The 239431-nt window shown below is 44.6% G+C and overlaps 1 protein-coding gene across 3 annotated transcripts; it reads left to right on the top strand.

Moving 5' to 3' along the window:
* The first annotated feature begins 23392 nt into the window (after positions 1 to 23392).
* Positions 23393 to 233274, top strand: AFF1 (ALF transcription elongation factor 1). Of its 3 annotated transcripts, XM_060247085.1 has the most exons (22): positions 23393 to 23557; positions 38627 to 38689; positions 112910 to 113030; positions 119576 to 120487; positions 172587 to 172631; positions 174449 to 174535; positions 176204 to 176240; positions 177597 to 177648; positions 191831 to 191885; positions 192049 to 192086; positions 199440 to 199593; positions 204987 to 205934; positions 210849 to 210940; positions 212378 to 212630; positions 215240 to 215331; positions 217067 to 217130; positions 220858 to 220994; positions 221929 to 222000; positions 224636 to 224729; positions 225689 to 225732; positions 228355 to 228584; positions 232741 to 233274. In XM_060247085.1, exons 2-22 carry the CDS (start codon positions 38655 to 38657, stop codon positions 232860 to 232862), a joined length of 3684 nt encoding a protein of 1227 aa, XP_060103068.1. In that variant the 5' UTR covers positions 23393 to 23557; positions 38627 to 38654; the 3' UTR covers positions 232863 to 233274. The 3 variants fall into 3 exon arrangements, with proteins under 3 accessions (XP_060103068.1, XP_060103070.1, XP_060103069.1); XM_060247087.1 differs by lacking the exons at positions 23393 to 23557; positions 38627 to 38689 and adding an exon at positions 51127 to 51559; XM_060247086.1 differs by lacking the exons at positions 23393 to 23557; positions 38627 to 38689 and adding an exon at positions 51127 to 51559 and having other exon boundaries at positions 191831 to 191891; positions 232741 to 233273.
* Positions 233275 to 239431: the final 6157 nt, after the last annotated feature.

Genomic DNA, 239431 nt, shown 5'->3' with positions numbered 1-239431 from the left:
GCAGCTCCAAGCTGCATAGGCTCGTCCTTGGTGCTGGTACTAGCTGGGGACGGGCGAGGAGCCAGGTAGCACGGCGCAGGGAGCTGGCGCCCTCTGGTCTTGGCTTGGCGGCGACTTTCCAGGCGGCCATCGATGCGGAGGCAGAGGGTGATAAGTTCTTGGAGCGTGGGTGGCTGCTCCACCCTGGCCAGTTCATCCAGGACCTCCTCTGCCAACCCCTCAGTAAACTGGTCCATCTGGGCAGCCTCATTCCACGCCAAGTCCTGGGTCAGGAGCTTGAATTCAGTGGCATATTGAGCCACCGAGGAGTTGCCTTGTTTCAGTGCCCTGATCTTCCGGTTAGCTGTGGCTGCTTGGACTGGGTTTGAGAAAGCAGCAGACAGGTGGGCCTCAAACCCCTGGTAATCAGTCAGTAGGGGAGAGGACGCGACCAGTAAGGGTGTGGCCCATTTGGCCGCCTGCCCCTTTAACAGACTGATGACGAAACACACCTTGGTTTTGTCATTGAGGAAGTCCCGTGCTCTCAGTTCAAAGTACAGCCGACACTGTGCTAGGAAGGCAGGAAATTCTTCCACGGCACCCCCAAATCTGTCAGGTGGGGGAACTGGGCACTTGGCTGGAGCACTGGCCGCAGGTTGTTGCTGCAAGTGCACTACTGCCTGTGTTAGCTGCTGTACCTGGGCTTGGAGCGCAGCCAGTAGTTCTGTGGTTTCACTTGCTTCAGCATCCATCCTGTGGAGTGGGTGTTTGTCGGTGGAAGCAATCTGTCACGGCTGGGGCCGGGTCAGGCAAAGTCCAGAGGCAGTCCGAGGTCTGTAGCCAGTAAGCAGGAGGGTCCGAGGCGCCAAATCCGAATCACTGTAGAAGTATCGCAGGTCTGAGGTCCAGAAGCCGAGGTCAGGGAGTCCAGAAGTCCAAAGCCAAAGTCAGGGAGTCAGGAACCAAAGTCAAGCCGGAGTGGATGCTAGAATGTCAGGGAGATGACTAGTTGCTTCCACAAAGTTTCCTCCCAAAGCCCACAGCTATATAGCCCTCTGCTGGCTGTTGCCCGTTTGGGCTAATTGCTGGCTCAGGGAGGCAGCCAGGATCCTGTTACCACTCAAGCATCCTTGCTCTTAGAAGGGCCAGAATCCTCTCAGAACTCAGGGCTCAGGGAGCGTCTTGCTTGTGAGCGTGCCGCCCTCCTCCGATCCCTGAGGTCCTGCCGGAGGCGGTCACGCACACGAGCTACCCGAGAGGGCGAGGCAGGGGGGCTGGGATCTTCTCCAGCAGGAGGCAGGGGCACTGGTGCAGGTGGCAGGGGCACAGTTTCCTCATCAGACTCAACTTCCTCTGAAGGGTCCCCAGCACCCATGACAGAATCCTGATTTAAATAAAGAACCTTTAAAAAAAAGATTATAGAATATGATTTGAATATCGTTATCATTGCCTTGCTTATATGAAAGTTTGTCATTGGTTTAGGGTATATTAGAATATTGCAGGTAGCAAGTGCATATGATATTGTGCAGTCAAAATTGGAGGAAAGAGGACACATTAGATCAGAGGTGACAGGGCTTTTTTTTTAGAAAAAACCATCAGGAACTCATTTTCATATTAGGCCACACACCCTGACATCACCATTGTTTAGCATAGGGCTTTTCTGTAGAAAAAGCCCAGCCGAAGCTCATTTGCATATTAGGCCATACCCCCTAGTGGCAAGCCAGCTGGAACTGCGTCCCTGTGCGTCCCTGCTCAAAAAAAGCCCTGGAGGTGGCCAAACTTGTTTAATGTAAGAGCCACATAGAATAAACATTAGATGTTTGAGAGCTGCAAGTCAGGAAGGAAGGAAGGAAGGAAGGAAGGAAGGAAGGAAGGAAGGAAGGAAGGAAGGAAGGAAGGAAGGAAGGAAGGAAGGAAGGAAGGAATCAGTCCCCATCAGTCCGGCTTTCGCCCGGGCCTCGGGACGGAGACGGTGCTGGTTGCCCTGGTAGATGACCTTCAACGGCATCTGGATCGGGGCGGCTCGGTGGTGCTGATGTTGTTGGACCTATCAGCAGCGTTCGATACGGTCGACCATCCGTTACTGACCTGCCACCTCGCCGACGCGGGGATTCAGGGGTTGGCCTTACAATGGCTTTCCTCTTTCCTTGAGGGTCTGGGACAAAGGGTGGCAATTGGGGATGGACTGTCCCGGAGACACACTCTTGATTGCGGAGTGCCTCAAGGGGTGGTGCTCTCCCCGATGTCATTTAACATCTATATGCACCCCCGTGCCCAGATCGCCTGAAGGTCTGGGTTGGGCTGTCATCAGTACGCTGATGACACCCAGCTCTATCTGCTTATGGACGGCCGGCTGGCCTGCCTGCGCCCCAGAAAGTTTGGACCGGGCGTTACAGGCTGTGGCTAAGTGGCTCAGGCTGAATGGGCTGGGGCTAAACCCGGCAAAGACAGAGGTCCTTTGCTTGGGTCGTTGTGGCCCGGGAGGGGAAATCCCCCTGCCAGTTTTTGACGGTGCGCCACTGACACCGGCGCACAAGGTCAAGAGTTTGGGGGTACTATTGGAGCCTTCCCTAACGATGGAGGCTCAAATAGCAACCACTGCTAAGTCCGCATTCTTTCATCTTAGGCGGGCGAGGCAGTTGGCTCCTTTCCTGGATCATGATTCATGCAACAGTCACCTCGAGGTTGGACTGCTGTAATGCCCTCTACATGGGGCTGCCCTTGTGCTGAACCCGGAAGCTGCAGTTAGTGCAGAATGCCACTGCCCGGCTGTTATTAGGGCTCCTAAGATGGGAGCACATTCGGCCAGGGCTCCGGAGCCTGCACTGGCTGCCGATAATATACCGAGTCTGGTACAAGGTGCTGGTTATTACCTTTAAAGCCCTATATGGCCTAGGACCTGCCTACCTTAGGGACCGTCTCTCCCCACATGTTCCCCAGAGAGTACTGAGATCGGGCTCTCAAAATCTGCTTGTTATCCCCGGGCCAAAGGAGGCCTGTCTGAAATCCACCAGGGACAGGGCCTTTTCTGTAATGGCTCCTTGCTGGTGGAACCAGCTGCCGGAAGAGGTAAGGGCCCTGCAGGACCTTGGCCAGTTCCACAGGGCCTGTAGGACAGCCCTCTTCCTGCTTGCCTATAATTAACTGGCGTTAGAAATTCTATAGAAGGTTCAGTGTAGTATTTTGATAGATCGCTGTTTATATGTTTTATTATTTTACTGTTTTAACTGTGTAATTGATGTATTTCAAATTTAAAATTCTATGTTAGATTTTATATGCTGTGAGCCGCCCTGAGCCACTTCGGTGGGAAGGGCAGGATATAAATTGAAATAAACTTAAAACTTAAATTTAAACTAAGGAAGGAAGGAAAATAGATGGGGAGGGAGGAGGGAGCAAGAGGTGAAAAGAGAGTAACTTTAATGTTAAATGCATTCTTCAAGCTGTTGTCTGGCTTTGAGAGCCACACAAAATGTGTGGAAGAGCCACATGTGACTCCTGAGCATCAGTTTGGCCACCCCTGCATTAGATGGACAACTAATTCAGCTCCTTTTCCAGATGAAATACTCTACCCTCCACCCCATGGAAGGCCATATACTTACCCTCTAGTGAGGGAACCCCAACTCTCCAAATAGTTGTCACTGGTCGCAGTTTGAAAGGACAACCAGAGCATATGGCATCATGGAGAGGGTTGAGCTTGCGTTCCTCGGACAATCTTAACAAATCTCTTGTAATAGAAGCAAATTCTAGGCGGTCGTGCCTGAAATGTCAACATTACAGTCAGTAAGAAGGTTTGGTCTCAAGGATGGTCCAAGAAATATGCAGAAAAGGTTAATTGTACGGCAGCACGTGTTGATGTTTGCTGCCAGTAGAGGGCATCCGTATAATCTCAAAATTAATTTTCACATCTGTGGTTTACTCTTTTAATTATCTGTATGCTAATTTGCTGCTATTCATGGTCTTACAGTGTTTATCCAATCTTAGTTCTATTTATTGCTTAGTGACTTATGCATCTTGATTCTCACCAGCTCTTCCAGGCAACTAACTGCCCCCTCCCTCTCTCTACCTATATGTAAAGGTTGCGGAAATCTGTTTCAATTTTTTCTGAAGAAATGCGCATGCACTCAAAAGCTTACACCCAGAATTAAACTTTGTTGTTCTTAAAGGTGCCACTGGACTCAAACTTTGTTCTGTGGCAGCAGAAATAAGGCCCCCAGTTCCTTGCATGAATAGCTCAAGCATCTAGCATGACAGCAGAAGGCAGATTTACTGGGTAGCATGGGGGGTGAATTTTAGGAGGGTCATGGGGCACACAGTCTAGAGATAAAGCTGAATAATTTTAAGGTCTTTGAGATGTCTTTAAAGCAAAACTCTGGCAGCACTTTAAAGACTAATGACATTAACCCTACCGCATTGCTTACTGGATGTCGCATTCTGTTGATTTTATTCAACTGACGCTGTATAATCTGCCTTGAATCTCAGTCAGGCCAGACTATAATTATTTAGTTTGTTCTCTCTCTCTCTCTCTCTCTCTCTCACACACACACACACACACACACATTCTAAGCAGCAGGATTTAGAAGTTCTTAACTGCAGGGCCCATAGGGTTGCATGTTGTATGCTATTCACGGTTTCTAAGGGTTCAGGATAGCAGACTTACCTATGTTTCGGGAACCAGCTTCGTTAGAGTTGCCAGGTCTGTGTTGGAAAATACCTGGAGACTTTGGGGGTGGATCCAGGCAGGGGTAGAATTCTAGCAAGAGCTCCTTTGCACATTAGGCCACACACCCCTGATGTAGCCAATCCTCCAAGAGCTTACAGGGCTCTTTTTTGTTAGCTCTTGGAGGATTGGCTACATCAGGGGTGTGTGGCCTAATATGCAAAGCAGCTCCTGCTAGAATTCCACCCCTGGATCCAGGAGAGGGCAGGGTTTGAGGAAGGGGTCTCAGCAGGGTACAATGGAATAGAGTCCTCCCTCCAAAGCAGTCATTTTCCCCAAGGGAGCTGATCTCTGCCAGCTGGGGATCAGTTGTAAAAGCAGGAGATCCCCACCTAGAGTCTGGCAACCCTAACTGGGCCCATGCAACATTTATCTGGGCCCAGAACAAACTTACAGCATATTCCAAGTTCCTTACTAACATTTAATGTCACGGTCTTATTATGGCCATGAGCTTGCACACTGGGCCAGGACTCTAGACTTGGGGCTCCAGGAAAGTGGGTCCATCATTGGCTCATGCCCCTTACCCAGCTCGGATTTTACTTAGCTAGAATGGGATGTTGTCTGTGGCTGTAATTTGATTATTCCTTTGTGTCACCATATGCAATTCTATGAAGTGTCAGCATAGTCACAATCCACTGGCAAGTTAAATAATGCAACTTGATAATATTAATCTATGTAGCCTGCCTTGTATAGAAAAGGCACTGGGTGGTTTTGATCTCAAGTGAGAGGGGAGGTATGTTTCTGATTGCAATCTTCTTTCCCTTCCCCTCCCCACAACAGACACCCTGTGAAGTAGTTGGGGCTGAGAGAGTTCTGACAGAAACTGCTCTTGAATAGAACAGCTCTGTGAGAACTGTGTCTGACTCAAGGTCACATCAGCAGGTGCATGTGGAGAAGTGGGGACTCAAACCTGGTTCTCCCAGATAAGAGTCTGCGCACTTAACCACTACATCAAACTGGCTCTCCTAAGGCTCCCAGGGCTCTGCCAGCTGCCCAAGTGTCTCAGGATCTGGTACCAGCATTGTGCTTTGCTGATGCTTCAGTTTTGCGCCTTTCTCCCCACTCCTGTTTTCCACTGGTGACACATTGTGCATTTGTGGCACGGTAAGATGTGAAGAATCCTGCCATATAGCAGGAGACGGGGTACAACGCCCCCCCCTGCTCATCTCCATGTTTTCTGAGTAGATTTCTAAAAAATAAAATAATGCATGGCAACTCTATCATGTTTGAGCTACACGGGAATAACCACGTACACTTTGTAAATGCTGGCTTTCAAGACAGATGTTAATTTCTTCCTCCTGTGCAAATTGTATTCCATGGCGGATGGCTGGTGCCGCTCATTTACATAACCATTTCAGAAACAACTGGATGTGGGCTCGCCTGCAACAGGAATGATGGATGGAGCATTTAGTCACAGAGGTTAAGAGAGTTCTGTACAATTCACACAAAGAAGACGGGGAGTTAATATCAAGTAGGGGCAATCGTTTCAATTCCCTTTTTAATTTCTTGTTTTAAAATCCATCAGGGCTTGAATGACTTTTGGAGGACTTAAATGGATTTCACAAACTGACAAAAGTCTTTCTCCAGTTTCCATCACACTACAAAAGGCTGGACTCACAGTAGCTGGGGAGCTTTCTGCACTGTGGTTTTCCCCTCCCACTGCCAGCCTCCCCACAATCACCACCTCCACCACCACCAGTGAGCTTTTTGCTGTTTTAAATGAATGATTTCATTAATTTAATTATTTAATATTTTTTAATTTTAAAACAATGTTCAAAAGTATATATAGTGTTCTAACACTATTCAGTATACCTGCCACAGATACTTTTACAAATAATAAAAGGAATGAGGGGCAGGAGGTGAAATGACACCAGATGTGATAAGAAGGAGATTGATGATATTGCGTTTATATTCCACCCTTCACTCTGAATCTCAGAGTCTCAGAGCAGCTCACAATCTCCTTTACATTCCTCCCCCAAAACAAACCCTGTGAGGTAGGTGGGGCTGAGAGAACTCTCACAGAAGCTGCCCTTTCAAGGATAGCTCTGCGAAAGCTACAGCTGATCCAAGGCCATTCCAGCAGCTACCAGTGGGAAATCAAACCCGGTTCTCCCAGATAAGAGTCCCTGCACTTAACCTCTACACCAAACTGGCTCTCCATGAACATGTGGAGCTGCCTTATACTGAATCAGATCCTTGGTCCATCTAAGTCAGTATTGTCCACTCAGACTGTCAGCGGCTGTCTGGGGCTCAGGCAAAGATCTTTCACATCATCTACTGCCTGATCCTTTAACTTGAGATGCCAGGAATTGAACCTGCCACCTTCTCCATGACAAGCAGATACTCTGCTGCTGAGCCACAGCCCCTCGCAATTTGGTGGAAACTCACACCAAAGGAGACCCAAGGAAAACCTGCAACAGACCGAGGGGAAATGCAGAAGGTGGGCAAATGCATGGAAATGTCATGCAGAACCCCTAATTGATACTGCTGTGGACTGGGGGCTCCATATGGAAGTAACCTGTAGGTTTACTCCCTCACAGCAGAGTTTTCAGGTGTACTTACTCTTTAGTAACCAGTCACCGTTCCTTTCATTACTTCTCATTTCCTTTGGGAGAGGCGTTTGACACAGACATTAAATCACCCTCATTTGGTTTTGGCCTTAGGCTTGCCCTGTTATCTCTGATATCCCTCACAAATTTGTTACTGATGTAACAAAGAGTCTTGTAGAGCATCACTGGTGTTGTGTGACTAGAGACAAAAATGTTCATTTGACTGAGGGATATGTCTTCAGTTCAACTACGTACATCTATTTTAAAAACTGTCATGGCCTCACAGAGAATTATGGGATTTGGAGGTTACCTAAGTTGATGAGCTGTGGAACGCAGTCTCTCTTGTATAATTACTTTTCTAGGGATCTGGGATGAGAAGGAATTAATATTGTCAGGTTAAGCCTCTACCGTAGCCAGGGCTTTTTTTGAGCAGGAACACAATTCCGGCTGGCTTGGAGTCAGGGGTGTGGCCTAATATGCAATTGAGTTCCTGCTGGGATATTTCTACCAAAAAAGCCTTGTGTGAAACAATGGCGATGTAAAGGGGTGTGGCCTAATATGTTAATGAGTTCCTGCTGGATTTTCCCCACAAAAAAGTCCTGTGGGAAACAATGATGCCATCAGGGTGTGTGGCCTAAAATGCAAATGAATTCCTGCTGGGATTTTTCTATTTTAGGAAGCCCTGAGTGTAGCTATGTATGTAGATAACTCTTAATCTTTGTTATTCCATCCCAGATGCTCAAGATTTAGTTGTGAAAGAGTCCTAAGATTTCTGCGCTTTAGCAGGCCTACTCTGTACTAACAATCAGGTGGCGATGGCCTACAAACTGGTGAAAGAACCTTTCCATTTAAGTTGATGCAATTTTGCTAATTTCAGATATGCTGACAGTCCTACTTGCTTCTAAACTTGCACAACAGACATATAAGTGAAAAACTAAGGTGAGAAATGGAATCTGATCAGGGAAATTCCATGCCTTCCAATGGCTGCTTGCCCTGGGCTAGATGCTATAGCAGAGGTGGCCAAACTGTGGCTCGGGAGCCACATGTGGCTCTTTCACACATATTGTGTGGCTCTCAAAGCCCCCATTGGCTGGTTTAGACAAGGCATTTGTCCCTTGAAATCACTTCTCCAAGCCAAGCCAGCAGACAGCTTGGAAAATGCATTTAAAGTTAAAATTGTTTTCTTTCCACCTCTCCCTCCCCCATCTATTTGCTTTCCTCCCTCCCCTCTAGCTCCAAAACATCTGACATTCATGTCTTGTGGCTCTCAGACACCTGATGTTTATTCTTTGGGCTCTTACCTTCAGCTAGTTTGGCCACCCCTGTGCTGTAGAGAAGGGGGGATTGTTCATTGTCCCATACTTCCATGTGCCCTCTGGGTTTTCACTGTCTTTGCTGCAATCCTTTCCAACCTACTTAGTGATGATGCCTTAGGAAAGATCACAGCAAAGCCAGGGAGACACCCATGTAGGAGAGAAAGTCCCAGTCTCACCCACACTGGTGCCATTGTGCCTGGCTCTGCACAACTATTAGACAATGGGAGATGGTTATGCATAAGGATATAGGAATTATACCATAAGTATCATAACTCCAAATAATTAAACAATCCTCCACAGAAATTGTGCATTCGAAAAAATATTTCTTATCCAAATTCTAGAAGTTCATAAATTATTTTTCCAAAGAACCCCATGCATCCATAACTATTTCTTCAGTTCATACACAACTCATAACAGGAATGCCGTAAAAGGAAAAGGATTCCACAGTCCAATTCAATAATGTACAGTCCAATAACAGTATGTTTTCCCATGTGATTAAACCCTTCCCAATCCATTGAAGTCACTGGGCTTAGAAAGGGGCTCACTAACCTTCTAAGCAGGGCAAGGAGTTCTCCAGGAATCACAGCAGATGTCCAGACCACAGAGACCAGTTCCTGATGAAAATGGCACCTTTGGAGGGTGGAGCCTATCATGGTATCATACCCCCGCTGATCTCCCTTCCTAATCCTGCCCCCCCTCCCCTGGCTCTGCTTCCAAATCTCTAAGAATTCCCAACTAAACTGGCAGCAGTAGTTCCCTCCAAGCTGAGTTATTATGAGCTAGCTAACAATTTTTTAGCCTCTGGCTCACACATTTTTGTCTTAGCTCAGGAAAAATGGCTCCAGAGCAAACTAATTTATGCAGTAGCTCATAACCTTAATGCAAGTAACTCACGAATTAAAATTTTTGCTCACAAGACTCCGCAGCTTAGAGGGAGCATTGGTTGGCAGCCCTACTTAGAAGGGCATAACTCTGCACACCTCTTGTCACATCAAAAAACAGTGTCGGGGGAGGGGGAAGGCACTATTGGGCATTGCTGCAGGCTGTTGTTTCACTGTATAATGCATGTATTTACTCTGCAGTAGCTGGAGTCCAGTGTCACCTTTAAGGGCTGTCATATTGTAGTGTATCGTGCTTCAGTTAAGCACCGCGCGACACGCAACAGAGGCGACCAGGGGGAATCCCCTGGTCACTCGACACAGTGCGCGAAAGCGCCCGCCAATCAAGACCTGTGGCGGGAAGTTTGACGGGCCAGGATAGGTCTGGGCCAGCTAAGGGGCTGTTCCAGGTAGAGTGTATATAAAGCGGGTCCCGGCCCGCGTTGCCCCGTCTTGTTGTGATGTACCTGCAAATAAAGTATGTTGCCTTCAACACGTCTCGTCTCCGAGTACATTACACATATATAGGATGATGTGGAATTGTTTTCTGTGGCCCCGGAAGCTAGGACCAGAACCAATGGGTTGAAATTAAATCAAAAGAGTTTCTGGCTCAACATTAGGAAGAACTTCCTGACCGTTAGAGTGATTCCTCAGTGGAACAGGCTTCCTCGGGAGGTGGTGGGCTCTCTTTCCTTGGAGGTTTTTAAACAGAGGCTAGATGGCCATCTGACAGTGATGAAGATCCTGTGAATTTGGGGTAGGTATTTGTGGGTTTCCTGCATTGTGCAGGGGGTTGGACTAGATGACCCTGGAGGTCCCTTCCAATTCTATGATTCTAAGATGAATAAGATTGCCACTTTGGAATCAGGAAGCAATTTTCTCCAGGCCAGTATGGCCAAGGATCTTGAAGGGTTTTTGCCATTTTCAGGACATGGAGCAGGGGGTCACTGGGGGTGTGGGCATAAGATAGTTGTGACCTTCTTGCATTGTGCAGGGGGTTGGACTAGATGACCCTGGAGGTTCCTTCCAATTCTATGATTCTGTAATTCTAAGTTTAATTCTGGGTATAAGCTTTTGTGTGCCTGCACACTTCTTTTAGCATCGTGTCTCTCACTAGCTCTTCCTGGCTACTAACAAACCCCCCTCCCCTTATGTAATGGTTGTGAAAGTCTGTCTCACTCCATCTGAAGAAATGTGCAAGCACAGCTTATACACAGAATTTGTTGATCTTAAAGGTGTCACTGGACTCAAACTTTGTCCTGCTACTTCAGAGCGACATGGCTACTTCACCTGAATCTATCTGCAGTAACTTGTCCTGCACTGGTTAAAAGCAAAAAGGATACCTACCTGAGCACGTGTGAAACCTACATGTTGGGAACTTGGGACCATGTGTGAATCAGACCTGATACTTGCCTAAATAACAATTACAGACAACATTAGCTGTTTCCATCTCTCTCACACACACTTTCCATTCACTCTCACAGCAGTCTTCCCTCTTTTCATGCAAACTGTTACAGAATACTCAGTGTCACTCAAGCATTTCCCTCAGGATCTAAACTACAGACTGAAGGAGAGAAAGAAACGGAGTGGGGAGTCCGTGGAATTCAACTCATGTCCCTTTGTTGTGGGAAACGGCACCTCCAATCAATGTTATTTTAAGCGCTGTAAATGGCATGGCACGAGAAACCTTTGGTGAGCAGTGATTTTTTTAAAAATCTAATCAGTAAATGCATAAAAATCTGTCAAGGCCTGGTTCTACTGACCTGTGCAGAAAACACCCACCTGTCCGAGTCCGTACTATCTTTGTTCTTGAAGATGTTTTCACAATGAAAGATGATGTCGCCAACAGGCTTCCTGGGGCCAAAACCTCCCTACTCCAAATAATTACTCAGGATGTGGTTGTGTTATGGTGCCCTGGTTGCTAAGGCAAGCTAGTAAACAGCTCTCTTGGCACAGATGACATCTAGTGGTATTATGGGTTAACAGCAGAGGTCAGGCATTACGGGTAAAACCATAGAACAAAGTTGAGTTCAGTGGCACCTTTAAGACCAACGAAGTTTAATTCTTTCTATAGGCTTTTGTGTGCATGCACATTTCTTCAGATACTCTGAAACAGTTTTCCTCAAGCCTTACATAGATGTAGAGAAAGGGTGGATTAGTTGCCAGGAAGCAACTGAGCAATACGAATAAATAAGATTAGATTAATCAATAAATAAGATCTGTGCATAGCGGCGAATTAGCATACAAATTAGTTTGGGGGGGGGGGTTCCATTGTCCTAAGTGTTGTAATAACTTGTAATTCAGCAAGGTTTATTGCCAAGGAAATTCAAAAGCAAGCTAGAATGGGAGATTGCTGAATTCCAAGTTATTTTAACACTCAGGACAATGGAACCCCCAGGACTTAACAGAGATCTCACTACACTTGCTAAGTAATTCAGTTCTCGCTTTTACCCAGAATTAAACTTTGTTGGTCTTAAAAGTGCCACTGGACTCAAACTTAGCTCTTACATCTGTTGCTAACTCTTTTATAATCAGTGTGCTAATTTGCTGCTATCCACAGGTTTTACTAACTGCATTATTCCAATCTTAGCTATACTTATGGCTCAGTTACTTATGTATCTTGACTATAATTTGCCCTTCAGCAGGGTATAAGTGCCATGCAGTCCACCTTTAAAAGCAACCATTTCCTCTGGAAGAAGCGGAATAACTGTTTTAAATAAATAAATAGTCATATATATTGTCTGAAGATAAGTTGTAATTGTGGGGGATCTCCAGCCCTCACCTGGAGATTGGCAGCCCTAGGGGCCTTTCAAACACACTTTTCAATTATAGGCTATTTTTACCTGTGATACTTAAAAGAATGCTTGCATTATTTTGTAAAATTTACAGTGGGTAGAATAGATATTTGGCATTAAAAAATGCTCTGTGCTTTCTATCACGCATCAACAATACTCACACATGCAGATAGATAGTGTAATGGAGGCTGAAAGTATTTTTAGTATAATGTGCGCACAAAATCAGAAGGCTACTGAAAATAGGGAGGGCAACCATGAAGAAAAGATTCTTGTGTGAGGGTGTGTTGCTGGCCCATCCTTTATAGTCTGAAGAAGCCCTTGACTTGAATCACTGTGAGTAGTTGCCAGCTTTCATTGGATGCCCTATAGAAAGTCAGGCAGGGGAAGACAGCATGCCATAACTAGGCAGGGACCATGGGGGCAGTGCCCCCTCCCAAACTCACCAGACATACCTTCTCCTGTCCCCCAGTCCCCTCTCCCGTTGTTGAAGCTTGTTTTATTAAATTAGCACCCCCTCGCACCCCATCCCCCCAAAAAAATCCTAGATACAGGATCGCAGCATGGTATAGCACAGGGGCAGCTTGGAGAATACATTCCACCTCTCCTCCCTCCCCATCCCCCTCCCTCCCTCCCTCCCTCCCTCCCTTCCTTCCTTCCTTCCTTCCTTCCTTCCTTCCTTCCTTCCTTCCTTCCTTCCTTCCTCTGACATTCATGTCTTGAGGCTCTCAAACATCTGACATTTAATCTATGTGGCCCTTACATTAAGCAAATTTGGCCACCCCTGATATAGCACAGTCTCATCAGATCTTGGAAGATAAACAAGGTCAGTACTTGGATGGGAGACCACTGAGGAAGGCTCTGCAGAGGAAGGCAACAACAAACCACCTCTGCTTCTCCTTTGCCTTGAAAGCCCCTTGCAGGGGTCGCTGTAAGTCGACAGTGACTTAACAGCACTTTACCCCCACACATGGAATGTTAATGACATTGGACAGCCTATGGAATGTTAATTAAAGAACTCTGACTGCCTCAAGCAGAGAAACTGAGGACCAAGAACTCCCATAGTGCAGTAAATTATCACCCATCGATCAAAATCTAAATGGCAAACCATCAGGCTGAACTGAATTACCTTAACCAGGTTGCCATGTTTTCCTCTAGCAGAGCTCGTGTGTCTTTAACAGCTGCCCATTATGCAGAAATGTATTAGGAAAAGGTTTCCTGTTTTGGAAATAATGCAATAGAAAAAGCTTCAGCAATCTAATTTCTGTATGGAAAGAAGAGCTCAGAATCCTGCCAAGTCTTAAAAACAGTGGCAGCTAGTAAGAACATAACAGAAGCCACGTTGGATCAGACCAGTGGCCCATTCAGTCCAACACTCTGTGTCACACAGTGGCCAAAAAACCAGGCACTATCAGGAGGTCCATCAGTGGGGCCAGGACACTAGAAGCCCCCCCCCCACTGTTGCCCCCCCAAGCACCAAGAATACAGAGCATCACTGCCCCAGACAGATAGTTCCATCAATACCCTGTGGCTAATAACCACTGATGGATCTCTGCTCCATATGCTTATCCAATCCTCTTTGAAGCTGCCTATGCTGGCAGCCGTCACCACTTCATGTGGCAGTGAATTCCACGTGCTAATCACCCTTTGGGTGAAGAAGTACTTCCTTTTATCCGTTCTAACCCGACTGCTCAGCAATTTCATTGAATGTCCATGAGTTCTCGTATTGTGAGAAGGGGAGAAAAGTACTTCTTTCTCTGCCTTCTCTATCCCATGCATAATCTTGTAAACCTCTATCATGTCCCCACAATAATTATTTTTCGCACCATAAGGCGCTCCGGACGATAGGACGCACCTTCCTCCTGGGGGGCGATCCGCTGCCTCCGATCCCAGCGCTTTCTCCGTGCCTGCCTGCCTGGCTCCAGCTCTGACGCTTACAGCAAGCGCCAGGATCGCTCCCTCTGCCCTCCGATCCTGGCGCTTGCTGTAAGCATCAGAGCTGAAGCCAGGCAGACAGGCATGGAGGAAGCACGCTGCCCTCTCCATAGCTGGCGCTCGCAAAGCACTGGGTTTGCGGAGGGGGCAGTGTGCTTCCTCCGTGCCTTTCTGCCTGGCTTCAGCTCTGACGCTTACAGCAAGCGCCGGGATCGGAGGGCAGAGGGAGCGATCCTGACGCTTGCTGTAAGCGTCAGAGCTGAAGCCAGGCAGGCAGGCACGGGGGAAGCGCCGGGATCAGAGGTGGAGGCAGCGGATTGCCCCCCCCAGGAAGGTAGGTACCGGTACCTTCGCTCCATAAGACGCACACACTTTTCCCCCCACTTTTTTTGGGGGGGGAAGTGCGTCTTATGGTGCGAAAAATACAGTAGGTGGTGTTTTTGGGCAAGGACAGAGTGCCTTTCTTTCATCAGTGAAAACTCGTCGCTGTCTCCCTAGAGTTGGAAAATATCTGGAGATGTAGAGGAGTGGAACCTGGAGAGGGAAAGGTTCAGGGTGGGACCTCAGCATGGTACAATAGTGTAGATTCTGCCCACCAAAGCAGCCATTTTCTCCAAGGGAACAGATCTCTGTGGCTGGAGAGGACAGCTGTAAAAGCGGGAGACCTTCAGGCTTACCTGAAAGCTGTTATCAGGCAGCCCCCTCCTCTTATCAAGGGGTAGTCTGCACATGAACACCCTTCATTTAATAACGCCTCAGAGTCACACATGCCATGCAGTCTGATCAGAAAACACACAAAATGGATGCCAGCCTGACAGGTCGGAGACAGACATGCCTGGGCACAGATTCTGGAAGGTGGAATGTTAAGGTGTCTGACCCCACTGTGACCTTCCTCCCCACCCATTATGCATTAGTCGGAACAATGGGATTCCCAGAACAGGTTGCCTCACCCCCAAATTCACTAATTCTATCAACTACCGAGTCTCAGTTTCCCCTTTCACACCTACCTTTCAATAGCAGCACTTAACACTGACAGGTTTCCCATCCAATACAACGCATAGGTCTTCAGGCAGCACATTATTCACACCAACCAGGGCTTTTGTTGAGCAGGAACTGGCTGGAATGAAGTTCTAGCTGGCTTGGCATCAGGGGGTGTTGCCTAATATGCAAATGAACCCCTGCTGGGCTTTTTCAACAAACAAAGCCCTGACACCAACCATTTGCTCCCCTTAGGGACAAAGCAATCAGAACTTTGCCCAACTCATTGTACTAATCAAGAGTACAAATTAGGTTGGTGGGGATCCCTGACCCAGGGAGAATTTTTCCTTATAGTGGGGCTTTCCGAGCCTAAGTTGTGTGTGTTCTCCTGGATCCAGACCAGACCTCGCACCCAAAATGCAGGACATTCCGTCCTTCTCTTCTGCGAACTTCGTTCATCTAGATAGGTAAATATCATTCACCCCAATCTTTATCTCTGCTACTCACTTTTATCTTTGTTAGCCTTGGATGTGTGTTCCCTCCATGTGCTCTTGTGTATGTTTTGCTCTTCCATTCTCTTTAAATAAAATCCTTTGTATTTAATTTCAACTAGTTTATTTGTAGACTTCCCAAGGGAAAATCCCCATCGATGCTGGTGGCGATCTTATTGTTACCTTCTCCCATTTGTCTCTAATTAGCTAATTCCCCCAATTAATTTGGAAACCCCCAATTTCAGTAATAGCCCATGTCAACAAACTTAGGAAGGATTAATGTGCCTGCCTTCGGTGGGGAGGGCGGGATATAAAATAAATAAATAAATAAATGAATGTGCAGGACTCTAAAAGGCAAAGCATCCAGACAGATCAGAGCCTCTGTAATAAATCCCTACTTTATCAGGGTCGTGTGTGATACCCATAAGGTACCATTTCTAGCTACAGCTTCCATTTGTCACTAGCTACCAAGATCTTTGCAGCCTGGGACATGCCCTTTTCCTTTTTTAGTCTGGTGCCATGGATACATATCGGAGGAGGGAGAGGCAAGAGAAGAAGCGCCTGAGGACCAAACGGAACAGAATGTTCAACATACGCTTCAGTTCCCATTTTGCCAGCCAAAGCTCTGAGCAAGCCAGGAGTGGAATTTGTTTGTGGGTTTTTGGTTTTTCGGGGTTTTTTTTTGCAGTGTTGTTTCAGCCAGGAGAATAGCATTGTCCAAAGTGGCGCCTCATCCCAGCTGGAAAGGAAGGGTGAAATTCCTATGGGAAGACATATTTGAGTAACTCTGCTGAGCTGAGCAAGCTCATATTATTCAATTATCAGTTGCACCGTTGACACTTGTCAAAATATTGCTGCCTTCAGCATCATTCTTTAGCAGGCTCTGGGTAAAGAACAAAAAAATTTTTTTAAAGCAAGAGATAAAAATGGCAACACATCTGTCGCAAAACAGAATTGTCTTGAATGCCTTCAGGATCTGGCTGATAAGGGAGCACCAACACACAGGATTCCAGAAACAAAGCAATGAAAAGATCTTCCTAATAAACCATGCACCACTCAGATTTCCTGTTCTCTTCATTTCAAGATGCATTGCGCTTGCTGTAGCATGGTTACAAGCAGGGCTTTTTTGTAGCAGGAACTCCTTTGCATATTAGGCCACACACCCCTGATGTAGCCAATCCTCCTGGAGCTTACAGTAGGCCCTGTACGAAGAGCCCTGTAAGCTCTTGGAGGACTGGCTACATCAGGGGGGTGTAGCCTAATATACAAATGGTACAAAAAAACCCCTGGACTAGAATCTGGGAAGCTCTGATTCAAACTGCTGTTCTGTTATGGAAGTCCACTGGGTAGGGTTGCCAATCCCCAGGTGGGGGCAGGGGATCCCCCGGTTTGGAGGCCCTCCCCCCGCTTCAGGGTCATCAGAAAATGGGGGGAGGGGAGGGAAATGCCTGCTGGGAAGGCTTATTATTCCCTATGGAGATTTATTCCCATAGAAAATCATGGAGAATTGATCTGTGGGTATCTGGGGCTGTGGAGGGGCTGTTTTTTGGGGTAGAGGCACCAAATTTTCAGTATAGCATCTAGTGCCTCTCCCCAAAATACCCTCCAAGTTTCAAAAAGATTGGACCATGGGGTCCAATTCTATGAGCCCCAAAAGAAGGTGCCCCTATCCTTCATGATTTCCTATGGAAGGAAGGAAGTGAAAAGGTGTGCCGTCCCTTTAAATGTAATGGCCAGAACTCCCTTGGAGTTCAATTATGTTTGTCACAGCCTTGATCTTGGCTCCACCCCTAATGTCTCCTGGCTCCACCCCCAAAGTTTCCTGGCTCCACCCCCAAAGTCCCCAGATATTTATTGAATTGGACTTGGCAACCCTACCACTGGGCGACCCTTGGCCAGTCCTGGGTTGCTGTCAGGCTGAAAATGTGACTTCACTTCTGGGGAAAACCTGAAAATTATGCTATGCCTCTCTAGGAATCACCAGAAATGTGTTTGTTTTACAATGGAGTTTCCAGTTATTCCTAGTGAAGCATGGCATCACTCCTGGGTTTTCCTGGAAGGGACATCACACTGTCAATGAGAAAGAAAGAAAGAATAGAAAGAAAGAATAGAAAGAAAGAAAGAAAGAAAGAAAGAAAGAAAGAAAGAAAGAAAGAAAGAAAGAAAGAAAGAAAGAAAGAAAGAAAGAAAGCTTTGAGAACATCCCAGATATTTTAATCCATTCAGCTTATTGGGCCAAAATGTTGCAAAAACATCTAAAGCCAGAACAAGGAAGTTCACTCCACTGAAGCCCACTCAAAGTCACTGCATAGATAGCACTTAAAGAACATGGAATGTGCAACGATGGCTGAATCTTGCATGCATTTGTATTATAAAGTAACATGTTAGGCAGGGCTGGCCCTAGATGGTCTGGCACCCTAGGCAAGGCTAATTCCTGGTGCCCCCCCACTGATAACATCACTAAGTCACATGGGGGGTACCCAATTCGACACCCCCAGAAGGCTGGCACACTAGGCAATTGCCTAGTTTGCCTAGTGGCTGGGCCGACCCTGATGTTAGGACTAGAGCCCTGGCAAACTGCTGAAAGCAGCAGCAATATTGGAAGGGCCAGTTGAAATACTGCAGTGGAAGGCAAAGGTGTGATCTGTGACTGTCAATCATACGTTTACCGCATTTTTACTCTTGATTCCCCCATCACCACTTTACAACAGTTCTGTGAGGCAGATCAGGCTGAGAGACAGTGCCTTGTCCAAGGTCTTCCTGTTGTCTGAGTGGGTGTTTGTGTTGTAGTAAGTGATTCAGTAAACGACTCAGCATGCCTGGACATTTTTTTTTTTGGGGGGGGGGCGCTACATCCAGGGCCAGACTGCCCACTAGGCAAAGTAGGTGATTGCCTATGGTGCCAGCAGTCCAGGGGTGCAGAATTGGGCAGCTCTCCGAGTCCCACCCCTGCATGCCTCTGATACTCTCCTCTGGGGTGCAAAAGCAGGGGAAAGATCTATCCGTTTTTTTGGCCACCCCTGCTCTATTGCCTTGTACCTCACTGAGGTGCTTGTCCTCCCCAGAATCCATCCCCAAACCTTTAGAAGTTTCCCAGCCTGGAACTGGCAACCCTTCCCCCCTCCCCCAATCCTCTGCCGGTGGCCAGGGAGGACCTGGTACCCAACCCAGACACTAACCCCTCCACCGCATTGGCTCTCAATAAGCTAGAACGAAGCCTCTGTTCAAATGACTGTATAAACAGAGGATAATACAACAAGCATGTTATCATGTGGCTTTTAAGGTCTCATCTGAAAGGTCCTAAAAGGTCCAAGTTTCTTTACATAGGTAAACAGAAATCTCATAGGTAGGTAGCATTTTATTTTTTGTTATTTTCCTAACACCCTGTTTCTGGGGTCATAAAATAATAATAATATAATATAATAATAATTTTTTATTTCTATCCCGCCCTCCCCGCCGGAGCAGGCTCAGGGCGGCTCACAACAGAAAACACACATTACATCAATTATACTTATAAAACATGGTTAAAACAATTACAAATTATTAAAATTAACTTAACAATATGGCGTTATAAACAGGTTTCAGTAAATTTCCGAGAGTAAAAGCATTTCAAGAATAAAAGCTCTTCGCTCCCTGTGATTAATTTGCACTTCTTCCCCCTTCCCCTTTTCCTGGAGCTCCTGGGAAGGCTTATTATTATTATTATTATTATTATTATTATTATTATTATTATTATTATTATTATTATTATTATTATTATTATTATTATTATTATTATTATTATTATTATTATTATATTAATTATTTAATCTTTCAAATTTTTTTGGCTATAAACGGGATACAACAGGATAACTTGGGAGAGGGAAAACTGATAAGTAGCTTATCACATCAAAAAGGATTAATATAGGGCACAGTATACATATATTACATTAATTACGCTCAATTATTATCACAGAAGCTATGGAATATCCAATACACGTATCAGTACTAGTAAGCTCAGGGAGTAAAGGAACACAATTTAAGAAATATACAAATACATTAATAAACATAGATGACTATATATATCAGTATTAGGTGCTACAAATCAAGGAAAAATAACGAGCAGGCATTTGCTAGGCTTGGTGAAGTGTTTGATGTATATCATTTCATCCAAAGAAATGGAAGCCATTTCTTTAACAGATGTGAGTGTTCTAATTGTGAATCACAAAACTGTAAATCATGCCATGACTGCACTGAAGGGGGGGGCAGCATCTTTCCATTTTAGGGCTATAACATTTTTTGCTGCAGCAAGGAGGATCATAACGAGATCTTTCTTAAGGGATGGAATTTGTTCATTTTGATTAACACCCCCCCTCCCTCCATTTTTGCACACAAAAGAGTGTGTGGGTTTGTGTAACCCTGCCTTTCAGGAGGAGACAGGCCATTTTTATCTTGCCTACATGCCCTGACCACCTTAAGGGAGAAGACTGGATCAAACAGTCTATTATTTCCACCAAGGTTAGTTTATTTTGGTTTGATGATAAGGCTGAGAAAATCTGGCCCTGGACAACAGGTGGTCCCTTCTCAGGTATTCCTGACAAAAATACATTGTATGTATCCATATCTCTCAGCCTGGAACTTTTCTCAAACTATTATAATTAACGTAGGCATTCCTGCAAAGATGTGTGTTCTTCCAAGACAATAAAAGCTGTTTTAAATATCTGATATTTAAACCTATGATGAATGCACTACTCTTCTGTTAATATAAAACTAATTCCTAACTATATGGAGTCTTGTGTTGGATATTTAAAGTTGTGGAAGAGCTCTTGGTTCATTGATGTGTTTTATCTAAAATATTTTAATACCATTACATGACTGCAGTGGCCAAGGAAACGATCCTAGGTAGGTCTTCTCAGGAGTGAGTCTTATTTTAATCAACTGGGCTAATTAGGATTGCCTGTTTGGGACTGGGTAAATTCTAGAGATTTGGGGGATGAAGTCTGGGGAGGGTGAGATTTTGAGAGAGGAGGAACCTCAGCAAGGCATAAATGCCATAGAGTCCATCCTCCAAAGTAGGGTTGCTAGCCACCAGGTGGGGTCTGGAGATCTTCCACTCTTACAACTGACCTCCATCCAGCAGAGATCAGCTTCCCTAGAGAAAATGGCTGTTTTGAAGGGTTTACTCTATGCAGGGCTTTTTTTGAGCAGGAACACACAGGAATGCAGTTCCGGTTGGCTTGGTGTTAGGAGGTGTGGCCTAATATGCAAATATGTCCCTGCTGAGCTTTTTCTACAAAAAAGCCCTGTCTCTATGGCATACTGAGGTGGATCCCTCCCTCCTCAAACCCTGCCCTCTACCAGATCCACCCCCAAAGTCTCCAGGTATTTTTCAACACAGACCTGGCAGCCATTTTCTCCAAGGGAATTGAGCTCTGTCATCTGGAATTCCATTGTCATTAAAAACGTAAGAGAAGCCATGTTGGATCAGGTCAATGGCCCATCCAGTCCAACACTCTGTGTCACACACTGGCCAAAAAAACCAGGCACTATCAGGAAGTCAATCCATTGGACCAGGACACTAGAAGCCCTCCCACTGTGCCCGCCAAGCACAAAGAATACAGAGCATCACTGCCCCAGACAGAGAGTTCAAACCATATGCCGTGGCTAATAGCAACTAATGGACCTCTGCTCCATATGCTTATCCAATCTCCTCTTGAAGCTGGCTATGCTTGCAGCTGCCACCACCTCCTGTGACAGTGAATTCCATGTGTTAATCACCCTTTGGGTGAAGAAGTAATTCCAGGAGATATCTGGGCCCATTGTAATTAAGGTTGGCAGCCCTAGGGCTTACTCCTGAGAAAGAGTTCCTAAGCTTGCAGCTAAAGGCAGTTCATAGAATAAAAAAATCCTCTTAACGTTTCAAAGGCTAATATACTGACCAAATCCTACCAACATAATGTGTTTCAAAACCAGCAAGACAGCAGGAGCAATGAACTAAAACCCACAGCAGTCAGTTAAAACTAATTAAAACAAAACCCACAGCCGCCACTTAAAATCAAATTGGAAACTAGGTGAGAATACAAAAAGCAGGAGAAGGAAGCAAACAGCTGGAATTTGGGGGGGGGAGCCTTAGTCTAGCCTAAAAATATTCAGGTTCAGAGAATTGTAGCAATTTGCAGTGGAAAAGGACTCCTACATGCTCAGATGTGATACAAAACATGCTACACTGGATGACAGCCTGGGACAGCACATTTTCAAACTTATTTCAACAAACACAGAGTGCATACAACATCCTGTAGTGTTTCCTTTTAGTTTAGGGCTTTCTGCTTTCCATGATGAAAAACAATGCCCCTGGTGGAAGCAGCCCTAGACATTTAACCAACCGGTTCAACCCTGTATCTTCCTTTCTTGGAGCAGATATATCCAGCAATTACTGTAGCTACAAGTGAATTGCTGTGGTAGGGATGCCAGCCTCCAGGTGGGACCTGGGGATCCAGAGATCAATCCCTCTGGAGAAAATGGATGCTTTGGAAGGTGGACTCATTTTTCATTGTACCCCAGTCCTCCCCAGGCTCCATCCTCAAACCTTCAGGAGTTTCCTAACCTACTCCGTCTTATACCTTGCTGGTAGCCAGGGGGGACCTGTCAGCTCTAAAAAGTTGTTCCTCCTCCCCATCAGGGGTGGAATTCTAGCAGGAGCTCCTTTGCCTATTAGGCTACACACCCCTGATGTAGCCAATCTTCCAAGAGCCATTGCATAAATTAGTTTAGCCTGAGGCCATTTTTCCTGCGCTAGGACAAAAATGTGTGAGCCAGAGGTTGAAAAACTGTGAGCTAGCTCACACGAACTCAGCTTAGAGGGAACACTGGTTGCCAGCTTTGGGCTGGGAAATACCTGGAGATTTTTGAAGTGAAGACCCGGGGGGGCAGGGTTTGGGGAGGAGTGGGACTTCAGTGGAGTATAATGCTACAGAGTCCACCTTTCAAAGTGTCCATTTTCTCCAGGTGAACTGATCTGTGTCAACTGGAGATCAAGTGTAAAAGTGGGAAGTCTCCAGCCATCACCTTGAGGCTCGCAACCCTAGAAGTGACCTCAGCAGGGATGTAATTCCATAGAGCTCACCCTCCCAAGCAGCCATTTTCTTCAGAAGAACGGATCTTCGCAGCTTGGAGATCAGTGGTAATTCTGGGAGATATCCAGGCCCTACCTGGAAGTTGGGAACTTAAAATTCAATGGATGCAATCTCTATTGCAATAGTGATATCTTAATGGGGCAACGCAATTGGTTATAATGTGCTCTCCCCAACTGTTGTACAAATTGTTATATAAGTTGTTGTACAAATTATGATATAAATTGAAAGAAAATACAAATTTATAAGATTAAAAAAGGGGAAAAAAACTATTTTACAGTTTTTTGTTTTGACGTCAATCGCCTCAGAAGTCACTGTGAGAGCTGTGCAAGATATAAATATTTCAATTAACGTATCACGACGACGATGAATACAGTATGCATTGAAGACCCTTTTAGTGAAATCTCCAATAAGTTTCTACTATGCGAGGGGTTCCAGCGCACTCTTCGCGGGCAGAGATTGAACTAGCATCTTCGGGTTTTTCCGGAGTCGCTTCGGCTGTCTCTGAATGGAGAAGAGGAGGAGGGGTTTCCTCCATAGGGAGCGAGCGTGTCCAGAGCTCAGGAGGCGGGGCCAGCATCTCCTGGGGCGGCTGTCTGTTTTGCTTCAGGGCAGCCAATGCCTGCTTCGCTTGAGTCCAGCCTCTTTGGTTGTGTAAATGAGGTGGGAGCCTCAACAGCTGCTGCAGCGCCAACAGGTTAGGGAGGGCGCGAAAGACCCTGAGCGCCCCCCCCCCCCCCGCCCAACCTTGCGCTGCTTCTGGTGGGGTGGAAAAGGCATCCTTTCCTCGGGATTTGTGCTGTTTTAACGAAGGTGAGAGTCCGTTTCTTAAATGCGAGATACTTCCAACTCTTATATTGGTTGTGCAACAGTGCAAAGAATAGAGAGTACTTAGTTTTGGAGAAGGGGGGGCGGGGAGGAGAAAAGGAGAAGAGCAAATAGACAAGGGGGAGCTGCCTTTAAAAAAACTTTTGCTGTCTCCCCCCCCCCCCCGTGATAATTTTTGGCTGTCTTTGCTAATCCCATTAGGTGTTCTGGAGTTCCTGATTTAATAGCTGTTTAAAAACAAGCACAGGGCAGTTCGGTTCAAGGTTGCGAAACGGCTGGAAAGTGCAACATCTGGTGTCTTAAATCCTTGTCGGGTGGTGGGATCCTATAGAGATAATCAAGAGAGTGGGTTAGATCTACTTTGATAATATCGTCCCATGCATTTTTACCTCGCTGCATCCAACTTCAGAAGGGTTTATGACATTCAAATGTACATTAATCTCTGCGTTCCTTGGGTTAACGGTGAGCCAAAGTGCTCTGTTTATTTTGAATGCTGAAGTATCACCTTCCCCCTCCTTTGTCATCTGATTTAACAATTTTAGATTCCTTACAGGCTCAGATCTTTCTGAACTTTAAATCAAATAGTCTTTAGCATGGCTTTTAAAATCTTTTTTATGTTATGTAGACATAAAAGGTACATGCTGTGGACTTTATTAATTCTGTTAAACGGAATAACTTGCTTTTTTATTCCTGCTGTGAGTGAGTCACTTCATGCCATCTTTACAGAGTCAAAGTTCCCTATGTTGGATGCAGGTATCCAGCAAAGGGAGTTTCCATAGTCAAAAGCTCAAACCCCCAAAACTTTGTTGGTCTCTAAGATCGCAAAGCTGCAGTACTGCAGTCTGAGCTCTCTGCTCACAACCTGAGTTTGAGCCTGGCAGAAGCTGGGTCCAGCTAGCTGGCTCAAGGTTGACTCAGCCTTCCCTCCTTCTGAGGTTGGTAAAATGAGTACCCAACTTGCTGGGGGGAAAGTGTAGATGACTGGGGAAAGCAATGGCAAACCACCCCATAAAAACTCAGCTGTGAAAACGTTGTGATGTGACGTCACCCCAGAGTTGGAAAAGACTGGTGCTTGCACAGGGGACTGCCTTTACCTTTTTAAGGTGCCACTGGATTTGAATCTAGCTGTTTTACTGCCAGCCAGCAGTGGCAACCCACCAGAAACTGCCTTCACACAACTGTGGCTGGAAAAGTCTGTGTATGCTACCATATATGCACCTAGCCAACACTGAGGAATAACTCTGTCTCTTAGTGCCTGCACTTGTATGATACATGCACTCAGTGTGCATTTGTGTGAATCAGTTGTGTCACTAGTGTGAAATGATGGGCACTGTCTCCAGACAACCTCCGCAGAAGGAAAAGGGTCTCAGGAGCACCTTAATGACTTAACCTTGTTTTGATAATTGCAAACACCTATAGATGTCCGAGCTCTCTGCTCACAACCTGAATTCAATCCCGGCAGAAGCTGGGTTCAGGTAGCTGGCTCAAGGTTGACTCAGCCTTCCATCCTTCCGAAGTTGCTTACGGGGGGGGGGGAAGTGTAGATGACTGGGGAAGGCAATGGCAAACCACCCCATAAAAAAGTCTGCCATGAAAACGTCGTGATGTAACATCACCCAGAGTTGGAATTGACTAGTGCTTGCACAGGGGACTACCTTTATCTTTAGAGATGTCTATCTTTATATTTTTTTTCTGATGCAGGGGTAGCTAAACTTGTGTAACATAAAAGCCACATAGAATAAATGTTAGTTGTTTGAGAGCCGCAAGGCATGAACATCAGGTGTTTGAGAGCTGCAAGACAAAAAGGAAGGAAAATAGATTGGGGAGGGAGAGGTGGAAAGAAAGCAACTTTAACTTTAAATGCATTCTCCAAGTTGGTCGATGGGGCGGTGGGGGCTTCAAGAGCCACAGAATACGTGTGAAAGAGCCACATGTGGCTCCCAAATCAAAGTTTGTTCACTCCTGTTCTGATATATAAAATCTCCCTCCCCCATGGGATGACTCTGCTGGTGTAGTTCTTGGTAGTTCTAGAGCTCTTGGTGCCAGGGAGAGAAGCAAGGTGTTCAGAGCTTGCTTTTGTTGTACAAATGATGCTTTATAAAATGTTTTACTCGTGTGTGCAAATTAAAAGCAAGTCTGGAGAGGTCATGTACATGTTTCCTAAATAAATCACATAAAACCAGGATGTGTCAAGCAGCTATAAAGTCATCGAGTGGAAGATGATTGCTAGAAAGATTGGTTTTAAAATCTTGCCTTTGCTACAGACCTACAGCTCGATAGCGTTTATTGCTTACAGCCAAAGGCCATCGCAATCAGTCACAAGAACATAAAACATAAGTCATAAATAATGCCATTAAAATAACCATCATGTTAACACATTTGGCCATGGTTAACACAGTTTGCTATGAGCTCAGTAATTGGCCTTCATCGTGCTACTACTCAGCTGCCTCTTTCTCCCTTCTGTTTCCTGCAATATAGGGATGATGACCTACCTTGCAAGGCTGTTGGAAACATGTCAGGTGTTTTGGATGTTGAAAGTGCTGCGTAAATGCTCACTGCTATGATTGTATTGCAAAATAAATACCTGCGCCAAAGTGAACTTTAAATAATCCACTGAATTACAAAACAAGTGGTGCAATAGATTGTGCCGGGTTTGTTATTGTTGTACATTTACCATTTCTACCTGTGATCTCCTCAGCCTTAGGAAGCTGGGTAGAATCTTGCCCACTAGAGGTCACTCAGTCAGTCTTGTGCGTACCCTGGCATAGTCGCTTAACTCTCCAGTGGGTAATTTTTAGTCCCTTTTGAATTGCAGAGGCTAGAATTTTGCTATCACTGAAATGGAACTGCTCTTTAAGAAGCCGGAGAGAGGAAGGCTTCTGTGATTCCATGCAGCGGAAAACTCTTTGTCCTCCTTTTCAAATAAATCTACTAATTGATTTAACCGTTTTGCATAATGCCTCATAATACAGGCCTGAGACCAGTGTGTGTGGGGGCGGAGGTGCGTTTTAGTATTCTGAGTGATGCTTTGGGAAGCAATATTAATTATTAAGGGGGGAAATCCCCTTTCTTAATGCTGCCCATTAATTAAAAAAATTCTAACCAGCGCTGTGCCTTTTGCTTTATCTTTGTTCTCTGGAGGATAATCTTGTGGCATCTTAAAAACCAACAAATTCTATCGTGGCATGATGTTTCGTGGGCCAAAGTCCACAGTAACTTCAGTGGGCCAAAAGCGGTAGGCCCAAGTGTGATATATATATAAATAGTGTGTGTGTCTGTGTGTGGGGGGATATTTTTAGCAGTGAGGTCAGATGACACATAGTATATGTGAAATTGACAGCAAACCAAAGGAGCACCCAGTGAAAGAGTGGGTGTACCATATCCCTCTTGTTTTTCCAATTCATCACCAGTTGGAATTGCCTCACCTCCTCTCACTGGGCCGTCTACTCTTTTGATCGGATCTCAGTTTCATTTCTAGTCTGCTCAATAATCTCTCCCATTGTTTGCCTTTATAAAACGATCTTCCTCCTCCTTCTCCTGGTGCTCATGTTATATTCTTCACTGTGGTTATCACATCACGCATCTGGCAGCGTGGATGCCAAGGCATGAATACTTATGCCACAATACATCTGAGAGTCATTAGGTGTTACAAGGTTATTTAATCAGACTGCAGTAGGTTAATGTGGGTACTCCTCTGGATTTTGAAAACTATATTTCACCGTGTCTGAGTTTACACGAGAAAGTCCTGTAGTTTTTATTAGGTGAATTCTAACAAGAAGCCAGTGAGGAAGCTCCTTTTTATTATTACCATTTTATAGATAAGAACTGAGGCTAAGCGAACACTGACTTGCTCGGGGCTACAGGATGAGTCCGTGACAGATATGAAACCACATCTCTTTGCGTGGGCGGGGGCCGGGGCTTATATAGCCCCGGCTCCGCGCCTAAGACAAGCACCCGTATATCGGGTGATGTCGCCCCTCCCTCCTTCCAGGGAGGCAAAGACGGCCCCCAGCCTAAGCGCCGGCAAGCCGGCTTGGCTGGGAAGGGGCCGAACCTTACTTGAACTTGACCTCTCTAGCCAGTTCTTGAACTTGACAACTCTACACTTCCATATTTGGAGCTAGGATGACATGTGGGTTTGGTGGTAGACTTCTGTACCTTTTAATGGTTGTGTAGGATGGCCCTTGTCAGATTTTGGAAGCTAAACTTGGTCAGCCCTGGTCAGTACACAGATGGGAGATCACCAAAGAAGTTCAGGTTTGCTACGCAGAGGCAGGCAATGGCAAAACACCTCTGAATGTCAGATGAACACATGGAGTTGCCTCATGCCGAACCAGTCCCTTGGTTCATCGAGGTCAGTATTGTCTAATCAGACTGGCAGCAACTCTCCAGGATCTTACTAGAGGTCTTTCCTGTCACCTACTACCAGATGGAGATGATAGGGGAAATCCTGCCTCACCAACAGATATTAGTACATAGCCCAAGCTGGGGAGGAACTTGCACTCTTGACCAGAACTGACTGAGCATGCCTGAAAATTATAATTTAAAAATGTTAGGTGCTCTGTTAAGTATATATATATATATGGGTATGGATAGATGTAAGTTTCTTCAGTGGGGCAAACAGTAAATTCGTGGGGCTATTTCAGGTCCAAGGAGAAGGCTTAATTCCCCCTCGCCTCCCACGGTGGCCCTCATCTGAACTGGGCTCCCATATGCTCTGCAGGAGCTGTGGAAATGCACACAATTTAGACCCCTCAGCGCGTGACAGTGTTGAAAATGGCACAGGGCCACTGGCATCAGGATGCTGCAATTCTAGGCAGCTGCTGAAGGCCAAGGCTTTGGGTTGGGCCCTCAGTTGCAGCTCTCCTGCCCTTCTCTCTCCCATCTTGCTCACTCATAAGCCCGCCCACCATTTCTAAGACACAAGCACTGGGGGGAAACAGTATAGTTGGGAGCATGAGGGGGGTTAGAACTTGGCATGTGGGGAAAGGACGCATGTGTGAGAGGTAAGAGAGGGGCACGCAGGTGGGTTGGGAGAGGGTTAAGGGGAAGTACAGAAGCTGGGAGGGGGCTCCCAAGTACTCTCTGCCTAAGCTGCCCCCCCTCAACTTGAAACCAGGTCTGTAAAGGCAGATTTTCTGCTCAGGATTATTAGGAAATGAAAATAAAACCGGACAGCACTGAAATATCTTTCTGGAGCCCTGTTTGGAACATTTTGTACCATTCAGGTTAGTCCATTTTGAAAAGGATATTGTAATGCTGGGAAATTTCAGGTAAACAAAATAATTGTGTGGATGGATAGTCTATGAGGAAAGTTTAAGTAGCTGGGGACATTTTTTAAGAAGCTTTTAAGAAAAATAGGTAAGTGGGAGTCATGATAGAGGCTTAGGAATTTTTTGCATATGGTGAAGAAAGCTAATGGAGAGAGCTTTTTCTTCCTCTTCTAACTTCCTCTTGAACTCAGCCACTGAAGCTGATGAGCAGTAAATTCAGGACAGAGAAAAGCACAGGGCACACAATTTGCTGCTAAAGGATGTAGCGCTGACAACTAACTTAAATGGCTTGAAAAGGGGACTTTATGAATCCATGTAGGCAAGATCCATCATTGGCTATTAGCCATGATGACAAAATAGAACCTCCATGAAAATAGCCTCTTGAATGCCAGTGTGGGGGCCCACAGGAGCAGGAAACTTTGCCCTCTGAACCCTGCTTGGGGCATTTGGATTCTGGACTAGATGGTCTGATTCAGTACCTCTCCTTTTATGTTCTTATGACTTAAGGTGCTTTGTTGGAAATAGCAGTAATGTCAAATGGGATCAGAACAAATGACATCCGTCTTGTCCAGAATTCTGCCTCTGTACCTAACAGCTTTAAAAGGGAATTAGATAGATTTATAGTGGATAAGTCTATCAATGGCTACTAGCTGTGACTAAGGGGAACCTCCACATTCAGAAGCACTAATCCTTTGAATCACAGAGCCAGGAGGCAACACCAGGGGAAGGCCTCAGCCTCTTTGCCCTCGTTTTTGGCCCTCCAGAGGAACCAGTTGGCCACTGTGTCAGACAGGATTAGATGGACCATTGGTCTGATCCATCAGGGCTGTTCTTATGTTCTTACATAAAGCTGCTGGAGAGTTATCAGCAAGTTATGTGGGATAGGGCTTGGCAGAAAACAACGGTAAAGACCTGAGTTCAAATCACTGAGTTCAAATGTGGAACACTGCCCTGGTTCAGATTTTTTACTGTCTTACTTCCCTTTATTATTGTTGTTTAGGTGAAGCGGTGGTGGAAACTGCCATCAAGGCAAGAGATGTTCAGATGTGGTTTGCCATTGCCTGCTTCAGTGTTGCAACCTTGGAGTTCCTTGGTAGCCTCTCATCCAAGTGCTAACCGGGCTGACTCTGCTTAGAAGGGTTGCCAAGTCCAATTCAAGAAATATCTGGGGACTTTGGGGGTGGAACCAGGAGACTTTGGGGGTGGAGCCAGGAGAAAGGTTTTGACAAGCATAATTGAACTCCAAAGGGAGTTCTGGGCATCCCATTTAAAGGGCCTGAACACCTTTTAAATGCCTTCCCTCCATTGGAAATAATGACGGATAGGGGCATTTTCTTTTGGGGCTCATAGAATTGGACCCCCCAGTCCAATCTTTTTGAAACTTGGAGGGTGTTTTGAGGAGACGTGTTGGATGCTATGCTGTAAATTTGGTGCCTGTACCTCAAAAAACAACCTCCCCGAGCCCCAGATACCCATGGATCAATTCTCCAATATTCCCTATGGAAATTGGTCTCTTTAGGGAATAATGGAGTGCCCAGCAGACATTTTCCTCCCCCACACACTTTCTGATGGCCCTGAAGCGGGGGGAGGGCCTCCAAACAGAAGGATCCCCTGCCCCCACCTGGGGATTGGCAACCCTACTGCTTAACTTCCTGGTTCTGATGAGATTGGGTTGACTTGAGCCATCCAGGCCAGGGCGTTTAGATGAAGGAGCTGCAAAAAGGTGGTAATGTTATACTGTTGGCCATCAAAGGCCATGTTTGAATTGTGTGTGTGTTTTAGTAGTATCAGTTTCCATGGCAATAGTTTTGTAGTAGGAACTCCTTTGCATATTAGGCCACACACCCCTGCTGTAACCAATCCTCCAAGAGCTTACAGGGCTCTTAGTATGGGGCCTACTGTAAGCTCCAGGAGAATTGGCTACATCAGGAGGGTATGGCCTAATATTCAAAGGAGTTCCTGCTACAAAAAAAGCCCTGGTTGCCACATTGGTCTTCATGTGTCATGATTCTAGGCCTAGTGTGGCCTACAGGCTCCAGAGAAGCCTGTGTAGGAGTAGCTATAGGGCCTACATCTACCAAGATCCCTTCTGTCCCTCTGACTGGGTGAAAGCAGTTTTGTGGAGGGGGGGAGGAACTGGCCCAAGCGTGGTGGGACCTTGGAGGAAGCATAAATAGGCCAAGTTGCAGACAGGCTTGTTCTCTCTGGAAAGGCTGCAGGTAGAAAGGTTCTCTCTGGAAAAGGTTGGGCTGCAGCCAGAGAGGGATCCCTCATCCAAGGAGGGTGAGTTGGTTTGAGATTAGAAGGGAATGTTATGTAGTTGTGTCAGGGTTTTTATTTCTGTGTACCAACCTTTACTGTTTCTATATTCATTGTTGCACTAAAAAAATTACAAACCACTTTTTGTTTTGAGCACTTATAATAATCCTGTTGTTATTATACTGCCTGGGTCCTCATGTCTCTTCAGTCACAGATAGAAGGAGTTTGCCAATAAGGAGGACGGGGTGGGTAGGTGCTCTGGGCCCTCGCATACAGACCCTTACCAGAATGGTAGCAGCTAGTAGAAGGTCTTTCCTGGTCCTCTGCTATGTGACAGGGGGGTAGGAGCTCTCAGAAGTCAAAGCTCCCTTAGTCAGATACAGTTTCCATGGCATTCACCAAATGCAATAAAAATTGTAACCAAGCCCTTGTGTGACTCTTTTCCCCATGATACTGCTGCTTTCTAACTGTTGGAGACAGCTGTCCCATAGGTGAATTGGCTGGTGTGGAACTCACAATATATGAGTGCAGAAAAGTATTTTGGGCTGCTATTAAGGAGCCTTGTGATCCAGAGAGAATGAAATCTGTAGTTCTCATCTGTGGTTAAGATGTCTGGGCCAGCAAAGATTGTGAAGAGCCTTTCTAATTGAAAAGTGCAACCTAAATTATATGTTACCCTTTCTCCCAGGGTATTTTCTCATGTTCAAAATGTATTAATGTTCCAGGAAGCTCTCAGCCGGCCTGAGATAAGAGTCCATGAGGGTTGTACAACCTTAGATATCAGTTTTGTTCCACTTATTTGGTTAGCTGGTTGGTAACTAAGATATCAAGAACAGACCATAGACAACTGCTGTGCAATTCTATATAAAATATCTTTGGCATACTGGGTTGCTAAAGATACATTTTCACATTGATCCAGGTGGGCAGCTGTGTTGGTCTGAAGCAGTAGAACAAAGTTTGAGTCCAGTGGCACCTTTAAGACCCACAAAGTTTTATTCAAGGTATGAGCTTTCATGGTCATACACACTTCCTCAGATACTTTGAAATGGAAGGTAACAGTTCAAACATATAAGCAGAGGCATTTGTGTATTGAATGAGAAGACATAAAATTCAGTTGTTCTTATTGCCTTTCTCGACAGAATTCTTGGCACTGCACGATCCACAACTTGCGATCTGGACCCATGTCCCTCCTGGCTAATTAAGGCTTGCCAGGAGGAACTAAGATGTCCTATACGGGACATCATAAATCGATCCCTTTCAGAGGGTGCTTTTCCAACACCCCTGAAAGAGGCAGTGGTCCGCCCTCTCCTGAAAAAAGCTACATCAGACCCGGCCGAATTGGGCAAAATTATTGAGAGGGCTGTGGCGTTGCAGTTACAGGACTTTTTGGAGGACGCTTCCACCCTGGACCCATGCCAGTCTGGCTTCCGCCCGGGCCATGGGACAGAAACAGTCTTGGTCGCCCTCATGGATGACCTCCGGCGGCAACTGGATCGAGGCGGCTCGGCAGTATTGCTGCTGCTAGACCTATCGGCTGCGTTCGATACGGTCGATCATCGGCTGCTGACCCGTCGCCTTGCCGACGCAGGAATTCGGGGGCTAGCCTTACAGTGGCTCTCCTCCTTCCTCGAAGGTCGGGGACAAAGGGTGGCAATTGGGGGGGAACTGTCTCAGAGACACCCACTTCATTGACACCCACCTCAGGGGGCAGTTCTCTCCCCGATGTTGTTCAACATCTATATGCGCCCCCTTGCCCAGATTGCACGGAGGTACGGGCTTGGCTGTCATCAGTATGCTGATGATTCCCAGCTCTATCTATTGATGGACGGCCGGACTGGTGATGTCCCTATAAATTTGGACCAGGCGTTACAAGCCGTGGCTGACTGGCTCAGGCTGAGTGGGCTGAAGTTGAATCCGGCGAAGACTGAGGTCCTTTGCGTGGGCCGCGGCGGGCCAGGAGGGGAGATCACCTTACCGGCTTTTGACGGTGCGCCACTGATACCAGTGCGCAGGGTCAAGAGCCTGGGAGTGCTACTGGAATCCTCTTTATCAATGGAGGCCCAGATAGCTGCCACTGCTAGATCCGCCTTCTTCCACCTCAAGAGGGCGAGGCAGTTGGCTCCCTTCTTGGAACGCAGCAACCTAGCAACTGTGATCCACGCAACGGTCACCTCGAGATTAGACTACTGCAATGCCCTCTACATGGGGCTGCCCTTATGCCGAACACGGAAACTTCAGGTAGTGCAGAACACGGCGGCCAGGCTGCTGGTGGGACTACTTCGGTGGGAACACGTATAGCCTGGGCTGCGAAACCTGCACTGGCTGCCGGTTGTGTACCGTGTTCGCTATAAGGTGCTGGTTATTACCTTTAAAGCCCTATATGGCCGAGGACCTGCCTACCTTAGGGACCGCCTCCCCCCATATGTTCCCCAGAGAGCACTGAGATCTAGCTCTCAAAATCTTTTTAAAATCCCTGGGCCAAGAGAGGCTAGACTGAAGACAACCAGGGAGCAAGCCTTTTCAGTAATGGCCCCTTGATGGTGGAATCAACTTCCAGAGATGGTGCGAGCCCTGCAGAACCTGAATCAGTTCTGCAGGGCTTGCAAAACCTTTCTCTTTCAGCTTGCTTTTAAGACAGAACCTGGCTAAATTGACCTGTAGCCATCTAGCCATCTTATGCATGATTGTGATCTATAGCACCTTATAGCACCTGTTTTATTCATTTTAATTAACTTATGTAACTGAATTGTATTTTAAATTGTTGTTTACATTGTATTTTATCCAAATCATGGTATTCCATGTCTGTGAGCCGCCCTGAGCCCGCCTTCGGCGGGGGAGGGTGGGATATAAAAATAAATTTACCTTACCTTACCTTACCTTTAATGGTACTGTTCTAAGCAGAGCTACGCCTTTCTAAGCCCAGTGACTTCAATGGACTTAGAAGGATATAACTCTGTTCAGGATTGCACTGTTACGTGATGTCCAAACCACTTCCGATGATTAGGGCAAAGATTCCTTTCTCTGTTCTGCTTACCATCAACTCTCCATCCTATAATGCTTTTCTCTCTGGCTGTTGCTGGAAACTGGATTAGATGGATCTTGCAGGAGTCTTCTGACATTCTTGAATTTGTGTGAATTGTCCTCTGCTGTTTTGCATACTGACCTCTGCTTGGGTTATCAGCTTTAGGCTGGGAAATACTTGGAGTTTTTGGAGGTGGAATCTTGGGAGGGTGGGGGTTTGGGGAAGGGAGTGACCTCAGCACGGTAGAATGTTCTAGAATCCACCCTCCAAAGCAGCCATGTTCTCCAGGAGAACTGGTCTGGAGATCAACTGTAACAGAAGGAGGAGGAGGCGAAGTAGTTGGTTTTTATATCCTACTTTTCACTACTTGAAGGAGTCTCCGAGCAACTTACAGTTGCCTTCCCTTCCTCTTAGCACAAATACCTTGTGAGGTAGGAAGGACTGAAAGAGCTCTGAGAGAACTGTTCTTGAGAGAGCAGCTCTTTCAAAGACTATGTCTGACCCAAGGTCATGCAGCAGGCTTCATGTGAAGGAGGAGTGGGGAATCAAACCCGGTTCTCCAAATTAGGTTCCATGGCTCTTAACCACTACACCACACTGGCTCTTGGTGGTAGGTTGGCAATCCAACTTTTAACCATGGTTTCAAAGGTGATCCTTGAACCAAGAGGAAAGGAGAGACAGAAGTGTTTCGATAAATGAAATCCTGGTTTGCTTTACTGGTTAGGGCAATTATAAATGCCCCACTCCCCCCCCTCCTCCCACAAACCTCAGCATATCAATATGCCTGCCTTCTGGATGGACACTTCAGACATGTGATGAACTTAGCTCTGAATCATGAAAGCACATGCTGGAATATATTTATTAGTCCTTAAGGTGTTTGATTTTGACAGTATGCTGCAGTGGAGACAAACCAGGGGAAGGGAAAGAGAGAGAAATTGAAATGCAAGAAGGAGAAAGTGTTCTGTCTTACCTGCTCTAATTAGGGAGTTGGAACTTGCTCATTTGTGTTGGCATATTGTGTTGGCCTCTATTATTCAGCATATTCACAGGAGCCCTCTGTCTTCTCTGTTCCTTATGTCTGTTTCCATGCATAAGCAGAGAAGGGGTGGACTGCAGATTACACATTTCCCCGATGCTTTGCAGAAGGTGAAAGAGGTTGATCTATCTGTTATAGCATAGGTGACTTTAAGAGTGATTGCATAGAGTTGCTAACTCTGAGTTTGGAAATACCTGGAGATATGAGGGTAGAAAGTGGGGTTGAGGGGTGGGGGAGGATTCTTGGTTGGGTGTAATGCCACACAATCCATCTTCTGAAGCAGCTATTTTCTCCAGGAGAAGTGGGATGAATGTTTTAAATAAATAATAAGCAATTTACGTAGCCTGGAGATTAGTTGTAATTTCAGGAGATCTCCAGCCCTCACCTGGAGGCTGGCAACCCTGTCTTTGTCTGGAATTCCTCCTCCTCTGCTGCTGCTGCTGCTTCTTCTGGCCTCTTTCTTTTGAAGCCTTTTCTCTCTTCCCCAGTTATGACAGTGGTTATTTTCTTGTTTGGGGATTTTGTTCCTATGTTTGCATCTCAGTTTTAAAAAGTGAGAAGGAAGCTCTAGTTCACACATGGCATTTGGGTAGCAGCCACTTTTGAATTGGCATTTTGGGGTTTTTTGGGGGGGCAGGTATGCTAAAGAGGCAGTTTGGTGTAGTGGTTAAGCACGTGGACTCTTATCTGGGAGAACCGTGTTTGATTCCCCACTCCTCCACATCATGCAACTGCTGGAGTGATCTTGGGTGAGTCATAATTCTCTCAGAGCTGCTCCTCTCAAGAGCAGTTTCTGTCAGAGCTCTCTCAGCTCCACCTACCTTGCAGGGTGACTGTTGTGGGGAGAGGAAGGGAAAGGAGATTGTAAGCTGCTCTGAGACTCCTTTGGGTAGTGAAGGGCGGAGTATAAATACAATCTCTTCTCTTCTTCTTTGGTTCCTTGGTTCTCTTGGTTGCTGATTTTTGAACCAGTTTACATACACGGCTCCTGTTGCCCTCCATTTGTTCACATTCCAATGTGGGTCCCCCAGTCGTAGCCCACAGGGTTCAGCCCAGGACAGTTTGCTGCCCCTCTGTGATGTTGGAGGGGTCCCTGCAGTGCCCATCCCAGATTGCACACGGCCTCACCTGCTGGCTCCGAGAAACAGCCCAACTTGCTGGTGCGGTTGGGCCAGCCCTTGGCAGCCTGTAATCTTCCTGTTCCCAGCCTACCATAAATGCCTCCTTAGTGATTAGGACTTGTTCCAGCTTATGCTGTTGTTTACCTTTCTCCTTGAACTTTCCTGAGTTTCCAGCAAAGTCTTTCCTCTCGCCCTCCCCCTTCCTATGGCACGCCATTTAGTCTCTGCAAGGAGTTACCACCCCATAACAGTAGACACTGAGATAACAGCATATACCCTAGAAACTTGGTGTTGCTTTTCAGCAAACCACTTCAAAGACAGCAGACGTCCTCCACTTTGATTTAAAGGAAGCTCCGGGTGATCTAGAAGACTTTAAATATGGAAAGTGACTTGGGGTGGGGGAGAGTCTGGCAGACAGGGAAGGGAAAGATTTTTTTCACTTGCTGAAGGATGGAACCATTTACTTCACACCTTTCTTGCTGACACCCCAGGAGCATTACAATTCAGTGACGCAGTAGAACATCAGCCTTGCCAACCTGCCTGGATTCACCTTGTCTGGATTCTGTCACAGGCCAATTCCACACTAGACCTTTACTCCTGGTTCAGCCCTGTCCCCAAACTGACATTTATTCATTCATTCGTTTATTTTATTTATTTACCTTCGATTTATATCCCGCCCATTCCAAAACGGACTCAAGGCGGCTAATAGTCATAATAAAACCAACAATCTCAATTACAGGTATAAAACGATAAAACATAAGCAATTTACAGTTGAAGACAAAATATTGGTACTATACAAAATTTTGTGAGTCACTTAGCACAGTGCAAGTTTATTGGCTGCCTAGAAGAAGCAGGAGGCGGGGTGTGGGGAGCGGCTTCCTGACCTCCTGGGACAGGCCATTCCACAAGATGGGGGCCACAACAGAGAAGGCATGCAGATGGGCAGCTGTTGGTTTTACCCCTTCTCAGGGTGGCCCCTGAAGAAGGCCCTGCTCTGATGAACAAAGCTGTCTGGGGGGAGAGGGGCAGCCCCATGGGTATGAGGGTCCCAGACCATTTGCCATATTGTATGCCAATTTATTTGAATCATGGAATCATAGAAACCAACTCTATGAGTTTATGATTTTATTATTTTAGTGTAGAAAATCAGTTTGGGGACAGGGTTGAACCAGGATTAAAGGTCTAGTGCGGAATTCTCATTAGTTTGTTCACCCCCCCCCCCCAAACACACTTGATCATAGTGTTCCCTCTAAGCTGAGTTAGTGTGAGCTAGCTCACACTTTTTCGCCTCCAGCTCACACATTTTTGTCTTAGCTCAAGAAAAATGGCCCCAGAGCAAGCTAATTTATGCAGTAGCTCACAGCTTTAACGCCAGTAGCTCATGAAGTAGAATTTTTGTTCACAAAACTCCACAGTTTAGAGGGGGTATTCATCCACCACCACCTTAAGATAGAGGCAGCTGTAACTGGAGGCTGAGGGCCTGTGTGATGTAGCCGTTGTAAACTAGGATCCAGGAGACTCGGGTTTGAATCCTTCCTCTGCCATGGAAACTGGCTGACCTTGGGCCAGCCACAGACACTCATGTTAACTTCCCCTCATTGGGTTGTTGTGAGAATAAAACTGGGGGGAGGGCGGGGGGAGAGGAGCATGATGTAAGCTGCTTTGGGTCCTATAAGAGCCGCAAGGCAGGAAGGAAGGCAAATAGATGGGGAGGGAGGACAGAGGGGTGGAAAGAAAGCAACTTTAACTTTAAATTTATTTTCCAAACTGCCAGCTGGCTTGTCAAAATGATTTAAAGAGAGAAATGCCTTCTCCAAGCCGGCTGATAGGGCAGTGGGGGCTTCGAGAGTCACACAATATGTGTGAAAGAGCCACATGTGGCTCACAAGCCACAGTTTGGCCACCCTTGATGTAGTGTGTATTGGGCCCTTGGGATGGGCTAGTGACTACAGTAGCCTTGAAATGACCTAATTCTTAGGTTTGTGACTGCTCTCTGCTTTTTATAGTAATGCAGTTGGCTGATTGCATTGTCTTCTAATTCTCTAATCCTATTCCTATTGTGTTGGGTGTCTTATAGAACTACATTGGTTTTTCTTTTAATTCTGTAATCTGCATTGTTTGAACTGTCTTCTCATTCTGCCATTTTAGGAATACTGCATTATTAATTTAAATATTCTGTGCGGCTGCATTGTTTGCTTGCTTTTAAATTTTGTAATCTGTTTTGTCCCCAGTAAGAAGAACAAGTTAAATGAAGAGCTGGCCATGTTCTTAGGTGTATACATTGATGATTTTCTCCCAAACGTTTTTTCAGCTGATAGCTGTTCATAATTTCTTCTTTTCCAGATGAGCTGATCCATGCAGCATTGTCACGATGGCTTCTATAAACCTTTCAAGTAACAAAAACAGGTAGGGTTTTAATCCAGGATGATGATACTGTGGGTATAATTTGAACTGTCTTTCACTATTGTGTGTGTATTTAAGCTTATCTTTTTAAAAAATCACTTACCTGATCTCTTTCTCCTAAAAACTTTTTGAGGTTTTTAATTCATTGCTTCATCATCTTTACAAGGACAAGATATTACTTGTAACTTAAATAAAGTCTAACAGTTGAAAGAAGCGCCTTTGTCCTACAGTTTCGGGACAAAACAGTGGTTGGTGGGGGGGGGGTTGGAAGTTAAGGAGTAATGCTCTCTTTTTCAGCTTCTGAAAGGTGGTCAGTGGCCTTCACACATGCTGTTTCATGCAACACTTCACAGAAGCAAACAGTATGAATTATATTATTACAGTACATGGAAATCTGCTTGACAGTGTCTTCCTTTTATTTCCAGTGAATGAAACTGGCCATAAGTTTGTCAAATACAGGGTGATTCAGGGTATCAGTTTTAATGTCATAGTCATTGAGCAGATAACCAGTATGACAGCTCAGAGATCACCAGATCTGGTCCCTGGTATCTCTATCTGAGTTGATTCCAATATTGTAAATTTTGCCCACAACATCATTTGTAAAGACAAGCAAAACAGAGTTATTTTTTTCCCATGTGAATACTATATCTCTTGGGGATGTTGTGTATAATTTGTGTGCACGCCATGCGTTTGAATCAAACTTATTTAATATACAAGCATGATATTTGTGCGTAGTACAGTACTTTGCATTTTCTCAAATGGGAAGACTACTTATTTACAAGACCGGTTACTTGGGGAAAGAGCCATTTTGGGTGAAAAAAGTGCATTTCTTGCTGCATTATTGTTGTCTGAAGAACGGAACAGCTCCTGGAAATATAGAGCTGTTGTGACGGAAATTTGGATGGCCATACTAAACACAGTTAATAATAGGTAGGCCATGCACAGTGATTGAGAAGCTCACCGTTGCATTTTCACAACTGCTGAAACATAATGACATTTATGACAGCTGCATTAATTTAGTTGAAAAATGAATCTGACAGTTGTAGTGAGTCCAGAGAATAAATTGTGTTCTGCCAGTGGATGTTGTCTTTCTTCAACTGGTATATACATCAAGATACGTTATTGTTCTTTAAAGCCTGCTTTTCTTACTACATTGGGCTCATCAGAACCCAAGAAAAATATATAAGCCTTCACATACGTAGACCCTAGGGCTGTCAGGTCCACCCTGGTCACTGCTTGGGAGTGGGGGCAGTAAGGTTGCCAACTCCAGATTAGGAAAGTCCTGGAGATATAGGGATGGAGCCTGGGGAGGACAGGAACTTCAGCAGGGTACAATGCCATAGAGTCCGCCCTCCAAAGCATTCATTTTATCTCAGGGAACTGTTCTTTGTAGTCTAGAGATAAGCTGTAATTCCAGGGGATCCCTGGCCAGGTCCCACCTGGAGGCTGGCATCCCTATTAGACCCTGCATTAAATAAAACAATTGGGTTTCCCAAAGTGACATTGGGCTAGTCTGCCTACCGCTTTCATTGCAGCGGCTGGGATAAGTTTGGCTTTTATGTAGGGAAAGACAACTGGCAACCTGCTTAACTTTGGTAGCCCTTGATAAGAATGTCTCACATTTACACTGGAACAGATTAAGCTGTTTTCCTAGAGTAAGGCATGTGTGTGGGGGAAATCCTGCCCTGAGCCTCCATAGCCAGCTTTGTATACTAGGCCTTGAATTCAGCAGGAGCTCACAGGAGTGCAGCTCCAGAACCTTTCTGATGACCCTCCCTCCACCCCACCTACCTTGTCCATTGAATAGTAGGTGCAGCTGCAATAACAGTCCCTGGATTAGGAGAGCAGGCAGCCACCAGGGGCTTTGCCACATTCCCAGCAGCCCTCATTAACCCCTGGAGAAGCCCACACCATCTTTCTCCACTTCTTATGTGATTTTGGGTGGTGGGTGGCTTGCTGGCCTTTTGACTTGGACAGGACAGCCCCAGGTGAGGAAGATCTGCTTGGGCTGACTGGCTCTCTAGCCAGCCCAAGCAGGCCTCACTCACTCGGGGCTCTCCTTTCTTGTGTTCATTTGCTTTTGGCTGGTGGGGGCAGTATATGCTAATATTATGCAAATGAGACCCACCACCTATATTTCTATAAAATGACCTCTGTTGTATACAAATAAAAAGTGTGTGCCAGCATCCTCTGGGGCACATTGCAAAGGGTTAGTAGATGCTGTGGGAATGTGAAAATACCATTATGGAAATACAAATGTAGCATTTTGAGAGATGGTACTCTTCAAAGAGCCAGTTTGGTGTAGTGGTTAAGTGTGCAGACTCTTATCTGGGAGAACCGGGTTTGATTCCCCACTCCTCCACTTGCACCTGCTAGCATGGCCTTGGGTCAGCCATAGCTCTGCCAGAGGTTGTCCTTGAAAGGGCAGCTGCTGTGGGAGCCCTCTCCAGCCCCACCCACCTCACAGGGTGTCTGTTGAGGGGGAGTAGGGTTGCCAAGTCCAATTCAAGAAATATCTGGGGACTTTGGGGGTGAAGCCAGGAGACTTTGGGGGTGGAGCCAGGAGACATTAGGGGTAGAATCAAGATCAAGGCTGTGACAAGCATAATTGAACTCCAAAGGGAGTTCTGGCCATCACATTTAAAGGGACAGCACACCTTTTCAATCCCTTCCTTCCATAGGAAATAATGAAGGATAGGGGCACCTTTTTGGGGGGCTCATAGAATTGGATCCCCTGGTCCAATCTTTTTGAAACTTGGAGGGTATTTTGGGGAGAGGCACCGAATGTTATACTGAAAATTTGGTGCCTCTACCTCAAACAACAGCCCCCCCAGAGCCCCAGATATCCGTGGATCAATTCTCCATGATTTTCTATGGGAATAAATTTCCATAGGGAATAACAGAGTTTCCAGCAGACATTTCCCTCCCCTCCCCCCGCTTTCTGATAACCCTGAAGCGGGGGGAGGGCTTCCAAACCGGGGGATCCGCTGCCCCCACCTGGGGATTGGCAACCCTATGGGGGAGGGAGATAAAGGAGATTGTGAGCCGCTCTGAGACTCTTCGGAGTGGAGGGCGGGATATAAATCCAATATCTTCTTCTTCTTCTTCACCAGCTGCATAGTACGCAGGGGTGGCCAAACTTGCTTAATGTAAGAGTCACATATAATAAATGTCAGATGTTTTAGAGCTGCAAGACATGAACGTCAGATGTTTGAGAGCTGCAAGACAAGGACGGAAGGAAGGCAAATAGATGGGAGAGGTGGAAAGAAAGCAACTTTAACTTTAAATGCATTCTCCAAACTGCCAGCTGTCTTGGAGAAAAATCCCTTCTCCAAGCCAGCCAATGGGGTGGTGGGGACTTTGAGAGCCACACAAAATGTGTGAAAGAGCCACATGTGGCTCCCGAGCCGCTGTTTGGCCACCCCTGGTACATGGTGTTGCTTGTATATTGCCATTTTATACATAGAGAGAGAGAACTTTTTAAAAATCTGCTATCCATGGTCAACAGCATCCTCAAAGCATTTCAGAAGAAGCTACTGAGCAACAGGCTGCTTTTGAAGTAATGGATTTCATTTAGAAAAGCGATCGATTTGGTCTTGGGCTGAAGGACAACCTTCTTCTACTCTGATCCCGAAAGATTCTACAAACCCCAATTCTTCTACTCTGTCTGGTGCACCGGTTAAGATCCTTATCTAGGGTTTGGAAATACCTTGAGATTTTTGGGGGGTGAGCCCAGGGAGGAACAGAGTAGAAGGCCACAGAATGGAACCTCCAAAGCAGCCATTTCCTCTAGAGGAACTGATCCATGTCATCTGGAGATCAGTTGTACTTCTGGGGAATGTCTAGATTGGAGACCTCACTCTAAACCCCGTTGTTCTCTGTGCTGCTGCCTCTGGAGGTGAGGTGGGTGGCAACTCAGGACATGAATTTCTCAGTGGAGGTTTCTCACCCTTGGAATACCCTTTCCCAGTTAAGACAAGGGTTGGTCATAAACACCTTTTCTTGCTCCTTTTTCTATTTGGGCCAGGCCTTGTTATTTGTTGTTGATAGTTTCCTTACCTTCCGTGCCGGATTAAACCCTGTGGAGGCCCCTAGGCAGTCAAAATCTTGGGGGCCGCCTTGCAAATTATCTCAGAGTCGGAGCATCCACCCAACCACCCACAGCCCCCGCTGCAGTCTGCAGGCACCTTCTCAAAAGCCCCTTTGACAAAGCTGCAGGGGAGATGCAGAGAGAGGCAAACTTGGCGAGGATACCAGGCAAATCAGGCAAAGAGTGGCTCAATTGCTGGCTGCGGGTGCAGGCTGGGAGGGCTGCGAGCAGTGGATCTAGAGTGGTGAACAGGCAGTGTGTAAACAATTCAGGATACTAGGGAGTTTCAGAGGAGATAACCATGTTAGTCTGCCATAGAAGAGCTAGTTTTGAGTCCAGTAGCTCCTTGGCTGGGCAGTCCAGAATGGGAAGTAATGTGTTGGTCGCCATCTGGATTCTTTTAAACCTGATATATTAGTGCTGTCTTTGTTTTTTCTCTTATGAACATATATGAATGTATGAAGCTGCCTTATACTGAATCAGACCCTCGGTCCATCAAAGTCAGTATTGTCTACTCAGACTGGCAGCAGCTCTCCAGGGTCTCAAGCTGAGGTTTTCCACACCTATTTGCCTGGACCCTTTTTAGTTGGAGGTGTTGGGGATTAAACCTGGGACCTTAGTTGGAGGTGCCGGGGATTGAACCGGGGACCTTAGTTGGAGGTGCCGGGGATTGAACCTGGGACCTTAGTTGGAGGTGCCGGGGATTGAACCTGGGACCTTAGTTGGAGGTGCCGGGGACTGAACCTGGGACCTTAGTTGGAGGTGCCGGGGATTGAACCGGGGACCTTAGTTGGAGGTGCCGGGGACTGAACCTGGGACCTTAGTTGGAGGTGCCGGGGATTGAACCTGGGACCTTAGTTGGAGGTGCCGGGGACTGAACCTGGGACCTTAGTTGGAGGTGCCGGGGATTGAACCTGGGGCCTTCTGTTTACCAAGCAGATGCTCTACCACTGAGCCACCATCCCTCCCCTTATGGTTTTCTTTGTTTTATCTACTGTTGTACACTGCCCAGAGTCCTGCAGTATTAGGATTGAGCAAATTCAGAAATGTAATAATAACAATAACAAACAACAACACAATGCCATGGAGTCCACCTTTCCAAACATCCATTTTCTTCAAGGAACTGATCTTCATTGTCTGGAGATGAGCTGTAATTCTGGGGGATCTCTAGGTATTTGACAAAGGGAGTTTAGACCCTCAAAACCAGATGACCGTAAAATCTTGTGGGTCTCTAAGGTGCTACTGGATTGAATCTAGAATACTAGTGAAGATCCTTAACAGAGTGGATTCTATCGGGAAGGAGACATGATGGATATTTATAGGGCACACATCCAGTTCCACCCCCCACATTCCCTTGTGTATTTTTGTTGGCTCGGTGGGAGTAAAGGCACATCTGCAATCTCAGTTGGGAAACTGCTTATTTTGGCTGCCGGGTATAGCAGAGAACGCGTGGAGGGCCCCCACTATTGAAACCGCCCTCAATGAGACATTCATGGACTGGGGCCAGGGGTCTGTTTGCAATTGAAAAAGCTGACTGCCTGCCCACTCGAAGTGCTTGGAATCACAATACACAACTGACCTTCCTCACCTCCTACTGCAAAGGAATCTCCGCTGGACATAAATGGGGGCTGTGTTAATTAATAGGCCTTCCCTCCATTTTGTTTGCCTGGAAGTTTGATGGGATTCAGTGGGCATGCCAAATAATTGTGCCATTGTTTTATTTCTCCCCTTTCTTTTTACACACAATGCTAGCTACAAATCTTCCTTGGAAAAAAAAAAGAATACTGAGTCAAGGGTTTCTAGCTCTTTTTAGAATACAATGGATGGGGAATTTGCAGCCATATGGTAGAGATCAATATGCTGTTCTTAGCAGGGGTTTCTCAGCTTCATGCAGTACTTCCACGTTGGCCTGATGTGGCAAAAATAAACTGGAGGCTGGAGGTTCGTATTCTCCCATACATTTTATGGTTTAGAGCTCACTTCAACGGATGCCAGGTGTGTGCATTTTTCTCAGAGTTTGTGCAGAACTGTCTGTTTGCAGGATTGTAGTGGTGCTTTGAGAACTGCCTGTCACTGTATGTGGTTTTGTAATGTTTGTGTGAGTTGGTTTATATTCTCGCTATACACAGTCAGCTCTATTTGGGGTTTGGATAATCTGGTTCAAAGAAGGGTAGCTGTGTTATGGTGCATTCATACTACACTAAATAAGGCATCTTACATCTGGATTTTTACTGTGTAACAATAGCAAAAATCTGGATGTAAAACCCATTATTTAGTGTAGTGTGAACAGTAGCAAGTGGAAAAGAGCAAAAGTCCTGTAGTGATTTAAAGACTAACACAATTTATGGTAGGGTAGAAGCTTTTGTGATTAACTGCTCACTTCTTCAGCTACAGCTAAAACACGGGTGGCCAAACTGTGGCTTGGGAGCCGCATGTGGCTCTTTCACACATATTGTATGGCTCTTGATGCCCCCACCACCCCATCAGTTGGCTTGGAGAAGGCATTTCTCTCTTTAAATCACTTATCTAAACCAACCCAGCCAGTGGCTTGGAGAATGCATTTAAAGTCATGTTCTTTCCACCTCTCTCACTCCTCTCTCCCCATCGATCTTCCTTCCTTCCTCCCTCTCTCTCTGAAACATCTGACGCTCATGTCTTGTGACTTTCAAACCTCTGACGTTTATTCATTGTGGCTCTTACGTTTAGCAAGTTTGACCACCTCTGAGCTAGAATGTGAGTCCCTCAGTTATATATATTGGAAAGTGGAGTGATTTCAGATGCCAAAACACATTAGCAGGCAAATGACAATAGAAGGCATGATTGGATTAGGTGTGATATGCAGAGAAGTAGTAGGCCTAGAGAAATCTGCATTGGTAATGAGACAAAAAACCTAGGTCTTGATTCAGTCCAGGAGAATGCATTGTCTTGAGTTTCCTTATCAGTTGTAATTCAGCAGGCTGTCTTTCTAATCTCCCTTTGAAATTCCTTGGTAAGAGAACTGCCACTTTTAGGTCAGCAACTAAATGTCTTGGAAGGTTAAAATGTTCCCCCACTGGTTTTTGAATGTTGAATTTCAAACTTATGTTCATTAATTCTTTGTCATAGGCCTATTTGTCCAATGTAGAGGGTGGAAAAGCAGTTCTGACGCATGATGGCATAAATCCCATTAGAGGATAATGAGATGTAGGAACCTGAGATGGACTGGCTGATGTTGCTGGGTCCACTGATGGTGTTGCTAGGATACATATGAGAGCAAAGTTGGCATCTTGGTTTATCGCAGGCTTTGGTACCAGCGCCCATGTTATTGTTAAGTAGCTTATCATTGTGGGTGAATTGTTGTTTTAGGTGAGCAGGCTATATGTCAGCAAGAGAAGGTTGGCTTCAGTTTAACAGCTGTTTACTAGCTCCTTTCCCATGACAAGATGGGGGGGGGGAGCAGAAAGTCTTTTTCTTTATACCTGATTTGATATTTGCAGTCTATTCAGCATAACTGAGAGAAAGCTCCCTCCACCACCTATTGCTGCCTTGAAATTGAAAAGAGATGGGCTATTTTGGGCTGCTGGCATTCGTAGGATAGACTGTTCTACTTTTTTCTTCTTTCACCTATTGGTTCATCCAGACCCTTGTCATTTTTTATAGCTCCTGCATAGTTGGTATTGGAATTGAAACTATAGTGGAGTTGTTTGAAAAAAGCAAAATTTGGAGTGTGTTTGTGTGTGCATGTGGGGCGGGAACAACTTCTCAGTGGAAATGGTCATAATCTCTCTAATCCCTTCACTAACTAGACAAAGATTATTTTTTCAAACAAAAAGCTCTGCAAAGAATTTCCAACATCCCATAGGTAAGCCGTATAATTGTTCCCCCAGCATTGTGCCCAGGTCTTTAAAACCTTGTAAATATTATTTATGGCCTAAGAGATATTTACATCACCTTGCTGTCCCTGTGTTTTTTCCCCCATCCTGATATGATTCTAATTTAATGTATAGATTTCTGATATTTCATTATTGATTGGGGGTTTAACTTACCAGTATTAAATTGAGAATGTTATTTTTAGTGCTATTTAAGTATTTTTTGGTTGCCATATAGGGTTGCCAGCTCCATGTTGGGAAATATCTGGCGATGGGGGGGGGGAAGTCTGGAGAGGGTTAAGAGGAGGGAACTTGGCAGGGTATAATGCCATAGAGCCCACCTGCTAGAGTGGCCATTTTCTGCAGGCGATCTGATCTTTATCAACTTGAGATCAGTTGAAATCCCTGGAGGGAGAGTTCCAGAGCTTTGGTTGTTTTAGATTTGCTATTTTGTAATGTGTGTCTGCTTAAATCCTATTAATTTTTAATCCTGTTAGAAACTTGAGTGGCATTTTAATAACATAAAGCCAGCTTAGAAATATTTCAAATAAATATTATTTGTAACAGAATTGAGACAGTGCATGATCCATGTTTTCTAGTAAAGCTTTCTAAATGCTCGGATTTAAAAAAAAATTCTCTGAAAAGTGCAATTTATGCAGACTTGCTCAGTCAACACGTTTTTTCTTTTTCTGCACACCCCTGCAATTTGTGTTTATTGTTTTGCAAAATTTATTCTAATTTGCTAATTATAGGGAAGAGCAAGGCGTTTTATGAGGTATAGAAACTCTGGACCCAACCATTTGGCTTCTGTGCTTTGCATCCATTGGGACTAGAAATGTTAAGCATGTTTATTGCCCTACAGATATTTCTGCAACATGATGAAGTGCATGGACTCATCAGCAGCATTCTGAGAGCTGATTCACACTCCTTACTTTCTAAAATAAATGTGAAAAAGCACTTGCTTTTAAAGAGGATCTGAGAGACCCAGATTTGAATCCTCACTCTGTCATGGCAGCTGACTGGGTAACTTTGGTCCGGTCCTTCTCTCTCAGGCTAACCTACCTCACAGGGTTGTTGTGCGGATAAAATGGAAGAGAGAATGATGTTTCAAGCTGCCTTGATGTCCCATTGGAAAGAAAATCAGGGTATGCCTAAATTATTGAAATTCTACCCATGCTGGTCATAATACTTTTGGCACCTTTTCTATCCAAGTGTGCAAAGCAAAAGGTACACTGGTTCCAGTGCTTTCCAGAAACCCTGTTTTAAAACTTCAAATATTCATCCTAATTTCATTTCATTAGTTCTAATGCTGAGGAAGACTATGAGTGATTTCTACATTGCAGAGGTCATTGGTCCTAACCGGTGCCTTAATTTACACTCTTTGTGAACAAGGCAAAGACAAAAAAGAAGTAGCTTAAACTTAAAAGTATTACCTAAGAACATAAAACCCCTGACTCGGATGGCCCAAGCTAGCCTGATCTTGTAAGCTAAGCAGGGTCAGCCTTGGCTAGTATTTGGATGGGAGACCTCCAAAGAATACCAGCATTGTGAATGCGGAGGTAGGAAATGGCAAATCAACTCTGAATGTCTCTTGTCTTGAAAAACCCATGGGGGTCACTATAAGTCCAGCTGTGACTTGGCAGCAAAATAAATAAATAAAATGTTCATCCTTATTAATAAGAATTGCTATACTAGATCAGATTAAGGGTAATTTTGTTCTCTGTTCCCAATAGTGGACAACAAGAAGGCTTACCAATATGCAAAAACAAAAGTGTGTAGGGGGGTGAAAAATGCTGCAATAAGTCTTCAGTTCACCAACCATGCTATCCTAAACAAAGTTACACCCTTCTAAATCCATTGGCTTAGAAGAGTTTAACTGTGTTTAGGATTGCACTGCTAATATGTTTGAAGTCTGTTGCTTTTTATCAAAGGTGTTTTTACTCTTGACACTCAGTTTACAGGATCTTTTTTGTCTCTTTACTTAAACAGATGTCCTTTATGTTCTATACATATGAAGCAGAGGTCCATTAGTAGCTATTAGCCACAAGATAGAGATGGAACATTCAGTCTGGGTCAGTGATACTCTGTATCCCTGGACCCTGGGAGGCAACAGTGGGAGGTTTCTGGAATTCTGGCCCCAGTGGTGGACCTCCTAATGGCACCTGGGTTTTGGCCACTTTGTGGGCTGGTTGGGCCATTGGCCTGATCCAGCATGGCTTCTCTTACGTTCTTAAGCATCAGATCAACTTTAGAGAGTAGATCTTTGGTTGGTCTCTGATTGATTCCAGATCTGTTTTTTAAATGTCACATCTATTGTATTGTCTATTGGATATTTATTTCATTAACATTATTTATAGTCCACCAATGGGACTCAAGGTGGTTTACACAGAGTGAGTTAATACAATCAATCAGATGAGACAGTCAGTCAACAATGAAATAGGATCTGGGTTACAGAACCAACCAAAAGTCAGGAAAAAACAGAATTGAAGCAAAAGTTTTAACATGATACATTAAAAGGTACAAAATCATACAACGGGATTCAGTTCACAGCATATGATACACAGTAGTACAGTCCACAGCCCCGAATAATTTATCCAAGTAACTTTGTGAAGCCTTTTCTACAGTTCTACCCTATTGCCTGCATAGAAAACCCTGCTGATTGCACTGACTTATTCTGTGTATAATCTGCCTTGAGTTCTACCAAGAAAGGTGGCCTATAAATAACAAAGATTAAATATATATATATATATATTCCATGGCACCCCACAATGGCCAAGTTAAGGAGAACCTCAAAACCAAGATTCTCTGACCGTATTGCAGGAGCTAGGGCAATATAGCCTGGATCTCTCCAATTCTAGGCTGATACCTTCAGGGGTGGAATTCTAGCAGGAGCCCCTTTGCATATTAGGCCACACACCCCTGATGTAGTCAGTCCTCCAAGAGCTCTTTTTTGTAAGCTTTTGGTGGATTGGCTACATCAGGGTTGTGGCCTAATATGTAAAGGAGCTCCTGCTAAAATTCCACCCTTGGATACCCTAATGATTAGATTGGGGAGATCCAGGCTCAATTACCTGTTTGGTTAGGTTCAGGAGCTGCTGGAGGAGAGGTGGTGCACACCTTTTCTAGGAAAAAAGATAGGCACCAGGCATGCCCTGGGGGAAGGGCATGCTATAGGAAAGGTGCCATCCTTGGCTAGAACCCACCAGGGCTTTTTTGGTAGAAGAAGCCCAGCAAGGAACCTATTTGCATATTAGGCGACACCCCCTGGCACCAAGCCTGCTGGAACTGCGTTCCTGCTCAAAAAAAGACCTGAACCCCACTCTTTGTTTGCATTCCATAATAACCCTGCTGATAGGGGCACAGAGGACAATGCTTGGGGCAGAGGATGGCAGACTTATCCGTATAGAAGGGGGTGGTTACTCAAATGCAATGTAGCTCTGTTTTAGGATTGAGACCTTTTTCTAGTGCTCCTGATGGACTGTGGAATAGCCTGTGCACATTTGCCGGTACAGGTCTCTGCAGACTTTTAGCAGATGCATGAGCAGGGGGTCCCTGGCTGCAGTCCCCTTTGCCTCTGTGCACGTAATATATGCCCTCTACGGTTTCTACGCTGCCCTAAGGGATCACCCGGTGTTGTAAGATTAAACGAGGAAGCAGTCCAGATCGGCGAAGGTCTCAGCCAGCCAAGCTTAGCTCCCCCAACTCTTTCATTTCAGCAATGCACCTCTGAACCCCAAAGCCCCGGGGACGACCAGGAAAAGCTGTTTTCCCGCGACACCCTGCTTGAAACTCCAGTTGCAAAATGGTTAGGATGGGGGAGGGGTTGCATTAAAAAAAACCCCACTCCTCTCTTGGGTGCAAACGCGGCATTCCAGCCCTCCCCTCCGCAATAAATCTGAAAGAACAGCTGGCAGAGAGACTTCACTCTGTGGCAAAGTTTGCAGTATCTTTCCATGCCGCTGTCGCCGCCGCCTCTTTATCAGTGCAGCCCCCCCCCCCCCCTTCCTCCAAGCTCTCCTGTGGAACAGACATCATCGCATGCCAAGTGCCAGGCGGCTGAGAACTCCGTGTACCGGCTGGTGCGTGTTTGTACATTGTTAAGGCTTTTGGCACGGGCAGGGTTTCTCTCCACCCCGAGCATGGCGAGGCGGGGCGTCTAGTCTGGGAACGCTCCCGTGCATTGCCTCCGTGATAGGCTCGCCGCTCAGCCTTGTCCCTTTTTTCTTAGCCAATCCTCCACTTTTCTCGCCCTTGACAGAATAACATGTCCATTTAAGGAGACGGGTTATACCATGCAAACTCTAGGGGGGGGGGAGAAGGAGAAGAAAAAATGCATGATTTTTGTTTTTATAAAGTGCATGGTTTAGGGAGAGGATCCCCCCCCATGCAACAAAATGCCTAAAATCTTTCCAGATCTTCGTGTTGTCTGAATCGCATGGTCGATGCGTGCTCTCTTGCTGCAGCTGGGGGTGATTCCTGGAAGGGGGGGGGGCGGGGAGAGATAGAACTGCTGTCAGGAGAGAAATGTGCGCCGGACTTGGCTTACCTGTGGAGCTGCGGGAGCCCAGAGCAGCCGCGCCTCCCTGCAGGTTTGCAATGCAGCCAGCTGGACTGGAGGAGGCCCTCTGGTGCCCGGATGTCTATCAAAATTAGTGTGTGGGACTCAGCTGAGGAAAAGGGAAAGAGTCCCGGCTCGGGGAAGGCAGCCTGCGGGGAGGACGAGCCTGCTGCCCTTTTCCCAATTACAAGTGATATTTCTGTGCAGGCAGGCAGGCAGGCAGAGAAAGAGAGAGAGTGAGTGGCGCGGGGAACCCAGGACGCCCTAAAGCAGATGGAAAAGAAGTTTTGGGGGGGCAGGAGGTGCGAGGGCGAAGCGTACTGATGGACAGAAGGCACCTGGCTTGCTAAGCTTCACACTATGGCTGCCCAGTCAAGGTAAGTAAGGCTTTTTTTTTTTTTAAATAAAAAAATCTGTACATATATATTTTAAACAAACATCGTCGTTTCTTTCTTCCTGTTTTCCACCTTTTTCATGTGTGTTTGCTTCTGCTTCGGCTCCAGCTTTTCCTTTGCATCCCAAAAGTTTTGCTTTTCGTTTCCCAGGATCGGTTGCTTTATTTTTTTTAAAAAGGGACTGTAAGCATCTTCTTGAACGGCTAAAAATCAAAGGCTGTTTAACATTGAGGTCTCCCCCCCCCCAAAAAAAACACAACAACAACACTTGCCCCCAAATAGGGAAAAGGTTTAAAATAAATCCTTATAGCTTGGTCGTTTTAAACTTCTGGCCCCAAGCAGCGACTGTAGGAGTCGGATCTGCTGGTTAAAAAACTGATTGCTGAACTCTTCTTGCTGTTGGTTTCTCTAAGCAGCACTTGTCATAAAGGGGCTAGTTGCGGGGTAGGAGGTGGTGGAATCTTTTAATGCTGTTTTTTTACATGTCAGAATTTTTCCTCTTTGGTTCCCCCCCCCCCCGCCGTTGGGATTATGTACTATTAACCTTCTAAAATGGTTGCTAGCTGGTGTTTGAGTGGATTCTGCTGAGTAGGCACGGGCCGAGAATGGTCTATGGGGCTATGAAGCGGAGCCAGAGAGTGAAAGAGAGCAATTATCTTTAGTTACTGTCAAATTAAGGGATGGGAGATGATGAATCCAGGCATATCTTTAAAAAAAAAAAAAACCTGGTTGCTTCTAATAAAGTTGGATTACTCCTTGGGGGAGGGCTTTTTATTCTTGGCAGTTGTCATAGCTTCTCCTCTCCTCTTTAAGAGCATGCAAAAAAAATTCCTATCTTGTTATATTCAAAGTGGAGAGGGTTTTAAAAAGAGCTAACCCCCCCCTTAAGAGTTCCTCCTAAATTCACCACCCCCAGATAGCCAATATTAGGTTGAAATGGGCATTGAGGGTGCATCCATACTACACTAAATAATGCATTTTGCAACTGAATTTTTACTGTATAAAAATAGCATACATCCACTTACAAAACACATTATTTAGTGTAGTGTGAATGCGCCCTGATATAAGTATGTTGATTGTTGTCTTTCCTCTTCTGCTGGGAAATATAAATGTGAGTGAGTTATATGCTGGGTAAAAATTAACTAACACTGGTGATTGGGGTCAAGGCTTTTTTTTTTTAGCAGGAACACAGTTCCAGCTGGCTTGGTGTAAGGGGGTGTGGCCTAATATGTAAATGAATTCCTGCTGGGCTTTTTCTACCAAAAATCCCTATGTGAAACAATGAGGTGTGGCCTAATATGCAAATAAGTTCCTGCTGGGCTTTTTCTACCAAAAAAACCCTGGTTGGGGTTAATGAATGAGTCAGTGATGGTTCTCTTCTCTGGGTTCTGAAGGACAATACAATGTGGAGAGAATCCAGTTCGGATGAGAGCCATGGATTTGGCGAGTGGTCTGTGTCGTATTTTTGATAAATGTTCAGAAGTATTCCCCCCCCCCCCCCCCCCTTGATGTCTCTAAGTTCTTACATTTGGGATTCTGGTTTGGTGTTCAGTTTTATCTTTTCAGCTATTCTGTGGTTCATGGAAGTGGCAACTTCACCTTCTGGCAAAAAGCATACTGGCACAGTTAAGGGTTTGGACAGTGTGGGTTGGGGTGGTGGAGGGGAAGCATCTTGGCTTCCTTGCTGTGTGTAATTTGTGATCTTTGAACTGTTTCTCCATATATGATTTTGGAAGGCAACATACTTTCCCCCTACCCAGCATATTGTATCCTGGTTGTGAGAATTTTTGTTTGTTCGTAATACAGTTTTTAAAAAAATAGTAGGGAGAAGAACTATGACCCTGGAGGAACATTACACTTTTGAGTTGTTTGTATTATTCAGATATATCAGTTCTGACAGGAACTAATTACCCAATACTTGTATGTGTTTTCAGAGATGAAAGTACAGAAGCTAGGTTGCCTTGTGTGCATGCAAGGCACTTAATAGATTTGGATGGGTAGCTGTGTGGTGTGAAGCAATAGAACAAAGTTTGAGTCCAGTGGCACCTTTAAGACCAACAAATCAAATTTATTCTGTCAGTGTTCCAGAGGATGGGAAGTTCTGCAGGAGGGGTCAGGAAGAAGGAGAAGAGCATTGATCCTCTTTACCTAGAGGAGAAACTTTTTATAAACAGTGTTTAACTAACATAAGGCTTTTAGCCTCTTAATTGATTCCCATCTCAAAATGCTGGTGGCTTTAATCAGCAAGGGCAATTTGCTTGTGTCTCTGTGTAAGCAGGCTTCCTTGTGCAAATCAGCTTGCAGGATTAGGTCTTGTGTATATGGGGGGAAAAAGTTGTCACAAGTGCCAAGCTGCCTTTTATGTACCTAGCTCCCAGCTCATGTAATAGAATAGAGAATTGAGTAGTCAGCTTTGAAAGTGCTAATTGCTTAGGAGCGGGGCAGGGGAGATACTGGATATAGGCCTTCTTTTTCTGCAAAGGGACACTGTTAAAGGTGACGAAGTCAAGAGTTAGTGATCTCTACTCTAGTGCCTAGCGTGACTTTGTCCATGGGGTCGCAAAGAGTCGGACTTCACTGTGCGACTGAACAACAACTCTAGTGGCATTTACTTCTCAGGAAATGTGCTTAGGATTGCCTTGCATTTTAACTATCTGAGTGCAAAACACATGCAGACCACTCCATTTTCTTCAATTGGTCTGTGGCTATACTTCCAAGATAGATTTTGGTCAGACTTGAAAATAAGTCTGAAAAATTGAGTGGCTCACAACCCCCCTCGCCCCCTAGTTGGGCTCATTCCAAATTTGCTGCAAGTAAAAGATCAAGTTAATTCATGCCATAGTATTTCCTATTACTCTATATGGGTGTGAAAGTTGTACGGTGAAGAAAGCTGACAGGAAGAAAGCAGATTATTTTGAAATGTGGTGTTGGAGAAGAGTTTTATGAGTACTATTGATAGCCAAAAAGACAAATTAGTGGGTTCTAGACCAAATCAGCTAGAAACAGGGGTGTCAAACTTGTGGCCCGAGGGATGAATCAGGCCCCCAGAGGGCTCCCATCAGGCCCTCAACCAAGTCTGCTTCCTTCAACCTCTCTCTTACTTCCTTCTGCATAACAGCTTGCTTTGTCAGGCTTGCTCAATCATACAGGAGCCACAGAGCAAAGCCTCTATTTTCTCCATTGTCTAAGGGTCTACCCTTGGGGAGGAAATGGGGGAGGGAGAGCTTGCTTTGCCAGGCTCTCTCAGTTGTACAGCAGAGCTACTGAGCCAAGCTTTTCTTTCTTCTATTGGTGAGGCTCCTCCCCTTCCTCATCTCCTGGGGAGGGAAAAAGCCAGAGCTCCCTTTGCCCAGAATCCCACAAGAGAAAAACAAAGACAGCACCTTTTAAAAAAAGAAAAGAAAAAGAAAACACCCCTGTGTCCTTAAAGTTTGTGTCTCTGTTTCCTGGCATTACATTTTATGGCACACATGGCCCGGCCCAACAAGGTCTCATTTATGTTGGATGTGGCCTCCATTAACAATGAGTTTGACACCTCTGAGCTAGAAGCTAAAAATGCCTGAACTATTATATTTTGTTCACATTTATGAGAAGAAGACACGAGTCACTGGAAAAGACAGTTATGCTAGGGAAAGTTGAAGGCAGCAGGAAAAGAGGAAGACCCAACATGAGATGGATTGACACCATCGAAGAAGTCATGGCCCTCAACCTGAGAAGAGCTGTTAATGAGAGGACATTTTGGAGGACAGCAATCCACAGGGTCACCATAAATCTGAAGTGACTTGACAGCGCTTAACACACATACATACAAGGAGTGGAGGAAGGATTTCTTCTCTACTGGTTTTCAAAAATCTCCCTTTTTGGCCTGGCAAACATGCTGCTTTTTCAAGTGTGATTTTAGATTTGGTACAAGAGTATGGCTATAAGAGTTGGACCATAAGGAAGGCTGAGTGCAGAAGTTTTGAGTTATAACTTTTGAGTTATGGTGCTGGAGAAGACTCTTGAGAATCACTTGGACTGCAAGAAGATCATATCAGTCAGTCCTAAGGCAAATCAACTCTGATTGTTCCCTGGAAGGTGAGGTGCTGGAGCTCAAATACTTTGTTCACCAAATGAGAAGGGAGCACTTACTGGAGAAGACCCTGATGCTAGGAAAGACAAAAGGCGAAAGAAGAAGGGGATGACAAAAGATGCAATGGCTGGACAGCGTTCCTGATATAACTGACATGAATTTGAGCGAACTTTGGAGGCTGGTGGAAGACAGGAGGGCTTGGCGTGACTTGGTCCATGGGGTCACAAAGAGTTGGACTCGACTGTGTGACTGAACAACAACAAGAGTGAGACCTAGCTATGCAGTCTTATGCAGAGTTATGCCATTCTACTCCCAGGCTGGAGAAAGTCTGTTTGGGATTTAACTGTGACATTTGTCAACAAGAATATTCTAATACTGTTTAGCTTGCTGCAGAGCTTTGGTCAGATTGTCTAGCCTCTGCTTTTGTTCTTTAGGGCATACAATTCCCATCAGCCCCAACCATTGGCCATGCTGGCTGGGGTTGATGGGAGTTGTAGGCAAAAAACATCTGGAGAGCTACTGTTGGCCACCCCTGGTCTAGGGGATTTGGACTCAGCACAGTAACTGTTATGTTGATGCAAATTGTGCTCAAAATGTTAACCAACACAAATGTGCAAAGGATTTTGATTTTTGTCAGTTTTACACTGTGCTCTAGGTTTAATGCCATTTCTGGTGCAATAAATAATGTCGTATCATAAGAACATAAGAGAAGTCATGTTGGATTAGGCCAGTGGCCACCCAACACACTGTGGCCAAAACCCAGGTGTCATCAAGAGGTCCACCAGGCGGGCCAGAACTCCAGAAGCCCTCCCACCGTGACCCCCCAAGCATCAAGGATACAAACCATCACTGCCCTAGATGTAGTGTTCTAAATCATTATCCTATGTTTATACAAAGTATTCAGAAACAGGCACTGGTATTAACAGCAATGGGTTAGATACTGAAGATCTGGTCCAGTAATGGTGATGCCTTTCTCTAGTGCTGAGGGTAGGCTTCTCCTGGACTTTTTTTTTTTTGTAGCAGGAACTCCTTTGCATATTAGGCCACAGACCCCTGATGCAGCCAATCCTCCAAGAACTTACAGGGCTCTTAGTACAGGACCTACTGTGAGCTCTTGGAGGATTGGCTACATCAGGGGTGTGTGGCCTAATATGCAAAGGAGTTCTTGCTACAAAAAGAGCTCTGGTCTTCTTGCATTGGCAGTACCAGGGTTGTGGTGTAGCAGTCAGAGTGTCAATCTGGGATCTAGGAGACCTGTGTTCAGATGCCTGCTGTGCTAGCGAAGCTTGCTGAGTGACCTGGACCACTCACCTGACCTCCCTCACAGGATTGTTGTGAGGATAAAAGAGAGAAGAGGAGGAGGATGTAGCTACTCTGGGTCCCCATTGTGGAGAAAGGCAGGGTATAAATGAAGTAAATAAAATAAATAGATCTGTGGGTTCCAACTTGGCATTTTTATTGACTTTAGTTAATATGGTGGAGAGGGGAGATGACTTCAGTTTTGTCAGTAGGGGAGGAAATGCCGTGAAAGAAACCTGAGCTTTTGAATTGAACCAGATAGATTAATGAAATGTGGTTACCTCCAGGGCTTTTTTTGTAGCAGGAACTACCCTGATGTAGCCAATCCTCCAAGAGCTTACAGTAGGCCCTGTAAGAAGAGCCCTGTAAACTCTTGGAAGATTGGCTACATCAGGGGGGTGTAGCCTAATATGCAAAGGAGTTCCTGCTACAAAAAAAGCCCTGGTTACCTCCCTACATTGATACAACAGCTGGAGTCCTGTGCTGTGTCACCTGCACACCTCGCTAGCTCAGGTTGTTACTAGAGAAGCTGGGCTATATGAGCAGTTGTTGAACTGTTTTTCCCCAGGATTCTTTGGGAGGAGGTTCTGACTTGTAAACTGCGGTTAAGTTTATGGTGCAGCTCATCTTGCTTTTTTGTTCATCATTTGTAAATGTTTCGTTAAAGCAGGATCTTAGAATTGAATTGACTTAAAGATTAATAATAGCCTGGGAGGATTACCCTATTTTACACCGATAGTACCCAGGTTCAGAATACTCTAAATAAAGGGGTGTATTCAGCCATTTGCTTCTCCCCACTGAGTCACCTTCCCTCCACGTGGAGCTTAGAAGAAGCTTCTAGAGGACAGGGCAAATTCTATATCTGTCTCTGTTTCTGTACTCGTGTGGCATATTTGTGGGATGCATAGAACCTCTTTTCTGCACCCACATGTCACCAATGTGTATCCCTTTTTTCTTCCCCCAAATTCTTGTTAATCTAGGTTCTTTGAGTAGATTAAATATGCATAATAGGAGGGTTTAATTAACTTTACTGTGCAGAATTTTGAGATGTTTTTCAGCACAATGTATTTGCAAATTTCTCTCTCCCCATGGTCAAACAAGGCCAAATCCAATACCTTTATTGATTTTGAATCAAACAAGGCAATAAACATCTTTAGGACTGCCTCTCCCTATACAACGCCCCCTGGGCTTTGAGGTCTGCTGCACAGCATCTTCTTGTGGTCCCTGGTCCTAAGGACTCCTGACTGGCCTCAGTGAGGACCAGGCCTTCTTGGTCCAGGCCCCTACCTGGTGGAACAAGCTCCCACTAGAGATCTGGCCCCTGTGAAATTGCTGAGCAGTCGGGTTAGAACGGATAAAAGGAGGTACTTCTTCACCCAAAGGGTGATTAACATGTGGAATTCACTGCCACAGGAGGTGGTAGCAGCTACAAGCATAGCCAGCTTCAAGAGGGGATTAGATAAAAATATGGAGCAGAGGTCCATCAGTTGTTTAAATTATGTAAATTATTATGTATTTTAATTTTTAGACCCTATTGTTAGAATTTCTGTGTTGTGAGCCACCCTGAGCCCGCCTCGGTGGGGTAGGGCGGGATATAAATCAAATAAAATGAAAATGAAATGAAAATGATAAATGATAGTTTTGGATAATTAAATTAAATTATTGGGATTCCAGAAACACATTTCTACATGCCCATGCACTTTTGATTTTCCCTAGCCCCAGTGATTAGTATCTTTGTGAATGCTACCATCATTCAGGTACTATTCAAATTAGGAAGCAAAAGACAATAGAAAGCTTGGTTGGATTAGATGTGATATGCAGAGAGATAGCAGGTGTGGAGAAATCCACATTAGTAATGAGACGGGTAACCTAGGTTTCGATTCAGTCCAGGTGGATGCAATGTCTTGAGCTTCATTATTAGTTTCAATTCAGCAGTTCAATTCTAATCTCCATTTGAAATTCCTGTGTAAGAGAACTGCCACTTTTAGGTCAGCAACTGAATGTCCTGGAAGGTTAAAATGTTCCCCACTGGTTTATAAATGTTGTTGTTTCTGATGTCAGATTTATGTCCATTAATTTTTTGTTGAAGGGATTGTCCTGTTTGTCCAATGCAGAGAGAGTGGAAGGGCATTGCTGATGCATGATGGCAGAAATTCCATTAGAGGATGAGCAGGAGTTGGAACCTGAGATGGTATGACCGATGTTACTTGGTCCAGTGTTGGTGTTGCTAGGATTAATATGAGAGCAAAATTGGCATCTTGGTTTATTGCAAGCTTTGGTACCAGAGTCCATGGTACTATTAAATAGTTTATCATAGCAGGTGAGAAGTTTTAGGTTAGCAGGTTGTCTGTAAGCAAGAGACTGTCAGCCTCCCAGTGCCTGTGTGAGGGAAGTGTGACTCTTGAAACCTCATACCCTACCACAAATTGTGTTAGTCTTTTTTTGAGGGGGGGGTATTTTTCTATTTTTTGTTTGTGTGTCTGGCAGTCATGGCGACCTCTGGTGACGGAACCCAATTGGGGGGGGAGGCTGGGGGATATCCAGAGAGGTGGCTGAATAAAGCCTGCCCCTATCCTCCTGGCTTGGTATTTCAAGGACAGTCTCCCATCCCAGAGTTGACCCTGTTTAGCTTCTGAGATCTGACAAGATTGGACTTGCCTGGGCTATCCAGGTGAGGGTAAATGTTGTTAGTTTTTAAGGTGCTTCTGGATTCTTGCTCTTTTGTACTGTTACAGACAGACTAATTCAGGGAAGGGCGTTACGTAAATTGAAATAATAAATAAATAAGTGCGGCTATTCATTTTGAAATATCAGATATTGTAACACTAAAACATCATGCTAACGGTGGTTCCTCTTCCTAGAGATAGTGTTTTGTCTGTTTCCTATTTAAAGCTACTGTTATTGAAAGAAGCTACTTATCAGATGAACTCTCAAATTATTAACTGAAGAGAGTACTTTAAATTAGGCTACTTTCAGACCAGAAGAAAGTACAAAAGGTCTCCCCCCTCAATTGTGTGGAATGCTCTTATTTAGGCCCAGTTCTCATCAAGGTGGTAGATCTTGGGCTGGATTGAACCATTTCTCACAGCTGTAGGAATTATGATGATTCTATGTTCTGCCATACACCCCCATTCCTTCATGTAGAACATTAGCATGTCAGGAAAATAGTAAGTTATAATCTTTATTTACTTCATTTATTCCCTACTCTTCTCCTGAATTGTGACCCAAGGTGGCTTTTGTTGTTCTCTTCTGTTTTATCCTCACAATAATCCTGTGAGGTAAATTAGAGCGAAATTGTCCGAGGGTTTCCCTACAAGCTTCCATGGCAGAACAGGGATTTGCACCTGAGTAATCTTTCATTTGACATGATGGTTTCTAGTTTTACGGGGACTTTGTTTGGAAGATATTGAGTCATGTTGTCTCCCACTAGATGTGCTACCAGCAGGACCCAGGTTTTACCATCCTTGTAAAGACTGTCTCATAGAGATTGCCCCAAAAGGGTCTAATCCTATTTTAGAAGCCGTATATATTAGGGAAGAAGTCCTTGGGAGATAATGTTTGCCACGTGCTAGGATTTTTTTTCCATGGAAAAACTCTGAAACCAGAGATGCTATCCAGGAAAAACTGGGCTGTGTAATTCTGCTATATGGATAGGTTGGCTGATGGTATATTATCATTGGTGATCCTGTTGTTGGTTCCCCCGAGATACATTTCAGAGTAGCTGAAATGTATCTCGGATCTCTTTTCTGGATTTGATTGTGATAATGCTAACCCAAACCAGCTTTTTGCGTTCATTCTAGTATGGTATAGTGGTTAGAATGTTGGACTAGGTCCTGGGAGACCCAAGTTCAAATTTCCCCTTTGCTCACTGGGTGACCTTAGACCCGTCACTCCTTCTCAAGCTAATTTATCTCACAAGATCATTGTTGCAAGGCTAAAATGGAAGAGGGGAAAATGATGTGAGTTTCTTTCGCCCTCCATTGGGGAGGAGAATGGGGATATAAGTAACTAAATAGACTTGCTTTTATGTGGGCAGTATTAGAAGCGATGAGAAGTTGTTCAGAATAATCAGAAGAGTTTTACTTTGTGTAGGTTACTATTCACGTAGCCAGTTAACACTAGAAGGCCTTCTTCTGTGCCAAGTGAGCATGAAAGCACATTGCAGCTCTTTTGCTACTTCTTTAATTTTCTAATTATCACCAGCACACTAGAAAGATCTTTCTCCATTTTGTGTAGGAAACACCTGGGCACTGCAGGAACAATCCTTTGCTTTCTTGGTTCTCTTTTGGGCTATCCGGCTTTAGCCACATATGCATAAAATGGGAGTATGCTAGTTCGTGATTCTCACTACCCTCTTAGAGCATTAGGGACCAGTGTTCCCTTTAAGCTGAGTTAGTGTGAGCTAGCTAACAGTTCTTCAGCCTCTGATTTACACATTTTTGTCTTACTTGGAAAGGATGGCCTCAGAGCAAACTATGAAGTAGCCAAATCGCTCGCTCACAACTTTAATGCCAGTAGCTCATGAAGTAGAATTTTTGCTCACAAGACTCAACATCTTAGAGGGAACATTGAACACCAGAGATATAAGTTTGGGAAAATATCTATTTTTTCCTAAACAAAAGCTTCAAGTGCTCTCTTAAGAATGCTTTTAATTATCTGCAAATGGAATTTTCCTGCTTTCTGTTGTCTGCACACAAAGACTATTTTTCAGAGCTTCTAAAAGGGATATGGGGTGGGGGGGAACACCTGCCTGGATGAATAGAGGCACCCATATAAAGAAGAGAAAAGCAAAACTTTAATGAATGCAGACGGTGCTTTTTTTCCTGTGCTTTCTCCCCCAATTGAATCCAGATAGGTAATGGCACTGCTACAGACTCTCATTATTACCTGTAAAATATATTCTAAAAGGAAGCCGTTCTCAAGAGTGCCATTAATGCACAGCATTCATTTATAACAGTAGACTCGGAGAATGGGGAAGAGCTGTCTTATTACCAAGGTACGCTCTGCAATAGATTGCTGCAACATAAAATGTATTGTATATTGTAAGGTAGTGCTTGTTTTAAACTGACTGTGCTGTGCACCTGAGGGATAACTGGAGAGGAAGAATCCTTATTTTCAATGCACACGCTGGCATGACCTGCAAAAATGGCATTTCCCATAAAGATTTGGCTTGCAGTCTTCTCTGGGAAAAGCTGCTCAAGCAAAGGGGCTGTTTTGCATTGCTCGAAGTGAGCAGCTGTGTTGGTCTGAATCAATAGAACAAAGTAGGAGTCCAGTAGCACCTTTAAGGCCAACAAAGTTTTATTCAAAATGTAAGCTTTCATATGCATGCATACTTCATCACAGCAAGCCATATTCACAGTTACCAACCATCTGAAGATCCACAGTCCCTAACAGTTTTGGGCCCACTTTCTGAAACATAAGCCGAGTGCTGTGTTGGGAAACGGTGCTCAGAAGAGCCACAGATGGCTTGTCCAAAAGCCACATATGGCTTACAAGCCACTAAGTGGGTATCACTGGACTGTGCCCACAATTTGGGTGGCGATTGTTTCAGTGAGTGGCTCAAACAGCAGGCCTCCAAAGCAGGGTTTGTGTTATGTTTCCGGTGGATCTGTGTCAGAGCTGGGCTTTCAACTGAGGCAGTGGACATTTTGTCAATCCGTGGCCTCCCTGATGCAGCGGCCCTGCTGAAATCATTCTGTTAAGTTGACCCACTACCTTAGGACTGTGTCATCTGTTAGCTAGGGGATGTATGGGATGAGTGGACGCAGGGCTTTTTTTTTGTAGCAGGAACTCCTTTGAATATTAGGCCACACACCCCTGATGTAGCCAATCCTCCTGGAGCTTATAGTAGGCTGTGTACTAAGGGTGCTGTAAGCTCTTGGAGGATTGGCTACATCAGGGGTGTGTGGCCTAATATGCAAAGGAGTTCCTGCTACAAAAAAAGCCCTGAGTGGATGTAATTTGATATCACCATCTGCAGAAGCTGAGTTTTGTTTTTAGAATGCCTGTATTGTTTGACTATATGAATTAATTTTTAACTCTGTATTTATTGATCATTGTTACTTACTCTGAACCCTTTAAGGGAAGGGCAGGTTATAAATTAAAAAAAAAGATGGACTATTCTTTGCATCCCTTTACCGTGCAGGGATGGCTTTAGCATGAAAACCACAGCTACTTGGGACTCTATGCATGTAGAGCTTGCAGTATGATTTTGGCAACTAGCACCTTGGACTTGGACTTTGTGGGAGGGAGTAAATTCAGCAAGCTAGTATGGGACTTGCTGCCCAGGATTCTGCCCACTTAGACTGCAGGTGAGAAATGGCTACTTTGTATCCAACCTTGCAAGAAGCTCCTTGCATGTAGAAAAACAGCACCTCAGGGGTAGAGGTTCTGAGGTTGCCTTTTCCCCCACGTGCTGCTTTTCAACAGTTGGGAATATGTGGTAGCACTCAAAAATGTGCGGGCTGTGGCATATGGATGGAACACATGCTTTGTAGAATGTCCCAGATTCAGTCTCCACTGACTGAAGGATATTGGGTTATATAGGGAAACATCTTTATCTGCCTGAAAATCTATGGAGCTGCTGCCAGTCAAAGTAGGTAATGACAGACCCCTATGTTTCTGTGTTATCCCCAACCACAATCTAAAGTGGTACGTTCCAGTAAGGACCGTATCATGTGATTTTACTGAGTCTAGCTCTCCTCTAAGAGTGCAATCCTTTTCATAGTTAGCTGGCTGCAAATGCCATGGAAGTTAATGGTTCTAAGCATTTTCGAGATCAGATTGTAAAGGTGCTTAATTATAGACTCACTCACCTGGGTGGCCACAGACAGTGTCAGTTATGAAGTCTGTAAAATGGGTGCAGCAGTGCCAGAATGTTTGAGATAACACCTTTCTAGAGTACTTTTAAAAAATAATAACCTAAATAATAGTAATGCTCTTAAAAAGAGGATCCAGGTTGAAAATTCACAGGAGAATGATGAATATCCGAGAAGTCTAGAGCAGAGGCAGAACCATCCAGAGAGACGGAAGGGAAGTTTCATCTTCATAGAGATCTTATGCCTGTGAATGTGGAGAATGATAAAGACGTGTCAATACAAGTCACTTACTCTGATTAAAATCAAACCCTGAGCCTCAAGCCCACCTTGAAATAATGCTACTGTCTTTGCAAGCCCTCTGTTAACAATGTAGTGCTTTGCTCCTTAACTTTCCACCTTCGTATCTGTAAGATTACTATGGTTATGCACATCTATCTGGATGGTGCTGGCTGTGCCCTAGAGTTCTGGTTTTCTCAATGATTGCTTTTGTTTGATTGACTAAGCCAACAGCATGTTTATTTTTTTGTAGAGGAAGGGTTTAAAAAGTTAAATGTAAGTAAGGAAATGAAAGGCCCAGCCTCTCTCATGCCCCCATCAGTATACATGAGAAGTAGTTTAATACTTCTGCTTTCTTCAACTGACTTTTGCACCATCACTCTGCTACGTCTGATACGCTTCCAGCACAGTTTCCTGGAATATCAAGAGAGCAACAGGCAATTTCTGTCGGTTTCCCTGGCCTTCCTGGCCTCTTAATGTTGCCACTAGTACGGAGAGGGGAAGAGGTAGGATTATTTCTGAGAGGGTTTGTTTTTGGGGAAACCGTGTCTTTTATCTTTCATCCACAGCTGTGGGTCTCTGCAGTAGTGTGGTGCTGTGACTATAATGTGCAGAGTGTCTGTTCAGGGGAGTCAGGCTTCAGAAAGTCTTGTTTGGCCATGATCTATTCTCCTTAGTAAAATTAAGTAGTTAAGTAAAATATCACTGGCCATCTCTTCACTTACCTCATGGGTTGGTTATAAATATATTTCAAATTATAAAGGAATTAATGATGATAAAGCCCTGAGTAGTTGTTCAGAGGAATCTTTAATGTACAGGTGACTGGGGAGGGAGTTGACCCTATTAAACTAATCTATTTTTGGTGCTGTACTTGCATTTATTAATTATATTTCCACCCTCCTCTTCTTCAAGAACTCTGGGTGCTTATGATTCGAAAATTGTAAACAGGAAACACGTAGTACTTTAACATGAGTCAAACCTCAGTTAAAAAGAACCTTAAGAAAGTTTTTAAAAATCCCAGTGAACTATGTGGTTGTGATCAAAGTTTGAGATGGTAAACGCAGGAATGATGGATGCTAGATCTCTCTCTCTCACGCACACACACACACACACAGAGTTTAAGTTATTTATTTACTTCTTTTATACCTCGTCTTTCTCCCAGTGGGAACCCAAAGCTGCTTATATTATTCTCCTCTCCTCTGTTTTATACTCACAACAGCCCTGTGAGTTAGTTTAGGCTGAGAGTGTGTGACAGGTTCAACGTCACCCATTGAGCTTCTGAGGCACAACTGGGGATTTGAACTTGAGTCTGATGTGCTACCTATGGTTAGGCCAGCCTTTTCCTTGTCTCCTTTGGTTTTCCATCATTAGGTACACTTCAGGAATAAGAGGAGAGATCCTCCAGTTTAGTTGAGGAAAAGGAGCCAGTGAGAAGAAACGCGTTGGGAGTAACTTGTTCAGAGTTAGTGCTAAACTGACTTCTTCAAATGCAAGCCCCACTGAATTAGGTATGGCCTATTTTCATAGTGAAGCATCTTTTAGGATCGCAAATAACAATGACAAAAAAATTACAGGTTCAGTTCATCATTGAGATGTGTGTGACAAAGGCAAGGAGTCCTCACATAACTAAGGTACATGAAAAGCATTAGAGAGGATAGCTGAGGATAGCGTCCTTAGGTGGAGCACCTTCACAATAAGCTGAGGTGTAGATTGCAAAAGGCTTTGAAGGTTAAATTCAAAGGGCCTGTTGTGGGTGGGTGCATGTGAGAGTTCAGCTCCCGGTCTTGCAAAAGTTTTGCACATCTGATTCATGTTATGTACTCCCAGGGCCTGTATGTTTAAATCCAGCAGGCAGGCAAAATCCTTGTGGAGTGACAGGTTTATAAATTTGTCTATCAGCCTATCCAAAGTCAGGCTTGCAAGTGATTACTGAGGGCACTCCTGGTGCCTCCATAGTGCTGCACAGCTCTAAAGTGGATGAATAACAATGATTTTCCTCGTCAAGTTGTATTAGCGTTACAACTGTAAAGCACTTGGAAAATTCAAAATGCTTTGAGAATAAGTGGTAACTATTGGAGTTTGAGCTCTTGCAAATATGTTTGATTGTTCTGCTTGGTATTATTTCCTCACAATGTTCATTCTATTTCAGAATGGCAAAAATTAAATGTTGAGGAAATTAGTTGGTTTCTAGAAACCCCTCCCCCCAAAGAACACTCCCCCACACTGTTTGAAATGTATTTTTCAGTCTCTTCCTGAGGGGACTAACACCCCAGCCTACCTGTTTTGTTCCCAGAATTGCAGTTTAGGAGGGAGCTGATGAACTGATGAGGCAGTTTTATCCAACCTCTTCTGCCCAAAGATTTAGCTAGTAAAATGGCTGATGTATAAGGCTGCCAGCTCTTGGTTGAGAAATAACCTTGAGATTTTGGGTGTAGAGCCTGAGGATGGTGGTAAAGAGGGGAAGGGTATAGTGAGGTATAATATCATAGAGCCCACCTTCCAAAGCGGCCATTTTCTCCAGTTGCCTGTGTTGCCTGGAGATCATTTGTAATTCCAGCCTCCACCTGGACATTAGCGACCCTGCTTGATGCAGATGTAGTTTTAACCAGGGCTTTTTTGGTAGCAGGAACTCATTTGCATATTAGGCCAACCCCCCCCCCCCCCCCGATGTAGCCAGTCCTCCTGGAACTTACAGTAGGCCATGTACTAAGACCCTTGCAAGCTCTTGGAGGATTGGCTGCATGGAAAGGAGTTCCTGCTACAAAAAAAGCCCTGGTTTTACCTATTAGTTTGCTGCTCCTATGCAAAAGGATTGTAGCTTGGTGGTAGAGCATCTGTTTTATATTTATTGACCCATCTGACAGCAATGCTTATTCTGTGAAGTTAGGCAGATCATGAGAGGGAGGGCAGGAAGGATTGCAACAGTGCTTAGTTCTCGTGGCCCTTTCTTACAAGCCCAGGGAAATGCTGATTGCCATGTTAGGATCAGGCAGCAATTTTTCTCCAGGCCATTTTGGCCAAGGAGTTTAGAGGCTTTTTGCCATCTTCTGGCAATTGGATGTGTGTGTGGTGGGGAGGTATTTGTGAATTTCCTGCATTGTTGGGATTGGACTAGATGACCCTGGAGGTCTGTGATTCTATTGTTCTATCTATACTTCATTTATACCCTGCCTTTCTCCCCAATGGATTCCCAAAGTGGCTTATTTGGTTCTTTCCTCTATTCAAATGTATGCAGGAGGTCCCATGATCAATCTCTGGCATCTCCAGTTGCAAGGATCTGGTGGTAGGTGATGTGAATGACCTCGACCCGAGACCCTACAAAACCTCTGCCGGCCGCAGTCATTAATACTGAACTTGGCTGACCAAGGATCTGACTCAGTGGAATGCAGCTTCCTTGTGTATAGTAGTTGTGCAGATGCTGCTTTCCTTTCACAGACCAAGAGTGAGATTTGTTAATAATGAAATTTTACAAATTGATCCCCTATTGTTCGGCTAAAGAAATATCTGAGATCTGTAAATGCTGATGAATATATGATAACAAGGCCTTTGCAGGCTTCTAAACATGAATATAATGTGAATTAATTAAGACCAGCTTTCTTTCCCCTCTTGAAAAGAAAATGTTGACTATTTCCCTCCCAACTTGACAGATGATGGGTACACCCCATGCTTGGAACAGTAAATATTTCTAGGCTGGCCGTGCTCTCTGGTTTTCTGCATGCAGCCAAAGAGAAATTCTCAGTTGTAATAAAGCTCTCAAATAAGATGAGTATAGATGCTTGCCAGTTTGGGCAAGGCCTGAAGGGGGGATCATGTAATACAACCTCGGCTCCAAAAGAACATCTTGTACACTGAGCACCCATCTGCACCATAAATTATTCTTTCCACGTGCTGATTCTCTCATGCTGTATTTTATTGTTCACAGTTATCCTCTGTGAACTTGTGTATTAGGGGATACCAGCCATAGTAGTTGAGATCAAAACCTTCATGTTTGGAGGAAAATGCATCCCTGTGTGCATCCATGCACACAGATTGCTATGCCCCTTATGCACTCCACATGAATAGCCCAGTTTATCGTGTTGGGACTGTTTTGAGACAAAGTGCTCAACTAACGGAGCACTTGGCTAAATTTAATCTTTGGTTAGGTACAACAGGGCAGTTATTGTGTTCAGATTGCAGCAAGCCACAGCAGGTTCAAATGCCATGCATTTGGCTAAAAGATTACATTGAAATATTAGCAAGAAACACAAGTATCCTAGACAAGATAGTGGTCAGTTTGAACATAATAGACTAATGATCCTCAACATGGTGTCTGCTGAAGTGTTTCTTGGAGCAGTCTTGCTTTTTGAGGCTCAGTGATGGGCAGGGCTTTTTTGTAGCAGGAACTCCTTTGCATATTAAGCCACACACCCCTGATGTAACGAGTCCTTCTGGAGCATACAGTAAGCCCTGTACTAAGAGCCCTGTAAGCTCTTGGAGGATTGGCTATATCAGGGGTGTGTGGCCTAATATGCAAAGGAGTTCCTGCTACAAAAAAAAAGCTCTGGTGATGGGAAAGACCTCTGTCTGCAGCTATGGAGAGCTGCTGCCAGTCTGAGTAGGCAATAGTTACCTTGGTGGACCAGTAGTCTGATTCAGTACAGGGCAGCTACATGTGTTCAGTCTGTTGAATTTACGGGGGCCTTTTCACATAAGTGGAAGTGCCTTCTTGCTCGCACAGTGGTTTGAATCCGAGCAGCTGGGTGAGAAGGGGAGTGGATCATGAAGCCAGTCTATAACAAGAAGGAGAATTTGTTGAAATTGAAGGAAGGGAAGATGGCTGGATCCAACCTAAGGAGTCCTTAGACTTTAAGCCAGATTGCAGCTCCACTAGTGCTATGGGAAGAAGCAATTTACAAGTGTAGTCTAGTGGTCCATGAAACACTGCTATGGGATGGTGGGCTAGTGCAGTGCTTCACTTAATTGTCTGCAGAGATTGAATGTTGCTCATTGTAGCTATGTGCACAGTGGATCTAATTTATATGCCACCTGCATATGTCGTTTCCTGAACCAGAAAGAATAACACTAGCAATGCATTTCTCTCTCGGGAGTAATGCAAAATTTTAATTGTTATGGAGCTGGCATGGGTTAGAGAGAATCTGAGATCTGATAGAGTAGAAGTGCGTAAATCTTGGCTTGGAAGCCGCTTCGGCCCCTTTTGAACGTTCGTGAGCAATGCTTGTTTTTTTCCCCTTGAGTCTGAACCTTTGTTGTGGTTTTTGGCTTGCAGCAGGATGAAATTGGGAACTATCTCTCTGCTTGTCCAGCTGTCTGACGCCTACTTTGAGTCTTAGGCGCCAGGTAAAAAACATTGATGTACACTTGGACTTTTTGCTGATTAGCATGGAAAGAGGTTTTTTAGGGGTGTTTTTTGGTGTCGTTAACATGGGCAGGGGGTTTGCAGCCTATCACTCCAGAACCAAATGCAGCACAGTACAAAACCAAATATGACTCTTGTTTAAATGAAACCTTTAAATGAAGGTACACTGGAGGGACAGATAATAATGTACATTTTCAGTTATGCAAATAGACTCCCTTATACTGGCTCTTTGATCTCTTGCTCTGGATGCCGAATGTAATTTGACTCTTTAATTATAAAAGCTTGCAGCATCTGTGCTTTTTGTTATATTTTTAGTATTGGTTGCTCGTGTTGTGTATTAAATACACCTTAAGTCACCTTGACAGTTTCTGTTAGCAGGCGGAACGTAGACATTTTAAATAAGTGACAAGTGTCAGAACTTAATACCTGCAGATTTTTAACACTGCTATTTCTAGAGCTCATTTACTCATGACACATTGCACATCTGTTTGACCTTCCATCTCCCTCACTGGAATCCCCCATGCTTCATTCAAGTACTTCCTCATACGTTTCTTGTGGTTACCATGAACCTCTGTCCTGTCACATTGAAGTCTCCCCCCCAGGCCCATAGCAATGTGGCAGGAATATCCAGAACTGCTGTGGAACACTCGGGTTAGGATTACTAATCACATAATTCCACCCTATCACTAGCTGTTAACAGTGTGTGGGCATATATGTGGAAACAGGTAGGGTGTGTGTATGGATTAACTTTGGTGGCAGGCTTATAAATATCAAGCTTGTTTAGTCACCTGTGGTAGCTAAGAATCTCCCCCAGGATACCAGACAGGACGGTTCATTCATGTATTTTATTTTTCCTCATTCCTTTACCACAGACCTCAAGGGCTGCTTAAGTAGTACTCCTAAGATATCTCCCATCCACTCATTAACAATGTCTGTACTTACTTAGTTTTAGCAAGCTCGTCGCCTTATCATGGGTCCGTCTTAACATGAATACATTTAGTCACATTGTTCAGTTCTTATGAAAATGGTGGATCTTCTTCACTTCCATTAGAATAAATATTACTTGTTTAGTTACATATGGTCAAAAGGCCTGGAGAAATTATTCTTTGGGCTAATAACTTCTGGGGACTCATTTGTTTGAGAGCCTGACAATAGTGTTGGCTGGTGGATGAACTGGGAATGGTTCAGTGGAGACTCTGGGGCTTTGTCTTGGGATCCAGAAAGGTTCATATGCTGCAAGTCTAACTGTGGGAACTCTTTTGACTTGTGGGGTATCTCCTTTGCTCAAGGGAATAGCAGCGTATGTTTTTGGCAGAATTCTTTTCCGTTCTGATAACATCAGGCCCTTGAAGACTGCTTGGCTATGATGTAGGCTGACTCTAACCAGTGCAGTTGAGTTTCAGGTTTGCGTCCAGCGCTCAGTAATTAGCACAGTAGCTTTTCAGGGATATGTATGTTTTTTCTTTTTTAAAAGCTCTTATTTTATATGGTGACAGAGTTCACAAAATGATGGAATGGTGATTTAAGAGAGCTTATTCTTTTTTTCTGTTTTCAAATCCCCGTGTTAACAAATCTGAGAAATCACAAGTGGGCAGGAGTCTTCAATCAAATACAAAATCCTTGTTTCACCTCCTTGTTAAAGTAGGACAGTGAAATGGATACTTGCCCTGGACCATGGTTAGTGTTTTAGGGCTGGGGTTATGTCACAGTCTGAGAAACGTGAGACTCAGCTTCAATGTGGAAAGGTCTCAGATTCAGGTATTTGAGCAGCAAACTGGATACAGGTTTGATCTGAGCCTTGGAAGAGAGACCATTGCAATCTCTGTGTAAGAGTGGGGAAAATAATTTCTTTTAGAATTATGAGTAGGACCAGAAGAACCCATAGGAGCCAGTCACTGACCTGGATGGATGGCTGTTTGCTCATAGGCTGTAATCAAGAACCATTTTGGAACTTGATGTTATAGCTAGTGATAGGGTGGAGGGGCCATGGCTTGGTGGTAGAGTGTCTGCTTGGCATGCAAAAGGCCCCAGGCTCAATCCCAGGCATCTCCAGTTAAATGGACCAGGTAGGAGGTAATGAGAAATACTTATCTGAGCTGCTGCCAGTCTGAGTAGACAGTACTGACTTTGTTGGACCAAGGTTCTGATTCGATATAGAGCAGCTTTGTGTGTGTTGCTCATGTGTGATGTTGACAGGTAATTATAATAAATGCATAGAAATGGCTGGGCAGTTCTAGAAATTGCCAGTTAACATTCTCAAAGGTAAATAGCTAGATTCCAGTCCAGTAGCACCTTAGAGACCAACAGGACTTTTTTTTGTAGCAGGAACTTCTTTGCATATTAGGTCACACACCCCTGATGTAGCCAGTCCTGGAGCTTACAGTAGGCCCTGTAAGAAGAGTCCTGTAAGCTCTTGGAAGATTGGACATCTTGGGTGTGTGGCCTGATATGCAAAGGAGTTCCCTCTACAGATGTGTTGTTATAGGTTTTTGTCTGGGGGAGATTTAAAGGGTTAAGATTTTGTGAATATTTGACTGCACTTGTTGTATATCTTTTTTAAAAGTTGAATTAAAAAAGAGAATGCAAAAACAAAACAAAAAGGTCCTGGAAACCAATAATATTTTAGTGGGTATAAGCTACCAAGAGTCAAAGCTCTGTTCATCAGAGCTTTGACTCTCAAAAGCTTATGCCCAAAAATCGGGTTGGTCTCTAAGGTGCTGCTGAATCTAGCCATTCTGCTGTGGACCAAGACAGCTACCCTCAGACACTATTTTAAAAATCTATTCTAGTGCCTTTATTAAATCTTGAAACCTGTTTCCCATCCAGCATTGCCTACTCCTATGAACAGTGCCATCCTAAGCGGAGTTACACCATTCTGAAGGCCAAACTCAATGGGTGGGTTCCCATGTTAAAAAAACAATGGAGAGCCTCTTTGGCCTTGTAACCCCACTAAAGTGGGAGGAAAGGTTCCTTCTTGCTTTCCCCCTAAGTTGTTTCTCTATACCCAAAATAGTGCTTGGGGAGATTATTTCTCTATTTTTGCTGCTCCTCTTGGAGTACTCTGTTCATGTGATTTTTCACTCTGCGGACTAGGGAACCTTCCATCATATTTTGAATTTTATTCTTTTTAATTCCCCTTTTAATTTATTGTACTGAACATCAATCTTGATTAAAAGTTCTAGCGAACCTAAAAGCTTGCTTGCTATTTTAGTATTCATTCGGCTTATTTTGTGAAATTATTGTTGGTCCTGATAAAAAGACATTAGAACTTTGATCTCCCAGCCCTACTCTCTTAACCGCTATACCGCACCTAACTTTTCAATAAACTTGCCCTATTTACGTGCCTTCTGAGCTTCAAAATTGTAAAAGTAGCCTTGGTTTGTCTTCATTCCTCCTTGCTGTATCATATCCTGTACTACTTGAAAGCAACAGTATAACTGATAATGCTATAATTTCAACCTGCACATAATGTCATGAATATCCTCCAAGGGAATCATGAGGTTTTCATGGCTAAGTTTGCATAAAAGATGTGTCTCTGTGTGTCTCCCCCTGCTTTTTAAAACTGTCTGGAATGAAGAGGTGGGTGGTTGAAGAGCAAAATGAATAGGTGAAATCGCTGATAAAATGTTACAATGTTGAGGGGAAATCCTTGTCCTGTAATACACATAATACCGAAAAGGACATCCTTATTTCCAGTTACTATGAAGTTTATGTAATTCCTGTGACTCAATTAATAAGGATGGGAGGAAAATATAGCAGTTTCCGGGATTTGCATTCAACAGCAACAAGATATAACTAAGAAGGGGACAGAATGAGAACTCCCGACAGTTGCTGTAAAACCTTGCAGTTAAAATCTGTGTCCTACCCCTTTCTTGTTGGCAGTTTTTTAAAAAGCCAGGGCAGGTTCAGAAGCTGGTCTTTGGCTCTTAGCCTGGAACTGGGAGAAAACTGTTGGCAGAGTGAGAGAACGCGCACGCACTGCCTTACCTTGCACTTGGAAACCTTTCCCTCTTTGTTTTGCTTGCATGATGTTTTTACGTTATAAGCTGCTTTGAGTCTCCATTGGTGAGAAACATGCTTAACTAAATTAAATAAATAAGCAAATAATTACCCTAATAGAACTATCGCTGACCCACTGCCATACTTAATCTCCCTGGCCCAACAATGAAAATGGCACACACTTTAAGCTGCATTCAGGTATCAGAATAAACCCATGGTTTCATTAAACTCAAATTTAAAGTGATGTCTGAATGCAGGCTGCTTGTCAGCAGATGTTACACTTTTAAACCATGGTTTGTACCAGTTTGAAAAAGTGTGGTTTGTATTGTGTGGTTTGTCTTTCTCTTCTGTTGGTTGTTAGTACTGTATGAGAGCATACTTTTCCTCCTCCCTGCAGCTTTATCAAAGAAGTTTCATGCAGTTCTACCTTGGTTCTTTGGGGGGAAAGTGTGTAACATCAGCAGCTGTATTCGGGTGAACGGGCAAGGGCATTTGCTCAGAGGCATGGAAAAGGGCATGGTTTCATTGAACTTAATCAATAAAAATGTAGAACAAAGTGGGATATTATTCCCATAACCTGGTGGCTCCCAAACTTTTTGAAGTGGGACCCACAAGTATTATATATTTCAGGACCCACTTTGCAAAGGAACTCCATGTTATTGTCCCTCTCCTCAACACAAAACACAGGAATCTCAAATCAGCTAACAATTTAAAAAATTGGGGGGGGGGGAATTATGTGTTTTAATGTGTGCTCAGACGTTGAGGTATTAAGTGGTTAGAGTGCTGGGCTTGGGTGCAAGAGATCCGGGTTCCAAACCCAGCTCTGCTATGGAAGCTAGATAGTCTTGGCATAACCTACCACACAGGGTTGTTGTGAAGATAAAATAGAGAAGAGAATGATGTAAGCTGCTTTGGGTCCCTAATGAGATTAAAGGCAGGGTATAAATGAAATAAATAAATAAATCAGTTAAGTTCTTGTAAATATTACTAAGCATTACCAAGCCATAGGCTTATTTTCTTGACAATTTCATGCATTTATGTGGAGAGAAGACGAAATTTGCCAGCAAGGCTTCCTGGTCATGTTTTCGAGGTTACCCTGTTCCTTCTCCTCCTTCCTGTCTTTGTGTCTCTCCTGGAAGGGAGTTGCAATCTGGCTTGGGTCCTAGCCCATAACTTGAGAACTTCTGCTATGCCCGTTCATCCTTGTGCCCATATATTTGTATTCCAGTTCTTCTTGTCTTTCTGATTTTCTCTCACTCCAAGGATTGCTAATGTCAACATACACACTGCATGCATGTGTGTATATGTATCTGTACATAAACTTTTGAAAAGTAACCCAGCAGCATATTTACATAGCTATTGCTTTGAACTGCATGCCAGTTCGTTGCTTTGGTGCTGAATTTTAGTGTGTAATTCAGGGCATGATGGTGTGTGAATGTTACCTTACTGAGGGCGAGTGCTGCACAGCTCTATTTCCCTTATCTCATTTTCTGCCTGGCTAAAATTTCTACTTGTTATTGAATACAAGCGCAGTTTGGCATTGTGCAGTTTCTGAGAAGCTACTAGCTCAGGAAACCACATTTGTATAAACAGCTGTCTGGAGCCCAGATGCTTTTCATGTCGGAAACGAAACTCGATGTTTATGTATTTGTAGTTTGTTAAGATGCTAGAAAGCAGTCATAGCTAGAAAAGGGGTAACTTAACTGATCTACCGTACTGGACTGATTGGTGCAGCCAATTTATGGTGACCTCATAGAGTTTTGCAGGCAAGAGACATTCAGAGGTGGTTTGCAGTTGCCTGTTTCTGCATAGCAACCCTGGACTACCTTGGTGATCTCCCATCCAAGTACTAACCAGGACTGATCTTGCTTTGCTTCCGAGATCTGATGAGATCAGGCTAGCCTGGGCCATGCATGTCAGGGCAAAGCTAGGCTATTAAGAATTCCTATTATTTCTGAAGGTATGTTAGTCAAATACCTTTCCTGTTAACTTTTTAGGTGCCTGGGTGTGGAGAAATAAGTGCCCTATGCGGTTTGCATGATTTTGTGACTTGAAGGGTTGATCAGAGGTTGCATTTGCCTTCTCTCCTTCAAGTGTTATCAGGTCTTTGTGATGTTAACCCTCAGATAAAGTCAGAGCTTTTTTTTGAACAGGAATGCAGTTCCAGCTGATTTGGGGTATAGCCTAATATGCAAATGAGTTCCTGCTGGGCTATTATGACAACAAAAGCCCTAGATGAAGTGAAAAGTTGTCATGTCCTGAAAAATACATTGTACTCCTCCCTCCCCTTAACTCCCAGATTTGGTTTATTTAGTTGCTGCATTTTTGTAAGTGCTGAGAGGAAAAGTCACCTCAGTGATGTGTTGGACCCAATTTCTGCCAATTTTCCCCTTCAAGCTCCTGAACTCCGGTTTGCCTCTCGTGTCACTGTTGAGGGTTATGGTGAGATCAGTGGAGTGTGGCAGGAGGCTGGGAAATTTTTTCTTTGACTGATAGAAGTGTCTTCCGTTAGTGGAAAATCTAGCCTGGGTCCACCCTGATGGCTTACTAACTTCCAAAATAATTATGTGAATCGCATTTCAAGCAACCAGCTTGAGTTCTGACATGCTGATGTATGTAAATCCCTGACATGGTGTGAGGGACTCTGGGTTGAGCACTGACCAGAAGCAACTCTTTAAGCATCTCCTCACACACAAAACACCCTTTTTTCTTTCCTACCTTTGGTTTGGTCCAAATTCAGATGAATACCAGTGAGACTAATGTTCAGGTAAATTGCTGTCTCACTGCTATAGATGATACTGCAGCAAAATATTTAGGAAAGATCTGAGGTAGGTAGTTAGATAGGTAGACTTGCACATCATGGGGCCAGGCCCATAGCCAGAAAATTCCAGATGGGGGGGCCCACAGCTCTGGCCCCGATCTCTGTGCTACTCTGGTGGCCCTGGCCCCCTCTGCACGGCATCTCCCCCTCCCTCCCAACTCATCAACGCGGTGAAACAAGGAAGAGCGGACTTCAGGGGCTCTTTCAAGACGTCCAACCCCTGCCTGTCACGTGGCTACGGTCACATGCCCCCCTGAGCCCGCCCCCCCCCCCCCGTGGCTACGGGCCTGCATGGGGCTAGGGTGAATGCTTTTTGAGGTTCTCGTTCTGGACCAAAAAGAGTCCTATTTGACTGCCCAGATAATCCATTGGAGGTGTCCTTTATTTCTTTTGAAGTTAAACTCAAAGTAATGCACATTGGGGCCAAGAATCCCAGCTACAAATACAAGTTGATGGGGTGTGAACTGGCAGAGACTGACCAAGAGAGAGATCTTGGGGTCGTGGTAGATAACTCACTGAAAATGTCAAGACAGTGTGCAATTGCAATAAAAAAGGCCAACGCTATGCTGGGAATTATTAGGAAGGCAATTGATAACAAATCAGCCGGTATCATAATAGAAGAAGATATTGGATTTATATCCCGCCCTCCACTTCAAAGAGTCTCAGAGCGGCTCACAATCTCCTTTACCTTCCTCCCCCACAACAGACACCCTGTGAGGTGGGTGGGGCTGGAGAGGGCTCTCACAGCCGCTGCCCTTTCAAGGACAACCTCTGCCAGAGCTACGGCTGACCCAAGGCCATTCCAGCAGGTGCAAGTGGAGGAGTGGGGAATCAAACCCAGTTCTCCCAGATAAGAGTCCGCACACTTAACCACTACACCAAACTGTAAACCCCTGTATAAATCGATGGTGCGGTCTCATTTGGAGTACTGTGTGCAGTTCTGGTCGCCGTACCTCAAAAAAGATATTATAGTATTGGAGAAAGTCCAGAAAAGGGCAACTAGAATGATTAAAGCATTGGAACACTTTCCTTATGAAGAAAGGTTGAAACGCTTGGGGCTCTTTAGCTTGGAGAAACGTTGCCTGCGGGGTGACATGATAGAGGTTTACAAGATAATGCATGGGATGGAGAAAGTAGAGAAAGAAGTACAGTACTTTTCTCCCTTTCTCACAATACAAGAACTCGTGGGCATTCGATGAAATTACTGAGCAGTCGGGTTAAAACGGATAAAAGGAAGTACTTCTTCACCCAAAGGATGATTAACATGTGGAGCATGTGTCACAGGAGGTGGTGGTGGCTACAGGCATAGCCAGCTTCAAGAGGGGATTGGATAAAAATATGGAGCAGAGGTCCATCAGTGGCTATTAGCTACAGTGTGTGTGTGTATAATTTTTTTGGGCCACTGTGTGACACAGAGTGTTAGACTGGATGGGCAATTGGCCTGATCCAACATGGCTGTTCTTATGTTCTTACATATTTAACAAGTAGTATTGGAGCTGTGAATGGTGGTGATCTTAGGCAAAATGGTAGACAGCAAGAGTTAGCATAAAGATAAGAGATTCCTGATTTAAATCTGCAGCTGATTCTTAGAATGTGCAATTGAAAAACAGTCATGAACATAGCAGATAATTAAGAAGAGACAAGCCAAGTTTCTTTTGCCGTATATTGTGGCCAGCTTTGTATGCTTTTAACTTGAAAAAAAGTGTTAAACTTTTTGGCTTCTAAGCTCAGTTGTTGGTGTCTTGAAGAGTCCTGGTTATTCATACTGCATCTTTATCTGAAACGTTACCTGTTTAAATTATTCTGAGATCAATTGTGTGTGCTGTGATCTCTTTCAAATGGGTTAATTTTATTGAGTGTAATCTTTGTGGGAATGGCTCTTGCCTGTGAAATAGGAGTGGTGAATTTGTAGGATTGTTTTCCTTATCTCTGCAACTCATAACGCATAATCTTCTGCTGTAGTCTTCAATCTTTTGATCCTAACCTGTCACAGAAGGTCCCTTGTAATTCTGAACCATATATCTTTCATCTTCTTTTCCCCTTCTGCTACCTTCCCTTTGAAAATAAAGAAACAAAAAGTTGGGAAATTTCTTTGAAGATAAATTGGAAGTTCTTTGAAGCCATGTGAATGTTTGCATTTTTGGGTGATAAGGAGTTAAACTACTTACTGAAGCATTCTTTGACTTAGTGTGCTCGGAGGATGCTTGTAATGCATTCTGACAGGAGCTGTACATTATATCTGGAATCTGGTCTGCCATTCTTTTCCAGGACAAATTAAGGATCTCATATGTATCTGTTCAAGAGCCCAGTGGCGCAGAGTGGTAAGCTGCAGTATTGTAGTCCAAGCTCCACTTATGACCTGATTTTGATCCTGGCGGAAGCTGGGTTCAGGTAGTCAGCTCAAGGTTGACTCAGTCTTCCATCCTTTCAAGATTGGTAAAATGAGTACCCAGCTTGCTGGGGGGGGGGGGAAGTGTAGATGTCTGGGGAAGGCAATGGCAAACCACCCAGGAACAAAAAGTCTGCTGTGAAAACGTTGTGATATGACGTCACCCCAGAGTTGGAAATGACTGGTGCTTGTACAGGGCACTTCCTTTACCTTTATGTATCTGTACAAATCTCTTTCATAGCCTTGTGTCAAGGTTTATCCAAAACCACCCCAGCATTCTCTCCTTCTGGCATATACATATCTCCAGTGCGTCCCTGATTGCATGCACAAATTGGCCTACTTCTTCCACCACTGAGTTGTGCAGTGATTAAGCTGCAGTTGCTGGGAATAAGGTGTTTTTTGGTCCCCTACCCTTTGTATTGCTGGAAGAGCTAAATAAAAAAACCCCACAATTTTTTTTCTCTTATATTCTAAAGCAGAAATACTGCCTCAAGGAATGCATTTTGCAACTGCGAAGAGGGGTAGACAAAAAAAGGGAGTGCAGCAAGCAGGAAGAGGTTCTCACTTCCCTGCAACAAGCCTCCCAGCAAAAACAGCAGGAAAAGGCAAAGGAGGGTTGACACACCCAGGTACCAATCTCGTCTTGGCCAGAGTTGCTTAAATTCTGGACATTCTCTGAACGCAGTTTCCCTTGGGCCTGTGCTAGAGCCCAGAGCTCTCACTGACTTCTAACGCCTTTTTTTCAGCTCAGTTTCAATTTATTGTCTTAGCCAAAAGGCATAACAATAGATGCTCAGGATACCAATACCATATACAAATGGGACAGGCGTTCAAAATAAAAGGTTACTTGGATAAAAGATCAGTAGGGTGGCTGTGTTAGTCTGCTGCACTTACAAAACAAATCCTCCAAAGAATCCTGTGAGGCCTTAAAGACCAACACATTTATGAACCTGTATTCCCTTTAAATTGAGTTAGTGCGAGCTAGTTTACAGTTCTTTAGCCTCTGGCTCACACATTTTTGTCTTACCTCAGGAAGGATGGCCTCCTGACTACACTAATTTATGCAGTAGCCAATTCACTCATTCACAACTTTAATGTCAGTAGCTCACAAAGTAGAATTTAATGCTAGTAGCTCACACAGTAGAATTTAGTGCCAGTAGCTCACAATGTAGAACAAGACTGCACGGCTTAGAGGGAGCATGTTATGAACACATAAATGTCTGTGGGCTATAGGTGGGGCCTGGAAGCCTGGAGGCATTACATTTGATCTCCAAATTGGGGAGATTCGTTCCCCTGGAGGAAATGGATGCTTTGGAGGGTGGAGTCTATGGCATTGTATCTTGCTGAGGGCTCTCCCCTCTCCAAACCCCACCCTTCCCTGGCTGCACCCCCGAATCTCCAAAATAGAAAAGCACAAGGCTCGCGATCAGCTACTGCAAAAATTCTGTATAAATATAAGTGAGAACAATATATAACTACTATACTAATTACATAAATTTACATGCACATACAGTTGCAAAATACTTAATGCTGACCCGAACTGATACAATCGATGGGAAATGGCGCTCCGCAAAGTGGATGCAAGTTCCTTCGGGATTTAAAGAGCAACCACTCAATTTTTTCTTGCTCCATGGAGCGTAATCCAGTTTGGTTTAAATTCCTTTATGATAGAAGGACCTGTATGGTCCAGATGTCCCAAATTTGGAAACAAGGGTGCAACGGCAGACCGGTAAACAGGGTGTCTCCCACAAGGCTTCATCAGGTGCAAGCGTGGTTTTGGGACTACTAGCGATACAATCACAGTTTCTTTTCGAGTCAAGCATGCACTGCTGATGTCTTCAAACGCTTCAGTGTGTATATGTCCCATGCATTAAATGGATTCTCAGTTATCAGAAACCTCTATGCTGTAGAATAAAATAGGGAGCTCAGTGGCACTTTAAAAACTAACATAGAAAGGCATGTGTGTGTGTATCTTACAAAAAGAGGACAGTTCAAAATAAAGATCCCAACTCAAAAAGTAATCAGTTCACGCAACGTGGGTGTGATATACTTCCAGCTGTGTTGAGATGGTCTGCAACTTTTATATGTTGACTAATTCGACTGGAATCTACACAGGAGGGAAAGAGGGAGGGTGGGGGGGGGGGAGAAAGTGTGTATTTTATTTACATTCTGTTTTCCTCTTTTATTACCTCATTCTCCCCTCCTCCATTCTAGCCTCACAACAACAGCCCTGTGAGGTGGGTTAGACTCTGAGAGAGTGACAAGCCCGTGATCACCTGGTGAGAGTCCATGGCGGTGTGCATAGTGATGAACCTTGAAATGGAAAAGAGAGTGACAATTCCATGCAAAAAATAGCAAAGAGTCCAAGTAGCACCTTTAAGACTAACACATTTTATTGCAGCATAGGTTTTCGAGAAACACAGTTCTTTTCATCAGACTCTGCTATTTTTGCAGCAACAGGCTAATTCCGCTGAATCTAATTCCATGCAAAAGGCAAACATAGGCAACACTTTGCCTTCCCTTCCCCAACAAGGTCTTGGAGACATATGTCTCATTTCATTTGTTAATTGACAAACCTGTGATTCCTTATCTATTGTGCTAGTTTAGCATATCTCGTGAACAAGGTCTGTTTATTAGATTTAAGTCTAATTACATTTTGTGCATTTCGTAGTCTCTTCCTACTACATAAAATGCTTCCATAGACAGAATTCACTCATTACTTCTGAAGAAGGGAGTTGTAATCCACAAAAATTTATGCTGGAATAAAATGTTAATCTTTAAAGTGCCCTGAGGCGCCTGTTTATTTTTTGTGGTAGTGGACTAATCTGTCCTTCTGGAAAGATAAATGTAGTGACCATTCTGTAATCTGTCTTGATTAAAGTCCAGTAACGCCTTATTGGTCTCCAGGGTGCTACTGGATTCTAACTGTTCTGTTGCAGACCAATTTAGCTAACCATTGAAATAATCATTCTATAACTTGATGAAAAATCAAACTACAGTCCAGTGGCACTTCTAAAACATTGATTCTGGTTCAAGTTTCCATGACTTGGACACACACTTCATCACATCTACTGGAGTATACATTCATTAGATGTATGATTTTACTGGTATATTCCAGTTCAAGTTTCCATGACTTGGACTCACACTTCATCAGATCTAGTGGAGTGTACGTTCATTAGATGCATGATTTTACTGGTATATTTACAGCAGAAGAGTTTGTGTGTGTGGGCTGGGGGGAGGGGACTATTTTAAAACAAAATCTACTAAAGAGAGTGGTTTGTTTGCTCCAGGGAGGTCCAGTGTGATGTAATCTTCAGAGCCTAGAATCTGGCAGACCCAGGTTCGAATCCCCATTCTGCCATGGGAGCTTGTTGGGTGACGCTGGGCACACATTCAGCCTAACCTACCTAACAGGATGGTTGTTGTGAGGATAAAATCTAAGAGAGAAGATTGATGTAAGCCACTTTGGGAGAAAGGTGACATATAAATGAAGTAGACAAATCACTTATAAGAGACATTGAGGGCCATCTCCAGCTGTTAAACAAAGCAGAATTAACAAAATCTAGTGCAAGATAAGCACCTATAGTGAGTAAAGAATCATGACTCCCTGATAAGACGTGGGGGGGGGGGTTAATATTCTTGAAGTTGTTAAATTCTAATCCAGTAATTTAATATTGGATACTCCCTTTGAAGCTTCCTTGTCTGAGAACAGCATCTAGAGAGCTAGTGTGGCACAGTGTTGAGCTAAGAACTGGGGCACCGAGTTCCAGTCTGCCGCGGAACAGCTTGCTGGGTGACTGTAGGACAGTCACCGACTCCTAACATAATATTTCTCACAGGATTGTTGTGAGGATAAAAAGGAAGAGAGGAGAATGATGTGAGCCACTTTGAATCCTCATTGGGGAGGAAATTGGAGTATAAATGAAGCGAATAAATACACTTTTAGATCAGCAACGGTGTTTGATGGTATGTGTGTGTGTATTCATTCTAACTTGTTTTTAGAAGCTTATGATGATTTGGCATCCTTGCTGCTCTTTTAACTGCCTACAAGGCACAATATAAATGCATTTCTGAATGTTGTAATTTTTTTAAAATTTCAGATTTGTGTCCATTTTTGAGGGGCAGAAGCACTCACTTGTTTTTTTAGCGTAGTGACTAGTAGGCCATTCTTGACACATAACATACGTTGCACTGGAAGATGAGCAAGTGAACATAGCAGAGGTGTGGCTGATGAAGTTAAGTCCTGTGATTGTGTTGCTTTGAGCATATACGAGGGAGAAACTTGATCCAGGTTAACTCAGTTACGTGAAGCAATTGAACATCTGTGGCAGTTAAGGAGAGCATCTGGTCTGTTTCACCCATGGTTGATTCAGTCACATTAGTCTATTCTAATTCAGCCATTTTTCACTGGAGTTTCTCCTTAGAGTTTCTTCTTTGAATAAGGTTGAGTTTCAGCCGCTGAGCATCCTGGTAGACTTGAAACATTTCCCTCTTGGTTTGTGCATATTGGCGTTTTTGTCAAAATTTTCTGCAGTTTTTTTTCCTTTTTTCTTAGAAACTGACCTCTATGTCCTTTGTAGACAGCCGAAGGGCATTGTTGGCAAACGATGGCATATATAGTGTTAAAGATTAGCAGATGAATAAAACCCTGGCAGTATGGTAGATATTCTTAGGACCTGTAGTAAAATTGTGTTGGTACATATGGGGAACATAGTTGGCATCTGGGCTTGGTTAGGCACAGATCCCCGGGTTAATGTCTCTTCTAGTTGTAATTCAGATATAAGAATCCAATTGGAACGGGCACAGTTTTACATACTGGTTTAAGAGGAATAATTTTTTTTAAACTGACATAAACACCCAAATTCCTTTAAGACTATGGTTTCCATCCTTTTTGTTATGGTAACCCACAAGTCCAAATTTATTTGATGTGGTGACCCACTTAAAAGATCATATACAAATCAGTAAAACTGGAAAAGCCTAGGACCTGTTTTCTAGGCTTCACAACCCACTGCTTTAAGCAATTGAATAAAAGATTTTTAATGTGTTTACTAGAAGCTTATGATTGTTTAATGTGTCCTCTGGGTAGGCTTTTTTGATAGGGATGAGAGCTATGCTGTTTGTTCTGTTTCATATCCTGGGAGTTGCAGTCCTCCCTTTTGGATTTAATCCTCTTGAGCTAGAAGAGATCGGCATTATAAAATAGCTGATTTGCAGGAAAGTGTTATGAATTCATCTTTAAATGTAAAGTTGTTACTGTTAGCTGATACTGCTTGGTTTTTGCACTTGTTAGGTAAGCTACAGCAGGAAGAATAAAACCAGCTTTCCTTAGGAAATGAGTGATTGAGAAGAAGGGTCTTCAGGATTGGGGTTAGCGACGTTCTTCCATGTGTTACGTGCTTCTGTGATGATACACCTAGCTTTCTTTCTTCCCTCCCTTGTAAAGCAGAAATTATCACTGGTCATTGTTTACCAGAGGTGCTTGCTCTGTGGCCCTGACCTAGATGGTCCAGGCTAGCCTGATCTTTTCAGATCTCAGAAGCTAAGCAGGGTCCGGCCTGGTTAATGTTTGGATGAGAGGCCACCATGGAAATACAAGGTAACTAAGCAGAGGCAGGCTACAGCAAAGCACCTCTGAACATCTCTTGTCTTGAAAACCCTGCAGCAGAGGTGGCCAAATTTGTGGCTCGGGAGCCACATGTGGCACTTTCACACATGTTGTATGGCTCTTGAAGCCCCCATCATCTTGTCAGCTGGCTTGGAGAAGGCATTTGTCTCTTTAAATCACTTCTGCAAGCCAGCCAGCAGCTTGGAAAATGCATTTAATGTTGCTTTCCTTCCACCTCTCTCTCACCACCTATTTTCCTTCCTTCCCTCCCCCCCTCCCCTCAAACATCTGACGTTCATGTCTTGTGGCTCTCAAACACGTGATGTTTATTTTGTGTGGCACTTACATTAAACAAGTTTGGCCTCCCCTGCCCTACAGGTTTGCCAAACGTCAGCTGCGGCTTGGTGGCACTTTCCACCACCACCACCACTCTGACAATTACTGTTAACCAAAAGAGCCACATTTACTTCCATTCCTGCCATGAGACCTGTCATTTAAGAAGGCTTGCTGCTTACCCATTCCTCCAGCAGTGGCTGCTTCAAGGTGAGAACCAATTGCCAACCTCAAGTCCACTGGACCCTTGTCCTTGGACCTTGCCCTTTTTCCTGAACTATAAGGCAGGTGCCACCTTCAAGGACGGCGCTCAGAAGAGCTACAGGTGGCGACATATCGAAGTAACTATTTATTATAAGAATAAACACAGTTTTGGTATACAGGGTATGGTGCTCCCCACCCCCAAAGTACTTTTCCTTCCCAAACCAGAGATGCAGCAGTCAGTGTCCCAGAAGTGCTGCCTTCTTGATGAAGCTGGTCCAGTCGCAGTCCCTCAGAAGCAGCAGGCCTCCAGTGGGAAGGAAAGTCCTCAGGGCTTCTCTCCCCACCATCCAACAGAAGAAGTCAGCTTCAGTTCATAGGCAGGTGGTCTGGGGGCTAACCTCCAGAAAAACAGTCCGTTCCAAAAAAACAGAGGGCCCACACCAGACAAAAATCTCTTCAGCTGAGGCCTCAGCACTTCAGTCCTTGGAGAGCCCAAACGACTAGGCCTCTGCTCCTCCCACTACCCTGTTGTCTTTTCTTCTAGTCACTCCTACATACACTCCTCCCAATATGCAGATGAAGTGCTTTCACTTCTCTCCCCAACAGCATATATCCCCAAAGCTTTACTCGTGGTTCCCGAGCTGCTGAGTATCATTGCTTTATGCCTTGCTGATATTTCGCATAGACCTGAGAATGAAGACCATGGGCAGAGTGCTTAGCCTTCAGTGTACTTCTGATAGTCATGGTAGTGTCCACAATCTCTCTGTGTGTGCTGAATTTATTTTGAATTAAGAATTCTGGAATGTTGCCTATTCTGCCGGCACAGTGGGGTCTCTCTGTATTGGGAACTGGATCTTGCAACTTTGCTAGTGTGTGCTGAAGTCTGAAAATCCTGTTTTAAGGGGAGGGAAGCCAACTGTGTGTGCACAGTTATAGCCTCTCAGTGGACTGTGAAGAAATGACTTTTAATTATGCAGCATCTTTGGCAGAGCATATGTAAATAGATTTGTCCCCATGTTCTGTGACTCCTCCAAGCACTAATGCAACTTGGTCCCATGCAGGCTTATTTGGAAGGAAGCCACCTCTTACTCAAATGAGATTTACTTCCAAGTAAGCGTTCCTAGGATTTCAGCCTTAATGCACTAACCAAGCAGACTATTGTTTAGCTTGGGGAATTCCCTGTGGCGTTGGACTTCTAGATATTGGAAACAGGATATGCCGTCAGGCCGCACACAATGCTAGCAGAGCAGTCCTGCTGTAATTTGTTGGAGGTTTTTTGCCAAACGTGAGGGCGTGTAGCATCAAAATATTTTTATCAGCAGAGGCAAGGCATAGGAGGGTTCTCTGTAAGAACATTTGGTGCAATTTCTGTAGGCTGTGCAAAAAATCAGCTGATAATAAATTTAGGAACTCCTGAGCTGTATTTGGATTATGAATTGACAAAGAAAAAAAATAGGATTCCAAGTGCTGCTTTTTAGGAATAGTAGCTAGGGTTTATTTATTTTATTTATATTATTTATAGGCTGCCTTTCTCCCAAGGATTCAGGGTAGATTACGCAGTGAGTCAGTACAATTAACAAAAAAGAGACATTCAGTAACAGATGCCTTTACGATTTTAGAAATCTGGAACCACTAGAAAGAACTGAAGCAGAGCATAAGTATTAAAATGGCACATTAAGCAATATAATAATTACAGACTAGCGATTCTTCTTACAATAAGCTATATACAGCAGTATAAGATGATAGACCCAATCATTTATCCAGGTTAGTTTGTGCATCCATTTGTACATGGCAACCCTGTTACCTGTGCAGAAAAAGCCCTCTTGAATAATGCAGTTTTGTATAGTTGGTGGAAGGCCAGGGGAGTGGGATATTTCCTGACTTCCTCGGACAAGCCGTTTCACAAGGCGGGAGCCATGATGGAGAAAACTCATGAACGGGCAGTTGTTGATTTTGCCCATTTGTGGTTTGGCGCTTGAAGAAGCTCCAGGCTGGGGTATTCCTGAAGAGCTAGGGGTGGAGCCTAAATCTTCTTACAATAAGACGGCTTTGGAAAGGGGAGGTACTTAGGGCACTCTTCACACCGCCACCATTTTACAGATGGAAACAGGCCTTTAAAAAATCTCAAGGGCCTGATACTGATGGGGCTTGCAGTGTAGTAGGACTTTGTCCTCCTCTCCCCCTCCCCCCCATGTGCCTTCTCTAGTGCCAAAATAGCCACAGAGAGCTGTGGGGCTCAAAATGTCTCTTTGGGCCTCAAGGCATTCTGTGAATGAAAAGCTTCAAGGAAGACACTGCTTTCCTCTCAGCCAGTGTTGTGTTTGAATTCCAGGGTTGTGGTAAAGCTGGAAAGGCAGGCCTCTGTCCTTTCCTTGTGAAAGACAAGCAGTCTGGAATGTGGCCCAAGGAGAGGAGAAATCCTCATGCTGCAAAATTGATCTCCAGAAAAGAGAGTCCAGCTTAATTAATGCTTTGAAAGCAGGTAGTACAGTTGGTGTTGCATTTCTGGAGAACGAGGCTGGGTTCAGAGATTACATGATTGTGTGACAACTGGTTCATCGACCAGATTTAAGTGACAAATCCCGGTTTGTTGCATAAACCCCCAACACGTTTGCTGCTTGCCTTCCCTCCACCTCACAGTTGGAAGGGCACCTTTCTTGCGCAGCCGGTTAGCCCATGGCTAAGCCACTTGCAAGAGGCCCTGCTATTCAAGTGCATGGCTTATGAATTCAAATGTCACAACCGCGTAACAAATGGTGGTTAACAAACCGGCAACAGTCTCAGGTTTGGAATCCCAGTTTGTTGCCAGTAAAGAAACCCTGCTTTTTTGGACTTAAAAAAAACCTGACATCACAACTAATGGGGGTTTGAGAAGACCAGAGTTTATCATATTTATATTTGAATGCAGCCCAAGGAATTTGTTCAGACCTTCAAAGATCCAGGTTCGAATCCAGAGCATAAGAGTTCTGCAGGATCAGATCCACGGTCTGTCTAGTTTGGCGTGGCACTTTCAACAGATGTTGAACCAGGTGTCCACAGAAGGGGGTACAAAGACCAAAGCTCCCCCCCATTGCTACCCCCTTAACAGCTGACATCCAAGTTCATTCAAGGCAGCTGTTCTCACTCTGAAAGGCAGGGCATTTTTTTGTAGCAGGAACTCCTTTGCATGTTAAGCCATACATCCCTGATGTAACCAATTCTCCAAGAGCTTACAGGGCTCTTAGAACTGGGCCTACTGTAAGCTCTTGGAGGATTGGCTACATCAGGGGTGTGTGGCTTAATATACAAAGGAGTTCCTGCTACAAAAAAAGCCCTTCTGAAAGGTAGATGGATTTGCCCTCAGTATTTCACAGGGCTGTAGAGAAGATAAAACTGGTATAAAGATGAATATCATATTGTGGCTTAAGACTTGTATGGATGTCACAACAAATTACAGTTCATGAACCACGGTTTGATTAAACTCTGGGGTGGTGTGTGATGTCTGAATACAGATGGAGCCCTTGAGGTAGGACGGAGCCAAGAAAGATAAACGCCCAGAGCTGTTTTGGAGAAATGAGAAGTGCTTATCAGATAAGCAGTTTGCCTTATGTAGCAACTTCTTCAAAGTTAAAGCAAATATTTGAAGCCGACTTGCTGGAAATCCAATTTAAAAGCACGCTTTATGTGGGAGCAAAGATAAGAGGTCTGGGTAAGCTGTCAGGATGGGTAAATTTTATATTCAGTCTATAATTGTGAATAATAATTCAGTTGGCTTCTAAAACTTTTATTTGTCCTCTGCGTTTGCGAAAGGGTTGCAACTTCCCAGGAGGTTTCCGGGTTTGGCAAACAAAGGGGGGGAGGGTAAAAAGAAACCTGTATAGGAAATTGCAGCTGTCCTGTGCTCAGTTGCAGTTTCTGCAACTCATCTGGGACCTGAGGCCGCAAAGGAGGTTATTTTTCTTTGTAGTTAGATAACCCCAAAAATGAACGGGGAGGTGTAGAAGAACATTTGTGCCCACCAGTCGTTGCTGAAGTTTGCTCAGGGGAGAACTTTCAGATCAGGAAGTCTGTGTTCCCGAGCAGGTGGCATTCTGAAAAAATAAAGTGCACTTTGAGGCTGGATGAAGATAAGATAAAGGGTAACTGCATGATTCTTGTTGTGCCTTTGGGCATTCTGCGTACTTACGAACTCTTCCTTTCTTGACTTGCCACACAGAAGGAAAGGAAAATGCTGGATCTGCAGAACAAAGTTTGAGTCCAATGGCACCTTTAACACCAACAAAGCTTTATTCAACTTATAAGCTTTTGTGTGCATGCACACTTCTTCAGATATTGATAACTTAAGGACATTGTCCAGATCAGATTGATTGTGGATTGGGGCAGCGAAATCTCTTAGGAGTCTACTATTCCAAGTGGGGTTGTGGACTGTACTAATGTTATCTTGACAGAGGCTGGTGTAATTTTATTGTTGCTGCTGTAATTCTAGTGAGATTGGACAACCCGGATGGAGGCATGCAGTTTGGACAGGTAAAAAGGAAGCTTCTCTCCCAGTATGACATGAAATGTTATGATCTTGGGTATTGACTTTTTCAAAAGATCCATTGTTCTGGGACGACTGCATTCTGGTGTCATAACCCAGCAGTACAGTCTGCAGGTTTAATGGTTGTTGCTCATCTTCCTGGCTGGTGTTTGAAATTGGAAAAAGTGGTGTGGAGCCAGCTTCTTGGCCCTGAAAAGCTAATAGAGGTTACTTTGCTAGCCTTGTCATTAAAGGTGGTAGAGGTTAAATAGAATAACTCTGTTAGTAATTCCCAAAATGGTGCTGTCACAGCATCCATTAGTGTGTTTCCTGGTGCCCAATAGCTTCTTTCTCAACATGCTTTTTCTAATTTAAGAAAGAGCCAATTCTGACTTTTTCTCTTGTTTCATTGGAGTAGGAGGTGCTCGAGAAGTACTCAGGAGGCATTGTGTGTGTCTACTGGGAGCACACATTTAGAAACAGCTGCCTTCATCATAGTAGCTTACCTTTCTAATGTCTCTCAGCATTTTATGATTGGACCTTGCCTTCATGTGGCAGCCATTTTGTGACTGGTCCCAACTTCCATGTCAGCCATTTTGTTGTAGCACTCAAAATTCCAGATTGCCCACAGGTTCAACAAGGTTTTAGTACCATTACTCTATATTGGCCTCTCTAGACTGCAAAACAAACATTGGATGAATGTGACAGGGCTACAAAAAGCACCAGTCACTAGCTTTCTTCTGGCTGGGACACGGGGATGAGGCAGCAATCTTTCTGGCTGAGGGAAAGAAGAGCTGTTTGCAGGTCTGCCATAATCCTCAAGACTCTGGTAGAATATTAGGGAAATCCTCTTAAGTATTTAAGTACAACCCAGGCAGTAGAACTTCCTCTTTAGGTTTGTCAGGCTGGCACCTTTGCCATTATTATTCAGATGCCAGGCTAGCTTGGTTCTGTATTCCCAACAGTCACTAGTGTTTGAACTGAATCTTTAGTTACTGTTATAGTTGCTGCTGGTTGGAAATTTGGTATTATTAGAGCTGCTCTGTTAGTTTGCCTGAGCCATTATGGTAACCAGTTCTGACTTGCTGTAATTGGTAATTTTATTGTATTTGCACATGTGGCTTTTTACTTTTTGCTATTTAGTGTATTTTATAGGCTGCCTTGAGGCCCATTGATGGTGGAAAGGCAGGGCAAAAAATAATTTAGATATAATACATTAATAAGATGTTTTATGCAGTGCTTCTTGAAAATGCTGATGTACTTTATTCTTTTGTTCTTGCAAGGATTCCAGTTTGTTGTCAGTCTTATTTTGTAGAGGAGGGCAAATGAGATTAACACACAAGCTTCCCAAGGCAGTTGTGGAATCACCTCTTGTGGATTCCCTCTGTCAGACTTCACCAAAGATATTTATTAACAGGGCAGGGAAAAAGAGTCCCCAGCTGCTCTCATGCCAAGCTGTCAAGCTGGTCATTGTGCCTGGAAAAGTATTCCAGTTCTTAAACCCTGACTTGTATGTTCTCAGGGGCTTCTTGATAAATTACTATTTGTGATGGTGCTCACCATATCAGAATTTGAGAGGTGAAAAGGTGGCAAAACTCAAAACATACGTGGTAGCAAAATGGCAGCTATTATGAAAAGGGGCAGAGGAATATAAGAGCCATGCTGGATCAGACCAGAAGTCCATGGGGAGGGATGGTGGCTCAGTGGCAGAGCATCTGCTTGGCAAGCAGAAGGTCCCAGGTTCAATCCCTGGCATCTCCAACTAAAAAGGGTTCAGGTAAATAGGTGTGGAAAACCTCAGCTTGAGACCCTGGAGAGCTGCTGCCGGTCTGAGTAGACAATACTGACTTTGATGGACCGAGGGTCTGATTCAGTATAAGGCAGCTTCATATGTTCATATATGTTTATATGTCCACCTAGTCTAGCATCCTGTCTCACGCAGTGGCGAACCAGGTGGGTAGCCGTTTTGGTCTGAAGCAGCAGAACAAAGCTTGAGTCCAGTGGCACCTTTAAGACCAACACAATTTTGTTCAAGGAATAAACTTTCATGTGCAATCACATTTGCTTCAAATACAGAGAACCAGTTACTATGGAGGGCCAACAATAGGGCAGTAAGGCCAAGGCTTGCCTCCTGGCACTGGTATTCAGAAGTTTACTGCCTTGAATGTAGAGGAAGTTTAGGGACCATGTGTGTGCTAGCCTCCTTCTCTGTGCTCTGCCTGTAGTGGTTCATTTCAATTCCCTCGATTCCAAGCATTTAAAGCTTGGCTACCCAGTATCAGATCATGCTTTTGTTCCCACTGCAACAGGACACTCAGGTTCAGTGATGGAGCTTCCCCCTCCTTAAACGTGTGAACAGCTTTTTATTTGCTTATATAGGAGAAAGTCAGAGCCCTACCCCAAATATAAGCATGGGGCTGAAACTGCCCAGGAGAGCTTGTGCCCTGGGATAGAGGGCAGCTTTTGCCACCCTAACCTCTTCATTTTTACTTCTTTAATTCCAAAAATTTAAAAATTGGAAAAGACAGTTGGAAGGCATTAGTATATATGCTTGGGCAAATTAAGTCATGAAAGTTGTCTTTCTGAAGCATTATGAAAAGGGGAAAGATGGATCAAATTGAAACCCAGTATCTCTTAAGTGGGTAAGTTAATTTAGACAATAAAGCTACTTTTCTAAAACAGATGAGCCAGTCCAAAATACGGGACCTTGTTTAATTTCCCAACAAGTGGCAATACCTAGTCTAGCAGCTGCTGGCAAACTTTATGCAGATTTCCTGTCCATATTTACCACACTGTCATTCAGAAAGCACCACCACCAGTGGAAACTGCCATCAAGTCACGGCTGACTTATGGTGACCCCATGGTGTTGTCGAGGCAAGAGACGTTCAGAGGTGGTTTACTGTAGCCTACCTTTGTGTAGCAGCCCTGGATTTCCTTGGTGGTCTCCCATCCAAGTACAAAACAGGACTGACTGTGCTTAACTTCCAAGATCTGACGAGATCACGCTAGCCTGGCCATCTGGGCCAGGGCACAACCAGTTACACTAGAGATTAAATCTGGCACTTGATTCCAAAAAGTTCTCTGCTCCAACCTCTTATGACTATATCTAAGATTGCGGTCTGCCTGCTCTTTCCTGTTGAGTATGTGTGTGTGTGTGGGGGGGGTGTTGTTAGCCTTGCGTCTCAGTAGCCCACCCCTCCTGGGTTTGTTTTTTGATCATTCACAACTTTGACAAAGCAATATAAGCCAGACGCTGACTTCCATGCACATGAAATAAATGCGTATTACATTTTGACATTGAGAAACCTGATCAGCTTGCTTGCCTTCACCTTCACTCCCGGTCCCAGCCGACGCAAGCTTGGCAGTACATGGTGTTCTTTGGAAGAAGGAAAAGTGATATTGTTGGGTGCATGTGGTTTTAAAACTGTTGGTTTGCTTGCACTTTTAACTGGTGTCAAAGAGTTAAGGGAGCATGGTTATGTAATTAACCTTTATTGTACGTTCTTGACTGGTTTTCTGAAGTACCAATTATATAAAAGAAAAGGTGTATTTTCCTGGGTTACATATGGAGCATTCCAAAAGGCTGTTGTTGCATGCGAGAGTTCCTTCTGTTAATGGAGTGAAATGTGTTTGGACCAATACATAGGGTTGCCACAGCAGAAGCTTGGTCCCCACCACTGCTCAGTAGCCCAGTGGGGAAAAATAAGGCAAAAATTGCCATCGTGTCAATGGTGTGACATAATTTCCAGGACAAACCCAGAACTGACATCTCGCCACTCAAGGATCCAGTGGAAATGCTGTTAAACCATAGAGTTTTTGCTGATTCCTAGAGTGGTGTGACATCACTTCTGGGTTCACCCTGGAAATGATGTCATGCTTTGATGCAATGGCGCCCCCTCCCCAGTCCTCTGCTGGCAGCCAGCCACTTGCTAGCATCCTACATACTAGAAATGGAAGGCAATTTGAAAGTGAACTGTTTAATTTAACTATTGAAGCAGGTTCATTCTGGGATTTACAGACTGCATATTTTCTTTTTATTACACCTGTTGTCCACAGAGCTCAGGGGAGCACTTGTAGTTACACACATACACACACACTCCCATTTTATCTTCACAATTATTCTAACAAGTTTTAGGCTGAGAGAGTGTTAACTGGCCCATGCTCACTCAATGAATTTTTGTGCCTAAGTGAGGATTTTCTAAAATTTCTTATTGCTGGCTTAGGTCTCCTAAATGTATACCTTACAAAACTGTGCTGTTAAAATGTCACCAAGAGCACAAGTGCTGATGAACTTCCAAGAAGTTTGGCACATTATCCTCATGTGGACATTTATGATGGATTCAGACCAAAACACACAACCCTTTGTTGCTCAATTAAGTACAGCTTTAATCAGCTTGTGCTTAGTCTTAATGACAAGGCTATGGATGTGATTGAGTCCCAAGAACCAGTCCAAACTCACTTCAGCATAGCAACTCATGCACATGACATAAAAGTCATAATCATTGTAGGCTGAGTTAGGGAACAGTGAAATGCCCCATAGCATTATGCAATAGAAGGGGCTCTGGGAACTTATTTTGCCATAGGGACTTACAAAAACAGTACTTGTGATTTGTCCCTAATACTGTGGTATATGATATGGTTTCAGAGGCTTGTCTCTGTGAAATTGGAGATCTTTTGCACAAAGCTCAATTCATCTGCAAGAACTTCCTCTGCTGATGTTGTAAGACTGGCGCAGACTCTGAAAATTTGCATCTCATGCTGTGTCTCAGAGTCAATATCCATGTCTATAGAATCCATTATAGAGAAGAGCTTTGTGTAATCTGAAAACCTGCATACCATATGACCTGTGATCTAAAACAATTGTTGTTTTACTGTGTTTGTGCTTTGTGTTATAGTGGTCTAGCATAGCTAGGTATTTTGTTTTTAAAATTTGCTATAAGCTTGTAGAAGAAACTTGGGGTTTTGCAGTTTCATATGGATCTGCTAGTGATATGAGAAGGACTTCTTGTGCGCTCACTTTTCTGCTTTTCCTCAGTACTTCAGGTATGGAATTTTAAATATCTATATATAATATTTCTAAAGCCCTTCTACAAATCTTTTTTTGAGAGCTAGTCATCTTTGTGCCTTCTGTTTTACTTTCTTCTGTCACTTATAAACAAGTTTGTCTCAAATTCGTCTTTGTGAGAGATAAGTAGGCAGGTTGTCAGACCTGTTGGCTGTGTATTAATAAACAGGTTCTTCTCCTTTGAAAGTGAAAAGGCTGTGCCTTTGAATGACAGGGGAAAGACATCCTGTACTCAGTTCCGTCTGTTCAGTAAAAGCAATAAAAAGTGATAACTTAAATAGGATGTGAAAAGGACATGTGCCTTTTTATGTTGCACAGAATTTGAGTAGGAATGAGTGTCAAGGCAGGTAGTTAAACACAAGTACCTGCGATAATGATGATATCTATGTACATAGGAAAGAAGGCATTACATAAATAAGAATTACACTGACATACAATTACATGTTTAATAATATTGGTCAATCAGTAAACCAAGCAGAATGATAAATATGAAGTAGGAGTTGAAGTGGAGTACATGTGAAAGGCATTATAGTGAGCTTCTGCTCAGAAGCCTGATTCACATTTGAAATAAACGAGCCCTTGTCTTTTATAAACCTGGCTTTCCAGTGCCATTTGAGAATCTTACCCAGAATGTTAATGGAAAATTGTGTGTGTGTGTGTGTGTATAGTTATAATTTGTTATAGTGATTAGAGTGTCGTAGGAGCTGGGGGACCAATTTCTGAGCCTCCACTTTGCTGTGGAATGAGAATTCCTGTGAATTTTGTATTCTCCCCCCTTCCCTGCTTCTTACAGATTACTGAAGATGTTCTTGCAGGTCAGTCCCATGGGATTTTGACAGGGCTAATTGTGTTTTTGGCTTTGTATCAGCATAAACTTTGTTTTGACAGCTGCTATGAGAATTGCCTATTGTCCAATCTACGCTGACTCCATGCATGAAATAAAGTAGGACTAAAAAGTTTAATTCTGGGTATAAGCGTTCATGTGTGTATGTGCATATATAAGGGGCATACTTTAAGACTTGTTGGTCTTAAAGATGCCACTGGACTCAAACTTTGGTTTTTTGCTTCAGACCAACCTGGGTACGCACCTGGATCCATCGCCATTCATGAAGGAGGAAGAGAGAGACCTTCCTCCCTCTTTTTTGCCAGCTCACTTTTAACAGCTGCAAGACAACCTTGACTTGTGAAGCTTTATTTATTTATTTATTTATTTATTTCATTTATATCCCGCCCTCCCCCACCACGGCAGGCTCAGGGCGGCTAACAACATTCTACAATCATACAATAACAAGTAAAACCTTAAAATTACAATATAGAGCAATAAAACATTAAAATATTAACTTAAAACCAATCCAATAATACAGTTGTGATGCGGTATAGATCTTTAGACCGCATTGGCGGACCCTTGGTTACCGTTTTTCCTAGCAGTCCGAGTATGCTAATTTAAAAAGGGTGGTCTTGCAGGCCCTGCGGAACTGTTCAAGGTTCCGCAGGGCCCGCACCTCCTCTGGGAGTCGGTTCCACAGGGTAGGGGCCGCGATCGAAAAGGCCCGTGCTCTGGTACTCTGATATTTAATTTCCTTCGGCCCAGGGACAGTCATTAGGTTTTTCCCGGTTGACCTCAGTGCTCTCTGGGGTTTACCCATCATTCATTTAGTTGAAGAAGACTACGACATTGGATTTATATCCCACCCTCCACTCCGAATCTCAGAGCGGCTCACAATCTCCTTTATCTTCCTCCTGCACAACAGACACCCTGTGAGGTGGGTGGAGCTGAGAGGGCTCTTACAGCAGCTGCCCTTTCAAGGACAACCTCTGCCAGAACTATGGCTGACCCAAGGCCATTCCAGCAGGTGCAAGTGGAGGAGTGGGGAATCAAACCTGGTTCTCCCAGATGAGAGTCTGCACAATTAACCACTATACCAAACTGGCAGAGGAAGGGAGATTTCCCTGCTAAATTTTCTGCTGCCGCTTAAAGGCACACCAGCCTGGCCAGAAAAGATGGTGGGTGATGGAAATTGCCATCAAGTTGCACTTTCGCAGCTGATTTATGGCAACCTTGTAGGGGTTTGAAGGCGAGAAGTGCACAGAGGTGGTTTTTGCTGTTGTGAGCCTCTGCGTCGCAAGCCTAGACGTCTTGCTTATTTTCCCGAGACCCTAGACCCTTGTTAGGTTCCCCAGATGTGACGAGATCAGGCTAGCCTGGGCTGTCTAGGCCTGGCCTGAAGGAAGGTAGCAGGCCTGTAAATATTTGTTTTTTGGACTCCTTGTCAAGCCCACTGTGTATTGCAGCAGATTTTTCTCCTTTGTTGTCTCTCACCTTTGATGTGCTAATTATTTGGGCTGTCATGTAAGCACATTCCAGCCTTTGTGTTCTGTGCTTTTTTTCTCTCTCTTTTTTTTAAAAACAGCCCTGCTGAGTTGGGGGTTTTATGTGTGTGTGTGTGTTTTGGCTTCTGCTGTCCAGATAACAAACGGATCCAGCAAAAGGGAATAGCTGGAAGCCTGTTTTGTGGGGTGGGGGTGGGGTTGCATAGCCAAACAATGCTGCAGTAACCCAGAGGTGTCTTCCTTCCTCCTTGCCAGACTCCCTCTCAGGCTGTCAGGCTTAATTGTAATCATTTTGCACATGCAAGAAGGGGCTCAGAAAACAGGGACTTGGCTGTGCCGAGCTTCCCTTTCCTCCATAACAAAAGCTCCCTGGGAGTACATGCCCTTTTGGGCCAGGTCTCAGTGATGCTCATGTTTCCTGCATATCTTCTCATTAGCACCTTTCCAGACAGCTCTTGATTAGCATAAGCCTAAATGGAGAGAGGGTTAGTGTCTGGATTATTTAAGGTTTTGTCTTCCTTGGCATTCCTGATTGCGGAGGAGAAGGTGGAGGAGGCTGCAGTTGCAGGTTAAGCAAAATTACCTATTTGTAATTGAAAGGGGGGGGGGAGAAGTCTAGAAGGCATGACATTTCTGTAGCATTTCAGAGCTGGAGTTTGCAACCTGTAGCTGCATAGCAAAATGGGGCTCAACGTGTAAAGAACAAATGGCTGCTTAATGAATGAAATCGTTAATGCTTTAAGATAGTGGGGTGCTTTCACACATGTTGAATTAGCATACTTTCAGTATGCTTCAGTGATCATTTGCAAGTGTATTTTAACATTTCACAGTGTAAAAACTAGTTGGCAAAGTGGACCTAATGTGCATTATTCAGTTTAGGAGAGGAGCTACCGTGCTTGTTGGTCTGCAGTAGAAGAGCAGGATCCAAATTCAGTAGCACCTTAAAGACCAACAAGATTTCTAGAGGATAAGTTTTTGAACCTCAAAGATGGAGGGAATTTTGACTTGTAACCTGGAAAAAGTTGTTAGGCTTTAAGGTGCTGCTTTGATAGGTCTGATAGGTATTAGCTAATTGTAATTTTTTGTTTCCAGTATTTAATGGAATATGGTGATGGTATTGTCGATTCTTTCTGTATCATTCATCTTTTAACATGTAAGCATGTCTATCTTTTGTATATTTGCAAAAAGAAAAAGTGGTAGTGATGGTAAGGAATGTCCATGAATATTTTGCAGTGGAAAAGTCAGCCATGAGAAGCGGCGCAGCGGCTGTGGAGGGAATTGGTGGTGGACTTGGACTTCCTCATACAAGAATAAAGGGCAGGAAGAGCAGTGTGTTATTGGTTAAATAAGTGTGTGTGACCGATTCTGCACTTGGCACGTGCCTTCCTTCTGTGTGGGGCTCCTCATGGGAGCTCGTTTTCCTGGATTCTGCATTGGCATCTCTGGAGCAGGGCTGCGTGTTCCCTGCTTGCTCCTTGCCCCGCACAAATGCGAGAGTCGAGAACAAGTCCGGGGCAAAGGCTAATGCGGAATCGGTCTGTGTGTATGTTGAAAAGCAGAGGGCTGAAGTGTGCTGTTGATGGACCTGCAGCACAATATTTCACATGTCAGGTAATGAGCTGAAACTTCCAGTTAAAAGTTTCCCCATCAAGCTTTCAGTGAGAAGCTGAACCAGGGCTCCATGTGACGAACGTGATAATAACAAGTGATGGGTTTTTTTTTTCTTTTCATGAAAGAAAAGTGGGCAAGGGGAGGGAACAGAGAGAAAGAAAACTCCACCCTTAATCTTGGGAAACTTGATTCTTTCCCTTCTCATAGCAGGAAAAGTGTAGCTTTTCAGGGCTTGCTTAAGCCTGGAGATTTCCTGCTGTTGTATTAAAAGGAAATGCCTCCTCTTAATCTTTGGAAAGAAGAGGGGTAACATGTTCTGGAGGGGAAACTTAATGCCCTTTAGTTAAAGCTCCTTTCCACCCTCTTCCTTGCTCCAGAAAAAAGCCCCATCCCAAAGTGTGATAGCTTTCCCTTGGTTTGGAGAGCATTAAATTACCTACTCACTAACTCATTTAAAAACTGTGTGTGTGTCTTGGACTGTGCAAACCTGAACAGAAGTTGCAGCCCTGGAAGTCAATTCTAGTGCAGTGGGACTATTGGTAGCTTCTGTTTTTTGGAGCGTTTCAAATATAATATGTCTTTTTGGGCATGGAAACATTACTAGGTTTATATGACTGTATGAGCTTGCCCTATACTGCATCAGAGCATGAGTCCATCTGAGTATAATCTGCTTTGATTGGCTCAGGCAGAGACAAATCTTTTCTTGTACCTACTGCACTATCACATGTGCTAAAATTACATATGGCTATGAAATGCAAATCAGACTTTTTAAAAAAAGGATTTAAAAAAATTATGCATATTTTAGGTGTGTTTGTCTGCACTTGGAAGTCATGTCAACCTCTGGTGACTGACCCCTACTGGGGGACTGGAGGATATTCAGAGAGGTGGCTGAATAAACTTGGTATTTCAAGGAAGTCTCCTATCCAGGTACTAACCACATTCAGCCCTGCCCAGTTTCTGAGATCTGATGAGATTGGGTTTGCCTGGGCTATCCAGGTTGGGGCTGCTTTTTTTTTTTAAGTATATGATTAGCATTCCAAAAAATTGGAGTTTTGTGGTTTTTCAGGATGGGGAGAAGGAAGAATGCTGTTTTTCTAATATGCTGGCATCCTAAATACAACAAGATGATTATTTAGCAAAGAAGATCTGAAAGTAACAGATCAGTGATAGATACAGCTATTTCTAGGCTGACAGAGTACTTCTTAACCCAACAATGCCTCTCTTTAGAACAGCCTCTGATGTTGAAATGAGTCTGCAGGCTTTCAAATTACACAGCACTCATGGGTTAGGAAGTGGAGGGGAGCTGCTGCTCATTAGCAAAGCATTTTCATTTAGAAGCAGTAAAGCAAATGGGCTCTCCAGGTGGTAAATGGACAGTCATCTGTGTCTAGCCAGTGGTCTGGACTTTCAGTTGCCATGACAGCAATGAGTGGCACGGAACACTAATGCATGACTAATTTGCTTCAGGCCCTCAGCTTTCCTGTACACTCGTCCCAACAAGTTGATTCCAGAGCATGTGCTTGTGTGCGTTCTCCCTTTTTTTTTTTAAGCAGAGCTGTAGGAATTGATGTCATCACTCAGAAATCTGTTTGCTTTTCTTTCTCTTTCTGTAATTCTTGGAAGTGGGATAATTGGAGAGGAGTGGTGACGAAGGAGGAGCGGGGAAAAGGGGGAAGGTCCCTGTAGTGGAAACCTTTTGGGCTTGGATTTAAAACCTGTTATGCTAAGGGAGTTGCCAACCTTCAGGTGGCACTTGGCGATCTCTCACTATTACAGGGGCTCTCCAGACAATTACAGAGAATCTACAGAAGACCAAGATCAGTTCCCCTGGAGAAAAAGACTGCTTTGGAGGGTGGACTCTATGACAAGGGTGACCAAACTGTGGCTCAGAAGCCACATGTCGTTCCTTCACGTATATTGTGTGGCTCTTGAAGCCCACACCACCCCATCATCTGACTTGGAGAAGGCATTTGTCTCTTTAAATCGCTTGGAGAACACATTTAAAGTTAAAGTTGCTTTTTTTTCTGCCTCTCTCCCCCCAAATCCATCTTCATTCCTCCCTCCCTCCCACATCTGATGTTCGTGTCTTGTGGGTTTCAAACATCTGATGTTTATTCTATGTGGCTCTTACATTATGCAAGTTTGGCCACCTCTGTGATATGACATCACTAATTGTGTTCTGTGTTGTGCAGAAGAGCCTTGGTTTCAGGCTTCTCAAGCTCTAATACCTATTAGTTATAAAGGGTGGGATGACTTATGGAACTTTGCAGTTGTATTTGATACACCAGTGTCTTTGATAGCGGGCAGTGACCAGGCTGAAAAAGTTAGCTATGTATCAGTAGTCACTGGCACTCTGGCCAAGAGGCCAGTTACAGTGGAGACTAAATCAGTAACTGAGGAGGAGGAAGCTAGCTCTTATAGCGGCAGAACCACATAGTACTATTAAACTCATAACACAGTGACTAGGCTGGAAGAGAGGGGAAAGTTACAAATTAAAGGTTTTATACAGACACAGAGATCTGATGATTCTTTGAAACTTTTGTCTTGAACAGCCCCTAAAGATGTCGATCTGTTTAAGTCCAAAGTACCCAGAGAAATACCAGCTGATAATCGCCTGTACTGATCATCTATGAGAAGATACTTTTCTTCGGAGTGGGAACACCCCCCCCCCCAAAAAAAAAAACCCTTGTGATTCTTATGAAGTACAGACTTCAGTTGCTGGAATTAGCACATGCTAGTTCTTGTGGAGCATAGCTTGGTATAAAAAGAACCAGACAACATTTCGTTTGCAGGTACTGTTGGCCTGGCTTTGGCAATGTAGCCCAAGAATTATGGCAGAACTGCCATGTATGTTAAAGTGTGAGGTTAGGAGATAAAAGCAACACACAGTGTTGCCCATTGCTGGTTATATCAACAAAAATCACATGTGGGGGTGGATGTTATAGGTTCTGTACCCATTAGGAGAGGACAGAAATATATTTTTGACTGTAGTGGACTTTGCTCCTAGATTTCCTGAGGCAATGCCTTTAACTAGCATTGAAGCCAAGATAGTGGCAGAGCTTTAATGATTGCGTTTTATCACCTGAGATTACTGAAAGAGCTAATCTATGATTTTAGGCATCTCTTTTATGGCAGAAGTGATGCAACATGTGCTTAGCTATTGTGGCATCAAACATCTAAAGACTATCTCATACCATCATGAGAGGGATGGCCTTTCTGAATGTTTTACTGGCGTGCTTAAAAGAATGAAGCAGCCCTAGATGGCAGATCAACCCAAATGACTGGGACAACAAATTGCAGCATCTGCTGTTTGCTTTTCATGAGATCCTGCAAGAAAGTGCGGGATTTAGTCCCTTTGAATTACTTTTTGGATGTTGGTTTCAAGGACTACTAGATCTCATGGCAGATGCATGGGAGGAAGTGAGTCATCGGAACTAGAAGACATCGTGAGCTTCGTGACTGAGCTACAGACCACCTTGAGAAACATTTTGGTCAGAGCGGGGTGAAATCTGCAACATGCCCAAGAAAAGCAGAAGACCTGGGATGACTCCTGAGGTTGAACTCAAACTTATGCAAAGGGTGACAGTTTGGTGGGAGAGCCAGTTTGGTGTAGTGGTTAAGTGTGTGGACTCTTATCTGGGAGAACCAGGTTTGATTCCCCACTCCTCCACTTGCAGCTGCTGGAATGACCTTGGGTCAGCCATAGCTCTGGCAGAGTTGTCCTTGAAAGAGCAGCTTCTGTGACAGCTCTCAGCCCCATCTACCTCACAGGGTGTCTGTTGTAGGGGAAGAAGATTAAGGAGATTGTAATCTGAGACTCTGATTCAGAGAGAAGGTTGCGTATAAATCTGCAGTCGCCATCATCTTCTAGTGCTGAGACGTAAGAAGTAAAATAAATTATAGGCTTCCTGGAAAAGCCTTTCTAAGGAGGTGGCCAAAGTAACTGATGATAGCTACTTTGTTGAATGGTTTTCTGAAATTTAATAAATATAAGTGGTTACATGTAAACATGCTCAAACCCTGTTTTGACAGGAGTCAACTAACAATGGTGCTAGTGGAAAGTGCTGTCAAGTCACAGCTGAATTATTGCAACCCTTAAGGCAAAGGAGATATTCAGAGGTGGTTTGTCATTGCCTGTCTCTTTGTCATGACCAGTGTTCCCCCTAAGTTGAGTTAGTGTGAGCTAGCTCACAGGTTTTTCGCCTCTGGCTCACACATTTTTGCCTTAGCTCAGGAAGGAATGGCCCCAGAGCAAACAAATTTATGCAGTAGACAAGTCTGAGATCTGACCAACTTCCTAATATTTTCTCCACATAAAATGGGAAAATAACGAAAACATATAAAGCAGATGGAAATCCTCATCATGCCACTGTGGCCACATAGGAGGAAGTAATTTAAAAAGTATGATGGGAGCAAGGTTTTATCATGACAGTTATAATTCAAGAAGCATTTTAAGGTAGATGCTGAGGTGATATAATTTAGTTGCCAGGGGTGTGTGGCATATGCAAATGAGTTATGTGAATGAGTTGTGCTAATGAGCTCCAGCACCTCTTTTTCTATTAAATGACCCCTGAGGATAACATACAGGGACTGGGAGAGTTTTGCACCTTGAAGACTGCAGTAGATAATATATCAGATATAAAGGTGTCTTGGGCTTATGTATTTTTCTGTTAACTTTAGGCCAAGCCTCCACAGTGGTTATAAAATAAAACTGGTGTATGCAGACTGCTCCATAAAAGAAGCTGCGAATGAAACCAACTCATGCCATGCACGAGAGAAGCTCCCTGGTCTATAATAATGTTTTTGTTTGATTTTTGTTTTCTGTCTCTCCCATAAAGCAAGTCATTCATCCAACTTATGGTCTTGAATCCTCCAGCAAAAACAAGCAAATGCGCTTTTTCCTAAGGCCATATTTCCATTCATTTGGTTATTAATTTAAAATTCCTGACATTCTTAACTTAAGCAGAATTTCTTTTCATCAACACCATGGTGGGTTCGGGGAGTTAGATTTCAGCCTCCTAGCAGGAAAAACCATCTGCCGTGGCGCCACATGCAGTAAAACTGGAACAATGCAGAGAAGATTAATTACCTCCTGTTGTAAGGGTCTGTCTCTCACTGGAGGTTTTCTGTGTTTGTGGTGGGGAGCCTGTTTGGAATGGTGTAGCCCTCTTCATGCAGTGTGTTTGCTGGTGACAGCACCACACATAGAGGGGGAAGTGGCAGAGCACTGGTTTCTCAAATGTGTGATTTTTTTTTTTCAAATGTGAGAATGATGCTACAGGTACGCATTCAAATTTTTGTATGCATGCAGCTCCCTTCTCAGAGCAGGGAATGTTTGAAAAAAGCAGCGTACATGGTCAGGAAGATGGGATGCATTGTTGCGCTGTGTAAACCGTATCTTTTCACAACTTGCACGTAGCCTTTTGTTAGAGGCTCGGTTCTATGTGCTCTCTTTGCCTCTAGAAGTAGAATAGTTACATGAATGGTGTGCTGATACAAAACATTAAAACTTCTAAACGCTTCACTTGTCGTTGTTTGATGGTCTTCATCGTAGAGCCTTTCCAGTTCCCTGATTGTCTTAATGTTTTAATTATTTGATTCTGCTATTAGTTTAGTTTTCTTTTGCAGTTTGGCTGCTGTTGGTTTATTGGCTAGCACATGGGTCCCCAGCGTGGTATCCGTGGACTTCATGGTGCCTGCCAAGTGTTTTTTAGAAAGTGGGCAGAGCCACATGGGGCTTTTGCCCAGCAAAGTTTCTGATTGGCCACTGGAGGAGATTTGATTGTCTGTACAAATATTTTAAAATTTTGCTTCCACCACAGCACGAGGATCTTTACTGTATGACTGAAGGTAGGCTGGAGCAATAACTTCGTAGCTGATTCCACCTGAAGCAGCCATTCCACCTGAAGCAGCCATTTTATGGCAGCTGTTTTGTGGTTGCACCCACCATACTGTGCGTGAATTCCAAAAGTGCCTTCAGGCTCAAAAGGATTGGGGATAGCATTTTGAGTTATTGGCTCTTTAGTGTTGTGTTTTGGAGTGTTTGTGTGTGTGTGTGCATGTGAACCTGTATGTGCACTTAGAAGTCATGGTTGCACTGATGTCTGACCCCTGCTGAGGACCTGGAGGATATTCAGAGAGGTGTCTGAATAAAGCCTGCCCTTGTCTTCAGGTTCTGGTATTCCAAGGAGGTCTCCCATCCAAATACTAACCACAGTTGACCCTGCTTAGCTTCTGAGATCTGACAAGGCTTCCCTGCTTGTTTTAAATTAAACAAGTCACTTAAAAATTAAGAAATTTTCTTTGCTGGCATATTTTATTTGTTTATTAAAAGAGTTCTGTGCTGCCTTTACACTCAGCTCAGGGTCCCCAGGGCAGCAAAATGTTTAAAATAGAAATTTATATAAACTATTTAAAGCAAACATTGAAACAAATGGTGGAGGGCCAATAAAAGTCAGTGAGGAAACACCGATAAACAAGAAAGCCCTCACCTGCTGATGGAAGCCAATAATAGAGAACGTAGAATCCACCAAGTGTAGAGAGGGATTAAGGGAAAGGTCAGGGGAAAACTCTGCATGGAGGGTCAAAATAAGTGGAAGGTGATCACTGATAATGAGATCACCTATGCAGAAATCTTTTATATAAGATTCTAGTGAGGAAGGGACAGTAATGTAATCAATTGTGCTACAACCCTTCTTAGAAATGAATGTAAAATCCCCAGAATGAGAAAACCTTTCCAGGCCATTTAGCCAGACCCTATTGTGTTGGATACAGAATTTGGCAAAGCAAATGCCTGCCAAGTTTGAAGAGCTATCTTTAGCTTGCCTCCTATAGGATAAAAAAGGTGGTAAGGTAGCGTCTAAATTGAGGTTAAGGGCCTTAAAAAAGATTTTTTCATCATTGCCAACTCTTGCATTAAAATCCCCTGCTATTATTATTTCAGTGGAGGGAAATTTGGTTTCCAGTTCATTCATAATTATATTCAGATGTTCCCAATGATGTAAAAGGGCCGATATATCTAGGGCAGAAGGGATATATATGTTTACCAAAATCACAGAAAGATTCCCATAAACAAGCTTGATAGCTTGTTCCATAGCGCTTCCAGCCTGTAAGGGGATGCATACAAAATTATAAAGAAGAGACACAAATATAGACAAACCCATTTGAAAATGACCTCTTGAGTTGGTTCTAAAGGCTGGTAGCAAATAGGGCTTATAGCCTTCAAGGTAGATCGGACTTTGGGACCAAGTCTCTTGAAGTAAGATGACATCAAAGTTCTTAGGGTAACTAATGAATTCTGCATCTTTGATTTTATTCCACCAACCAGCCACGTTCCACGAGATGATCTTAATATCCGATAATAGAGAAGTATTTGGAATTGAAGACAATGAAGAGGATCTCAGTCAGTCATCTTGGAATAATTGGTTTGACAAACAAGAAGTAAAAATCATACCTTCGTTTTCAAGGCCTCCAGAAATGTTTTTGCTAAGTTCACAAAGGCTTGGCCAGATGAGTTTATCCTTAGGATTGATGGAATTATCCATAAACGTGATGGATGGATCTCAGCAACAACCAGCCTCTCCGAGGGCCGCCTGGTTTCAGATTGAGGGTAGATGGTTGATGGAGTCTCAGATGGAAGAGTAGGTATCGTATTATCAAGATTCAAGTTTATTAAAGGAGGGTGAATGGAGATTGAAAAATGAGGTGGATCTTGTTGTTGATCTAGATCGATCAAAGGCACATCTTGGAGATCTCTCAACTCGGCAGAAAAAGTCTCAGGAGATCTCTTTTGCTGCCCACTCTTCTTTAATAAGAGACTTTCTTTCAACAAGTCTAATCTTTTTAAAATGTCATGTTGATCATAAATCTGGAGAGATTGGAACTGATCTCTAATGTTATCTTCCAAGATGTTGGTTGCAGAAAAAACCTTCATAGGTTCATAGGGTAAGATTGAGGTAACAAATTGGCTGTGGCAGATGAGATGTTCACATTCAAGATGTCACAAGTTCTATCTGCAACTGTTAAGAGTTATTCTGTTGGTCTAGATATTTCTTTCGATGAATCAGGGGTAGAATGATTTCATTCTTGAAGACACGAGTAGGGAAGATCCTTTAGATGGAAGGTAGTTTTTAGATCGCAACAAAAACTGAGGAATCTGCACTGATCTAAATGAGAGTAGCACCCTCTGAGACTGGGAACTAGCATCAAAGAAATCTACCTCATGAAAATCAATCTTGGTCATTTCCCCTGGGAATAACGTTTTTAGATGTCTTTTGGATAGTTGCATAGTGTTCCACAAAGGGCACCTCCCCTTGTGGTTGCAGATGGTTAAACAGATTTTGTTTGAGGTGAGGATAAGTTTATAAGGTTGTTCTAGCTCATCAGATAAAGACTTTAATTTGTTACCTACTGTAATACCTTGTCTCATCTAATTTCCAAATACACTATTAGGAAAAAGATGAAATTGTATGTAGCTTTTTTAGACTTAAAGGGAGCATTTGATTCAATTGACAGGGACTTTCTTTGGGCTAAACTTGAACAAACAAGTATTGATAAAAGACTTCTCATGCTTATTAAAAAATTATATACTTCTAACTTTTGTCAGGTCAAATTCTCTTCATCAGGCAATCTTACGCCAAAAATCCCGTTAAACAAAAGGGTTAAACAAGGCTATGTGTTGGCCCTTTTCTGTTTAACCTCTTTCTTAATGACCTTGCTCCCTTTTTGTCTGATATCGATCATCATAGTCCTAAACTCGGTGCCAGACATGTTGCCTTACTTTTATACGCGGACGATACAGTTTTACTATCTTGTTCCAGAATTGGATTAAAACACTTGCTTGCCTATTGTATCACTTTCCTTAACTACAATAAGCTTCTTTTGAATTATGACAAATCTAAAATTGTTGTATTTTCCAAATCTTGAAGCCAACTAAATGGTCAATAGGTGGCAAAGAAATGGAACAAGTAAAATACTATAAATACTTAGGAATTCATTTCCAATATAACACACTTTGGACTAATCACCGTAACTATAATTAAGTTAGTCAATGTTAACGTTGCTGCTATTCAGCGCTTCTTTTATAGTAGAGGCAATCAGTTTGTCCCAGCTGCACTGAAAATCTTTAAGGCTAAAGTGATACCATAGCTCTTATATGGGGTCCCAGTTTGGATCACAGCCTTGGACAACAACATTGAAGGTGTCCAATCAAAATTTCTATGGAAAATCCTGGGATTCCAGAAGTGCGTACCATATGCAGTTCTATGTTTAGAAACAGAGATGAATCTTGTGGAAACACAAGCATGGCTAATGTTATTTAAATATTGGTTACGGCTACATTTCTACTCTGATTTGGAGAGCCTTCTATATCAACTGCTCTCAGAATCCAATATGTCAAATTGGTTAGTATTTATTGAGAGGAAAATTAAGTCTACGGGCATTGATATAGATTCACTTTTTATGCTATCCCCAAAAGATGTATTCTTGAAACTTAAGCTTAGAATCTTGGATATTGAAATGCAAACATTATATAGCCTGGCCAACAAAACTTGCTCCCCACTGAATTTTGAACTTCCTATTTCTGTAGAGAAATTAGCGTCATATTTCTCCTCTCTGCAAGCACCACAACGGCGTGCTTCCTCATTAACGAGATGCAATGCATTACCATCTGCTATTTTATTTGGCAGATTTAACAGGATTGATTACTCTGCCAGACATTGTTTTTGTAATCCCAAATGTATCGAAACTATCTCCCATGTATTATTGAATTGTCCCCTTTATGATGATATTCGTCGTATATATTTGAAAGATATTTTAGCAGATATGTTGAGCTGTGCTGATTCAGGCAAAGTCTACAGACTTTTAAATGACACTTGCTCTGCGTTAACTTTAACGGTTGCTGAATTTCTTCAACAGGCCATGGAAATCCGACAGATTGGCTCTGGAATAACCATATCCTATTTGTTTTATTCATTTAATTTTGTTAATTTTGTTACATATATTTTACTCATTTTATGTACATTAGCTCCCCTGCGTACTCTATTTTCCAGGATTTTATATTACTTACATTGTTATTTGTACTGCTAAATCTGTTTGATGCCAATAAAGGCTTGTTCTTGTTGTTGTTGCCAATAATAGAGGGAGACAGATTAATCTCCTTGGGGAGAGGGTTTCAGTGATTCATGACACAAAGAGCCGGTGTGGTATAGTGGTTAAAAGTAGTGGACTCTAATCTGGAGAACCAGGTTTGATACCGCGCACCTCCACTTGAAGACAGCCAGGTGACCTTGAGCCAGTCACAGCTCTCTCAGCCCCCCCAAATAAATCTAGCTCACTGTAGAAGCAGCTAGAGTTTCAGGCTACCAGACAGTCTTCGGATCCCCTACTACACATACTGCAATGCGATGATGATGATTTAGTGGCACAAATAAGAAGGCTGTTTCTGGAGTTTCCATCGTCAAGCCCCAGATATCAGGGGCACCCAGAGCAGGGCCTCCTCCAAGATGACTGGAATAGTTGAATAAGTTTATATGTGTTGTGGGCTGCCCTTCAGGTGTGCTTGGCTGCAAGCTGTATAGGGCTTTAGAGGTCAATCCCAGCCTGAGATGAGCTTGAAAGCAAATTGGGAGCAGGTGTTGATGGAAGAACTCTGGAGTTACATGATCTCTACATCCTACTCCAGACAGCATTCTGTAGCAACTGTGGCTTCCAGACAGTCTTCAAGGGTGGTCCCACACAGAGTACATTGCAGTAAGATACTCTAGCATGTCCTGCTGTGGCAAGATCTTTCCTGCCCAGAAAAACTCCAGTGGCCACTGCTGCTACCTGTTTATCCAACAAGAGACCCAGGTACAAATCTATCCTTTAGGGAGAATGCAGCCATATCCAGAACAGGAGACTTCGCAGTTCCTAGCTCCATCAGCAGTACCTCCATTTTGCCAGGACTTGTGGATTCCTATCCTTACCATTCCTCCACCCTCCTCTTCCTTCCTTCCAGGGAACTCAAGCAATTGTGCATGGGGTTTTTCACCTTTGCTACCATCTTGACCTCACAGCAGTTAAGAACACAAAAGAAGCCATCTTGGATCAGGCTAATGGCCCATCCAGTCCAATAGTGTTCCCACCCCAAGCACCAATAATACAGAGCATTACTTGCCCCAGACAGAGAGTTCCATCTATACCTTGTGGCTAATAGCCATGGATGGACCTCTGCTCCATATATTTACCCAATCCCCTCTTGAAGCCATCTCTGCTTGTAGCCGCCACAACCTCCTGTGGCAGTAAATTCCATGTGTTAATCACTCTTTGGGTGAAGAAGTATCTCCTTTTATCCTTTAGGGGAGGGACGGTGGCTCAGTGGTAGAGCATCTGCTTGGGAAGCAGAAGGTCCCAGGTTCAATCCCTGGCATCTCCAAACAAGGGTCCAGGCAAATAGTTGTGAAAAACCTCAGCTTGAGACCCTGGAGAGCTGCTGCCAGTCTGAGAAGACAATACTGACTTTGATGGACCCAGGGTCTGATTCAGTGTAAGGCAGCTTCATATGTTCATGTTCATCCGTTCTAACCCGACTGCTCAGCAATTTCATTGAATGCTCACGAGTTCTTGTATTGTGAGAAAGGGAGAAAAGTACTTCTTCCTCTACCTTCTCTATCCCATGCATAATCTTGTAAACTTCTATCATGTCATCCTTCAGTCATAATTTCGCTAAGCTAAAGAGCCCCAAGCGCTTCAACCTTTCTTCATAGGGAAAGTCTCCAATCCTTTAATCATCCTAGTTGTCCTTTACTGGACTTTTTCCAATGCTGTAATATCTTTTTTGAGGTTTGCCGACCAGAAGTGTACACAGTACTCCAAATGGGGTTGCACCATCAATTTATACAGTTTCTGAGGTAAGGTAGCCTGAAGCAGCATAACAGGCCCAAAGTGAGCTGATTGAGTTTGAGGGCACCGTATAAGGGAACTGGACATGTTGGGCTTCCCAAATCCTAGTCCCAACTAGTACACTGCTCCGTGAATCAAAAGTTGGGGCAGGACATATTTTAATTTAATTTTTTTTGGAAGGATGAATCACAAAGTTAGAATAGGACCACAGTATACCAGGATTTTCTCCAGATCCATTGAAATGGCTGGGGATGTTGTAGGAACAATTTCATGCGGATTATGTTGCTTAATTGTTTTAACTGCTGGTATAAATGAGCTGCGAGAAGGGTGCACATCCAGTGTGGCGAAGGTTCCATTAAGCTGTGCCAGGTTTCTTATATAACACTGCAGTTCTTTTGGCATTTCATATCTCTGTGTTGATAAAAGAATAACCACAGTTGGTTTAGAGGCTCTGGTTCACATGTAGCTGTTGTTGAGAACAAGTCACTGTTCTGAGTCCTTTTCATAAGCAGGCTTGCACAGAAAAAAAAGCTTGTGACTGCTTTCCCTCCCCTGTTCCTGATGCGTGACTCTGAGCAATATTGCAAACTCAATTCAAGCGTGGAAACCCCACTCCTCCCCCCATCTCCCCCCAAAAAAGAGGGGGGAAAAAACAGTTTCCTGAGAAAATGGATTTGCTGCAGTGTTCAAAGCAGGATCTTGGTGGAAAGGGCAGGGTAAAGAGAGATCATGTATTCTGCTCCGACCGCAGAAGAACAGAAGGATAATTAATGTAATTAGTCTAATGTAAGTTTGATCTAAGAAGCCATGAATTTAAGAAGAGAGGGGGCAAGCACTGAAAGGTTTTGGAAGCTCTTGGGTGCATCAGTATTTCTGGTTTGCTCATTAGTACTGCTCAATGACTTTTGCGTGCCTTTTAAGACAATTAAATTGACTTGTGCCCTAGGTATGCATGCTAAAGGCACAACCCCCTTTTGCTCCAGAAACAATCCAGGTGACTAATTGTTTTCACTCCTGTTGATAACCCTTACCATTGTTCTTATCAGGTACCTAAAGAAAATTATTGTAAACACTTAAGCAGGTCTTTCCATTTAACCTTGAGCATGCCCCAGAGAAGGCCATTTAGGTTCTGCTGAATTCCTAAATTTGGGTCCCTGTAGGAAGGGAGATTAGGTTAAACATTAGACAGAGTCCATGCATGTAGTTTACTAGTAGAACATACTAGGGGTGTCAAACATGCAGCCTGAGGGCCGAATTAGGTCCCTGAGCAACTGGCTGTCATTTGCTTCCTTCTCCCTATATCTTGTTTCCTTCTGCATCACAACTTGCTTGCTCAATCGCACAGGAGCTTCAGAGCAAAACCTCTATTTTCTCAGTTGGCTGAGGCTTCTCCCTTGGGGTGGACGAGGGGCGGGGAGAGGCAGAGCTTGCTTTGCCAGGCTCTCTCAATTGCACAGCAGAGCTACTGAGCCAACCTTCTCTTCCTTCTATTGGCTGAGGCTTCTCCCCCTCCTGGTCCCCTGGGGAGGGAGGGAAAGAGCCAGAGCTTTCTGTGCCCAGTGCCATGGGAGAAATACAAAGAAAGCACCTTAAAGATCAGTAAGTGCTAATGTTTCAAGCATGTTTTATTTTAAGTGTTTTTTAAATATAAAAAATATTTAATTGTGTTTGTGTCCTTTATAAAGTGTATGTTTTTGCTACCTAATCTTAAGTAGGTACACACATGGCCCGGCCCAACATGGCCTGGCCCAACAAGGTCACATTTATGTCAGATCGGATCCTCATAGCAAATGAGTTAGACACCCCTGGCTTAGGCGATAATAGAATCCTCTTCTTTGGATGTGTTCCAAGGAAGGGAATGGATCAGCATTTGGTAAATTCATTGCACACCAGTGCAGATTCTGCACATACATCAAAAAGCCACAGAATCCAGATTTCTGGCAGCCTCTGTCTTTTGGAAATGCATGCTCCTTGTCCTCAAAGCTACACAGAGTGACTTCAAAACATTTGAACAAAACTTGGGGAGGGGGGGGGGATATCTGATGGGTAGAGAGAACTTTTTAAAATGTCTGCATTTCTTCCATTATGGAATGCAAGGCTCCCAGCACACTGACCTGCTTGACCCAAATCTTCTTGGCTTCAGCAAGGGATATTGCAGCAACTGGGGCTAATAGGATTTCTGACGTTTTGTGGAGGTGGAGACTGTGCAGACTAAGGAGCAGAATTTGCTGCTCTGTCAACTAATTTTTGACATTATTTTGAATGAAGCAAAGGCTCAGGCATCAGAAACCCTGGCCCTGCTTTCTCCATTGCAAGCTAAGAAGCTGGAGAACGGGAGTTGCCTTTCCCTCATCTGTTGAATTAATGTAGTATGTGAAATACAGAAAATAGTTACAAGGCTACACGGTCCACCCCATAAGTATATATTTACAAGGCTCTGTTAGATATGTAGTGATCCTGCAGAATACTTCTCACGTATTCAGAAGGTTTGCTAGAGCATTAATTTCCTTAAACTTTCCCACTGCAAAGATATTAATTGCTTTGCTTTTGCCTTCCCTACATGTTGATTGTATGGATCTGTTCACTGTGGTTTGCATCTGTCCACCCTATGCATCTCTCTCCAGCTTAGTTACTCGACCAATTCCATGATGTTCTAAAGGTTCTTGGTGGCTGCAGGACATCTACTGCCCATTCCAGCTGCTTGGCTTTTACTGTATCAGAGAGCGAAATGTTTGGTAATGATTTGTTTTGGCTCCCTTCTTCTCTGGACAGCTTGTATAATGAAGAAAGAAATCTTCGCCGCATCCAAGAAAAAGAGAGGAGGAATCAAGAAGCTCACCAGGAGAGAGAGCCGTTCCCGGCCAATGTTCCCCTCTTTGGAGAGCCATATAAGGTATCAGTTGAAAACACACATCATTGCATAATAGGTTGAAGGTTAGGGTTGCCAGCCTCCAGGTGGTGTCTGAGATCTCCTGCTGTGACAACAGCTGTCCAGGCAACAGATCAGAACACTTGGAGAAAATGGCTGCTTAGGAAGGTGGTGATATACCCAGGGCTTTTTTTGTAGCAGGAACTCCTTTGCATATTAGACCACACACCCCTGATGTAGCCAATCCTCCAAGAGCTTACAGGGCTCTTCGTACAGGGGTGTGTGGCCTAATATGCAATATGCTAATATGCAAAGGAGTTCCTGCTACAAAAAAAGCCCTGGATAATACCCCAATGAAGTCCCTCCCCTCCCCAAACCCTGCCCTTCTCAGGTTTCACCCCTAAATTTCCAGGTATTTTCCAACCCAGACCTTGCAGCTCTATTGAAGGTGGAGAAGGAAACCCTCCCTCTGTATCATTTTGCCTTACCTATGTACCACTTTTCCAAAAGCCCAGGGTTTTTTTTGGAGCAGGAAGTCCTTTGCATATTGGGCCACACCCAGTGGTGGGATTCAAATAAATTAACAACAGGTTCTATGTCGTAATGACCGTTTTAACTATACCAAAAGATATACCGAAAGGTAGTTTAATAATTCACGCATTAAATACTGCAATAAGAACAGTAAAAGAAGTAAAGACAACTAGATTATGTTTAAAGAAAGATTTATAATATTAAATACCTGACAGTTATTGAAGATATTTCCATATTGCTATTTGATTGGCATCCTCACTTGCCTTATTTGCATTGATGAGGATGAGCCAGCTGCTGGGGCATACAGAACTGCACCTGACACAATCAGGGTGTTCAAGATTAGCACAGGGAATAGGGTTGCCAAGTCCAATTCAAGAAATATCTGGGGACTTTGGGGATGGAGTCAGGAGACTTTGGGGATGGAGCCAGGAGCAAGGGTGTGACAAGCATCATTGAACTCCAAAGGGAGTTCTGGCCATCACATTTAAAGGGACTGCACATCTTTTAAATGCCTTCCTTCCATAGGAAATAATGGATAAGGGCACCTTGTTTGGGGGCTCATAGAATTGGACCCCCTAGTCCAATCTTTTTGAAACTTAGGGATTATTTTGGGGAGAGCCACTAGATACTATACTGAAAATTTGGTGCCTCTACCTCAAAAAACAGGGTCCCCAGAGCCCCAGATACCCGTGGATAAATTCTCCATTATTTTCTATGGGAATAAATCTCCATAGGGAATCATGAGTACTCAGCAGACATTTCCCTCCTCTCCCCCCGCTGACGACCAATGGGACAATTTCCATGCTTCCCTGGCCTGAAAGCAAAAGGATCAAAAAGGAAAGGATATTATGAAGTCTTTAGATTGTGTGTGTTGAGTTGCAGGCAGCTGATTCTGAGAAATTCTGCATTCTTATATACCATATGCTGCAAATGCCTTGCATGCATGGGAACTTCCCTCACTGTACAAACAGTTTGAGAACAGGTAAAAAGTTGTGAGTCAAGCTGCAGCCAAAGAGTGATGCCACTGATCAGAGAGTCAACACAGTTGGAAGAATCTTGACAATGCCAGGAATGGAAAAAAGGCAAAAAAGTCTCAACATTAGGAAGAACTTCCTTGCTGTTAGAGCGGTTCCTCAGTGGAACAGGCTTCCTGAGGAGGTGGTGGGCTCTCCTTCTTTGGAGGTTTTTAAACAGAGGCTAGATGGCCATCTGACAGCAATGAAGATCCTGTGAATTTGGGGGAGGTGTTTGTGAGTTTCCTGCATTGTGCAGGGGGTTGGACTAGATGATTAGTCCTTTCCAGCTCTATGATTCTGTGAATCCAATGGCAGGATTTGCTCCTCCGAGACGAAAGGGCGGCGGCGACCACGGTTGCTTCCATGCCTGGCTAGGTGATCTCCAGGGCCCACAACATGCGTTCGAGATGGGACGTGCAACAGACGTCATCACTTTCCCTTCACGCTCTCACCGCTGCCCCTTTCTTTCCCACTCGGCTTAATTCATAAAGCAAGGAAGCCGGCTTACCAGCGCTTTCCCTATTCCCACCTACAGGGGGCCTGCCCCCTCCTTCCCGAAGGTCGCCTGTAATATACCATATTTAAACGACTCACAGCTGCCTTTGGAGGACTGTTTGTGATGGGGAAATGAAGTTTCAGCGGGCAGATCGCCCAGACTGGAACTTTTCCTCTTGGCTGCGCTGCCGCCGCACATTCTCCGCTGGAGAGCGGCGGTGGGCGGCTCTTGGCTCTCTGGTGGCTGCTGCCGCGGCTGCTGCCATAGCCATCTTCCACACGACCTCCTTCCTGGGGGGGGGCGCGATCCACTGCCCGCGGCTCCCAGCGCCAAGAAGCCTGGGCGGGGGCAGGGGCGGGCGCTCCAGGAGGGCAGATGGCAGGCACCAGGGCCAAGCTTCCCGATGGCTGCTCGCAGCCCGAGCCTTTAAGGCTCTATGTGTGGGCAGCAAAAGTACAGACATATAGAATGCTATAAACTTTCCACGCAAAAAATTGTATGCTTTTCACTCATCATTGGTCAGCCAATGTACAACAAAGAGGTCCCAGCTCAATTGCACAGGTTTACATACGGTCATTTGTGTGCTTTAAACAATATCTCTGCTGCTGATGGTCGTTCCTGTCCCCTAGTAATGTGGCGGGCAACAGGGCCGAGCCCCCTGACGGCGGCTCTCGGCCCGAGCCCTTGGCCCCGGCGGCGGTGGCTTCCGGGCTGGCTCCAGCACCCAGCGGGGCTTGTTGCGCACGGGGAGGGGGGGATGCTGCCATGGCTGCTGCTGCAGCCATCTTTCACACGGCCTCCTTCCTTGGGGCGCAGAAAGCAAAAGCGCCCCCCCTTCCTCCTTTTGCTGCTGCTGCCGCTCGCTGGACGGGCGAATGGGCGGCTTGAGGCAGCCGGCGGGCCTGACTTTTTTGCAGGAGTGCGGATGGCGGGCACCAGGGCCGAGCCCCCCAACGGCTGCTCCCGGCTCGAGCCCTTGGCCCCGGCGGCGGCTTCCCAACTGGCTCCAGCACCCGGCAGGGCTTGTTGACCATGGCGGGGCTGCTGCCGCGGCTGCTGTTGCAGCCATCTTTCGCATGGCCTCCTTCATCGGGGCGCAGAAAGCGAAGGCGCCCCTCCTTCCTCCTGCTGCTGCTGCCACTCACCGGATGGTCAACGGGGCGGCTTGAGGCAGCCGGCGGGCCTGACTTTTTTGCAGGAGGGAGGGCAGATGGCGGGCACCAGGGCCCAGCCCCCCTGATGGCTGCTCCCGGCCCGAGCCCTTGGCCCCGGCGGTGGCAGGTGGCGGTGGCTTCCCGGCCGGCTCCAGCACCTGGCGGGGCTTGCTTGTTGTCTGCGGCGGGGCTGCTGCTGCAGCCATCTTTTGCATGGCCGCTTTCATTGGGGCGCAGAAAGCAAAGGCGACCCCCTTCCTCCTCCTCCTCCTCCTGCTGCTGTTGCTCGCCGGACCAACAAACGGTCCTGCTGAACCGATAGCACATTAGATATCGGTTCGGCAGAACTGGTGTGAACCGGCTGAATCCCACCACTGGCCACACCCCCTGATGTAGCCAGGGAGGGAGGGACTTTAGATAGCTGGAACGTGGTGCTAGAGCCAGTTCCATTGAAATTTATATGGGGTGGGGAAGGGGGGGGAGCCGTGGCGGGGAGGGGGGGAGCCGTGGTGGGCACGAAGCCATGGGGGAGAGGCGAAGGGAAGGGAATGGAGGGGCAGGCGGCAGTAGCGGATGGTGGGCGGGGGAGGCAGGCAAACTAGGTGCTTGCCTGGGGCACCGGGAGGGTGGTGGGGAGCCCAATTTGGCACCCCCACCCTCCTGATGCCCTAGGCAGCTGCTTAGTTTGCCTAGGGGGTGAGCCGACCCTGGGCACAGCAACAAGATGGCAGTCACAAAATAATAGCCACAGCTTAACTTCAGTGACACAGTGAATGCGGCTACTGTGCTGTGAATGCGGCTACTGTTGAAGCAGCATGTTAAAAAATCTGCACAGCCAATCACATCTCCAGTAGTCAATTAGAAGCCTTGCTGGGCAAAAGCCCAACCTGGTGCCACCAGAAACACTTGGTGGGCACCAGAAAAGGTGTTGGCAGGTGCCATGGTACCCACGGTGCCGGGCCCCACTGATGGACCTCCTGATTCACCTGTGGGTTTTTTTGGCTACTGTGTGACACAGAGTGTTGGACTGGATGGTCCATTGGCCTGATCCAATATGGCTTCTCCTATGTTCATGGACACCATCTTGGGGATACCTGCCCCTAGGAGTTCCATGGATGGGCTTGGGGAAGAGTTCATGAACGAGTATAAAAATGCTTCTTTGACTTATTTTCTGTTACTCTGAAAAACTGCCTTAAAAATTCTTCTTTCTGTCAAATTATGTTTCGCTCTAAACGAGTGTAGGATGGTATGGGATGCTACTGTATATCGTCAAGTCACCATATTAGAATGTCTTGAATAGTTTTCCTGCTGATTGGAATTAAAGAAAATATACCCTGCTATTAAGATTATGGACATCTGTCTTTGTCCATAGAATTGGAAGGGAACTCCAGGGGGATCTAGTCCACCCCACTGCACAATGCAAGAACCTCACAAATATTCTGCCCCCACACACATAGCTTTCATGATATTCTCCGAAGGGCCCATAACCTCCAAAAGATTAGTAACAACTGCCTTAAAGCAAGCCTGTTGACACTTTTGTTAGAGCTGGAAAGATAAGGAAAAATGTGCAGTTAATATTTTGAGCAAACATTTGTTTTGGACAAGAGCTAGAAGAACAATGGGGTGATTTTGAAATAGGCTAACGTGCAGCTCTGTTAGGTTTCTAAGACTGTATCAGTTTTAATATGAAATTCAATATTAATAAAGATTCTTAAATATATTGGACTGTGCCTATATACATACACACACAGTACTCAGAAACGCACATGTATATTATAACATAATGGGATAACACGCACAATAATATACATAAACACACACATAGTATAATAGCCTTCACTGGCAATTCTTGCCCCTCTGGTGATCTTCTAGCCTCTCCTGCCATGACCTTTCTGTGATCCAGGTTCTCATCTCTTAGTAGCAAAATCCGCCAAAGGCTAAAGATTACTGAAATAAACAGAGTAATTCTCAACTGCTTTGCTCTGCAGCCTTGTTGAAAACACCAAATTGCAAGCCATTGAACTCTCTCGATTAGTAGGTGGGCAGCCGTGTCAGTCTGGAACAATAGGACAAAGATGTGCGCCTGAACAACAAAAAAGAGTTCAGTGACATCTTGAAGAAGAGGATGATGATATTGGATTTATATCCCGCCCTCCACTCCGAAGAGTCTCAGAGCAGCTCATAATCTCCTTTACCTTCCCCCCCCACAACAGACACCCTGTGAGATGGGTGGGGCTGAGAGGGCTCTCTCACAGCAACTGCCCTTTCAAGGACAACCTCTGCCAGAGCTCTGGTTTACCCAAGGCCATGCTAGCAGGTGCAAGTGGAGGAGTGGGGAATCAAACCCGGTTCTGCCAGATAAGAGTCCGCGCACTTAACCACTACACCAAACTGGCTCTCCAAAGACCAACAAAGTTTTAAGGTATGAGTTTTTGTGCGCATACATGCTTCCTCAGATACGTAGAAATGGAAGATAACCTTTCAAACAGCAACAGGAATAAATTAAATCCCTACAGTTGTTGACCCTATATACTTAAACTGTTATTCCTGTTTTGTCTCTGCATATATTAAAATACCTTCATCATGATAATTTGCTGTTCAATCTCTAAGTTTGAACGGTTATCTTCCGTTTCTATGTATCTGAGGAACTGTGCATGCACATGAAAGCTCATACCTTGGATAAAGCTATTTGTTGGTCTTAAAGGTGCCACTGGACTCTTAACTTTGTTCTGTAGATTACTGGAAAACTTGGGTCAGAATTTTTGTTGCTAGATCAGTGAGATCGATTAGTCAGTATTGGTTTCTGTAAATGACATTCTCAGTCTTCTGACCTTAGAATTCTCGCTTCTGGGCATTGCTCTCCCATGCAATGGGGGATTCCTTTTAGTGGTTTACTTTAGTGGACTATTTTTCTTGTTTGATTGACCCTCATATTTGAAGGGCATTTATGTTAGCCCATTTTAATGTGCTTCCTTCTGCTCTTTTATACAGGAGGTTTAAAAAAAATACCGTTCCTTGATAGGCTATGTCCCTGTGGGCTGAAGGAACACACCATTCACTTTTATCCTGTAGATTCTACAGTGATTTACGTGCATCTTATCTGGATGCTGTATTGTAATCTCTGGAGGGTAAATCTGATGAAAGAAGATAGTAAGCTTACTAGCCTCAAATAAGGCTGAAACCATCGAAGTGGTGGCAAACTTCCTTTACTGTGCCTATAAGAGAAGTCTGTTTAGAATGTTTAATTAACCACCTTTTTTCCTGCTTCCTTGATTTGATGTTGTTGTTGTTGTTATGCCAATAAAGGTTCTGTGACATTCTCAGTCTGAGGCTGGACTTCATTTTGGTTTTTCCTTCTCTCTCTTTCCTTAGATCAACAAAGCAGATGAGCTGTCCAGTCGGATTCAGAACATGTTGGGCAGTTATGAACAGATGAAGGCACTCATCGCCACCAAGGAGCACCAGAATCTCATAGGGATCCAGCAGAGCATCCTATCTCTGATCCCTCAGCCCAAGCCAGATCGCCCACTCTTTCCTGAAAAGACCAGCAACATGTTACCCTCCTCATTCCAGAACAGCAGCCGTCACCACAAGCCCTTGGGCCCCTTTCCTTCCGGTGCCCCTTCTGCGGGTTGCTCTGCTCACTACCAAAAAGTTCACTCAAGACTAGAACCAGCGTCTGATTTGCAGACACCAGGCGGTAAGTTGTCCAGCAACCAGAAGCAAGCTCCTAAGCAGAGCTGCAAACCTCAAGAAATCCAAAGTAGGACATCATGCCTGAAGAAAAATGAAAAATGCATCGAAGACGAAATCGCCAAAGAGCTGCAGGCCTCCTTATCGGAACTTTCCCCGTTGCTGTCCACGTTGTCTTCCCCCATAGCCCCTCTGTCTCCTCTACATTCCAGCCAGCGTGTCAATTCCAGGTCTCACAGCAGCAGCAACTATAAAAGCCATGGGCTGAAGAGCTCCCCTTCTCAGGACCCAGCAGCTGGAACACGTGACAACGAAAGCCAGGACAGCTTGAGCGCTCCAGGAGCAATCCCTTCCCATTCTTCCTCCCAAACATTTCCCTCTTCTTTACCATCAAAAACAAGTGCAATACAGCAAAAACCGACTGCTTATGTTAGACCAATGGACGGTCAAGATCAGGCACCGGATGAGTCACCGGAGCTCAAACTGCTACCTGAGGACTACCATGAACAATCGTTCGGGAAAATAGCAGACATAAAAGTGAACTCCAAGGCAAAGTTGCCCACGTTGAAAATACCTACTGAACCAATTGAGGTTGGTCAAATCTGTTATTGTTATTCATTTGAGTTCTGCACAAACAGTGAGGTTTGGTTGTTGTTTTAATGGAGGGGTAGGCAGGGCCGGCCCTAGACTGTCTAGCACTCTAGGCAAGACTAACTTCTGGTGCCCCCCCCCCCCACTGATAATGGCACCGAGTCACATGGGAGATGCCCATTTCGGCACCCCTAGAAGGCCGGCACCTTAGGTAGTTGCCTAGTTTGCCTAGTGGCAGGGCTGGTCCTGGGAGTAGGGCAGTCTCAATCTAGCCCAAATTGTGTCACATCTTGGAAGCTAGGCTGGGTTGTCCTTGGTCAGCATTTGAATGGGAGACCACCAAGGAATACCAGGATCGGGACGTGGAGGCAGGCAATGGAAAACCACTTCTGAACATCTCTTGCCTTGAAAACTGTACAATGTCACTATAGGTTAACTGTGACTTGACAGCAAACAGAAAAAGGGGCACATTGGATGTACAAAATACAAATTTAAAAAGGGAGCAGTTCTGCATCCTGTTAGCCACGGTTGAGAATGTGGTAGTCTCATTTTCAATTGGGACCAGATGGATGGAAGATACCATGAAAATTCTTTGTCAAATGCACCCACTGTCCATGTGGTCCCAGACACAACAGTGCCAATTCTGACCTCTAGCATCCTGAACAGCCTATATCCAAGATGCTTTAAGGATAGCCTTATTTCAGCATGAACCTGCCCACACTCTACGATCTGCCTTGAAGGTCCTTTTCCATGTTCCACTCCATTAGAAGTTTCTTTGGTGGCCACGCAGAAGAGGCGCTTCTGCAGCAGTTTCAGTTTTTAGAGGCTCTTTGAAGGAAGGCCCACATAGAATACAATTGCAGTAGGCTAGATGTAACCAAGGCTTGAGTAGCCATAGCTAGGTCATTTCTCTACAGGTAGTCTAGGGAAAACAGCCAAGGTTTGAATTTAGATACTCATGGCTTTTAACACTATTAAAATTCTGATGTAGTCTTGTCTCCTGGAACCAGGGCTTTTTTTGTAGCAGGAACTCCTTACCATATTAGGCCACACTCCCCCGATGTAGCCAATCCCTCTGGAGTTTACAGTAAGCCCTGTACGAAGAGCCCTGTACTAAGCTCTTGGAGGATTGGCTACATCAGGGAGTGTGGCCTATTATGCAAAGGAGTTCATGCTACAAAAAAAGCCCTGTACACACGCAAGCTGTGAGCCTGGGTTTTAAAAGGGATTGTAGCTTCATTCAGTATAGGCTGGCCATTCCAAGAGGCACCCCCATTTCACAAACAATGGTAGTTTTTTTTTAATTTGGGTCACCTTGTTGATCTATCAGACTTCAGACACCGGCTTGGGATCTCCACAGCTTCCCTAGAATCAGCCTGAAAGGAGACCACCCCCAACATTTTAATGTATGCAGTAAACAGAATGGGAGACAGAAGAGAGCCCTGTGGTCACACTTTGTGGAACTGAACAGCAGTCTCCCAGTCACTGCTCTTCTGGACTCTTGCCTACCAGAATGTCTTGGTGATACTGCAGAATACTGCTCTCCAGTGGAGCATGCATTATTAGAATGCTGCTTTTTCTGATGTTCCTCTCTTAGTCCCATGGTCCCACAAAAGATCATTCCTGTAATCTCAAGAGCTATTAAGGAGGGAGCAGTCCCTGAGGTTTAAGATGCTGCAGAGAAAGAAAAGGAGTGAAATTGTCCTTCCTTCCTCATTGCATCCCTCTGGGCTCTGTGTTCCCAGAAGTGATCTTTCCATAGTTTGGAAGGGATTCCTGGAGCAAAGAGGAAAAATTCCATGTGCCTTCCGTGTACCCTTCCTTGAAGAGAAGTCATGTCCCCTCCCAGTCCCATTCTAGGAAAAGAATATGTTGGTCTGAGGTGTGCTGAAAGCTTGAGAAGTTTGCTAAGCCCTAAAATAAGCATTGGGAGTATTTCTCTCCACTGTGTTTGACAGCTACAAACAAAAAAACAACAACCTTACTCTTCCTTGCTCCTGACATCACTCCTTCCATCAAATGGTTCCCGGCTAATTGAATGTGCAATACTTGTGTGTCACCTACAGCTGTGAATTAATTGTAGATGGCTTATACTCCTGGCAAGTTTGACAAGTTAAGCCTTTCCATTTGAACAGAGGAGAAACGGCTTTACTCCAGAGCCAATTAATCTGCAGCGGGATAGCTATGCGATGACTCACTTTGTGCTACCTACCCATAAATCTATACAAATCTTTCTACTGTTCCAAATCCTGTTGTCTCTTAACTTCCACCGCTTTTAGTTGCCATAGAGTAGAACGCCCCACCCTGCCCCCTAGTCAAGTTTAGATAATTTCCCCCCCCTTTTCATCTGACTAGTATGTCGTTCACTGCATCTGCTGTTAAACACAAGGCCTTTTGCAAGGCTGCTTGTTTGGATAACTTTTGAATTTAGAACAAGAGATGCACTTTGCGTCACTCCGGAATTGTTCTGAAATGAGTGAGAAGAGCCAGCATGGCCAGTGATTTTCTGGGTTGGGATTTTCAGTTGGGATCTGGGATTTTGAAGTATGCGAATGTAGAAGAAGGCAAAGTTGAGAGTATCGATTGGGGAGGGTGGGGGCTGCTGATCTCTTGCAAAAACTTAGCTCTGCATTGAGACAGCCTGCTGCATTTTCTAGGAGCATGAGAAAGGGTACAGGTTCTGACCCCAAGAGAGCATTGCAGATGTGGAGTTCCTTGCTTTGTGCATACGCTTCCTCAGTTGGATATGGAAAAACATCTCTTAGTTTCCCTTATTTTGCATCTCCAGAATAAGAGGGATAGAGGTTTCTAGCATTGCTTTTACAAATGCTTGGAGGACATCTATGGCAGTACTAAATTCAAATGAAATGAACCCGTACACAGTCCTGATAAAAATGCCTTTCGTATCAAAGTCATTTTCAGAACCATACTGAATTCATTGCCGTCTTCAGGGCTAAATTGAAGTATGCTGGGGAAATGTTTCCCAAACTTGTCAGCTGTTGTGCTTGTCATCTCAATCCTGCATTGGTAAACCATCCCCAGGTAATGAGTAGAGTGGTAGAAGTGGAACTCTAACCCAAATCCAGGTGCATGCGTTTGCATGTGAGCTTTCTGTGGGGGCAGTTTTGCATTTGGGGCAAGTTGAGATTTTGGGCAAAATAATCCAGTATGAAGGAGATAAACTGCTTATGACTGGTGTCTATGTGACAATTTTAAGAACATAAGATAAGCCATGTTGGATCAGGCCAATGGCCCATCCAGTCCAACACTCTGTGTCACACAGTGGCCTATATATATATACCCACACACACCACCACCACCAACTCCTGTGGCAGTGAATTCCACATGTTAATCACCCTTTGGGTGAAGGAGGACTTCCTTTTATCTGTTTTAACCTGACTGCTCAGCAATTTAATTGAATGCCCACGACTTCTTGTATTGTGAGAAAGGGAGAAAAGTACTTCTTTCTCTACTTTCTCCATCCCATGCATAATCTTGTAAACCTCTGTCATGTCACCCTGCAGTCAACGTTTCTCCAAGCTAAAGAGCCCCAAGCGTTTTAACCTTTCTTCATAGGGAAAGTGTTCCAAACCTTTAATCATTCTAGTTGAGCTTTTCTGGACTTTTTCCAATGCTGTAATGTCCTTTTTGAGGTGCGGTGACCAGAATTGTACACAGTATTCCAAATGAGACTGCACCATCGATTTATACAGGGGCATTATGATACTGGCTGATTTGTTTTCAATTCCCTTCCTAATAATTCCCAGCATGGTGTTGGCCTTTTTTATTGCAATTGCACACTGTCTTGACATTTTCAGTGAGTTATCTACCCCAACCCCAAGATCTCTCTCTTGGTCAGTCTCTGCCAGTTCTCACCCCATCAACTTGTATTTGTAGCTGGGATTCTTGGCCCCAATGTGCATTACTTTGCACTTGGCCACATTGAACCTCATCTGCCACATTGACGCCCACTCACCCAGCCTCAACAGATCCCTTTGGAGTGCCTCACAATCCTCTCTGGTTCTCACCACCCTGAACAATTTGGTGTCATCTGCAAACTTAGCCACTTCACTGCTTAAATGATTTTCTTAAAACAGATTATTTTACTGTTTTAACTGTGTAAGATGTTTTAAATTCAAAATTTATGTTAGATTTTATATGTTGTGAGCCGCCCTGAGCCACTTCAGTGGGAAGGGTGGGATATAAATTGAAATGAACTTGAAACTTGAAACTCTTCTTTTGAAAAGCTTCAGAGTAACATGGTGGTGCTAAATACATGTATTGTGTTTCCTAAATCTGGAATGGGCTCTTGGCAGTTCTGTAGAGAACACTCACTGTACCAGACATAGATGCTGTTTGTTTTGTTGTATTTTATGGTTTTAGCTTGTAGTTTTTAATTGTTTTAACCTTTGTTGTTATCTGCCCTGAGCCCGCTTATGGGAAAGGGCAGAATACAAATTAACAAAAGTTGGCTTATCAACTTATTTGATGCGTCTCCGGGGATCCTTTTGTGTTCTACTTCTTGTTGTGGTGGACTCCCAAACCAGAACCTTGGGAGTTTCATTATGAATGATTAGTTGCTGTAACACTTAACAGAATGGAATCCAGCAAAAGTTAAATTCTTGGGTTCTTCTGCTGTGCCTCCACTTTGCGTCGTACCTATACCCTCCCATTGTTGTTTCTTCTATTGTATTCAGTCTTTTCTTTTTTTAAATGAGCTTCTTATGATATCTTAGTACTTGTTCCAATAGCTTAACATGTTTTTTTCCCCTTCAGCAGACCAGGGTGAAGATTGGGGTTTGTGCTTTTATATTGTGTCGTTTCTTTAATACCACTTAACAAAATTTATTCACGTTTAATTTATGTGTGCATTGATATTTTTAAATGTGTCTTGCTTTTGAACTGAGCTTGCTGGGTTTATATTGCATGTGCAAATTGGAGAATGTGGCACTTTCAGAATTACTGTCTTGGTAGAACTGTGTAAACCTCAGGTCTCCTCAAATACCAGCTTTGGAAAGAGAATCACGCCTGTGGTCTCTTGAATCTAGAGGACAGTGTGGGTCCTTTATTGTTGGGTTTCTGAGGGCTGTGTGCATGTTGCCCAGAGGGTGTGTTCTCGTGCATGTGCACACACACCCCATTTGAGGATAGGACGTGTGACTCAGTGAGAGCTTTTGTTTTGCCTGTGAATGTCCCAGGTTCAATCCCTGGCATTTCCATTATTTTTTAAAGATCATTTAGTTGGGTATTGTGAAAGACTTCTGCCTGGGTACCTCGAGAGCCAGTTTAAACAAACAGTAAACCTTGCTAGAGTCCAATGATCTGATTTCATGTGCTCATATGGAAATTCTGAACTGCTTTATATGCATCTGATATATCAGTTGATCAGTAGGTATGATGGACCACAGCAAGATTTTTAAAAATGCCATGAAATACCTTTTATTAAGACCAAATGACGCAGTATGGAATACAAACTTTGGAACTTTCCATAACTTGTCATCATATGGAGCAGAGGTCCACCAGTGGCGTTTAGTCACAGTGTATTGTTGGAACTCTCTGTCTGGAGCAAGTGATGCTCTGTATTCTTGGTGCTTGGGAGGGGCAACAGGGTGAGGGCTTCTGGTGTCCTGTCACACTGATGGACCTCCTGATGGCACCTGGGGATTTTGGCCACTGTGTGGCACAAAGTGTTGGACTGGATGGACCATTGGCTTGATCCAACATGGCTTCTCTTATGTTCTTATCAGTTGTATGATGGAGAGGGGCTTTCTCAAGCCATGATCTTGACCTCTTTGTGAGCATCCTGAACATTAAAATCATGGCCTGAGAGCTGTGTGGCCCACTTTAATATCTAGTCGGATTAAGAGTTTTAGAGAGTTGCACATTGTGTTGTGTTCCTTTGGTTGAGTGCTAATAAATGGTATTATATAGCCTTTGTTTTTGCTATATTAGTTGTTGACATTCTGGGACTAGTGCACTTCTCACTCGCATCTGAAGAATCAAATACCTTCTCCCTACAAACCAAGTATTTTAAATCAGAATTAAATTTTGGATTAAAGTCCTGGTCTGTGGGGAGAAGAGTCTTCAGCTTGTATTTTTGCCCATTTTCAACATTGGGTTAAACTGCAGCATTCTGAATTGGGAAGTCTGAATTCCAAAGGGGCACACAAATCTGAGTACTCCATGGCTCATTCTTGTTGTGAACTGGTGAGTTCATTAGAGCCATTTGAATGAAGGCTGTCTCACATTTGTGGCATGTTGTAGCATATTTGCATGCAATTTTTCATTGCTCGGTCTCGCTCCTTTCATTGCCACCTTTGCAGTTCATTTGTTGTAGCTGATTGTGGCAAGATTCTGGGATAGCCACTGATTAATCATCCAAGCATCTTTTATAGTAAAACTACATGCAGCCCCAGTTCAGATCGGAGCCACACGTGGAAAAGAAGAAGGGTTTGCTTTTTCCACTTAGACTTGCTTTTTGCTCATTGGAAGTGACTGTCCTTGACTGTAGTTAGCCCAGTATCCATCTTTTTTGTTTGGTTTGATTTAAAGGGGTAATGGTGGTGGTGGGGGGGAGATTTTGACTAATAAAACTGTACATAAGTAGAAGGGTCAAACCCCTTCCTCCATGTATGTCTGTGGGTGGCTGTAATTTTTAGTTCATTGACTGGAGACCCTGTGGCTGAGTGGAAATAATGTGCTTTCTGGTTACAAAGATAGTCATGCTGAGATACTGGCTGTTCTTGGAAACAGAGCTTGTGAATATGAATCAGATAGAAATACACACACACAGAGAGGGAGAGACTTGTTCCACAGTATAGTTTTGTAGTGCCATTGGGGGCCTTTTGTTCTCCAATACAGGATGCCCTTTCTGTGGAACTGTAATCTTCTTGAATTAAAATGTTTCTTTAAATTAGGAACATCTGGCAACTCCAGGTGGTGAGGGAACTTTTTAAAAAAATTCTTGTTTTGTTTCGTTTTAACTTGGCCCTGATTTTTTGTAACTGGACACAGTTTGACATAGCAATAGATTAGAATCCTTAATGCAAAGCTGTTGATCATCCCAAGTGTTAGTGGAATTTGCTCTGACTTGAAAGGAGGAGGAGAGGGGGAAAGACAGCAAGAACTGGCAGGAAAAGAAACTTGAGTATCGCTCAGAAAAGATGACAGGCAGACTTCCCAAGGCAGCAGTAATGCAGCAAAGGGTGAAGGCAGGGGTGGGTGGGATGGAGACAGTATGCATCTTAATGAATGAAAGATAATGTCAGAAACACACAGTGGGCTTCTGAGGGGAGATCAGACAGGTAGATCAGCCTCTGGCCTTCATTTACCTTACACCTTCTGTCACTAGTGCTTAAATTTTTTTTTTTTGGGGGGGGGGAGGTCCAGGAGGTCCTTTCCTCCTACTTCTTGTGAAGTGCTTCCTTAGCAGCTCAGTGCTGGGTTAAACCTTGTGGAGGCCCCTAGGCAGTCAGAATCTCAGGGGGCTGACAAATTATCTCAGAGTTGGAGCACCCACCCCACTGCCCTCGGCCCCCACTGCCTCCACCTTCTTAAAAGCCCCTTTGACAAAGCTGTGGGGGAGAGGCAGAGAGACAAATTTGGCAACCACGCCAGCAGCAGCTGCATCAGGCAAGTCGGGCAAAGAGCAGCTCAGTTGCTGGCTGCACTTGCAAGCTGGGAGGGCTGCAAGCGGGGAAAGCCAGGGGGAAGCCGACCCGGGCCCCCTAAAGGTATGGGGGCCCATAGGCCAGTGCCTAGTTGGCCTAATTGTTAATCCAGTCCTGCCTTAGCTGCTGTTTTCTAAGGTTTGGGTGGGGGGTTGTCCCCCATTTAAGGGTCCCCTATATCCCTAACCTGGAACTCTGCCTGTCTGTTTAAGGCAGCTTTCAGTTCTGCATTTCTTTTACCGATGTTATTCAGGCCCACCCAGTTCATAACTTCAGGCAGGATCTCTCTTAGCCAGCTGGCTGCTTGCTTGCCCTTCCCTTCCAGCACTCTTGGTTTGGTCAGAGACTCTGTTTCTCCTGTCAGACCCATGTCTCTTGCCACTCCCTAAGAGTCCCAACTGTCTCGCACCCTGCAATATGCGCCAGTTGTGGAAACGGCACAGCCTACAGGAAAGTGCCTCGCTAGAGCTGCTTTTAAGTTTCTCTTTCAGGTTCCAGAAGTGTTCTGGTCCCACATTCTTGGAACGCCAGCCCCAGGGCGGGGTGGGGTAGAAAGGTTGGGGGAGAGCAAAGTAACATGGGTGCCACTCAGAGCCCAGTACTAGCTTTTGCATATTTGAACTGGAGGCCCTGTGAGGGAAAAGAGGGGCAGAAAGCCTCTTGCCCAGAAGAAATTCTGGGGCCTAGCTGGACTCTTGGGAAGATAAAGAATGAGGAGACAGATCAATGCATTCCAGAAAATTCCCTTTACACATAAAGGGGTTTCCAGGAAGGTAAGTTTCAACCAAGAAAATCCCCTGTGAATGTTATTTTGGCACAGTTTATTCACTTCATTTATACTCCGACTTCTCCCTAGTGGGGAACCAAAGCATCCTGTATTGCTCACTGCTGCTCCAGCTTGCTTACAGCAAACCAGTGGAGAGTGCATGACCAGCTGAATATCATCCAGCAACCTTCTGTTGTAGACTGGGGTTTCAAACATAGGTCTTCCAGATATCTGTCTGAGAGACTAATCGCTACGCCACACTTGCACTCAGTGTGGAGAGGAGAAAGAGACTGGTGCAGAGCGATTTCACTAGGCAAGGAGAGTTTAAGATTAGCAAAGGGAATGTTCCACTGTGCATCGCTGTCACCCTGTGACATTAAGTTTCTGCATCTGCCAAGACTCCTTGACTCTGTGGGGTGACTCCCAGCATGGGAGGGCATTTCCTTTTGTGGATCTCCCCTCTCCCAAGCATAATGAGAAGAGAACTTAGTTCTTGTAAAGTAGGTGGTGTTTTGGTTTGGAACGGGGGTAACAGGAACACGGCAAAATAATGTTTACAGCTAATGGTTGTAGTTACCCTGACCTAGCTATCTCAGGCTAGCCTGATCTCATCAGATCTCAGAAGCTAAGCAGGGTCAGCCCTTGTTAGTATTTGGATGGGAGAGCAGCAGAGATGTCAGGGCTGTGATGCAGAGGTGGGCAACAGCAAACCTACTTTGCCTTGAAAATCCTACAGGGTCGCCATAAGTCAGCTATGACTTGATGCCACCCTCCCCCCCCCAAGGGTTGGTTCTCTTATTTTAGTGCCTCTTAGGAGACTGTTGGACTTGGTACAGATCGGGGGGGGGGGGGGTTGTAGCAGGAACGTCTTTGCATATTAGGCCACACACCCCTGATGTAGTCTATCCTCCGAGAGCTTACAGGGCTCTTAGTACAGGGCCTATTGTAAGGTCTTGGAGGATTGGCTATATCAGGGGGTGTGTGGCCTAATGTGCAAAGAAGTTCCTGCTACAAAAAAAGCCTTGGTGCAGATGATACGCAGGCAGTTTTCTGGTTGCGGTTCATATGCCCATATAAACCTGGCAGTGATTCCCAGCGACACTGGTGCCTCTGCTGCTTTTCCTGGCATCTTCCCTATATATTTGATCTTTTGTTTGTAAAAAGAAGAGTAGCTGTGCTAGCACAGCATCCTAAATCAGCTCTATGACATTACAGCAATAGTGTGCAAAGCGGGCCTGATTACTTTTGTAGAGCGGACCATAGAAGAGGGCCATTAACATGAAAACTGATATTTCTAAAATCAACTTTCCTTGGGTTAATCTTTGCTTTTGATGTGGCGTAAAGTGCGTAGCTTTAGAATTATTTTTAACTATCTCTAGGTTGGGCTGTCGTGACAGTCTGACCTGTTGGCTCTTGTGTTGCTTCCGTCCTTCCAAAATTGAGTTAGGCCACTAGCTTGAGCCCACAATTACATACAGGAAATATCTTGGGAGATGGTAGTATGTGGATCGGGGTTTATGTTGCAATGATTTAAATACACAGTTCCCACTGTGTCTTTGTCTGTGCAGTTAACAATGTTCGCACAGGGAGATGGGGAATGTCTGTCACCAGTGAGTGTGAACTTATTTGCGGCTTAAAGACTGAAATGTATTGATCTTTAAGGAGTTATATGACTGTTAGAGTATTTGGTGCAAAAAAAATTTGAAATTATGTTTAAACAACTTCAAACCTATCCCAAGAGACCAGTTTTTCAAGCATTTAGCACATAGTTATACAATAGACCAGGGATGGCCAAGCTTGCTTAATGTAAAAACTACATATAATAAATGTCAGATGTTTGAGAGCTACAAGACAAGGAAGGCAGGCAGGCAGGCAGGCAAATAGATGGGAGAAGTGGAAAGAAAGCAACTTTAACTTTAAATGCATTCTCCAAACTGCCAGCTGGCTTGGCTTAAAGAAGTGATTAAAAAGACAAATGCCTTCTCCAAGCCAGCCAATGGGGTGGCGGAGCCACACAAAATGTATGAAAGAGCCACATGTGGCCCCTGAGCCACAGTTTGGCGATCCCTGCAATAGACCCATTCCACCATACCACTTAAGCCCACTGAAACCAATAATTTACTTGTTTTACTCATTGGTTTAGCCATATTATCCATCCCCCCCCCCCCCCGTCTTTTGACAATTTCTGGAACTAACTTTGTTACCTAGTGTTGTATTGTGCATATTTCCTTTCTTAAAAGAGGCAACATTATGAGGCATCTTTTTTCTTCACTCTGCTCTCTATTCCAGCAATGTGGGTGAAATCCAGTGTATATGCACACTCCTTGTCCTAGTTTCTGCTTTCAGTTACTGTATCCAGCTGAATTTTTCTCTCTTGCCCAATTCTCTTTGCTATCACATGGACATGGCTTTTGTCCATGAAAATCCCATGATCCCCAGTGTAGTCTTTTGGGTGGTCAGTAGGGACCCCTCCCTTAATCATCATCAGAAAAGCTGGTTGGATCCAACTGCATCTTGTTCAGGAATATGATTCTAGTCTGTTGTAACACGCATAGGTCTAGCTAGTTGGTCAGCAACCACTTTTAAGTTTGGGTCACTATGTAAATTGAGTGAGGGAACATAAATGGGTTCCTCAAAGCACCCCCCTCCCCCCCAGTACTCTCTTTTATACTGCCCTTTTTCTAGGGAGGTCAAGACAGTATGATATGGCTTTCACTTCCTCATTTATCTTCACAACAACCTTGTGAAGTTTACTAGGCCAAGAGGGAGTACGTAAGTGGATGGGATTAGCTAAAGGTCATTTTATTTTACAGTCATGTCCCAGTCGGTCCAATAATTTTGTGGCTACCTTCTGGATTAAAAGGGGGGAAAAGTATTTGAAATATTTCTGTGCAGCTTCCTAACGTAGTTCTTGAGCAACTTCAACATTAAAATATCAATTAAAATACAATAGAATCTATAATAAAATTCAATGTTTATTAATTAAGTTATTAAAACATTTACATCCTGCCTTTCCTCATGGTTCAGGGGGTAGGTAGACTCAAGTAGCGTGTAGGTTCAAGAAGGTTCAATTAGCCATTAACTTATATAGAGCCAAGCCAAAATTTTATCTAGCACCACTAAACAGCTCCAGGGGGTGAAGGAGAAAAAGGGGGCAAAGGTCAGCTAGTATTTTGTTTTTCTTATCTGTCTCCAAAAAGCTTGGGAAAACAAGATCATCCTTACCAGGTGTTTAAAATTCGAGAAAGCAATAGATGCAAGTCCAAAGATGAGTTGCCATAAAGGAAAAAGTCTTTATAGCCAGCCATTTCATCTCAGAAGGTGGGGACAAAGAAATAACAGAAAGATCAGGCCCTGGGGCAAAGATCTTAAAGCTCCATGTTTCCTCAGTTTTGTTGGTATGTAAATAGAGGGCAAGAGCCCCGTGGCGCAGAGTGTTAAAGCTGCGGTACTGCAGCCCCAAGCTCTGCTCGGGACCTGAGTTTGATCCCCGGTGGAAGCTGAGTTTTCAAGTAGCCGGCTTGAGGTTGACTCCGCCTTCCATCCTTCCGAGGTCGGAAAAATGAATGCCCAGTTTACTGGGAGGAAAGCATAGATGACTGGGGAAGGCAGTGGCAAACCACGCCATAAAAAGTCTGCCATGAAAATGTTGTGAAAAGCAGCGTCACCCCAGAGTCGGAAACGACTGGTGCTTTCACAGGGGACCTTTCCTTTCCTAAATGGAGAGCAGATGGCACCTTACATTTGGCAGGATTTGGCCCATGGGCCTGCAGTTGCTGACTCTTCTTTATGGATTCAGGGAGTATGCATATTAAAAACACACTTTTAAAATGTCTAAACAGTATTAATAATGAGGAGGAGGAGGGTTGGACTAGATAGCTTATATGGTGCCTTCCAGCTCTATGTTTCCATATATCTATACATGTATTTTATGAAAAATTCTACTATGATATTGTTAGGGTATTGGAAAATACTAAAATGTTCTGTGACAAAACTATAAAAATCTCTTGAACAACTCCACCATCATCCCCCACACCCTCCTTGAGGTGAGGTGAGCAGATATGAAAACAATACTTTTTATATATTGCTGACTTTGAAAAGCCTACTGTGGACACCACTTGAACATAAGAATTCCCCTTTTCTTGTCCCCATGCTGTGGGTGCACGCACATACGCATGCAAACAGGCAATGACATAACACCTTTTAAGAGAAACAGCTGTCAGTGCCAGTGGAAATCTCCTATTTAAATAACACGATGGTTTAATTTTGTAAATTGAAAGCCCGTTATTCTCTTTATTGTAATCAGTCTTTTATTTATACAGCTAATTATCTGGAAGGTTAATGTAAAAGTTGAGAAGAAAGTGTTATCTGTGTGGTGGTGTAAGAGTGTGTGTGTGTGTCAAGTAATAGCGTAATAATAATATACAGAGGCAAAGAAGAGCAGGTTTAAAATATGTAAACAGAAGGAAGAGAAAAAAGCTACTTTGCTGTATGTGCTTTTCTAGGTGACTCCCACTGGACTCTGGGCTTGCTTTTCCCTCCTCGTTCTTCCTCTGAGTACAGCTTCAGGTTCCCCCCCACCCTCCCTCTTTTACACAAGAAATAAAATATTAACAAAGCCAGCCATTAAGAGAAGGCCAGATGAAACATCTTCGCCGGCGTGTTTTTGACAAACTCTCTGCACGGTCCTTGGCAGAAGTCAAAACTGCCGAAGGGACAGATGTGGCCAGTTTCAAACGCACAAGAAGGAGGTGTGGGGTGGGGGGGAGACGCAGGGCAGACATTGCTAAGCAACCATGTACTTGAGGGAGCGTTTTTTAGGAGCGCAGCCAAGGGAGTTCTGCCTGGGAGCGCTCGCTGGCTTCTCATGGCTCAGTCAGTGTGAGGGAAGAGATTAAAAAGTTCTTTCCTGTCAGGGGCTACCACCGCAGCCACAGACGCAAACCTTGTTGACACTGATTGCAGCTGACAAGGGAATGTATGAAAACAGGAAACCTCTTTTGCCATGCAGGGAGGCAGTGAGACATGTTCACAGAGGTAAGTGGCGCTCCCCCCCCCCCCCGCTCCACCTTCCACACCACACAACTAATGTGGTTTCAGGGTATTCTTGGAGGGGAGGGACCCAGCCAGAAAAGCAAGACAGGTTGCCGGGTGGCTCTTTGAAAGGGAGTTGAAAGGCCAGATGTCTTCTTTTCCGTGCTGTCTATAAATAACCAATCGAAGGGCTGCTTATTCAGAGGGCTGTCTCGCTAAAGCAAACAGGTACAAGTGAACTCCCCTGCATGTGTGACTCGTAAACAAGGACGGCTTCAGTGGCCTAGGCAGAGCTATGCCCTTCCTCCCTCCCCTGACAAAACAGCTTGATGGATAATTGACAAGCTGTGGCATATCCCTTTGGCATCAGTCAACCTGGATTTTATTAGTAGCAGTGTTTCCTAAAAGCTCAGGGAAAAAAATTGCAAACTCATAACTCTTGTTGTGGCAAAAGGAAATGTCTCCTGGTAAGATGGCTCCAAGATTCTCCTTTCTGGGGGAGAAGATAAGATTTCTGTAGAACTCCATGGAAAACTTTTTGTTAAATTCTGCATTCTTATTTGTTGGATCAACATAAAAAGATTTAAGATAAAAGGATTGCAGGCACAATTTGTATTTTAAATTTTACATCAGAATTATTATTTTGGGGGGAGGCTAGGTAATTCAGAGTAAGATAGTCAGAGTTTAAGGGAAATAGTGTTTGGTCAGGCTCATAAAAGTGATAAGAATTACTCTAATTTCATGCAGACTAGCTATGACTCCTGAAACAAGTCCTCTCCTGAAAAGAGTTGAATCTGTCTTGGATTTTAAAGCAAGATACAGACAATATCAATTTCAAGTTATTGGGAATACCTTTGCATTGTTTCAGGTTTGGCTTTTGGTTGGTAGAAAAGGACTGACAACATCAGATGGGTCAGATCACACTGATAAGAAACCAGGAAAATGCTTAAAACCATGTTCAGAATGCCTTTGTATATATTTGGTTTCCTAGTCCATGATTGTAGTTAAAAGCCACAGGTAGATTTCTTTGCAAAATTGGGTTGGTTTTTTAAAAAAGACAGCCAAGTCCTGAACATAAACTTTTCCATGCTTGCTGCTTATACCCGATTCAGTTTTTGCATTTCTGGGAGAAGTCTCAATCTGTTAAGGGTCCTGAGTGCTTTTGCAGCCCCCATCCACCCTTTAGTCACAAGAGGGGATTGTTTTTTTTTTGGGGGGGGGAGTGATCTTGCACAGTCAGTTCCTACAATCCAATATGATTGAAGAAGACTGCCTTGCTTGGGACTCCTGTCAGATTTCTCTCAAGAAACAGCAACAGCCAAACAGGGCCTAATTGCTTCAACATTGGGGCAGTTCACTCACCTCTGTCCCCTCCCCCAAAAAGAAAAACCTTTTGAGCCAGGCAAACCCCTCCACAGCATCATCCAATGGCATTGCACTGTTTGCATCAGGCCCTGTTTACAGTGAGTTTAACCCAGAAAGTCATTGTTGTGGGTGATTTTCAGAGTCTTAATCTTTATGCATGTTTTTTGTGCCTTCTATTTCACATTGTATTTATAATTCTGCCCTTGCTGTATGCCACAGGGAAAGATAACATTTTTTCCCCCTTAGGCTAGCATGATTGTCAACCAGGGAAGCACTGACCGGGATAGCCCAGTCTTGTTTGATCTCATAGAATCATAGAGTTGGAAGGGACCTCCAGGGTCATCTAGTCCAACCCCCTGCACAATGCAGGAAAATCTCGGAAGCTAAGCAGGGTTGGCCCTGGTTGGTCTTTGAATGGGAGACCACCGAGGGTCATGTTACAGAAGCAGGCAACGGCAAACCACCTCTGAATGGCTCTTGCCTAGAAAACCCCATGGAGTTGCCATAAGTCAATTGTGACTTGATGGCAGAAAGAAAAAAAGAAGTTTTGTGCTGGAGGTTCCATAGAGGTTTATGGAACTTTGCTCACTGAGAAAATTAGCAATGGTGAGCAAACTTCCCTGATTGACAGCTAGCCCTACTGGTCTTTACCTGCCTCATGCAGCTGCAGAGCGAAGATAAAGGTATGTTCTCGGATACGTTTTCAGATTATGCAGAACAGTGGGTGATGTCCAACAGGTCCGGCCGGTACCTGATATGAATTAAGTGTTTGCTCTAGGGATATGCCCAGTATCCTTTGTAAAGCAGAGTGATTCCATGGCAGGCTGACCAGTTCGATGTGAAAAGGTTTCCCTCAAGCTAGAGAGCTTTGAAAATGACCACACTAGACTAGCAGCTTCTGGAACTGCTTGGCTAATGGGCTAATTAGTTACAGTTAATTCTGTGTTTACTTAAACCTTAGTGCCCATCTATTTTTGACCTTTGGGGGATAGCATTACAGACAGAATATTCAATCTTTGTAGGGGAAATTTATTTGCGCCCTGGGGGTTACTTAGCTCTTAGTTTTTCATTTTCCCTTTTTTAATATCTGTCATTTGCTGGGCAAATAAAATGCTGCTTTATAAATTATTCACTGACTTCCTATCTTTAAGTACTTGGTCTTCTACTAGCAGTTAAATATAATGCATGCAGGCTTTTTTTGTTCTGTTTTTTTTTTCTTTTGTAAATGCATCCCCAGCTGCAGGAAATATTTGTTTTATCCATTTGTCATTAAAAATAAATAAACAGAAACCTGCAGAAAATTTATTCAGGCCCATCTGGTAGAGTAAAGTAATGGTTTTAAAAACCAATTGTAGTGAATTAGGGGTGTGAAAGAATTGGGTATTTTTTTTCAGCACCTTGTTGATTGCATTTGTAAATGTTGTCTTCAGAACTGAAAGACTCCTCTTAGTAGGAGTTTGGCTCTTTCTCACTCTTTTCCTTTCATTCAGATGTACTAAGTGTTCTTATGTGTGGCACCATGTGGATTTTATTTGAACATAATTGTACACTGGGCTAATGCACCATTATGCAGTTTTAGAGACATCTGTGAAATCCCAACTTGCTATACACAAGCTACATCTGGAAGATGTAGGTGACTTAGCAGCGTTTTTTTTTCTTTTAGCAGGAACTCCTTTTCATATTAGGTCACACCCACTGATGTAGCCAATCCTCCTGGAGCTTACAGGGCTCTTAGTACAGGACCTACTGTAAGCTCTAGGAGGATTGGCTCCATCAGGGGTGTGTGGCCTAATATGCAAAGGAGTTCCTGCTCCAAAAAAACCCCTGCTTACCAGTATTTGGAAGGGCCATGACTTAGCGGTAGTGTCCCTGCTTTCAATCCAAAAGGTCCAGGGTTCAATCTCCAGCTTTGGTACTAGGTGATTTGCCTGTGACCCTGCAGAGGGGGCAGTGGCAGAGTAGACCATGATAGACCAGTGGATTGACTCAGTGTAAGCCAACTTTGTCCTGATCCGAATGGCCCAGGCTAGCCTGATCTTGTCAGATCTTCGAAGCTAAGCAGGGTCAGCCCTGTTTAGTATTTGGATGGGAGACATCCAAGGAAGTCCAGGGTTTCCACACAGACACAGGCAATGGTAGATCACCTCTGAACACCTCGCTTGAAAACTACACGCTGTTAGCTGTGGCTTGACAGCAAAAAAAAGAAAAAAGGCAGCTTCAAGTGTTTTCAGATTATAATTATTGGCTATTACCACAATGCACTCGCTTTTGGTTTTTAAAAGCTGTAACTTGACAGCGAAAAAAGGAAAAAAAGACAGCTTCAGGTGTTTTTAGATTATAGTTATTGGCTATTACGACAGTGCACTCGCTTTTGGTTTTTAAACAAAGTTGACTGTTGAGGTTGTAGTTCACTTTGTTTTCGCTCTTGGAGATTTTACAGTGTTTTTGTGCAGGCACTGAACTATGATTGCAGTCCTTTTAAAAGGCAGGTAAAACATTAATGATACCAGTCGCCGCTACTAGGAAGGTCAATTTATGTTGATTTCTCTGCATTCGGTTCTCACTTGGACTGCTTCTCGCTTGCCACAAGTATTTCTGTTCCACAGAGTGGTTTCAGAACCATTTGACTCATCTGTGTCCACAATGGATCAACTTGGAAAGTATGTGGCGTCTTGGCAGTACAGAATTCTGAAAAAGAGACTTGTTTTCTCGGTTACATTAGCATGTTGCACTCTTATATCAGCGAGTAGCACCAACCCTTTCATGCCTGTAGGCTATCCTTCAGGCATTATAAGGTGCCCTTGATTTTGTTTCCCTTTTTTAGCCAAGTCCTTTGTTCAGTACAGCCCAGTTCGGAATTCACGACCAACTCTTTAGTTTGCTCATAATGAATATGAACTTGATTCATTGCCAGGTTCATGGTTTCCCTTCCACTTCCATCATACAACGTGTGGAAACTGAAAGCGGAAGTCTTCAAGACTCTCCATTTAGTTGTGATGCCCAAATTAGGACCCTAAACCAGCTGAGATTTGCTTCATTCTCATTAACGGAATTTCTTAACTAGACTTAACTGTATTTAAGAATCTCATATCCTAGAAAAGAAGGACGCCTCAGCTGGTGGAGGTGGCCAGGTTCAGATGTCATGGTCAATTTCACTTTATGAATGAAACTCCCTTCTTCTGGGGCAGGCCATTGGTCTGTCAAGTTTAGTATTGTGTGCTCTGACAGGCAGCAGCTTTCCAGGATCTCAGGTATAGGTCTTTCACATCACACCCCCCACCCCCCCGATTATTCTTAACTGGAGATGATGGGACATGCAAAGCAGAAGCTCTAGCACTGAACCATGGGCCCACTTCGATTAATTGGAAGACTTCCATTTTTGCTTTCTGTGTGCTGCATGAGGGCAGAGGAGGGAGAGGGAGCACACAAGTACAGTGACAAACTAGCCGTTAGACTGTTGTGGTGCCTGCACTGAGCCTGTGTTGTCTTTATGCAAGAGTGTTGCATGCCAAAATCTTTTACTGTTGAATAGAAAAGTGTCAAAGTGACAAGGAGTGGATGGTGGGTAGCAGGAATCCAAACTAAAACGAAGTCCCCAAGGTCTGTTGGCTTTTTTGGAGCAGTCCAGAACCCCAGTGGCAGAGTATGATTTTAGTGGGCAGATGAGTAATAGGAACCAATGGACCAGTTAGTAGAAGGCCATATTGAACCAGAAAGTTGTCATGACTGTAACTAGCTATTGATATGAAGCTTTGAAGGATTAGGAAAAGCTAGTCCGGTTAGGAATGATACGGAGAGGAGACAAAACCATGTTGCAAAGCACCTTGGAGGAGTTGGAAACTAGGGATGGGCATGGACTGGACCATGGACCAGTTTTTTCCATGGATTAGTTCCTGCAAGCCTGGTCTATGCCATCCGATGACATGGACCTCACATGACCCTCTCAGGAGATTCATAAGGTCCATGGTGGTGGGGCTTGCAAAAGCCATTTGAAGGGAATGGAAGTGGGTGAAATTGCTGCTTGCCTTCACTTGTACGCCCTGCAGCTTTGTACAAAGGCCATTTAAATTTTAAACGGCTTTTGTAAAACTGCACAGTATGCAAGTGAAGGCTGAGTGGTGATTTCACCCACCCAAAAATGGGTGAAGCTGCTGCTCACCTTCACTCATGTGCTGTTCAGCTTTGCACAAAGGTCATTCAAATTTTAATTGGCTTTTGCATAGACCGGAGGTTCATGGTTCTGGGGGGTCCGTAAACCCCATGGTCATGCATATCCCTATTGGAGACCATCCAGAAGTCCTGCCAGCATTCCAGCTGCTGCCGTGTTCTAAGATGTGATTCTTGTCTTTCTCTGGTTCACTCATCTTCTAATTGTGTTAGCTCTTTTTTCCCCTTTTCTCTCTTTTTCTTTTTTGCTGTTGCCTGTACTGGAGGAGCGATAGTGTGGCCTGGCTTCTGTCCCTCTTGGCTGTATTGTCCTTTCTGTGCACATGTATGCTCTCAGAAGGGAAGGAGAGGCACTGCAAGTGGAGCATTAGGTACCATTGAAGCCAGTGAGCTGGGATGTACTCTTATGGGCTAATTTTGAGCAGGAACATACAGGAACACAATTCCAGCTGGCTTGGCATTGGGGGTGTGGCCTATGCAAATGAATTCCTGCTGGGGCTTTTTGAGTGAAACAATGGTGGCATCAAGGGGTGTCGCCTAGTATGCAAATGAGTTCCTGCTGGGTTTTTTCTACAAAAAAGCCCTGGATTTACCTATAATTCAGTGATTTGTCTTTTTTCATGCAAATAAATGATAGAGGCAAGGGCTTGAGGAACTGTTTGGGTGCGTGTGCTAAATCTTAATGTCTGGTTGCCCCTCTCAAATTTTGCTGATCGACTCTGGTTTTAATCCAAAGGTGACCTGGTGAAACATTCTCCTATTTGAGATCAAGGGCCTGCAGTACTTATTATAATTTCACAGGGCCTGTAAAACAGAGCTGTATAGATATATATTTATCTGACATGAAGCATGGGGCTTTTGCTATTAATCGTTGATACTATTTGTTTTATCTTGATGGTTTTATGATGTAAGCCACCCTGAGCCTATCTTTGGGGTAAATGGAAGAAATGAAATGAAACAAATGAAAGTGGTGGAGATAGGGAGGGCGATTTCAGGCTATTTTCTTCTCCCATTTGTAGACCCCCACTCAGTTGTTACTGACAGCCTAGTCCCTCTCTGCTACAGAGAGCCCTTTAGATCAGCCCTCTGTCTCACAGTACTTGGTGGGAAAGAACCATTGAGATCTGATCCTGCCCGGAGTCTTTTCTCTCTCTGCATTGTCTGTGTAGCCTCATCCCTTAATTTTAGGGTTGCTAACCTTCAAGTGGGGCCTGGAAATCTCCTGGAATTACAACTGATCTTCAGGCTTTAGAGATCAGTCCTCTCGAAGACAGGGTCTGGTTCAGTGGGTGGACTTTATGGTGTCACATGTCTGCTGAATGCCCTCCCCCTCCCAAATCCTGCCATCCCTGGGCTCTATCCCCCAAATCTCCATTAATTCCTGGATCTGCAGGTGGCAACCCTACACGGAATCTCTGTAGATCTCCTTTTTGGGGGTATGGTTACACATCAGTAGAACCTGGTAATGATGATTGACAGGGGTGGAATTCTAGCAGGAGCTCCTTTGCATATTAGGCCACACACTCCTGATGTAGCCAATCCTCCAAGAGCTTACAAGACTCTTTTTTGTAAGCTCTTGGAGGATTGGCTACATCAGGGGTGTGTGGCCTAATATGCAAAGGAGATCCTGCTAGAATTCCACCGCTGATGATTGAAGAAATTTAACACATAGGGGAAAAAATTGATCCAGTCTTAAGCTCTGTTGCATCTGTTCAACCCTGTGCCCCAAGTACTCATTATGTCAGCACCATTCGATTTTTTTTAAAAAAGCCCTTAATAGTTGTAGGCAAAAAAAAAGGAAGGGGGGGTTCGGCCTGAAACAGAAACACACAAGAGAAGGTCATTTAATTTGCTCATTTAAATTTATGTAAATTTTGTATTAAGAAGATTGTGGACTATTGCTGCTTGCTCTGGATGGATACACCCACCTTGATTGTGTTGAAATGGACCTTAGAAACGCTGGGACCTTGTCACTGTGGAGGACTGTTTAAATTCAGCTGTATGACAGGATTACTTTATATGTACAAGAGACCTTAAAGAAGAGGACTTTAAATAAGAGTGTGTTGCAAGGAATGCGTATAGCGATTGTGGGCTTTTTGTGAGTGGTTGCGGCTTCTCTTAATAGTTGCAGGGCATAAACTGTACATCCTGGCTTGCTTTGCCTCCTTCAGAACGGAAGACAACACGTGGAGAACGAGTCTTGGCTGGCTTGAGCTTTCATAACATACCTGGCTTATTCTACAGAGACCTGATCTATGTCCCAGTGTGCTTACTTTCTGTCTGGAAGGTTTCTGTGTGTGTGTGTGGGGGGGATTTTGCTCCTCATTACAAGAATGCCACAGTTGCTCTTCTGCTAGATTTTCTTCCACTACAAAATAGTATGTTTTTGTTGTCCGAAATAAGTGTGATTAACCTTCACTGAAATGGTCAGACCGAAAGGAAGGAATATAGAAAATGAATGCAGAAAACGAACATAGAAGCTGAATGGATATTGAAAATGACCTCAGAAAATGAATTCATTGGCACAATCTGTTATAGTAGTTGTAGTCCCTGAGATGTTTTGCTGAGCTTATTTGCTCAAATTCCTTTCTATGAGTATATATATACCTGCATACTTCTCTCCCTCAAGCTGTTGTGGACTCCACATAGCAGCTATCCATCTGCTCTCAAATTATCTCTGAAATAGATCCTGTATGCCTGTTTTCAGACAACAGCTGATAAAATTATCTCTTTTTCTGTTCACTAAACTGTTAGCCCTTTTCTGTATTTCCATGAATTTGCTCCGAGTTTTCTCTCTGCAATCCATATTTTTTAAAAAATTGGGGAACAGCAGAAATTCCTGTGTATTCTTCTCAGTTCTTGCGTGCATGTAAATTATAGGTGCGTAGATAAATTAAATGCAAACAAAAATGAGAGGGCGTGCCTGCCTTTTATGTTTCCAGCAGCATCTGGCCAGCCATTTTGGGAAGCTGAGTACTTTAGCAAGACAATGTTAACATTCTTTCTTATTCAGCTCATGATATATTTCTGCACAATGAAGTGTTGGGCAGAATAAGTTGCCCACCTTTGCCCATCTTTTGAATTACCAAGAGAGTCATTAATACTGGTGACATTCCCCCTCACCCCCGTCCTTTATTATATGTGCTTCTGTAGAAGTAAAGCAGTTGTAGTGGTGGTGTTATTTTAGAGCCACTGATTGTGGACGAGGTCATAGACTTGGCAAAATGGGCAAATGTCAGTCATAGCAAAGCATGTGATATTCCCTAGCACAGGGGTGTCAAACATGCAGGCAGAATCAGGCCCCCAGAGTATTGGCTGTCATCTGCTTCCTTCTCCCTCTCTCTTGCTTCCTTCTGCATCACAGTTTGCTTTGCCAGGCTTGCTTAATCGCACAGGAGCTACAGAGCAAAGCCTCTATTTTCTCCATTGGCTGAGGCTCCTCTCTTGGGGAGGAATAGTATCTCTTAATTGCACAGCAGAGCTACTGAGCCAAGCCTCTCTCCTTTCTATTGACTGAGGCTCCTCCCCCTCCAGGTCCCCTGAGGAAGGAAGGAAAGAGCCAAAGCTTCCTTTGTCCAGTTCCCTGGATTGCACAGGACAGATACAAAAAAAGCACCTTTAAGACCAACAAATGCTAAGTTTATATCTCTGCCACATGGCATTAGATTTTATGAGGCAGATGGGCTGACTGGACAAGGTCTCATTTGTGTCAGATCTGGCCCACATAACAAATAAATTCAATACCCCTGCCCTAACATGTTAGAAAAAATGATACAGAAACATGGTCCCATGTATCACAGAGGCTTACATCCAACGTTTCCTCTAAGCTGTGGAGTCTTGTGAGCAAAAATTCTAGTTTGTGAGCTGCTGGCATTAAAATTGTGAGCTATTGCATAAATTAGTTTGCTCTGAGGCCATTTTTCCTGAGCTGAAACAAAAATGTGGGAGCTGGAGGCTAAAAAATTGTGAGCTACTTCACACTAACTCAGCTTAGAGGGAACACTGCTTACATCTACCACTGATGTTGTTTTTGGTAATGTGTTGGTCATAGCAAAACTCGGTGTCTGCGATTCTAGGACTGAAGTTCACAAAGTACTGAATTTAGTTTTGGGTGTAAAATTCACCCTGATAATTTCTCTGTCGGGGAGAAGGGTAATAACCTGCCCTCGAGACATTTAAGTTTTCTTGCTTTTTTAGGTTAGCTTTAAAGATGGGTCTATTAGCATGCACACAGGGCTTTTTTTGTAGAAAATGCTCAGCAGGAACTTGTTTGCATATTAGGCCACACCCCCTGATGCCACCATTGTTTTGCACAGGGTGTTTTTGTGGAGAAGGCCCAGCAGGAACTCATTTGCATACTAGGCCACACCCATCGACACCAAGCCAGCCAGAACAGTGTTCGTGTGCGTTCCTGCTAAAAAAAAAAGCCCTGCATGCCTATATAACTTTGTCTCCCGCCCCAAAAGATGTTTGCATTGAAACAAGTGGCCCGTGGGAGAGTCCCTTTAGCACAGGACAGTACAGGCCTGTGTAGGCTGGAGGCAAAGCCTCCAAGTTCCAGTTGTGGCATGCAGGGTTTATATTCTAACCTTAGCCTAATTATTCTTTTGATTTATAGATCTCCTCTTCCATCTGTCGTTAATAAACAACTAGAGTGGTGATGGTTAGGTCCAGCAATGTTGGAGCCTCTCTCTCTTACTACAAAGCAGGCTATGAAGATACAAATGTGTACCTTTTGTTATCTCTCTGAATTGCTCAGAAGGGGCTTTCATAGCTTTTAAATCTTAACTTTTTCACCGAGTGCCATGAAGATAAGTGCAGTGGCTGTGATCCAAGGAGCTGCTAAAATGAGCCCAAGGTCTTCAATTACCCCCCCCCCCCATAAACCTTCAATATGGTGAGGATTAGGCTTTTAAATAGTTTTTAATGAAAAAATAAGGAATGTCCATCTCTTTAAGTATTCTATAAAATACTAAGACTGGGACCCACTTCGCGTGCCCCCAAATTTATATCCAATCCAGGGTGATGCTGGAATCCGTTGGATAGTCCTCAGTGCCGTATCACAGCTTCCTTTTGTTGTCTGTGGATAAGTTCTGCTCAGGAAACACAAGTGTAAAGCCATTTTGGGACCTAGTTCTTGGATCCTGGGCACTGAAAACATGATGCTGTGGGGTGGGGGGAGGTGGTTGGAACCATTTTTTAACACCATTTCATGTCCTTTCCCAGGGAAAGTTGCCTGCCACATTAGGTGAGTCTTGGGGCAGTGGGTTGTGCTGTTTTGCACGTGGAAAGCGGCATCTGGAATGAGGTGAAAGTCTAGGATCATCCATCGTTAAAGGCAATTATCGTCAGACGTTTATGAGAACCACAGGAGACCCTGTTGGTTGAAAACACCTACTTCTCCTTTCGTGAACAGAAATGATAGCAGCCCTGCTTTTTTGTGGGCTGGGTCACAGCTATGTTCTTTTGTTGTTCCCTTTTGCATGTGTGTTAACCATCACTGTGACAATTGTTTAGCTTATTTATTTAAGCATATGTTTTGTTCCCACTTCCCCACCAAGGCAGGGGGTTTCAAAACATTTTGTAGTAGATGTGTGCAATATTTTTCTTTTTAACCTGCATATTTTGGTTTGAGTCTATTGGACCTGAAAAAGTTTTGAGATTTCCAAAAAATCCTGGGTCCCAGAACTGGCCCATTGCCCCAAGTAGCACAGGGGATCTGGGCTGGGCTTGCTTCTCCTGCAGTTTGGTTTAAGCCGGGCTCTAGAAAAAGTGAGCCCCGAGAGCTGCTGTGCCTCATGGAGCACATTGCTCTGCAGGGCACAGAAGATCCTGGCTGGGCTCACTTTGAGAAGCCAGCACAAATCCCAGCCTGCGGGAAGCCATCTGTTCCCAGTAGCACAGCAGATCCTGGGGCTAGCTTAAGAACATGAGAAGCCATGTTGGATCAGGCCAATGGCCCATTCAGTTCAACACTCTGTGTTACACAGTGGTCAAAAAACCCAGGTGCCAACAGGAGGTCAACCAGTGGTGCCAGGACACCAGAAGCTCTCCCACTGTGCCCCTCCCAAGCATCAAGAATACAGAGCATCACTGCCCCAGAGAGTTCCAACAATATGCTGTGGCTAATAGCCACTGATGGACCTCTGCTCCATATGTTTATCCTGTCCCCTCTTGAAGCTTCTGCTGCAGCCTGGTTTAAACCAGGCTACATGAAAAGCCAGCCCCAAGCTGAGTGGGCAAGTTTATATTGTAAACTTTAAAGACACTGCAGTAGAAGCCTGACAAACCACTGAAAGGTCAGAACAATGTGAATTTTCCCCCAGGTTTCCCCAGAAAAAACTTGGATACATTTGGGATGCCGAAATCTACCCAAAAAATATTGGTAAGGTATTTTTTGAGTAGATTTTCAATTTGAGTAGATCCAAATGCACACCCCTATTTTGAAGTGAGACCCTTCTTCTAAACTTAGGGTACTTCTCAGGATCTACTAGCAAAGTAAGGCTGCACTAAAATGAAGAAAATTTCCATTTGTTGATGCTGAATAAATTTATATTTTAATCATCCTGTTCAGTAGTGATTACATATTTAGTGTTCCCGATCAACTGCATTTCATGGCCAGTTTCCACAATATGCAGGAGCAAACCCAAATTTGCCTTCAAGCCTCCCAAAGTTTCCTCTCCCAGCTCACCCTGTTCTTCATCTCCCTACTACAGTCTTCTCTAAATCGCCCCCTAAGTAGAACTACTATACAGTTTCCTCAACATTGCTAGAACTGGAGCGGCTCCCTATTTCCTCTGGACAGCTGTTCTAGTAGAATGGGGCTACCACTCAAATGGCCTCTAATTATGCCAATAAAGGTTATTGAACTGAAAAAATGGCCTCTTTTCTAGCAGTGTTCAGGAAACTTGATAAAGCAGTTCCAGGACAATTTTGTCACCTTAGTTGGGGGCACAGAGAGAAGGAACCATTGGGAAGACAGACACTGGAACACAGGTTTGCATCAGGGAAAACAGCCCTTTTAAAATTAATGACACGCAAGCATTAATATGATTGTTACAGCTGGGTTGGTCAGGCAGAGATAATTGTAATATGTGTCTTGGCAGTGCAGAAGAAGACAGCAATCAGTGAATGTGGCCTTTTTTCCATCCATTTTTGTTCATTTGTTATTAGGTTCTCATTGTGGTTAATTAAGTGTCTGCAGAAAAGAAGAGAGGTCTATTTAATTCCATTATTAGCATGAAGTGCCAGAGGGGAATATGTACATTTTTATATGTGAGCCAATAAAGCTTTATTCAAGGAGATGAGTGAGTAAAAATTTTCCACTGTGTGAGTAAATAGGTTTTGATCTTCTGTTTGCTGTGGCATCAGAACATCCAGGGGCTGATGCAAATGCACCCCACCCCTTGACTGTGGTACAGGGGTCTGGGGACCAAGCTGTTGGATAACACAGTTCCTCCTTCTAACCCTTATACTGTTGAGCACAAATTCCCTTCGCTTAATCATGGTTAAGAAGAAGAGATTGTATACCCTGTCCTTCCCTACCCGAAGTAGTCTCAGAGTGGCTTACAATCTCCTTTCCCTTCCCCTCCTCACAACAGACACCCTGTGAGGTAGGTGGAGCTGAGAGAGCTCTGACAGAAACTGCTCTTGAGCGGAACAGCTTTGAGAGAGGTATGACTGACCCAAGGTCACATCAGCAGGTGCCTATGGAGGAGTGGAGAATCAGACCCAATTCTCCCAGATAAGAGTCCGCACCCTTAACCACCACCACACCAAATTGGCATTTTGATAGTCTCGAACCCTTTTTCAAACCTCTGCCAGGATGGAAGTTTGGCCAGTATTTACCCATAACTGGCAGTAATATAAACCCATACCTGCACCCAAGGGTGGGTCAATGAGACCAGGAATTTAGGGGAACGGTGTGTTACTCCAGCACCATTCCTTGGCTTCCTGTCCACACTCTAATCCGGAGCTCTTTGAGCCTTGCAGCGAGGATACACCAACTTGGAGCTTACCAGCTGCTGTCATTTATACAGTTTCTATCTCCAGTACCTGTAATTATGTTTTACGGCGTACATAGCCTGGCCTGACAAAGTGACATGTCAGATCTGGCCCTCGTAACAAATGAGTTTAACGCCTCTGATTTAGTGGTTCATTTGCACTAACTCTTGGAGGATGCTAATCAAGTATGACCTTGCCCTGATCTGGATAGACCAGGCTAGCAGCACCTCAGAAACTAAGTAGGGTTAGCCCTGGTTTGTATTTGGATGGGAGACTACCATGGAAGTTCAGCATTACTATGCAGAGGCAGGCAACAGCAAACCACCTCTTAATGTCACTTGCCTTGAGAATGACAATGACACTTTCTGGGACTCAACAGCGCTTTCTACCACCACTCCTGTACAAAATTTCCTCAACCTCAACTCCATGTTTACAAAGCATGACCTCTTCATCGTTTACAAAGTAGGTTTGGGGATTGTTTTGCAAACCCCCGGTTCAGAGGAGACTGTGTTAATGTACATATGACTCTAAAATATCTTTTATGATCAGTAAGGGAAGAAAGGGTGGCATTTGCACTGAAGGAAGAGTAACTCTAGCCCTTAGTAGCAAAACTGGTATAGCAAGGATGCAGCTTGATTTGATGGCTTAAATTAGTTTGGCTTGAGTTTAAATATATTAAAAGGGGGTGACTCATACCCAGATTTTCATCCCATTAATTTGTAGGGCAAGATGCAACACTGCAAACAGGTAGTGTTTGTGTGTGTGTGTATTCCCAAAATAGAACTCTGCAGCAAGAAGTGTAAAACATTTCCACATCTTCCACAAGGCTGAAAATGCCAACTATTTCTAACCCCGATTCCCTAGTTCGATTAGCTCTTAACCTGCAAGGCGGATTAAAAATTTTAAGACACTTCTGGAAGTATGCAGGCTTTGTATTTAGTGAGTTTGCAGAAAAGTTTAATTGTGTAATTGTGGAGCAGTACTCAAAATTTGCATTCTGCCTGTAGGATGAGAGAGTAGGTTTTAAAACTTGTTTTTGGTAAAACAAACAACTATCTTGTTAACTGTAATGTTTTAAAAGGATACTCGTTTGCATTATTTTACAATTACTGCTGCTTTTAAAATCGGTGGATGTCTAAATCAGTGGGTGTACGCTGCAGCCTGGAATTGTTAAAGCTAGACAAGTTGAAATGATGCAGTTCAGAGATTTGCATACAGACAAGTTTATAAGCAGTGCAATCAGAAGGGTGTAACTGTTTTTAGGATTGTACTGTAAAGCATGCATTTGTTTTTGAGAAGGAACCAGACAGGATTTCTTTTAAAGGGATCTTTTGCTTACTCTTTTTTTTTTTCTCATCATGGGAGTCCAGGAAGGAAAAATGTGAAATTTAGTATACACATAGGCGGGCAACCATTAAATTATTTCCTTGGGTCAAAGGAGCCAAATGATGTTAACTTTCACCTGAACAGTGAAATCCTTACTTAATTGCATAAGTGTCATCAAATTGTAACCGATCAATGGCAAGCCCAGCAAGGCGCTTTCAAGGCAAGCGAAAAACAGAAGTGAAATCCTCACTTAAAGCATCTTTATCATCCAGGTGCTTATGGCAAAGTTATAGTGCGTGTCCAGGCTTTGAGAAATCTCTGCAAAATTAAGGCCTAGTGACTTGCTGCCCTGAGCTGTATAGCCCAGGCTAGCCGGAACTTGTCAGATCTCAAAAGCTAAGCAGGGTCAGTCCTGGTCAGTATTTGGATGGGAGGCCACCAAGGAAGACAGGAGTCGCTAAGGCAACAGAGGCAGGCAACAGCAAACCATTTCTTGCCTTGAAAACTGTGGGGACCTTCTATAAGTCAGCTACAACTGTAGGTAGATGGATGGATGCCTCTTTTTGGGCAGAAGCTCACAGGAGCAGAGCTCCAGAAGCTCTAAATTTTATTGTGCTCTTTCTTTCTTACCCCCCCCCCAAAAAAAAACAAAAAAACAAAAACAAACTTGCTTCTGGGCTCCATTGTTCTGAAGATCTGACAACATTTCTCATATTTTCCCTCACATAAAATGGGAAAATAACCAAAACAGATAAAGCAGACAGATGGAAATCTTCATCATGCCACTGTGACCACATAGGAGAAAGTAATTTTAAAAGTATGATGGGAGTAAGGTTTTATCATGACAGTTATAATCCAAGAAGCATTTTAAGGTAGATGCTGAGCTGATATAATTTAGTACACCTTGATGTCATGGGTGTGTGGCATATGCAAGTAAGTTGTGCTAATGAGCTCCAGCACCTCTTTTTCCACAAAATGATGCCTGGGATGGATGGATGGATGGATAGATAGTGCTTTCAGGATCCATTCCTGCTTCATGATTAAGTACTTCACCTAAATATATAAAACAATCATTCTTCCATATCAGTGTCCTGATTTCAGCATTATTCCGCCGCCACCACCACACATAGTTTGTCTTCAAGGAATGAAGGAGGAGGATGGGAGAATGGAGTGTATGTACATAGGTTGAGCTAAATAATCTATCTCCGTTTCAGAAAAGTGTGTAAAATCTTGAAAGGAATGTTTGGTTTCCTCCAAGAACCCATGCTGGAAATGCACAATGTGGCCATTGTTGAGAAGGCATTTTTATGTAAAACACTTGAATCCTTATAGGGGTTATCCAGTGGTACTCAGAGAAAGGGAGGCTAGAAGTCCCTGGAAATTGCTCCCCCCCCCTTCATTCCAGCCTGAATTCCCTTGCTGCATTGGCAGAAAGGGGGAAAAATGACCTTCTCTTCTGTTTGGAATGGAGTGTGCTGAGTTTGCATTAATTCCCCGCCAGGAGACTTAACAGGAGCGCTATGTATAATCATTAGCTTTGCTTAATCCTCTTTGGGAAGCAGTCGGTCAGTATTATTATGACTTCCTTGTTTGGGAGACTGGAGTTTGGGAGAAACTTGGGTGGTCCTGGCCAGCATTTGACTTCTTGAAGGAAAGGTTGGAAGTTACCAGCCTAGAACTATATGCTCTGACTTACAAAGCCTTTACCTTCTGGTCCTCATATATGAAGGAAGGCCTGTGATTACGGTACTTTTGGGTGAGAGAAGTGGCACTCTGTACATGATCAGGAGCCCTCTACCATGCATGAACAAGACAGGAGACTGAGAGTAGGTTCCAAGAGGAAAGTGTATGGGCAGGGTCAGTTCCGGGAGGGCCCAGACATAGAGTTTGCTGGGCCTCTCATCTGTCCTTTGCTCACTCCCACACCCTCTTCCCACACCCTCCTTTCTTACCCAACTACATACCTCTCCCATACGTCCTTCCCTGGTGCGCCCCCCCCCCATTGCTCACAGCCTCCTGGACTGCCTAAAGCCCTTTCCCCAGTGGCACTAGCAATACAAGCATTCTGGCTCATGGATGGTGGAGCACTAGCTAGTGAGGGGGTCTGGACAGACACTAGTTTGGGTTACCAATCCCCAGGTGGGGGCAGGGAATCCCCCATTTGGAGCCCTTCCCCCTGCTTCAGGGTCATCAGAAAGCAGGGAAGGGGAGGGAAATGTCTGCTGGGCATTCCATTATTCCCTATGGAGAATGATCCCCATAGGGTATAATGGAGAATTGATCTGCGCATATCTGGGGATCTGAGGGGCTGTTTTTTGAGATAGAGGCACCAATGCCTCTTGTCAAAATACCCTCCATGTTTCAAAAAGATTGGAACTGGGGGTCATACTCTGTGAGCCCCCAAAGAAGGTGCCCCTATCCTTCATTATTTCCAATGGAGGGAAGGCATTTAAAAGGTGTGCGGTCCCTTTAAATGTGATGGCCAGAACTCCCTTTGAAGTTCAGTTATGCTTGCCACAACCTTGCTCCTGGCTCCACCCCCAAAGTCCCCAGATATTTCTTGAATTGGACCTAGCAACCCTAACACTCGTGGGCCCTGCCAGAAGCCCTGGTCCCTAGCAGCTGCCACACCTCAGTGCTTATGGGGTCTGGAGCTGCATTTTTGGAAGCCCTGGCATGAATGAAGTTGTGTCCCCAAAGGACGTGGCTGGTTCTGTATGTGTTTGAAAGAGAGGGCAGTTCCAGTGCTCTATTAATTGGCCCATGTTGGTTAGCTTGTCCTTAGTATGCTCTTTGAGGGTTTTTTTGGAGGGGTGAGTGGGAGTGCAAGCAATGTGCACTAGGACATGCTATATTTATCATTATTTCAGCTTCTGCGCACTGACAGGCCCATTGGCCATTCCTCTCACTACAAGCGTGAGAGTTGTTGACGGAGAAATTGTGGTCTAAGCAGAATTGCTGGTTCTTGCGCAGCCTGGGAGCCTGCTGATAAGTTCAGCTGCACAGCTTGCAATCTGCTTAATCTAAACTGCATAAGGAGATGCCTCGGGGCTGTACTGTACCATTCGTTGCACTGCGGGTCCCCCTAGCCCTAGAAGCATTGTGAGGGGGAGCCAGCTGGCTTGGGATTCCGCATCTTGGATCCCTTCCCTTCTCTTGCTGAAGTCAAGAAGAATTTTTGGCAGGAGTGGGGTGATGCCGACCTGTCCTTCAAAATAAGTGTATGTTTTCTTTCCTCCCGCTTGCATTCTTGGATGGAGAAGTGACCTGAAGCTGGGACATGGTGTTTGTTGCTTATGGGTTCCCTTTCAGTTGTAAAGCAAATGTAACTTGCATTCTCTAAACAGAAAGTTGTATCATCAGGGCTTTTTTTTTGTAGCAGGAACTCATTTGCATATTAGACCACACACCCCTGATATAGCCAATCCTTCAAGAGCTTACAGTAGGCCTTGTAATAAGAGCCCTGTGAGCTCTTGAAGAATTGGCTACATAAGAAGGGTGTGGCCTAATATGCAAAGGAGTTTCTGCTGCAAAAAAAGCCCTGAGTGTCATCATGGCAACCCCATGGTGGGGGGAGGGCTGGAGATCTCACAAAGTTACATCAGATCTCCAGAGAGCCAGTTTGGTGTAGTGGTTAAGTGAGTGGACTTTTATCTGGGAGAACTGGGTTTGATTCCCCACTCCTCCACTTGCACCTGCTGGAATGGCCTTGGGTCAGCCATAACTCTGGCAGAGGTTGTCCTTGAAAGGGCAGCTGCTGTGAGAGCCCTCTCAGCCCCACCCACCTCACAGGGTGTCTGTTGTGGGGGGAGAAGATATAGGAGATTGTAAGCCGCTCTGAGTCTCTGATTCAGAGAGAAGGGCGGGGTATAAATCTGCAATTCTTCTTCTTCAGACTTCTTAAATTACTTTTTATTTAATTTCTTTTTAAAACATTTATTCTCCTGGAGAAAGTGGCTGCTTTGGAAAGTGGACTGAATGGCATCATTCCCTCCCTCCTTCCCCTTCTTACACCTCGCTTTCTCAGGCTCCACCCTCAAATCTCCAGGTATTTCTGAATCCGAAGTTAGCTGGCAACCCTAGTTCCACCTCAGAGGGTTTTCAAGGAAAGAAATAAGCAGAGGGGTGTTTGTATGTTTGCCTTTGCCTTCCTGTGCACAGCAACTCAGGTTTTCCTTGGTAGTCTCCCATCCAGGTATTCACTCTGGCCAATCCTGTTAGCTTTGAGCTCTGACAAGACTGAGTTAATCTAGGCTGTTCAGGCTTCATATATTCTCTAGACATTTGTATTTCCGGACACCACAGGAAATCTCTTTCCCATTAAAGAGTTGAAGTGAAGGGAGATGGAAGCTCCCACTTCAACATTTTTTTTTTGTATGGCTAGGCTTGCCATGTGCCAGCTTCTAGGATGGGGTAAACATCAGGCTTCAAATTTTTTTACCCTGAAATGTTGGGAGTATTCTGTTGCTGGACTTTTCTAGTGAACATGTTGTGCTGGATTGCTTGTGTCCTACTCTTTTGGCTTTGAGTAGAAATGTCTCCAGCCATTTCTCTGGTATACTTTAAGTCTTCTGTTTTCAAGGGAGGAGAGATTGTGTCGGTGTCCTGGAGTAATTGGGTGAGAGGTGAGTTGGTTCCAGGCCTCTTATATGGGATAGTATATGGGAGCAGCGAGCAATTTGGCTACTGCATAAATTAGTTTGCTCTGGGGCCATCCTTCCTGAGCTAAGACAAAAATGTATGAGCTGGAGGCTAAAAAACTGTGAGCTAGCTCACACTAACTCAACTTAGAGGGAACAGTGGCCACCAGTTATATTGTGCTGAAAGCAGTGCTAGTGAAATATTGGCAGTGGAAGGAATGCTGTTCAGAATTCAAAAATGTTGAGCCAAGAAGAGAAATTCATCTGCGTTTCCTGCTGAGGGGAGTTGATGCTGTTTCCCATCTGAAAGGCGTGTCCTGATGGCCTCAGATTTAGGGATGGATTGTAGCGCAGAGTGTTAAAGCTGCAGTGCTGCAGTCGTAAGCTCTGCTCACGACCTGAGTTCAATCCCCGGTGGAAGCTGGGTTTTCAGGTAGCCAGCTCGAGGTTGACTCAGCCTTCCATCCTTCCGAGGTCGGTAAAATGAGTACCCAGCTTGCTGGGGGGGAAAGTGTAGATGACTGGGGAAGGCAATGGCAAACCACCCCGTAAAAAGTCTGCCGTGAAAACGTTGTGAAAGGAACATTACCCCAGGGTCGGAAACGACTGATGCTTGCGCAGGGGACCTTTCCTTTTCCCAGCACTGAATGAGATCTGATGTTCCTCCATTCCAAACCTGAAGACTTTGCAGGGAACTCCAGATAAGATAAAGTTGTACTGACTCAAGAGGGCAGCAGGCTGCATACCTGCAAAGCAATAATGCTTCAGAACTTGTGTGTTCTCTTCTTTCCTCAAAAGGGATGGTGGAGCATAGGAGGTTCTGCATTTCCCCCCCAAAAGAGGATAGAAATAATTTGTGTGTCTGTAAAGTGCTGTCAAGTCACCATCAATTTATGATGACCCCATAGGGTTTTCAAGGCAAGAAATGTTTGGAGGTGGTTTGTTATTGTCTGCCTCTGTGCAGCAGCCCTGGACTTTTTTTGGTGGTCTCCCATCCAAATACTAGCCAGGGCTGACCCTGCTTAGTTTCTGGGATCTGATAAGATTGGACTAGCCTGGATTATCCATGTCAGGAGAAATAATTTAGCGCTTTCTGAATCCCAGTATTGTTGGTTTAGGATGGATTCCCAAGGACACTCAAGGATGCAGCTGAAATTTGATATAATCCTTGAAGAATCAGGATCCAAATGTGAATTTGGGAGAAGCGGCGTTTTTTCCATCCCTAACTCAGTGACAGAGTGCTATTTCAGATTCTGCTTTTCTTCTGGAAGGATAGTTGGGTTAAGTCAGTTGCAGCAAAAATAAACAGGGAGCCTAGTCGCGTCTTCCAGACTACACAAAATATTATTCTGGCATCTTCAGATGCAGTCAGTGGCTCATTGCTAAGCAGACGTCTCATGTAGGAGGTATGGGAGGGGGAATAAAACAAACGTCACAGCCCCATTCAGTGAAGAGAGAGTAGGGGTTCAGTTCATACCAAGCCATGGTTTGCAACTCCCGCACTGTGGGAGCCAAGCACGCACTTTGCGCATGCAAGGGAGGCGTATACAATTTCCATGGTTCCCCACCTTGAGCTGCAGTCCCCTGGGTCCCCTTATCTGCTGGAGACAGGTTGGGCTGCAGCAGGAAGAGGTGCCTTGAAGGGGTCTGTTCTGTGAATGGAACCCCCTGAATAGAGTCCCCTCATAGCTTGTTTAAATTTCCAGACAATCAGTGTAATTCCGGTTTGAAACTGCCTGCCAACGTTCATTTTCTGCTCTGCACCCCTGATTGCAAACCTGCTTCAAACCATTCTGTCTCATTCTGGCTTGCTGGGCGATTGCACAGGATCGTTTTGTTGACTTGGAAAATCATGGCAAACTGTAACAAAGCTTTGGTGTGCTGGATTAATTGAGCCATAGTGACTTGCCCCAGGCTACTGAGGCAAGTTTCATAGTAGAGTAGAGATCTGAATTCCACACAAATGCAGAGCTGCTGTTGATCCTCTTACAACACATAAAATCAGGCCTCATTTTGGGCAGGTGCTCACAGGAGCGGAGCTCCAGAACCTCTAAATTTTATGGTGCTTTCTTATCGCCCCCCACAAAAAAAAAACTTGCTTTTGGGCTGCATTGTTCAAATCCCCTGTGAGTATTTTGCTGAACTCTTAAGATTTGACAGACTTCCAAGTATTTTTCCCCCCACAAAAAATGGGGGGGGGGAACCAAAACATAGAAAGCAAACGGATGGAAATCTTCATCATGCCACTGTGGCCACATAGAAGAAAATAATTTTAAAAAGTACGATGGGAGTAAGGTTTTATTATGGCAATCAGGGCTATTTTTGAGCAGGAACACAGTTCTTGTTGGCTTGGCATTAGGGGGTGTGGCTTAACATGCAAATGAGTTCCTGCTGGGCTTTTCCACACAAAAAACCCTGATGACAATTATAATTCAAAAAGCATTTTAAGGTAGATGCTGAACTCATATTTAGTACACTCTTCTGGTGATGTCAGAGGTATGTGGCATATGCAAATTAGATGTGCTAATGAGCTCCAGCACTTCTTTTTTCTAGAAAATGACCCCTGCATAAAATCAGCCACCCCACCATACATATTGCAACAGCATTTGTAGACCTGGTACCTTTTGAACACGGTGAACCAGAAATAGACATAGAGGCTTGCATCCCACGGAAGATTCAAACAGAGAGGAAGGAGCATGATTTTCATCAACTCCCCCCTCCCCCCAGTGCTGTTTTTGGTGGAGAGAATCCCCTTTTCCTTAAGCAGCATTTTTGAGAGCATTTTGCAGAGTTCCCAGCATGGTGCCCATGGGCACCATGGCACCTGCCAACACCTTTTCATGGTGTCTACCAAGTTTCTTTAGAAAGTGGGTGGGGCTTTTGTCCAGAAAGGCTTCTGGTTTGCTATTGGAGATTTGATTGGCTGTTCAGGTTTCTAAAAATGTTGCTTTGGCGGGAGCTGCCACCACTGCATAAGAATCTTCACCGTGTGATTGTAGGTAAACTGCAGCAGCCATTTTGTGACTGGCTCCACTTCAGCCGCCATTTTGTCAGAATTCCAAAGGTGCCCACAGACTCAAAAAACTTGGAAGACTCCTGTTCTTTTTATATTAAGTGAGGGGTGAGTGGGAAGAGCGTAAGTCCCACTCCTCTGAAGTATGCAGAAATCTCTTGTGAATCCAAGCTGGAGTTAGACCAAAATTGTCTTAGTTTGTTTATCCTTTCAGGAGCTATTAACGCGGTGCCTGAAGAACATTAGAACAGGTTGTCAGGTCTAACTTTAGTTCTGGATCCATGATATACTGAGCTTCTTCACACAATATCAAGCTGTTTGTAAATGTTGAGTTGCTATAAAAGATAAAATCCATTAGAATCTAGGTTCACTAGATTGGGCCTCTCAAAGGGCCTTCGCTTGATGCCCTCAATACAATAGACTCTAGAACTTCCACTGCAGTTTAGGTGACATTCCCTATCAAAGTGTAAACATAGTGTTCGTGTGGGTGCATGCATGCGCATGTGCATGTTTATGGCTTAGTTTGTATTTTGCATCAAGGCTCTTGCAATTTCTGCTGTTCACAGCTTTATTTTCTAAGCGGTTCTGACAGCAAAATGACACTCCATGTGTTTTTGTTACTGAGAGCATTCCATTTATGGGTGGCCTACATTTTTAAAATTCCCCAAACAAGCCTGCATTTTATGAGCTGTGTTGGACAAATAGACGTAGTCCCTGCTGTACTTCTGTATATTGACTCAGTGGCTCTGTGAAAGAATTTCTAGTTTTCTTTAAGTTCCTAGCCCTCACCTGCAGTCCAAGGGGGCTTAAAACCAAATTGAAACATGAAGTAAAAAATCAACAAAAGCCAAATCAAGGAAGGCATGTCATATATCATAAGCACAAAGTAGCAGCTGCTGTACAACCTAAAAAACACAAAAACCTACATTAAAAACAAGTATTAACATGCTAGTAAAGCATTTGAAAATTCTTCTCTGGCTTCAGGAGGAAGAGTAGCAGCCTTTTTTTTTTTCTTCTTGTAAAGCTTCCCTGCTTTGATGCCTGGGGGCAAATTGATACTTGCCACAGAAAACCAGGAGGATTTTTGGTTTGGTTTGTTCTTTACATAACCGAATTAGAAACCTGTGTGTGTGCGTATGTGCACGTGCGCCTGCATTGCTGATGTGGTAAAGCATATGAAAGGAAGGTTCCAGCTCTACTTAATAATCTTGCTAAGATATACAACTTCACATATTGGATAACTATTCTTGTTTGCACAGTCTTAACAACTGTTAAGGGTGTGTGTGTGTGTGTGTGTGTATGTACTGCAAATGGATTTAGTACCCTGGCACTCAGCATAAAACCCCCACAAGCAAAGCATTCTGTACAAAAGCACATGTGCAGCAGCTCATGTAGTTACTCAGGAATTTATGCCCAGTAGTCATGGCCTGGCAACCAGTTGGAGACCTGGAGCGGGGTACTGTCAGCAATAGTGTGATGTCACTTTGGTAAAACCCCAGAAGTGGTGTTAGTCATCTCTAGGAATTGCCAGAAACTCTGTGATAAAACCATAGTGTTTGGGGGGGATTCCTGGGAAGGACTGATATCACTTCTGGGTTTCCTTGGAAGGGATGTCGCACAGACAGTCCAATGGTCTTTTTATTTCTCCTGTTGCTGCTCTGAGCAGCAGTGGGAAACAGGAGCTGGGGCAAGGGATTCCTCACCCCCCCACACACACCACTGAGGGCTTAGAAGCCTGAATATACCTTTTATTAAAGACGAACCATTTTATGCATGTAGTGATTTCAATTCTGAACCGAGAGTTTTGTGACCTGCATACATAATGATGATTGAGTAAATGTACATAATAGTATTTTACATAGCCTGAATTGTTAATATTATGAAACTGAAGCCATCCTCACTTATTCAGCCATTTCTCAGGATTGTGAGATTTTAGCAGCGTTGCCTTCATAGCCTCTTTATAATCAGAAACTTACTCTTCAAAAGCAGCAGCAACAGCAACAAATGAAACTCTCAGGAAACTGTGACCAGTGGAACATTTCAGACTCTTGCAGAATTGCGGCATCTCTACATCCCTGAGCATGTTTAACTTCTAACTGAAAAGCAGCCCACAAGAGTGGTGCCAACAGTTAAAATACACGCTTTCACACATTCTGCTGTGTTCATGATGTCGACACGATGGGTTAATTGCACATTGCAGCCCTTCCTAAGAGGAAGCTTATTACAATGCACTTAAGAGCCCCGTGGCGCAGAGTGTTAAAGCTGCAGTACTGCAGTCCTAAGCTCTGCTCACGACCTGAGTTCGATCCCCGGCAGAAGCTGGGTTTTCAGGTAGCTGGCTCGAGGTTGACTCAGCCTTCCATCCTTCCGAGGTCGGTAAAATGAGTACCCAGCTTGCTGGGGGGAAAGTAGATAACTGGGGAAGGCAGTGGCAAACCACCCCGTAAAAAGTCTGCCATGAAAACGTTGTGAAAAGCAACGTCACCCCAGAGTCGGAAACGACTGATGCTTGCACAGGGGACCTTTCCTTTCCTTCTCTTAGAGCAGCGGTCCCAACCCTTTTGGCACTAGGGACCGGTTTTGTGGAAGACAGTTTTTCCACAGACCGGATTGGGGGGATGGTTTTGGGATGATACAATTATGCACTTTATTTCTATTAGTTTGGTGTGGTGGTTAAGTGTGCATCTGGGAGAACTGGGTTTGATTCCCCACTCCTCCACTTGCAGCTGCTGGAATGGCCTTGGGTCAGCCATAGCTCTCGCAGAGCTGTCCTTGCAAGGGCAGCTTCTGGGAGAGCTCTCTCAGCCCCACTCACCTCACAGGGTGTCTGTCTTGGGGGAGGAAAGTAAAGTAGATTGTGAGCTTCTCTGAGACTCTGAGATTCAGAGTGGAGGGCAGGATCTAAATCCAATGTCGTCTTGTTGTTATTATTACTACATTGTAATATATAATGAAATAACTATACAACTCATGACCCGGTTGCTAACAGGCTATGACCTGGTACTGGTCCACAGCCCGGGGGTTGGGGACCCCTGCCTTAGAGCACTGCATTGCCTGGGTTTTACAAAGTGAACCTCTTTGATTCCGGAAAGCCAAGGAAGATGCTTTCCTAAGTGCAGATTGACAAGACAATTATTTTCGTGGCCTGTGGGCCAGGAAGAGCATAGGTCCCAAATTATCGGAACAAAACTCCGTAAAAAGCAGTTGGCTTCTCCCCCCGCCCCCCCCCCCCCCAATTGGTCTCCAGATCTGATAATCTGTTCAGAATACATTCATCAGACAGATGGAATGCTGGTCTCTTGTGGCAACTTTTTGCACTTTTCCTAGAAGGCCAGATTCACAATCTGGAAACCTACCAATTAACTAACTGCTGATCATATGACCACATCCTGCCCCACATTGAAACGGCACAGATGAGCGTCATGGAAGTTCAACAGTGAGTATTAGCCTGAGGTTGTTTAAGTCCATCTGCAAGTTCAGCTCCAGTGTTCTGGCCAAGACTTAGCCATTGTGCAGCATGTCCGACATTTGAAGCTAATAATCTTGTTGTAATCCTCATGTCAGCCTTGAAAAGTAGGTCATTATTATTATTATTCCTGTGCTGCAGATGAGGCCTTGCAGTTTCAGAAGAAGGACTTACCTAAGAATTGGGGAGGGGAAAGGAAAGGTCCCCTGTGCAAGCACCAGTTGTTTCCAACTCTGGGGTAATGTCGCTTTCACAATGTTTTCATGGCAGACTTTTTATGGGGTGGTTTGCCATTGCCATCCCGAGTCATCTACACTTTCCCCCCAGCAAGCTGGGTACTCATTTCACCAACCTCGGAAGGATGGAAGGCTGAGTCGGCTACCTGAAAACCCAGCTTCTGCCGGGGATCGAACTCAGGTCGTGAGCAGAGCTTAGGACTGCAGTACTGCAGCTTTAACACTCTGTGCCACGGGGCTTTTAAGAATTGGGGACTTGATATTTTATAGCTGATTGTCTTTACCTACTGTGTTATACCTGCTCCTAACTTTTGGTATATCACTGGGAAGGAGGGAGGGAATAAGAGATCAGCCTACATCTCTTGCAGTAATTAATTTCTGTGTTGGAGGACATGAGTCTTATCTGGAGAGCTTGTCTCCTAGGTGCTGGACTGGTATGGGCTTATTGTGATGGGCAGAACTCAATCAGCACATGTTCAGAGGCATTGTTGTGTGGCTTAGTGGAGGAGCCTCTGCTTAGCATACAGAAGATCACCAGTTCAATCTGGGGCATCTCCAGTTTAAAAAGATAAATTAAGATGTGAAAGACCTCTGCCTGAGACACTGGAGATCTGCTGCCAGTCTGAATAGCCAGTACCAACTTTGATGGACCAAGGGTCTGATTCAATATGAGGCAGCTTCATATGTGTGTTCATTCCCGTGTAGCTGACCAAGTACTTTCATGATTAAGTGGTGTGCATATATACACAGAAGAGGGACTTTGGATCAAATAAAGTTCTAGTCCAGGGGTGGCCAAACTTGCTTAATGCATGAGCCACAAAGAATAAATGTCAAAGGTTTGAGAACTGCAAAACATGAGGGAGGGAGGGAGGGAGGGAGGGAAGGAAGGAAGGAAGGAAGGAAGGAAGGAAGGAAGGAAGGAAGGAAGGAAGGAAGGAAGGAAGGAAGGAAGGAAGGAAGGAAAATAGATGGGGAGGGAGAGGTGGAAAGAAACAACTTTAAGTTTAAATGTGTTCTTCAAGCTGCTGGCTTGGCTTGGAGAAGTGATTTAAAGAGACAAAAGCTTTGAGAGCCACACAGTATGTGTGAAAGAGCCACAGTTTGCCAACCCCTGTTCTAGTCCTTATATTCTTGGATTAAGCCTCTTCTGTTGTCTGTTTCAGTATTCTCTGCTTTTCAAGGCATGTGCTGAAGTTAGCCTGGCACATAGGAGTGAAATGAACACACTTCTGGCAAATCAGAGTGTCATTTTCCCCTTTCACAGTAATCAGGCAGGCCCTGCCAAGAAAAGAAAAGCACAACCCCACATGACAAGTCAATCTGTATTGCCATTTTTAAAATAAAAAACAAATCTTAATCCTGTTGAAAATGGAATTTAATTAAGAAAAACCCCAAGTACAGATGTCTTGGCAGCCACTGACTTCAAGACTGACCTGAATGAAGCAAGCATAGCTGCTTAGATCACCTGTACTTTTTCCAGTCATAAAAGATGCATCAGGAGACTGTGGAAAGGCAGCTGTAGCTGTAGGGACAAATTTCAGGTTTCTAATCTGCCTCTTCTCCTGGGTCTGAGGAAACAACAATCCAGAGACCATTAGGCATTCCAGGCAAATGGAAAGAAACACAAGCAGGAAAAATTAAAACTAACTTACAGATCTCTGCCAGTATATGCATTGTGGTGAAAAGTGCTGTCAAGTCACATCTGATTTATGGCAACCCCTGTAGGGTTTTCAAGGCAAGGGATTGCAGAGAAGAAGAAGAAGACAGCAGATTTATATCCCGCCCTTCTCTCTGAATCAGAGACTCAGAGCGGCTTACAATGTCCTATATCTTCTCCCCCCACAACAGACACCCTGTGAGGTAGGTGGGGCTGAGAGGGCTCTCACAGCAGCTGCCCTTTCAAGGACAACCTCTACCAGAGCTATGGCTGACCCAAGGCCATGCTAGCAGGTGCAAGTGGAGGAGTGGGGAATCAAACCTGGTTCTCCCAGATAAGAGTCTGCACACTTAACCACTACACCAAACTGGCTCTGCTGTTGGTTTGCTGTTGCTGGCCTCCATGTCACAACCCTGGTATTCCTTGGAGGCCTCCCGTCCAATTTCTAGCCAGGTATTCTAGCCTGCTTAGCTTCCAAGATGAGATCAGGCTAGCCTGGGCTTTCTAGATCAGGGCAGCATATACATTAAAGCTCATCTATTATCTATCCCCTTTAGTGGCTACTAAACTTGGTTTAGTGCCAAGGGATCCCCCCCCCCCTTCTCATAAACTTCTCCATATCCCTTTTGCTAGGGATGTCTTCAATACTTCATAAAACAGCTCATCACTCCACCCCGTTTAATGGGGCAGATCATAGCTTGTCCCCAAGACAACCCCATGTGCTTCACTCGTTCAGTTCTCCCTGGAGGAGCTGCTTTCTCCGTCTCACACTTCTCATACTTCCTGTAAGAAAGTTAGGGTGGCATGCATACTACTTTCCCACTCACTACTTTCATCTTCGCAACAGCCCTGTGAAGTAGGGTAATTTTAGAAAGTGACCGACTCAGATATCACCCAGTTTACTGAGCAGGGAGTAAAACCTTTATCCAACAGCATTGATTACAGCAAAGGTGGCCAAACTTGCTTAACGTAAGAGCCACATGGAATAAATACCAGATGTTTGAGAGCTGCAAAACGTGAACAAATATCACACACACATCTTTATTAAAACTTTGTGCAGAAAGATAAAATACATACGTGTGCACTTTACAACATGAACATGCTAGAAGGAGACTTTTTAAAAAACAGAAACTGGGAATAACAGTCCCTATAAGACCAGTACAGGGAAAGGATAGGGAATTCTTTTTTAGCACCAGTGGGAGAAGGAAACACACATGTACTATATAAATCACTGACCACCGTTTACATCCTTATTCATCTCTTTGCCTTGACACAAGAGCTGTGAAACTATGAGGGAGCTCTGTGCTTCCCTCTTTAACTCTGTCCCTCCTTCCAGTGGCTCCCTCAGCTCTTGAGCTCTTTTTCCCCATTCTAGATCTCTGGGAGACCTCGGTGATGGTGGTGAAGAGCTTGCAAGCCTGCCTATTTCTCTTTCCTTCCCCACTTCACACACGGTGGAAATAGTTGCCTACTATGTGTCAGCACTTAGAGTCTAACTGAGGTAACGATGCTAAGCATTCTTACTTGAGAATAAGCCTGCATTAAGTTCCTCCTTGACTTCTGGGAGCTGCACAATATGTGTGAATGAGCCACAGTTTGGCTACCCCTGAACTACAACATTGTATTGTGCTATTCCCTGTTGCTTATATAAGGATGCTTAGATGCTACTTTTACCCCACTGCATGTCGCCTTCTCTCTTCCCAGTCAGAATCGCACACCCCTCCCCATCTCCTCACTTTCTTCCGTCTTGTACATAATTCCAAACCTAGCCATCAGTGTGTGGATAAAAAAATCCACACAATGGGACCAGATATGAATCAGGCAAATGTTCTTAAATTTCATACGTTTGCGGTGGGTGTGAATAAACATCAAATAGGTTGTGCAGGGAGCTCAGCAGTTGTTTGTCTGAATAGCCATGACTAACCCAAATTTATTAGAGGCTGGAAACTAAGCAGAGTCAGTCCTGGCGAGTACTTAGATGGGAGACCACCAAGGAAGGTCAGGGTCGCTTTGCGGAGGCAGGTAATGACAAACCACCTCTGCTCATCTCTTGCCTTGAAAACCTCATGAAGTGGGCAACCATGTCAGTTGCTTGCAAGTTGACGGCACTTCATTATTATTTAGTTAATCCAAAATGGCTGCCAAGTTTTTATGAGGTAATCTGGTGAGAATTTGGTGGTCATTTACTCCCCTCAGAAACTGAAAGATGTTCTGTGCAGGGGGAGAAGTAGGCAGGCATGAAGATTGTGAGGAGGGGGAAAGGGTGTGTGTGTGTGTGTGTGTGTAGTAAAGCACAGCTAGGAAGGGAGGAAAATAAAAAGAATGGGATATGAGGATGGGGTGGGCCGCCTTGATTCTGTGGGTTTCCCTGCTGTAGAGTGTAATTGATGAAAATCACACAGCCTTGGTGTGATGCTGCAGCCCACATGTAGCAATTATGGGTAATGCAGCACCGTTCCAATATTCTCATCAGACTGGAAAGTATTTAGTTGCGTGTGTGGTCCACTGGATCATAGTCATGGACTTTGGCTCTGGCCAGTGTTAGCTTAGCCATGTACCTTCTGGGGGGCTGCTATCTCAGCACTTCCATTCGCAGTCTGTAAAATAAAAGCAGCAGTAGCTTTCTGCGCAGGGTTGACAAATATTTTTAAAATTGTGAAGCACCTCAGACAAGAAAACTGCTTTGTAACAGTCACCCTTTCCCTGAGCACCTTTGCTTAGAAATCCTCACGTGGGATTTTAAGATTACAGGTATTTGGAAATAAAGTTATTAGGTTGCACAACTACTTTTCAAGATGGTGGGTGCCATGTTGAGATTAGTAGGCAGGCGACAGTTTGTCTGCTGTATTCCTAAAAGCCTGAGGGGGTGATATCTATGTCACCCTCTGAAATATATTCATGAGTTTAGGAATGGGTTGTGCTAGTATATGTAATAGTGATGTCAGGGGATGTTGCCTAATATGCCGTTGAGTCCCTGTGGGGTTTGGGGATTTTTTTTCCTGTTAACAAAAATGCCCCAGGTTACTGAATTTCTCTCAGTGGAATGGATGTTTTCTATCTTTCCTTTCCTGCTTAGGTAGGGTGGCCAGACCGTCCCGGTCTCCCGGGACTTTCCCGGTTCTGGCCCCCAATTCCCGGCTCCCGGGCTGGGTATACTGGGACAATTAGAGGTCCCGGTTTAGCTAGCCAGAGAGCTGGGGGCCGCGCGCGGGGAAGGCGGCGAGTGAGGGAGGGAGCGACCCTGCGCGTGCGCAGATCGCCCTGCGCACGCGCACGGACGCTCCCTCCCTTACTCGCCGCCTTCCCCGCCCGCGCACGGGGCCCGGCGGTGGCGGCGGAGGCCCGGGAGGGCGTCGGAAAGGCCCGCGCTGGTCGCTGGAGGGCCTCCAGCGACCACCACGGGCCTTTCCGAGGCTTCCCCGGCCTCTACCACCACCCCCCGGTGCTCCTCCGCCCGGGAGGGCGTCGGAAAGGCCCGCGCTGGTCGCTGGAGGGCCTCCAGCGACCACCGCGGGCCTTTCCGAGGCTTCCCCGGCCTCTACCACCCCCCCCGGTGCTCCTCCGCCCGGGAGGGCGTCGGAAAGGCCCGCGCTGGTCGCTGGAGGGCCTCCAGCGACCACCGCGGGCCTTTCCGAGGCTTCCCCGGCCTCTACCACCCCCCCCGGTGCTCCTCCGCCCGGGAGGGCGTCGGAAAGGCCCGCGCTGGTCGCTGGAGGGCCTCCAGCGACCACCGCGGGCCTTTCCGAGGCTTCCCCGGCCTCTACCACCCCCCCCCGGTGCTCCTCCTCCCGAGAGGGCGTCGGAAAGGTCCGCGCTGGTCGCTGGAGGGCCTCCAGCGACCACCGCGGGCCTTTCCGAGGCTTCCCCGGCCTCTACCACCACCCCCGGTGCTCCTCCGCCTGTGAGGGCGTCGGAAAGGCCCGCGCAGGTCGCTGGAGGCTCTATCTGCGCCACCTTCATCACTTTCGGGGTGTGGATCCCCCAGTGGAGTGGTCTCCCGACTCCCTCCACCGGCTGTTTCTGATAGCCCTGCGCCCCCTCTTTCATTTGATATGTGTCCCGTGCGGGTGCCACCCTCCCGCCGGGAGATGCCGCAAAATGAGCCTCCTTGAGGCTTATGGCGGCAGGGCTCGGGGGAAGCGAGCTAGACTGCTGTTCTTTTGAGGGGTTATAGAGTGTTTCGAGCCCGTCCCTGTGGCATCGGTCCCATCATTGTGGGGCCCAGGGGGCCGGCGCAGCAGCACGCTGAAGCAGCCTGTCGGTCACTTCCGGGTTCCTGTCCTGCATCTCGACCGGTGTTATTAGTGACAGGCTGCTTCGGCGTGAGAAAGTGCCTTATCCCATATACTGATGAAGTATATACAGGATTTGAGAACAAAATTGTTTCCGGCGGTGATATTTGGGGGATTTTTGGGGACGTCACAGGAAGTGCTGTGAAGTCACTTCCTGTTTCCGGCAGTGGCATTTGGGGGAAATGATGTCATTTGGGGGAAATGATGTCACAGGAAGTGATGTCACTTCCCGTTTCCGGCAGGTGACGTGGGGGAAATGATGTCACAGGAAGTGATGCCACTTCCTGTTTCCGGTGGTGGCATGCCGTCACCGGAAGTGACGTCACTTCCTGTTTCCGGCGGCGCGCACGCGCACACACCCCTACCTCCCCCGCCCCAGTGTCCCTGGCTGGCCTTCAGACATTATGGTCACCCTATGCTTAGGGTCCTTCAAATGCTGGTTGTGGTGGGTGGTGGTGGTGGGGGGTGGACCAGGATTAGCATGGGAGGGGTAAATTGTGGGTTTGTAGTGAGAAGGGAGTGACTATAAGACACCTCCCTCCCCAGTTTGAATGCTGGCTTTCTGTATGTAGGAAGTTTTAGCATAGGTAAAAATGTGATCCTACCTACTCATGGGGACTAAGCAGAAGATTATTTCCAAGGTTTATGACTGGCTGCTTCAAGTTAAGATGCAAGACGAAATCGTAGAAGAATCTTGGATACGCTGGTTAAAACACTTTGGATTCAATATAGACTTGGCTGAGTGGGAAAAACTGTGGAAACAGAACTTGAAATTAATAAGACCCGCAGACTTCAAAGAGAACCTCTATAAAATGGTATACAGATGGTATCTTACCCCGGACAGACTGGCCAGAATATATCCTAAATATTCGAACAAGTGTTGGAAATGTCGAGAAGCCAAAGGATCCTTGTTCCATGTTTGGTGGCAGTGTGAGCATGCCAAAAAATTTTGAGCCCAAGTTAATATATGGTCACAAAAAATTTTGAAGATAACAATTTGCCATGTACCTGAATTATATCTTTTAAATATCTGTAGACAGACCATCCCTAAAATAAAGTTGAAATTATTGTTGTATATAGTTACAGTAGCCAGAATATTATATGCCAAGTATTGGAAGAGTAACAAGATACCCAGTAGAGAGGAATTTGTTGCCAAATTGTTAGAGGCTGCTAAATCAGATTTATTATCCACAAGATTACGAGATGGTAACGTGCAAAAATGTCAGGAGGAATGGGATCCCGTTTATAGCTGGGTGAAAAGTAAAGGTTTTGACACAGAGTAATAGAAACTTAACCGATCCTCTCCATCCCTTAGTGTGAGTGGGATTTGTAGTACGGTTGTACTTTTGTGTTTTCTCTTGTTTTGTTTTTGTTATATTGTGCTGTATTTTCCCCCCTTCCCCTGTTTTGCTGGTATGCTTGTAATTTTGTAATGTTTATTCGTTTACTTGTTTATGTCTATTTTTTCTTGCTCAATAAAATTATAAATTCTTTTTTAAAAAATGTGATCCTACACCTGTAGTTTGAAGTGATGCATTTCATTCCACCCCATCATTATTCATTCTGTTGCATGTGTGAACCAGTTCCCCCCCTCCAATGATCCGTCTAAGCTGTGGAGTCTTGTGAGCAAAAATTCTACTTTGTGAGCTATTGGCATTAAAGTTGTGAGTGAGTGATTTAGCTACTGCAAAATTAGTTTGCTCTGTAGCCATTTTTCCTGAACTCAGACAAAAATGTGTGAATCGGAGGCTAAAAAACTGTGAGCTAGCTCATGCTAGCTCAGCTTACCGGGAACACTGTCCCCTACTCACAGGCATGTGTGGAAGTTCTCTCATATACTTTGTAAACCTAGTTATTGAAAACAGTTTATTTACTTCCTGTATAATCCACTTTAAGCAGCTTACATTGTTTCCCCCTCCTCCATTTTATTCTTGCAAGGTAGGTTAGGCTCACTGGCCCAGGAAGTTTCCATGGCAGAATGGAGATTTGAACCCTTTAGCCATGGTACCCTTGGCTGTCACAGGCACTAGCCAATATTCTCTTGATAGTAGAATAGAACCTGTCGTTTCTTACCACAAGCCATACTATTTATCTCACCAGTTAAGAGACACCATAGTGACATTAGGTGTATTTACATCACCAGTTAATCTCCAGGGCTTTTTTGTAGCAGGAACTCCTTTACATATTAGGCCACACACCCTTGATGTAGCCAATCCTCCAAGAGCTTACAGGGCTCTTAGTACAGGGCCTGCTGTAAGCTCCAGGAGGATTGGCTACATCGGGTGTGTGTGTGTGTGTGTGTGGCCTAATATGCAAAGGAGTTCCTGCTACTAAAAATGCTCTGTGACTGGGGCAATGGCATGATTTCAGCCCTTGGTTTGTGTTCAAGAGTTGATTGGAGGTTGAAATAAACTATAAAAATCAGATACTGTTGGCTGTATGGGCTGGGGCAGATGTAAGACATTCTTATTTTGTTAACTGTAGATATGGATAACAGGTTGTGGGATCGTGTGTTTCCTCTGTACATCTCTCTCTCAAGTTTTCAGTTGTGCATAGTCTCCCCCCCTCCAGTCACTTTCAGTGGAGATGGGTTACGTTGCTTATATACTTATATTACCTTATATATTTGTATTTATATATTATATGTATATGATATACTTTTATTGCCTTTCTGGTTTTCCTGATTTTTAATTTTTAATTTATTTATGATATTTATAGTACACCTTTCTCACAGGGCCTCAAGGAGAATTACAGAGTTTAGTCAGTACAGTGAGATAATTGGGGTACATTCAATAACCAGTGCATTAGGATTTTAGAAGTCTGAAACCATCAGAAAGAATTGAAGCACAGCATCAAGTATTAACATGAAACGTTCAGCAGTTTTACAGGAATTACAAAATAGCAGGGCTTTTTTTTAGCAGGAACACACAGGAATGCAGTTCTTGCTGGCTTGGTGGGAGGGTGTGTGGCCTGATATGCAAATGAACTCTTGCTGAGGTTTTTCTACCCAAAAAAAGCCCTGTGTGAAAAATGTTGATGTTGGGGTGTGGCCTAATATGCTTATGAGTTCCTACTGGGCTTTTTCTTTCTTTTTTTTTTAAAAGCACTGCATAATACGATCTTACTTACAATAAACTATATGCAGCAGTATAGACTACAGTCCCTAATCAAGTTTGTGAACCATTTTGTGCAGTGCAACCTTTTTACCTGTGCAGAAAAAGCCCTCTTGGATAGTTCCTTTTTTGCATTGTTTTCGGAAAGCAAGCAGAGTGAGAGCTTTTTGGTTCTGTGAAATGCAAAAGCTTGCATGCTCCTACACTGTTCTTGAGGTCATCTGGCAAGACTTGCCGTTTTCCCTACTACTTAAATATTATGTAAATGTTATGTGCTCTTACTTAATAATTCATTGTGCAAGTTCAATAAAAAGGGAAGAAATGGGGTCTTGAAAAGGGAAGGAGGGGCTGGCTTTAACTGCATTTTGGACGGATGCTTAAATCACATGGGGGGAAGATGGTTTTCATAGAGCATCCCTTACCTGAAAACAAATGCCCTCCCTCCCCATGATAAAATGTAAAGTATTATATAGGAGGATATATTGGTTTATAGGTGTTGTAAATGGCACAGTGCAGTTTAAGCTGAAAATTCCCTGGTTTGACTCTCTGCCGAGAGCTGGCTGTGTAGTCTTAGGCAAATTGCTGCATCTTTGAGCTCTTAGAAGGGAGTATTATATGAATGCAAATAAATTTCGGACTTTCCTTGTCTATTGCCAGACAATGCCTTTCTCCACCCTACTTTTAAAGCAAGGCTGTCTTTTGAATGTTAAACAGCCTTTGCAAAAGTTTACCAGCCCAAATCTGCAAGTGGACAGCTTGTTCTGTTATGGGGGAGATAATTCATTTGGGAAGCTTAATAATAATTGTAATCCAGTAGGTATACTTTTGAGTAGCCCAGGCGGGCCTGAGCTCTCAGATCTTAGAAGCTAATCAGGGTGGGCCCCGGTTAATATTTGGCTCTGAGACCACCAAGGAAGTCTAGGGTTGCAATGAAAAGGCAGGCAGTGGCAAACCACCCCTGAACATCTCTTGCCTTGATATGACCCTATGGGGTCGCCATAGGTCAGCTGTGACTTGAAAGTATACCACCTGGTTTACTTTTGGATCTATGCCATGATCATAAACATCACTCTGCCTGCTTTTAGGCTGAGTTCCCCTAAAAAGTGCTTGAGTAATTTTATCTGATATAAAGATATATGCTGACAGTCGAAAATGGAAAAGAGGGGCAGCGAGGGTATGGCATTGCAGCCTCCCCCCCCCCCCGGCCGCTTTCTCCCTGCCGATGCTACCTGACCTGGGATGGAGTAGCTTGGCCTTGTTTCAAAGCATACATTTCACTGTTTGCCTTTAGTTGGACTTTATCTCTGAATGTATGCTAAAAGCTACACTGATGTTTTGTGGTGCCCGTACTTCAAGGTTGAACAACAGAGCTTAAGCCTTTTCTGGCACGCTGTCTGCCAGTCCTTACCCCAGCGTCTCCCTTGGCAAGGAGGGAGCCAAGTTACAATTGCAAGATGGTAGTTGACAGAATTTGGGCAACAGCTCTTTTTGTCCCCAAGTTGCAAAGGAGCTCAGGATTTGCATGGAATGCTGGTCTTAGCAGCTCAGGTTTTGGGAGGAGGCCCATTTTAATTAGCATTTCATTGCCTTGCAAAATGCCATTTAATTAATTTCATTGTTTATTTAATACTTATGCAGTACCGTCAATGCCTGTGTCTGTGAAGCCCTTGAATGTATGTTCAGCTCCAGACTCTGTCCTCAAGGAGCTTAAAATCTCAAATAGGTAAAATGAGGGTAGCAAGAGACAAATGTAGGAAAATATACTTAACAGTGTTTAAAACGTGGCTGATGGAAAGTGCCATCGAGTTGCAGCAAACTTCTGGTGCCTCCTGTAGGGTATTCAAGGCAAGAGATGAACAGAAGTGGATTGCCGTTGCCTGCCTCCACATAGGGACCTGAGGCTTCCTTGGTGGTCTCCCATCTAAGTATTAACCAGGGCTGACACTGTTTGCCTCCAAGTTCTGAGATTAGGCTTGTCTAGACCAGGGGTGGCCAAACTGTGGCTCAGAAGCCACATAGGGCTCTTTCATCCATATTATATTGCTCTCAAAGCCCCACTACCCAGTCAGCCAGCTTGGAGAAGACATTTGAGTCTTTAAATCATTTCTCCAAGCCAAACTAGCCAGTGACTTGCAGAATGCATTTAAAGTTAATGTTGCTTTCTTTCCACCTCCCCCATCTATTTCCCTCCCTCCCTCCCTCCCTCCCTTCCTTCCTTCCTTCCTTCCTTCCTTCCTTCCTTCCTTCCTTCCTTCCTTCCTTCCTTCCTTCCTTCCTTCCTTCCTTCCTTCCTTCCTTCCTTCCGTCTTATGGGTCTCAAACGTCTGATGTTCACGTCTTGCAGCTCTCGAACATCTGATGTTCATGTCTTAGTACCCTCAAACGTCCGATATTTAATCTATGTGGCTCTTGTGTTAAGTGCGTTTGGCCACCCCTGGTCTAGAACAAATCTTTGGGTAATGTCAAATGGAGCTATCCATTCAGGGTCCAGTTAGATCTCGTTAGTTACTGGCTGTTTCTTCTCTAAGCTTTATTGGGAGAATACTACTTCTATTCCTTTTCCTGATCCTCCACTGCATAATAGTTTACCGTTCGGTGTTAAAATGATTGCTAAGCGTTGGATTAACATGCTGAATCCCAGCTGAGACTTGCCTTCTCTGCCTCGACAGGGGAGTGAGAATTACTTTCGCCCGCAAGAGAGCATTCAGGCCTTTTGCGTGGGTGTGGTGGACAAAGGTGAATTTCTGAGTGTTTCTGTAACTAAGCAGTGGGTGTGACTGTAAGATCTTGAAGAGAACATTAGAGAGACTTCAGCTGTGCTCACATCAGCCGGTCTTCCTTGGAGGGGCAGTGGTTACTTTGTGTGTGCGTCCTGCCAAAAGGCAAAAAAAGATAACTACAGAGAAGGCGTGACGTAGGTCTTAATTCTTAGGATTTAGCTCTAGGACTGGACTTGCTACGTGGCTTGAAAATGAGGCACTTGCCAGATTCTGGAGCACTACGTGGTGGTGGTGTGGAGAGTGTTGTAACATTGACAACATCATCTGGCTAAACAGCATCCTTAATTTTTGGCTGATGGATGGGTGTTGATCTAACCACTCTAGACTTCCAGTGAATAGAGAATAGGAGATGGGGACGTGGTTTAACTGGGAAGATTTTTTCCCCTTAGAACACACAACTGTTCATGTGAAAAGTTTGGGATTGGGGGGTTTTTTTGGTGGGGGGAACATCCTACAGGGCACATAAGATACCTGTTTCAGCAGTTCTCTTATTTATATTTCTGCTCTAGAATTTGCCACTAGTCCTTAGAATAATCAGACTTACTATGTTTTTCCTTGCTATATTTCCAGCAGTCCTTCTCCAATGAAGTCCATTGCGTTGAAGAAATTTTAAAGGTGAGTGCATTGCTTGGAGAAAGAACCTTGGGCTGTGGACACACCAATTTCTGCTCAAAAGAAAAGGGTCATTTCCAGATGCGGTTGTCAGCTCTCAGGTGCAAATCCAAAGATTGTTTCTCTGGCCCAAGCAGGGAGAGAGAGACAGTAATGCATTCCAATAAAACACTGCAGGTGATGCAATCTGAGTATTTTAGTATGATGCTTGTTACCAGATTATAAAACATTGTGTTTGATTTTTTTGGGGGGGTGGGCTCAGAGCGGCTTGGAATATCATTCTCCCTTTCTCCATTTTCTCACAACAGCCTTGTGAGGTAGGTCAGGCTAAAAGCACATGATGGGCCCCGTAAACTTCCATGATAGAAGTGGGGGTTTGAATCCAGGTCTCCGAAGATCCTAGTCTTCTACATCAGTTTGGGACTTATCTGGTGCCTCTTTTACTGTCCTTTAGGTACCAGGCCAAAACATATATTTTTACTCAAGATTTTAACAGAAATTCCATCTTTTACACCTTTTTTGGTCTGTCTCTGACTTAAGGACTGTTTTATGACATGACTTATCATTTTAAGCTGTTGAACATAGTTTAATGCTCTTTTTCTGCCCCAGGTTTGTTTTTATTATTGATTCTTCTTTTGATATGCCAATAAAGATCACCTGTCTGTCTGTCTGATTCTTCTTTTTTGTTGATCGTTATGGTTTCCTTGTATTGTTTTTATTAGTCTCATGCAGGTCTCAGGGGAGCCAGAATACAAATCCTCTGTAGGTAGACAGCATCAGACAGGGCACGGAATCCGTGCTTCCTTGAATCTGTTTATTTAAAAGATTTATTTATATTTAAGATGGCTAAACGAAGCAGCAACAAGTAATAGAAACAATATAGCAGTCAACCAATAGGCTAAAACACAGGCAGATCTGCTCAGACAGCTGGAATGACAGCTCAGCTCCAGACTACAGAGATCAGTTCCCCTCGAGAAAATGGATGCTTTGGAGGGTGGACTGTAAGGCATTGTACCCCACAGAGGTCCCTGTCCTCCCCAGGCTCCACACCTGAATCTCCAGGAGTTTCCCAATCTGGATCTAGAACCTTATCCCCGTCCCCTGCCAGTGGCAAAAGGGCATGGCAACCCTACCAAATGCCTTCTGAGACAAAGCCAAAGTCTAGAACAGGAGTGACCAAACTTGCTTGACATAAGAACCGCATTGAATAATGCCAGATGTTTGAGAGCTGCAAGGTATGAACGTCAATATGTGTGAAAGGGCTACATGTGACTCCCGATCCACAAGAGGAAGGAAGGAAGGAAGGAAGGAAGGAAGGAAGGAAGGAAGGAAGGAAGGAAGGAAGGAAGGAAGGAAGGAAAGAGAGGGGGGATTGAAAGAAAGGTAACAAGAAAGCAAATAGATGGGGAGGGGGAGGTAGAAAGAAAGCAATTTTAACTTTAAATGCATTCTGCAAGCTGCTTGCTGGCTTGGCTTGGAGAAGTGATTTAAAGAGACAAATGTTTTCTCCAAGCTGGCTGAGGAGGCAGTGGGGGCTTCAAGAGCCACACACAATATGTGTGAAAGAACTACATGTGGCCCCGAGCCACAGTTTGGCTACTCCTGCTCTGGAAATATCAGCAATAGAGCCCTAAGTTCCTTTGTCCATCCCTTCACTTACAGAGGGGAGGACCTAAAGGACCAGAAGACAGAATCTGACTGTAGTGTGTCTTTGCCGTATTTCAGTGCTTGTGGTTTCCCAAGGCCATGAAATTTGTGGGTAGGACGGGATGATGAATTAGTGTTTAAAATCTGATTTATTTATTTTTTGTTCTCCCAAGGAAATGACCCATTCATGGCCACCTCCTTTGACAGCTATCCATACTCCTAGCACAGCTGAGCCTTCTAAGTTTCCTTTTCCTGCAAAGGTAAAGCTACACGTTCACATTCTTGTCTGTAACTGGTTATAAATATGTATAGCTTTTCAAGTGGGTAGCTGCATCGGTCTGCAGTGGAAGAGCAAGATTTGGGCCTGGTAGCACTTGAGGACCAACAAGGTTTCCAGCTGTTGAGAGTCAAACTTCCCTTCTTCTGATTGCTTTGATTTTCAGAAGCTTATATCCTGGAAATCTTGATGGTCTTCAGATTCAATTCCGGCTCAGGCACCTTTTCAGCTTCTTTTTAGCGCTTGGCTGGAACTTTGAAGTAGTAACGGTTACATTTAAAAGGTCATGTTAAAATACAACATGGAGATCTCAAAGTGTCTCATTTGCATGAATATTGATCCCAGAACCATAGCTAGGGACTGTGGGGTGGGGTGGGGAGCAGTGCCGGATTAAACCCTGTGGAGGCCCGTAGGCAGTCAAAATCTTGGGGGCCCCTTGCAAATTATCACAGAGTCGGAGCGCCTGGGGGGGGGCCTGTGGGGCACCATGGAGTGAGGGGGCCCTTTAAATCATGCAGGTGGCTGGTGAACTCTCCTGCCAATCCTGCCATGTGATTTAGAGCCCATGATATGTGGGCCCTTTAAATCAGGGTTCCCCAACCACCGGGCCTTGGACAGTACTGGTCCATGGCTTGCTAACAACTGGGCTGCGGAGCAAGGGGAGGCAGCCTCAGAGCAAGGTCACACCGCCTTTTTTTGTCTGCCTGGGTCCCAGGCCGGCAAAAGGAGCAGTGCTGCTGTGACCTTATCCTACCCCTCCTTTATAGACCTCCACCAATCAGCTGATCTGTGGGGGTCTTTAAATGAAAGGAGGAGGCAGAAACAGCCCCAATCTCCCCCTATTTAAAGACTCCCATGTGGAGCAGGGATGTGGCGTGGGGGCAGCCTGGGCTAGCAAAAGCTCCAACGCCGCTTCCCCCACCAGTCTGTGGGAAAATGGTCCCTGGTGCCAAAAAGGTTGGGGGCCACCGCTTTAAATGGCATAGGAGGGGCAGCGGCTGCTCCTGGGCACTCCTCCTCTGTGATGTAAATCGCACAGGAGGAGAAGGGAGGGGGCAGCCCTGGTTGGGGGTGGTGTCAGGGGGCCAGATCGCAGGGGCCCATGGTTAGCTGCAGGCCTGAATTTGATCCCATGTTTACTTTTGCCTCAGTTTGATTTGCATGGGTTTCCTAAGAAGGCCACGCTGATTCATCTTGTGTAGCGTCCCTGTTTCACATGGCATCCTGCTTCAGACTCATGTCTGCGATTGTCTCTTGTTCTTTCTTGGTGTCATTTTGTGCAGTTTTAGGCTCCGTAGCAATGGATTTCATAAAACTACAATGCAAGTATTTTATAATGGAAAGCTTGTTTGTAAACTTCCGAGAAACGTAATTTGGGCAGAGCATAGAACTGGAGTTCTTCTTTATGCACATTTTCTGAAAATCATAGTAGCTTAACTGTTTCATTCTGCTTGAAAGCGCTCAGTGTATTTCCCCATACATTATCTCAGTGAAGTTCACATCAGCCCTGCAAGATAGGCCTGTATTTTATCCCAATATTGCACGTGGAAGTGCTGACATTTCATGGCAGAGCCAGGGTTTGAACAGGTGACTCTTTGGTTCACAGGGTCAATGTGCTGTGCTAAAATCTTTAAATTTCCCTTCTTCCTAGGAATCCCAGCATGCTGGATCAGTAATACAGAGCCAGAGTAAGTAAAATGACTTAAAAAGCAATCAACTATGGTTGCTCTGATACAGTTTGCTGTATCCCACTGTGCTGTGATTATCTCAAAAACTCACTGAAAAGAGGACAGGGCTACATAGCAGTGTTGGTGGGTTTGAGGCCCAGTGTACGGTGATACCTGTTAGAAACATTACTTTACAAGCAGGTGACCTAAGAGAATTGGCAAGGAGTCCTCCCCTCCCTCTCCTGCTTCCATCCCACCCCCACCCCCCACTGCCATAATTGTTCTCATTAGCTTGAGTAGGGAGTAGGGGGGTCGGTGTCCCACCAGGTTGCTATGGCAACTTAGAATCATTCCCAGTCTTGCACAAAGGCTTTCTGAGACTTCAGATGCCATTTTGGGTTGCTGCAGCAACTCAGCAGATGCTGAGGTGTACAGCTCTTCTTGTGCTGCCGCAGAGTACAGTGCCCTTTGCTGAATAGCAGGTCAGCACAGCAAGAGGTGCCTAACAAGATTGATAAGACAACCCCAAATGGTACCTGAAGCCTCGCGAAACTTCAGATGGTTTGTCGGTTGCCTGTGCAACTTAATGTTGATATGACACAGACATATGTGCAGACTGCAGTAATCCCCCAAATAAAAAGGGGGTGGGGGTCCATTTCGGATTTAAGGGAGGAAGTTGCATTTTGCTGCATGCCTTCTTTGCAAAGATCTTCCCCTCTTTGCAACTTGCCCTATTGCACAAGTTTCACTACCTGCATAGCAGCCAGCGCTTCGAGATCAAACAGAGCTACGATTAAATAATGTAGCTAAATAATGTTTTCATTGACTAAAAAGGTGTTCCCAGTTTAGTAAGTCAGCTGATGTTTTAATATTTTAATTTGTTTTTAATGCAATTACTTAATGCAAACTGCAGATGGGAAATTGTGGGAGAGAGAAAACGGGGGGGGGGGCAGAGGAGGAATAATGCTTGTAGATGTCTGCTGAAATACACAGGCATATGCAAAAATCAAAACATGATGTTTTTTCTTTAGAATATTTTTCTCAGCAAATTACACAGTTTTAATTAACAAGATCAACTCAAGAGTTTTTTTAGAGACTCACAACTGCTTAGGTTGTACAATATATTCTGCAAACAGAGAAAATGTTCAGAAGCATCAAAGGGACTTAGAAGCAGAAAAGATGGGATTTGTTCTCTAGACAGCAGCATTTCTCAGTTCTCTTAGCAATGTCCTAGCTGTTTACCATGATTTCCATCCAATACATCATGTGATTAATGTTACCGGAGAGGGAGAGAGAATCCATACAGTACAGAACATGTTGAAGGGAGATATGCATGCAAAGCCTGAAACAATTATTCCTTATTTTCTTTTTCTACAGAGCAGTATGATGCACCTTCTAAAACATTATCTGTTTCTCAGCAAGGGACATCGTAAGTAGCTAAACTTTATTTTCCTGGGTATTCGAAGAACAGTACAGGATGATTAGGGCTTTGCTTTTGTGGGAGAATATAACCTCATTAGCACCTTCTGATATCATAAACGTTGAATTCTAGTATAATAGGCTGTTTCCCCTCAATGTAGTTTGCTGTAGGTGTTTAAGGAGCAGCCGTGTGTTGTGTGGCTTGAATTGCAGACTACTTGTAAAGTGTGATTCTAGTAATGCTTCCAAAGAAAGTTGGAAGAGTATTGATTGGAAGTTTGAGCTTCGCCCCAGTTGACATGGGATTGCCACCAGAAATCTGCACCACGTTGCAATAACAACACCTGCAAGCATCATCCATGTGAGCCACCTTGGCGGAAGGTTATTTTTGCTCAAACTGGTAGTAGGAGAAATACTCACATGATTGGCAAACCACACAGCTGCTCCTGTTTACCTGCTTTTCCACTGCAAAGTGGCTCTCCACCCACATGCATTAAATGGACCAGAAGGACTCTTTGACCCAGGAAGTCAAGCAGGAAAGAGAAATGTGCATTGCAGTGGCTGCCACAGACACTTAGAGTCTTTTTGTTGCCGTATGTACTCCTCACAAAACCAAAGTTAATTTTTATATCTGATCCATGGAGAATGAGCGACGAGCTACGCATAGCACCAAAAGTCCACCCCAGAAAGTCCTTCTGCACTCTGTCTGTCTTTTGAAATTGGTGTTGCATGAACACATGTAGCTTACATGTATTGAATCAGACCATTGGTCCTTCAGAATCAGAATTGTCCAGTCAGACTGACAGCAGCTTTCTGGGGTCTCAGAGGTCTCTCACATCACTGATGATCTGACCCTTAACTGGAGATATCGAGGATTGAACCTGGGACCTTCTGCATGCCAAGTTGATGCTCTGCCACTGAGCCATAGCCTCTCCCAAATCAAATGTTGCTTCCCCGTTTTAAAGCCTGTGTTTCATATTCACATAGCTATGAAAACTGTGACTGTGAAATGTGCTTTTTCATTTTTAGTTGTTGAATTCTGTTTCTGGTTTGAAATTCTGTGCTTACATGACACTTCTTGGAATTACAAAATATAGCTTTGATGTAGATCCAGATGAGTAGCCATGTTAGTCTGTTTGCAGCAGTAGAGAAGAGCATGAGTCCAATAGTACCTTAAAGACTAACAGATTTGTGGCTGGGGATGAGCTTTTGTGATTCACTGTTCACTTCTTCAGATACTGCTAGAGTGAAGAAGTGAACAGTGACTCATTAAACCTCATACCTAGTTGCAAATTTTGTAGTCTTTACTGGACCCTTGCTCTTTTGTAGCTTTGATTTAGGCATGACCAAGAGCATGTATGAATGTGGCTCCTATTGCTTGCTGTGTTCAGAACTCCATAAAATGCATGGAGTTCCCGTAAGATGAAGATGTCAGGGAAGCTCTGTTTGCACACGTGGAGCTACCACTTAGGGTCATGCACTATATCTTAGGCTAGCTGGTTCTTTCATGTTGAAAAATTCAGAAATGAGTTATTTTGATTTTCTCATATTGAGACTTGGGTCTCTCAAGAGAGCCAGTTTGGTGTAGTGGTTAAGTGCATAGACTCTTATCTGGGAGAATTGGGTTTGATTCCCCACTCCTCCACTTGCAGCTGCTGGAATGGCCTTGGGTCAGCCATAGCTATCACAGAGCTGTCCTTGAAAGGGCAGCTTCTGGGAGAGCTTCTCTCAGCTTCACCTACCTCACAGGGTCTGTTGTGTGTGTGTGTGCGGGGGGAAGGTGAAGGAGATTATGACAGCTCTGAGACTCTGAGATTCAGCGTATAGGGCAGGATATAAATCCAATATCATCATTATCTTCTTCTCCTTTCTCCTCCTCCTCCTCCTCCTTCTGGAAAGTTAAAGGTTGCCTGGTTGTAATTTTAAAAAAAGTGTTTATGTTTGGTCATAGCCATGTGGATTTGTTGGGGGTGTAGTACCTAGAATTTTGCCACTAGGGAAAGCACCATCCAAGGTTCTACAGCTGAAACAGCAAATTGAAGTCAGGAACTTGGGAGATCCCCTAGCGCTGCCTCTGCCAATAATTTGCTGATTGGCCTTGGGCAAGCCATCGGTGCTGGTGGTGGAAAGTGTCATCCAGTTAAGGCTTATGGTAACCCCATAGGGTTTCTGAAAGGCAAGAGATGCTCAGAGGTGGTTCGCCATTGCCTGTTTTTGTGGCACAACTTTGGACTTCTTGGTTGTCTCCCATCCAAGTACTAACCAGGGCTGACCCAGCTTAGTTTCCAAATTGAGATGAGAAAGAGGTCCAGGTGAGGTCCCATCTGTAACACAAGGATGACAATGCTACAGGGTTGCGTTAAGGGTTTGTGTCATTATCTTGGTAATGTGAAGTGCTTTGAAAGCATAGTTAACAAATTAAATTCTATTATTGTACAGCGAACAGCAGTAAGTGGCCCTCTCATGCAGAGAAAAAATAATGCGAGATGAAGTGCACCTGGGCTAGAGCATATGTTTCTGTGAATAAATAAAAGGTTATAAGCAAGAGCACAATTTATTTCAAAAGTAGGTCTTGGTCAAGGAAAGGAAATGGAGTTCATCTGATAGAGTAGAGTGGGCAGGGATGAGGAAAATAGACCAAGAGGAGGAGAGAGGAAAATGTGCTACTAGGCAGAGCAAAAGGGAAGAACTGTGGGGTTCAGCAATGGGGGTGGAATTTCCTCATCCTTTTGGGTCCCTGTAGGGTTCCTCTAAACCCTAAAAGAGCCCCGTGGCACAGAGTGGTTAAGCTGCAGTACTGCAGTCCAAGCTCTTCGCTCAGTACCTGAGTTCGATCCCAGCGGAAGCTGGGTTCAGGTAGCCAGCTCGAGGTTTACTCAGCCTTCCATCCTTCTGAGGTCGGTAAAATGGATATCCAGCTTGCTGGGGGGAAAGTGTAGATGACTGGGGAAGGCAATGGAAAACCACGCCATAAAAAAAAATGTCATGAAAATGTCATGAAGCAATGTCACCCCAGAGTCGGAAACGACTGGTGCTTGCACAGGGGACTGCCTTTACCTTTTTAGTGTCCCTCTGTTTTTTTAGAGGTGAATATTCCAGCAAGGGTTGATAAAGACTAGCCCTTCCCTGTGTCACCTATAGGGGGGCAAAACTACATTAGATGGGGAACTTTGGGTCCAGGGAACTCTGACTTGGCACATTAATAAATGTCTCATGTAGTTTGGCCATAAGTCTACTCTAATATCTCTAGAGCATGCTACTGCTACTAAGGGAGAGAAGTGTTCCACCCAGGGCTGCTCAGCTCTGCCAGTAAGTCACTCGGGTTCTGCTTTGCGGCATGAAAAATTCTGTCTGTCTGTTCCCCCATCTATCTGTCTGTCTGCCTATCATCTATTTATCATCTGTCTGTCTATGTCTTTATGCCACTAAGTGGAACCCAGGTGACTTATATTTAAATGAAAGAATTTCTGAAAGTTTACCTGGAAGATTTATTTTTTCTATTTATTTTGGTGTATTTGCATGGCTGTTTCCAAGATTATCTGAATGGCTGTAATAACAGGATACAAGCAGTTTGGTCAGTCACTACATATTTGAAGAGACTTGAAAAAGCATGTGGTGTAAAGCTGTGCTGCTGTTCCTGTCATGCACATGTAGTAACATCAGCATGTGTGCATACACAGAAGAGACTGTTTATAAGCTGAGGTGTTTGGCGGGGGGAGGGGTTGGCGTGAAAGTGATACCCATGTGGGAAAGTTTGGGTGAATTTTCTCTGGCGCACTGTTGGCAGCAACACTTCCTGCAGTTGCCAACTGTCTTAGCCTACGTCATTAGGGTAATTTTTCCAGAAGTATTGTTGAGTAATTAAATTTGTTTTTGCAGACTTAGCCGATGGTAGTGCTGATACATGCTGGGCTGTGGAAGGGGAGCGTTTCAGAAGCTTTCTAATAAGTAAAAAGAGTCATCCCTCCCCAAGTATAGTTTGAGTAGGAATGTCAATAAAGAACGATAAAGGATATATATATATATATATATATGAATGATAGTCCCCTGTGCAAGCACCAGTTGTTTCCAACTCTGGGGTAATGTTGTATCACAATGTTTTGGCTGGGTGGCTCAGGCTGAGCGGGCTGAGGCTAAATCCGGTGAAGACAGAGGTCTTTTGCTTGGATCGTCGGGGTCCAGGAGGGGAAATCCCCCTGCCAGTTTTTGACAGTGCGCCGTTGACAGCGATGCACAAGGTCAAGAGCCTGGGGGTACTATTGGAGCCTTCCTTAACGATGGAGGCTCATATAGCGGCCACTGCTAAGTCTGCATTCTTTCATCTTAGGTTGGCGAGGCAGTTGGCCCCTTTCCTGGAGCGCGACGATCTAGCAACGGTGATCCATGCAACGGTCACCTTGAGGTTGGACTTCTGCAATGCCCTCTACATGGGGCTGCCCTTGTGCCGAACCCAGAAGTTGCAGTTAGTGCAGAATGCCACTGCCCGGTTGTTATTGGGGCTCCCAAGATGGGAGCACATTCGGCCGGGGCTCCGGATTCTGCACTGGCTGCCAATAATATACTGAGTTTGGTACAAGGTGCTGGTTATTACCTTTAAAGCCCTATATGGCCTAGGACCTGCCTACCGGAGAGCCGGTTTGGTGTAGTGGTTAAGTGTGCGGATTCTTTATCTGGGAGAACTGGGTTTGATTCCCCACTCCTCCACTTGCACCTGCTAGCATGGCCTTGGGTCAGCCATAGCTCTGGCAGAGGTTGTCCTTGAAAGGGCAGCTGCTGTGAGAGCCCTCTCCAGCCCCACCCACCTCACAGGGTGTCTGTTGTGGGGGAGGAAGGTAAAGGAGATTGTGAGCCGCTCTGAGACTCTTCGGAGTGGAGGGCGGGATATAAATCCAATATCTTCTTCTTCTACCTTAGGGACCGTCTCTCCCCACATGTTCCCCAGAGAGTACTGAGATTGGGATCTCAAAATCTGCTTGTCATCCCCGGGCCAAAGGAAGCCCGCCTGAAATCTACTAGGGACAGGGCCTTCTCTGTAACGGCTCCTTTCTGGTGGAACCAGCTGCCGGAAGAGGTGAGGGCCCTGTGGGACTTTGGCCGGTTCTGCAGGGCCTGTAAGACAGCCCACTTCCGGCTGGCTTATAACTAACTGTCATTGGAAACTGGGTGTAGTTTTGATAGACCACTGTTATATGTTTTATTTTACTGTTTTAACTGTAAGATGTTTTAAATTCAATAATTTTATGTTAGATTTTATGTGTTGTGAGCCGCCCTGAGCCACTTCGGTGGGAAGGGCGGGATATAAATTGAAATAAACTTGAAACTTGAACGTTTTCATGGCAGACTTTTTAATGGGGTGGTTTGCCATTGCCTTCCCAGTCATCTACACTTCACCGCCAGCCAGCTGGGTGCTCATTTTACCAACCTTGGAAGGATAGAAGGCTGAGTCAACCTGGAGCTGGTAACCCCATAGGAGTTATATGTATATGAATAAATGAATGACTGATTTCAGGGAATGCACCGATGGATGTTATGGCACCCCTGGGCACTGCATTGAGGATCCACTGTACTTAAGAGTAGGGTCTTTCCACAAACTTATTTATTCTTAACACTTGCATCCTACCTTTTTTGCTCCTGTGCTGACCTACCAAGAATACACATAAAGGTAAATCCCCTGTGCAAGCCCAGTTAAAAACGTATCAAGTCCTCTTCTTCTGGTTGCTCTTCAGCGAAAGGGGTCTTTGATCTCTCTTCCTCTTCTGCAGAGTGACTGATGTAGTTGGAGAGGACTGGGACCCTTTTCTGAAGAATCCCTTCCCCTCAAGAGATACCTCCCGTGCCAGTTGCTTGTCTCTTTTAGGAAACTGACCCCTCCTTCCAATTTCCCATTCTGCCAGGCTTTAGAGAAGGGCTTTGTTTGCTGTTTTTAGATCTCCTGTTTGGTGTATTTTGTTTTCCTAATCTTATATTTGCTGTTCTATTGGTTTAAATGATAGTTTTTTATTGGTTGTGATCAGAACACTCTTATAACCGTTCTGTGAAAATTCGTTGAAAGGTGGTTGTATAAATGTATGAGATAGTATCAAATGAAACTGTTGTCAAGGCAAATGTGGAACTGGAGTTAAAACATTACAAACTACCTCTGTCTTTCTTTGCTGTGAAGGACAAATTTTGGATTCATATAATGAGCGACAGGTTAGCTTAAGAAAAAAAATACAAAACTTCACAGTTCCAGGGCTAAAGCCAGTCAGTCTCTTTATAACTAAGGAGAATTGACCACATCCAGTTCACAGCAGCATGGCTTCCAGCTTCCTATGAAGCCCCTTCCCCTGCCATAGTGTAGTGCAGTGGTCCGCAACCTTTTTGGCACCAGGGACCAGTTTTGTGGAAGACAATTTTTCCATGGACCGGGAGGGGGGACGGTGGTTTCGGGGTGATACAATTGTGTACTTTATTTCTATTAGTTTGGGGTAGTAGTTAAGTGTTCGAACTCTTATGTGGGAGAATGGGGTTCGATTCCCCACTCCACCACTTGAAACTGCTGGAATGGCCTTGGGTCAGACAGAACTCTCGCAGAGTTGTCCTTAAAAGGGCAGCTTCTGTGAGAGCTCTCTCAGCTCCCATCCACCTCACAGGGTGTCTGTTGTGGGGGAGGAAGGCAAAGGAGATTGTGAGCCACTCTGAAATTCAGAGTGGGGGGGCAGGATATAAATCCAATGTCATCTTCTTACTATTATTATTATTATTATTATTATTATTACTACTACTACTACATTGTAATATATAATGAAATAATTATACAACTCATGGCCCAGTCGCTAACAGGCCATGGACTGGTACCCGTCTACAGTCCAGGGGTTGGGGACCCCTGGTGTAGTGATTAGAATGTACAAGGAGGGTCATTGAAGCTTGCTGGGTGACTTTAGGCCTGTCACTTTCTCTTAGACTAATCTACCCCATGGGTAGAAACAGGGATTTTTGTGTAGAAAAAGCCCAGCAGAAACTCATTTGCATATTAGGCCACACCCCATGCCACCAAGCCAGCCGGAACTGCATTCCTGTGTGTTCCTAAAAAAAAAAAAAGCCCTGAGAAGAAGGGGTGTGTGTGTGTTTTGAAGTTAAGCAGGGTCATGGATGAGAGGCCTCCTTGGAATACCAGCAGTCAGGAGGACAGGGGCAGGCTTTATTCAGCCACCTCTCTGAATATCCTCCAGGGCCCCCGTAGGAGTCATAAGAACATAACACAAGAGAAACCATGTTCGATCAGGCCAATGGCCCATCCAGTCTAACACTCTGTGTCACACAGTGGCCAAAAAACCCCTCAAGTGCCATCAGGAGGTTCACAAGTGGAGCTAGAAGCCCTTCCACTAGAGGTCGCTATGATTTCCAGCTGCACACACACATTCTCTCTTATACACACACATTAAATATAGAGTAATCAGTTCACTCAGGGGAAGTCCAGTGTGATGTAGTATTCAGAATGATGGGGCTAAGTTCTGGCCAACCCAGATTCGAATCCCCACTCTGCCATGGAAGGTGGCTGGGGTGACCTTGACCAGCTGCACACATTCAGCCTAATTTACCTCACAGGATGGTGGTTGTGAGGTGCAAAGGTGGAGAGAAGAACAATGAAAGCAGCTGTGGGTCCCCTTTGGGGAGAAAGGTGGGGCAGAAATAAACAGATAGTTTCCTGGTAGGTTTTCTGATAGACTTGGCAGTTCCAGTTTGCTACAAAAGTAGTGTTGCTGTTATGTCTGAGTGCAGAAGGTATTTGTCGCTTGGAGGCAGCTGTACCTTATGGGGTGCTTTGCTCACTGATAGTCTTACAACGGCAGCCAATGCAGAAGAATGTTTTGTTTTTCCCTGGCAAGGACTGCTTTTATCTGCAAGGCGGCTGTATCTCTCCACAGCAATGTGGAAGAAAGGATCTGCATTTGAATGATTGTGCTGTATAAACAGAGTAAGCATGAGTCTCATGCTTCTTTGTTTTATTTTCTTCACTAATGCGAATACAGCTCTCTCTCTCTCTCTCTCTGTCTGTGTATGTTTTCCTTCAGATTTTGCTCCATACAATGGCACGTCCTTTCTTCTTTCCTCTCCTGTTTTAAAATGCACGTGACCGTCTGAATCTCCAGCCACCTTGAGCCGTCGCCATCACTGACAGAAAACAAGCTGCCTTCGCGCCGGTTAATTAGAGGCCAAAATCCCTCTGCTTCTGTATGCCAAATTAAGCAGGCAGCTTTACAGAGCGAATATGGATTTCCCAGAGGGCTTTTCATTCTTGAGTTCAGCCCTTAAGTTTAGCACCTGGCTCCGCTGGAACGGAAGCTGGTTATGTTGTTTACCACATCAGGGGGCTGTTTATTCTCTCCAGCTTGGGGTACCTGAGAGAGAGGATGCTCCCTCGCATTTAGGTTGGGTCCTCTCCAGCACTGGTCAGTTTTAGGAAACATTTTCACTTTTTGAAAGAGCTCATTTTAAAATACCCTGTTTCCCCCTTATTAAGTACTGAGGTGTCAAAAGCTGACTGCATGTCTCCTCCACAGATAGGGTGTCTAACGTCTGCTCAAAGCGATGCACACAACTAAAATATTATTTATCATTGAGTTCCTCTTCCTTGCTGAGTCTCAAGGCAGATTGTATGTGTGAAATGCCATCAAGTTGCAACTGACTTACGGTGGCCCCACAGACTTTTCAAGGCAAGAGACTAGCAGAGGTGGTTTGCCATTGCCTGCCTCAGCATCATGGCCCTGGTCTTCCTTGGTGGTCTCCCTTCCAAGTACCAGGGCCAAGGATATGTAACGGTGCAGCCAGACAACATAGAGACAACCAGTGAGCAATGCAACAGGCCTGGAATCTGGCCCAGCCCTGCCACTAGGCAAAGTAGGTGATTGCCTAGAGTGCTGGTCTTCTTGGGGTAATGAATTGGGTGCCCCCCATGTGTCTCAGTGATGTTATCAGTGCAGCGGGTGGTACCAGAAGTTAGCCTTGCCTAGGGGGTCAGACAGTCTAGGGCCAGCCCTGCCTAAAATTACAGAATCAGGGAACAGTGCCACCAACAATTTACTTAAGGCTGATATACCATAGACAATACAGAAAGTAGACTGCTAGGTATGAGACAGTACAGTAAAAGACACGTTTTTATTTTGTGTATGTATCTGGAGCATAGACACCCTGCCTTTCTACCAGCATTGGCATCCAAGATGGCTTCCACTAAAGATTACAATCAAAGCTCTACAACAAGACAGTTATGACTGTAATTAATCCGAACCCTTCCTCTCTGTGGTGTTCCTGAAGGTACTGTTGGGGGTGGATAAAGCTGCTTTATGCACATCTTTAAAAACAACCGAACATAAAGGCGAGTGACACTGTCAAAGTTAGGCACATTAAAGTTCCATCGATTTCAGTAGTGGAGTTGAATGTTTCCTAATGGTTGCCTTTGGCTGGGGAGCACCCTAAAAGTGAAGACTGAAATCTTTAGGGAATGCAAGTCATATGCTGCTAAAGCTAAAAATCTAGCCCTTCCTCATAAATCAATTAAACATATCCCTGTTTAAAATTCTTGTTTAGGAAACTTTCTGCCTGTGTTTCCAGGTAAAGTGATGTGAAGCTTTCAAGCGTCCATCCTTCTAGGGAACGATCCATTAGTTGCAAAGTTCTGGCTTGTATTATTAATAGCTTATCAGGAAGCTATTAATAACCTGCTAACTGAGGCAATTTATCTGTCTTTCTTTCTAGAAAAAGCCCTGCAGAAGATAATGGAAAATAAGCTGTGTTGCCCTTTGGGTAAAGGGTGTGTATAGGGCGTGTAAGCTTTTTTTGTAGATAGAATGTGTGTCTTAACAAGATGGGTAGCAGTAGAAAAGAGCAAGAGTTAAAGACTAACAAAAATTTGTGACTGGGTATGAAGAAGTGAGCAATGACACAGGAAAGCTCATACTCTGCCACAAATGTTGGTAGTCTTTAAGGTGCCACTGGACTCTTGCTCTTTTCTACTGTCTTAACAAGTCTTCCCAATTAATCCCATTGTTATTTGAAGTGGGATAAGAAACTGTGTAGGCTCTTTGTTAGGTTGCTTAAGATCAGATGACTTAGGCTGGACCTGGTCTGTTTTGTTTCATGATAATCTCCTAAGCAAGGGCTGATTATTTTTTTTTTTACAGTTTCTGATGAATTTCTGCTTGTCTGTGGTTAAGTGGAGGAATTGGCCTCTGCGCTCAAAGCCAATTCTCTCTGGCAGTAGTCCTTTTTATGCAGGGAGCTTAACATTCAGGGGAGAGGATGGAAGTGGACCAATCCAGTATTCTACCACTACATTCTGTGCAGATAAACATACAATATTTATTAGAATTGCAGCAACCATACCTTAGCTGGGTATTTTTAATTCTCTACTTAGTAGTATACATTGCATGGGCTCAGAAAGTTAATAAAGAGCTAAAAATCAAAGGAACAGAATTTTTTGACCCTGGTTTAAGAATTTCTGTGTGCCCCCCCCCCCCCATTTAATTGACTTGTATAATAATCATGGTACATACCATGTCTTGTTAGCCGCCCTGAGCCTGCTTCGGCGGGGAGGGCGGGATATAAATAAAATTTATTATTATTATTAAAAATTGCTACAAGACCATATTAGAATGAAAGAATTGTTTCACAATACCTTGCACAGGAACAAATCTTTCAAAACCTTAAAGATTTGTTCATCGCTTCTGATGTCTAGTTATATAGGCTTCCGCAATTACCCATCTCCCCATGCTTTTACCCATTTGCTTGTGCTTTTATCTTTCTTTGAAGATCCTGCACTATTGCACCAGGAAGAAAGAGGCCGTTTATGCAAAAAGCCTCCTTATTAGTCCTCTGGAAGTATCTGTAGGATTGCCCTCCAGGGTGTGTGGTTATGCTGAAACGATCCCTTGATAGATCTCTTCCTTAACATAATAGGGTCCATTGTACGCCACAAATGCCGAAGGACTGAACATCATTAGGATGTGTTTACATTGTCTGAGGCGTAATAAGAGGGCGATTGCAGTGACAGCCATTGTACTTGATACTGGCAGTATGGCAGAAATGTTTGTCCCATGTGGTTGGAGGTGAATCTAGGAGCTCACGATGAACTTTACAATATAGATCAAGTTGAACATTTTGGCTGTGTTAGAATAACATGTTGGCATGCTTTCTTGGATTGGGAAAGAAATACAACAGTGTGTGTGAGCAAGAGACTACATGCATTAGAGTGATTGAGAAGAACTAGAACCGTGAGCCACAAGTTCCTGGGTCTGCTCTGAGTTCTGCAAACTAGTGTTAAGGAAGCCTGCTTCTGTCTTCTCTTTCTCAGCTTCCATTTAAACGTGATGCTGGTTAAGGCAAAGGCTCTCTCCCATGGGCTCTTTAACTTATACTGGGCCTTGTTTAAATGCTTGCACTGTGTCTGAACCAGGCCACTATAGGGCTGTTTTTGTAGCAGGAACTCCTTTGCATATTAGGCCACACTCCCCTGATGTAGCAAATCCTCCAAGAGCTTACAGGGCTCTTAGTACAGGGCCTACTGCGAGCACCAGGAGGATTGGCTACATTAGAGGTGTGTGGCCTAATATGCAAAGGAGTTCCTTCTACAAAAAATGCCCATATCTGTGCCAAGCTGCCTGTTTTAAATGCTGTGTGAACATCTACACCAACTAAGAATCATCCAGTGAGAATACTTAACCCTACCCTACAGGTTTGCTGCAGGGACCATTGAGATAATGTGGAGGCTTTGAACTCTTGGAAGAGCTTTGTCAGTGCTAAAGTACTACTCAGTTTTTCTGAGCCAAGAATATGCTCTTTAAAGGATTTTTCATTAACAACCTTTCCCATCGCTCGCAAACCAGCTCTTGTTTTCTTAGTGACATAACTGAAGGGCAGGGAAAGGTGCTGTGTGTACCTTCAGCAGGCGACGCAACCCAAGAAAAACACTGCAGTGGTTATTAAGAGGGGACTTCACTTTTCAAATGTTTGCCTGTTCTTGTATTGTGCATAACATAAGTTGCAATACAAGCTGCCCTTATTGCAGTAGCGTGGGTTTTTAAGCAGGAAGGTTAGATGCTGCCAATTTCCCCACTCTTGCGTTTGTGTGACCAACTGCTCCATCGTAAAGAAACATTCCTGGAGCACAGAAAACAAGTATGCCCGGAAGAAAGATTCTGCCCTTACAATGTACCCAGTGTCTAAAACATTACAAAATGGGTTGAAATGCAAATCTAGGGTTGGATCCAACCAGCTTTTCTGAAAAAGGAGGAGGAGGAGGTCCCCTTTGACCTCTGAAAAATCCTGTGCTTTCTTCCTGATGTAACTTTTTCACGTGCAAGGAATATTTCTGAACGGCTCAGCAGTCAATCAATGAACTGTTGGAAGCAGCACAAAATCCAGCGGTGATTTCCGCTGACAGAAGAGGTTCCAGAAAGCAGAGCAGGACTCTGTGGCCTGCCCTATACTTTCACAGCCCAAAATGTTCCCTTGAAATGTTGCTTCCAGAGGGCCGTAAGGGTGAAAGGTCTGCAGTGGAAAGGGGGAATTGATGGAAATCTCCCCTCCATTCATGGAAATCTACTTCTAGGTCCAACCCATTGAATCTTATCACCTGGCTAACAGTCCTGTTCCCCCTATGGTTTTATTTTGATTTGATATCTATCATTTCCTCTTCTCAGTTCTTGGGAGCCTTATTTGGAATCAAACAACCTCCTGGATCCATCCCAGAAGTGTTCAAGTTTCAGTGTCTTCCGTTAGATGTGCTTTCAGAGTGAAACTTGACATGTAAATAGGGAGGAAAGAACAGCGTTTGCCTTTATTATTAAGTCATTTGAGCATAAGAAGAAAAATCAGAATTGAAAGCTTCTCTGGTTTTCTTTATCACAACAAATGTGAAAAAATTAAATCCACTTAAAAGTGATTTTTTAAAAAAGAAAAGAAAAGAAAGGCTCTCATCCTGGCATACAGCACTGCATCAGCTTTGCATTTCAGAAGTGACCGCAGAAATATCAAATAGACATTTCCATAATTTTATGAAGAGTGTATAAGAGAAAGATGAAGGCAAGGTCTTGAATCTGATAAATATCCTAGCTTGTTTCAGAGGTATTGATGTGAATTGGTAATCTTGTTCTCTTCGTTAAAAAAAAAAACATACAGTCTGAAAAGTCTTTTCTTAGCTGCCCAAATTACTGTTACCTGTTCACTGTCACTTGGTTTGTAGGAAAGATAACAAACTACAATTTGCCCCCTTTGAATGTCGTAATGAACGGTGATTTCAAAATTGGGAAGTCTTCAGTGTTTGAACTACTTGTAAGTGGGGTGGGGGGGGCAAGAGGAGGTGAACCCGTGAACTTCCACATCTCATGGCTGTAGCCACAAACTGTTATGGCTGAATGTTGTTGAGTACTAGGGTTGCCAGCCTCCAGGTGAAATTAGTTCTTGTGGAGGAAATGGCCGCTTTGGAGGATGGCATCTGTGGCATTATACTCCGCCAGAAGTGATTTAAAGAGAGAAATACATTCCTCAAGCTGGCCAATGGGATGGTGGGGCTTTGAGAGCCACACAATATGTGTGAAAGAGCCTCATGTGGCTCCCAAGCCACAGTTTGGCCACCCCTGTCCTCCACTGAGCTCCCTCCCCCCAAAATCTCCAGGAATCTCCCACCCCAGAATTGGCAGCCCTACCTAATGCTCACAGTGCTTCCTTAATTTCACAGCCACCTTTAAGCTGCTCGCTCCTTCAAACAACAGGGAAGGTCCTCTTCTCCAGACAGAGTCACTTGGGTATTTTGGAACACCTAGGAGAACCTTCATAAATCTCGAGTCTCCCTTGATGACACTGACTGTTTTGTTTTCATGAGTGGTGAATCGAGGAAGCATAAAACCTTATTATCTTGGAGAGGAAATGGTTTGCCGGGCCTTTTTATAGCAGTGAAATTTGTGTTCAGGACAGACCATTTTCCAAGAAAAATAATAGGAAGGGACAAACTCGAGCACAAAGAAAGTTTTCAGATGAGTACAGAATGTTTCCCAAGCCTGAGAAACAGATTTGACTGTTAGTTGGGTCTAAAGTTTTTTTGGAACACAATCTAAACATTGCCTGTGTGTATAACCATGTGATTTCCGGAGACAGCATGGTGCGGTAATTCATTTTGAAAGCATTAAGTTGAATTTATTACCTTCTTTCTCTTTCAGAACGTTGCAGGAAGATCTTCTGCTCAGTGATAGCGAAGACAGCGAAGATGACCAAGTCAGTGTGTGTATATAGAAATATTTGTAAACATAGATGTGCCAGTGTTGTAGATACACATTTTGAAATCCTTATGACTATTTCTCCTTCCAAAGCTGCTTAAACTAACCTTCCTCTCCTCCCTCTTTTCTCTCTCTTTTCTTGTTTTTTGTTAAATACTCAGGTTTCTGATAAGCCATCTTCCTCATCCACTCCTCCAAGGTACAGTTTCTTTGGCAAGAGCTTACTAGAGTAAATAGAGAAGGAAACAAACATGATATGGGTTTTTAAAAAAATGTGGCAGAAATTCTTGTGGGAACAGAGCAAATATGAAAAGAAAAAAAAAGGACTGCCTAAAAACTTTCCCCAGGTAACTTGGAAGGCAGGATAAAATTGCCCAAAAACATTTTTTAAAAAGGATGCATGGTATATGTTGATTTGCTTGACCTTTTGGAGATGACTTAGCAGGTTTGAGAGAAGAAGAGGAGGAGATTGGATTTATACCCTGCCCTTCATTTGGAGTCCCAGAGCAGCTTACAATCTCTTTTCCCTTCCCCTCCCCACAACAGACACATGAGGTAGGTGGGGCTGAGAGAGCTCTGACAGAAACTACTCTTGAGAGAAACAGCTCTGAGAGATTATGACTGACCCAAGGTCACTCCAGCAGTTGCATGCTTGAGGAGTGGGGAATCGAACCTGGTTCTTCAAGATTAGAGTCCACGCACTGTAACTGCTATGCCAAACTGAGGAGTAATCTCAGGGGTGTTCTTCCTCCCCACCCAAGCTTCATGGAGTAAGAACAGAGAGAAATATGAATAACAGTAATAATGTATTTGAACCAATGCACTTTCCCCACACTTTCCCCCCCACTTGTCTTGATGAAGGGAGCTTTGACTCTCAGAATCTTATACTCTGAAATTCTTGTTGGTCTCTGAGGTGCTCCTGAGCTGGAATCTAACTTTTCCCCACAGGCAGCCTAAGACTTTGCAGACAGACTTGGAAGGGTTTGTGGGTTAAAGAGAGCCAGTTTGGTGTAGTGGTTAAGTGCATAGAACTGGATTTGGTTCCCCACTCCTCCACATGCAGCTGCTGGAGTGACCTTGGGTCAGTCACAAGTTCTCTCAGAGCTGTTCTTTCAAGAGCAGTTCTCTCAAGAGCTCTCTCTCAGCCCCACTTACCTTATAGGGCATCTGTTGTGGGGAAGGGAAAGGAGATCGTAAGCTGTTCTGAGACTTCGAGTGAAGGGCGGAGTATAAAAACAACTATTCTCTTCTTCTCTTCTTTATGGCTCAGAGTTGAAGAAACAGGACCTGCCTTTTCAGGTCCTGCAGCTGGGAAATGCCGCTCTGTACAAAGCCAATATTGGACACAATCAAGGAAAAACTGTGAAAAAATTAACGAAAAAAACTCAAAGCAAAACTTCTATAACAAATATATAAAGGCAAAAACTTAATAACTAAATAAGTGCGTAAAGAAATACTATGCAAAAATTCACAATATCAAAAATTCATCCTAATCACATATACATAACAATTCTAAATCATCTACACATTTCATTATTCCATTAATTAACTTATTCCAGTCCTTTTAATAGCGTCAATTTCCGACTTGTAAAAACTCACAACGATTCACCCGTTCCAATGGGCTGAATTAAAGTGCTGGTGCTCTGATAACTCAGCAGGAAAAGTTTCTATATTTTTTCAACATGCTTTTGCAGTTATGCCAAATTTCTGGCTTCCAAAATCCATGCAAGAACTCTTCAAACGTGAAGTTGAAGTGGGTATGTTACAAGCCTCTAACAGGAACGCGTCTTTACTTCTGTTTCTGGGAAAAACCTTTCCTCAGAGAGGCATATCCCACTGTTTAAGTTCAGTCATCTAATACTTGAGCAGAGCATTCAAGCACGGAGAAAATCTCATCCACAAGGCAACAATCCAGCTCAGAATAGTCCACAATGAGTGTCACGGGGCTCTGCTTGTCCTTCATAAATTAGGGCTTGAATCCATGCTTTTAAGCAGTCATGACAGATTGTATTTTGTGATAGCTGGCATTGGTGCATGCTGCCAGCGGGGGTGGGGTGGGGAGAAAGAGCACATTTGGGTACTTGTAGGGGCAGTTTTCAGCTTCTTGGGCTAGGAAACAGCTGCTTATCACTTTGGAACTTGGAAATGCAACCCTGTAGGCCGGGATTTAGCCCCCAGTGCTGAATTGGGAGGGCAGGCAACATTCCTTCGAAAGCATAGGATCTGCTTGGCTTTGAATGGAAGCAAAGTTACAGAAAGTCAATTTCACTGTCACCTGACAGAGTGTAGATTGCACCTGCACAGTCCTTATTCTTTCCATTGGGGAGTACCTTCCTCTTTTTAAAAAAAAATGGAGAAGTGCACATTTTTCTGCATGCTTGGAGATTTGCTCAGGTATATAAAAACACCTGCCTCCTTGGTGTCCAGCCTTCTGGTTTCTCTTATCGTACAGGGGCAGGCCAGTTTACTATTAAAGGGTTTGCATTAACCATGGTATGCAATGGCACAGATGTAATGCAAAATAGTAGTTCTTGGCAGAAAGAGAAATTTGATGTGGAGAGGAAGGAATGAGGGGCAAGAAGCTGGCATCCCCAAAACCAGCTTCCAGTTATGAACCACAGATTATAGGGAAACAGCCTCGTGTCTGCAGTAGCTCCTTGGGTTGCTGTTGTTTTTTTCCTTGCAAAAATCCTTTGCCTTTAAGCTGATGATGTATAGAAAATGAAGATGCAAAGCTTTCTCTTTCACTGGTCCTGAAAAGAATTTCTGCTTCATAACCACTGTTTAAGGCATATATGAGCCTCTAAAGGAAAAAAATCAACTCTGTATAACCTACTGCAGCATTAATAGTGCACACTGCATCAGCCTGCCATTCTAGTATCATGCTGTCCCTTGTGGTGTTGCATACAGCAAAAGAACATCAGAGAAGCCATGTTGGATCAGGCCAATGGCCCATTTAGTCCAACACCCTGTGTAACACAGTGGCCAAAAAACTCAGGGACCATCAGGAGATCCATCAGTGGAGCCAGGACACTAGAAGCCCTCCCACTGTGCCCCCCCAAGCACCAAGAATACAGAGCATCACTGCCCCAGATAGAGAGTTCCAACAATACGCTATGGCTAATAGCCACTGATGGACCTCTGCTTCATATGTTTATCCAATCCCCTCTTGAAGCTGGCTATGCCTGTAGCCACCTCCTCCTCCTGTGACAGTGTGTTAATCACCCTTTGGGTGAAGAAGTGAACCTGAGAGTAGAGTTGTCATCATTTTACTTACCTCATTAACTTCTAGGATTTTAGACTAGAATGCACTCAGAGATTGTCCTGCAGGTAACCTCACAAGAGCCCCATTAGTAGGTTAGAGATTAAGGCTGGTCCAAAATCTCCAGGTGAGCTTCATGGTTGTGTGGGGGGATTTGAACACTCCTTCCTTGGTCTGAGTCCAATTCTGTACCACTCCCGAGATTTTAATGCTTGGGTTGGTTTAATCATAGGCCAGGTCCTTTGAATTTGTATTAATGCTCCTCAGTCTTATCCATGTCTGAAGCTCATGCTTAACTGTTCAGTCCCTTTTGGAAACGGGGCAGTCTTCAGATCTCGGCTTTCACATTTAAGTGCTTAGTAACTAAAGAAATTATTTTTCCTCTTCCAAGTGCACATCAATGACTAGAAGATTTCTGTGGAAAGATGGCCTTAAGACACTCACTTCATTCTGTCCTGCAGGGTTCCCCTTTCCCCAGGACCAGCATTTAAAGGGTGTGTGTGTGTGTACACTTAGGGCTGCAGCAGGAAGCAAGAAACATGGCAGCCCCATTCTGCCAAGAGAAATCTGTCCGCAGAAATTTCCGGTGGATCCGAGCCAATCTCTGTTTACATAGGTCTTAGCATGGAATGCAGGTGCTTTGCTCTGGTTTTTAAAAGGGTAATCAGCTCGTTTAACCTGTTTTGATCTGCAGGTTTAGGGCATTTAGGTATAAACACAGGCAGGCCAGAATGGCTTGTAAAAAACTAGGAAGGAGGCGAGGAGATTAAAGCAAGGGAAAGTTGCACGCTCAAAAGGACTGTACTGTGAGAATCGCATCCCCTTTCCCAGAAATCCTCACTGAACCTCTTGTGTGTGCTCTCGCCGCGTGTGATGTTTAAGCAGCGTTTCCCAAGCAAGCTTCAGGATGGCATGAAAATGACTGCTTCTCAAAACAGGCTTGACTTCTTGGCCTCGTTCCCTTTGCAAAGTTCAGGCAACAGAGTAATGATACGCAGAGCGCTGCTGGAGCTCAACGCTGATCATTATCCAACTTGTTTATGAAAGGCAGCTTTTTATGATGTGAATTTGGAACAGCTGGGAAAGAAGGGCATGCTTTTAAGCAGCAGAACGCGCACCACTGTGGGCAAAGGGGGGGGGAGTGCCTATTCAAAAGGAGGGGAAAGAAAATCACATGAAGCTGTCATGCTGAATCAGACCATTGGTCCATCAAGGTCAGTATCGTCCACTCAGACTGGCAGCAGCTCTCCAGGGTCTCTGGCAGAGGTCTTTCCTGTCACCTCCTGCTTGATCCTTTTAAGTGGAGAGGCTGGGGATTGAACTTGGAGCCTTCTGCATGCCATGCACAGACTTTTCCACTGAACTGTGGCCCCTCCCACTCAATGCTCCCTCTAAGCTGTGGAGTCTTGTGAGCAAAAATTCTACTTTGTGAGCTACTGGCATTAAGGTTGTGAGCTACTGCATAAATTAGTGTGCTCTGGGGCCGTCCTGCCTGAGCTAAGACAAAAATGTGTGAGCTGGAGGCTAAAAAACTGTGAGCTAGCTCACACTAACTCAGCTTAGAGAGAACACTGCTCCTCCTCAGAATCCAAAAGATCAAAATATGAGTTCTGTCTTTCTGGGAAAAGAGCATAATGAGTCTTGTACAACATCCCTTCTCCTTCCTATTTAATTTTGTTTTCAAAATGCATTTTAAATTATGGAGGAGGGACTATATATATGAAGGAGTTTGCACGGAAGTGTAAGCAGAAATGTGTTTGCACGGAAGTGTAAGCAAATGGAGCTGAAAGCAGGTAATGGGTTTCACGCCATGGATGTGAGAGCAGGAAAGAAATCTGCAGAAATGTTCCACTTCTCTGACGACTGGTTGTACAAAAGGGCTGTTTCCCCTGTGCTGACCACATGCATGCTGTTGGAGTTGTGGAAATGACCTCTGACCAGAATGTTAATTGAATTCTCTTCACTCCGTCTTCATATTAAGGCCGTTCCACATTTTACACGGCAAATGCAGTTGCTGTGTTTATGAGGAGAGGGGGCATGGCTCCTTGAAAGTGCAGAGGGAGTATATCTGGAGTCAAGAATTCTGGCTCAAAGATGGTACGTGGCAGCAGTCCCTCCATTCAGGTGTGTGCAGTAGTTCCTGTAGAGGCTTATTCCACACAAGGATGGATGCGACTGTTAATACGGTCTAGGGCAGGGGTGGCCAAACTTGCTTAATGTAAGAGCCACATAGAATAAATGTCAGATGTTTGAGAGCCGCAAGACATGAACATCAGATGTTCAGCCACAAAGCAGGAAGGAAGGAAGATGGAGGGAAGAGACAGGTGGAAAGAAAGCAACTTTAACTTTAGTGCATAATCCAAACCACTGGCTGGCTTGGCTTGGAGAAGTGATTTAAAAAGAGAAATGCCTTCTTCAAGCCAGCCGATGGGCAGTGGGGACTTCTAGAGCTACACAATATGTGCGAAAGAGCCACATGTGGCTCCTGAGCCACAGTTTGGCTGCCCCTGGTCTAGGGACATGGCAATCAAGGGACCCAACTTACATATGAATTTTAGCGAGTTGGGTTGAAACCACAGCAGCTTCAGGGAAGGGAAATTTTAAAGCACTCAAGGGCCCAATTCAGCTGTACACTTAAATTTCTTACAGCTGCTGTGTGACTGTGGGGAAGGCAAATGGGGAACCTGAACCTGACTCTCTTTAACACCAGCAAGGTGTAGTTTTGCCCCCTAGTAGGGGCCATCAACTTGAACTGGGTCAGCAGTAAAAGATGGGCCACCAGTGGTGTAGGAGGTGTCGAAGGGGGGAACTTGGAAAGAGCCAAGGAGCCCCTCCTCAACCCAGCCAGCAATACTGGCATTCAATTTTGCTTGTTCTTTTCCACCAGCAGCTCATCAGGAATTTTCCTAGTAAGCCAAAAGGCTGCTTCACCCTGCTTGCCATTATGGGTTACTCAGGAAGAGATCCCGGAGTAGGATAATAGATTTCTGCTGGTATCTTATAGATAGAATTATCCTAGGAGAAGGCTGCATGGGTGACTGGTATTGGGGGGTGGGGTGAGGTCTGCATTTTTGACAGCACTGAGAATCATTCCAAAACCATTCTCCTAAAGGCAAGTGCTACACCAGCAAGAGGGACTTAATTAAATTTAAGAAGCGAGGTTCGGTTCCAGGTGAGTCTAGTCAAAAGGCTCAGATAATAAGTCATGTTAAAGATCTCCACCTGAGACCCTGGAACTGCTGCCAGTCTGAATAGGCAGTGCTGACCTGGATGGACCAAAGGCCTAGTTCTGTAGGAGGCAGCTAATTGCGTCGTTAGCAATTAGGAAGGCTCAGACAAATTATTTCTCAAAGGAAGCTCTGCTGTGAGGGAAACTCTGAGTCTCTGCTTTTAATGTGGCTTGCATATTCGCTGGAGTGTTGCAATGATTTTGTGAGGGGAAACGATGAAAACAGGATGGTGCAAATGAAAATGTTTATTTTAAGACGCCCACCATTTACGTGTTTTAAACCTAAACTGGTCTTCCCCTCAGGGACTATGCCTGAAATCTGGAGAGCTTTTTCTTGGGAGTAAGCCTTATTGACTAAAATGGGCGTACTTCTGAGTGGACTTGCTTAGGATCGTTCCCATTAAGTGCCTTGATTACTTGGAGGGTTTATATTTTAATCCTCTCTGCCTTGCTGTAGTTTATCTTAGGGAAACAGATTTTTCAGAACTCTTCTGAAATCTTGTCTATTTTGCATGTTTGAATTTTCATTCCTTAAAAAGAAAGAAAAGATTCTGTAAAATCTCTTCATGGCTGAAAATAGTCAACATCTCAACATATTCCATGCATTTCCAAAACAGATGGTTCAGTCTCTTAAAAATCAAAGAGGCATCGAACCATCTACTGAACTGCAGTTCTGTTTTTATATATTGATGGTTTGAGTGTTCCTGATAACTGTTGGGGGTTACACAATACTTTTAAACTTTCCAAGTGTTCTGTTGGTGCATCACAGGAGGAAATACATCTTAATTTTTTTTAAATGTTCAGCTGAAAGCTGGTATATGGTATAATGTTTATTTTTAATCGTCTAATTTTGTTGGAGGGGCACAACAACTTAAAAAAAAAAAAGATTGGTCTTCCTCTCCAGCAAACCGTGGCATAACATTTTGAGTTATGGTTCTGACATTCCTTCCTTGCACCAGTGATGCTGTGTCACTGCTGGTTGAGGTGAAGGGAGGGGGTGGGCATGAAGAAAGATGATCCTTCCCAGTTTTCTAATTTTATCTCATGGTGTTGGCTTGCAGCGCCCCACAATCGCAGCCCGAGAGTGTGGCATTGGCACATTCCAGCAGCCCAGAGTCTGAGAGCACGAGCGACTCAGACAGTTCCTCAGACTCCGAGAGCAGTTCCAGCGACAGTGAAGCCAATGATCCCCCCACAAGAGCCTCCACGCCTGAGGTAAACGTGTTCATGTTCTGAAATGTGTGATCACTACAACGGGAATAGCCAATATGAACTCCTTCTTGGGTTTTTGGCTGATTAGATTGTTGTTTTTACTACAGGGGCCCCCCAAATGGTGCACGCCAACACATTTTCTTGCGCCTACCAAGTGTTTTAAGGAATTGGGGAGGGGCAGGTGTGACTTTTGCCCAGCAAGGCTTCTGCTTGGCCATTGGAGGTTTGATTGACTGTGCAGACTCTGGAAAAAGTTCCTTTGACAGCAGCTGCCGTCACAGCATGGGGATCTTCATTGTTTGACAGAGTGTAAGCTGCCACAGCCATTTTGTGCCTGGCTCCACCTCCTGCAGCATCCATTTTGTAACTAGGCCCACCATGCGATGTCAGAATTCCAGAGGTGCCTGCAGCCTTAAAAAGGCCAGGGACTCCTGTCTTGCAGAGAAGGCTGACTTCTGTTCCTCTACCATATTGGCTCTTATGTGCTGATCCCATGTCCCCACTCTGTATTGGCGCCTCAGCTATTTGCTCTCTATAGTGCTTTTGCTGTGCACGGCAGAGCCAGCATTACATGGATTTGTTCAGATATAATGCAAAACCATGATTTTTTTAACTATGGCCAGTTTGGGAAACCATGGTTTGGTTTATAGACCATCATTCCTGTCCTGGGTTTCATCCACAAATGGTGGTTGCATCACCATCCCTCTTTCTCCCATTCCCCACCCCCCAATAGAAACTCAGTATTCAGACCTGGAATGCAGTCCCAGGCACTGAACCAGGAGGTTGGTGTTTGTATATTACAGGGGTGGCCAACGGTAGCTCTCCAGATGTTTTTTTGCCTACAACTCCTATCAGCCCCAGCAATTGGCCATGCTGGCTGGGGCTGATGGGAGTTGTAGGCAAAAAACATCTGGAGAGCTACCGTTGGTCACCCCTGGTATATCACATGAAACCACAGATAAGACTAACACTATTGTTTAAAACCAGCTTCAGACCATGGCTCTAGATCTTGCTTTAACCATGGTTGACATAGCTGCGTGCATTCAGGTGATTCCACTAACCATGGTTAGTTGCAAGGTCTAGTTTTGTGCGATTTTTGAACTGAGTCAGTATGAAAGCCACACACAGAAAACCAGTCCATCGTGCCCCACATCTAAACACTTGAGAGGAGAGATATTGTAAATTAATACTAATCATGAAGAAACTTCAGTTGAAGTCATCCACTGTGTTCAGAGTTATTTAAATCTATTAGTGCAGTCCCGAGGATACATTCCTAGAAGGGAAGCCCATTGAGTAGACTTGAATAGGAGCAATCTTTTAAATAATTTTCATTCATTCATTCATTCATTCATTCAGCTTTATGAATCGCCTCATCCTGACCAATGCCAGGCTCTGGGTGATGTACAACATAGTTTATAAATACATTTTTAAAACCAGTAAAAAGGAGTAGCATAACGATTATAAATCCTAATGGCAGTCTATTAAGATTTTTCCAGTCCAGATTTTCGGACGCTGCAGTAGGGGACCCCTGGGGCGGGGGAGGTTCAGCCCGGCAACCATCGCTGCCCTTAACAGAAAGTCTGGCAGAACATCTCTGCCTTACAGGCCCTGTGGAACTGTAAAAGATCTCACAGAACCCTGCCTTTCTCTGGCAGAGAGTTCCACCAGATCAGGGCCATTTCTGAAAAAGTCCTAGTCCTTGTCGAGGACAGCCAGACCTCTTTAGGGCCAGGGATCACCAGTAAGTTTTGAGCAGTAGAGTGTAATGCTCTTTCAGGGACTTAGTGGAAGTCCCCAAGTGTTAGTCACCCATTGCTTAGAAAGCTTTTTCTACCATTAGGTGGAACTGCTGCCTGCAAGTTAGTAAAGAGTCCAGTAGCACCTTTAAGACTAACACATTTTATTGTATTGTAAGCTTTTGAGAAACACAGCTCTCTTCTTCAGATGCAAGTCTCCCTGCAAGTTGTCACTTACAATTCTCTAAGTGAAATTGATCCAATTGGCTCTTATTTAAGTTTTTTTAAAATAACAAGGTAAGCATTTGGAAGAGAATATCCCTGAAGAGCCAGGCCCTAGAAGAAGAAGAAGATATTGGATTTATATCCCGCCCTCCACTCCGAAGAGTCTCAGAACGGCTCACAATCTCCTTTACCTTCCTCCCCCACAACAGTCACCCTGTGAGGTGGGTGGGGCTGGAGAGGGCTCTCGCAGCAGCTGCCCTTTCAAGGACAACCTCTGCCAGAGCTATGGCTGACCCAAGGCCATGCTAGTAGATGCAAGTGGAGGAGTGGGGAATCAAACCCGGTTCTCCCAGATAAGAGTCCGCACACTTAACCACTGCACCAAACCAGCTCTCCTGTGGCCACATGGCAGCCATTGTATGCACCAAGCCATATGGATTGCACAGCTTTTTACCTTCCTTTTCTGACTGTAGGCCTCCTTCTTTAGACAACATCTGAACAGAGATTAAACATGGAGCTACCTGTTTTGATTGGGGACCTCTCTACACATAAAAGCTCTTTTGAAGTTCTAGTCCACCTTGCTGTGCTTTTAACTAATTATTTGCTTATTGGATAATGGAGCCCTTTGAAATCAGATTTTGTCCAAAGCTGTAGAATTTCAACAGGGCTCTGCCTGGAACACTGAGACTTAGAAGAAGGATTCTTCTTCCCACCTCCTTTTTTTTCTGGGACGTGGCTGGACTCCCTGTGGTTTTGCTTGGCTTGGGTGGTTGAATTTTGCAGGCCTCGGTGACCTACTTGGGAAGTAGGAAAAAACTCTACAGTTCCATAATTAAAAACAGACATGTTTTGAAATTGCCTCAGAATTATTTTTTTTTTAAAGTTGTGTGTGTGTTTTTAACATCAGTATAACGTCGAGTTTAGCACCATGTTGAAGGGGACTCTGGGCTAATACTAATGGCTTCTTTTAATGGATTATTACTCTTCCACCATCTTGAACTAGCACTGTGGTACTTTAAGAGTGAGAGAGTGCTGTCTGTCTAATTCAGGGTGATCAGGGCAGTATATATGGTTCTCTGGGATAATGGAACTCTGAGATAATACAAATGGCTTCTTTTTAATAGATTATTACTCTTCCACCAGTGCTTTTTTTTTTAGCAGGAACTCCTTTGCATATTAGACCACACACCCCTTATGTAGCCAATCCTCCCAAGAGCTTACAGTAGACCCTGTAAGAAGAGTGTGGCCTAATATGCAAAGGATTTCCTGCTACAAAAAAAAGCCCTGTCTTCCACCATCTTGAACTAGCACTGTGGTACTTTAAGAGTGAGAGATATCTATCTGTCTGTCTAATTCAGGGAGATCAGGGCAGTATATATGGTTCTCTATTCCTCCATTTTACTGTCACAACAACTTTGTGTGGAAGGTGAAGGTGAAAGAAAATAATTGAACCAGGGTTTCCCGGTGAGCCTCATCAGAAGGGGGATTTCAACCCAGATCCTAATCCAATGAAAAAGTATCACTTGGGGTTAGATGTTTTATGATGGATCCATGTTTAGCCCTTACTCTCAATGGCTATTAAGTCTGCAAGTGAAAATGACATGATTAAATGTTCCTCAGTATAAAGGTAAAGATAGTCTCCTGTGCAAGCACCAGTTGTTTCCGACTCTGGGGTGACGTTGCTTTCACAACGTTTTCACGGCAGACTTTTTATGGGGTGGTTTGCCATTGCTTTCCCCAGTCATCTACACTCCCCCCCCCCCCCCCAGCTAGCTGGGTACTTATTTTACTGACCTCGGAAGGATGGAAGGCTGAGTCAACCTGGAGCCGGCTACCTGAACCAGCTTCCACTGGGATCGAACTCAGGTCATGAGCAGAGGGCTCCGACTGCAGTACTGCAGCTTTACCACTCTGCGCCACAGGGCTCTTGTTCCTCAGTATACATACAGTTAAAAAAAATCCATATATACAGAAAACTAGCAAATCTTGATTGAGGATTCCCACCTGGCCTCTAGCATGCTAGTATTCTGCAGGCATGGAAGAATGTTCTGTCACGACGGGCTGAAGTACAAATCTCTGTAGCAGAATTATCATCTCTGAGAAAAATAGGCCACTGGGTGACCCTGTTTTTTTAAAGCTCATCTTGTGATGTAGGATCCTACATTTGATCTGTAAGACGTACTCCTTCTGGCATCTAAATGGGTCTAGCTGTAAGACAGGTCACACAGTTTGTGGGTTTAGGAATTCAGCCCGGCTCTATATTAAACTTGATCCCAAGGGTCCTCCTCATACTTCAAAGCTGTCTCTTCCTCATGAGGCACAGGCAAAGAAGTATTCAACCCCTTCTTCCCAGTGTGAACCCCAAGGGAGACTTTCCCCAAATCTTCCTGTTACTCATGCATCTCAGCTGTTCATTCCAAGGCCTAGTCTGTCATGGCATAGAGTGTTGGACGAGGGTCTGGGATGCCCATGTTTGAATCTGTGCTCTGCCGTGGAAGCACATGAAGTGACCCCGAGCCCATTAAAATTGCTCAGCCTAACCTTAACTCAGACAGTGATTGTTGAGAGGACAGTGAGGCGAATTATGTGAAAGGCCACTTTAGATCCTGATCAGGGAGAGAAGTGGGACATTGATAAAGAATAAGCACATCTGCATGTATGGGAGAAAGCGTTGATAGAGGGGACTGTACCACTTTGGTTTGCAGGTGAGAGACATAGTTTTTTTAATCATGAAAAATGTTCCATGGAGATATTAAAAAATAGCACAGGGGTGTCAAATATGCTGCTCAGGGGCCGAATCAGACCCCCAGAGGGCTCCTATCAGGCCCCAAGCAACTGGCTGCCCTCTGCTTCTGTCTCCCTTTCTCTTGTTTTCTTCTGCATTACAGCTTGCTTTGCCAGGCCTGCTCAGTCACACAGGAGCTACAAAGCAAAGCCTCTATTTTATCCCTTGGCTGAGGCTCCTCCCTTGGAGAAGAAGGGGGGAGGAGTAATTTGCTTTGCCAGGCTCTCTCAATCGCACAGCAGAGCTACTGAGCCAAGCCTCTCTTCCTTCTATTGATTGAGGCTCCTCTCCCTCCTCGTCTTCTGGAGAAGGAAGGAAAGAGCCAAAGCTTCCTTTGCCCAGTTCCCTGGATCACACAGGAGAGATACAAAGAAAGCACCTTTAAGACTGATGAGTGCTAGTGTTTTAAGCATGTTTTATTTTAAGCTTTTAAAAAAATCTGCGTTTACCTCGGTCCTTTATAAAGTTTATATCTCTGCTACCTGGCATTACATTTTATGTGGCCCGGCCTGATAAGGTCCCGTTTATGTCAGATCCGATCCTCATAACAAATGAGTTTGACACCCCTGAATTAACACATCATGAAATGTTGCAGTCTTCCCCACGTGAACGAGGAATACCTTTTAAATCTCTCCATTCCCTTTCTGTAGCCCAGTCCTCCGACATCCAGTAGATGGCAGCTGAACAACTGGATAATAAAGGTGCCTCATCCTTCATCTCCCACTGAGAATTTCCTTGAGGATGACCGCAGTAGGTGCAGTCTCCAGGAGAGTAAAGAGCAAGGCAAGTCATTCAGCAGCAGCAGCAGCAGTAGCAGCGGCGACAGCAACAAAAGCGAATGTCCCCAGCCGACGGAGAGTCACTCCAAAGCCTCTGGCAAAACACCCCGATCTGCCACAGAGGGACATCTCCCTACCAAGCAGAGCCACCAGAAGTCTCCAGTGCACTCAGGCAGACAGACCGTGGGCAGTAAGCAGCCCAGGAAGTCCAGCAAAGCCTTGGTGCTGGAGGAACAGAAGGGAGGCTTGAAAGTGGAAAGTGAGCCACTTGGTCCGTATGGGGTTAAAGACCAGTCTTCCAAAGACAAGCCCAAAGTGAAAACGAAAGCAAGGCCCAAGCCCGGCGACAGGAAGGAGCCGAAACCCACAGCACCAGAGCCTTTAGAGAAGAAAAAGCACAAGACCTCCCACCACGCCACTGTTAAATCATTTCCGGACCGCGATGCTGCAAAAGACAGTGTGGTCAGCAGCAGCCTGGAACAGTTGCCCCCCAGTCCTGTAGCTCAAACCCCACGGGTTCCTGCCGTCAGCAGAACCAGTGGCGCAAAGCCGGTCACTGTAGCGAGAGAGGACCTTCATAGGGACAAATTTGTCTTGCCAATCAGGGATAAGAAGTTGTTGTCTCCCTTAAGGGATTGCCCAGTACCTCAGGCTCTTGTGGTTAAAATCGAGCTTGCCCTCCTCTCCCATATCCCGCAGCCCGGCCGGAAGGGGAGTTGCCCCAAACAACTCGAGATCAAAGAGAGCCATGGTATGAAGAAGCCGGAGGTGGACAGGAGGAGCGCAGAAATGCCAAGCAAGTTCCCCAAAAAGAGGAAGGTGAGAAGGGGGTAGGGGAATGGTAAATGCGCCCATCAGGAACACGATAATTTAAAAGCTAGGCATTTTTAAAAAAGTTACATACTTAATTCCATCAGTCGAACACTGAACAATTCATAAGAACGAATTTTGGAATAGACCTCTTGCACAAATTGCATATATATGAGCCTTGTCTTAGCACAAGTCTTAACCATTGATCTATCTGATTCAGTATTGTCTAGTCTAGGAATCCCCAACATGGTGCCATGGGAACCATTGCACCCTTCAACACCTTTCCTGGGCCTACCCACGTGTTTTTAGAAATTGGTTGGGTCTGGGTAGGACTTCTGCCCTTCTGATTGGCCACTGGAGATTTGATTGGCTGTGCAGATTTTTTTTTTAAAAAAAGTTGCTTTGGCGGTAGCTGTTACCACAGAACAAGGATCTTCACTTTGGATGACTGAAGGTAAGCTGTGGCAGCCATTTTGGGCAATGACCCAGATAGGCCTATATATGAACCAATGTTCCCTCTAAGCTGAGCTAGTGTGAGCTAGCTCACAGCTTTTTAGCCTCCAGCTCGCATCTTTTTGTCTTCGCTCAGGAAAAATGGCCTCAGAGCAAACTTAATTTATGCAGTAGCTCACAACTTTTAATGCCAATAGCTCATGACGTAGAATTTTTCCTCACAAGACTCCACAACTTAGAGGGAGCATTGGTGTGAACAAGGGTAGCACTACATGCCAAGAGATATTTCTCCTTATAAAACTCCTAGAGCACCTCTCTGTGTGTAAAAGGTATGCAGATGTGAGACAGCCCAAAACACAGGCCTTGCCCACTGCAGAGAGAAAGCAAATTTCTTACATAGGCGGTTCAGCTGCATTATGGTTCTTAATTCTCTGTAGTGGTCTTTTAGGTGTTTTATAGATGGATGATAGTACTCAGCAACATACTAGGGCAGCTCTTCACGCATTAGTTACTGTAGGCCTGCCAGAAAAGGTCAGTTTTGCAGCCCCTGCGGAATTGGGAGAGATCCCGCAGGGCTCTCGTGGCCTCTGGAAGTGCGTTCCATAAATTAGGGGCTGCCACAGAGAAGGCCCTTGCCCGTGTAGAGCATAATCTGAGCTCCCTTGGTCCAGGGATGGATGTTGACTTCCTGAACGCAGTGCCACCCACCCTTAAGTAAGTATTGCACTATCCCACCCCTTAGTAAGTATTGCACTGTCTGACATTCCAACAGGTTTTAGTATGTAAATGTGCTTTATTTGAAACCTCCTACTAGAAAACCTGTCTTTTGTCTCTCAAGGCGTGAACCTACACACCTTTCTGTAATCCCTTCAGGGCTTCCTGCCCAAATTAATGTCTTTAAGGCAACTCTTTTCTGTCTGTGTCTATGTATGTCTTATCACCTATAGTCTCAACTATTATTCCAGTGACCAAAACAATAGCCGATTTTGATAGCTGCCATCAATTTAGCCATCAGATACTAGGATGTCCCATCAAAGTGCCACCTCACCCATTGTTTTATGTCTGGGAAACCCATCAACTCCCTGTTCAACCCCAGCATACTGTGCCTTAGGACACGTTTTCCCCCTATAAGAGTAGCATGCAATGTTACCCTGGACAGCTTAGTCTTTGTGCATCTTTTCCCACATCCAAACTACGAGATGCTGGACGTCTTGCCCTCTTCCCGAACAGGTAGATATCATCCCAAAACCTCCCTCCTAAAATCCCTTTTTACCCCTGTATTTCTGCATCTTGTGTGTATCTTTTTCTGTGTATGTGTGCATTACTTCATTATTTTTTCTTAATTAAAAAAAAACCCTTCTTGGTTAAGCAACTGACTGGGTAATTCTGACAGCTCTGCAAGAGAAAAATCTCTGCAAAGATTGGTAGTCAGATTCCCACGGATTACCTTACCTCGTGCTGAGACTCTGCCACATTTGTGGCTATGCCCACTCTGCTGTGTCAGAATTCCAGAGGTGCCCACAAGCTGAAACAGTTGGGGACCCCTGGTCTACTCTGTCTGGCGGTGGCTCTCCAGAGTCTCTGGCAGAGAAGGGCCTTCCCCAACTCCTGAAACTTGACATCCTTCAGCTGAGACAGCAAGGATGGGACCTTCCTTCTGCATGTAAAGCACATGCTTCACTACAAAGACATGTCATGTCCAGTGTTCCCTCTAAGCTGCAGAGTCTTGTGAGCAAAAATTCTACTTTGTGAGCTGCTGGTATTAAAGTTGTGAGCTACTGCATCCTAAAACAAAAATGTGTGAGCTGGAGTCTAAAAACCTATGAGCTAGCTCATGCTAACTCAGCTTAGAGGGAACACTGGTCATGTCCCTTGTATGCAAAAGTAGGATCCTGGCTGTCTGTGGCCACCTAGGAAAAGAGATGGCAGGTAGTTTACTAAAATAGTTCAGTGTGAAAAAAGGCAAATTCCATGGCTAGGGATTATTAGAGAAGGGTTTCAACATATGACATAATGTGTCTATATAGTCTGTAGTGAAGTGCTTCTTGAAATATTCTATGCAGTTCTGGCGCTCTGCCTCTATTACTTTTCTCTGTTCTGATGAGGCAGTCTTCATGAGGCAGTCTTCAAACTAAAATTTCAACTGCTCTTGTCCACGGGGAAATCCATGAGGTCAGGAACTCTTTTTTAGGACTGTCAGAACTCATTTTAGGTGTGATTTGTAAGCCTTACTTCATGCATTTTATAGGACAACCTCAGCACCCCACTCCCCAAAACCCAAAACTCCCCCACTCCTTAAACCCAAAATGTGAGTTTTGTTGGAATAATTTCTTGCAACTCATCTGTTGTTGTTAGTGGAAAACTGTTATGCGCCCCTGGGGTGTTTGGCAGCTAAATTATTTTTTGTTAACAGCAGGAGATGGATTGCAATAGATCATTCCAATACAACCCCTTTTTCTGCTTTGGTTTTAGTTCTCAGATGTTAAGTCAGATCTTGGGGTGTTAATCTTAATATGCAGACTGTCTTCTCTTTTGGGTTAGATGTGAGCAACTTCTATTCAAAAGAGCCAGCGACGGCTTTCACTGTTCTTCAATATGGTTGCTTCCACACAGTTTATATCCTCTGGGTCCAGTGCTGTTGGGAAGGGGCTCCCCCTCCCCCTGCTTCCCCCACAGAATTGTGGTGCATTTGTGCACATCCTGGGGTTTCCATGACTTTTCTCAAATCTGACCAAAACTTGCTTTGCTCCAAAGTTTGTGGAAACATCACACCAAAGCCTGGAGGGCTGCTGTATGGGAAGGAAAGTTCAGACTTTGCCTAACACAAAAGATGCAGGGGTGGAATTCTAGCAGGAGCTCCTTTGCATATTAGGCCACACACCCCTGATGTAGCCTATCCTCCAAGAGCTTACAAGGTTCTTTTCTGTAAGCTCTTAGAGGATTGGCTACATCAGGGTGTGTGGCCTAATATGCAAAGGAGCTCCTGCTAGAATTCCACCGTTGGAAAGAGGCATGCCTTGATGTCTCAAAGAGGTTTTTTGTTGTTGTTGTTTTACTAAAGGTATAGTATCTTGGGTTTAAGGGTGATTGAATTACTTGCTTGGAAGTGCAGACATTCAACAAAAATGAATTGCTTAGGTAAAGAGGTGGTGTGAAGCTTTGGTAAGTGTAGTGATTGTTCCTAGGCCTTATGGCTGAGATCACAGAATTCCAGCCATAGCTGAGATTGGGTGGAGGGGTGCTGCAGATTCTATCGGGGGCACTGCCCCGGTGCCATCTGCTGGCTACAGCCCTGAGACCAGGCCAGCTGAGCCTCATCTCTCGTGGTTCATGCTGTTGTAGAAGTGTATTGAAGAGCTCTTTGCCTGGGGTCTGTTTTGCAAACATTGCATACTCTAGTGTGGTGAACTTTATATGCCCCTCTGTATTCAGTTTTCCCTCCTTCCCTACCCGCCTCTCTTGGTGAAAAATCTGGCCGAGTTGCCTGACACTGGTTACTGGGCTTGGTGGGGAACCCGCAAGGCCTTGCAAGAGGCATCTCACTTCCCTCTGTCCCCTTCACCACACTCTATCCTCTTTCCCTCCTCCTAGTAACCGCTGTATCCTCACCATTCTTGACTGTATCCTTGACTCCTTCCTTCTACATTTATTTGCCCCTCCCCCATATGTCTAATTCTCAGCATGGCCAAACCTGTGGCTGCATAAATACAGAGATTGGGGCCATGTCCAGAGAAGATGGATTTTTCTATAAACCTGAAAAACGCAGCGGGTCTGCAGAAAAATCTGAAATCTGGCAGAACATTTCCTCTGTAGCCCTCAAGCATGTGTTGCCATTCCTTGCTTATGCCCAGGGATGAGCCACTGAACACCACTGGCAGAAAGCCAGAGCCCTCTCTTTATGGTTCATGCTGTCGCCAGAGTCAGTTGAAGAGCCCGTTGCGTGTGGGCTGTTTTGCAGAAGGTGCATATAATAGAGTGGAGAACTCTGGGGCTCTGTTGGGAGTCAGGTGGGGCCATGTTTCAACTGGGGTTCCGGTTGCTTCCTCTCCTCTGTACATTCATGCTGCAATCCAGGAAATGTGTGCACAGAACCATGGTTCCATGTGCATCCCTTGCTGGATGAGTATCCATGAACAGACCAGTGCTGCGCATGTTGTTCTTCGGCTGTTTCAGCTGCTGGGAGCATAATATTCCTCTGTCTGTTTAGAAAACGGGTGAGAGCTCTTCAAGATGGGGAGGGGGTGGAGTGTGGTGGAGGAGAACAGGACAGGATTTTAGTCCCTTCCCACTTCCCCAGCAAGCACCTGGTTCTTGTGATTCCTGCACCTGCGTGCAGAGCAGTTCTTTTCATGCTCTGCCAAATCCTGATGACTGATTCAGAGAGAAGGGCAGGGTATAAATCTGACATGGCTGGATTTGGAACCCCGAGACCCTTAATGTACTGAGCTCTGCGTTTTTATGTGTTGCCAGCAAGGAGAAGCACCCAGAGATGATCAGAAGAAGATCAAGCTGGAGAAAGAAACCAAATCCTTGTCAAGCCATAAAGACTCTAGTAAAAACAAGTGAGTACAAAACTGCCAGGATTTGGTTCCCCCCTCCTCCCAAAATTAGTTTTTAAATTAGTTTTATGGTGCAGAAACTGCTAATGAAATTCCTGTTCGGTGTACATGACATTGTGCAGTAAGTCACCAATAATGAAGATCTGAACCTTGCTTCTTCTGACTCTTTTGCTGCAAGTAGAGATGTTCTCCTGCCAAAGTGGGCCAGTTCTATTTACCCAGTGAGGTTTGGGGCTTGCGTTTCGTGAACTACAGTCTCCTCCCCACTTACCCATGACCCATGTCATGTGCAGGTTTCCAGCAGGCCTGGAGAAGAATGTCCTGTCCTTTCAGTGGAGGCTTAATATCTAGAAATGGGCAGCTGAAGTTTTTCATGGCATGGAAGCAGGACTTTTTTTTGGTGTAGTGGTTAAGTGTGTGAACTCTTACCTGGGAGAATTGGGTTTGATTCCCCACTCCTCCACTTGCACCTGCTGGAATGGTCTTGGGTCAGCCATAGCTCTCCTAGGAGTTGTTCTTGAAAGGGCAGCTGCTGCGAGAGCCCTCTCAGCCCCACCGACCTCACAAGGTGTCTGTTGTGGCGGGGGGGGGGGGGGGAGAAGATATTGGAGATTGTAAGCGCTCTGAGTCTCTGATTCAGAGAGAAGGGCAGGGTATAAATCTGCAGTCGTCTTCTTCTTTTGCAGCAGGAACTCCTTTCTATATTAGGCCACACATCCCTGATATAGCTGATCCTCCAAGAGCTTACAGGGCCTGCTGCGAGCTCCAGAAGGATTGGCTACATCAGTGATGTGTGTCTTAATAAGCAAAGGAGTTCCTGCTACAAAGAAAGCTCTGCTTGGAAGTAAACAGGGTCTTCTGTTTGAAGGGCAATTTTTTCCCTTCCTGGGAGTAGGCAACCCTAGCCTAGTGGCACACACTTGTGAAACTGTTGGGAGCTTCAGCAGTGGTTTGAGAAGTGCTACGGGTGGGCAGGATCTGCTGCTCGAAGTAAGAAGAAGCGCATGAGGTTCGTCCAGGTTTCTTGGACGCACCTAAAATAGTTTTTTTGGATCCTAGCCACTGCGAAGAACAAACTGTTGTGCCTTCCAGCACCTAAATTAAATCTTCAGTGATCCTGCACCTTCATCAGCTCCTTTAAGATCCAAATCTCCTGTACAGACAAACCCGAATGAATAATTTCCTGCATGCATAGTTTTTTCTGGTTTCACCTTCTGTGTTATTATTGACAATGAGTCACCAGAAAGTCCCTGATATCCCTTATTGCCCTTGATGAAGCCTTTGTCACTTTGCTGTCTTGCGTTTTTTAGTACCTCCCATTAAATAAATGGGGCCTCTATCCTGCACGCTTGGGTTCTCATTTTCCCTGCCTCACCACCCCACCCTCAGATCTTTGGGGTCTGCCCTCCTTAAAATACTGATTGGATTCTCCATCTCTAGGGCTTCAAAGATGTCTGTAGAGACAACACAGAGGAAAGAGTTGCCATTGCCGCCAAGGTCTCCCACGCCACCTGCTGAGAAGCCAGCTAAGACGGCTCAGAAGAGGCCAAAGAGTGAAAGCGGTACCTCCAGCCAGCCTCCCAGACTTGGTAACAGTGCTGCCAAGAGCAAAGAAAGCAGCCACAAGGATTCGTCATCCTCCAAGCACAGGAAAATGGAAGGAAAGCCTTCCGAAACCTCGAAGAGCAGCAAAGTAGGTGGAAGGGCCTGGCTTCTTTGGGGAGTCCTTGAGAGTGTTTGGTCTGGGGCTGCTTAAAGAAATTTAAGCATGCTTCTCTCGGGCCTGTAGAAAGTTTGGATATAGGACAGGCATGTTTAAAGTCTTGGTGAAGGTTAGATTTGAGTCTGGTAGCACCTTTAGAGACCAACAAGATATTTCCGGCATGTAAGCTTTTGAGAGTTGAAGCTTCCTTTATCAGATACTACTTGTATTGGATGAAGAGAGCTTTTGACTCAAAAGCTTACAGCCCCCCAAATCTTGTTGGCCTCTAAGGCGCTTCTGAATTCAAATCTAGCTGCTCTCCTGCAGACCAACCCATCTGCTCTCTGAAACTGTTGTGGGTAAAGGTTGTATAAAACAGCTTGAGCTGAACAGAAAAAGAAGAAACTGAGTGGCAAAGTGGGAAGTTAATGCTTTTAAAAATATATATTTTTGCAAATGGGAGTTGGATCCAGACTGAATTTCCCGTTAACAGGAGAGGGGCAATTCCCACCAATTCCCCCTTCCTGTTACAGACCCCCAATTTGCCTCTTGTGCCCTTCCCTGTCTCCTGGGAGCAACGTTTCAGGTAGGTTGATGGGCTGTGATGAGCGGCAAGCAAATTGCGGTCCATCAACAAAGTGCTTCATGTGCGCAGAAGGTGTAGCCTGGATCCAGCTCCCAGTTTTAACATGCTCCTCGCAGAGCCAAACTTGTCTGAACGAGCATTCATTAAGGAACAACTCTTTATGGGAGGCTGGAGCAGGAATAGCCAAGAAAGTCAAGCCTTTTCTTTTTTTAAAAAAAATTGAGGTTCATTTCAGGCCTCTGCTCCACCTCAGGGGGGCAATATTGGAGAAGGGGAGATGTTGCCAAGAACCTTTGTCTGGGCATCTTGAGGCTTGGTTCCAGTCTCTCAAGGTAGCCTTGAACACATGTCACAAGAGGATCACTTTTGGAAACTGCACACATAACCTTGTATGCATGTGTACTTTATTTCATGCCCTGTGAATATCCTAGTCTGCATTTCTTGTACAGTCAAACTCAAGGATGTTTTAAAATCTAGTTTATTGTTAGGAGACAGCCAGTTTGGTGTTGTGGTGTTAAGTGCACAGACTCTTATCTGGGAGAACCGGGTTTGATTCCCCACTCCTCCACTTGCAGCTGCTTGGCATAGCCTTGGGTCAGCCATAGCTCTGGCAGAGGTTGTCCTTGAAAGGGCAGCTGCTGTGAGAGTCCTCTCAGCCCCACCCAACTCACACGGTGTCTGTTGTGGGGGAGGAAGATAAAGGAGATTGTGAGCCGCTCTGAGATTCAGAGTGAAGGGCGGGATATAAATCCAATATCATCAAAAATATCATCATCATTATGTTGGTTCTAGATAAATGTTTTTAAACATCTTGCATTCCGCAAGCTGTGGGCATGCATTGAATCCTTTGCCCTAAGCTAATATTGTTAGCCACCAACTTAGACAGCTTTTAAAAAGAGGAAAAGGACCGCACAGGCGCATAGATCAGTCACTGGCTATTGCACATGATAGCCAAATGGGAAGTATACTTCTGAATTCGAGGTGCTGGAGATCAGGGGCAAGTTAAGAGTGGTTGCTTTTGATCTTCTGGAGGCATCTGAGTCATCATTCCAAGTAAACAGAATTCCAGGCTTTAACCCTTAGAACGAACCAGTTTGGGTCAGAATCCTAGGCTAGAAAGAACCCTGAGAATAATCTGCTTGAGGGCAGAATTCCAAGTTTGAACCATCAAACTGATTGGGGCCAGGATTCCAGGTTAGAACCCTTAAACAAACTGGTTAAAGCCAGAATTCCAAGCTAGAACCAGTTTGCAGTGATCCAGTTTGGGCTGGAATGTCAGGGTGGAACTTTTTACAACCATTTGATTCTTAGGGAATGAATAGTGTTCTCTTTGTAGCTATGGTGTTCAGGGCAACACTAGTGTTGCAATCTCGTAGTTCTGTCAAAGTGGCCTTCGGGTGAAGTGATGAAAACAAAGCTGTCTTTCTTTCACATCCCTTGCAGTTACATTTCTCCTGGATTTGTAGCGGCAAAGAGAGGCCAGATTGCCAATCTATCACTGAGCAATTTCTTAGGTTGTGGTTCCAAGTTGGCCACTTCTTTTTGACTGTTCGTGACATATCTAACTGCTTTGGAAACTGTGAAGCTAGGCTCAGGTTTCATCTTTAGCTTGACATTTTCTTTTATCCTCTGAGATCACCTGCCTCCCGAAGCCAGCTTGTATGTTGTGGTTGTTTTGCTTCTTAGCATTGCCAGAGGCCAAGCGGCATTGCTTCGTGCAGAACGAACAGCTCACTCTGGGCTTTTGTTCTTTTGAATCTCAAGTTTGGCTTTGGCACCAAAAAAACCCGTGACTTAATTTCTGCCCCCTCCCCCCACCTTCTGCAGAATTCACAGCATGTTGTAACATCGCTAGTGGGAAGCCAAAGTTCTTCATTCTCTGGGTTTTATTGTAGAAAAAGAAAGAGATAGAAAAATAAATCTGGGGACAAATCAAACAAGCAGTCCTGTTGGAAAGACAGAAGCTTTGCTGTGGCTGCAACTAGCTGACATCTTTCCTCCCTTGACTTCCTAGGGATCCACAGAGGACGCGTCTAACCTTTTCCCAGTGCCTTCTTTGCCAAACGGTACCTCCAAGCCAACGAAACCTCAAAGCAAGCCGCACAAGTAAGAATTCCGTCTTTTCTCTCACTTTGCACTTTCCCTTCTTGCTTCCTTCCCTCCCTGGTAAGCAACTCGGGTTGGCCTTTCTCCTAAGAAACGTGGTGCCATCATCTGAGTGCTCTTTTGCAAAGGCCGCACGGATGCCATTTGCTTCCTCATTTTATACTTTCTCATGTGGCTTATGCATGTGGAGCAGTTCACTCCCAACTTCTAATTCAGGGTATGTTTTCAAAAGAAGCATCAGTTAGACCAGAACTTGGTAGGGAAGGAGCCTCCTGGGACCAATGTTCTGTTCTCCTTCATGGCCTTACACCTCCACTTGCAAAGGCTACCTTCGTAATGCACCTGGGCAAACCATTGCCTGTCCAGGCCCACTTCTGTATCTTTACAAGAGCAGAAACCATATTCTGACCTTGACTGTTTGATTGGCTAGGCCAGGGGTGGCTAAACTTGCTTAATGTAAGAACCACATAGAATAAACATCAGATGTTTGAGAGCCGCAAGACATGCATGTCAGATGTTTGAGAGCCACAAGGAAGGGAAGAAGGAAGATGGGGAGGGAGGAGAGGTGGAAAGAAAGCAACGTTAACTTTAAATGCATTCTCCAAGTTGCCAGCTGGCTTGGCTTGGCAAAGTGATTAAAAGAGAGAAATGTCTTCTCCATGCTGGCCAATGGGGTCATGGAGCCATGCAATATGTGTGGAAGAGCCACATGTGGCTCCTGAGCCACAGTTTGGCCACCCCTGATCTAGACATTGTTCAAGTACCAGCCTTCCCCAGAGTTCCTGCCAGTTATTCAGCCTCTGCCTCCCTGCCTTCCCCATTCTTCGTAGGCCTTTCCCTGGCCACTTCTTCCATTGCAGAACCCTTTCAAACTCTCCTGCAGTTATACTTAGAATCTCTTCCCCACTGGGCACCTGGGTGCTCTTCACTCTCTGTTTTGCATCGCTGAGAGTCCTCAACCCCTTCAAGATCAATGGTTCTTGCCCCACTTCTCTTTCCTGTTAAGATAGTATTCTGCTGAAGATGTGGTTCTGAGGTGGGCACATCCAGGGCTTTTTTTGAGCAGTTCCAGGCTGGCTTGGTGTCATTGGGTGTGGCCTAATATGCAGATAAGTTCCTGCTGGTTTTTTTCTACAAAAAAAGCCCTGGTCACATCTGACCTGAACGTATTCACTAATACAGCCCTAATGGGCCAGTGGTATGCGTTCCAAAACATGATTTTGGAAACCCCATTTTCCCTGAAACTTTATATATAGTGGGATTTGTCCTTGAGTTGGTGCTCTGTTCAGGTGGGCATCACTGCTTATAAAATAATTGCTTGCTATAAACATAGATAAATCTGCTTCATTATTATAAACAGAATCTGCATATTTGATGACCGTCATAGGGCTCAGTGAGGGAGTTCATAGATAACCTCCCCTGATTTGACTGAATATAAAGGAACCTCATGCGTTATGTTAAAGGAAATTGATTATTTGGTGTGTAGAGCGAAACCATTCATTCACTGCATAACTATAAGCCTACTGGATCAAGATGGGTAGCCGTGTTAGACTACTGTCTGCAGCAGCAGAAAAGACCCAAGAGTCCAGTAGCGCCTTGAAGACAAAGAACGCTGGTTCATTTAATTTGTATGGCGGATCAACAGATGAAAGAGCAGCCAAAATCTTAGCTTTAAATGTATTTCTTTTAAAACATTCCTCTCCTCCCCCCTCACCCCCCAAATCTTAACTTTCAGACAACATCCAGTGGAATATCACTTAAAGGAGGCCAAGAGGCTGAAGCACAAAGCAGATGCAACGGTAAGTCCAAACATCGGTTAGTGTCCTGGAATTGGCCAATGGTCTATTAAGAAAATATGTTTGAGCTTCATGAGTAGCAATATGCAAAGTGTGATGGGTTGCATGCAGGGCACTCAGCTGTCGAGACAATTCTAGATTTCAAGACAAGGCAAGGGGAAGGGCTCTGATTCCTTAATATTCTTTGCTTACATGCAGTAGAACATAGCTATTTCTGTTTCCTTGTAACATACTAAATGTTGTTCATTGCATTTTGTTGGTGTGAGTGTCCCAGTACCCTTTTAGGGCTTTTTCCTACATGCTGAATAATACACTTTCAGTGTACTTTAGCTTGCAAGAGGATCATGCCATTTCCCACAGTAAAATCCAGCTGCAAAGTGCATTGAAGGAGGATTGAAAGTGCATTATTTAGTGAGTGTGAAAGTGCCCTGAGAAGTACAACTCTTCCCATTCTACAGAAGTGTTCTTGGACCAGGAGAGCCTGATTTGTGTAAGGCCCTCATGAGCTGTGCCTGTAGTTGATATAGGATTGGACCTCAGGTCTTCCCAGTTCCTTGTTCAACTTTACCATTCACTTTATCGCACACAGCTAAGGAGCTGTGACTGATGCTCACCTCTGAACCTGCTTCTGGTGTAGTTGTATCTCTGTGTAGTTCAGGAATCCACAACATGATGCCTGTGGGTGCTATGACACCTGCCAACACCTTTCCTGGTGCTTGCCAGGTGTTTTTAGGAAAGAAGTTGTTATACACCAGGGGACCAGGGAGTGTGTCTACTGACTGCCACCACTCTGGTAAGGGTCTGTCTGGGAGCGCCCAGAGCACCCACTCAACCTCTGTCTTCCTTATTAGCAAATTCCTGTCTGTGACTGAAGAGATGTGAGAACCCAGGCAATATAACAACAGGTTTACTATAAGTGCTCAAAAACAATAAGTGATTTGTAAAAAAAAATTAGTGCAGCGTGAATATGAAAACAGTTCAGGCTGGTACAAAGCAATAAAAGCCCTGATGCAACTAACTACACATTTCCCTCCTTCTAATGCCAGACTCTCTGCCCCCTTTGGGTGAGGGATCTCTCCCCAGCTGCAGCTTTCTCCAGCCCAGCCTTTTCAAAGAGAACACTGCCTTGGCTGTAGCTTGGCCTTTATGAGAGCCAGTTTGGTGTAGTGGTTAAGTGCGCTTCTTATCTGGGAGAACCGGGTTTGATTCCTCACTCCTCCACTTACAGCTGCTGGAATGGCCTTGGGTTATCCATAGCTCTTGCAGAGTTGTATGAAAAATGGGCAGCTTCTGAGAGAGCTCTCTCAGCCCCACTCACCTCACAGGGTGTCTGTTGGGGGGAGAGAAGATATAGGAGATTGTAAGCCGCTCTGAGTCTCTGATTCAGAGAGAAGAGGGGATGTAAATCTGCAGTCTTCTTCTTTATAAGCTTTCCTCCCAGGTCCACCTCTCTGGGCTAACTTTCCCTCCTAAACTGCTGCCCACCCAATCGGGGACAGAAAGGATCCTGGGAAATGTAGGCCTTGCTGCTACTGAAATACAGGTATCCCTGGAGCCTGTAGGCCTCGCTAGGTGTAGGATCATGACAAGGGTGTAGTTTGCATTAAGCTTGGAATGCAGAGGGGGAGTGCCCCTGCAACTGTTGGGTGCCTGATGTTAACAAAGGCAGATACTTCTCGCAGGCATTGTGGTGGCAGAAATCGAGTGACCAGGTACTAGCTGCGCTCTCAGCCAGAGCTTGAGCAGGATGAGAGCAAAGTCTCTCTGTGGGCCAAAGGTGCCTGAGGAAGGCCCGTTGTGTGGAAAGGAGAGTGCGTGGGCAGTGAGGCAACAGTGAAGGCAACAGGTGACCTCGGCCGCCCTTCTGAGTTAAGGTGGAATGGGGCTGGCTCCACCCACTGTTGCTTGGCCTGTTTAACGTTGGCCTGCTTGAGTTGTCATGACGACGAATGAAGTTTGTGCCACATATCCAATGGTTCAGAGCCTTGTTGAAGAGGGGTGGGTCCCCAGGAGACGAGGGGATGTTAGCATTGCCTTCAGCACAGCCATGTTCCCTCAAAACAGCACTTCTTTCTTCTTCCTTGGTATGGACAAAAAGTGCTCCCTTACAAGTGAGAGAAAGCGCAACAGCTCCACGGGACCCCAGCTGCTGCAGATCAGTCTGTGGCTTTTGCCTGCAGAACCCCACCCTGACCTCTTTTTTTTGTGCAGGGGACAGAACTGGAAGTTGTCTGTAGCACGACATGGGACTGCCAAATATCGTGGAACAGGTCCACCCTGGGCCGTGGCTTCCATGAACATGGAGTGAGCCCACTGCGATATGTGGACTGGATCTCTAACCAAACCACTTAAGCAACTTTCGGGATGGCAAAGCAGGAGTCCCAACATGCCATGAGGGGTTCATTCACTGCCCACTGCCAGCAGCGCAGGAGATGACTGCCACCACCTCATGGGCCTGCGTTGCTGCCGGCTGGGTTTGAGAGGGAGAGTGAGATGGAGAGCTGAAGTCAGAGGGGCAGATAGAGGCAGGCTAATGGTTGACTGAGAAGAAGAAGGACTGCAGATTTATACCCTGCCCTTCTCTCTAAATCAGTGACTCAGGGTGACTTACAATCTCCTATATCTTCTCCCCCCACAACAGACACCCTGTGAGGTGGGTGGGGCTGAGAGGGCTCTCACAGCAGCTCCCTTTCAAGGACAGCTCTGCGAGAGCTATGGCTTACCCAAGGTCATTCCAGCAGCTGCAAGTGGAGGAGTGGGGAGTCAAACCCAGTTCTCCCAGATAAGAGTCTGCACACTTAACCACTGCACCAAACTGGCTCTCTTTTTGTCCACAACAAGGAAGAAGAAGGTAGAGTTGCCAACTTCAGGTTAGGAAATTCTTGGAGATTTGAGGGGTGGTCTGAAGAGGGTGGGATTTGAGGATGGGTGGGACCTTGATCCTTTTGTCAGCAGAAATCCTTTGAAATGTCTACCCATGAAACTGAGTTAGTGTGAGCTAGCCCAGTTTTTTAGCTTCTGGCTCACACATTTTTGTTTTAGCTCAGGAAAAATGGCCAGAGAGCAAACTAATTTGTGCAGTAGTTCACAACTTTAATGCCAGTTGCTCACAAAGTAGAATTTTTGCTCACAAGACCCCACAGCTTAGAGGGAACATTGCCCTTGAGTAGAGTTTGGCTTCTTTGACAAGGCCACTGTGGTGTGTTTCGAAGCTCTTCGGCATCTCAGCACCAGGTTGCTTTGCTTGCTTACTTGCTTCTTAACAGCAGCTGGTACTTATCTTTCTCCCTCCTTAAAACTTAAAAAAAAGCTTTCTCTCTGGGTTCTCCCCCCCCCTCCCCAACCTATTGGAGAGCCAACCCTGTTACATAAAAGCATTTACCGGAAACAGTCAGGAGAGCTTCCTGCCCAAAGCACCAGTTCGCTGCTTTGTGTTTGAGATGATGACTACCTCAGGCTAATGGCAAGCGGTAAATGTGTTCCCTGCTTTAAATATATGGGATTCCTTTCAGTGGCTTGTCAAACTTTGACTTAAAGCTCTCACTGGGGTTGAATTCTCCTAAGCCGAGATGTTCCATTTATTTAAGGGAAGGAAGCAGAGAAACATGATTTCAGACCGGAGTCAAAAAGTGCAGGCATCTCATTTCACTCGTGGCCAACCCTCTGAATCTTTGGGTTGTGGGACTTCCATGCTCTTGGAGCTGACCAGCAATCTCCTTCTCCCCAACAGACGGACAAAGTCGGGAAGGCCTTCAAGTACTTGGATGCTGCCCTGTCATTCATCGAGTGTGGCCTTGCAATGGAATCGGACACCCTATCACCAAAGCCAGCATATACCATGTTTGCAGAGACCATAGACCTCATCAAGTAAGTGGGGAAATCCTGCTGACTTTCGAAGCCAGAGGTGGGGAAGTTACAGGCTCATGGGCCAGCATTTGGCTTACGGGAGCTTTTTAGCCAGCCCTTAAGCCGTTGGTTGGGAGCCTGCAGGAGTGCAGTCTGATGCCCTGGACTCCTCCCCCCCCCCCACAATGAATGAGCTGTATAGAATACCAAGTTCCATTCAGAGCAACAAAGGAGGGAAAGTGGGTCTTGTTGGAATTAGTTGGACTGTAAGAGATAGTTTTGGAAATAGGAAAAACCAGTGTCAAACCCAGGGCCCAAAAGAAGAGGAAGAAGTTTTTATACCCCCTTTTCCTCTTGCTTCAGGAGTCTCAAAGCAGCTTGAAATTACCTTTCTGAGAGAATCGTGACTGGCCCAAGGTCAGCCAGCAGGCTTCGTGTTTGTATGGAGGTAGAGTGGGGAACGAAACCTGGTTCTCCAGATTACACTCTGCCACTCTTAGCCATTGCTCCACATGGGCGTTCCGTGGAGATGATATTTTGCTTGTGTTCAGTCTGTAAGCTCCTTTGAGTACTTCTGAGTGAAGTGAGGGGAGGACAGCACTACATTTTAAAAAGATACTAGTTGTTAATTTCCTACTTTCTTTATTTTCTCACTTTGCTTCAGTGAGAGAATAAAAACCAGAATGAGCTCTTGGCTTGTATTTTGAAAGGGGGTGTTTTGTATCTGTATTTCCTTCCTTTTCCGTTGCACATGGGTTAGCTAGATAAGAAAAAAAAATAAGGAAGGAGGAGCCTTGCGATTTTGAAGTCACAAAAAAAAGTTTATTCTCCAAACGACCATGTTTCCTTACTTTCAGCGTGACCCTGTGTAAATAGCACTTTACTGTGCTGTTGCCGCATATAAAATATCATTTTTAAAATTTTGACAACCGTCTATAATTTTGTCGTCTTTTAGATTCATAATGACATTAAAATCCTTCATGGACTCTTCAGCTACTACACAGGAAAAAATCTTTGCTGTTTTATGGTGAGTGGGTCCTTGTTATATTTTCAAGTGTTTTTGGTTTGAAAAAGGTTTCTATAAAAACATACATGGAAATAAATTGAAATATTAATGAGGAAAAAACTCAAGAGGTCATCTATGGATTCTTTGGATTTCTATCCAAAGATTTTATCTCTGGATTCTATGAACAGCCTCTTCTTTCTCCTCGGTTTGTCATGTGAATATAGTAATGTGAGCCTACAGTACATGGTCTTTGTAAACATGATTGAGATAATGGGTTGGATCTGTCTAGTTTTTTCCACTGAAAAAAGGGAAGGGACATGGAGGCTTTCACCATCATTAAAATTATGTGGGGGATCATGGGACCCACATATAAAATAGTCACGTTGGAGGAGGTATAAGGAGTAGAACGGGGCAGAACTGAGAAAGATCTAACTCCATGGTATATGCAAAGCTCTTTGAGTATGAAGTAATAGAAATATATATATATTTAATTTTTGGAGAGTAGCTGCTTTGGTCTGCAGTAGAACAAATAGATTAAAGTTTCCTAGAACCTTAGAGACCAAATTATTCAGGGTATAAGCTTTCAAGAGTCAAAATTCTGATGGCTTTCACTCACAAAAGCATATATCCTGAAAACCTTGTCAGTCTCTAAGGTGTTACTGTACTCAGATCCTGTATATATAAAACCCCAAGTGTACTGGCACTTTCTGGCTCTCCCATTGAGAGAGCCAATGTGTGCTTCCTCAACCATTGGCCCGTCAACTGCCACTCAAAGTTCTGTTGAATTCCATTAGTTGAGTCCATTCCTCTCTCCTGCCCACAATTGCCTATCCACTCTCTGTGGCATTCGGAAGATAAAGTAGGCAGTGGCAATGGGGAAACAGTGAAAAGACTAGGAACAAGGTGGTAATGTGACTAGGTGGCAAGGTTAGGTTAGGTTTATTCAATTTATATCCCACCCTCCCCGCTGAAACAGGCTCAGGCTGGCTTGGCCTGCTGGGAGCATTTCCTCAGAGGCCATGGTAGCTGCCTCTTTTCTGTCACTCACTCTGTTCCTCCTCCCCTCAGTCTCCCCTCAGATGAGGATTGAGCCACTGGGGAAGTTGCTAGGCAGAGGCTGTTACTAGGCAACCAAGCTTGGTTCTGTCAGTAAAGGGAGAAGCCTCATCTGAATATACTGCCCTAGAGTGCATCCTCCAAAGCAGTTAATCTCTTCAGGGGGAGAGAGATTTGTTGTCTGGAGTTCAGTTGTGATACCAGGAGATCTTCAGACTCCACCTGGAGGTTGGCTACCCTAGGCTTGACTGCTTGCTACTGTTCAGCAGCAGCCCTCTTATGACAGCGTGGCATAGGAGTCAGCGCTTCAGAACAGGATCTGCCAGACCCAGGTTCTTGGTGTGGAAGCTGACTGGGTGATTTTGGACCAGGCCCAGATTTTCAGCCTCACCTATTTCACAGGGTTCTTGTGCGGATCAATAGGAGAAGAGGAGAATGATGTAAACTGCTTTGGTCCTCACTGCAGAGAAAGACTGTCCTTTTCCTAGGTAGAGGCTGCAGGAAGGGGGGAGGAGATAGAAAGCTGAAGTCAGAGGGGCAAATAGAGGTAGGCTGATGGTTGACTGAGAAGAAGATAAGTTGCCAACTCTGGGTTGGAAAATTCCTGGAAATTTGAGGGGTGGAATCTGAAAGGGGTGAGGTTTGAGGAGGGGTGGGACCTCAGATAGGTACAATGGCATAGACTCCACCCTCCAAACCAGCTATTTCCTTCTGGGGAACCATTGTTGCCTATCTCAAGGTGGGGGCTGGAGATCACTCGGAATTACAACTCTCTCCAGGTGGCAGAGATCAACTCCCTGGAGAAAATGGCTGCTTTGCAGGATGGACTCTGTCATTATACCTTGCTGAGGTTGCTTCCCTCCTGCTTTGGACCCCACTGTGGAGAAAGACTGTACTTTTCCAAGGTAGAGGCTGTGAGAAGGGGGGAGATGGAAAGCTGAAGTCAGATCAATTCCCCTACAGAAAATGGCTGCCTTGAGGCACATACTCTATGGTATACCAGAACACAATCTTGCCAGGCCAAAAAAACTAAAAACAGATCACACCACAAGCTCGCACTGATGTAAGGCTGAATATTACAAGGAAAGGCAGCAACAATGCGCTGCAAACAAAAGGAATGCTGAGCTTCATTGTCTGTGTGACTTGTCATCCCCGTGCACCCCATAATTATTTTTCCTTATGTCTATTCTGGGCCTCTTTCAGCCACCACAGACACAGGTACACACACACAAACACACATGCGTGGGATGGGGTGGGGGCAAAGCCATCATCTATTTCATCTACGAGGTGAGTGGGAAGACAGCAAGGGTGATGGTCAGTGAATGTCATGGTTGGGGGGAGTAGTGGATTGCCATCGGTGCAAGGTTAGTTTAGAGGAAGATGTGGTTTGGAGGTGGTTGGTGTCTGGTGGGAGCGGGTGGGGGGGAAGACAGCAAGGGTGGAGGGGCTTTCACCCAGATCCTCTTTCTAGAGTCCATTGCATTTTTCCTCACAACAGGCCTTATTCCTAGTCTAGTTATAAATATATATGTAAATCTAAAAACCACATATTAAAGGAAATCTGTCTTTGCCTTCTCTGCTTCAAATTGTGTTTCCACAGCATGCGCTGCCAAGCCATTCTGTACATGGCAATGTTTCGCTACAAAAAGGACACTGCAATAAAGTATTCCCGGACCCTTAATGAACACTTCAAGGTAGAGGATTTAGAACATTATGGTCTAACTTTGAATGAGAATGAAGGCAGATTCTGACATGGGCCTAGAAACTGGCTGGAAGTGATCTCTCTGGATTGAGAGCCAGTCTATGGTGCAGTGGCTGGAGTGTCATACTAGGAGCTGGGTGACCCAGGTTCAGATCCCCACCCTACTGTAGAAGCTTGCTTGGGTGACTTTGGTCCAGTCACATACACTCAGCCTAGCCCAACTCACAGGGTTCTTGTGAGGATAAAGTGGCAATGTGAGCCACTTTGGGTCACCACTAGAGAGAAATGTGGGGTTATAAATGAATTAGAATAAAAGGAGTTGACAGCCTGTAACAATTTCTCCCCTTACGTGCAAGCTTTCCAGAATTTTGAAATGTCCAAAAGATGTAAAAAAATTCTGCATGAGGAACATGATATTTTAGCCTCCAATGATGCTCTAGAGCCAACTTCTGTTGTAAAGAAAAGTTTACCTCAGTGGCCTCCCTGTGTGACCAAAGTAACACTCCCTTTCTACAACATAAAGAAAAAACATGGTTTATTTGCTGAGATAAGGGAAACTGTGTGATCCTGTGCACCTTATTGCTTATGTGGACATTTTTGTCTCAAACTTCACTGCTGGGTCTGTCTTTTGAACAGGCTCTTATTAAATCCGATAGGTGAGTTTAGACCTACTTTGGTGCATCTCAAGATTAATTGTACCACATTTCTTTCTTGTGTGACATTGTGAATTTAGGGGGAGGTGAGTTTCCTGCATTGTGCAGGGGGTTGGACTAGATGACCCTGGAGGTCCCTTCCAATTCTATGATTCTATGACATGAACTGGTTTTTGCAGGTGATTCTCATTACCCAATTCTCCGCCTCTGTGTCTGATAGTAGTCAGAAATCAAATACAGAAACTAGCATTGGGTGGTGTCAGTTGCAATCTAACTAGAAATTTGTTCCTTGTTGCAGAGTTCCTCCCGAATCACGCAAGCACCTTCTCCATGTGTCGCAAGGTAGTACTGAAAACATACAGATCCGATCCTTTTTCTTGTTTTAAAGATCAGGCCCTGATGGGTTTGAATTGTACTGAGCCGAATGTACCATAGGAGGGTAGAAGAGCTTGGAATTGTTTTAATTATTGCTCTGAGCATCTGAATAGGGAATTCCTGATGGATTTTTCACACTCCCAAAGGTTATAAGCTGTATTTCTAATCTCTTTAAAGGAGACCAGTGTTCAGAATAAGTGTTGTATAATTGACTCTGCTGGAAAGGAGAAATAGAGCTGGGTGTCCTCTGTTCATTGGCAGCATTTTGCTTGGGTGGAATTCTAGCAGGAGCTCCTTTGCATATGCCACACACCCCTGAGGTAGCCAATCCTCCAAGAGCTTACAAAAGAGCCCTGTAAGCTCTTGGAGGATTGGCTACCTCAGGGGTGTGTGGCCTAATATGCAAAGGAGCTCCTGCTAGAACTCCACCCCGTGTTGGTCTGCAGCAGAACAGCTAGATTCAAGTCCAGTAGCACCTTAAGAGACCAACACGGGTGTTTTTTTAGGGGGAGGGTATAGGCTTTTGAGAGTCAAATCCGCCTTTGTGCAATAAATGCCATGAGGCTGAATAGCAGTGCCCTTGTTTGCTACCCCAAGCATTCTTGAGAGGATTAGATAAACTATGAGAATATGCTGGGGTCTGCGCCATATTGAAATGGAAAGTCAGTTTCTTCCTAACCTTGGCCATAGACTCAAGATTAAGTTGAGTTTTTAAAAAACATTTTCAGTTTTTATTAATGTAAACAATTCCAGTTACAGAAATTACGATAACTAGAGGTGGAGTATTACTTCATAACCACCAGTGAGGAAGTTTGCAAAGTACATATTTATAATTCTGTAGTAAAAAATAAAATTTGGTTATGTCAAAATGGGTTACAAGTATTAGACTATAAAACTGTTTATAGAGAGCCAAACTCAAGAAAGTTCTTGACATTTTTGTGCGATGAGGACAGTATTTCTATCTTGTGCCTTTTGGTTTAGCAATTTTTTGGATGAACCCAGATGCGTAGCTGAGATGGGAATGAGGAAGTAGTATAACGAGTGTGTGTGTGAGTGTGGAAGTTTACTGCTTTTGTGTGTGTGTGTGTGTGCTTCATGGCCATTTGTGACTTCTGTTCCTGCATGTGCACGGAAGGATTTCAGGCCTTACTCTGCATTTTGAAAGAATCGCAGCCTTGACCCGGAAGTGGTTCACCACTAGCCAGGCTGTTCAAACCAACGACTGCCAGGCTTAAGCAATGGCAAGCCATTGGCAATCCTTGGTTTGAGCAGTCTTGCTGGTGGTGAACCAGTTCCGGGTCAAGGCTGCGATTCTTTCAAAATCCCCCCCCCCCATGCCTTCTCAGCTGTTGGTCCAAGGCCAGAGCTGGCTCAACTATTTCTCTTTGTCACCTAATTGACATAAATAACCTCTCCCGTGAGTTCAGGATGGGCAAAAGGAAGTAGTACTTTACACAGAGAGGGATTAAAATGTGGGATCCGCTGCCAGAGGATGTAGGGATGGCCACAGGAATAAACAGCTTTAAAGAGGGAGTAGATAGATTCATGGACGATAAATGTATCAGTGGCTACTAGCCAATGGTGACTGAGGGAAACCTCCACATTCTGAGGGACTACCTCTAAATCCCAGTGCCAGGAGGCAACACCAGGGGGCAGGCTTGGCCTCTATCCCCTGTTGCTGGCTGTCCAGAGGAACTGATTGGCCACTGTGTGAGATAGCTGGACTAAATGGACCACTGGTGTGATGCAGCAGGGCTCCTCTTATGTTCTTAACAATTAATAAGCAATTAAAACAAATAAATTTCAGCTTGCTCTTCTTACAAAAAAAACCTGTTGTAATGTTGGTAGAATTACCTCCCCTGATGTTACTCTGATCTCTGAGTATCCCCCTTGGGTCCAGAGTAGTTTGAACTGCAGGGAAGAACCTCTAATGCAGGCTGCATGTTGATCCTTCAAAAGGTTGCCATGCAGATTAACTCCACAATGGCGAATGATGGAAGTTTCGTCCACAAGCTGAACACTGCAAACTAAATACGAATTTGCTCTTAAAAACTGTGTGTTTACATAAATGAAGGGCGAAGGAGAACTCGTGTGTGTTTTATTGAGTGTGTGAGAGAGAGGGAGGAAAGGAAGGAGTGTGGCTCAGGGATAGAGCATCTGCTTGGCATGTGAAGAGATACCCAGGTTCAATCCCTGGCATCTCCAGCTAAAAGGTCCAGGTGGGAGGATGATGTGAAAGGATTCTGCCTTAGACTTGGGCAGCTGGGGCCAGTGAGAAAGCAACCACACAAGAGAATCACGGTAAAAGGTAGATAGGAAAGAAAGCGCAGAGCTTCCGTGATGACCGGCCTCAAATGGAATAAAGAAATTATAACTAACTATACTATCAAAACTGATGTATTATATACCACATTTAAGGCAAAATCAATGCAATCAGGGGCCAGTGAGTAGACAATATCAATTTTAATGGACCAAAGGTTTGATTCAGTATAGGGCAGCTTCATGTGTTTGTGTCAGCAGCCATCTGTCTTTAGAACTGAGTGGCCAAGAGAGATCTTCAGCTTCCTTTGTCATGTGCTTGTCCTGCAGGAGCACAGGAACACCGTCTCCTCTTTCTCCGATGCCTTCTCCAGCCAGTTCCGTAAGCTCCCAGACGGGCTCCAGCGCCAGCAGCTGCGGCGGCGGCAGCATGGGCTCTTCCGTCAGCATTCCTCACCACATCCCAACCATCACCTCTTCCTTCGTCAACATCACTTCCTATATTCTCTTCGCCTACGATCTCTGGGAACAAGCTGACATTTTGGCCAGGAAGAATAAGAGTAAGGGCTTGACTTGCATCTCTCCAGCCGGTAACTGCGGCTGTGGCACTCGGAAGCTCTGCTTTCTCCCAATTATGTATTCACATGCAAGGTGGTGCCCGAACTTCAGAAAACCCACGAGTCAGTGGCTCAAAATGCTGCAGGGGCGCTCCAGATTCAGTTCCTAGTGCATTTAATGGGGTAGTTGGGGAAGACCCTTCTCTGCCTCAAGGCCTTGGAGAGCTTCACCAGATATGCAGTGCACAATATGTGATCTCGTTGTGCCCGCAAACGTCCTGAGGGTTAAGCCGGACGTGCACTGGGAGTTCTGTGTTACAATTTTACACAGAGAGAGATTAAAATGCGGAATTTGCTGCCAGAGGATGTAGTGATGGCCGCAGGAATAAACAGCTTTAAAAGGAGTTTAGATACATTCATGGAGGATAAGTCTATCAGTGGCTACTAGCCATGGTGACTGGGAGGAACTTTCACATCTGAATCCCAGAGCCAGGAGGCAACATCAGGGGAAGGCCTTGGCCCCTCTGCCCTCTTGTTTTTGGCCTTCTGGAGGAACTGTTTGGCTATGGTCTGAGACAAGATACTGGACTAGATGGACCGCTGGTCTGATCCAGCAGGCCTCTTCTTAGGTTCTAATAAAGCTCCCAGCAATTTTTTAAAAAACTTCATCTTTAGGCATATAAGCTTCTGATTCAGATCAGCACTTAATGGGCAAAATGTTTTTATCTCCCACAGCGAAGGCTAAAGCCCCCAGATCTGAATTTGCTCCCTGAATGCTTGGAAATGAACTGTAAAAAAAAAATCTCTGGGAGCTCCAAACATGAAACTCACAGCAGGTCTGATGTGGCCCTTAGGGCTTTTTTTGTAGCAGGAACTCCTTTGCATATTAGGCCCCTGATGTAGCCAATCCTCCAAGAGCTTATAGGGCTCTTCTTACAGGGCCTACTGTAAGCTCCAGGAGGATTGGCTACATCAGGCGTGTGTGGCCTAATATGCTAAGGAGTTCTTGCTACAAAAAAAAAGCCCTGATTACAATTGATAGGCAGCCACTTCAGATGCACACCAATGCATCCGTGTCAGCAGTAGTAAATGCCAGTGAGCGAAAAAGAGGTCTGCAGTTTGCAAGCTTGCAGCAAACACTATGGAGACTCTCTCCAGGGATCCACGATTGTGCAGATCCAGTTCCCATTTGATCCCTTGTATGTTTGCAAGCTCCCATCTCTAGTTTGTTCTGCGGGCCATTTGCCAGCCCCTGTTGGCAGTAGCCAGCAAAGCGCCTTGCCACCACGCAAAGTGTGAATCAGCCCTAATTTATGTCTCAGCTGGGTGCAGTGACTGTTGAGAACAGCAAAGCCCAGCATTTCAAGTGCAGAAGCGTTTGCCTCCTTGGGATGGATCTGTCAGTTGTTTTAAGAATAAGGATGCTTGGTTTTGATAGAGGGCTTTCAGCCTTGCAAGCAGCTCACAAATATCACAGCAGCAATTATTACGAAAGCCCTGCAAGGTAGACCAGTGGTGTCGTCTTCGAATTACAAATAGATGGCCATCGTGAGGAGCAGGGGAGCCAATATTGTCTGAAGACAGTCTTACCCGTTTGCAGGGCTTTTTTGGTAGCAGGAACTCCTTTGCATGTTAGGCCCCACCCACCTGATGTAGCCAGTCCTCTTGGAGCTTACAGCAGGCCCTGTACTAAGAGCCCTGTAAGCTCTTGGAGGATTGGCTACATCATGGGGGTGTAGCCTAATATGCAAAGGAGTTCCTGCTGCAAAAAAGCCCTTCCCGTTTGTGGTTGAACTGAGAGCTGAACAGACAGCCCATCCTTTTAGCCACTAAAGCTCACCTAAAAGCAGAATGTTTATGAAAAGAACTTTGAAAAAAAATACAATGCTTAGTTTAAAAGGAAAACACAACCTGGGCCTCAGGTCCTCCAGGCATTGACTTTTGGAGATTAATTGAAATCAATCAGAGAGAATTCAGGCCTGCTGATTCTTGCTTCCCACCCGTGGCTTCCTGTGTGCATTTGGCAATTCTGCTGTATCCATGTAGTCAGGGCTTTTTTTTTGTAGCAGGAGCTCCTTTGCATATTAGGCCCCACCTCCCTGATGCAGCCAGTCATCCTGGAGCTTACAGTAGGCTCTGTACTAAGAACCCTGTAAGCCCTTGGAAGATTGGCTGCATCAGGGGGTGTGGCCTAATAGGCAAAGGAGTTCCTGCTGCAAAAAAAGCCCTGCATGTCGTAGTAGTAATAGTGGTAGTGGTGGCAGTAGTAGTAATTTTTAGTACATTTCGTAACCAGCACAAAACAATCCATGTTGGGGACCAAATAACAAAATAAAACCATAATAATATAAAGATTTGGATATCGATATGTAAACAGATTAAGACTGAGGCATTTACAATCCCCTGCAGTCCATTATCACACCTTTATGTACTGATTTCTCTTCTGATCGCATGAACCTTACTGTGCCCACAGGAGGGCAGGAGCTTCCTCAGGCATCAGGCTAGATCTGCTTGCAACGTTAACAGGACATTCCTCCGCAGAGTTAACCCCTTCTAGAGTTTTCAAAATCAGTGGAGTTAGAAGGGTGGAAGTCTGCGGAGGTTGGCTTTGTAAGGGAATGGAGAAGATACTGTTCTGTATTCATACCTCAGAGCCTCCAGGCACTGTATTTCATCACCAGCTTAAGTTATTCAAATGAGGATGCTCTTATTTTGCATAAAACTGCTTCTGCAGGTGTGGGTTGGGGCAGGTATTCTCTGGCCTGGAGAGCAGGGATGGATGAGAGGTCCTATGGTGCTGACGATGGATCTGGGGCAAAGCTGGCTTTCCATATGCCCAGTTACCACCCTTACCTCTCTCACAGTTTGAGAGCCAGTTTGGTGTAGTGGTTAAGTGTGTGGATTCTTATCTGGGAGAACCAGGTTTGATTCCCCACTTCTCCACTTGCACCTGCTGGAATGGCCTTGAGTCAGCCATAGCTTTCACAGGAGTTGTCCTTGAAAGGGCAGCTGCTGGGAGAGCTATCTCACAGGGTGTCTGTTGTGTGTGTGTGTGGGGGGGGAGAGAAGGTAAAGGCGATTGTGACCACTCTGAGATTCAGAGTATAGGGCAGGATATAAATCCCATATCGTCTTCTTTCTTCTTTTACTACTTCTCTTTCTCCTTCTCCTCCGGTCCTCTTTTGCTTGCTGGTGCATCAGCATCTTCACAGGTACTTGCTTTTCTGGTGTTCAGGCTGAGAAGGTTGCCTAAACCCATGTTACACTCTGCCTTGTGCTGTTGTGTGTTATCGAACCACCTCACAAGTGACCGTCCTCCAGCCTAAGGAACTCTCCTTAGCAGTTCTTTCTCCAATTGACAAGCCTCTTGATTTGGAGGAAGGCTTCTTAGGTTGGAGGTAGGCTGCAAACTTGAACAAAAAGGCAGGCTGAGGTATCAGCAGGGGTCTTTCATAGAAAAAGAGGTGCTGGAGCTCATTTGCACAACTCATTTGCATATGCCACACACCCGTGACATCACCGGAAGGTGTACTATATATATCAGCTCAGCATCCCCCTTAAAATGCTTCTTGAATTATAGTTGTCATCATAAAACCTTATACTTTTAAAATTACTTTCTCCTGTGTGGCCACAGTGGCATGATGAAGATTTCCATCTGTCTGCTTTATATACAGTTTGGTTATTTCCCCATTTTTTGTGGGGGGAAATATTAGAAAGTTTGTCAAATCTTAGACTTGCAAAATTCTCACAGGGGGTTTGAACAATGGAGCCCAGAAGCAAGTATTTTGAAAGGGGTAAAAAAGAAAGAGCCCAATAAAATTTAGAGGTTCTGGAGCTCTGCTCCTGTGAGCTCCAGCCCAAAATGAGGCCTGTGCAGGGGTGGAATTCTAGCAGGAGCTCTTTTGCATATTAGGCCACACACCCCTGATATAGCCAATCCTCCAAGAGCTTACAAGGCTCTTTTTTATAAGCTCTTGGAGGATTGGCTACATCAGGGATGTGTGACCTAATATGCAAAGGAGCTACTGCTAGAATTCCACCCCTGGGTCTGGGTATCATTATCTTAATAAATAAACTCCACTCAGTTGGGTAGTGTGATCCAGTCCACTGTCAGGAGCCAAATGTGACTCTTTTTTTCATCTCTCTCTCTCTTCCCCAGAGTTTTTTTCTGAGCTCAGTGCCGCCGTGTGCACTCTCTCCTTGAACAGCAGTATGATGGAACTGGTACCCTACACTCGTCAGGGTTTACAGTGGCTGAAACTGGAACCAAACACACCGTGACTGGTGCTTCAAGGCGGTGGACCTACCTAGCCTTGGACTCATTTGCACTTTGGAAACCTCCAAAACGGCCTCGTCGGATACAGAATTTTTTTTTAAAACAAAAGCACCTGGAGGGTGGTGCGAAGCACGACGGAAGGGATCTCAGCAACACTGGAAAACTTTTAAGGACTCTCTGCGATGCCAATGGGCCACCTGAAAGATAGGAAGTGGAGAAGAGGCCTCCAAAGCGGAGGATGCCCGCCTTGCTTTCTTTCAAAGGACAAAGTGCAATGCTCTCTTTTTTTTCTCCCCCCCCCTTTTTTGGTTTCTCCCCCCCCTTCATGGTTCAGCGTGTCAATGGTCTATAAACATTTCTATGAATGAATAACCAGCAGGACAAAACAAAAAACCAAAAAACCCCACCACCCTACAAAATAGTTCATCAAGCATGAAGAAGTGCCAGAGAGAAAGGAAATCCACCTCCCAAAGAAATGACTGCCAAGACCACAGAAAGAGGCAGCGATGTCCAAGGGCCCAGCAGATGGTTCAGATCCCCCGCTTTCCCTTCACCCTCTTTGCCCTTTCCCAGTTTGTGAAAGTGCAAACCAGAAATGCAATCTGTAGCATATGACTTTGTTCCTGGGAGGTGAGATGGATGGAGGGGAGGGCTGTCCCACAGCCCCCTTCTGCAGTTGGTGCAAAAACACAAAATGGCATCGTTCCGCTCCCTTCCATGGTCCCGCTTACCCTCCGTACCCCATCCGTTGCACTAATACCTCCGTTCCTTGATGGGGCATTTGGTTCTCTGGCTCGCCCTCCCAGCCTAGCTTTCTTCTCTTTCTGCTTTGACCGTCTTGGCTGCCGTGTTGCCTGATGGTGTGGCATGCCATTTGGGAAGAGAACCCAGGAGCCTGGGACCGCCTCGCCAGAAACCAGTGCAACTAGATCTAGGATGCTGGATGTCATTTCCGCCCCACCAAATGGCCTGAGCGGGGCAGGGAGTGGGCTGGCTCACCCCCTTTCCAATTTTGTTGAGCAATACTGCACTAATGAGTTGAACTGGAACAGCTTGAAGTGGCTGGACTTCACTACTAGATGCTTTCTCTTTTGGAAACACTGCCTGAGATTCCCCTTAGTCCCTGCTCTGGGCTCCCAAAAAGAAGTCTTACGAAGCATGCACAGTTGAGGGAATGTAGAAGTTTTTGCACAGGAAGCTGTCTCGAAGGGATGCTTGACTGGTGATACCAGAGGTGGGCCAGGTGGTCAGGAAGGCTTTTTGGGCAGTGTGACCCTTAAAATGTTCCCCTTTGGATCCTTAAAACTGGGAGGAACTTTGCTGCATGCCGTCTCACTGTCTTCTCTGAGACCACCGGTTCAAATGGTTGCCTTCAGCTGTTGAAGCACAACTCCCATTTATGCCACCAAAGTAGTACCCCCGACCACAAGTTTTGGCACCGGTGACTTCTTTCCCCTCTCCGATTGCCTTTCCATAACTGAGTAATTCATTTGATCTTTGTGTGAATCCCCAGGCTTCTTAGACTTCCCAAGCCAAGAATCTTTGCTGATTCACAAATAACACATGTGAAAAAATCCTAATAGAGGAGAACCCCTGCAGGGAATTCCCACTTCCTCCTCTCTCCTGCACGCTGTTTCCCGCTGCCTTACCCCTCATTTCCCCTCTCGAACAGTGTGCCTTAACGCTCCCATTTGCTTCTGCCTCTGCCTTGAGGACAGACCACTGGGAATATCTTCCAACAAAATTATGTGTGGGGGGTCTTTTTGTTCTTGTCAAAGTGTTACGAAGGCAGTCATTTCTATATGTTTGTCCGGCAGAAGGAGAGCTCTCTCAGTGTGCAAGGTGATAGCAGTATATCGGTACTTAAAGACATACGGCATACTTGGGAGGTCGGCTGATGCACTAATAGAACCCTTGGCGTTCCAAGAGAGACTTCTGACTGGGACATGTTTCCAATTCAGATCTTTGGGGAATTTTTCAGTACAAACCAAACAGGCTGGGGTAGCCTATCTCTGGCTGTCTGGAGAGAACTAAGTCTTAGTTAATTTCAGGGATAAGCCACTTTTACCATTGGAAGTAATTGGAATATATTTTTTGTCGCCCTCGTTTTTATATAACGTTCCTTAGGGTGGAACGAACATGGTGAAGACCCGGAACTTGGAATCCTGGTGGTCTCTTCACTGGACAGCTGTAATATGGTGGGAAAAGACATGATTTGAAGGGGCAGGTGGTGGAAGAAGGGCACCCATTCTCCTTCCTCTACTTGCTGAGATGCAGCTGAGTTGCAAATCTTTGGGAAGGGTGAAGGTCTTCCTGTTTGCCACCTTAAAATCATAGCATCCTTCCTGCTTCTCAGCAGCTGTTTGGGAAAGCCTGGGTTCTCCAGATCCTGGTCTCTGCCAGGTGTCTCAGTCCACCTTCAAGTACACTATTTCCAGTTGGAAATTCTTTTTTTTAAAAAAAGGGGGTGGAAATCATGCCCGTCTCTTGAGAAGAGGGAAGAGCTTGTCAGATCTGACATGCCCCCAAACTGGCATTTGCCTTTTCTTGTAAAGGTCACAGGACAACAGTGCAAATGTGAAGAGCCAAGATGGTTTCTCCCAGGAAATCCTATGCTGATAACCTGTCTTAGAACCTATCTGGAGTCTTAGAGCTCCTGGCTTGCTAACACTAAAACACTCGGTTCCTCCTTTGAGAATCATGTTCCCTTCTCATCTCAACCAGCGTACCTCTTTTCTCCTCAGGACCGATCCTTTGGTTTTCTTCTCCCCGAGAGGGGCCACCAGCCAGGTGCTGCTGCTCTGTTGAATACCGCCCCCCCCCCCCGAGATTCAGAGCCCCCAGGTGTCAAGGGACCCGCCTTAACCTGCTTATGAAGCACTTTATTCTAAGGATGGCACTAATCAATTGCACCTCCTCTCCTGCCCACCCATCCGCAGCCCCCCCCCCCTCAAATTAATCAAGAGTTCATTTCTAGTTGCAACCTCTTGAGAAAAAAACCCTGTTAAGCACACTGCTGTTGCTGCTTTTTCAGGGCTGTGAGGTATGAAGAGAAGCGTTACAGATCTTTCGATGGAAAAAGCAGAGCACGTGGTTTTTTGCCTCCTTTAAACAAACATACACACGGGTGGAATTCTAGCAGGAGTTCCTTTGCATATTAGGCCACACACCCCTGATGTAGCCAATCCTCCAAAAGCTTACAAAAAAGAGCCTTGTAAGCTCTTGGAGGATTGGCTACATCAGAGGTGTGTGGCCTAATATGCAAAGGAGCTCCTGCTAGAGTCCCACCCCTGCAACACACATATTCCAATTTGGTTTAGTCTAGGAAGGGGTCATAAGGCCAATGAAAGCCACGCTGCCTCCTTAATTTTCATGGAGGTTAAAATGAATCCTCTGAATCAGAAATGCCTGCTTTTCTGCTTTATATTCTGTGCTATATATACAATATATATATTGTATGCAATTTTGAAGCAGCAGTTGGTTCTATGGGGAGCACACGTAGCAATCGAGAGAACCTCTGACTTTTTCTTTTTAAGACAGCAAAAGTGATCAAAAGAAATGCCATTTTTTATCCCCATTCTAGATGCTGGTTGAGCTTCCATGGATTTCAGCCAGGGGTTGGGGCCAGGCCCTCCACTGCCAGGAGCGCAAAATGAAAAGAGTTTTTGCCATTTTAAACACAGGTCAATGGAGCTGCAGGCTTAAAGCAGCCTCCCTTCCCAAATGATATTTATTTAGAATTATAATTAATGTATTTAAATTGTCAAATGTTCTATATGTCTAAGATGCCATTATTTAATAATTTGCAAGTTCCATTGACACTGGAGACGTGGGCTGAAAGATAGATGGATGATTTATTATTTCTAAAGAGCAGTGTCTCTCTCCCACCCCCTCCCCCTCCTGTCCGTGGTTTCTTTATCAAATCTGTACATTTAAATTTATTATGGGGTGTTGTGTCTCCATCTTGTAAATAACATTTTTTTCCTGCCCCTGTGTATTGGTGGTATTTCCAAGGCTGATTTGTTTAATTCATGTGGGGTAATAAAAATAAATATTAATTGAAATGGACTCTTCCTTGAGAGTTGGTCCAGAAATATTTTAAGTGGAGCTGCTGTTTTGATCTCAAGAATGAGACTGATAATATTCTACAGTGGTGCAGGGGATCATGGGTTATTTCTTCCGTTGTGGTGACTGGGGCAGCGAGTTTTCAGCATGAGCCAATCCAGCTTCTCAAATTAAGAGTTCCTTGCCATTTCGAAGCTTGCTTCTCAAGTACGACAGCTGTCCCAATGACATGGTGACCAAGAAAAGGGCCCATGTGGACACCTGCCACTCTTATCAACTATGAATGGTGGCCTATCAGGGCTTTGATCATTCTGTTTCCCAGCCTGCATGGCCCAACAGTAGACCACAGTACTTCATCAAAGTGCTTCATCATTGAGCTGGGTGGATTTATAGATTCAGCTTTCTGACTAGTCAGTGTGCAGGGTAGCCCAAAGTGTTAGTAGCAAATAGAGGGAATGCTTATTAAATTTGCCGATGATACTAAATTGGGAGGGGTTGCAAATACAGTAGAAGACAGAAAGAGGATACAGGATGACCTTGACAGGCTGGAAAACGGCTAAAACCAATAAAATGAATTTTAACGGATAAATGTAAAGTTCTGCAATTCGGTAGGAAAAATCCCATGCATAGTTATAGGATGGGAGAGACTTGTCTTAGCAGTAGTATGTGCGAAAAGGATCTACGGGTCTTAAGTGGATCATACGCTGAACATGAGTCAACAGTGTGATGCGGTGGCTAAAAAGGCAAATGCAATTTTGGGCTGTATCAACAGAAGTATAGTGTCCAGATCATGTGATGTGATAGTATCACTTTACTCTGCTCTAGTAAGACCTCACCTGGAGTATTGAGTTCAGTTTTGGGCACCACATTTTAAGAAGGATGTAGACAAGCTGGAACGGGTCCAGAGGAGGGCGACGAAGATGGTGAGGGGTCTGGAGACCAAGTCCTATGAGGAAAGGTTGAAGGAGCTGGAGATGTTTATCCTGGAGAGGAGACGGCTGATCACCATTTTCAAGTACTTGAAGGGCTGTCATATAGAGGATGGTGTTGAATATTTTTCTGTGGTCCCAGAAGGTAGAACCAGAACCAATGGGTTGAAATTAAATCAAAAGAGTTTCCAACTCAACATTAGGAAGAACTTCCTGACCGTTAGAGCGATTCCTCAGTGGAACAGGCTTCCTCAGGAGGTGGTGAGCTCTCCTTCCTTGGAGGTTTTTAAACAGAGGCTAGATGGTCATCTGACAGCGATGAAGATCCTGTGAATTTGGGGTAGGTATTTGTGGGTTTCCTGCATTGTGCATTGGGTTGGACTAGATGACCCTAGAGGTCCCTTCGAACTCTATGATTCTATGATTTCTAAATAGTAGGTTGAGCTTCTAGTTCAATACTCGTGGCCATTGAAGAACTTGTGTTTGATGAGTTTGACACTTGATAGAAACAACAAACCAAAAACCTCATATCAGTTGTAAGTTTGGAAGAATGTAGGTAGTGATCTTGAGCAGGGGTAAATGATCTGGTATCTTGCATGACCTTGACCCATAAACCATGGTTTAGGTTTAGTGTGGCAGTCAGAGGCCAGATATATTATTCGTGCCCACTCTATGAAATAGATGCTCAAACTTTGCTCCTTGGCCTGGCCACACGGTCATATCCTCAGCTTTGTTATAGCTGGGAGCTTGTCAGTGTTTCCCCAAATTGTGTAGCCAAAACACAGACCTAAAGATGATTCCCAAGCTGTGTAGCTTATGTTGTATACTGAGAGCTATTCCCTATACAACATAAGGTACACATTTTAAAACCATGGAGGGGTCTGGAGACCAAGTCCTATGAGGAAAGGTTGAAGGAGCCTGGAGAGGAGATAGATGACGGATGTACTTGAAGGACTGTCATATACAGGATGGTGCAGAATTGTTTCCTGTTGCCCCAGAAGGTAGGACCAGAACCACCAGGTTGAAATTAAATCAGAGGAGTTTCCGGCTCAACATTAAGAACTTCCTGACCATTAGAGTGGTTCCTCAGTGGAACAGGCTTGCTCCATTTTTAAACAGAGACTAGATGGCCATCTGACAGCAACACTGATTCTGTGAACTTAAGGGGAAGTACTTGCGAATTTCCTGCATTGTGCAGGGGGTTGGACTAGATGACCCTGGGGGTCACTTCCAACTCCATGATTCTATGCTGATCTGCTACTACGGACTTCTAATGTTTCTAGGCCTCACAGGAGCTGAAGCAAGATGTTCACTACTCCATTCTCCTCCATGTGTTTTTTACGGGAAGAGTCTTGCAGTGTCTGTTTTTTTGTCAGCCTTACTCTTCTGTACCAATGTACGGTGGGACATTTTTCAAGCAACAGAAATTACAAAAAAATAGAAGTCGTTGGGATATTTTTCTATTTCTTTATCGATATATTTTTAAGAACCAACCTAGCTCTTTACTAAACCCCACCTACACAAAGACTGCTGCAGAATCTCTTTTAACACTGCCCTAAATTATGCATCTGTGAGGCACT

Source organism: Heteronotia binoei, chromosome 9, assembly GCF_032191835.1.
Source record: "Heteronotia binoei isolate CCM8104 ecotype False Entrance Well chromosome 9, APGP_CSIRO_Hbin_v1, whole genome shotgun sequence".
In the NCBI taxonomy this organism is placed as follows: Eukaryota; Metazoa; Chordata; class Lepidosauria; order Squamata; family Gekkonidae; genus Heteronotia; species Heteronotia binoei.
Note: the sequence above shows the minus strand (reverse complement) of the source record. Positions and strands in the feature narration are given on the sequence as shown.

Bases quoted from the DNA above. Each gene is read 5' to 3' on its own strand.
- AFF1 (XM_060247085.1), top strand. From the start codon at position 38,655: ATGGCTTCTATAAACCTTTCAAGTAACAAAAACAG. The intron at 199,594-204,986 runs GTAAACGTGTTC...CCCTTTCTGTAG, and splicing joins CAAGAGCCTCCACGCCTGAG to CCCAGTCCTCCGACATCCAG. The intron at 222,001-224,635 runs GTGAGTGGGTCC...GTGTTTCCACAG, and splicing joins AAAATCTTTGCTGTTTTATG to CATGCGCTGCCAAGCCATTC.